General features: G+C 43.0%; 5 protein-coding genes across 20 annotated transcripts; 2 read left to right on the plus strand and 3 right to left on the minus strand.

The window, feature by feature from the left end:
- Positions 1–53,374: 53,374 nt before the first annotated feature.
- On the minus strand, positions 53,375–89,902 carry CDCA2 (cell division cycle associated 2). 14 transcript variants are annotated; one of them, XR_013924614.1, is made up of 18 exons: positions 88,671–88,889; positions 87,647–88,225; positions 87,024–87,151; positions 86,272–86,386; positions 85,262–85,464; positions 84,207–84,285; positions 83,133–83,365; positions 82,685–82,772; positions 81,992–82,215; positions 81,435–81,513; positions 80,780–80,826; positions 79,620–79,760; positions 78,728–78,905; positions 77,983–78,197; positions 76,506–77,573; positions 72,162–75,206; positions 70,320–70,500; positions 53,375–62,509 (listed from the first exon to the last, which is right to left on the minus strand). XR_013924614.1 is itself a non-coding variant. In XM_080370330.1 (17 exons), exons 3-16 carry the CDS (start codon positions 88,167–88,169, stop codon positions 76,542–76,544), a joined length of 3,285 nt encoding a protein of 1,094 aa, XP_080226456.1. In that variant the 5' UTR covers positions 88,170–88,225; positions 88,671–88,754; positions 89,576–89,902; the 3' UTR covers positions 71,591–75,206; positions 76,506–76,541. The 14 variants fall into 14 exon arrangements, 9 of the variants coding, with proteins under 9 accessions (XP_080226457.1, XP_080226456.1, XP_080226455.1 ...); XR_013924615.1 differs by lacking the exon at positions 53,375–62,509 and adding an exon at positions 68,867–69,210 and having other exon boundaries at positions 70,320–75,206; XR_013924616.1 differs by lacking the exons at positions 53,375–62,509; positions 70,320–70,500 and having other exon boundaries at positions 71,591–72,359; positions 73,386–75,206.
- An 89-nt stretch (positions 89,903–89,991) lies between these two features.
- On the plus strand, positions 89,992–99,094 carry KCTD9 (potassium channel tetramerization domain containing 9). Of its 3 annotated transcripts, XM_080370341.1 has the most exons (13): positions 89,992–90,143; positions 91,211–91,332; positions 91,984–92,027; positions 92,202–92,298; positions 92,805–92,863; positions 93,467–93,595; positions 94,240–94,307; positions 94,408–94,503; positions 94,959–95,108; positions 95,476–95,581; positions 95,853–95,986; positions 96,104–96,155; positions 96,783–99,094. In XM_080370341.1, exons 1-12 carry the CDS (start codon positions 90,030–90,032, stop codon positions 96,107–96,109), a joined length of 1,125 nt encoding a protein of 374 aa, XP_080226467.1. In that variant the 5' UTR covers positions 89,992–90,029; the 3' UTR covers positions 96,110–96,155; positions 96,783–99,094. The 3 variants fall into 3 exon arrangements, with proteins under 3 accessions (XP_080226467.1, XP_080226466.1, XP_080226468.1); XM_080370340.1 differs by lacking the exon at positions 96,104–96,155; XM_080370342.1 differs by lacking the exons at positions 93,467–93,595; positions 96,104–96,155.
- Positions 99,095–105,988: 6,894 nt separating this feature from the next.
- Positions 105,989–207,712, minus strand: DOCK5 (dedicator of cytokinesis 5). The gene is made up of 52 exons (XM_080370323.1): positions 191,574–207,712; positions 173,983–174,066; positions 167,057–167,097; positions 165,964–166,019; positions 165,030–165,126; positions 161,283–161,431; positions 160,309–160,444; positions 160,008–160,165; positions 159,238–159,319; positions 158,349–158,478; positions 157,562–157,634; positions 155,838–155,980; positions 155,072–155,197; positions 154,400–154,524; positions 153,912–154,010; positions 153,696–153,768; positions 152,716–152,819; positions 151,846–152,038; positions 150,390–150,487; positions 149,402–149,491; positions 148,200–148,300; positions 146,092–146,226; positions 145,274–145,385; positions 144,055–144,125; positions 142,971–143,077; positions 142,360–142,496; positions 141,540–141,635; positions 140,478–140,576; positions 137,681–137,775; positions 136,936–137,014; positions 136,299–136,399; positions 135,134–135,192; positions 134,486–134,640; positions 132,781–132,866; positions 132,102–132,258; positions 131,596–131,636; positions 131,392–131,482; positions 130,357–130,476; positions 129,479–129,568; positions 128,577–128,681; positions 127,087–127,228; positions 124,574–124,655; positions 124,300–124,384; positions 123,547–123,633; positions 122,909–123,085; positions 120,759–120,842; positions 119,839–119,976; positions 119,563–119,729; positions 118,592–118,769; positions 116,123–116,261; positions 114,523–114,638; positions 105,989–112,507 (listed from the first exon to the last, which is right to left on the minus strand). Exons 1-52 carry the CDS (start codon positions 191,980–191,982, stop codon positions 112,406–112,408), a joined length of 6,000 nt encoding a protein of 1,999 aa, XP_080226449.1. The 5' UTR covers positions 191,983–207,712; the 3' UTR covers positions 105,989–112,405.
- A 25,799-nt stretch (positions 207,713–233,511) lies between these two features.
- NEFL (neurofilament light chain) lies at positions 233,512–238,593 on the plus strand. Its single transcript, XM_080370347.1, has 4 exons — positions 233,512–234,632; positions 235,597–235,721; positions 236,660–236,979; positions 237,991–238,593. Exons 1-4 carry the CDS (start codon positions 233,580–233,582, stop codon positions 238,185–238,187), a joined length of 1,695 nt encoding a protein of 564 aa, XP_080226473.1. The 5' UTR covers positions 233,512–233,579; the 3' UTR covers positions 238,188–238,593.
- A 5,661-nt stretch (positions 238,594–244,254) lies between these two features.
- NEFM (neurofilament medium chain) lies at positions 244,255–248,895 on the minus strand. Its single transcript, XM_080370346.1, has 3 exons — positions 247,752–248,895; positions 247,441–247,565; positions 244,255–246,203 (listed from the first exon to the last, which is right to left on the minus strand). The coding sequence occupies exons 1-3, from the start codon at positions 248,811–248,813 to the stop codon at positions 244,853–244,855; spliced, it is 2,538 nt and encodes an 845-aa protein (XP_080226472.1). The 5' UTR covers positions 248,814–248,895; the 3' UTR covers positions 244,255–244,852.
- Between the last annotated feature and the right edge of the window lie 39,463 nt (positions 248,896–288,358).

The following is a 288,358-nucleotide window of genomic DNA, read 5'->3' on the forward strand; positions in this document are numbered from 1 at the left end:
GCCCACTTAAGGTCAAAAAAGAGAAGTCAGGATAATAGGACGGCCCTTCAGGTCCCTAAACTTCTGTTTTCTGAGGTAATCACTTATTCTTTTCCACATGCCCTCAAAGTCCTTCTTCCAACATTCATTAGCCAGCCAGTGAAATTCCCTTTCAGTGTACCTCTGTAAGCTGTCAAAAAGAAAGGGACACCAAAGCAGACACCAAATAAAGCAACTCCCTGCTGAGGCAAGAAAGCTAATCCTCTCCATATGGGAAGGAAATACACTTAATTATGTATTTATGCATGTCATTGCAGGCTTATATCTTGTTTCACTTTCATCCACAATGATCCAAACCTATTTAAATATAATGAGTAAACATTTCTGGTTTTACAATAACATAAGCGCACGGTCGCTCAACATTTCCCAAACATTTCCTTGCAGGACACGGCAATTTAGTGTAGTTATTTGTACTGAAGCAGCACCTAGGGAAGGCAGTCAGGGACCGTGACTCCATTGTGTTAAGGTGCTTATAATCACAAAAACCAGAAGGCAGGCACTGGCCCCAAAGAGTTTACAACTGGGCTGAAGAAGCATTTTGAATTAGAAGGCAGAATCTGTGGATTCTGGTTGCAACATTCCAGTTATTCCCGCCCAAAATGGGTATCCCTGCATAGCAAAGAATTACATTTTGGCTCCAGCGGACACCACAGAGTCCAGCACGCTGCCAGGCTGGCACCAAGGCTGTTTGCTGGCCCCCACCAAGAGACCTGTTGCATATGACAGGCTGACAACGCTCCTGCGCCTCAGTGTCCCTCTGTCCCCTTGCAACTGTCCCATCTGTCCCCATCACGAATTCCTTGGCATGGCGATCGGCTAAATCCCATCCAGGCAAAGACCTTACCTTAAGGGGTGGAGAATATACACAAGCAGCAAACCTTACACGAGGATCTACCCAGGCAATGTCAACGTACTTTAAAAATAATAAACACATCTCAAATATTAGCATCTGAGTTTGGAAGCCGACAGCAGCACCTGCCATTGGAGGTTCTGAGGGCGGGCTGATGAGCTGCAGAGGCAAAAATCCGTTTGCCCACACAGAGACAAGCACTAAAGGCTTAATTCCGTTTCCCTATTTGTTCTAAACCTCGTTAACAGTTCTACACCTAACGTGGTGTCTATCCCTGATGCACCACAAAGCATTTTTGTAAAAAGATGACTACTTACTATTCCTCGTGAGCAGATAGCGGCATAAAGAAAAAAAATAAAATGAGGTTAACTGACTTGACCCATGGAAGCGACCAGGTCCATAGCAGCTGTACTGATCCCCCGTTGCCTTCTCCAGCTTCCCCTCCATTTTGAGTGAGCTCTTTGGTTTTCAGGAATTAGGATTCATCTTTCATCACTTGAAATTTAAAGACCTTTATCTTGGAATAACCTCGTTAAGTGGGACAAGTCCTACAGACTCTCACCACGCACCAGTGCCAGCCCAGTCCCTGGGCGCTTACCGCAGGCAGGGCGCGTTCTGGCGGTGCCGGGAATACATCGGTTACTTTTCAGTGGGAAACCCGAAATTGCAGCGTCGCCTGTTAAAGAGATATTAACAGCGTGTTAATTACTGGCTAGTAGACACAGGAGCCGTATTACTTTGTCCATAACTCATTTCAGAGCGGCTGAAAGCCTCCGCACGCCGCGGCGTGGCTGTGGCGGGGGGGCTGAGAGCAAAGGACCACCGGCCCGACCCTCAGCGCCCATTCCCACTTTTCTTATCGCATCCACCATTTCAGGCCCTTCCGTGATCCCAGATACTTCCACTCGGCTGCAGAAGGCCTGTGGCCTCCGTTTCCTGAGGGGAAATCATTTTGTCCTCAGTTACAAATTCCAGGAAAAGCCAAGGAATCGGCACTCCGAGTGTGTCCCGGGCCCCCAGACAGAGCAAACGCTTTGCTCCCTAGGAGGAAGCAAGCATGTTTTTGAAGCCTCACCAAAGACACGGAACAACGAAATAATCATCCATCTAATTCGGTTTTTCTCCTTCCTATTGATGCTTTACACTACACTATTTTTTTTTTTTCATCTGCAGCAACATGACGGCATGATGGCTTGAAGGACTGTTCTCCCATGGCCCCCAGATCCCCTCCCTGATCAGTATGCTGCAGGGCTTTTCCATTTAATGTCTACTTGCACTTTTGGTGCATTGCCCCCCAAGACTTCGCATTTTATATTTATCTGCATTAAAATATATGCTCCATTTACTGGCCTCAGACAGACTCAAGCCCTTGTAAAGGGGGTGACACTGCTACCTCCTTGCTCAGTACATCCTCTGCTTTCAGAAAAAAATAAGATAAAATATATACAGCTCCCATACATACACAAGACAATGCTGGAAAGAGAAATTCTCAAGAGCACCTACACACCTACCAAACAAATCCTAAAGCATGCAAGTATTTTTGAAGCATCACGCCCAAAAAGTCTGAATTCAGAAGTGCTAAACAAATAGTAGTTATAATGCTTGATACTTTGGGAAAAGAAAAAAGAAACCCAGTTAATTATTTAGCCTAAGACACAGTTTAGTAACTTAACTTCTGGCTTTATCCCTGAAATTATCAGCAAACCTCTTCTGAAATTTATTTTTTTAAAAAAGTAAATCAATATTGTACCAGATCCTAAATTGCTTTTTGGTAGTTCAGGAGTATAATCCTATCTGTGTTTCTTTGTTTAAAGCTATTTTTATTTTTAATATGTCTTTTTTGATCCAGTAGCATCGAGGAGGTGCAGGGACTCTGAGACCAGGGACACCTTGTGCTAGCTGCATCTCGTGGCAGGAGGCTGTCCCAACCCCGTGGCTGTTACGGAGAAGGGAACAAGAGTGCAGGGGATGGAGACCTGGCCACATTCACAGGCTCAGTAGCCAAGGAAAGAGTGGAACCCACCGGAGATGCTCCCTGAGCTGCAGCCTGCAATTTAAAAAGGCACCACAAAGAGCATCGGCATTTCAGTTTCAAACCGATTCACACAAACAGAGGATTTGTGTGCCCAGGCGAAGCCCCGCTGGTACAGTTGCACTGCTCTGATCTCTGTGCGACCTCCAGGAAGCACCTGAACCCCAGTGAGACACCTGAAAAGCTCATTTGAGAGAATCCTCCCTGGAGTAGTTTCCCCAAGGTTACAGGGCTTGGCATGGGAGTCCACCTTGCTCGATTTCCATTTTGCCCCCGTGTGTTGGTTTTTCAGACTTTCAGGAAGTAGCAGGCAAAAAAAAAAAAAAAAAAAAAAAAAAAAAAAAGGTACTCCATTTCACTCCTTCAGACAAAATCTGGCTTTCACCCCCTCCGCCTGGCTGAGAGGATTCATCATTCCCCTCATTTAAATGCATTCCAAGAAGGTTCAGCAGCACAGCTCAAGGAAACCAAGAGCAGCTCTGTGGCTGCATCCCAGTTTGCCACTTCAAAACCGTAGCGCAAGTACGTGCCATCCAACCAAGATCCATTACCTCCCATGGCAGCAATACCTTTGAAGAATCCTAAGTTAGTTAAAACCCAGATCAAAAACCCACGTTGGCCATCTCTAATCAAATTACACTTTTCAAGCTGTTCACTCCCCAAACCCCATAAAATGGTTTCTAATATTTTTCCCACAACTGGTGTTAAACCGTAATTGCTTGCTGTATCTTTTTGCCCCTCTTGAATAATTGGTGTTAGATTTGCCACTTTACAGTCCTCGGGAATGTGACCTGTCATTATAAAGCTTCTAAAAATATCAGTTAACACTTCACAATTTTCTCTCCTTTATTTCCTTCTGCAGCGATGGATGTTCCCTCCCCGGACCAGATACCTGATCTGCCTTTGAGCGTAAAACCTTTCAGCAATAATTTTTGCAGTCATTTGCGCAGTAACACCTTTAACATGCCTGGGAATAGGAAGTCAGATCTTTAACTGATGTAATCTGGCATAGCTCCACCGATTTTAGTATTTACCTCTGTTTACACTGGTTGGAGAGTTCACTAAGAATTTCTGTACGTTCCCTTTGTTTAAAAGCTCAAACTCATTTCTCGTTATTCAAGAGACTTAACTTGAATACTTCATAGAAAATCAAACTCATGCGATAAGAAGAGCAGTTATTAACAAAGAGATTTTCAGTCTAATTGGAGAATGTATTTCAGGGCATCTCTCAGGTGAGGTCTCGCTGAAACATTCACCTCCCTGAGCGGACCCTTGGTTTACAGGCTCAGTGCGCCGCGTCCTCCAACGTGCCACGGAGATGCTTTTCCAACGGCAGCTGCGTGGACTGGGGTGTGCAGAAGGCAGGGGTTTTGACAGCAACAGCCACGAGGATTCTCACACAGGGTCCCTTTTGGAGACAAGGGGTTTGAATAGAAAAAATTTGCTGAAAGCCTGGCTATTTCCTAGCGCAAGCACAAACTCACTCGGCCTTTTCCCTCCCCATGCCCTCAGCAGGTTTGTACAGATTTTCTGCAGCGGCTGGCACTCCGGTTCCTGCCTCCTACATCCCGGAACCACAGCCCTTGCTGGTATTGGTAGTGCTACGACACATAGAGCCCTGCTGCTCTAGCTAGCAGTCTCTTTGCAGACTTGCTCTCTGACATCCCAAGCTATAGTGTCCAAGTAGAATATTTAGAAGCACGTTTCTTGACCAAGGATTGCCCAAGCTCTTTATGAAAAGAAGGCTGGTACGCCTCCGCAATCTCAGACTTTGTACGTTCTTCCTTCCCAGCAGAGCCCCAGGTGGTTCCAGCACAGCCGCATCTCTCGGCGCAGGCATCGTTCCGACCCTCTCGTACAATAAGCCCGGGTCTCAGGAGGGAGGGAGGAGAGAGCCGGCTATATTCAGCATTGTGGCTAAAACTCCGCAGTAGGTTGACCCCCTGGCCTTTTCCAACAATCTTTAATACCCAGTGTTACATGATTCCTAACGGCACTTTTTTGGCGCTGGACAGGGCAGAGGTCAAGGTCTGGAATGTCACCAGGGCTGCTACTTACCGGGTAAAGACAATTAGACGATTGTCCAGACAACTGAGCTTTGTGCTGTGTGTGATAAGCATGCAATCAGCCCTCCGAGGTGATATAAACAAGCTGCCTAGCCACGGCGCTTTCCTTCCCAGCCTCCTCCTCCCTTTTCTGGCGGTCTCTTGTCGTCTCCCACTGCCTGTGCTGCTCCCTACGACTCTCTGCTGCATCTGGCAGCTCCGGTGCTAGAAACAAGCCAGCTGTGGATGTTACAGTCGCAGAACACAGAAAATACTTGAGCCACTGAGACAAAGAGCTAATCTAGTGTAATTCTCTAAGCTTAGGGTTTGGCCATTTACAGATATCATTTATATTATAACATTATTTATGCAAAATACAGAATCGGTAACCGGAGAGCTTAAGAACACCTAATCCTAAACTAACAGCCAATTCTCTGACAGACACACATATCCAAGAACTGTGGATTCAAGCACTTACAGAAAGGAACTGAAACTGCATTCCCAAAGTCCAAAAAAGCACATTAGGCCACCAAGGCACTGCATTTAAAATAACCAAACAAACCAAAAACGGTCAGCCAAACCATTATTCCCTAGCATCTCAGGCTGTTTGTCAAATCTAAAATACGCATTTAAGATGATCCAAACCCCATCTATGACCTGTTGTAGGTAGGGCAAAAATATCACCATGGTTTATTTTACTGCCAAATACCAATGATGACATCTTCCAGTCCTATAGCACCTCTAATTCCAACGATCTCTAAGTACTTTATTGTGGCCTTAGTTCACCAAACAATGTAATCACCGAATTAAAATCCCATTTACTCCAACAGAATGTGCTCAAGTGCTTTGCTGAACTGGGGACTAAACTATTAAAATTTACATGCCTGTAAGGCAAGAAATTATCTATCCTGTTTCACCAATGAGAAGAAAATGAGGCTTGCAGAGAAACTCAGACTTACACTTTGTGATTCTAGGGATGTCCAAGTCAAACAGAGGGATGCACAAGAATCCAAAAACAACAGACTAGAGGCAGACCCTATTTTCAAGTGGTTTCTATGTTCATCCCTGTGCCACAGAGACCAGACATGCATGCATGAGAAGAAACAGGACCATATGGGAGAGATGAGCGCATCACCACTGAATATATAGAGAGTCTAGAAAAATTACCTTAATTGTTCTTTTTCCCTTAAAAATGGGCACTCAGTTCTAGTTTTAGACCTGGCAAACTGGCAAAAACTCAACATGTTAAATGCAAATCTTGCCTCCGGGTTCACAAAAAGGATTTATGGAAATATGAGCCTTTTCGAGCTCTAGGGCCTGCAGGAAAACCCTCGTGGATGTCTGTCTTACCCAGAGCTGTTTTATAGGACCTTCTCAAGCAGAACGTACAACACACAATGTCCTGGGAATCCTTCCCCTAAATTTCTAAGTGGGACTTTGGAAGAAATGCATCTCAGGAGAATCCTCTCTGCGTTTTACGCTGAACCCACCCACGTGTAAAGGGAGGCACTTTTCAGCCCCTTGCTGTGTGGATACAAACAATAAAGCTCACAGTTCACTCTGTCACTATCCATTCTCACTGCTTTGATTTAAAGAGCTCCCAATAACTTGGGACACAGCAGCAAACTTCACACAGAGTGAACGTTAAGTGAGGGCAAATTCCCTCTTACATCACCCAAAGGCTGACTATATCCCAGTCAAGAGAATATCCAGGACATGTTTTATTTACATTCCTCAAATAAGGCACTTGGGCTTTTGGGTTTTTGTGTTTTTTTTTTTTTTCCTTTTTTTTTTTTTCAAAAAAAAACAACTTTTGTCAGATGAGTTTGTCTGAAAATTTCTTGTAAAGCCCTGAACAAGTCCTGCTGAGCAAAGCCAGGTCTGCATTTACTATTCTCCAAGCTTCCAAGGCACCTCCTTGCACTATAATTGCACCGTGATAGAGCAATGATATAAAACTGAGGGAAATGAATCAAGGCTGTTAGTATCCAAACTATTAAATGCAAAACTTCTGTTTGTGAGCCTCAGAGGCTTCTTAAAGTGTAAGGAACGTCATCAGCCTAACCATGCTAGGAACTGCAAGTTGTTTAAAGCTTGATTTAGCCCAGTTTCTTTTAGGTTCAGAGCCACCTAAGATAAAGTACTGCCTCGTGTGAAGTTAGACATTCTATTAAAATCGGGAAAGAATGGCTTAGTTGAAAAACATCTGTTCAAATACCCTTTGTCGTCTAGACCACTGATAGATTCTGATCCAGAAGAGTCCAACGACTACTAATGAAGGGCTTGCTAAAGATCACGAGGAGTGTATATGCAGGAGAAGTTAATTTATCCACCTTTCTGAAAAAAGCTCAGCAAGTCCATTCCAAGCTGTGATTGCCACTGGCACAGTGCTTCCAGTGCCACACTACCCAGCCGTTACTTCCAAGATTTCAGTGAAGTAGTAACATGAAAGACAGACATACACTGCGCTGTCTCCCATAGAGTATGAAGATGTGGTGCTCAGCAGGATTAAAATACCCTGTAGCTTCTTCTAGGTGCCTTTCCACATATTTCTGTGCCCAAGTAAGCTTTCTTCTTCTGGTTCTGGTTAATAAGGACTAAAAATTGTTGTTTTCGTGGGGATTGTGAAACTTACTTTCTTAAAAATTAAGAGGATGGAAAATGTACATGTGCTCTATTCACAAGAAGTAATTTATCTATAGAAATCACTGTCAAAAGATTTAAAAAAAGAGGAGAAAATACATATCTGCACTTACGTAAAGTAGTACAAGATGGCAAGCTCTGAAGGTACACTGCCCTATGCTCTCCCAGATCTTACAGATGTGAGCCAGCCCGCGAACGTGTAGAAACTAGTTACCGTTTGGTTTAGACTGGTTACAAAATCTGTTTTGTAAGCACAGTCCCAAGCTGCACATTGCTACTGACAAAGGGAAGCATCTTTTAGCACAGTGTAGATGCAGCTGAGCAGGAACCAACGCTTGCAGGTCGCTCCTGAGAGAGCCTACAGCTCTGTCTGGTCCTGGGGGCGGTAGGTAAGTGATCCAGGGCTTCAGGAAAGACACCCCCCCGCCCCTCCCCCCTTAGCTGTTTGCAATAGTGTGCCCACACAGCCCTACAACAGCCTTTGCTTTGTAGAGATCAGGGCAGAATTTAACGATAGGATGCTCTCTTTACTGGAGCTGGAACAGCCACAGTTCTACCTGGTCCAAGTGATCCTGGGAGTCAAAAGACCCAGTCAGAGACTCTCTTTTCCTTCCTCAAATGCCTGATCCAATAGGAATCTACTCCATGGGTAATTTCTATTGCATTATAAACAAACAATAAAAGATGAATGTTTGCACAGGCTGTGCAGACTTCACAGCAACTAGCTACAGTAAGTGAAAAGCTTAGCTTATATTGCTGCCTCTGTGATATGAGTTAAATCAACTTCCATTGGTAGCAATTCTCCTGCAGAAAGGGGGCCCTTCCTCCTTCCTTCATATAATTTGACCCCCAGGGCATAAGAGCTTTCTCCTCTGCAGCTCCTGCCCATCAGTGCATCTTCTTAGCATCTCTTTTCCCCTTCAACTCATTCACGCTCTCTTCTAAACTCAGCTGGAAGCATCTCTTTTCCCCCTTGCCCATGACTCTTAATTTCTCTCTCCCTTGGCAGTTATTTAACTCATTAACTGAATTAATTTTAACCCTAAAGCACTTTGGGTGAATAGATTTTATGAAAGATCTGATACAAAATAAAGTCTTGGGGGCCTTATGCCACTGTAGGTGCACAAAGGAGCCTTAGTGTAACTGAGAATCAGACCCTTATTTCACAGATTCTACATGGAGTTTAATCTCAGTGCGACTCACAGATTCCATTTAATGACAAAGTGGCTCTTTGATTGATAAAGGTCCCATGCCTCTGATGCAGACTAAATAGCCAAGCATCCTGAACACTGGAAAAATTATTCTTGGATCTGTATGAAACAAGACTCTCCATCATTTTCCCACACATGCTGCTTAGAAAAATTCCTTTTCACTTTAGAATGCTGTTTTATTAGGAAATATTAAAAGCAGAGTAGGCTCCAACACAGTGGTTTTGCCTTTTGCTCTAAGAGGTGGTTGTTTGGCAGGGGGGAAAAAACAGAAAGTCAACATAGAAATAACATGGAAGTTGCCCTACAGAATGTTTATTTTGCTAGGTGCACTCATGTCTTTGAAAATCAGTTAAGTTTCTCTTTCAGGTCAATTAAACTTTTGTTCAGGGAAACTGCACCGGAGACAAGAGTCTACGAACATGAGGTATTGATTGTAACCCGCTAGCACCCAAAAAGGGGCACTTTCAGCCGGCTGTGCCTAAGCGGTTTCTGAGCCTGGGATTTTCCACATAAATGCTTGGAAAAGAAGGAGGGGAGCCTGCCGAGGCTCCAGAAGTATGCTTAGAACAACCAAGGGGAATTCTGGCCCTTCAGCACGGTTACACTCCATGGGCTCCTGACTCAGTCTGCAAGGGATTCATATTATCTGAACTCAGATGTATATACACATACATATATATATATATGTAAAATTGCCTATCATTCTAAAACAGCGGTTAATGCCCACCACTACTCTTTAGCACTGTGTAACTCATTACAGCGCGACCACCCGCTACAGAAACACAGCTTGCCATGCAGCACCGACCCCTGCAGCAGTTTCTCCGTCTCCCACAAATCCCAACTTCAGAGAGCATTGCTTCACCGAGAAACCCCCACCAAGCCGCCCCCGTTAGAGGACAGCAGAACAAACAATGACCCGTAGAATCACATTCTGTTTCCCATCGCTGGCACCTACTTGGCTAAATAACCTTGAGCAAGTCATTCCCAAGTCCACGTTTCTTCCCAGCGCTCCCTTGCTGAGACCATCAGCTGCCTAGGACAGGAACACAGGCTTAATATCCCAGTGTCTCTGCAGCTAAATAATATATTGTTACCATAAACATACATATAAGCACACAGAGAGACTGGAATAGGCTTTCAGACATAAATAATGGGGAAAAAAAAAGTCCTGGTTGGCTACTATTCTGTTCACTGAAAGGAAAAACCAGCATCTGTTTGAAGAGCCAATCTGGCACACGAATGCCTCGGCCCATTTTTATTACAATATACTTATTTCAGTATATTTGAAAGTTTCATTAACTTCTCTAGCAGGACCGTTCTGCTGATGGGCTGAGGAAAAGGGGGGAAAAAAAGGATGGGGGGCAGGAAGGGGGACCTGTCTGCGACTGCTTCTATTTCTCCATTACAGGGACTCACACACTAATCACAGGCACGGAGGAACTTTGCTCTGATCTTCTCAGAACAGATGACCCCGCAGCTCTTTCCTCACCTGTAATTTCTAGATTTCAGCTGATTTAAAAGACTGCTAGGAAACAAAACATGTTCAAACAAAACGGTTCATAGATCAGTGCCAAAGAGAAGCCCTTGTATTAGGAACACGTCTGTCTGTCTCTGATACATGGAGTAAATTGACCCCAAATACAGCCCTGGACTTGTTGGTAGTTTTCCCTTGAAGCAGTAAATAAGGAGCAGGGCTGAGAAGCTAAGCCAAACTAATTTGGCCAGTTACTATTTGACTGAAAGGTGATACTGAACGTTTAAATGGTTTATCCCCTTCTTGTTAGTGGCATCATTCAATCAGGACTACTAAGCCTCCAAGTGAACGGATTGCAACTGCCGAGGGAATTACTCACTCCAACCAGGAAATGTGGGGTTTGTTAGTTCAAACAGCATCTGTAGGAAGCTGGTAAACAACAGCTGAGATGATGAAAGATCACATCAACTCCATGCTTTGAAGTAAAAGATATTAAAACCACGAGTGTACGAGTTCTTATTATAGCTTAGCTCCCCCCCCCCTGCATGCTGATCCCCGAGAACCTGGCATGGTTGTTGTTGCTGCATAACAAGCTGTATAATAAAAATCCATAAAAATATCAACGAGGCACTTGAAAGTGACATGAAAAAGCGACGGAGGCCTATTTCTGGTGATGCTGCCATTAAAGGCAATTTGTTACTTTATGCCTGGAATGAAATCAAACATTCTTCTGGGTCCAGAGTGACATTTTTAGTCTCAGAAACATAAGATATGTTGTCACCTGGATGGGTATATTATGGATACTCCGAAGCAGAACCACTAGCCCCATGAATAGACGGAGGGTATGTCAGGCAATTTGCAAATGAGCACAAGGACAAGGGGTCATATTTTAACAGCAGATTCGTAAGGCACTGAAGTGTGAATTCTCCCATTTGCAAAGTTAGGTAGATATTTGTTGTTAATTACAAAAGTTCAAAAACAAGTGAGGTGCCTCTGCACCATGGCATATTAAAGGGCTGCAGGTGACATGCCCACAACGCTTCTGACAAGGCAACGGACACAGTTGCTTCTGGAAGTCCTGCCCAGCTCCCTGAACACTACCTGACAGCGCTGAGAATCGCAGCACGAGGATCTTACATTTGTTATGGCCAGCTTCTTTCCTTTCAGTCCACTCCAACCACAGAATAACCTCCTCACTTACTCCTTACCCAACATCTGCTTTCTCCATCTCTTCTAAATACCCTCAGATTTTGGGTTTGTGTTTCCCTTTTCTTTCCCTGCCAGTAATCCCTCCACCTTGCTTTTTACTCTAATTAATCTTATCATGTTTTTCACCCTTACGAAAACAGCATCTACAGAATCCAGGTGATGAGACACTGGACCAGGACAGCAGAAACCCAGGCTTTAGTGCCAGGTCTCTGGTGGTCCTACAGCACAGTCATTTCTCTCTCGAAGTCATCCCTGTATAAACCAAGGATAACAACTTACACCTTCATTTGCAAAATGCTTTGAGATCTCTACACGAAAAGAGCCAAACAGCAAGTATGAATAATATATGAGAGCTACAGGACAAGAGATGGGTTTCATTCCTGGTCCTCACGTGCCAAGTGAAATGTTTTTATCTATGTAAATATTTTTCCACAATAAATCATTGTTAATAACAGCCTTTCCCCTTATATTTTCAAAGCCTTGAGCTTTAAAAATTAAAAATTGCCCGGTCAGAAAGATCTTTAAAAACCGTAACCCTGACAATGTGGAACCTTTCTGAAGCTACTGCTCAGCCTCACGCTTCCTCGCCGTTTCCTATCCCTGCCCTCTCCTCCCCCAGAAGGGTGCCCTAGACCGTGCACATTCGTACCAATGCCTTTATGTGTGTTGGAGTAAAATAGGCATATACAGTCGAACCTGAACCAGTTCACGTCCATACATCAGAAGGTGCCTGAAAGTTGAAATACTCAGAGGTGCTTTGCCATCTAATTTGTTTATGTACCTTACAGCACATTCAAATACATTTATTTAGGATGCCATACAGCTTTACCGAGACTAGCAAAGTGCTTTAGGGTACAGCACATCCAGCTTCTGCAGAAAATAAACAAACGTCTTAGGCCATGACCCTACAACAGACCCCGCACCAGCAGCTTTATGTCTTCAGTACAGCAGCGTTCATGACTTTAAAATTTTAAAAATAACTGCTGTTCCCAAATGAAGAAATGTAAGGGATATGGATCCAAGTATGAAACTACATCTCAGAGATACCGTGTCAAACCAGTATCTTTCAGAAGATGAAAACTTCATAGAGCCTTCCTAGCCCTTTAAAAGTGATGGTCAAACAACAGCAACCCATCTTCAGTGCAAAGTCCCATCCACCTCCAAAATCTTTAGGCAGCCACCCTTACAGAAACAGAGTGCACGTCCAAAAAAAGCAGATGCTCCAGAGACTCCATACAGCCACCCAGGATCCTCATTCCTCCTGCTTTATACATGCAAAATGGTGATGACAGGCTGCAGAACCTCAAGTAGAGAGCCCCAAGGTCAGTGGGAGATGCAGCCAGCCATCACCGCTCACCTCCGTCCCCTCCCTTTATGGAGGCTACAAACATTCACGTGCCAAAGGCCGATGCATAAATACGAGCCACCGACTGGCATCAGGTTATGGATGATTAATTACCGGTGACAGAGGTACTCCATGCCTTTCCCTCATTTCCACTTTACACCTTCCTTGAGCAAAGCAAGCAGCCATGGCACAGCCTACCTTTTGCTACAGATAAAGCTGAGCACAAATAAGTCCAGATTTTGCTTGTCAGTACAGAGCACGTGTTCCAGGGGCTGGGGGGGTGGAAAATGAGGCATGACGAGAGCTTGACTCTGGATGGTCCTGGCCTAAGCACTGTTACTAGTTTACAAGATCATCTCTTTTTCCAGCACAGAGCTGCTGGGGATGAGTCAATCAGCTTCGAAACGTAGAATGTGAAAACAAATCTGTTCAGGTTCTTTCTCTCTGATTGCAAGACTTCGCACCTTTGCAGGATGAGCACGGAGAGAAACACACTCTGCAATGCATTAATTAGATCTCATGAAAGAACATGTAGGCTTGGAGGAGTGTCTTACTGAGGAGTTTCCAAAGTAACAACTGGTGAAAAAAATTACATTGCATTCCCCAGTGCCCTAAATACGACCGATTAGAACAACCAGGGTAGAGAGAGAAATGTTCACGTTAGGACTGATAGATACACCAAGCATCAAAAATGCACATCTATTTGAAGCAATTATACAGTCAGCTGTCAGAACATGCTGTTATTTCACTTACCCCCTTCCCTAATCTAAAAGTATCTGCCTGCATTATGGGGCTACAAGTAATGCAATAAAAAAAAATTTCAAGTTTCATTTGACTCTTGTTGCACTGCACACCAGAGCTGCATGCTTTACAAGTCTACCAGAGTGAAATAAAAAGTAAGACTTCCTGTATGTCTGCTCCACTTCTCAGGTTATGAGGCAGAGAAAAAAAATAATCAGTAATTGCTTTACATATAAATGTGAAAAAAATTTTAGAACTCCCTGGTCCTGTATCAACATGCATACGTCTTTTACCAGCTCTGAACTGCACATTATCATTACACATAAGAGCAATGATAAAGGGTTATACTCCACAGTTCTATGTTAACCTGTTTATATCCAAGCATTTGCAAAATTACTCTTTTTCCCTTGAGGTGTATCTGGGGATGCCGAGGGCTCTACAGGTTGTTTTATTTTGCAGGGCGTAGCAAGGTAAAAATCTGGAGCCATCTCCTCTAGCCCTGCTCCCCTCCAAAGCCACAGATGCAGCAGGACGAGGAATCTAACACAGCAACTGCAGTAGCCACAAACGTAGACATCGCACCAGTCCACAGATACTGATGGCTGTGTTGTATTGCTGCAGCGTTACATTAATGCAGGAAGGATGACAGAGGAAGAGGAAAACACTCAGTTTTGTGTATTTCATCAAATCAATCTAAAGGAAAGCCAAATTCTGGATGGCTGACGTGCAGACTCACACCAAAAAAACCTGAATGAGTTTAAACCCCATTCAATCCTATTGTTATTTCAGTGCTAATATATCCACATAAACCAGTCCCATATTCTACTACATCCATCAACAACAGAACATACACTCTACCAAGAAAAAAGAAAATCAATAATATGCAATTAAAAATATTTCTTTTAAGTAGCAGTAACCTCTCTTTTCCTTCGGCAAAGACAGCCAAAAGCTTGTATAGCACACACATAACAAAAATAAACCTGAGTGGACATTCTCCTCAAGCATTCATAAGGAAACCCTAGGGAGCTGAGTGCCACTTGAGGGAGAAACAAAGCACTTACCTCAGTGTAATGTATTGCCAGAAACCATTTTTTAAAAAAAACAACAACAAGAACCACCAGCAACCGAGAGCACTACAACCCCTTGCCCTGCCTGCTGCGTAGGGCCCTGTGCTGCCATCCTATCTATGAGGCAGCAGTTAAAGCTCTTTGAAAGAGGACTGAAATCCAACAGTCGTATTAAGTAATGCATTGAACAGCCAGTATGTGAACTGCCAGCGGACGGGGTTTGATTCTTATTACCTAAGGAAGTCCTTGTAGCCAGACCTTGTGCAAACCCTGAGTTATTAGTTACCAGAATTATGGGTTATCAGCATGCACAAGTACCTGGATGGGCCCAGGAGCCCGTGGAATTACTTCTTGGGTTTTAAGGTCAGCAAGTACTATCAGACCATTTAGCCCCGTCTCCTGTATAGCACGGGCTAGAGAATTTCACCAACTGCCCTTGCACTGAGCTCACCAAATGCTTCTTCAAAGTACATTTTCCGAAAAGGCACTTATTCAGGCTGTGGAGAAGAGGAAAGGTGGAGATTCCATCATACTCGTTGTCCCAGTGGTCAAAGGCTAAGTTTAAACAGCAGACAAACTAAATTCCAGTAAAAATGACCACAAAATAGTTCTGTAAAAGAACAGTATTTTGTTGCACTCTGTGCTCTATTCCCCTAAAACATCACAAAGGAAAGCTTTTCTGAGCCAACTATACTTTTTCAGGTTGAAGAAGTGAAAAAATTAGGCAGCAGAACAGGGGAGATCACACCAAAACCATACATGATATTTGTAATACGTTGCAGTTTGATACTTTTTATGTTGTGCTTTCATTTCGAAAGTGAATTCTCTCAGATCCTACCACATGAGAACAGCAGTCCATTCAATCTCTTCTCCTGTCTCTGGATGTGCCTTGTTACTGGTACCAAGAAGGAATTTTCAATGCAGTCACCAATATTTGCACACAGTCTAGCGTGATTTTCTTCCCAAAATCCTTATTCCTTCTCACCTGTATCTCATTAACACTTCTACTCATCATGCAATTCATAAAATTAAAAAAATACACAGCGACAAATTTAAGTACCTGATGCAAAGACAAGGAAAGGTGCCGCATCTTTAGTTCTGTGAAGCTGCTAGTACTGGATTTAACAATTTCTGTATAAAGACCTGAACAGGCATGTATTAAAAGGCTGAGCCTTAAGGAGCTCAGAAACCATACAAAACAGAGAGAATATTTTGTTCCTAAGGAGAGAGTAAAAGATCAACAGGCAAACTAGGCTGGACTTCAACTTGAAACATCATAGACCACTTGGGTGCCAAAGAAGCCAGTCTGAACACTGTCCAGAATGCTTAAAGCTCTGATTTAGTGCCCAATGAAATCAATTATTGATTTCAGCAGGAGTTGGAAGATGTCTTATGTGAGTTGCCCAAAGGGACACAGGAAGTTTATGGCAGAGCTGAGAACCAACCCAGATCTCCAGACTTTCCACTTAACCATATGTCCATCTGTCCTTTTAAATTTCTCCGTATTCTTTTTAAAAGCGATTCCCCCCACCTCTGCCCCCCTGCTCTGCGAGGAAGAAGTAGATGGCACTTTAACTCTCCTAGCTGCGCTCTGTCAGCTCTCACTGCCACTTGGGATGTGCTGTCGCTTCCATGGAAACAGAATCATGAATCTTTTTCCCAGGAAATGCCTCCAAACTGCCTTCATTTTGTTTTGTTGTTGTTTCTAGGCAAGTCTGCGTGCGCGTGTGCATGCTGAAGCTGTAGGACTTTTGCTGCTATGTATTGTAGAAACCAATTTTGGAAACCAAATTAGGTGCAACATTATTATAACTGTAAAACATTCTCTCTTTTTTTCAAAGAAGTTCCCTTCTTCTGCCTGGGACTCCTCTGCCAACATCGGCCTTGCAGTTTGGATGGCAGGTGGGTATTAAAATATTCACTAATTTATCTGCATCTCTCATGGTCAAGGAGACACAGGTCTGTTGTGATGGAAGAAAAGGGGAATCTCTACCACAGCAGGTCTGGTTACAACTACGCAGCTCACTCCGAACTCTCGCATTAACATGGCACGTCCTTTCTCACGTGCTTCGTTCTCTACTGCTTCTCTCCTTAGTTACTCTGTACAAGGGCGAAATAGATGCGTATTTTCCATATACCCACAGTTATTACTATAACTGAGAACTTGCTGTATGTGGAAAATGCAAGTTCAACTAAAACTTGCCATAAATTTCTCAACATTTGGTTTCAGACAAAATATCTTCAAATATTTTAGGTGAATACATTTCGATTTTTCATATTGACATTATATTTTGTTACCATATTTACTTTAGTTTAACTTATAAAACAAGTAAATTGCAAAATGAAAACGATTTCATTTTAGCCAAATATCTTAAAATAAAAATTGCCAAATTTTTGTGCTTTTTCAGAAAATGAAGACTCCATTCAAAGCCAAGAGGTGCTTTTTTCCCCTTCAGTTTTGCATTCTAGCCAGTCCCTTAGCATCCTTTGCCTTCTCTCTAAACCATCATTTATTCAAAAAATTTTAGCCAGGACCAAGTCATAGCAAACGACTAATTTAAGCACTTTGGCTTGATTTTCGTCTGCTGTTTGACGTGAGAGAGGAAACAAGAATAAAACCTTTTCATTTACCACTACGGTGCAGGAACATAAACTGGTTTGAAGGGGCTGAAGAATTAAAGTAGGAGATGAGGAGCCCTTAACCTCTGGGTCACAGGGCTGAGTGCAGCCTGGTAGGTAAAAGAAAAATCAGCCACCAGGTGCCAATGGTTTAGGGGTCACTTGGAGTCGGCCGGTGTGCTTTTATCCCACCGGGAACGCAGAAAACACAAGGACTTGACAGCCACAGTGGTGATTTTCAGAGAGTTTATCTATCAGTTCAGGGGACCAAACGATGTCAGGAGACATCGGCTCCTCCTTTTAGGAAGGAAGACAGTAGTAGAGGAAGTCTGCACTACCGCCAGTGCTTCAGCGTGTAAGTAATGTAAGTACTGTAAATAGCAGTAAATGACAGCTGTGAGGAGCCTTTAAAAAGGTGGCATTTAGCAGGGAGCGCTGCAGAGAAAGGCAGTAAGCAGGTGGCAATTGCACCTACCTGAGCTCAAGGTGTTGGGATAACGGCAAGAGACTCTTAGTGAAAGCTGGGACACTCATCCTCCACGTGCTTCAGGTGTGACATGAGTAATGATCCTCTCCTGTCTTCTCCTGTTCACCTTTCCACCTATTTAAAGTTTACTCTGTGGGGTACACACTGAATGTAATTTTCCAAGAGTATGCAGCCCCTCGATGGAAGAAGTGCTCCTGTTATGGGCATCATCCAGAAATCCCAAGTTAATTCTAAAACCAGGCCTTAGCACACGAATTTAGCAGAATTTCAAAATTCAGCATGATAGAAGTGCTCACGATAACAGACACCTGATTTTAAACAATTACGCAGCATTTCCATCCAGCCCTCAGAGAAAATAGAAACCAGTACAACCGTAGTAGTGACCAGGGTAACACACATTCCTGCTAAGAGTAGTTGATGAAGCTAACTCAAACGTGACAAGGGTTAAAGATGTTTGATGTAGCAAAGCCGCATGTAAGAGGGGCAGGGAAACTTTGTTCTGTCATGTCCTTGTACCAAATTGCAATGTACAACAAATTATTTTGGCTGCAAAGGAGTATTCTCTCACTGTTGTATCTGCAATGCTAGTGCCATCCACAGAAACCGTGTCGGATTCATGTATCATAACAGCCCGAGGGAAACTTTACTCTTTTTTTTATTTCATTCCTATCTCTTCCTATTTTTCCTCCATCCTGCAAACAATTAATTATAAAGCTACACCTAAATTATAAATTACCAACTTTAGGGGGGGAAAAATTTACTTAAAATTCTGAAAGGCTGATATGTCAAGATTGGAGAGAAGCAGCTGTTTTGGAAATGTTGCCTTTTTCTTTGTTCCGAATGCTATTTAAACATTGGCAGGGGGCCTCATTAAAGATGAATCGATGAATTAGTAAGTAGTGTTGTAGCCAGAAGAGACAGCATGTGCTCCTGTGGTGAAAACAGATTTACACAAAAAAAAAAAAAAAGGAAGGGGGGGAGAAAATACCCCATCTCAATGTGTTACAAAGTCAGTGTTTTACAATATTCTATCAGAGCTGCACCAATCCCTGGCAGGGTCCATCAGAATTTCCAATATAAATTCATATTTGGGGATAGAAGTTGGAACTGGATGCAAAGTTTCCTCTGGGCTAAAATGTAATAGGCAAGTTTTGAACCCTAGAGCATTTTAGTTACCAAAATGTTATGAAGTGTGAAATAATAATAATTAGGAATATAACATGGGAATCACAAAATACAAAGATATAATCCAGCTGAAAAAGCAAAGAGAGATATCAGATCAACTATCACAATTGATGTATGCATGCATTAATATGTTAATAGCACCTTACTTTTGGCACCAGACTTCAATGGAAGTCTCAGAAAAAAGGATCAGCTTCAGCCACGGAACTGCAGGGGGGTTTCACATAGTCCGAGATGACAAGGGGATAAATATCAAGGGACAGACCCAAAGTGGAACTGCTTATCTGACTCTGAAATGCAAAGAAGTCAGGGAAGACAAAAGACCTGTCACAGCTCCTGCCCTCAGCACGACACTTACTCTTTTGGCCTTTATCTCTTGCTCCAGCACCAGAGATGCAAAATAGGAGCAAGGTAGTAGTTCCACACCGTAGTAATGAGAACAGCGCTTCCCACCATGTGACTGGGCATACCTTTCACGGAACCTCTTCACAGGCATGTGCCCACCACCTGATCCTAAACGTATCATCAAACAACTGGACATCAACCTTCTCGCATGCCACCGGACACTTTTGCATCAGCTGAACAGAAAATGGAGAGCAGGACTGTGCCTCTAAGCACCGACACCAGCTCCAAGCACTCCTCCAATTTTTTGCAAAACTCCCAAGATAAGGAACATTTTAAAGAAAAATACTTGCTACACTTTCCCATGCACACCTCCTCCTAGAAGGGTTCTCAAGTATTTTGCCAATCAAAACCAAATCACGACATTTTGGAAGTTACTACAAGTTGCATCTGTATTGTAGGCAAATTAAAAAGGTGGCACTTGCACAGACCTACATGCTACATAACCCAATCCCATGTTATTCCACAATACTGTATTTCTCTAATAATAATTTGGCCTCTGCCTGACAAACAGAAGCACGAAAATTTAGCTGATGTCTTTAGAAGACTATAGAAGGATGAGGGAGAAATAGCTTATTATCATCACCTGTGAGGTGCTACGAATTATTCTCCCTTTGTGTTAGGCACTGCACAGGCTTAGGTTAAATTACACACACTGCCCAGAGAATATTTTAAAATATTAAAATATTTTTAAAAATCAGAACAAATACACTTACTAAGTTCTGAAAATGGAGACTTGAGGTACAAAGAGGTTTTGTGATTTACTCAAGGTCACCTGGGAATCTCTAGCAAAGCCACAAGCTGAATCCAGACCTCTCATATTCAATACCTTTTCAACTATGACCTATCCTTCAGATCTCGAAATGAAGGAACATGAACAACTACCAAGTAAACGTAAGATTTCTGTGTGACTCCAGTGGGTTTTTAACTCATATAAAATACATATATATATTGCTCCAGCTTCTGAGACTCCAATTCATTTCAGATCTATCACTATTGATAAACCTCAAGAAGAGTCCTAAAAACTTGCAAGACATTAGTTTCTCTTTCACGGTTACTAGAGGACCGTTTATCCTACTTGGTTTAAGTGTAAAAAGACAAAATTTTCAACTACTTTAAGGTTTTATCCACATCAAGAATTAGGAGTAAATGGAAATTGGTGTCATTTATGTCTACAAGACTGGGCTTCCTCTGCTGTTCTGCTATTTTACATCATTTACTAATTCAGATCTGGTTCAAGACACTTTGCATCTGATATACTTTGCTTAAAAGAAAAAACACGTAACTCCTTCATGCTGAACACCGCCCAAGTTACTGACCTTCACCCAGGAGAAACTGAGAGGCGGAGCGGTTAGGTGACGGTGACTGAGCACTGGTACATGAGCATCCAGAGCCAGAACTAGGACTCAAAGCGGGAATGCCTGGATGCCAGCCCCTGAGAACCCCTCCGCGACCTCCTCCCGCTGCTCTCTCAGAATGCCAAAGCAATGTGCATGGTTCTTCACCTGAATTCTGTCTCCTTCCTACACAGAGTCATTGTAAGAGAAACAGAAGGTTAACAGAAAGCTCCTTACAAAAAACGAGCCCTGCTCTCACCCCCCCGGTGATAATAGCTACGCCAAAGGTGGAGAGTGAACGGTCCGATTGCCCTTTTAAACCAACTTCTGAGATCTTTATGTCATTTCAAGTTTGTTATTAGGGACATTAAGAACAGATTTTTATTTTTTTTTAATTAACTTTATGTCCCCTGACTCCTCCCCAACTGCTTCATGTACATTATTATTCATGTTGACTCCCTGTGACCGTGACCCAGATTCTCACCAACACGGAGATTTGATCAGGCAGAACTGAGACCATCGCGATGCAGGGTAAGGCTCCCTGATTCACACCGGGCGGCCACACCAGACCGAGCTTGATGGCTTAAGTTAGAGCAGCCCAGAGGACACCCTAACACACACAGTAAGATAATCAGTCTGATTGGACCCAACAGCACATGAAAATTAAGGTGCCACCAGATTTTCTGTCTACCTTATAATGCAGATCTGTATAAGAACACATCAATTTAGAACCTCCCTCCAAGAATAATTACCATTGACAGGTAAAGTCCCATCATTTTGTGCCATTTGGGCAAAGTCAAATGGAAAAACATGGGAAAGGTTTGCTGTTTGCTTCCATAGTAAATAGCATTTTATTCCATAAAAAGCAAATTAATTACTTGCAAAATAAAATACCGCTTAGCAAAAATAAGGGGAACTATTTGGCTTATAATTCACACTCTGATTTAAATGAACTATTAAAAAATTAGGGATGGGAAAATTCTCCATCAGATCGTTTTCTAGCTTACACTAAGAATCACCAAAAGAAATGTCAAAGGTAAGATGAAATCTACATTGTTGTAATTATTTAAATCAAGGGAACAGAAATACTAAAAGAAAGCCTGAGAGAGAAGAGCTATAGAGAACAATATAAAGGGGTGGGGTGGGGAGATAAAGAAATAATTGGATATTTAATGCCAAAGAAATTTTAGGGCTACAGCCCAGAAATGGTTAACACATTCTTGCAGCAGGAACATGTCTTAAAAATAAATAAATAAATGAATAAATCTTAGCTCGCTATTCTTCTAAATCGACATGGCTTCCATTCAAAATGTTTGTTTCATACCATTGCTGTTCCTCTGGCTTTGCTGTACTTTCTCTAGGTAGGGTCATAAAAAAAATATTGTACCTTAAAAAAAAAAAAATGTACTTGAATCTATTGATTTCTGCTGTACTAAAGCCCCTGACATTCTGGCACGATGAAGATATTGCTCTGGACCCTGTGTGCCTCCTCATACTTCTCCTCTGCTTATGAGGGTCTCTAAGGATGGTATTAAAGATATTGTAGTTCCCACTTTCCGACTCTGGGATATCAGCGAGATTCTCCTGTGTAAAGAATAATTATCAGCACTGCTGTTACCTCTAGTAAGTGTGTAATTACATGCTCTGTTTTGTGGGCTGTAGGCTGTGCAATTTTAAATTATACAGTAATGATAAATTCTCTCTTTTTCACCACCTTCTTCCAAATAATAATAATAATAATCATCATCATCAACATCATAATGAAAGAAAGAAAGAAAACCTTCTTCTCATGTTAGGATTAGCAGTTTGCATTTGGCTGTAGAATTATTTTTTTATTTAAGACTGAACGAAGCTTTGAAATCTAAAATTTCTGCTGAAAAATAGGAGAAGAAAGCTAATGGAGGGAGAAAGGGAATGAATAAAAGCACACAGAGTGAATATAGAGGAAGCCTTAACAGAGAGGGAGAGAGAGCACAGGCATGGAATAATCTTTGATTCCATTCATCCAACAGAATTTGCCCTGCTTTTATTGGCAAGTCAGGTCAATAAGAGGAGCCCAACGCACGCTGGAATCCTTTCCCAAAAGTGGAAAGCCCCAGACTGAGATTTCTGCACTGAATGAAATCAGCACTCACTGAAGGAAATTAGCCTGACCGTGATAAAAAACATGTAGTGCAAAGTGTGTGTAATCAGTTCAAGAGATCAGATGTCAGAGTGCTCCCTTGTCTGTCCCTTGATCATCACACCAATTAGTGATTAAATATTAAAACAAGACCACTATATATGTGCAAAGATTGCTAGAAGCTATCATAAGTATGCTTCTATGCCCACACAAAGGCGAAAGCCATGTTCATTGGCACACTGAGCCTGTTTGGAAAACAAGGAATAAAAACAAAATGCATTTGCAATGATGCACAAGCAACACTTATCTGTGCAAGAAGGGAAGAGCCCTTTTTTTTCCATGAACTGAGAAGCCGATCTTTAGCTGGTTTATTTGTCTTCAAAAGAGTTAGAATGGTTTATATTTGCTGCAAATTTGGTTCATAACCCTATTTTTATTTTTCTGCTCCTACTAAGGTTTATATATATTCGTGTCCCCTTTAAGGAAAGTTTTATAGTGATTACTGGGGAGAAAGCCAAAAGGGACCTATATAAATATATCACCTCTAAAATCTACAGGATCTGAATTAGAGCGTTTCCATGGGTTATTTCAGGTATGGGGCTTGCAGGCTGTCCTGTGGAATTCAATGGTTTGGATACAATCCTCCATGAAATTCTATAGGAATGTCACAAAATGGAAAATTCATTATGGTATTATTTACCAGTCAGGCTTTTCTTTTTTTTGTGTGTTTTTTGGGGGTTTTTTGTTTGGTTGGTCTGGTTTTTTGTTTATTTCCAATATCAGGATGCTGTTTTAATCCCCAACATCACAAGATGTAATGACATATAACCACATGAAGTCTTGCTATTTACAGCACCATATCCAAGTAAATCTTCACATGAGAAAAATGTGTAGGGTCAGCTCCTAAGAGCACACAGGTGTTTCAGTAGCATTCTATCAAGCTAGTCTTTGCTGCCATGGGAAACAATGGGTTAATAACTTGAAATTTTGGCTTGCAAGCTACTGAACACTCTTTGGAAATGGAAACCGGTAGTATTCTTTGTAGAACAATTACAAGAAACTATCTTGAAGCCCAGGTCTGTGTTTTACTACTCAAGCAGTAAATAACACCAGAGAGATGAAAACGACTTGGGCTTTACTTCAACTCCATCCCCAATGTCCTACTAGGAATTAATTCTTCCACTGCAGTAGTAGGCTGAGGCTCTGATTAGGTAACGTCATGTCAGGCCACATGAAATAAACAAATGGCAAGAAAGATGAATGAAATACAGAGGGGGAAAATGACTTTCCCCGAGTCACAAGGAAATTGGTGACCTCCACCAAACCTCGAATTCAAGATTCCCAGCTCTCAGCCAGGTGGTCTGTTGACTGGATTAACTAAGTTGTCTCTGGTTTTCCAGCTCCCAGTGGGCGGACAATTCTGCCTGGGAACTTGTGATCTCTAAGGCAAAAGAGTAAGGTTAACAGAAGCGGCCCATTCATTGTCTTTCGGATCAATCTGTGACTAGATCCTACTTCTCCAGGTTATAAATTAAGCATACCATCCATACAAAAAAAAACTTACCAGCCATACTCTAGGGGATGAGCTGAGTCACATTTCCATAAGGCATTGATGAGACACGTTTAACTGTTAACAAAGTGCCTATCAAGAACTAGATGTTGTGGGTCACATACCTACTGGTTTGTATGTGGGAAGATCTGAATGCCAGTTAGAGCATAACATATCTCCTTTGCAACGCGCTCTCCCCAGAAGACAAGTTTCTGCTTAATAAACCAAATAAAAATTACAAGATTTTTCTTTCAAAGACAGATCACAATTTCTCAGAGGTGCTATAGTATTTTCTTAGGACAAAGACAACATCTCACAGCCAAAAATAAAAATAATTCTGCTGCTAAAATATATGGCTGTGCTTGGCTTACTCTGATTCAGTACTGGAAGCGACACCGTTCGAGCATCTCTATATGGGAGGTTTTCCCATAAGCTCAAACATACTCGCACCGCAAATGTTTTGCTGTGTAGGAGCTGGTGCATCTCTTCAAAAGAGTTGAAACCCCTTTGGCAATCAGACTGCAAGATCTTGAAAGATGCCAAGCACGGTGGCCCCACTCCAGAACAGCAACTTGCATTTAAGCATCAGTAACCTTGGCAAGGTGCTTTCTGTCAGCAGGTAAAAAAAAAAAAAAAATAAAATTACCTCTTCATTATGTTTTTATCTGTACAGAAAGTAGTGAGGAACGATTTCCTTTTACACTACTTCACATCCATCCAGTAGGATTTAGTAAGGGACTCCAGAAGGTTTCAACTAGCACTAAGAGATCTCTTTCTCATCCTTAGTTTTATAGCTCTTTTAGTCATTGTGTCAGAATACTACTGACATGGAAGGCAGAGAGGGCAGCTTGGAATCAACTCCCACTGGAAGTCAGTGAGATCTGGGGACTAACTTGCCTTGGAAAAATCCTCTCTGTTAACATCTGTGGGACTAGTTAGATGCTTATGTGTATTATTGGATCAGACTCAAAAGACAAGAATCAAGCCCTAAAAGAACAAGGTGAGGGATAGGCACGACTGGGACATGAAAAATAGGAATTAAGTCAAGCATGCAAAATTGTCATTAAAATTCACCAGGCCAGGGACTAAATATATGTCTCTCCCTTACAAAGCCTCACGGAGAAAGTCTTATAAAAATTAATAGGCACTGAGTCAATAGCAGTCTATAGGAATAAAACAGGGTGCTACAGAAATCACTCCAAAATCTACAAGGAAAGGTGAAGTTTTAAATATGTTTCCTTTTTTTAAATGTTCATATTTTAAATTCTGCAATAGAAATAAAAGCCTAAGAGAAGTCTAGGAGAGGAAATAATTTAAAACTAAATGTCATGAAGATACAGGGGAAGAAACGCTATTGTACTTGCCTTGAAAAAAAAATAATACTTGCCCATAGCTAGAAGAATTTTGCTCCTGTTACATCTCAGATGAATCTGAACGGTATCCTACTGTTCTCAATAAATCCTAGAGGAAATTCACTTAAATGGCATCTTTAATCTATTAGCATTATCTCGTTTATTTTGTTCTGTGATAGAGGAGAGGTTCTGCACACATTTAACAATAGGTCGCTCAGACCCAAGGAAAAGCTAACGTTTCCCACGCTAGGGAATGGGACTGAGGCAGTGGCGAAGGTGCTTCCCGAGGTGATAGGAAGCTTCAGCTCGAGGCCACAGCTTGCCATGATTCTCATCACTCTATTACAGAGGCGTTGTGAAGATGAACACAGCAAAGACTGTGAGTCATTTGGTTTGCAGATGACCATAGGCAGAGGTTAAACTGTGCAAGAAAACAGAATCATCTGCAGAAATTAAACTGATTCATAAGCAATCCTTACATCTCTTCAAGCTAAAACGAAGTTAAATCTTAAATTTCAGGGCATAACCTGAACACCACTGGACAGCTGATATTTAGAACTTGATCAGAAAACCAGTATCACATCTATCCACAGTCTCACGGAAACAAGGCTCGAGCTACCTGAAGACAGAAACACTGCTATGATGTCTTTTATCTCCTGTACAGCGCTATGTGCATTGATGCTGCGATGTCAATAACGTTACCTGTTTTATATTGATAATTAAAAGCTCCAAATGCCGAGTCCAGCCTTCTGTAACAACACACAGTATTAGGCAGCTCTCCAGGTGCGCGGTGGATATTTCATCTTCCTCTGGAAGGTTTGGTATTGAACATTGCCAGAGGCAACGGGCCTCCCGGATCAACAGCCTGTCCACTATGGCAAATGAGATGCTTGCCACAATTTTTCAAACAGCAAAGAGATTTAGGTAAACACCCCCCCACACACACCCCCTATCACCATGAGATAGGATAGATTAATGCACTGCAAAGCTATGCAGCCTGTCTCATACAAACCCGCTCGTAACATAAAGCAGACAAAGTGTGACAATTGCCCGAAAGGATGGTGAATATCAGAACAGATGCAGATCAAAAGTATGCCTGGGTACCGTAAGATACTACCTGATGGATAACTCCTGCTCTGTTTTCCCTGAAGCCATTCTGTTCCCATAAGGGTAACACAGATACTGACAATAAATGCACTGCAATAAATGCCCACATCCTTTTCTACTAGGAGTTTAGCAAACCCGTGGAATATTGTGAGAAAGCTGCCATGCAAATGGACAGCAGGATTACCTGGAATACCCACCCCATGAGAGCTAGTTGTCTATCACAAGAGTAATTTAAAAACCTCTCTGGATGATGCACTGGAAAAATAATCTGGGAGTAATGCCACACCAGTGGGAGGCATGGACCTGATTGATCATCTAATAGATATTTTCTGTCTCTAATCATTAGGCTTAGGCAGGGGATAGGAGGGGATGAGAGGAATATAGCAACAAACCCAAAACATCTTGGAAGACACTCTCAAAGCATTTTTCTACACTATTACACAAGACTTTTTGTGATCTTTACAAAGCAGGTCTCCCTCTAGACCAGCATTAAATTCCGTGCTTTCCATCAGCCCACGATTCCAAGAGGTTCTGTGGTCCCACAAAAGAGACCCTGACTGACCCCCCCCACATCTATCAGTCACTTGGAAATTTTATGCTAGTCCCATTTCCCTCCCTGCGTGGTTTTACCTCTCACAGCCTCTGTCAATATAACCTTGGGCTTTCAAAGGCAAAAATAACTGGATATTTCCTTTCTGCACACCAGAAAATTCCATCCTCTGACTGAAAGCCATGTGGGTACAGGACTGTCCTCTTTTGTGTACAGGGGCTAACATAACACAATCTGGACTTTGGAAATAATTTAAGCCATAGTCACGATGTCAAATAAGACCTTTCAAAACATCTGCCAGGAGATTTTTGTTCACGATTATTTTTAATAGATGGGATGAAATTAATGTGACTGAAATATTCTTCAAACTGAGAGGAAAGGAGGGGGGAGAATAAACAGTGCAAAAGGCAGCCTTTTCAGGCAAATAAAATGCCCTCTGCCCCCGTTCCTGCCCCACGCCCAGACACAGCTAACTACGTTCCTCCTCTTGCTGGTCCTTTCTGACAATTTGCATTAGGGACATTTTGAAAGATAATGTATTTGAGCTTTAAGAGAACAAGTGTTTGGAGAATCACAAGCAAAGTGGAAACCGAGGCTACCAAAGGAAACAAAACAAAAACCAAACAAAAACCCACAACCCAAAAAAAACCCCCCAAAATCAAACCAGCCCTCCAAAAAACCTGAACAAAACCCCAAACACTTTGCCTGGTGCCTCAATTACTCCTTTCTCAAAACAAGTGATATTCCTGACTTCCTTTCAGAGGTGCTTTGCAGCCAACAAGATTAAAAGTACCAAATGAAAGATACAATTCATTATTACGATGAACAAGTTCCAAACAATTCATACTTTTGGCCCTAGTTTTGCAAGTCCTTGGGTTAAGTCACGAACAGCCTCTATTCAAGGCAGCCTGGTGGCTCAGCAGCTTCCAGGATAAAAAAAAAAAAAAAAAAAAACAAACCAAAACCAAGCTACCATCATATAGTCTTTCTATATTTTAGTTTGACCACTACAACAAGCACAAGCAGTGATTTGTTTCACCACTACATCATTGAGAGGCTTCGTTAACGTGTGTAGCGCAGTGCAACATCCTCTGCTGAAAGATGCCTCATAACTGCTAAACATTATTTGTTAATAAATATCTTATATATACACAAGATTTTTTTTAACCGTTCAAAAATAATTGGAGGTTGTTTTCCAGCCCTTTCCACCACCAATCCGTACAGCTGTTAGGTACAGTTTTTTTCCTAGTAACTCTTCAAAATTTCTTAGGACAGATTTGGTTCCTCTGTTTCAATTCGGTTAAGAAAAAGGCTGTAGAAGTTCAGCTAAGGATGTTTGGGTTTTTTTCCTCTCAGAGACAGAATGTAATGTAATTTCTTTGTTACTTACAAAGACAGTTTTGAAAGCCATCATCAGGCTCCCCATCCTTTTCTTGGGGTTCACATTTCGGATTTTGAATGGATCTCTTTTTCTGGATTTTAATTGACAGTGAAAACCTGATTTCTGAAGCCAAGGTAAGGTACTGAAGGTAAGTGATCAAAACACTGCCCCTGTAATAAATCACTGTAGTCCAGGTCACGGTTTGGAGTGTGAATGCAGCGTTCAATAAAGAAACACACTCCACCTTTCAGCTTCAAGCCGACCCCAGCTAATTGACCTCATTGTGGTCCCACCATTAATCATTCTGGCACAAGGGGCAAGAGGCAGCTCCACTGCATAGACTTTCATGAGGTGGGGGTGGAAATAAAAGGTAAGATGAAATCATAGACAATTCTTCCTTAATTAACTCATTGGATTTCCTGTTTTGTTAGATGTCACTGTTTTACCAATGGAATATCAAGAACAATGTGCATGGTTTGCCCAGTTTGCGTTCGCTTTGCCCAGGGATGCCCAACACAGCAAATAAAAGTTGATGTGAACAATTGCCTGGTACCGAGCAGGAACACAGACACAGGAGAATACAGTAAAGCTGCACTGACGTTTGAGTGCCCAGTGCAAATCACACCGCCCATTCATAAAAACTTCACTTCAAATTATTTGAGCTTAATTCCATGCATGACCCTGCTGTCATTGACACAAGACCAGAGTAAATGAAATTACTGCCAGATCTGCATAGGGTTTCTTACACGTATTTTGTCAAGAGAATATTGTGCAAGAACACACTGGAAAACAGTGAAGCTAGCCCTGCACTTGCCACGTCTCCTCTTACCAACCTTCATTCAAGATTTAAACCCACTGTTTGGCATCTATAACTAACTTGACCTGAAAGTTTATCTATTTTATCCAATAATTCAGAACAATCATTCAGAGACTTGTGGCCACACTCCTGTGAAGAATTTAAACAACTGAACTTAAGGAAATGACCTCATTAACATAGAACTAAGTCTGTGTGTAGACTGGGAGCCTGTGTTCCATTTCCCAAAGAAAACGAATTTTTGGGTTCCAAAATGTTCAAGTTAACAACGTTATTTAGGTGTCTAGACACCTCGAAAAATGAGGGGTAAAAAAAAAAAAAAAAAAAAGACATTGAGAGCCAATGGAATTTAATCTCTGAAATCTCTACTGAAAAAGGAACACATAAGCACTTTAAAATTTTCATCCTGTGTTTTATTTAGGATTATGCCTGCTTTATTTTCATTTGGTATAAATCTGTTTATAGGCTGTGAACAACATGATCTAACTTTAAAGTGGCCCCACTTTGAGCGGGGGATTGGAGCAGATGACCTTCAGACACCCTTTCCAACCGAAATTATCCTATAACTCTATTAGAAAAGATTTAAGATAGACAGAAATAAGCCTTTTAAACACTGAAAGTGGAGTGATCTTAACATACAACTGTTTGTTAAACCACCAGGAATTTCTGAGGAAACAACCACCACAAAGCTAAGATTTCCAAAACTACTTAAAGCATTTACTGAAAATCAGGAATTTAAAGTAAGGAGCTCAAAACTCGTGTACATATTCAAAAAGATCAGCCACAAAGAATATTGGCCATATTCACAAATCAGTGACAATTCAGGAAGAGGATAAAATATTTAGGAGCTTTACAGTCCTGTCTCCATGCGATACGTCAACTGAATTTGTTCACCTAAGCAAGCACTATAACGTTGCAGGGGGTTCACAGTGTAGCCTCCCAAAAATGCACTGGGATTTGTACAAAAAGTACTGGGGTATCAGGAAATTATAGAATTTAAAATGGCCAGTGCTTGATTTTCAAAGACCCTGAGTGCTTCAGTTACCAGAAACAAGAATATCAGTATTTCTGCGAAGTCAGGTCCCTAGTTTTACATTTCTGAAGATATGCTCCAATCTTTCCCAAAACATTCTTCTTTCCTTCTCCATTTTTCTCCATTTACAGTGACTGAATGCTTGAATGCTTCCCCACTAGCAATTCAAAGGAAAGGACAATCCCCTTGGAGCGTGAGACACAGAACCTATTAATAAGCAAATGGAAAGCGCTGGCATATATTTCTCATTGTTTAATTCGTCAGCCACTGGAGTCTGAGGCATTTCTCTCCAGGGTCTCAGCCATGTAGAGTCAGTGTGGGAGATGACTTAATGCTATTGTCTTGAGCAAACTCTTTCAAACTCTCTCACACAGCAAGGACTCACAGGATGAAGGCGCTCATTTAAACAGACAGGTCTAGATTTTAAGGGAAACGAGCCTTTAATCCTACACATGCTGCCCACACCTGTGGAAGATTCAATTTTGTGGGTGAAAAGGAGTGCAGAGCTTTAGGGAAATGACACGCTCTGCAGAACTGATGAACTGTGTGAAGATGGCTGGTGAGAAGATCAAGCCCTTATCCCCAACTGGAGAACTATCACTTCAGCTTGTGCTTCTGGGGCTGTCTTAACCCTCTCCTCTCTCAGATCTGATCTTCCCCTCCTCCTGCTGCGATACCGAGCAGCTTGAAGAGTTTTCAAATGAATCCTGTCCGATTGATACCTTCTTATCTACCTTGCTCTGCTTTGGAGATAACACGGGGGGCACTTTTGTATTGCGTTAGAAATGGCAGAATTCTTTCCATTAGGAGAAAAGAAATAGAGAGAGACTTTTTCACTTACAGTGAAATTCCCCCCATACGCCACAGACTCTGAATAACTACACGTAGGACCTGATCAACAGAAAGAAACACCATTAACTGGGAAAGGATGCTGGGCTCTAAATCAGGCTTAAAAGGAGAGAGGCAGTGCAGACTGTGCTCACCAAGTTCTAGATTTCTCCATCCTACAAGGATTTTCACCTCCACTGTCTCTGTATAAGATATTGTTCTAGCAAGCAACAGGAAATATCAGCACTACCACCACAAAATACAGGAGCCCACTTTCCTTTGAACTGAGCTCATAATTGCTGGGCACAACAACATGCCGTGTTACCTGCCCGAGGTTCACATGCCGTTCAACAGGTTGAATACTTCAGCCTCAGTTCCCGAAAGTCGCTGTAAGCCTGCTGCATTCCCGCATCCAACACGCCCAGTTTGGTTATGGACACACTAGAAACGTCCTGTGGGGAGAAAAAGGAAAAGCAAACCCACCCCAACACCCCCCTCAAGCCCAAACCACCAGACATCTGGATAATTTTCCTGGAAAAACATTTCTCCCACATCTGTGCTACACCTCCCTAAAGCTTCTATCCACGCGAACTGTTGGGTATTTAAATTTCAGCCTGTGTGACAATACTACTGGGTATATCCTGTACTTAAATCATTTACTTGTCTTTCTTATTGACACTTTCTCAAATGCAATCCCATCACACAAGTGCTTCAGTGACATGTTGAAAACATAACAGACTCCCTAGCGGACACTGGTCATTTTAACGTTGTGAACAGCTCGTCACACCTTTCATCCTCCTTCCAACTTGCTGCATTTGCTATTTCTACTGTATAAATTGGGGTGACCACAGAATGACAATAATCTCACATTGATGCACCACTTTTCATCCCACTGGATTCCTAAGTGATTTACAGATTTCACATATGAGTCACTGCATCGTTTCTGTGACAGAACATCGGCTGAACCAACGCTCATACCACATGAAGCTATCACCATTTGAAATTGCAGGATAGGTTTCAGAAAGAAACAATGTGAATAATCCCATCAGAAAAATATACTGCTCCAAATGCCCCTGAAGAAAATGGATTGGATTTTTTTAAAATCCCAACTGCTAAGAACAGTTTATGATTCATGCTCAAGCAAATTATGTTCTGGGCATCAGACAAGGAGGACAAAGCATTTGAGATGTCAAGAGGTAAAGGCAGATAATGAAATATATATACAAAGGGCCAAAGCACTTGTGTGTGTCTGATTTGTCTATATGTTCTGTCTATAGGTACATATACACAGGCATTCAAACTTAATCATTTGATCAAAACTTATCATTTATCAAAACTTTACTATTTCAAAGGCCAAGCCTTCACAGCAGACCCTGCAAAATAAAGCTACTGTTTCACTACTACTCTAATTGATTAGCAAATAAAAAAAAACCCAAACAACTCTTCCTCAAGAAATTACCTCCACGAAAGCCACCAATTTACACTGCCTGGATACACTGAAATTCTTACACTGTGCAGGGCAACCAATACGGACTATTACCAGCCTCAGAGATGAACATTCTACTTGAAATCCCAGCTCTTATCTGGGGAAAATGCTTGAAAGCAAAGCTCTGCAAATGCTTTTGAAAATGAAATTTAAGCGAGCATGTTGACTTCAGAACTTCTCAACAACAGCAGCACTGGAAAAGCAGACCAGAATCATCCTGTGCTCTTGGGTTGCTACTACTATGCCTCACCCAAAAGGTGACCTGTACCAAAGTAAGAAAGACGTCTCCCCACATAAAACCACTCACCGTGTAAACAGAGGCAGTCACTTGCCTGAACATTAAGAAATTACAATTAACGTAACACATCATTTTCCTGAAGTTTTAGAAAGAACTACCTGAAACCTAGTTCCGAGTTAAGCCAACAAACTCAAATCACGTTGGCTTACGACACAAGAACTTGTAAACTGCCCTGGGGGAGGGGAACTGCGGTGTTACACGCATGTCATCAGCGTGGTGGAAGTCAGCAGCCTTTAATGCACTTCAGATTTCCTCAGCCATCTCAATGTGCTGGCTTCATGAGTGTTGGAACACGTAGATATTTTTTGAGTCCCTCATTTCAACTTCTATGGCCAGCCAAAACAGGAAGAGTAATGAATGGCGACACTGCCCTTAAGAGGACCAAAGTTATTAGCCTAATGCATTGGGAGGAATGATGCATTAAGACATTAAGAATCAAAACAATCACATTAATGCTTGACAGCATAAGCAGGAAACAAAAGATGAGAGCTGTAACACAAACCATATGGCTTAATAACTAATCTCTCATTTAAGCATCATTATTAAAACACCTCCTAAATGTTTGGGCCTTAACAGAACATCTTAGCATCATTACTTTACATATTTATTCTTTTATTCTCTCCTCCTCCGCTCTTCTCTCTACTCCTTCCCTCTCTAAAAGTGGGTTTGTTTGGTTTTTTTTCTGAAAAGATCTTCAAACTGCTTCTCCTTTCATGAAGTCCAAATCCTGCGTCAACCCAATTAAGCCTACACAGCCATAATAAATGAGGGTTGTCAGTTAGTCTCACTTGAGACACAAACTGTAGCTAATATTACTCAATATGCAGATGTTTTCTGTCTCTTTCCGTTGGAAAAAAAAAAAAGTATTATTCAAATGGATTAATGATAAATTGCTATTAATATGAAGAGGATATGCTACAGAATGACACAAGGTTGCAGAAATGTCAAGTGGAGAAGATGTGCATGAACAATGAAGTCCTCTTAACATGCTGATGTGTTTCAATAATTTATATATTGTTGTGTTGCTGGACCACACCAGCTCTCCCCTTACAAAAAAAGAAAACAAGGAAAAAAAAAGTAGGTTCCATAAAAATGTCAGGCCCTTATACAGGTGCTCCAGGAGAGTCTCAGCTTGTAGATGATGCTCAAACAGATACCAGCTGGGATCTGTCAGAGGGAGACTTTCCAGTAAGAATTGTTTGGCTCATTTTCAACTCTTCCAGAAGTTACTGGGAGTAACTTACAAATACTTTAAATTCCTGAAAATCAGATTACACCTGATTCTGGAAAGCAAAGTGGCTGGGAGTATAGACCCAGTGGCTATAACTCACGATGACTTCAATGCAGTAGACACCTCAACACCAATTAAAAAAATTGTCTCAAATTTGTTTTTTTTTAAGATCATTAACCCAAATATTATCAACACCAATTTGAAGTATCAAAAGTTACTTAAATACCTCCAAAAAAATTAGCATTTCTTTTCCTCAGTCCTTGAAATAGTCTTTCTGTGAATTTGTTTGAAAATTATTCTTTTATTTTATGCTGCTCTTCCTACAGCTTTCCCTATTTCTATTTATTTATTTCATAGATTGAAGCAGAGTGGTAATGGCAGAAAATTTGAGGCTGAATTTTAAGCATCTCAAAGCCTGGGAAAGCATTCAAATCTCGAGTCCAGGGCTTACCTTCAAAATGGAGAACTTCTGTTTCAACAGCCCATACAGAAAGAAACCACCAAAACGTAGGTCTGGGAAAGCGCTTCAAGAAACTTTTTAATGTAGTATCTTTAAATTTAATTTGAATTGAAGAAATAGCTTTTTGGAGGAGCTGAAAGGAGCTAAGAGAAAGACGTATATACCATCTCGTTTTGCACTATGGCACTATTGGCCAAGGTTAGGGCTTAATGCATGTAATTCAGAGTCCTCCAAGTTTTCCAGAAGAAGAGAATCAAAAAGTACATTTAGAGTTTGCTTCCTCCTCAAGCACCAGCAGCTGCATTTTGTGCTTGAACAAACACAATTTCCTACCGAGCTGCTATATAAATGCTAGGGATTATGATATTCTTTTCTTTGTTTTTTCCTCCCTCCCTTGCAGTTAAAGGTTTTTGCAGCGTAACTGCACGTACTGATTTATCTACATTAGAGCCAACGTTAAACTGAAGACAGAATACTGTTTTCATTCAAGAACAGTTTGCTGGAAAGCATCCAGAGCTTGAAATTTTGATGATGGGTGGGTTTTTCCCCTTTGTTTTTTTTTTCCCTGTTTTTTTCTGCTTTATTTTCAAAGCAACTTAATAGAGGTTGAAACAGTATAGTAAAATAAAAGTTTCAATAGAAAAGACCATGAAAAAAAACCCATACCCCCATATTTAACCAGCCTTAGCATGAAAGCAGATATGTTAAATGTTGAAATTCCAATTATATCTGCTGTTACACAAAGCAATAATATATTTTAACAAAAGCTTACTTCTACCAATCAAGACGTTTTAAACGAGATTATAGTAACTACCTTGGGCTGATACTTATTACTGAATTAGATCTTCAGAACGACAGCAAGAGTTATCAGAGCTGCAGTAGATTCTGTCATCTCTGGATTAGATGTCAGGAGGGGCATGTAAAATCGACCAGCAATTTCTTTATTTATTGTTACTTTCCTCATACTATTCATTCTATTTATGATCTGCACATTTGTTACACTAAATGACCTGTCTTTCAATATTTTAGGCTTCTTTTGTCAATACGAATAAAGATATTTACCAAATAACAGCACAAGATATTATTTGAGGTTCTAAAACTGAGATGCTGTACATCTGATTTTGATCAGATATTTGATTGACTTACAATGGTATCAGTCGTAGCAGTTTCAGTAGTATAAATTAATTTCCTTCAGGCACAAGGACAAAGGGGGATAAAGTCCTATAGCAAATGAATTTGAAGGTTATCCACTGGATCGTGGACTTCTACACCACTTAGTGTCACCTGTGCTTTGGTGAAGCTTAACGAAACCAGATTCCTCACTCCTTTCTGCATTCATGCATGCAGAAAAGAAAGAATGAAAAGAAAAACACGGAGGAATTACGGTTCCAAACTGTATAAAATGTAGAGAAGTTTGGGTTATTTTATTTAATTTTTTATTCACTCATTTTGCATCCTCCGCTTGGAAAGAGTTGGCTAAGTATGTCAGTTTCCTGCCTTAATTGGAGTCTCTGTCTACTGAGATCTACAGTAAGTAATAAATAGATTCTCACCTACCTACTTTCTGAAGCTATTCAAAGCCCACCTGGGCTACTGATGTTCTTGCTTACAATGGAGAATAGAGAAGGAGCTGAAGGATTTGACACTGCCTGAAACAGACACTTAATAAATAGTGTTCTCTTGAAATGATTTAAACCAGCTGGCCTCAGTGAAACAGTGTAGAATTTAACTTGGGAGAATGAAATAAAGATAAAGTCAGAATAAATTCATCTTCTGCTTCCCAGCCTTGCTTTCCTCATCCTGCTCCCTCCCCCCCAAGGCAGCAAACCTGTTTTTCATAACTGCAAAGAGAAAGGGGGTGGGGGGGAAATCTGAGAATTCGTACTAAAAGAGATCAGCCAAATTTCAACTGTTCCAAAAAACATGAAAACCATTTGAAAATCTTCTGTGTGTCCAAGAGACTAGTAATTCCCAACATTAGGCTGCTTAGGTTCAAAAATTGGGGGTGGGGGTGGGGTGGGGTGTGTAATTTAAACACAGGAACAAGATTTCCAGTGGTGAGCAATGATTTTCAGGGACCCAGACTGAAATACACTGAACCTCACCTGCCTTACTGATAACGGATTCCCTTTAAGATACATCAAACTGGACTGGATTCACCTACAGTGGAATTTGTCACTTTGGAAAAAAAATCTTTACCTCCTAGATTTTTCCATTAAAATCGTTCTTATTTTATTCCTAACAGAGTAACGGAGCATTTCAGAACCAGCGCACAAGGGAACCTCCATGCTCAAGTGCAGCCCAGCTGCCCTCGACAAGCAGTTTAAACCATGCACAGCAACGGCGCGCAGCCCACTGAGCAGCTCTGAGCATCCCAGCCCAGTGGAAGTGCCGGGACAAACCAAGAGTGTAGAACACCGTGAGCTAGCATGGAAGTTCACCAGCAGGACAGCTCCAGCCCCCACAGCCACGGAAAGGTTTAGAGGTTCTTCAGTGACCACATGGCTGATGCTCTCCCAAGTCAAAGTGACACCCCTAAGCTTCCCACCCCCAGCCACGCTTGCGCGGCCAGCACCTGCTCAAAAGATACTCTTTCTAGAGATGGAGTGAGCCGGTACGTAATGTAAACCCTGCTGCTCAACAGATACTCTCGGTACGTAACGTAAACGATGCTGCTCAACAGATACTCTTTCTAGAGATGGAGTGAGCCGGTACGTAATGTAAACCCTGCTGCTCAACAGATACTTTCCAGATGGAGTGACCTGGTACGTAACGTAAACAATGCTGCTCAACAGATACTCTCGGTACATAATGTAAACGCTGCTGCTCAACAGATATTCCTTCTAGAGATGAAGTGACCTGGTATGTAACGTAAACGCTGCTGCTCAACAGATGCTCTTTCCAGATGGAGTGACCTGGTACGTAATGTAAACCCTGCTGCTCAACAGATACTCTCGGTATGTAATGTAAATCCCGCTGTTCAGCAGATACTCTTTCTAGAGATGGACTGACTTGGTACGTAACGTAAACCCTGCTGCTCAGCAGATACTCCTTCTAGAGATGGACTGACCTGGTACGTAACGTAAACCCTGCTGCTCAGCAGATACTCCTTCTAGAGATGGACTGACCTGGTACGTAACGTAAACCCTGCTGCTCAGCAGATACTCCTTCTAGAGATGGACTGACCTGGTACGTAACATAAACCCTGCTGGGAGACCAAGACTTCAGTGTTCTGCACGAGCTACCTTCTGTCGATAGACACAAGCACGGACACGAACCACAAACACTCCAGCTCCTGCTTGCCTGCCATCTCCTACCCCCCATACTCACCTCTTCAACGTACAACATCAGCCGCCCCACTAATGAAAAGCTGACCACAGCTGGACCTGAGGAAATCAGTGCAGGCAGCGCAACAAGAATAAACCCAAACCTAAATGTTTTTTTTTTTTCCATGCAGGTTTACAGGAACCTTCTTAATCAGGAGCTAAACTGGTATTTCAGAGGTGATAGATCTATCGATCTATCAGATCTTGATATATAATCAGATATATATCAAGCAAAATCTGAGGAACACACCTAAAAGCTATTGAACAATTAAAGAAATTCACTGAGCTGCAGCCTGAAGGATTTTCTGTACGTGAAGTTTCTGTCCAAGACCAAGAGGCAGCAAGTTGTTTTTCAGCCAGAATAGAGAAAAAAAGAAAAACAATATTCTTATAAGTTGCAGTGCTCTAGAAGCTCATTTGTCATGCAACACATGATAACTGACTTGAAGAAATGCAGGCACTGGCTAAAAAAAAAGAAAAAAAAAACCATTAATTTTTGAGCTTGTGTCCAGAGGTCATAAGCCTGAGGTTGAAAGGTAGTGGAAGAACATTAACACGCACAAACGGGGAGGGAAAGATTCTGATCTTACTCACAGCTATATAAAGCTGGAATAATTCCTCTGATAATTTAGCTATGTAATATACTTTACATGGATCTCTTTATGAAAGTTGTTTCAAAACAAATTTCAGAAGTTGCAGGCCTCAGCTAGGACTTCTGACAGCAACACCTTGAAAACGTCTCATTCACAGGACAATGGAATTTTTATTTTTATTTTTTTTCCCTGAAACACAAGTGAAAATTATGCACCTAAGCCTACAGCTGAAAGAAGCAGATCTGGAATAGAAATTCCTACTAGTTTGAGAGGGGGAAATGATTGTTTTCGTTCTTTTTTAAGGAAGTTTCATTTGCAGTTAAGTCTATCTTAATTAATGTTGCAGTACATTAATAGGCTAGTAACAAACCCAAAACTGAGTTTTTGCAATGATTTTTGCATTGAAGTCTCCCTTTAAAAAAGACTTTAGTACCTGACCTGTTTGCAACTGAGGTTTAGATTTTGACAAAATTGCTTCTTCTAAACAGAAGACACTTCCACCCAAAATTCCCTACCCCCCCCCAACTGCAGTCAATGTGCAGCATAGTGTCCCGTTACTGCGAGAGTACCTTCCACTACATAACTCCTCTTTTTGTCTTAAAAAGGCATTTTGGTTTGAAAATCTGTGCTTCAAAATTGCAGTCACGTAGGGACCTAAGTATCACTGATTTCCAGTACACTACAGTTTTCCAACAGACATCAAAATCAGCACTACCTGAAACTCTTTACTAGCATTCCTACCTATTTTACAAGCCTAGTCATTAGTCACTTTTTTACATGGAAAAGCTATGCTAGCATAAGCCAATGGATGGCTCTTAATAATTACACTAACGTAAATCTCCCCATGGAATCTGTTCTTCCCGTATGACTCTTTTATGGACCTTCCAGGAGTGTACACGCAAAGAAATTGCACCTGTCTAGTTGTAGCGGTAAAAATCTACTAAAGGAAAAGATTCATTTTTAATTAAGTCAAATCGTATAAATTTACTCGTGTGGAGAGGATAAGTATGAGAAAAGTACATCAATAACGTACTACCACATCCTCTTTTAAAGGAGATTGTAACATAAACCTGGAATGTCCATAGAAGTGGATTAGACAAGGAGTCCAGCAGTTTATTTGGAAATGCCTACAAAAAAGTGGAACCTAGACATCATTAAAAGACGTGTAAAAGTGGCGCTTAGGGACACGGTTTGGCAGTGCTGTGTTATTGGTTGGATTCGATGGTCTTAAAGGTCTTTTCCGACCTAAATGTCTCTATGATTTAAGATTTTGCATGTTATCAGTCAGCATTTCTGTACAGGAATGGAACTTTCCAGTTATTTCTCCTGTCCCCCCTTTTCCCACTCACAAACTCCACGGTGAGGATGCTCAGCAACAGCAAGACAAACCAAACGGTGCCAATGCATGCTCAGAGCAAAAGCAGCGATTTAAGGGAAGACAGATATTTAAGCCAGGCCAATGTTTTAGGGATAGCCTGATGCACCCCCACAAAAAAGCTGGACAACATTTCTACAATCTTAAGCAGCCCGATGAAACGATAAACCTATGGAATATCATTTATGGCTGCATTACACACTGCCCCACCGATCTTCTTTCCTCTGCCTATCCCAACCCTGCTTTTGCCCGGATAATGCTTTCCCAGGTATTCCAACATTATTTGTTTGATCCAAAGACAATAGTATATGGAAAAGGAAGAGCAGAGATTATCCCCTCTGTTTTTCACAGTCATAAACAGGAAGTTTTATAATCTGATGTATTATCCTACTTTGATAAGAGCAAGTATGTGCATTTTCCCCTTTTCTTTCTAGAAACACAAGTTTACCTGCCAGAATGCTGCATTTTATACAGCCTAATAAAAAGTTGGGGTTGTTTTCTTTTTTTAATACAAAGGTAAGATATTTTTCTGAAAAGAAAGTGTCTCTTTAGCTACCCTGCCTGCTGTTTTTTGGCAAGCCCTGCGTGTGTCAGAATTACATGGTAAGCATGACTTAAAACCAGAAAACTCAGAAAACAGCACGTTTATTTGGACAAAGGGCCCCACTTAGCTCCTCTAGCCCTATCTCCCCCATTAAGCAGGGCTGTTATCTAAAAAGAACAAACCACCAATAGTAATTTTTACTGCAACCACCAGGGTTTAGACTTCCAGTTGCATTCATTTTATTAGGAACTGGGTGATCAAATTCCTTGGTCAGCATGGGACATTCTGAAAGCAACATTTTCACTGAATTATAATGAGAATAAAAATCCCAGTTGGTGAAAGTAAAATACTTGTAAAGAACATGTCACCTCCTCAGCTGCAGTGGTTGGTCGAAACGGTCTTTAAAAGTTCGTTTCCGCAGCCCGTTAACAAAACGACACCTTCAGCACACGATTCACAGAAGTCTGCGTTGGTGCTCAAGTCTACAGGTCACCTTCTGCCAACCACCTGCTACAGTGGTTTCTTTTCACAAGAACTCTCTGATTATTAGGCTCGTTAGTCTAGGGGCAAATTTATGACCCAGGGCCTTCATTATGCACCCTTGTTCATCAAGTTTCAATTTTTAAAGTTAAAGAACTGAAGACTAGGATCAGGTCCTAAACATTTACTGTTTTTCATTTAATTTGAACGAAGCAATGCTCAGCTCTGGCAAAAATCTCTTTCTTCTATAGATTTTAAAGCAGCGTGTAGGACAGAGATCCTGTCCCTATGTCACAGACAGGGAAAAGGAGACAGCACTGCGCAGCGACCCGTCCGAAGCCATAAAGGAATCTTGCATAAAAAAAGGAGTTGATCCTGACAGATCCACATTCTACTTCTCTCCACCAGCTCAGGCAGAATCCAACAGTGTTTAAAGTCTTTGGAATATCGTAAATACACAGCTGAAATGGTGGTGACATGGCATTAAGAACTAACCAAGCACTGAGAGATCGCGTCCTTGTCCTGAAAAACAAAGTTCAAACGAAAGGGGGAAACAGAGGCAGATAAAACAGGGGGTGGGGAGGGGGGGAGAACTGGTCAACAGGAGACAGGGAACAGAGATGAGCCCCCTCTATCCACTGCTTCAACAAAAGGAACCCAGTCTCGGGCCCACCTGACTCACTAAGGGCAAGTCAAGAAGAAAGAAGGGGAAAAAAGCAACCTAGAAAAGTCTCTGAAACAACAGACAGTTCAACAAACCCCACCAAAACTGCCTCTGAAGGAGGAGAGCCATGAGAGAGCCCTCTGCAGCGCCGGTGCGAGCAGCAGAGCAGACCTCCCACGCCGGGCGCGTCGCAGCGCCGCCGCACGCTCCACAAGGCCATCAGGAGGCTGCAAATCACCCTGCCAGTGCCCAGCCCAACGGGAGTAAACCCCCCGACATGCCATTACCGGTATGAAATTAGAACACGAGCCATGATTTATGGAGGCTGGATGATGCCATGTCGCTCACTCACTGTAAATCGATTAGGAGACAGCAAGGTCCTATTACAGAGATGTCATATTCATGCAGTATTTATTGCCTGATCTCACACGAGCACGCAGAGAGACCGTTAATTGGGATCAGCCTTCCTAGGGACAAGAAGCCCCCCATGCAATGGAGTTACTACAGGCCCGGAATAGGGGGATGGGACACATGGAAGAGGTGCACACCGAGGTGGGACCTACAGAGAGGAGGACTTGGGTAAGACAAAACACTTTAGATCATCGGTAATTAGCGACAAGGTTCTCATTGCCTTCAGTAGGCTTTGAATCAGGCTGAGTGGGTAGATAGCTGGCAGTTCCCCAGAGCCAAAAACCTGAAATAGTCACTGTAAGGTGGATTCACAGCAGGGGTAGTACATCTCTGCTTGTGGGGAGAAGCATTTCAAACCCTCCTGCATTTCCCATGTGTTCTACCTATTTACCGACGTGCGCGAGGACCAAGACGAGCCGAGCCACACAGGGCTTTTCATCTTCAAAGAATTTTGCAAACCCGCATGTCTTTGCCACTGCTACAGAAGGATAATTACCGTAAAGCAGACAGCATGGATTTGTTTAAGTGAGAGAAGATTCTCAGTCTAATTTTAGGGATTTGAACAGAAGGCGACACTCCAGCTGGGAGAAGATTTCCACCGAAAAGAATTTTTTAATGAAAACCAGAGGGTGAGGGGGGAGTTTCACAACATTATTTCCCTCCTTTTCCTAACCTGCTCAGTGAAATACACATGGGACACTCATTGGTAACAGCCATTATCACTGAGGGAACTGTGATGGTCCCTGCAAAGGCTGTCAGCAGCATCCGATCCAGAGACCTGCTGGAACAAATAGAGATCCCTTCCAAGGAGTTTACAAGGAATCTCCGTACAACCAGACAGAAGACACTTTGCAAGTTGTTTCCATGAGTGGACGAACATGGTGGCCTCAAAGAAGGGGATTATTTGGGATACTGAACACGACCTTAGCACCTCAGCAGTTCCCTTCGTACCTGTGAGTAGCCCAGCACGGTGCAGCTGGGAGTTGCCGTTGCCTTAACCTGAGGCGAAAATAAAAGGTCCTCAACCGGCTGAAATATGTATCCTTCCCCTCCTCCAAAGAAACAATACGAAGCAAATCTACCCAAGATTTCTGGCAGGGGTTTGGTTTTGTTTGGTTTTCTTTTTTTAAGGGAAGGCAGATATTTGGCAGGAATTTTCACTTCCGCAAAAATGCCATTTTCTGAGAAAAAGACTTAAAAAGCAGGGTGGTTTTGATCAACCTTTAGCTCTAATTCACCTACCCCACAAATAATGAGAAATTTCCTCCCTCTAAGGACAACAAAAAAGGCTAGGCAGGACATTTATTCATTTTAAATCACAAAAGTCAGATCTCTCTGGAACACACATTTAAACTACAAAAAGAAAAAATAAACCACTCAAGAAAGAAATCAGTGGTTTGCAAAATATTTCAAAACTCAGCGTTACTCTTAGAATTGATCTTCTAGGAATAACTAGTAGGAATTGCACAGAGGAAAGGCTGGGCAGAATTCTCCCCCTGCCTTTTATGCGTACTGCAGCAACACCCCCCACATGCGCTCTGTTCTCCCTCTCCTTGGAATGCACATTGAGAAGAAACGAGACAACGGACCTGGGGCTAATGTCCCCTGGTGCCCATCCAGCTCTGTTCCAACTCAAAAAAAAAAAAAGAAAGAAAGAAGAAAAAAAAAAAAAAAAAAAGAAGAATTTGAGTTGCTCAAGAAACCCAAACGAGTATTTATAACTTCCTGACAGACTGGATTGTACGAAGCTTTCAGATGACTGTAAAGTCTGCCTTCCCTCCTTTCTCTCCCTCTCTCCTTCTAGACGATAAAACTTGTAACTCTTCAGGGACAGCCATTTCTCCCCCAGCTCCAGAATCAATGCCTGGTATCTGAAGACACTCCTCACTTCTAACACCACCTTGTTGTCAGCATCTCGAGCTGTCAAACCCCTCTCCCCCCCTCCCGTGGCCAGCTCAAGGCTCTGTTCCATCAGCGCGTGTTTCTCCAGCAGCCCTGATTTAGAAGATAAGGCAAGGCATGAGAGGAAAGCCTTCCAAGTGGTAGGTTTAAGTGATAGAATGAGCATGAATCCTGGCAAAAGCTATGGTGGGACTGCCAAGAAATTCTATATGATGCAGGTGCAAATAGTTTTTTTAATTCAGACTCATTAAAAGATGTATTTTGCAAAACGAATTAAATTAAAACATCTGGGAACTAGGAGAAAAGGGTTGAGAGGCAGAGGGCTATGCATGTGCCTACGTACACACATACAATTACTTTGTTTCCCGTGAAAAAGTGGGTTTGAAGGCCCCGGACTTCATCAGGATCCATAATTGTGGGAAAGTAACCTGAAGATGCCAAACAACAGGAAATTACCAGAAGAATCTGTCAGCACAATCAGCTGCTATTTTCATTGTTCTTTGGCAAATTTATACACAGTCGGGAACACCTGGGCTGGCACGCAGCCCGGGTTTGACTAATTGCCAGGGGAGAGGAGCAGTCATTTGTCTTCAGTGGGGTTTCCTACGCTCGCTCCTCAAAACATGTGGTTTCACTTTTCCCCTCTCTCTGCAGGAAATGGCAGGACAGTGAAACGCAGAATAAATGAGTTCGATTCCAAGAGGTTGCCTCCTCAGAGGCCACTCCAAAAATAACTGTCTTGTGAGAGGCTGTTAATAACCAAGATTCCATATACTGTCTTCAGCAAACAACATTTCAAAGGCACAGTGTTCCTTTTCTCCCCAGACCCTATGTACACTGAAAACATTGTGGGGGGAAGAAAAGGAAGGGAGGGAGGGAAGGAAGAACCTCGGCAGCTGAGAGCCCTGTATATTTTTGTGGGGAATTCACACTCTCCTCAAACTGCCTTGCAAAATCCACCGCGCTTCAAGGAAGTCGCTCGGATGCTCCTGCAGGGCTGAGCAAAACACTGCTGTGTTTTCCCAACATTATTCCAGGACGAGCAAGTAAGTATTTGTGAAGCAGCTCTGTCAAACTCCGTGGGCATTTGCTGAGGCATCCCCCTTAATTCTGTGTTCAGGATGTCTCTCTCTCACGCCTCTCCACACTCGGAGAGCTTGGCATACCTGATCTCAGCGGGACTGTGACAATTTACAACAGACAATTGTTTCTTCCCAAGAAATTCAGGCCCAACACCAGTTCCCCGCACGGCGTTAGTCTTTTGATCACACAAAGGAACAAGGGATATTCTAAGGTTTGTAAAAGCAAGGCCGTAGCCTACACACGTTGCGTTTCAAGGATCCGTTTCTAACTCTCTATTTGAAACAGGTAGTTGGTGCATGTGTCTTATATTAAAAACCAAGTCCCTTTCCAAATGCAAGTTTTGAAACAGATTTTAAAGCTCTGTGACAGACAACAGAAGAGTCCCAGCAATCACCTGCATTATAGCTTTATCTCTGCCGAGACGTTGTTTTTGACATTGTAAGACTGCACTTTAAAAGATCACCTCTTTACAAGAACCACCTGTCTAAAGCGACAGCTTTTTCCTTTAACCTCAGAACATATTTTTAAGGTTAACATACCACTAAAAAAAAAAAAAAAAAAAAAAATTGCCCCCTCCTCCCATTACCACTGATTCTTAGCAAATCCAGGCTACGATGTCCCCTCCGTGTAGCAAAAGCATGTTTTATGTATTTCTCTTTTACACCTGGGGTACTTTCTAATTTAAATTGCATAGTATTTTACCATTTTGGATGGTGTTATGTCACAGCAGCAGCATGTTTTATATTGAACTGTATATCCGCATTTGGTGTATTTTCACCTGCATCTTGTCCAAATCCTACAATGATTTAGCATCTTGGCACTCTGACAGCAAAGAATCACTCAAAAAAAAACCAAAAAACAACCCAACCCCAACCCCTAAAAAAACATTTAAAACATACAGCAGATGATCATTAGGTTGGGTGAAGGAGCTAAGGGAACATTTGGGTTTCATTTGGTTTCAGTTGCAGACTCCTTAGCAGGGTAGAACTAAACTGTAATTCTAAACTGACCCACCTTTTCTTTCCTTTCCTCAACAAAAGGTGAAAAATGTGATGGAACATTTTACAATATGCAGCACATCGGTTATACTGCGGCACTGATAGAGTTCAGACTTGGCTTATTTTCCCTAGGACTGAGATGTTTTGACATGTTTATTTGTTTAATTTGTTTATTTTGACTAGCTCTGATTGTAATTGGCAGCAATGAGCAGAATTAACATTAGACAGTGTCTTAGACTTGTCGATTACAATAATGCAAAAGGCCTGTGAAGACAAATTCTCCAAAGAAGTGACAATAGCTGGAGTTTGGGGCAGCTGCATCGCGGCTTTGCTAACGCACAGAGGACAAGTGACAAAACAGCACTGGAATGATGCGCTTCCCACTGATTTCAAGGACACAGGATCGGACCCTTACACAGTTGAAAATACCTCTCCTACTAAAATCATTACATTTCTTATTAGTTACTCAGAAAGCAACAATCTAACCGTTACTGATACAAGTGGAATATCCTCTAATTCATCAGGTGTTTGAATCAGAATCTCTGCATGAATATTACAGCATATGCAATGTGCATTTACCTTTAGAGGCAAGGTCCGCTTGCCCTCGTTGGAGTGCAATTGATATTTATTTTGCTATTGACAGTAAAGAAAGGGCTCATCATCTTTCAGAACCAGACCCTTCATTTGTTCTACGGAGTTGATTCCTGTCAGGCAATTAAGACTATCATTGCCTTCACTTTGCTAAGACCTTCATCAGCAATGTTACTTCCTTGGGCTAGAACCATGTCTTTTAGAGTACCAAACTTTCCTGGGTTTGTCTTGGGGGTTTTGTTCTTAATTGTAGTCACTGAAATGTAACAAGGAAGGAGGGAGGAATCTGTTCAAGACAGGCACTGTAAAGCATTTTTTTCAAGCCACAGTAATCCAAATGTTTTGCTTCAGTTTTAAACAGCATGTATTTAAACTGACAAAAACAAGAATATTTTCTGAGCTGCTGCATCCTTCACACAGGCTACTCTGCCATGATATTGCAGCCCATATGTTCCACAATATCACACTTCTCAGTGCTACCTAGGTAAATGATAATGCTAACAAATCCCCTTCTGTGCATGTAGACAATACAGCATGTGGGTGATAAATCTGGACCCAATTGACAGAGTTTACTTTCCATATCTTAAGGTGCTCTGCATAGGTGAAGACACCATATCCCCTGTTTCCCCCCTGCTCGCTACCCCAAAACACTGTTTCAGGCCTCAAGTCATGGCCACATATTGGCATTAGAAGATATTCGAATGAAAACACTGTCAGAACACTGCACTGCTACATCATCGAGCAACTAAAGTATTCCATGAACTACTGAACCTTAAACGACCATCCTTAACCTCTACCAGTTAAAGACCAAGACCAGATACTCAATCCAGACCTTTCCCATGATTCCAAATAAAACCGCACAGGCTCCAGCTGCAAAACCCAGATTCTAACGCACATTTCCAAGAGCCTGACAGTTTTTTAATTCTGAGTCCAAACATCTTTACGGTGCAATAGGTATTCAGGCCAAATGGCAATTTCTTCCTTCTTCTCAGAAGGAACATTCAGATCTGAGGTCGTCAGAGATAAACTTATGATACTTCACCTGCAAATCCCAGAGAACTATAAAAGGGAGGGAGGGAAAAGGAAATAATCCCAGTTTTTCAAGACAAGTATCTGAGGCATAAAGGAAGAAGACATGATGTCAAGCGTAAGGAAGGACCATATAATTCAACTGTATGTTTCTTAGTGTTTATTAGTTTTTCTTTCCCTAGAAATAGACATGACCACCAGGCAAGCTTAAAGCCTTGTGGTAATACAAAACCTAGTGGTGAACATAAATATAAAGGACAACCACTAGCCAAGTAACCTGGATGTTTAAATATGAAGACTACAACCCATGTCCCCAAGAATGTGGCAATTGCATGGACAAGATAAAGCACATGAAAGCTTTAAGCAAGTGACCACATTACATCTGTGTTCTCCATATTAAACAGAGGTAGCTTTTCTGCAAAACCTCTCTGAGCAAAGCAAGTCATCTACATACTCCGCTGCTAATTATCCAGGAAAAGCAAAGATGCTGCTTTACTCATATTTTCAACAAAATATTTTCGCAGTGTGCAGCATGTCACATTATTATGTGTGAGACCATATGTGTGGCAGTGCAGGGGGCCAAGTTAAGGTTCTCACGTTCACACCAAGTGCTACAGAGAGTTCCCCACACCGAGAGGGTTTGCTTGTGATACCTTTGCTCACTTGCTTTGTACTTTTTAATTATTTTAAAGTTATTTGAACATGTGTCCCCTCCACCAAGCCCTATTTTCAGTGTTGAGGTCTCTCCAGCAATTGTTTAAAACACCAACAACACCTGGAACTGCACTAAAGCAGAGCGCGCGGTTGTGCTCATTTTCGCTGACTTACTCTCGCAGTCAGTGCAATGGCAGTTGCAGCAGGAGGCAACAGACCAGAATACAACCAAAAAGTAGAATCAAAGCACGTTAGACTTAAAAACTAAACCCTGAAAAAATACCAAGAATTTCTTCTCGTACTAACAGGACAAAAAAAATCAGGCCCTACTGAGGAAATGTCCTTCTTTTTTTCTTTTTCTTTTTTTTTTTTTTTTTTTCTCCCCAATGGAATGGTATTCATTTGGAGTAGAAGAAATAAAATGTAACTAATTCTTATCACAATTTTTGTCAATTTTTTGCAATATTCACATTTTTCTTGCAGAAATGTTTGCGCCTGATATGCCTGTTAGACACAAAATATACTTCACGGAAAAAAAGAGAAAAAAAACCAAAAAACTTTTTTGTATAAACCACCGACTTAAAAGGAATTTAATTAATGAGTCAGGGCAGTTTTTTTGCACTGGGGGCATTTTCACCGTAATAGTGAAATAGAATACTTTAATTATTAAGTCAATATTGCACCATTTGTGCCGCACTGGTACTATCACTGCATTTATCAACCACAAAAGGAGTTTCTCCTCTCTTGTTGCAGAATGCCTTCACGGAGTGCACAGATTACAAACACACCCTGAATGCAGCAAGAAGAACTTGAGAGCCAAACCCGTTCTTAAACAAAACAGACAAAAAGCAACCCTCAAACTCTAACAAATAAACACACTGCAGAATTTGGAGACGAGTAGCATGAAATAATTCATTCTGGAAAATTATTTGCCTAGCTCTGCTATTTGCCCAGCAGCACACTGTCAATGCTTACATAGTAAAGAAATCTAACTGGCTTTATACAAGATGGAAATCTTACTTTCTTGATGTCACAGAACATGTTGGGGTATAGTGGTTAATAGTGAATAGCGTCACAATGAAAAACTGTGGCAGGTAGGTTTCTTATTCAGTAATTATCACTAGTTCATATAACTGGAAGGTAAACTATATTAGAAAACAAGACAGGATTATACCCTCAATGTCATACCTAATACACATTACTAGAACCCCAACAAAAGAACATGTAGAATTACGTTAAGATCATGCTCACTCAAAGTTAATGTAACTATACAGTTTCAGAGTCTACAGTTACCACAAACCTAAGTACAAACACCGCACGGACAGTGTAACTGTGATGGTGGAACCCATCTGTTAAGAGCCCTAAAGGCACAGCGTTTTTCTTCAGGCATAGAGGAGGTAGCTTCCCTTACTCAGCTTGTGAATAGAACTCTATTTTTTTCTGGAAGCACCATACCTAAGGCAGAAAAGCCCAGAACACCATGCCCGTCCATTCCCAGATCGCCAGCAAGAGCTCTGTAGAGATGAACATCGAAACAGACGTGCCACCCACACAGCTCTGGACTGAGCCCTACCAAAGCAGCTCCTACACAAGCACAGCCACCTCTGCACACTATGAGACTGAAAACACATCTGAAGTTTCTCAGTGCCTCACACATCAGTTGCCTGACACAAAGAGATCTGCCTGATTTGAAGGCTGCCTTCTTTCCTCGTTTTGGATATTAAGCCTTTTTAAGGGTCTCTGATTCAGTACCTGTAATCAAGGGTTATTGTTGGTGACACCTATGGTCTCTGGCTAGAGTATAACCATCGCTTCTGTAAGACTTCAGAGTCCCTCACAAAATCTGTGACTGCTACAGTCCCCCAAGCCGGACAGATTTAATCAGGCTATTGACATTCTGATATCAAGACGATTAATGTATTAGCAGATAGACGGTTAAGACCAACCACTATGTGGGCCAAACCCTCCACAGCTAGCTCATCTGACAGTCAGTAAGACTTTTCTGCATAAGGTGAGCAGGTTTTGGCCTCGTGGTGAAGAACAAGATCACCAGCTGTGTGCATTCAGTTTAAATATTCAGCCCATCTTTCAGCGAAGATTTATTTGTCATGTCCCTTGGCACTTTCTAGTCTAATTATTGAAGGCTATGCATACCCCCACCATCCACCCCAGAGCCTATTGTTTTTAAAGCGATAGCATACAGCTCAATCTAAAGAAAGACGAATCACAAGATCATCTCAGTTGCAAATGATTGTGGAAACAGGTAAAGTTTTCTGTTTCTAGCCTGCACTTCTGTAGATCAGGGGATAAGAGACAATGGCCTCAGGCCTACACAGAAGATGTGTCGCACAGACAGCTTTTGCTCTCTAGCGGACAGTGCTGAAGTCCACCTGAAGACAAAATTGGGAATACCCTGTTGGCTCTTGTAACAGAACAGCTTGGAAGACGTACGTTCCTTCCAGGGTACTGGCAGGAAAGGTCTTTCCCACATTGCTCATCCTTTTGATTCTCAAATATACGTTGTGGTATTTTGCGACTCCACAGCATCTTTCAGCAAATTATGCTTTTAAACTCCCTTCACATATGACCTTCTAAAAAGCCAAGCAAACAAACAAGCAAAAACCCCAGCATATGCTGTGTCATCTTACTCATATAGCAACATTATGGTCCAAGATTCTACAGATTTTTCACAAGAATGAGTCATGAGCATCCCCATTTTACAGGTGGGAAATTGAGGCTGGGAAAAGACAGGTGAGCGGACAGACATCCCCCAAGGTTACATCTTAAACTGCTGATGAGTTGGAAATGCATCCTTTTCCCTCAACACATGAAACGACAGTCCTTTCCAAACAATTCTACATGTGCAAAGGGGATAAAATATCTATAAGAAAATTTGTTCTACTGGTGAGCTTCCCAGGGGAGTTTGAATGACAGAGCGTACAACACCTTGACAGTGTCTATTTAAACAAAGGAAGCGCAGTGTACATGCCTCAGACATTTCTCCATAGAGTTCAAGGCAGCAAAGGTCACCGTATACTATACCTTTAAATAAAAGTAACCAGGATAAAGGGGAGAAACCTAAACTAGAGACTGCCAGCTGTGGGAAGAGAGGGCTCTGTGGGTAGCTGTCTGTTGCCATCTCGTGGACAAGAAAATATATTCCAAAATCAGAGCAGCAAGTCGGGGTCCAGAATCCCCCTTTCTCAAGAAAATTCACTCTCTTTCCTTTTGGATCACCTCTGAACTCCTGTTCCGCTATCTTCTCAGCTGCTTGTTGTTTTCTTTTAAAGCAAAGAGAATTTGTTCTTGTTGACTGAGAAATCCAGTGAAAGAACAGTTTGGATCAAATCTAGGAGTAACTTTAATTAGCTTGGAAGACAGGCTGAGAGGAGGAAGAGGGAGGGATGAAAGAGAAGAGGAAAGCAGATGAAACTCTTGCAGCAAATGGCAAACAAAGGGTTTGCTTTGCAATTTCATGGATCAAGCAGTGGTCAAGGGTTGAAAACCCTTACTGAAAAATCTTAAGTGGCACTAAATTAACATACATTGGAAAGCAGGCTAAAAGTTTTCTTTTGTCATTAACAGTTGTGATTCAAGTTACCTCCTGGCTCTTCCTCTCCTGTTACAGTTTACCCAGGGCAGAAATTGTTTAGTGTAATTTATGCAATGCCAAGCCATGGGACTCTGTTGACTAATTCTGTAAAATAGGAGCTTTTTTATGCCTGGCAGCCCTTTTCAAGTCACCAGTTCACAAGAGCGAACAGCAAGAGAGGGAAGCGGGAACTCTGCCTGTAGGAGTTGTTATTCCTAAGCCTACCCTTTGAGATTTATGCATATTGGCTTAGATCAGAAGATCAGACCAGCTCAGCAGTCTGCCAGTAAAAACAGCTAATACATTTACATCACCTGCCATATAACTCAGAAAAAGTCTTCCTGCCTCAGTTTCCCCACAGCAGAAATTGCAAATAATACCTTGACCTTAATTTATTAAAGCCTTTGAACCTGGTAAGTGTAGAGTTCTTCTAAAAGTTTACTATTATTAACATGCTATCTTTTGTAAAGATCCTTTAAGCTTTGGTGCCAACACGAGGTCAGGAAGATGATAATATCAATGATAGTATCCACATTAGAAAAATAAGGAACGAGGAAGATATAAGGAAGATGCCACAACTCAGGCACTGACAGAGAGACTCATTTACATTTAGGCAGGAGTCCCCAAAGAAGGGATTCCCCCCAAAGCCAGAGACCACTTTTGACCACTTGGGCCCACCACACAGAAACCCAGCTGCAATGGGTAACTTTTCACGTGCGTGCAAGGGAGAACAAGGAGATTATCCAAGTTAACATCAAATCAAGCTGGTAGCCGTACGTGGTACAGCTCTAAGCAGAAATTTTAATTCTCTATCAAAAACAGGAGGGCCAACATAGTTCCATGCCCCAGTCTGGAACATCACCATACGGACTGCAATAATATACCGAAGTTAGCGTGGTCTTCACTGGCTGGGAATATCTGCCCCCATTTCTCTACGCTCAGAACTCCTAAGTCTTACCTGGCAGTACTAATTAGGGCTTGCTCATACGGTTTATTTGGTACTTCTAAAGCACTTCTGGCATAAAAATGGGGGAGGTCCTTCCTAAGGGCATCACTACCCTCAACTGACATGCTGGGAGCATTACACAATGCAATATAATTTGAAGAAAAATCTTCATTGGAGATGACCAGACCACCACTACTACCTATTAGCCAAATATGGAACACTCACGGATCTCCGAGAATAAGCACACTGAAGTTTAGCACTGTTTGTCCTTTAAAAACGTCAGTTAACTAAATTAATGTCCAATGGACAGTATTTAAGGAGCGGGGAAAATGTTTCCCCATTACATTATGCCCCCAGGCAACGGAGATGATAATTTTCTACCCTACTAGGAAGGGCATCACACCATTAAATTGTGACAAATTAGTTTTGGGTTATGTGCTTTACTAGTCCCACATGGTAACTAAAACTTCTACATTATCTGACTGCAAAGCAAATCAGAAACGGTTCTGAGCTTACAGCGTGACAGACTCTGAGAACAGAGATTGCTCCTCGCTCACTGCTGAACCAAAACGAAGCCTCAAAATGGCTTAGACAAGAACATCCTTGCTTACCTTAGTGTCTTACTCTGCAAATACGCCGTCAGGCTCAAAGGGAGTACTCGCCAAAGAACATGCTATTCAGCAGAATCTGGGTTTTGTTCACCTTCCGTTCCTACCTGGCCTTTTAACCAGCTGAAAGCACCTGAAAAAGCCTGGTTCAACAGATAAAACACCAGAGCAGAAGTCTATGGGACTGTGTTCTTCTCTTGGCTTTGCTGTATGAGCTTAAAAAAGAAATACAACATCCTTGGTGGTTTCGATGTCCTTCAGAACATTTCTTGAGGTGTTAAACCGTCTGGGGAGGAAATGCCTCTCACGGTACGTGCAAAACAACACTTTTCTTCAAATGCAGACTCCTCACAAGGCAGTGAACTACCCCGAAGAAGCCAACCGTAGAACTTGGGATGGAAACATGGCCCTGTACTACAGCAGAATGTGTCCCATGGAGAAACCTGGGCTAACAGCTCCGATGACCTTGCTGTGGTAACCTGGATAAATAACCCAAGTCTTCATTCACACCCCTTTGCCTTTCAGCTGGTACTATGTGTGACAAGCCAGGCTCTAACTTCTAGAAAGGGATACTGACCTCAGATCTAGCTCTTGCTTTTACTGTAGAGATCTCCAAATATTCACAGAGCAGCTGTTGCACCAACACCGTGTTCAGCTATGTCCAGATAAACCAGCACCGGTTGTGGATTACCCTAATACCTAAGATTAGACAGTTTGAAAAGGGAATTACCACTGCTATTTCAACTTAAAATCATCGGTCCCAATCCTTACTTTGCAAGAATGGAGTGGATTCCTGGCACACTTATTTCCAGGTGATTGAAGTGTCCAGGAACATTTTCAGCTGGTAAATCAGCAAGGTTTTCACTATTCCCCTAGAGCTCAGGTGTTCCGTTACCCTCAGTCTAAGCTGATACAGGAGTAGGAACCCAGCTGCACAGCATCTCGAGGGAATGGACCAGCGAAGTAAAATATCCTGAGGGAAATGTTTTTTGGTGACCCTAGCGAGTTCCTCCTTGATGATGCATTCGATATATGTACATACAGGGGTCAAACGCACAACTGGATCCATCAGCGTCAAACGAAATACCCCTCTCTAATCAGGTAGCTCCATTTACACCACGGCAGGATATAAACCTCAACCCTCTCACCCAGATTTTGCACACACCAACCAGCAGTCCAGCCGTGGATGGCTGCAGTTACTTTCCACCAGTTGACTTCCCACGTGCTGGGAAGTACAAGAAATCTAATAAATAAACTACCGTGGCAAGATCTCCAATTCCATTTCTGCAGATGTCCTGATAAATATCCAAACATTTAGGCAGTTCTCCAAATTCACGCTGAATTACAAACCTTCTCAAGATCTGCTCCACTTTATTCTGCAGAATTCCATCAAATTTGGACGCTTAGGTATTTAAGACTCTTTTGAAAAGTGCAGAGTGAGTGAAAGGAAGGGAGAACAAAAAGTTAGCAACCCACCCTGCCATATTTATTCTGGTCTGCATCATTTAAAAAAATGAGCACTAAAAGACTGAGTGGAGCTCACCCGACGTTTTATAATGTACTGTAATTTCTCAGGAAAACGCTTTGTGAAAAGTAAGCAATATATCCTAGTGTATAAGTATGTAACCATAGTTTCCCCCACCATGCAAAACATCTGTGACCTTGCACAGAGGTCATCACTGCAGTAGTGTTTCTCTTTACTTTTAAAGAAATGTCAGGCCATTTTTTATACAAGACTTATGACAGGGTGCTGTTTATTGTATCACAAAGCCACTATAACTCCAGCACAAGGAAACTGCTATTATTTGGAGAGTATATATCTTCCTGACTAGCAGTAAAGATGAAAATAAGAAGGGTAGTTTTCAGAGAGTAAAAGTTAGAGTCTCCCTTAATGACACCAGCATCTTCTCCATGACTGAAAACTGAACCATTACTGGACTGCTCCATCTGATTAAGGCTCAGATTTTGTGCTGGGGTTTTCTATTAGGTCACACAGGGTTTATGCTCATCTTCCACTGAAAATGGTGCCAAATTCTTAAGGTTTTGAGGTCTCTCACATGAACATACAATCAGTTTAGCCACTAGACTTAAAAAATTTCAGCTCCCTTCAGCAGAGGCGTGCTTCCCTCCCCACACCACTTTACGCAGAACCAGATTTTTTGTTTCACATGGAAAGTGTTGGAGAAAATGTCAAGGACAATTTGGGGCCAAACAAAAAATCATTTCCAGTCACCTCTATTTCCTTTTTACCTTTATCATGGAAAATTGCTTGTGGCTTTTTCTGGTAGCTCTGTTCAGTCCTGAACGAGTACACTGTGGGGGCACCAGGCTGTGCAGGCTGCATCTTTTAAATCAGAAGTCTAACTGAGATCCTAACTAGTTGTGTTCATTGAAGGTCCCTCGGTACTTTTCGCAAGACTAACCTCTGTATCCTGGCCAAATTCCAGCTCAAGTAATTACAATCTACTTTCCCAAACATCCCTCTTCTTTCCCTGCAGCACTTTCAATTGCATATGAAATTATTCTATTATCTAATTATAATAATGCCCACAGACTGCTGTCGAGCTTGGGGATTCTGTGGGGTGCTAGGGAGAGCACAGATGCCCGCGGAGCCCCCTGGCTTCCCAGCAGCATCCTGTGCCAGTGCTGAGACCCGCGACTACCTCGCTGTGGCTCTGAAATGCTGGACCGAAGAACAGGGTTCAATTTGAAATTCAATACAGTAAATCAGGATAAGAAAGAGAAGCAAAAGAAAGAAATACGTAAGCTTGACAAAGAAAGCAAAAAAGGGACAGGTCCTGCTGGTGGTGTTTTAGGCTGACTGTGTGCTATTTCATCAGTAGCACCCCCCACAGTAGATGAAAACAAAGCTGCCTAGCGGACATCTATGCTGCTTAACAAAAAGCACCGTAGAGGAACGTCCCAGCAAGCAGCACGCCTGCTGGAAGAGCCACCCAAAGTGCCATCGTGTACCAGGTCTGAACTGTAAGTTGAGCGCCCACACTGGCTGTAACTCAACAGATACGTTGCTTCTGATTGAGCCGTGATTGCACGGTGTGATCGGCACCCCACACACTTCGGGCAGCTGGGGTTACCATGCCTTTCACAAGCAGACAGGGGCTCACTCTGCTTACGCTTCAAACAGACCATATGCCAAGCACTGCTAATACAGGTCCAAGTTCAAGCTAAGAAGTGTTGCCAAGAGGCAGGATGTTATCAGATTGGTCTTAACACCATGTGAATGTAACTACATGCCTAGGTGCTTCACTGAATTATGAAGCCTTTGATTTCTGGAACGAAGGGGGAGGTGGATTGGAAGGAATCACCTTTCCTCGTTAAGTATTTGCACAAGCAAACAGTAGGGGAATGACCAGACTTTTTAGGAACTCCATTCCCATTTAAGCAGCCAGATTTTAAAAACCAAGCAAACACAAATGGAAAAACGCAGAAGAAGTCTGAAATACCTTTCTCAGCATATTCAATTAAGTCAACTGCTCACAAATATTACACAGCTTAAATTCAGAGAGATGACATTTAGGAGACAGCAAGTTTTTTTCCTGATCATTTTGGGAAATCATCTTTGAGATGTTTAACACAGAACTGACCACAGAACAGCCATTCACCACGAAGTGCATCCTAGTGTGCACCAATATGAACAGCAGAGTAGAAGAAAGTGATCAGAGAAATCCTGTCAGCTTTTTTGAAATGTTTGTTTGTGGTTCATTGTCATTAATTGGAAAAAAAATATTTGTAGTTCTTTGGGGAGAAGAATCATTTGTTCACATTTTTTCTCCTATGCATCATAAGTCATATTTATGTAATAGCTATGAAGACATTTCAGTTTAGATTGTTGATGCCTTTGTACCTTTAAGCACAGGTTTTGAAGTGTGTTTCCTTATAATGCTATAATTTAACTTCAACATTTTTAAATGAAAATGGCAGCAGGATGCAGCCAGCATATGCTATGTAGTCCACAGAGGGCAATTATTAATTTCCCAGTGGATACCTTTTCTTATGGTGACTGGCAGTGGGGTTTTTTGTTTGCTTTTTTATATTATTATTATTATTACTCAGGCCTTTTAAATAAAACATTGCTAGATGTCTGTATCTCAATACACCTGCTGTGCCAGTGATTACACTGTGTTTAATGGCATGTCTATCTTGGGAGAGCATAGCCGAGTGTAAGAGGGGACTGGAAAGGACAATAAAACAGCTGTTGAATTTGTACATCCCTACATTCCAGTTGAGGAGCTGTCACCAACCTGCTAGGGCCTGGCACGGGCCTTGGTAGTATCTGAGCTCCAGCCCTGGTTCTGACACTAACTTAGCTGCAGTCTTGCTCAAACCTGTAATTATCAGGCAGGCTTGTAGCTGAACGCTGAAACGGTGCAGGAAAGAAACAAACACAAAGTTTTCCAGCAGTGGCTTGTACTGACCAAATTTTTCTTCCGCTGAAGATAATAATGGACATGAGAACGATGAAACTCCAGTAATAACAGCACCATCCGTACTAACAGGAATGTTTCAACAATGCGCTAACAAAATACACCTTGAAGATCATCCCTAAAAATGTGAATCATCAGTACAGACCAAACCCAATGTACAAATTTCACACCTGAGCAAAGACCCTGACAATTTGTCAACTTGGACTAGGGAAAGACATGCGCAATGGTAAAGCAAATACACAACTAACTGCAGGTCTACATGAATGGAACTAACTACACTTTAGCCAAAGCTTGACATTTCGATTTTGTTCCTTACCTCAAAAAGTGTGGAGATGAATTCCTTTGCTTTTCCCAAACGTAAACTGTCCAGTCCTCTGTAGCTAGATACTCAGCAGATAGCAGCGGGGTAAAAATGTCACGCAGATAGTACCAAGATCCATGCTTTAATAAAAAAACAAACAAACAATCAATCAAAAACAAACAAACAAAAAAAACCAACCCACAAACAAACAACAAAAACACCCACTAAGCTGAATTTAACTGAAGAGCGAACAGGGCAATGACTCTACAAAACCAAATCACTGTTACCCAAAGTGCTACCCCAGTCTGTGCATTTCTAATGGCTTCTCATCTGCAGGCAACAGAAAAATGCCACAATTCTGCTTTTTTTCTAGGACGAAGCCTCAACTCTGCAGCAAGATCCACACAGGTGGATTCTTGTATCTGTTTAGAGCCCCATTAATTTTGTGAGACAAAAGAAACCACTTTGGCAGATTCATCCAGAACTTTTTTCTTATAAAGATCCTCTTGAAGAAAAGAGTAACTCCAAAAGCAGGTCCAGGTTCAAACCCAGCATGCCAATACAGTGATAAATATAAAAACAGGGAAGTTTCACAGACTACTGAACATATGTCATCAGAGCTGAGAGATAAGTTACATGTTACAGATACCAGCCAAAGAACTGGCAGGAATAAAGACTTGATTCTTATAATACTTGGACAACTCTTTATTAAAAAAAAAAAAAAAGTATTCCATTAACTGCATCACTTCTAAATGGCCTCGTATCATACTTGAGGCTGAAGTAGTTACTGAAGAAAGATCAAGGGTTAAGCTGCACACCACACAACAGCACAAGACTTTAAAAGAAATAATAAAAAAAAGCTTCATCCAATTTTTTTTCCAAATTAAATCAAGAACATTCATAATTAGTTTTTACACCGGAGACATCTAGTGGGAAATGAAAGAACTGAAAGAGCCATAAGCTGCCTTCGCCCTTTCATTAATATTTGCTCCCAAATGCAGGTCAAATAAATCTAACTCACAGTTTGAAATGAGTAGCTTTAAAACTGATGTATTACTTTCTGCTCGGATTTATGCCACCCATTTTGGATAATTACTCCCAATGCTTTTTCCCTATTGTATTCAAAGCTTCTTCATAAGAACGAAACGAAGTTGGGTTCCTTGAGATCTCTTCTGCTTTTAATAACTTTTCATTCCCCTCCACCCCTCCCCATCCTCAAAGATTACTTCCACCTTTGCAATTTAAGGCAACTGGATTTGTGCTGGCAGACACCTTGCACTCATTTATGTATGTGTTTTGTTCCCTGCTGTGATAAATTGCACTGTCCAGGCACACAGTAAAAGACCATCCTGCCCTGCATCCAAGGCCCTGATCCTGTGAAAATGTACCCATGTGCTTGAGTTTATACACTGAATAAATTTACCAAAGCACACGTGTAAGCCCTGTTCTCACAAGATTTATGCACATCAATAGGGTTAGGCACAGTGCATAAAGTTAAGCACGTGTTTAAGTCATTACGAGACTAGGAACGAAACACACAAAGGGTGGAAGGGAAAATAGATGGACAGAAAGGTGACTTAATTTGCCCTACGTCATGGTAGTCACGTCCACATGGCACAATGCAACATGTATCCAGAGATACCTAAACTAGTCCTACAAACCTTGCTGTTACAGGAAGAAGCTCAGTCCCACCACAAGCCACCCTGGCTCAGGCCAACAGACCTACTAGGCAGAAGGGCTAATTAGCCTGAGCAAAGCATCACGCCAACACAGCTCTACAGCTTTTAGAAGCTGAGCTAAAAGCTAAAACACGTACCAGTGCACAGCATCGCATTGTACTTTTTTAAAGAGTTTCCAGACAAAGCCAGTAGGGACAGAACTATGTCTTCAGCACTGCTTCTTAGCATTCTCTTTTTTGGCTGTTTTGCTACCTCAATGCAATCGGGGGGAAGAAGCCGTTTTGCTGAAACCCACAGCAGAAGCGTGTCATGCCTCAGTGCAATGCCAGAAAATGAACCAAAGGGAACTACCTTCCATCTCCATGCAAAACATTTTGACATGAGAGAGAAACAAAGGGAAGAAGGGGACAACTGTAAGGAAACGCAACACAACATTGCACCTTACTCAGGGTGTGGTGCTGCAAATGAGACAAGAAAATGTGACCTCGTGAGCTCTCTAGGCCCATGTAGAAGAGCCAGGATACCCACAGAAGTCCTCCCCTACAGATCTGGGAGCACCACTGAGGCCTTCGAAGCTGATCCATTAGAGACGTCCAAGTTTCCACTTCATTACAAATCCACATGGGAAATCAAACCTTCTCTGCTGTCTCTCCTTTGGTATCTGTAGGCTTTCAGAGATTTCATCTATATTGTTACAGCAACGTAGTTAAATCACCTTCTTGTTGTCTGTTGTCTGTAAAAGAGCAAAAGGAGAAGCCTGGGTTTGGTAGCACAAGACCTGGGAAAATCGGGTAACGTTATTTTCTGTGTGTGCTGCTGGGTTTGGAGAAAGCTGAATTCAGGCAACCGTTTTGCCTTTCCATCCCCTCCTCCACCTTTTGTGCTGCACATCACCAGCTGCAAGAGGGGTCTATCACTTCAGATTTAAGACACCTGGCTTCTGCATTTGCAGAGAAGTAAGAACAGGTACATGCTACCTGCTCTATACTGGCTGTATTTGGGGTTAACAATTGTGACATCGGATCAGCTTAGTGCTTAACCTTCTGTGTCATTATTTTCACTTCATAGATACATATAATTGCTCAGTTACGACAATTCTTTTGCAAAAAGTGGTTCTCCATAAGATGTCTATCTGTTTGCCTCCCTCCCCCTCAAAATACCAGGTACCCAGGTGTCTTAAATCTGAAGTGATAGACCCCTCTTGCAGCTGGTGATGTGCAGCACAAAAGGTGGAGGAGGGGATGGAAAGGCAAAACGGTTGCCTGAATTCAGCTTTCTCCAAACCCAGCAGCACACAGAGAAAATAACGTTACCCAATTTTCCCAGGTCTTGTGCTACCAAACCCAGGCTTCTCCTTTTGCTCTTTTACAGACAACATGCACCACAGATGCAAAAATATACTCTCTAAGGCCTTCAAACCTCAAATTCATGTTTGAAATTCATTCAAAGCCCCATGTCACGATCGGCTTACATCTTTGCTGACCAAACACCCCGATACCCTGCTGTCCTAACAGCACGCAGACTGAAACGAGACCTCAGATTGGAATGTAGGGAGAATCTGGAAGCGGACTTGGTGGCTTGCTCTGGAAGGAGACAGTTTCCAGCAGCGGAGCCTGTGAACCCAAGGGGAGTTAAACCAGGACCGCGACTGGAAGAAGCCCAGGTACTACCCCCGTGGCTTGTAATGGCTGGGGACAGTGTTTAAGAGCATTTTGCACAGGAGTTTTTTCACTGCACGACCAGCAAATCTTCATAGCTCCCCTAGAACCTTCCAAGAAGGACACAAGCTCAGGCAGCCTGGTGAAACCAAACGAAAGGGTAACCCTACTATCAGTGCTGGGCTCCATTTTTTAGTCTCCAGGAGAGTTACCTCAAGAAAGAGATTTGACAAAGAGACCAAGAGTTCAGACAGCTCCCAGCCCCCACTGAGCAGAACGGTTCTGGGGAAGAAGACAAGCATTACCACTGTGATCAAAACCCACGGCTTGCTTCACACACAAAGCAACGCCGCATCCCATTCTCCAAGCACCAAGCAGGATCTGCTCCGAGCCAGCTCCGGGGTGACACCTTGTCCCCCATACAGCCACCCCACCCCCAACAGCAAGCTCACAGCCCCTCCCCTGCTTTCAGGTATCAAAACTATATTCATTAGGTCACAGAAGTGGGGAAAAGGTAAATATAAAAAGTAATTTGAGGGGAAAATCCTCTCAGAGAACTTACCCTCTGCAAAATGCTGCGTCACCAGAGCCAGCGCCGAGGAGGAGACTGCAACTAGGGGTGATGGAAGGCACCTGAGCCCAGGCTGCTCCACAGGTGACTCATCAGTCCCCCCACACCTGCCCCGTCTGGAATGCCCCTCCTTGGGGAAAGGGAGGGTGGCTGCAAAAAGCACTCCTAAGGCCACAAAATTCAAGCAGAAAAAAGGAGAAAATGAAAACATAGTACTTTGCTTTCTGAATTTTAGCATATCTGGACTTATAGCCACCTCTGTTGTGAGAAGGGAAGGTAAAAACTTATGAATTTTTTGGATCTGCTTTGCATTCATCACAGACATTTAATCATTACTTTATTGATTTCTCTGCACACATTGCTCTTTGACTTTGCTAAATCTATCTGGAAGGGACAGGCCAGCAGGTCCCAACATTCTTTTTCTCTATGCAAAGTAACTGCTAAATCTTTTAAGAAGCTTTTGTCTACAGAGATGCAGTGTTTTGAGGCGTGGCTTTCATGCAGCACATCACAGAGGAAGTGCACACCCCTGGCAATCATGAAAGTTTGATTTCTAGACTTGTTTATTTCTTTGCTTCCCTTCAGCACATTCAGTAACTAATTGTGAAGGGAAAACTTGTCCTCTCCCAGAATTAGAGGCTCCAGGTTATTTGAAACACTAATAAGGACAACACAAAAAAAAAATCAAAATCACATTTGCTTACTTCTCTGGAGTGATTAACTGAAGTCTTGCCAGCTAAAAGAAAAAAAAACCCTAAAGAGTAAGAAGAGGCTACACGGAGGGGAGGATAAGAGCATACACTTTATTCAGGCAGGCAGACTTGTTCCACCTGCTGAAGAGAGGAAATGAAATTAATTCCTCTGTTTTGTTTCTTCCCCCTTTATAACAGAGCTAATGTCTTGTATTCCCTGTCCCCACCTGCTGGTAGCAAAGAATTACCCATTTTCTAGGCTGGATCGTAGAAGAAAATTGATACGTAGAACATCGAAGAAAAGTTTGAAATGGAAAACCAAGTGGTATGGTGATGGGATGAAGGGGGAAATCCGAGAAAGACAGAGAGATATTAAGCACTTTGCTGAAGTGCAGCTTTGGCTGGAGCAGGTAAGATGCATGTGGCACTTGGGCTTAATCGTGACTCAAACTGGCCATTTTCCACAGGCCAGTGTGACTTGCAGCTGCCCTGAATGAAAGCAGGAAATTGCATTTTTGCTATTTATAAACTGTGAGAGTGAAATAACATGAATACTGTATGCCTCTCCCGATCCCCATCTGTGGGGTTTTAAGTATCTTATAAGCCCCAATAGATTGTGCTTCTCAGATCTTATAAGGGCATTCTCATCATACCAACCCATAACCCGGTTCAGCGTAACTGCACCATTGTCTTCCGTTATATTAATTTGGATAAATTACCTTTTGGGTTATAGCTCCTGTACAGCTCAAGCTAAAGCAGGGTTTTTTTTTTATTTCAAGGAGTAGGAGCCAGTGCTTTTGGAACAAGATGGCTCTTTTATTTGCACTGATTTTGTCACCACGTGGCTTCTTGAATGACAGTCACAACACCCTAACAGGGCTACAAGCTTGTTTACAGGGCTTATTTTCTCCTGGACTTGTTCACGCTTTGTACCTTCAGGTATATCAAAACTACAACGTAAGAACAAAGTCTACAGTCTAAGGCGAAGTCAGCCTACCGCAGCAAGGATTATCTCTAAATCAATCCGGTTTGTATGTAGTCTAATGCAAAACTGTATTGGGAGGAAAAAAAAAAAAAAAAAGATCTACCTGCCACTGCAACATAAATGTTGCAGCAACAGAAAGGAATGGGTCTGCTTCCACTGTAAACATGGGGTTACTCCACCAGCTAAAGATTACTAACAAAAATCACTTCATGCTGCAAACAAACATTAAACTCAGGCTGGCTTTACAGTAACATGTATACTAACAGATCCTGCGCCTTGCAAAGAGGTAGCTCAAGTTGCAAGCAAGACCCTTTATTCTGTAGCATTTCTCTTCATTGCAATTTCTCAGATGAGTCACCTATGAGAGTTTACAACGAAGTACTAACTTACCCAAGTGAGTTGTTCAAACAGATTACGGCTTGTAAAATTTCCCCAAGTAGAGCACTGTTAACTAGAGACTCTGGTGCTGCGCTACTTACCAGATGGGAAAAAAAAATTTCGTTTCTACTAGATATTGTGAAGTTCAGCTTTGCAGGGCAGGGAAATTCCCACAGGGACAGGAAAAGCTACAGCTGATGAGCACATCCATAAAAATAATAAAAAAGGCACTGATGATTGTACCAAGATAATGACAGGAAATAAAAAGATTTCAAGCACTGAACACTCCAGTATATTTAATCAAAATGCTTCTCCAAAGAGGCCTCCTGACTCTAAACTTGTGTTCTGGAGCTTCTGAGCTGGGATCCCTCCCGTCACTGTCATAGTGGGTAATCAGCTCTATAACCTATGTAAGTCTCAAGTCCTTCCACATCAGATACTTCTTCCTTGTCTACAGGAGGCTTATTAAGACTCTCATCTACAAAGCAATTGGAAAAGGGACAAAGCAGTTTCAGAGAACTGCCAAGTAGCACTGTGTTTCACAACACTTTACAGTGAGATCCCACAAACCGTGCAAATGTACTTTGCAAAGCAAGTAAGGAGACTGCTATCGCTTAAAGAGGTTGCAAACTAAACTGAAACTTTTCATAAATGGAGTGAAACGGGAGAAAGGGACGAAGGAAAGGAGTTACAAAAAGACGATGTTTCATGGCACAAAAAGTGCAATCAGAACTCCCTATCAGCTGTGTAGCTGAAAACACAGCCCCGAGAGTGTCAGCTGATCCAGCCACCATGAAGTCCTTCCCCAGAACTCACCCACAAGCAAAAGCCCAGCACCTGACTTCTGTCCTTTTCATTCTGAAGAAATTCTCGTAAGAGAAGCCTAAAGGTGTCTACAGTCTCTTTATCTTAGAAAAGGCATAAATTCCTCTATCCGGCAGCATCCAGTTTCAAACTGCATGGCCGGTTAGCAGAAGAGACCCAGAAAACTTTCATCCCAGGACCCTCAAACGCTGCCTGACGGAACAATGCAGAGGGCCATCGGGCTGTAGTGGAGCATGCTTGATGCACCTTTAAACGGGTTAGATCAAATTAAGAGTCCAAAAAGAAATCATTACCTCCCTTCACTTAAACATCTTTCTTAATAAAGTATCCCAGGATTGAATTTCAGGCCCAGTGTTTTCAGGGATATACGGGTTATTTCCAAGCCGAGCTATTACCAGTGAATGCGGTGACATTAATATGAGTAAATGCAGGAAAAAGGATGAAATAAAACATATCCTATTGAAGGAAATGAGAGCTCCTTAAGAAAGAAAAACACACATAGGAAAGACGTGGGCATATCAGGATACAAATGGGACACTGGGGAGTGCCGGATTCCACAAGCATGATGTTATTGAAGTGTTTGATACCAGAGTAAGCACCTGCAGATATGAATTACATCCTTGTTCAGACCACTAACATCGGAGTACTGACATCTCAGGAAGTGCTTATGTTATATTTCAAATCCCACTGCCAACTGCATAAATATCAAATAAATCAATCATAGATATAAAAGACATTATCTTAAGGACTTCAAAAAGCTGAACAAGCCACCTCTCTTCTAAAAGTAGTACCACCCTTAAATCATTTGGGCTTTTTCTGTCCATTGCACCTGAACAGCAATAACATTAATGTTGTTGACCATCACACATTAAAAGCTTCACCTCTGTATACAGAGATAGAATAGGGATAGAATTAGTTTAAACCAGTAATCACTCAGTAATCAGGCCAAAGGTTTTGCACACTGTAAACAGACTTTCCACTGCCTTCAGGAGGTGGCCATCTCATTTTACGCATGTAGAAACTGAGGCACCAAACTATGAAAGGACTTGTGCAATATCAAGAGAGCTCTAGAATGTCAGGAGCAAAACAAACTCAGGACTAGGAGTCCTTGAAATGTTTGTTAGACCATGCAATCTTTATTCTCAGTGCTTTGAGAAGCTATTGCTGACCACAACAGAGGTTGCAATCTAGAAATGAAGCAGTTTTGCACTCAAAAGACATTTTGTCATCTGCACGTATCAGATAAAAAGACTATTAAAAATAGACTACAAACAATTCACGTCATTTTAAAGGAATTTTGTGATTTAACTGAAAGCGTCTATTCTGTGTTGAAAAGATAAGGTCTTAAGCTTCTGCTACTTTTTAAATAATTTTTTAAATTAAAAGTTACAAATACCAAAACAAATACAATAAACCCCTACATTTTAATAAACTAAGATTTTACTAGCGTTATGGATTTTTGGATTTTGAGAACACTTTTCAATTTAAGAGTTTCCCTATAAGCTCTTATTAGGTTGTTATTCTTCCTTGCTTGCTACGGGGGTCTTAATTACTGTTGCTCCAAAAACAGCTACCATCCATCTTATTCAAGCAGGGACTATTTGGCCATACCGCTAAATCATCTGGTATAATCAGTTTTTAAAAGTTTGTTCTGCAATGAAAAAATGGCTGAGAAAGGAAGCAAAAGTAAATATATCTTTTTACATTTTGTTAACAGCAGCAGGAAGATTAAGTGGCCATTCTACCAAATATTCATACGAATTCAGAATTTTTAAGCAGAAGTGTATTAGGAGCCACATATTCTGGGAGACATTAAAAAAGAAAGATCTGCTGTAAGGGACAATTTTTCAATTGGAATGAGTTTGCGAATGAAAATATAAGTATCAGTAGACTCTAAGCTTCATGGCTGGTGATAATTTCTCTCAAACTCCTAAGAACACAGGTTCTCCAAACCCAGGTAATCCCCAAGAGGAAATATTTGCAGGACTACTGCTTTGCACAGAGCATACAGGGAGCGCCAGGAGATGCTCTGGTCCAGCCTCATAGCCTCATGCTGTGCAGGCGACGGAACTTTTTTTTCAGAGAAGCACCACCATTAAAGGACACTAACATGACTTGTCACTTGCTCTGGAGCTGGTGTAAGTATTGCAGCCCAAACAGCCCATCTGCTGCGTTAGAGGCTTCAGGAGCACTGGGAATTGCCAGCATCAGAAGCCTACGCTGTTACCGACTTTGCTGCATTTGTTCAGTGGCAAAAATGAAACATCTAAATAGCTGGTCGCATCAGGCTTCTGGACAGCAGGTCCAAGTGCTGATCTTAACAACCGAGCCTTTTTTCTCTACTGGAATAATACAGCACATCCGTGCTCTCACCTAGAACCTGCTGCAGCCAACATGAGTATTTCCACTGATTCCAGTATGCTTCAGAACATGCTCTCTCTTCTTACAATCTTGCATTATCTATTATATGCTCTGTTATTGAATGATTTCATAACCTGAATGTAGCAATAATATGCAGTGTGTGTTTAATATGATTACATAATTTAAATATGTTTTGGCACAAGTCTTTTACAATCATGTGCCAATTTCCAGACACCAGTTTTGGTGCCAGTCTCTCAGCAGCTGGACCAGCTTAATGGTCTGTCTTGTTATGAACAGTTAAAAAGTCTGCCTATCATGTTTTTCCTTTAGAAAAACAACACTTTTTAGAAAGATTAGATATCAAATAGGAATAGAGAAAGCATATGTAAGGCTTGACCTTCTCTTCAGCCTCTTATGATTGTAGAGTATCAAATCCTTTGAGTGAGAAAAACAAATTTAATTAAGCTTTTGCTTGGTTTTGTTTTTCTAAGGAGTGACCGAAGGTGCCAAACAAAAGATTTGGGATACAAAGACTCTCTCTTTGCCCATCAAACAAATCTGGGGCAGTAGAACATGGTTTGCTCAAAATACCAACAGAAACATGACTCAAGTATCACAGGAGGCTCCTTTCTAATTCCACTCCATGGTCCAATTCAAGTCACTCATGAAGCACCAAGTGTCCTGCCCTGGGGCATGTTTGTCCAGGAAGTTATTCTTCCAAGTTTTATTACACTGCTATGTATTTCCATTTTGTATTCTGTAAGGTAACGGTGTGAACCTAAAGATGAACAATTCAAAACGTTCCACATCAAATTTGCACGTGGAATATGCTTTTAGGTCCTTAACTGTCTGCAAAACAAAATGTGGACCTTTGCGAAATTGCAAGCTTATCAGCTTTCAAATAATAACTCTATACAGTAGAGCTGCCACATTAAAAAATAAAATAAAAACTGATGATGTGCACTAGTAAATTCAAGGAGTATATTTCTCCTTATTCTGAGATTTTAATTTGACATAGGAAGCCATATCAAGTGCCTCCATCACTGATGGGGAACCAGTCCGTATGCAACAGGAAACACGATCAGGCATTGTTCGTAGGGCTGCTGTCCCATTAATCCACCCAAATCCTTCTATCCCCTGGTCTTCCCAGAGGTTCCTCTCATTTTAATCCCCCAAAAAATCCTAAAATCAGCGTTTCCAAGGAAGCTTTCATAATTAAGATTTCATTAATAGTTTGCATTAAAAAAAAAAAAAAACCCAACAAAAAATCATTATGCAGCATTGTCAAAAATGAGACATTCCATTTCCAGAGTTCAGTTCACAAGATACAATAAGAGCGGGGGAAAATGTAATGACAAAAACAAAAAAGGTTCAAGTTTCCTTAAAAAAGACTAACCACCACCCCCTCCCCTCTGTTCAGCTGCAGTAAGGTGAAAGGCTAAATGTGGACAGAATGGTAATATGTAAGCGGTTTCTAAGCTTTCTGGTGGGAATACTTAACAGCATAAGTATGTTTCCCCTGGAGACCTTCTCCACCATTTGGTCCAATTTCTTACTCCAAGAACTGAACCAATTCATGATGTAATGCTCCAGGGAAAACATTCCTCTCGAAAAAGAGTATCTTCCTAGGGAGAAGTTTGAAGAAAACATCTTAATATTGTTTAAACAGCTTTTGGCACGGTCATACTAGTTGCACTGCATTCAATACTGAAAGCAGAAGACAGGCAGGCTAAAAATATGGAAACGGAAAATTTTTTAGGATTTAGTTTAAGACTTCTTCTCATCTACCACCCCAAGTCCCTAGCCCTTGCTGATCCTTAATGGAATGAGAAAAAAGACATTTTCAGAAGCAGAGATATTTTTTTTTTTTGCTAATAAAAGGGGAACAATTTAAGACTTTGGCTATTCTGTGTGTCAGTATGAAACCACATACTTAATTCTGCCTACTGCCTTATCATTTTCTTTAACTCTTACACAAAGGTGCCATTCCAAAGCACTTAACACCACAGATCTGGCCGCAACTAAGGCTCTTTGTGGCTCTATTAAGAGGCACTATGCCAAGCGTTAGAAAAAGTTCCTGGCAGCAATGCTTTAATTTGCTTAACTTGCAGTATCTTGCGTATGCATACATTCTCTGTGCTACCAACTGCTTTGCTTCCCTTTTTGGATCATCATCCTGTGAACCAAGCTGTCGTTTCTGTGACTGGCAAGAGTCAGGCGTTGGTGTGTTAAGCAAGAGGAGAAAGCATTGGGAAGACAGACGTGAGATAAGCAAGGCAGATCAGAAGGCAGCACGCTCCAAACGGAACAGCGATGCAGGAAAACTCAGCAAGGTACAATAGACCTTTATCTACCATGAGAAACAAGCAGTGGGAGAGGTGCAAGAGACAAATGTAAAGTGAACGCTTGAGGCTTATATTCCATAGCTTGTATTATGTAATGCTTAGCATTAAGATAAGCTACATGCATATTACCTACCCCTTATGTAAGCCTTACAAAGCTTTCCTTACAAAACACACCATGGGTTCTTAAGATTATTTTTCTTGTTGAGAGGAAGAGTAAAATGACCTTTTTATTCATCATTAATATTTTTACCCACACAATTACTTTTTCCTCAATAGCACACACGAGGATACTCAACACACCCAAGTCAGTTCAAACGTGAATTCCCTTACAACCTTAATAGATTTGCATTAGTGAATATTATTTACTACCAAAACTCAGCATTACTGACCTTCTGAACATGAAACTAAGTGCATTTGTTTGTCCAAACATTTGTATGACATAGGCAGGTTATTTATGACAAGAATGAAGCATGGCTTCAGAAGTATCTTCGGTACAACTCAGTTGATTTAATGGACGGTGATACCAGGTCCAGGTTTTTTCACCCTGATGTTACTAGTGATGTTACAAGGCTAATAAAAAAAAAAAAAAAAAAAAAAGTCAAAAAGCAAGAAAACTGAGTAACAACTTCATTCAAGGACAGCACAAACCCAAAACCAAACCACAGAGAGAACAAAAAGCCCCATTTTCTGATTTCTAGCTCGTTTAGTTTACTACGTCATTAGGGCTTTCAAGGAATGATCACTACTTGTTCTTGTAACTTCTCTTCAGACTTTGAGATACCTTGTTTGTAATCTTAAGTATTTAGTAATAATGATTTAAAAAATGAGGTTCTTTTATCTACTTACAAACATCAGGAGTTTTGCATATTATTTGTTCAAAGGGATTTTTGCTCCCAGGGTGGGATTATGAGAAGTAAAAGATTTGTTTGCAGGGCGGGGGCTGTCCAGGCATAGTGTCCGGCTTTGATAATTTACTTTTAGTCCTTCATTGTTACAATACTCCAAGGCCCCTGGCAATAGGTGACTAAATTAAAAGTTATTATTATTAATAATAAATATTGTTGTTCAGACTATAAAACATTTTGCACAACATGAAATCTCGGTTACAGAGTGCAAAGTCTTCACTGAACTGATTGGCAATGCTAAAAAACAGCAGTAAGCCTGCACCATAAAGAGGTTATTTAAACTAAACTTTTGTGGAGTTGGAAGCCAGTCCATAGCAGGCTTCTGTCAAGAGGTTTTACTGCTAGTTTGCTGGGTCTTGTCTTTGCAGAATTTTCAGTTTCTGGGTAGACCCTAAACTTTTAAAGCCTTGAATCGCAACTATTTATCACCCATCAGGGAGCTACATAAAATGTATTTTCCTTCAGAATGACTATTCTCATAAAAAATCTAATTTAAAAAAAAAAGACAATTAAGAATATTTTTTTAAAAAATCCACAATATAGCCCAACTAACAGCGATTCTTAAGACTAAATACTATGAACCACAAAAATTAATGCCACCTGCAAGCTGTAAATATGCGTATTATTTAATTTTTTCCAAGTATTTACTTTGGCTGTTACATTCAGCTGAACAAGGCCTAAAAATTGTCAAACTAAATTCTTGTTTAAGACTAGAGCTCTAACTACTGCCAGTTTGAGTGAAACACACATCCAGGTTTAGGGAATATGTTTTATTTATTTTGGCTGCAGCGCAGGGTAGAACATTTTCCATCCCATCCGAATGCAGTCAAAAAGGTTTTGAAATATTACACAATAAAAGCCATTCATTATATCTGTCTCCTCTCCCTTCCAAAAACAAAAATGGCTGACCAGTTCCAAATCTGTGCAGGGGGCAGGAAGATGGGAGTCAAGGGGTCACTGGAAATAACCCAAGACTAACACCAGGTTTTTCAGGTTTGAGTTAGGGAATATGTTCCATGCCCTCATTCCCAGCGCACACAGGTTTTTCTTCTTCCCCCTCCAAAGCTTGGTTAAAGTAGTTAATTGCTCTGTTATGCACAATTTACAGGACTTAGTTACAAAACTAATACATTAGCCTTCTTGTCTATAAGTCACAGGCACAACTTCATCTTTTCTACTGGGACACAGTGAAATTAGACCTTACCTTATTTCAAGTTAGAGCATTTTGATTTGCACTGTTTACCTCCTAATTTTAAAAATGGGCAATCTGAAAGAATACCTAACTACACTTTACAGTTTGTAGATTTATTTCCATTGCTTACCTACCTGTTAGCAGCTTGAAAACAAAATTTCTTTCACTGCCCACTCCTGTTCCTGTGTGCTTAAGCTATCCTTGGCATACTTCAACGGCACTTTTTTCCCCTCTCTCTCCATTTCCTTCTACATAGATCTAACAATGCTTTTCTGTTTGCTTCCTCGTGCATAGATCGGTTCATCGCTAAAGTCTTTCAACGTCTAAGTGAACTGTAAGAGTGGCAGAGGATTCAGTGAGAAGGAGGAAGAGTAGAGCACAAACATTTTAGTGCATTTCCAAACAGCAACTAGACTAGCTGAACAGACAAGAGTGACATTTATACACATTTGGTGTTTCAGTATCCCCTTCTGTTGCCCAATTAGAAGCAAGTAGAGATCTTTTTCTCTTATTTTTCAGGTTATTTTAGCTGAAGACTAGGTGAAACTTTATTTACAGCTGATTATTTCATAGAAAAAAAAAAAAGGCACATATCCTTCTCATTATTTTCTTTCCCCTGCTTACCATGAGTGTCTGTTTGAGAAAACTATTTCTTCTGTCAATTCATATGTGAGAAAACTTGGTCATATTGCCTCCAGATTTATAACATACGTGACTCTTAATTATGGCAAAATATTGGCATAAAATAATTCCTGAAAAACACTCACTTTCCTTTTAAAACTTCCTGAAAAATTCAAGTGTAAGTATTGTTATTCATTGTGTCTTCAGCTCACTAACGTTAAGCAAGTGTAAGTGAAGACCATTCCAACTGTGAAATACTCCTTACTGCTAGCTGCCAGATACTCAGCTGTCTGAAAATGTTTCAAGACTGCACTTCATAGGATAGCTCAAAATGATATGTAATTACTCTTACTTATTAACGACATCATAATTACAGAGCAGCAAAATAATCAGTCTTTCTAGGACCCACCACTTGTCCTCTACATCAGTCAGAGCATGATAATTACATGGCAATCTGCTAAATGCAATTATTCGGCAATATACACTTAGTGCGAGCTATTACCGTACTTGAAGCCATTTAAAGCCTATACAATGCAGCACTTAACGTTAGTGAAGTACTTCTTTTAAAAGTACTTTGGTGCAAATAAAACTGCAGGTTGCATTAGCATGAGGAAGCTAACCTAATGTGACAGAACACCATTAAAATCTACTTCAGATAGCGCTGCAACTGACAGCTGAAAAGTAGAACCACAAACTCAAAATATCTCGACATCTGTCTGCACTTGCACACAATGTACCTTTATTTTAAGTCCTACACCCTGATGTGGCAGTGAAGATAACAGACTACTTCAGGAAGTTCTTCTGTCGATTGAATAGGGATAGTGAAGTTGCTGGTCATTCAAAGGTTAACGTTAACTCCGTTTTAGAAAAGCAAATCTGAAAATGGAACAGCATTGTTCACTCTGCTGTTCACACTTCCTGCATAACAGTCTGGCCACCAAGTTGTAGGTTACACTACTTCAGGAGTCTATAGAGATACTCCTCTGAGGAAAAGCAGCGAGTCACACAAGATCTGAACATTTAAATTACTAAGACCATTTTGCTAGCCTTGCATGAAGAGCTCTGTCCCAAATTCCCCAGTTCCTTCCCATGCTAAAGGGCCCCAGTGTTAGCAATTCTCCAGCTCCCTATTCCATGACAGATTCTATCTCGGGTCTTAACTATTATGCAAGTCCCAAATCACCTCTTGCAACCCTAATCTCTAGTAATCAGAAAACACAGCCAGCAGAGACCTCAAGAGGCCATCTAGGCCCTATCCTTACCCCTAGGAAGGATCATATGTCATTCCTGACAGATATTTGTTTAATCTGTTCTTAAAAGCCTCCAGTGATGGAGATTCCACAACTTCCCAAGGCAATGTATTCCCATGCTCAACTATCTCTGCTGCTGGAACTTTTTCTTAATGTTTAACAGAGACATTTTTCTCTAATTTAAACACATTATTTCTTGTCCCATTCAGTACAGACATGGAGAACAGATTATTACCCCCACCCCCTTACAACAACCTTCTGTATAATTGAAGGCTTGTCTCCTCTCAAGTCCTCTCCACATTAAGCCCTGTTAACTGCAACCTCTATTTCTCTGCAGGTTCCAACCTCACCCTCATGCAAGCCATGCAAACTGTCATCAAGCATCCACATATAATTCCTAACAACGCTTCCCAACCAAACTGTGCCAGGAGGAAAATCCAAGCTGTTTCCTTCGCCCTACCCTTGTTCTTCTATTTCAGACTTTACTTATACTTCAGATCTGAAGTGCACTTAGCCTGTCTGCTCAAGAAACCCCAAGGTTCTCTTCCAGTGCTGCTGTGGCTGATGCACAAGACAGCAACACCCCAAAAAGCACATTTCAAGCAGTATTTTAGATGAGGCCCTCTAGTATCATACATAGTTGTTTATTGCCTCTTCCTCCAGGACTGCTCTTCACTTGACCTAACTATTCCAAAACCAGTATTCAGACACCCACTGTCTCCAAAGCTTTCACTCACTGCGAGATTTGGTACCTAAAAGCTGTTAGGTAATTCCTACCATCCCAGCTGCAAACGTAGTGCTCTACTGGGTTTAAGAATGCAACATGACTTCCATATAGAAAGTCGTGTCTGAACACAGTGCGTAAGCATTTCACTGTTCCAGATTAATTTCAGCGCATACTTCAGTTGCTGGTTTGATTCTTTTTGAACGTTAAAAGGAGCAGCTACTATTAGCTTTAATCTCAAAGAACTTTAAGTTTATCCTTAGCTAGTACCTCTTCAAAGATTTTGTACATTATGCTGCGATTTCCTAATTCAGTTAAAACCATAAAAACTCATGTCAGACTGCCCTCTCCCGGCAGGCCAAAGTACTGCTATCACAACGAGACTCAACCCAAGGAACTACGCCGTTTCCAAATCTAGAATTTTCACTGTGACACAAAAGCAACCCCCAAAATAAAAGATCAACGAAACTGTTTTGATAACTTCAGTAATGTTTCTGAAGTAGCATGTGATGAACAGCACTTCGGTAGTGAAGTTTCTTTCAAGTTGCCTTAGGAGTTTGTGTCTTGGGAAAAACTGATGATGTCTGTAAAGAAAAATAAAACATGCAAAAAAATGAAACTGTTCTGTTTGCTTTTAAGCTTTATAAAAGCAGCCAAGTACATACAGTATTTTATTCCACATCAATAATGTTACAAACAAGGTCACGTAAGAGATCATTTTCAACAGAAAGCTATTTCCTTCAAGCTGGCACAGGTATTTCACTAGGGCTGAAACAGAACAGTATGAAAAATGAAAGCAACAGCAACTGTTTAAGTAGACCACCTACAGTCATCACTTTTTATTACACTGTTCAAACTAGAAAAATGAAAACAGTAAGAAGACAGGCCAACCGCTGAATAATACGCACTGTATTTAGAACACATACACCGAAGACTGGAAATGTCCAGAAACGAATTACAGCTTTATTGTATGATGAAGGTTTCACTTCCCTTAGCCAATTTCATTTTTTAAAATTAATTTTATAAGCAATAAATATTTAAAAGCTTTTTTTTTAATGACTAACCCTCACACCAGAGAAGCAGAATTCATTAACTCTTTCTAACACTAAATTTAGTCTTGCTTATAGGAACTCTACCCCTGCTCGTGTCCGAAAGGTAAAGCAAAGTCTGTTCAGAAGATGGTAACGGCTTCCCCGCCTTCGGCTCCTCCCCTTCAAGCCAGAAGTGATTTCTTTCTTATTTGCAGAGAAATCTCAAGGGGGTTTTTAGGATATTTTTGAAATCTGGAAGAAAATTCATGCAGATTTCAAAAGCAATTTATAAGGAATGATCAAGCACACAGGAAACATCAACACTTCAAGCAATTCTTTTTTTCAAGCTGAAAGGGCATACTTTACAACATGATTTAGCTGCCAAAGACAAATTCACGTCTTCTTTACTTCAATTAAACTTCAAAAATGTAACAAAATCTTAAGCTTGAATCCTGTTCTTTTCAAAAAGAGTTGCAGAAAAAAAATAAAGTCATTTGCTGAGGTTTTTTATAATATTAACATTAATTGCTATTGCTCTGTAGTCAGCACTAAACTATACAAACATGTAAGCAAGGATGTACCCAAACAATGAAGAGGTGACGTCAAATTCAGTTCATCATGGCTGAAAAAAATGTTATCTCTTGATTAAGCTGCCATGACCAGACCAATGCTCTGAGCCAAGCTAGGTCCTCCACACAGTTCTGATCCTCAAGCATTTTAGGCATTAAGACAAGGAAAATCAGTTCTAAGTTACCCAGAAAATTATTTAGGAAACCGTAAGTAAGGAAATATAAGTGGGAGAAAGAAGAAAACAGCACTTACAGAGAGAGAACATAAGGATCTAACACTGACCTTCACTTCAGAAAATTAGAGATCGCTGAAACCTCGCTAAACGTTATTTTCAAGAGTTACTTTTATTTCTTCATGGTTACATCTGTCCTTCCTAGATACAGAATTTGTTATGCTCCTTTTCCGGGTTTGAGACCAAGTTCTTGTTTCTTGAGGTGTGGATACACACGTGTTTCTCCCCCTACATCTTCTGTAAGGACTACCAGCAAGATTACCAGAGTCATTGTTCTCCTTCCCTGGTGCTGAAAACTGGGTGAGATTTTGTTGTTTATGGTGAATGTTCTCAGATTCTGTAAGGATGGATGTGCTGCTTCTCCTGAGTTTGGAAGCAGAAGCTAGCAGGTTCTTTTGAACCTCACTGGGTACTTGAATCCATGCAAGTCCTTCAGTGTCTGCCCCTTTACATAATCTCATGCTGCGCTTCACTCTTTTTTCAGCACTGTTATTGTTCTTTCTTCTAGAAGGCTCTAAGGAGTCGTTTTCTAGCTGAGGAGCACGTAAGAATTCTTCCACATTGAAAGAAGAAACTAGAAGATCGGAAGCAGAAGCTAGCAGGTTCTTTTGAACCTCACTGGGTACCTGAATCCATGCAAGTCCTTCAGTGTCTGCCCCTTTACATAATCTCATGCTGCGCTTCACTCTTTTTTCAACACTGTTACTGTTCTTTCTTCTAGAAGGCTCTAAGGAGTCGTTTTCTAGCCGAGGAGCAGATAAGAATTCTTCCACATTGAAAGAAGAAACTAGAAGATCATTTCCAGTTATTTCCAATTTTTCAACAGGAGGAAAATTGTTGGTACTACTACTTCTTCCTCTTGGTGGATTATCTCTTACAGAATCCTCTCGTGGACACAGAGTTCCTTGTGCACCCTCATGTACACCAGTGCCCTGTTGTTCCAGAAATTCTAGCCCGGTTAGCTGTTCTGCCTTATTTAGGAGATTTCCTTGTAATTTCTCATTTTCTATCAAGGAACTACTTTCTTTTTCCTCTTCTACACATGCAGTCTCTTTAACTTGTTGGAAATAGTCAGATGTATCAAAAGAACACTTCACGTCTGGCACAATGTTTGAAAGCTAGGGGGTAAAAAAAAAAAAAAAAAAAAAAAAGTGGGGGGGGTGTCAGAATAGGCAAAAAATAACCAACAACAAACTGGTTTCAAACAGCTGATAACCAAACAACTGCTGCACTTTTCCTCACAAAGTCAAGTCATTCTCAAAAAACCCCAGCTGATGCATAGAATCCTGCACGATGGAAACTGCTCCAGTGTGGGGCCAAATTAATGTTCCTTGAGGCCTTGTTCAGTTGTGTTCCAACTATTTCCTTCCAAGGATGGAGATTCCATGGCCTCTCCAGGCAGCCTGTTCCAATATTTAATCACTCTGGGGTTTTTTTTTTCCCCCCAAAACATTACTTTGTTGATGGTACAACATCAAACACAACTCTAACTTACTTTCTAGCAGTATCCTTAAGACTATCAGTTACCTTATGACCAGTGGCAGAAGCAGACTCCAGATCACCACCCGACACCTGGAATGCTGTATCATGGGAGCTGCTGGCTTCTGCAGTGTCCATGTCCTTAAAGCTTGGATTTGTATGAACTGCACAAATGTTTTTCCCTCTCATTTCTTCAACCACTGGCTCCTGTCGAACATCCTTGCAAGCCTTCCCAGATTGGGCGTTATCTAAAAATATGGCTTCTGAATTAGAATAAACACATGGTTACTAGACTCAACCTGTGAAAGTACAAATTTTTTTTTAAATATTACAACAAAAGCTTTATAGTATTTTACTTACAGAAAGGTAAACTTCTAAACAACCATTCCAGATAACTAGTGAAAAAACCACAACCAAACAACAAAAAAAACAGAAAACTGCTGCACGTCTCTTCAATATTCACGCATAACTTACTGATAATTTCATAGTCTTTGAAACTAGTATCTAGTCAAAGTACAGAGAGGCTTTTTTTTTTTTTTTTTGTCAGCTTTACACTTGAGTCTAACAAGACTTAAATTTAGCCAGCTGGAGATTACTAAGCTATTAGATCCTCTGGACTCTACTATTACATTACAGAAGCAATTAAGACCAAAAAAAAAATGTATAGTGGGCTCTTTATCTAGCCACTGAACTCAAGATAAGTATCAATAGGGTGGGCTTTTTTATGTAACCATTAAAGTATTAGAAGCAACAGAAAAAGAACAAGGCAAAACAGAACTAAAAACCACATTACCTGAAAAAAATTCTTTTGCTTTTGGCGATTTTGGAGATGAGGCAAAAGAGCAAGCCTCTGGAATTTCAGGGATAGGGCTGAGAAGAGGTTTCTTAGAAGCCATCTCTCTTTCCACATATAAAGGTTTTTCTTCTACCTTTTTCTTCCTTCTTTTCCCATAGCTTGTATGTTTTCTTTTCTGAAAAGATCAGGAATATTGAACACAGCACGATGTAATTGTCGTGATCCTGTACAGAATTTTTCTAATAAATAAGTGACACCATTACTGGATTTTGATGGATAACAGTTGTTTCCCCTAAAACAGAACTTCCACTTTCCTGCCATCACCAAATTAATCTAAAAAACTCAAAGCAAAGGAGAACTACTTCTCAAACATGAGATCTGATGTGTCAAAGAAATTAGTCTTTCAGCTCAAAACCACAGATTCTTCATTCCTACTAGGTTTGAAAATGAGTATGTGCTTTCTCTCCCAATAGAGTAAAACAAAACCCTTCCTCAGCTCTCACACCTTTACAAATACTTAACTAGCACATAACTGAGCAAGTTCAAAGGACTACTACAGCATATCCTTGGTACACTTGGTAGAAGAACCCGAAGCTCATTTTCTGTCCCTGAAGGCTGAAAAGCGACACCCCGCCCCCTCACCTCCATAAAGTACCCTTTTTGCCCTACAAGTTTTCTTACTGACAGGCAGTAAGAAAAAGGGGTGCGGTGGTAAGTGCAGGAAAAGACGACAGGCATGAAGAGAATAGTGGCAGCAACAGGAAACACAACAGCCTTTAGAAAAATTTTGCTACAAACAAACTAATCACATAAAACACACAAGAAAGAAGAGACACGTGGACAGAGTAATGAAGGCAGCACTCGCTGACTGCAGTGGGCTGTCACTTACTTGTGTCTTTTTGGCAGCAGATACGGTTATATCCTTTTGTCTTTGAAACTTATTCTTTCTTGGATTTTTAGTATCTTTAGCATTGTTAGTATTTATGGACGTTGAGATGCTGACATCAGTCCCCTTTGAAATAGGGCCGCACTGTTGAGGAACATGAATTTTAAGCCGTTGGGGTGCACATGCATACACTTTTGTAAAAAACAACACACCAGAGTCCTACAGTCATAAGGAGCACATTGTAATTAGTCTCCATTATTTTGTATAGCACATTGTAATTAGTCTCCATTATTTTATATATGAGGTCATAAGAGGTACACACAACTGGAAATAAAGATCTCCAGAGCTAGTCTCTTCACACAGTACAGTATAGTTGTATTTGTACAGAAAGGACATTCTAGTGAGAAAATGGTAGATTTTCATCTTCAAGCTATTTCTTTCAGAGAAGATAGGTTGTTACTTTTTTCATATTATTTTTTTTGTTCCTGCAATAAAGCACAATAGAACTGTACAACACCGAAGCCTGAAAACATTTCTTACAGAAATTGTTGTACACTAAATTTATGGACTTCAAAATTCCAGCTACCAGAAAAGATACACGTATGATACTCTGCCTGCCTCATGGCTAGCAGACAACAAGGTTAACAAGACCGGACTTGGGAACACAACCACATTTTCAGTGATACCAAAAGTCATCACAGGTTGCAGAATAAACTTGACTTTATTAGCCTCTATCTCATGTTCCTATGTCGCAAAGAAATTAAACCAAATAGAAAAATTAGACAGAAAACTTTGTTTCCTTTCTCCTCGATTTACTGTGATTGTATGCTTTAATTCCCATGAGTGAAGCCCTGATCCCAAGAATGAAAGTCTGTGAATAAATCTCTTCTAAATTTTGTCAGACTGTTTGGGAAAGTTCATGGAAAATTCAATAGAAATAGTAAATTTAAGTATCAAGCTATAACCACTTTCACTCAAAAATGAGATTTCCTTAAAACAATTACCTGCACTAACAAGAGATATTTCCACATACCAGGATAATCCTCATACCTGAGGCTGTAAAAACTCTTACTAGCATCAGGAGGCATAAAAGGTAACAATTCTGCCTGAATAAGTTAAAAAAATCAAACCAAACATCATCACTAAAAAAACCCAAAACTTACCTTCCTTTTTCTAGAAGTTTTTCTCATATCAGATTTGTCAGTTTCTGCTATTATAGATGAAGAAAATAAGAGTATTGATTCAGTTTTAACACAAAGTTAATCACATTTTGAGGAAATGATTCACATAATTTCTAACATTACGCACAGTGTGTTTAGTCATCTTAGTCCTGATTAAATAGTGAATTAAGTCTTAAGAACTATCAAACATGTTAAGATTATAAAAAAAAAAAACCTTAACAGCTTGCTTTACAAAACAGAGCAAAGCAAAACTTGTAAGGATTTGGCAACAAAATAATTAGCGCTTGCGCAGCTTTCATAGAGATACATCCATATACATGCACAAATGCTTTTCAAGGTATTTTATTCTTGCTATTTTAAAAACATCAAAATTACAATATCTGAATCAAGATAGTAAGCCAATTACTTAAAGCAGTAAGTCCAGTCAGATCAGCCACTTTCACAGAAAAATACCACAACGTCAAACAACGGGTAAACACTGCAGCTGCTGCAAAGACCTTTAGAAGAAAGCAGCAGCATTTAAATTTTAGCACAATTGAAACAGCCCCCCCGTATAAAAACAAAACACCCCTGTGTCATCTCTCAATTTTCAGATACAGAAAGATGCACTAGTGACAAAAATACAAGTTGGAGTTACCTTCTGCATTTTCAACAGGTAAGACGTCTCCTGCAGCAACAGAGCCCTCCAGCAACTCTTGAAGAGGCTCAACACATTCCTTTAAACAAAGGAAAAGTTAATTTTCTTTAGCAATATACTCTATCGATACATATAGAAAACTACCTCGTCCATTATTTTTTGGAACAGCCAGGCAATTATTATTTTTTTCCCCTTAAAGAATGCAGCAGCTCATTTGCTGTATATGGCAAAAAAAATACAGTATCAAAAGTATATGAATAAGCCAAGGCAAAAACATTTTATATGCTACCAGTACTCAGCTTTAAACATAGCTCTACAGGCCAAAATGCTATTTAGAATTCATAAAGCAAAAGAAAAAGCTGTCAATGTCATTTTAAAGCTTCAAGCAGACAATTTAATATTTCAGCAATTTCTTTTCAAAACCACACAGACCAAAGAAAAAATGAAACAAAAATTGAACATTCACAGAGACCAAAAGGCTATTTTAATAGCTACAAACAAAACAACAAGCCAACAAACAAAATCAAAAAATACCATATCACAACAAAAAAACTTACATCATCGCAGTCAAAGTTCGGCTGGGTTAATGGTTCTTCAATGAGACTCGACACTACAACGAGGCTATGACTGCTTAATCTTGGATGATGGCCTGGCATTGCTCCTTTGCGCAATGGAGTATTTGCAGGCAAAGTTTCATCAAATATTTCTGGGCTTAGAACTTCTCCAAAAGTAACTTTTCTCTTCTTTGAATGTTTTTCAGAGCTGTGTCTTTCGGCTTTCTCTATCATAATAAAATACACAGACTGCTTAGTGAACTTGGAACTTTCACAGAGCACTTTTCAAGGTCTTTTTATGGGTCATAGCATTCTTTCAGAAATCAGACACATTCCCCAAACAGCAAAATACCACCTTTACATGTCCTGTATTAATTAAAGGAGAAAGAAAATAGAAGACTAGAAATGACTAGCTGTTCCACAATTCCAGCTGACAAGTGTAAAATTTCTTGAAAAAACAGGTGATTCTGTTCTAGTGTTAGAGGCTTCCTGAAGCTTGGTGTGGGATTTTTTTTTTTTTTTAATAGTCATTATTTTCCTTGACAACTTTATTTTCTGCTTCACACAGTAGGATGCCACACATGAGCTGCTTCAGTGGTGGTTAATGCACATCATTCTTCAGATTTAGCAAAGACACAAAACCTTCTGAACCCACATAATACTCTACCTATTTAAAAAACAAAAGGAGAATCTGACCTGTTTGCAGTGATTCAAAGATCTCAGCACAGCTGGAGACTGCAAGAGACTCACCTCCTCCTCCGGCAACTGCATCATTTGAGTGTTCCTATCAAATTTAAACAAGACAATCATCTATTCAATACAATTTAATTAAAATACTGTCCTCGTTTAAAGCAAAAGTGAAAATAACTTTTTTTCTGTAAGCAACATTGAATAATCAGTCCTATTGCTTAAAAAACCTACTTGTTTTCTAAACCAACAAAACAACATGCATCTGGATCTTCCCATAGCATTAAAACTTCAAGTAAAGCTTCCAAAATGACCAAACAGCGAACAGATACCTGTTGATAGTATTACATTGTTTCCAATGCATGTCAAAAAGTATTTTTAACAACAATTCAACTTCTGGTAGTCCAATAACGACTACAGAATTTCATCTTTAGTACCTCCAAGCCAGTTAACCAACCTTCATGCTATCCATTAATCGCTTCGTTGGCATTTTCTTCAATACAGATTGCAGGTGGGAGCCCCTCAGTGTATGGCCACCTAATGAACTCTCTCCCGTTCGAAGTGGTGTGACAGGTGACTTGCTTTCATCAAGTATTTCCAAGCTCAGTTCTGCAAAATTAACTTGCTTACCTCTTAAATCGGATATAACACTACTACTACTGTCTCCAGTGACGTGGTCAGAACTGAAATCTTTAGAGCAAGTAGACAGGACAATTAAAGACTGAAGTAAAATTGAGAAGACCTTAATATTAGCAACATGAACTACAAACGTACACGCCTCCACAGATTCTGTCCATCAACATCACGAAAAGAAATAAATTGATTTGTTTCTGCATTTCTGCTATTATTGTACCACATTTACAAAACATACAACAGCAAAAAGGAAGCACCACATGAAGGAAAAAGACATTTTGCATAAGGATTTCTCTCAGCCATGTACACTGGGGGCAGGGGGAAGATCCATATTCTCTAACACAGGGAGGGACTCTGTGCAATGACATCCCTCTCTCCTTCACAGGCATGAACTATTCAACCATACTTTTCCCTAAAAATGGCCTGGCTAGCAAAATCAAGGAAAACTAAACAATTATTCTCAGCCTGTGTCTCAGTTTGAAGTTGCTTTTTCTATCAGAATCGAACTGCTAACATACCACCCAAGAGGCCCTAGCCCACCTTCCAAATATTTCAGCTCCTCTCATAAAAGCTGTTTCCTTCCTATGAATTGTGCTTAAGTAAAAACACGTTTAATGCTGTGCTATACTGAACGAGCTCTCAATTCAGTTCTTAATCTGGGATTTGAGCCTTCTCTGCAGCAGCACTTGAACAGATCATTATTTGTAGTACTTTTTTTTTTTTTAATTCCCTCATCAGCCTTATGTCAGTTATATCAGGTTTCTACTAGATTATAAATTGTAGACTAGACAACAGACGTGGAATGACTGCTTATGAAACATTTCCTTACAAATATTCTAAGTGTTTTTACTTTCTAATAAGAATATAACAAAGATTATGATAGTGATGAATCTCTTACCGTGGCCTGTTTCTAAGGTGCCCCTAATCAGAACAGTCTCCAAAGAGTCAGTAGGATTGTGTTGCTCATAAACCCATTCCTAGAAGAAAAAGTTACAACATTTTAAATATATCGCACCCCTTTATATACACATCCACACAACACGATAAAGAAATAAAAAACTATTTTGCAAATGCTGCCTTTTAAAATAGCATGAACTCTGGAGTTTTTTTAATCCCATTGACGAGGATTTCAGAGTTCTCTCAATCATCCACTACTTCCGTTAAATTTCTTTTCCCAAAACACCAACGCTAAATGCTTAAAAGGATTAGACATCAGAAATGCAAAAAAAAGACGGCACAAAAAACCTGTGTATTTTAATAACTAATTTAAGAAGTTTCTTCCTAACCTCCATACAACTGTTAGATTATCACCGCTGTTATACAGCTCGGAGGCTGCTAGGTCCAGCAGCATCAGAGGACACCCCTAGCAAAACAGACTGCAGCTTCACTGCTTTTATATGTGACACTAGTAAGAGGATCATTAGAGATACCTATATAGAAAACAAACTAGCTTCTCCATCTGTATACAAGTGCATCTTTTTTTTTTTTGCATGGAATAAGCAAATAAGCATTGAGCAGTTGTAAGGTGAAGATTAAAATTTGCATTTGAATTCATCCCAATGATCAATAAAGCTGATTTTGACATTTGGAAAAAGCTGTATCTGCCAGATGTGCGAATATGACATCTCGCATAGCTACAGCTGTGGATTCAAAAGAATTGAGACATACTGAGATTTTATTAATAGAATAAAATAAGCTGTTCCATGTGATTATCAGAAAACAGTATAATCTTATCGACTACAGCAGCTTATAGCATCCACATTCAAACAGGCACATGTAAAAGAAAACTGCAGGTATCTGAGGTTAGGCTACATTCATGTTCATCCCAATGGATCAGTGTCCATTCCAGATTTTGCTTCCTTTGACTTATCATAAGACAACGTGAAATTCTTACATGGGAGATTTACTGTGCTATTTCTTTTCTGTGTTCTTTGCCCACACTTATGTAAGTACCTTTGAAACAGCAGCAGCAGGTTCAGTGACAGTCACACCTTGGCCCGAAGACAAGATGGTGCAGATCTTGAGATCAGACTCACTGCTGTGGATCAAATTTTGTCTTAAACTGTCTTTCAAATCAGCTCCATTGCAGTCTGACGTGAACTTTCCACTCCAGCGATCCACATTCCTCTCTTTTGTAAAAGGTACTTTGATCTGAGCTGCATCAATTAAAAACAAAACAAAAACCAAACAACAAACCACAAAGACAAGTTTCAGATTTTTCAATGAATACTCTTTTTGTGTTTCTTCACCAAAAGGATGGTGAGATTCAAAGAGCTAGGCAATTTTCTAGTCAGGAAAAATAAAAACACATGCATTTTTTAGTTCTACTTTGAAAATAACATTACCAAATCTTCAAAACAAAGCAATTTATTCTTTTCATATAAATATTATTAAGACCACCAATACCAGAGATGCATTGTAGCTTGTTTTACACTATCCCTTTCTCACAGTTGCCACAGTACTGCCTTGACTTGCTTTTGCAATAGTTACTACTTTCATTAAGAAATAAGGACGTTAGCACCACAGTAATGTAATGTCTAAAATTGCTGCACGTAAAAGTTATTAAACAGAGGTCTGCGCTTTATGATCAAGAGAGATAACAGTTACAACAGCTAAAACCAGTTGTCATAAAAACCATTCTGTTTCATAGAAAAAAAAGTGTAAAAACACTAATGCTTACTGAAAAGTAAATTAAAGGGTATAAATCTACAAAGTAAAACTAAGAAAATGGTCACCAAAAATAGTAGTCTTCATTTTCCTTTGGGGGTTACTCTGAGAAACCACTATGCAGGATGCACTAAGAAATAAGATAGATTTAAACAAACAAACCCCCCTCCATCAGTCCTCATAAAGGAAGATTTTCTTTTTGGTTTATATTAAGTGTTTGTAGTTTCGTACTTCTGGGCCTAAAGGAAGACCTGATGTTTAAGATAAATCATTGACCAGAAATATAATCAACTTACAAGAGCCTGCTTCCTGGGAAGCACCATCCACTTCAGCCTCTTTTATTGATTTAAAAAATGTTGAGAAGCTATCAATCTTGTCCTTCAACGACCTGATGTTTCCATGTCTATCCTGCTAAAACAAAATTAATCTCATGAAACTTTTCTTCCGCTGCCCAAGATGACAGGGGCTTTACTGCTTTGTATTTGTACTCATATACAAATATATATAAACATATAAAACAAACTCAGAGAAGCAGCAAATCTTGTACTTAATCTGGCTGCCATTTCAGTTGTATGGTAAAAATATGCAAAAAAGGAATGGCATCAAGAAATTTGTTAAGTTTTACTGGCTTTCATAACCTGTCCCCAAAATTTGTTTTCTGACAGTCTGTGCTAGTTTGAGTGAAGAACAAGTCCGACTGAAAAACAAGTCATTTATGCTAGTATTTACTTCACTTTGAACTATCAACACTTTCATTAGCCAAAAATCAAGCATGGCAAAGGCAGGAAAGTGAAGGTTATGGCAAACAAAAGTTAAAATCTATCAGCAAGCCAGACACGGAGAAAGGACTGCAGGCTCCACACAAACAAAACCTCTAACATCCCCGTATTCTTAAGTAAGGCGTCCAATCGAAGCCAATAAAATTAAGGCCATGGTTATTCTTTCTGGCTTCTTCCTGAGACTTGCCTTCTCTTCTTTCTGCAAGCTTACGTTGTTTCCTGGGAGGAACTACACTGACACATTAGACATTTAAGAAAGACTCTCTCACCTGTGTAAAAGCTTCATTTTGCCTGTTGCTTCTCTGTTGGGCAAGGTATTGAATAAGACTGTTATTTTCTGGTGACCCCCGTACTCCAATCGATGATCTTCGCCGAAATTTTAAAGTTGAAGATTTCCCTGAAACTGGGACAAGAAGGGTGGGGATAACTTCCTTTGTAAGAATATCTAAAGCTTTAAAATGGCAAGTTTTTTCTTTTTATTTTAAGAGTGGTTTATGCTATTTATGAAAACATCCAAAGTTACCTGCTCAGCTCAAGAAACCTTCTTGAGGAAAAGCAAATTAACTTCCTAAAGGCAAGTTAAATATTAACTAAACTGTACACCAAATGAGGAACAGTCTTTCACTTTTAGACTTGCTAGTTAAAGAGCTGTGTACCAATACTTGCAGGATTTGTCTTACTACTCCTTTGTAAAACTCGCTAATGAACTGGACACAAAAAAGTTAATGAGTGAATTATAGCAGCATGGTATCACAGACCTATCCTTGGGCATGTTCAAACTCAGCCAGATAACCCAAACCTGACCTAAATCGAAGTCTTTGGTAAGAGGTTGGACTAGATGACCTCCAGATGTCCCTCTGAGGACAACACTCATTAGTCGCTCCAGCCTTACCTATAGATGGTTCAGTAAAACTTTCTTGACTAATCCCAAATTCAGCAATTGTTACAGTTGCAAAATCAACAGATTTTTTCTTCGGTTTCTCTGATATTCCACAATCAGGTTTTTCTTCTGCTTTGTCCCTATTAGGTGTCAAGTAGCATTCACCCTCCAAAGAAACAGGTGTACTTGAAAACTTCTCCTCACTGTTCACAGGCAAGGTAGAGTCACTGACCATATCCCCTTTTGGCGTATCAAAAAAGGATTCAGTAATCTGGCAGCTAGCATCCTCCCTGTGGTACGATTCCTTCAGAAGGCCTTTGGTGTATTTTGGGATGTATCTCTGCAACTGCGCCTGGACCCCATCACTTAAATTCTCCTTTGTGGATGCCTTTACAACTTTTAATTTAGTCACTGTGCAAACCTTCTGGTCTTCGGACAGATCAGGGAAAGAGGCTTCTACCTTCTCTGCAGTACATGTACTCTCATTTTTTTTAACTTTCAGGGGAACTTTTACATTCTTAGATTGTCTGTGCATTGTTAGTCATTTAAGAAACATTCATTCAATCTTTGCTTTCTTGTAATCACAGATACCTATCAAAAGGAAAATAAGGTAGTTTAATAGTTTGCTAAAGAGCAAGAGTTTGGTAACATTCACAAATTTCTACCAAATCTAGGATTTTCCTGGAACAAGGCATTTAACAGCATGGCAGAAAGGGAAAGTCTTATCTCCAGAAAGCTACATAGAAAGGCTACGCTATAAAGAAAAATACACAGCAATATAAACCTGCAATGGAAGTGTTTTGTGAGTAAGGAAATACAAGGCAGTGCTTTCACTCAAGCTTCATGTTAGGCTCCAACACGTTAAGCACAATCACACTGCAATTGTTTTGCTATAAGCACGGCAACAAGTATTAGCAGTTTAATACTAACTGGAAAAACGTACAACTGACATATTTTGCATTAAGTTTCCTGGATTTTAAGTTAAGCATGTAGAATTCAATAACATAAGCCTGAAACTTTAGTTCCACAAATTTACCTGTTTTGCATAATGCAAATTAAGTCACTAAATACGGCACACAACTTCTTTTTAAGCCCACACTAAGCTGAAGCCTACACGGACCTGGTTACACAAACGAGAGGTGACTGTATGAGGGAGCAGCCCCCAACACCGGCCCTTCCCGGGGTGGCCCCTGCCCCCAAGGGCTCCCCATACGTATCCCCCTTTCCCGGGCATCCCAGTTCCCTCAGCACCCATCCCCTGGGCCCTACCCCAGTTCCCTCAGCACTCGCCCCTCGGGACCCCCCCCAATTCCCTCAGCATTCGCCCCTCAGGACCCCCTCCCCCCCCCATTCCCTCAGCACTCGCCCCTCGGGACCCCCCCCAATTCCCTCAGCACTCGCCCCTCAGGATCCCCTCCCCCCCCAATTCCCTCAGCACTTGCCCCTCGCCCCCCCCAATTCCCTCAGCACTCGCCCCTCGGGACCCCCCAATTCCCTCAGCACTCACCCTTCGGGACACCCCCCCCTCAGTTCCCTCAGCACTCGCCCCTCGGGACCCCCCCGTTTCCTCAGCACTCGCCCCTCAGGACCCCCCCGTTCCCTCAGCACTCGCCCCTCGCCCCCCAATTCCCTCAGCACTCACCCTTCGGGACACCCCCCCCAATTCCCTCAGCACTCGCCCCTCGGGCATTCCCCCCTCAGCCACCCTCCCAGCGCCCCCCGCTCCTTTACATCCCCTCACCAACACACCCCATCTCCTCCCGACCCCCAAACCCTCCGGCTCACCCCACCTTACCCACCCCCCTCCCCCCGCGCTCCTCGCGCCCACCCCAACGCGCACCGCCACCGCCGCACGGTACCCGCCTCCCACATTCAAACCGGGCCGCCGCACCGCAGCGCATTCCTCCGCGCTCCGCCCCCCCCCCCCCCCCACTCGCCCACCCCTCTCGGCACCGACGGCCAGGCAGCGCGCTCATGGCTACGCGGGGGGAAGGCGGCTGTCGGGAGCCGGTGCCGTGCCGTGCCGCGCTTCTCGCCGGCCTCCCGCGGGGCCTCATAGGGACCGGGGACTCTTTGTCTCCCTGCGCGGAGGGATCCGAGGCCGTTGCTCGCGCGCTAAGACCTGCTTTCAAAAAGAAAAAAAAAACCCAACAAGTCAACGGGCTGCGCCCACGTGACAGACCGCGCCAATCAGGGGCGGCTCTGCCTCAAGTCACACTGTATGCAAATGCAGGGCTTTATCTCTCCTGTGATTGGCTACTAGAAGCCCTCCGGCCCGCCCCCGCCACCCTGTTGGCATATCCCCGCCTAAGCCCCCCACCCGCCCAAGCCCCGCCTCTCCGACGGAGCGCGTTTTTTATTGGACAGTAGGTGCGCCCGCGATTGGGCAGGGCTCATGTCGGTCAGCGCTCGCTGCCTTCCGGGTTCGGCAGGAGGAGCGGGCTGCCGCCGCCGCCGCAGCATGAGGCGGGTCACGCTGTTCGTTAACGGCAGCCCCCGGAACGGGAAGGTGAGGGGCGGGGAGGGCGTCGGGCCCCGCCGCCAGCCCGCGGCTCGCCCCCGCGGGGTGCCTCCCCTTCCCTCCCCTCTGCCGGCGGCGGTGTTCGCGGGGCGGCGGGACGCGGCTGCCGCCCCAGGTTCGGTGCTGGGGAGGAGGCCCCAGCGGGCGCCGTGAGGAGCCTGAGGAGCCCCCGCGGCTCCCAGCTGGGGCCTGGTGCCGCCGGGCAGCGCCGCTGCCTCCCTGCCCGCTAGCGCGGCGCGGGGCCCGTCCAGCCCGGGGCTTGGAGCTGGGGTCGCAGTTCCAGCCGCCTCCGCGGCGGCGTTGCCGGTGCGGGCCCCGGGGAGCGGGGGGGCTGGGCAGCGAAGCCCGGCGGGGTCGGGGTGGTGCCGCGTACGTGCGCCAGTAACCGCCCTGAGACAGATCTGTGGGGCGGGGGGCGCCGAGGCCAGCCCCCTCCTCGCAGGTCCCCTACAGCCAACACCGCATCCTCCCCGCTGCCTGGCTCGGGGCCCGGGTCCTGCTGTCTGGGGGTGTCCGGTGGGGTGTCCGGGCCCCAGGGCCGCGGGACTAGTGCAGGAAAAGGCCCCGCGATGCCCCCGATCCCGGGGTTTTCCTACCCGCATCTCCTGAAGACAGTTGATCTGGCTGTGGTTTAATCTTGGGGTTTGGAGAGGGAAATAAATTCAGGAGAGGCTTGGAACAGGACAAACAGCGGCGTTTCTTTAGGGATATTTCCCTAAATAAATATTTATTTATATTATTAATTATTTCTAATTAATAATAGAGTAATATTAAATAAATATTATTATTCCCTAAATAAATAACTGAGTCATAATAGCCTTATAGTACCAACACAGGTCCTCCAGGGCTGCCACCGGAGTCTTCACGAGAGCTCACCCGATTTTAAGGCAGCTAGGTTTCCAATGCCAAAATTGGTTTGTTTGTTTCCATTTCCCAGTAAAAATCCGTACATCCCTCTTCTCCCCCCCATAAAAAGATACTGGTAGCTCTGGTAACAACCCTGCAATGGCAGGATCCGTACAGACACGGTGCTTATAGCTGCCTCTCTTCTGCAGGTCGTGGCTGTGTATGGGACGTTGTCAGATTTGCTGTCTGTGGCTAGTAATAAGCTCGGAATAAAAGCAACCAGTGTTTACAATGGAAAAGGTGGACTCATTGATGATATCGCTTTGATTAGGTAAGGCTTAGCCAATGAAAGGCAGGCGGATGCAGGTTAAGAGACTTACTAGGCTATTAATCCTCTGACCTTAATCAATAACCAGTACTTTCCTTAAAAACAGATGCCCTAATTTCCAGCCAGTATGCCCAGAGGTGCTTTCATGCCTCAGGGAAAAATAATACTGTCTTTTGAACTTCAGAGCATTTCTGTCTTGATGAATCAGAACCTGACACAAGCTGTGCTTTATGCCCTTTAACATCCTCCTGCCTTGATTTGCAGTGCAATGCACATACCAGGAAAATCCCACTATTCTAGTCAGCACATGGATGAGGTTGTTTTTGAAAAGGAGACAAACTCTGGCATTGCTTTGGCTTCATAGAATACTCCCAGAGTGGGGAGAAATTTTGTAAAACTAAACGGGTTGAGTAACAGAAATGATCCCTACCTGGTTGCTACAGATAACATTTCCAGTGAGGTCAATTGTATTACCATCCACTGGAACCTGCAAAATAAAGCTAAAAATCACATACTGAAGTTCTAACTAACGGCAACTGAAGATCATTTATCTGAAACTAAGCCAGAGAGGTTCCCACCATCAGTTAGATGAACAAAAATTTATGACTTTTGTTTTGTTTTTTTTCCTCTTTCCCCTGCCCCCCCCTCTCTCAGGGATGATGATGTTTTGTTTGTCTGTGAAGGGGAACCATTCATTGGTAAGTCTCTGTGATTCTTAGGTTTAACGGTTTGTTGAATGAAAAGAGGGTTTGTTTTGCTTTAATGTAAATCTAAATTTTTTTTCTGCCGTTTTCAGAAGATACCTCTTATCATTTGGAGGATTCAGAAATACTCACGTTTTTTCTAATAATTACTGTGTCTCATCTGTGTAGATCCTCAAACTGATGGGAGACCTCATGAAGAGCTAACGGGGTCACACACAGATTGGTTAACACTCAATGTTGGAGGCCGATACTTCACCACTACACGGTAAAAGTGCAACTAGTTGGTTTTGTCCTTAAAGGACTTGATTTCAGTAAAGTAGTTAAAGCAGCTGGTAGTGTACATTCAGTCGGTGAGGCTTCAGATACTCTTGCCAAAGAGCTGGAAAGATAACTTACTAGGGAGTAGGAGGTCTTTGACTTCTGCAACTTTCTCTGTACTTCATATTTGCTATCACAATTTTGCAACAAATTCTTAAACAGCTTAATATGTAGTAAAACTGGCAAAAAGCCTGAACAGGCCTAGATTTATCCTTGGAATATTCCGGTTAACTTATGTGCTTTGTATTTTTACAGTACTTCAGGTCAGAAAGGTTTTTTGCTATCATGCTATTTGAAGTTATATCAGTACTGTGTTGTAGTGTTGGGATGCTTATCATACACCATTATTACCTTCAAGCTGTGAAAGGCAGAAAATACACTCCAGCCACCAACTTTGTCTCTTGAGCAAAACAGTCCATTGTGAAAAATAAAACTGCTGCCTTTGTTTTCTAGGAGCACTTTGGTTAACAAAGAACCTGACAGTATGTTGGCCCACATGTTTAAAGATAAAGGTTAGTATATTGAAAAAACCCACTATTTTTTAAGTAACTAATCAGCAAAGTAGGTAAAAGGCACTATCGAGTTGAGATTCTTGTTCGTAAGTTAAAATATCAAAAGTACGTTAATGTATCAAAGCAGAAAGTGCAATTATTTTTTTTAATAATTGTCTGTTTCTCTGTTGCCCGTATAGTGATTATCATCTCACAAACTGAAAATATCGCTTCCATCCATAGCTAACATTTCAGGGTCTTTTTTTGTTTGTTTGATTTTAGGTTTTCATCTTATTGTTGCATCTTGCTCAGTTTTGTCAACAGAATCAGTGAGCAAACACTGTACAAGAGAGCCTTTAGGAAACAGGGGCAGACTGAAAAACTGATGCTGCTTTTATTCTAGCAGTGATTCTTATGTATGTGATAAAATGCTTTAGTTAGTTATAGCAGGAGCGAGTTTGTTTTAAGGTGATTTTTTCCCTGCCCCCTACTCTTCTCCAAGAAACACCCTTTCAAGTGGAATGTTTCATAATCCAGTACCCTTTGGTAATAAAAATCTGAAACTGAAGCAAATGCTCTTCTATTAATATATCAAATTTAATTATATATATGTTGTGGAAACAGATGCTTGGGGAAATAAGCAAGATCATAGAGGAGCATTCCTAATTGACCGCAGTCCAGAGTATTTTGAGCCAATTTTGAACTATTTGCGTCATGGACAGCTCATTGTAAATGATGGCATTAATTTGCTAGGTAGGTATTACCTGTATGACATCTCCTAAATTATTACTCTTTAGAAGTTAAACTTTGCCCTCAGGTAAACATGATAAAGTCAGTGGGACTTCTGTATGCTCACCTAAATGTTTGGGATTTTTCTTTGGTGAATTTATTCTCAAGCATTGCAATTCCATGTGCTTGGTTTAATGAAGATAGGCTGTTTCAACTTACTTACCTTGACAGCATTAAAAATTCTCCATACTGGATTAATAGCTGGCTGTAATTCTGGATATGGTGTCTTTAACCTAATAATGGTATTGGAAACACCCTTTCTCAGTTATTTTTTTCTTTTTAGCTGCAAGCAAGCTCGCTTTTCTTCTATCCACTTACATCTAATATAACGTACGTGGTTGTCAGTTTTATTAAGTTTATGCATTTCTTCGAGACTCCTTCAACAAGTGATCTGTTCATCTTTGTTAATGTAGCTAAAATGTGTAAAAGGTTTAACAAGTAGGGAACATCAGCTGAATTGATGCTCCTCCAGTAGTAAGGATGGATTAACCCACACTTTCTGGCATGTTCTTGGTGTGGCTGTGCACTGCCTTCTCCAGTAAGGGAAGAAGAGCGCTCTCTTGTTTCACGACTCCCTGTAAATAACAAATACTGCTTTGTTTTGTTAGGTGTTTTGGAAGAAGCCAGGTTTTTTGGTATCGATTCACTAATTGAACATCTAGAAATAGCTATTAAGGTAACTTGTTTCCTTTAATACACGAAATGCACGTCTTGTTTTTCCAGGCAATATATAATTTAGTCCTATCTGTATTAGCTTTTAACAACTCTCTCAACAGAACTCGCAGCCAGCTGAGGATCATTCTCCCATATCTCGAAAGGAGTTTGTCCGATTCCTGCTGGCAACCCCAACCAAGTCTGAGCTGCGATGTCAGGTGCGAAAACACAGGTTTTGTCTTGATCTGTAGTGTTGGTGTCTGGTGGGGATATATCCTGCAGTGTCGTGTGACAACAAGGAATTCAAACAACCTGTGCTTTCGCCCCTTCCCACTTTTTAATTGAGTTTATATTCCAAGCTGTAGCAGAGTGACCTTAACATGAAATTTAAGTGTGCCCTTTGGGCTGCTTTTCTTCTTTGGGTTGAAGGTTTCCTGGAGAAGCAACTTGTTAAGCTATTGTATTTAAATGTAAAATGCACTAGCAAACTCAGTGATAATGCTGATACATTTGCATGTTAGTTTCATTACTTTTACGTAGTGGAATAGATGGTCTTCTGTGTGTGTGTGTGTGTGTATATATATCTGTGTATACTTATATACACAATTCCCTTAACTGTTTTGTTTTCAGATCTACACCTGTAACTTTCTGGGGTTTCTGGTTTTGTTTTTAGGGTCTCAATTTCAGTGGAGCAGATCTTTCACGTCTGGATCTTCGCTACATAAACTTCAAGATGGCTAACCTAAGCCGTTGCAACCTAGCGCACGCCAACCTGTGCTGCGCAAATCTGGAAAGAGCTGACCTCTCTGGATCCGTGCTTGATGTAAGAATTGCGGCGTCTTGGAAAGTCTGGGCTGTCCTTTAGTTATTTTTAAAGGAAGGGGAATTGGAACAGGCAGAGCAGTGTAAAACATGTAGTCCCTCAATAGTTTTTTGCAATTGTTCTAGTTAAACCACTCAAAAGCCTTTTGAAGTGATCTTAAGTTTAAAAAAAAAAAAAGGGCAGTGGGTGAGAATTATCTGCTTTCCTGAGAAGTAATATAGCAAGCTCTTACACTTCCTCACAGTAATGTGGCTGTTGTGCTTTAACAGGATTAATTTCCAAAATAGAAATGAAAACTGTACTCTGATAATTTTCAGTATTGTTCATCTTCGAACTTTTATGAATCTAACATGCCTGTCTCTATTAGTGTGCAAACCTTCAGGGGGTAAAGATGCTGTGTTCCAACGCAGAAGGAGCATCTCTCAAAGGGTGCAACTTTGAAGATCCTTCAGGCCTTAAAGCTAATTTGGAAGGTAAGAAGTTTTTTGCCTGTTGGCTGCTCTGGAAACTGAACCTGGTGTTTGTCAAACTATATGACGTGTGAAGGGTTGTGCTGCGGCTTGCACAATCCATATTTTCATGAGAAAAGGCCAAATACTCGAATGTGTGACCATATAATCATTAAATTCCAAGTTCTACCTTGACCTCTGTCAATTTTTACGTGGCTCTGAGGAAGCATTATTCTCGAGTCACTGTGTTTTCTGAATGTTTTTTTCTCATAAAACTGTTGGTTTTGTGTTTTAGGTGCTAACCTGAAAGGTGTTGACATGGAAGGCAGTCAGATGACAGGAATTAATCTAAGAGTTGCAACGCTGAAAAATGCAAAACTAAAAAACTGTAATCTGAGAGGAGCAACGTTGGCGGGAACTGATTTGGAAGTGAGTTGTGTTTCGTTTTATATACTAACTAGTCAACTGATAAAATTTTGGGAATTGCTGGCTTTTGGCTGAGTTCTCCAGCTTCAAACTAGACAGAGTGAACTAGTCTCTTTTCAGTCTTAGTGAGCTGTGGATGATCTAAGGAATCGTTCTAGCCTCAGTTTGGAAGGTGAGTCTAAAGTCTTGGATTTGCCAGCACCTCAGAGCCACAGAAACGGCTTGTATCATCTCAAAGGTGATGGGTGGAAATACTGCTAAACTGAACACTTGGGGTGCGAGCATGCCATCACTGAAGAGAAATGCTGTTGCCTGGGTTTGTGTTCTGGTTTTGTTTTGATTCTGGGACATCATTTGTAGAGTAATGATGGAATCTTACTGACTGGTAGCATGTGGTGCATTGCTGTCTCTATTAGTAAGAGAAACTGGCTCGTTTTGCAAGCTGTGTACGTGGCTGTTCCTCCTCAAGTACTAGAGAAGTATTCAGAGTAACGCCTGGTGAGATTGCAAGAGGCAGCTTCTTCCTAGCTTTGTTCAGCAAGCATTAGGAACGCCTGGAAGAGAATTCCATATAAAGAGTGTAAGTCTAACAAATTAAAAATAAATCAAGCTGTTACTGTGAAAAGGAACTACTCTCTCACAAGAATTAACTAAAACTCGAAGCCAGAGTGACAGACTAGAGGTTCACACAGAAATGTATGGAAGTGTATGTGGGTTCTGTATAAATGTGGTTAAGGTACCGTTTTGAACAAACTTCTGGGTATATTCAATTAACGTTTCTTTTTCTTTTACCCTTTAGAATTGCGATCTATCAGGTTGTGATCTACAAGAAGCTAATTTGAGGGGATCTAATGTAAAAGGAGCTATCTTTGAAGAGATGCTGACACCTTTGCACATGTCTCAGAGCGTCAGATAGGGAAGAGAATATGCCGAAGAGGAAGGAATTAAAACATTTCTCGTGACTTTCTTCACCTCCTCCCCTTATTAAGTTAGAAGTACTGGTTATTAGACAACTTACATTTGTAGTAGTGCCTAAGTAAATTCTTCTTTGGTCAGTTTTGGGGAGGGAGCTTTTGTTTAAGAGGCAGAAACAGACGTTGTTTCTACCTTTTGTGAGCAGAATGAGGAAGTGGGCTGGTTCTACAACCAGAATGTGTGGCTGGTTTTGCTGCAGGGAGGGTTAAATAGATTCATCATTTAGCATTGCCTCACTTTGGAATGCATTTTAATTTATAAAGCACAATATATGCAATTCTATTTATTAAATCTGTAGCTGCAATATGAATAGAAAAAGTTATTCATGTATAGTAGCAACAAAGTTCAGGTTTACAGTTAGACTAGTGTATTTATAGTTAGTCTCTTTGTTCATGCACAGTGTATTAAATGACGGATGTGGTTTAGACAATGTCCACAGGATGTTTTCAGGTACTTTTTTTTTTTTGTTGTTCTGGGGTGAAAACAGCAGTCAGCTGTCGTCATAGGTAATATATTGCCTTGTAGTACTTGGAACACAGGTAGGGAACAGCTTTATTATCCTCTGACATATGCAGTGGAAGCTGCTTCCGCTGAAGGGAGCTGCCTACACAGCAGACTTAGTTGTAACTTAAACATCCCTGTTCAGAAATTGGATGTCATCTTTAATCCTTGCCAAATTAGTATGAAATTGCACTATCAATCAAAGCTAGTAGGAAAAATCCCTTTGCTTTCAGATGTCCGAACTGCTCCAAACTTGGAGTAGCTGTAATTTTTTTTATTATTATTATTATTCGTTGTGGGGAATTAAATGTATATAGGAAAATACAGTACTGTCACCAAAGTAGAGATGAGCAGTGGGGCCGCAGCACATGCTCCACCCTCCTGTTACTACTCCAGTATATGAATAAACGGCACCTGTTTCCCCTCAATGTACTATGCAAATACTCCTGGACACTGAATCCTGGACAGCATGGGCATAATCCTTTTCCCAGCCCGCTCTCAGTATTCCACTTAGCACCCGCTAAAAGGGGCTGTAAAAGCATCTCGCGTGGGGCAAAGTGCCCTTTCTGCAACTGCTTTACTTTGGAGAAAACGGGGAACTGTGTGACTTCTGCAGCGCAGAAAGCCGTGCAGCGTCTCTTCATGTGGGGGTGCGCTTTGTTGATGCTGTTTCCACTGTAGAATCAATCTAGTTCTCATCTAACACATTTGTTTTATACGCAATCAAAAAGCACATGAAGAAACTATACCAAAAAAAAAAAAAACGGTGCATCGAGAACTCTTACCTCAGAGGCTTGCTTAAAACACCCCAAAGTTAAAACTAACCTTGAATCTAAAGCAATCCAGCTATGACTGGAAGTTGTGAACCAATGCATCCTAAAACTTAGGGAATGTGACGCTGTTAGCAGTAGTTTGAGTTCCATGGTCACTTCAGTGGGTTGTCTTTTTACTTGAGTGCAGATTTGCTGTCCTCTGAACAGAAGCCTTGTCTCTAGTAGTTACAAAAATGCTGCTTTGCCATCAGTCTAGAAAGAGATCAGTTCAGGAGCAGTATACGATTTCTTTACGGGGAACCGCAGGATTCTCCCTTATTTTCAAGTTGGGTTGACTCAGGCATATGACATGAACTTGACTCACGATCCCACGGTGGTTCAGAATTGGGATTTTTATTTCCTCCAGATTCCCAGGCCTCTTGATCTGGCTCTAGGACAACACTGTATCCTCCGTGAAATATACCTGTAGATTCAAGGGAAATGTTTCAGCGTGATTTTGGAGTCCTTTCTCCCATTTCATCGCTTTCATTGAGAGTGATGTGTATGTTGCAGTAGAAGATGATTCCTAGGGCTAGAGAAATAAATGAATTATTTTTTTTTATCATGTTTTGTAGCTGGCAGAAGTAAAATATTGTATGGAAAAAATCTATTTTCATAATCACTGTGTATAAAATATATTTGAACTTTCACTGAAGCACTATGTTTTGAATAATCACAGCATGTGGCATCATTCATTCACAGCTGAATTTAAGGTACCTCTTTTGCTATGACAAAGTTGTACGAATAGCCCAAAGTGGCCTATTCAGAAGTTGCAGGTTCCAGCCTGATTTAAATTACATGAATAAAAGTGTGTAATATGAAAGTGGCTTGGTTGTCTTAATATAAAAAAATAATCCTAGTCTTTTCCTGTGGGAAAGACAGTGGGTTAGAAGAGAAGGAACTTTTGACTTTGATAGCTCCTTGTACACAGGCTTAAAAATATTCTATCTGAAGTTGGTTTTGCCTTCCATGAGACAGTGACTGGATCTGTATGTAACCAGTGCTTTCTCAAATGGACTAGTAAAGTAGGAATTGCCCACATTTGAGTGTTTACTTTATGAGAAGACTGAGTTTTAGATGTCATTACTTCTGCGCAGGCCATCTGCACTATGGCAGGCAGCAGCAGAATTTCAAACGTAAAGCTGACCTGCTGGAAAAAACAGCAACCTTGCGTTGTGGGGATGGCTGCGGCGTTTCTGACACATTCGGTTTGAGAACTTGCACCGGGTTTTTTTGACTTGTCACTCATCTGCGACACTTTTCAGCTTTTCTTTGTCCCCACCCTTCAGATTTGCTTTATAAAGTAGTTGGAGTCAGAAGCCGTAACCACCACTTACATAGCTACGTGCGCTGCGGAGGGATTATCATCACACGCAGCTCAAGTTTGTAAGGAAGTGCTAAAGCTAAAGCTAAAGAAAAAAAACCTGTCCTTGCTCTATAAAGTGCTCTTGAGTTCAGTCTAATGAATTCTGGGGCACAACAGTGCACAAGTGTACAAATGCAGCACACAAGTGCTGCGCAGCACCTCGAGAACAAACCCAGAAAAAAAACCTTAGTTTGTTCTTCAGTTTCTCACCTCCAGTGCACATTTTTGGGGTTAGGAACGCTGTCTAAAAGGCCTAAGTGACCCAGAGGATTAGGATATGCCTTTCCAACACTTGGGATGAAAGAGGGGTCTCGATTCTTGGAACGGGGATCCATATCCAACCCGACAAGTCCTTGACGTCCACCTAGGTGCTTGGCAGCGGCGGGCATGAAGATTTCTCTCCCCAGAACAGAACAACTAGTGCACTTGCAAGGTCTGGGAGCAATTCTGAAAAGCCTCCCTCACCCCCACTCGGGTGTCTGGAAACTTAACGAGTTCAGGTGGTAAAACCCCAGCCTGACACTGACGGTTTGTGAGAGCACAAAGCTGGGACCTGCCTGCCAAGCCCAGACCGAAGCACCCCCGGAGCCCGGGTCGTACCCCTGCTCGCACTCCACCACCATCAGTGGTTTGTGGTTGCCTTAAAACGGGGCCATAAAAGTATCTGTGGGCAAATAAAGAGAGTTGTCACCTTCCTTCTCACCTGCCGGCTCCTTCAGGTAACAGGACGGTGGCCCAGAGTTGAAGTGCCATGAGGAGTGGTTCCAAAGAATGTCTATCAATATGGTGACAGGAGCTTTATAGAGATAAATATATATATAAAACCCCAGTATTTATATATATATATATAAACCCAGTATTTATATATATAAATATATATTAAAAATAGTATATATATATAAAAAAAAATATATATATAGTATATATATAGTGGGCAGCAGCCCACTCCCCCTGCAGCTATGTGCCCTTCTGACACGCTCCCCTAGGTCAGCGTTGCAGCCGTAACAGGAACCTGTGGAGAAACAAACTTACTGAAAGAAAGGAAGGGCAGACTGTCATCAGTCCTAGCTTAAAACACTCATTAATAAGAGGTGCAATTACTGGGCTAAGCAGGCCTCCTTCCCTCTTTGAGTGCCATCCCTCAGGATGAACAAAATCTTCTGTTCGCCTTGAAATAACCTTAATTTTTGCTAGGGAAGGAAGGAGTCCTAAAACACTGGTACGGGAGAATCTCCCACAGGTGATGTGCCCACGCAGAGGTAACCTTTCTCCCACTGAAACAAACTATTTTCACAGCTTGATCAGTTTATCGGCTGAAGTTAAATGTTGGCCACTCCGGCCACGAGTGGGAGAAGCATTAGAGCAGGAAGAATTACTCTGTGCTGGAGTCACTAAATCCTCCTTACATTATTTACTTACTAATCCGTTAATCTCAAAGAGGTCACGGGAGCAGGAAGAGAGGATGTTTGAAGAACGCTGAACACGATCCATTCAGCTGCACACAAAACAGTGCACAGCAAGTCGGAATAGCTGCCAGGTGGATAAAAAATAAATAATTCCGTTTCTGCAGTCAAATTTACTGACTGTAACTCCTGCATGCAGACTCCTATCAACTCCTTTATAAAACTGCAGCGCGTAAACCCTCGCGAGTCTGAGAGAACGAAGAACATGTGCGCGCACACGCATATAAATGTATATAAAATCCAAAATAATAGCGGTGTCTGGGAGCCCTGTTCATGAGACTCCATTGTGACAACAAAGCATGTTTACAGTCCGATATACTTGTCCATTTGATCCATTTAACAGTACTTTGCATTTTATAGAGCAAAGAATACCAAGGCACCTTAATTGAAGGATCGAGGAGGAGGACATTCAAAGGAGTGTGCAAAAAGGCTCCGTGTGCTTGTGCGACCACAGGCTCTTGTTTATGCCCCGAAGGACTGTTTCCTTCACACCTGATAGACAGAGACGACAGTGAATTTCAATTTCAAGTCCTGGAAGTCTCAACGAATTCAAACTCACCCGAGAACTTTCACTTAAAAAATTAGAAGCCACTGAAAGAAAAGACTGTGTCTTTTCCACAGGATAAAGTGGAGTTCCGCTGGCTTTGAATGTCAGATTTACAGCCTCTTAAAAGAAAGGCTCTTACTTTTACGGCTCTTCGAGAAAAACAACCGAATTTAATAGCTACACCGGGGGTGTTCCAATTATGTGCTTTACTCCTGCTGCATTACAGCGATTTTAAGAACAAAATTGCAGCCTGTGCGATAGAATTAGATAAAGTTACCTGCTGTGAAAGGTTTGGCATTGGGGTGGTTGTATATAAAAAGTGAGATGGCAGGTGTACTTGCAAGACATTTTCGGACGGAGAAGAGCTGGAGTTATTCTGCCACCTGTCTCAGCAAGCAGGTAACGTGTTTGAACTATGTACCGTACTCCCTTTTTACTTACTCAGTGCTTACAGGTGCTTGTATTAGAAGCAACTTGCATTAGGAGGAGACTGCAAAGAGCACTTTTGGAGGAGCAGGGACGTTAGAACAGAAACCAGCTAAACCAAACACATCTGCCCAAATAACAGGGACTTCCACAGAACCTCTGAGGTCCAGACATTCCTAAAACTCTGACAGGGTATTCAACCCCCCCTCATTAAGATCTTCATCCAAATTTTTTCAGATGCTAAATCTCTTCATAATGAGCTAATCCACACTTTGAGAGGCTCAAAATTCCGCTGTGGCTCAGACACAGGCACGAGGCCACCCGGGTGCAGAAGATCGCAACCGGAGATCCAGAAACGTAACGTTTTCGTAACGCTGCAAGCTAAAACCGGAGCTGTCACGATGATCAGAAAGTTGTTTTGTTCTCTCACAGGATGGAGAAGTCCAGGAAGATCTTTGTCAGTGTCCTCCTGTTCGTCATGTCTGTGGAAATCTGCTTGGCTCAACACTGGTCTTACGGCCTGCAACCAGGAGGAAAAAGGAATGCCGAAAACCTGGCGGAGTCATTTCAAGAGGTAGGTTCCAGGTTGTAAAACAAGCCCGTTGTTTTCGCTAGGACCCTTTTCCTGTAAAAAATGCCAGCAAAAAAAGGGGTGACACAGGCTTTACTGGATCTCTGTCTCTTTCCCCCCAAATGTACACCCCTCTGTGCATACCCATGCACCTTTTTTTAACGTAATGATGGGAAAGCAGCTGGCATTAGGGCAAGATGACGGCTGAGAGCCTTGCCTGAAGAGCAGTGCTGTCTGCTGCGGAGGCAGGGACCTGGGCGGCCTGCTCTGAAGGAGAGATGGAAGTCTGAGCTCCAGCTTAAACCCCATTTCACCCTCTCCCTAAACTGCAGCCAAACCCCGACGGGCTGTTTTACGGTAACGTTCACCCTCTTCAGCTGGCATGTGGTAACCGACCAGATCACAGGATCCTTGAGGTTGGGAAAGACCTTTAAGATCATCAAGTCCCGCCATTAACCCAGCACTGCCCACCTCTCAACCACGTCCCCAAGCGCCACATCTGCACAGCTTTTAAACACCCCCGGGGATGGTGACTCGATTAAAAGACAATGCAGATGTGGAAGGTTCTGCCAACCAGGGGCTTTCCCATCCTTTCTAATACTTCACGTGTAGTCCCTCACAGCAGTACTTCCAGCATCCTGATTCTAAGTTTGCTGCAGCACCTGGGAAAGAGGTGGGTATCGGTTGTGCAGTGGAACAGTTTCATCCTCACCTGTAACTAAAGTTGCTTTAGCAGAAAAATCTCCTTTCATGAAGGCTGTATCACTTCCCAATCCAGATTGCAAATGAAATGGAAAAATTAGGGGAAGCGCAGAAGACTGAATGCCCAGGCTCGTACCAGCGCTCCAGGTTCAGTGATCTGAGGGAAGCCATGGTAAGTAACATGGGTTTTCCTTTTATCATTCTGGGAAAATTAGGGGACTGGTCCAGGCTGGGACAGTGCGTGGAGGGAAGGGACAAAAGGTGGTGGAGAAGGAGGAAGAGACATGCAAGTTTAGTCCACATGTGGCCATGCTGGCTCTGCCCTTATTATCTGCATCATTCTCCAGTGCCTCAGAGCTACAGTCCTAGGACAGGGCTACATTATTCTTATGCTTCCCTTGGAGCAATGTCATTACTCCCTCAATTAAAAACAAAATAAAGTCAAACACATTCTACCTTAATACAAATCTATGCAGCATTCACAGATGCTTAACTTCAAAGGCGCACTTTGCCAGCTAAAGGATCCAGCCATATGGAAGCTGCTGCTCCCAAGGTCCCCAGACTGGGAAATGTATTTTCCATTAGATGCTCTAATGCAATGACAGCAGCGGCTTCACATGCAAACCAACTGCCACAGAAAGAACACTCCCCAGCAAAAATGTGCTCTTTAATTAATATAGCAACACCTTGATCAGGCCAGATGGTCACCACTTTCTGGGAAGCGTCTCTGAGCTGTCCTAAAAGTCGAAACACTCAATCTGTACTTCATTTTTGAAGCCAAGGCCAAAAGTTTCAAGTATGCGCTCTAGCCTTCCACTGAAATCTGGCCTGAATAAAGGCTCATAAACTCTGCAACAGCAATGCAGACAGGTCAGAGCCTGACTTCCATTGGATTTTCACACAGAAACTACCTAAACAACAGGGCTTTTTAGGTCACCTTTAATGCTGTTTCTACTGAATATAAAATGGAATCTTTGTGCGTGACTCTGGCTTCCAACAGCAGCGCTACCTGCAGAATAAAGAGCCAGCAACAGTAATTTTGTTGTTTGTTTGTTTACAAGAGACTATATTAGGCAGGCAAAGATACCAGAATAATTATCAGGATATTTCACATAAGTCCTTGACACTTCTTGCTCACTGAGGGCAACTTGGCCTGTCTTTGCTGAGCTTAAGACACTCCCCACTCCCCAATAATATTCTTAAGTTTGTTCAGAAAGAGCCAGTAATCTTGCACATAAATGTAAAAAGGTCTAAGCCTCTGCACCAAACACTAGTTTGCATGTCTTCTTCCTGTAGCATAGTCTGAATTACGTGCCCTCCTTATTTTGAGCTGCTTGATGACACCGAAAACAAGTTCAGCTTTTTCCAGATGCAGCTTTTCCGATGTGCCACATTCCTGGAGCTGCTACAGGAACATTATGCAATAAAAGGGGAGGTGTCCGGCAATGATCCACCCCATGGAAAAACTTTTTAAATCGATTTCCATAATTTCCTGGAGAAGCTGGTAGCGAGCATAAACAAAAATACACCTAGCTAAGGCATGTAAGGGGAAAAAAATAACACGCTCAGACAATGCTTCTATCCAAACCACTTCAGGCTTTCAGCTGGGAGGGAAGAACATAAAGAAAGAGTCAAGTAGGAGACCAGGTCCAGCAGTACGTGCCGCAGGAACACGACTTCCAGCTGAACAGTCCTAAGGTACACAGGGAGTGGTAACAGGGCAACTGTGGCACTCCACAAAGACCCTGTAACACTCTGGCCAGCACAGCTTTCGTGTCTCTGGTCTCTTGGCCAACTGCTTAAGCTGACCGAGACATTCTACATACCGATGCTTTGTGCATGTTCACGCTCCTTGTCCTAAACTGCTGTCAAGTGTAGCGTTCAACAGCTGCTGGTGGACCCATTAACAGATGTAAACGTGGTCCTGCACTTTGGGATGAAAAGGGCCATTATAAGCGTCAGTTACATTATACTGCACGATCAGATCCACGGGCAGGTGGCAGAGAGATCAGGTTGGGTCAGATTTATATCGCTCTAATCCTCCTTCCAATGGAGACCACGCTATGAATATTTTAGCATCTGACCAGGCGTTAAAATTCCATCATCAAAGTTATTTCTTCTCTTCAAAAAAAGCGTTATGATTTGTATTTACAGGAAAGTCTGATCGAAGGAGAAGCTAGACGAAAGAAGATTTAAACCCACAAAGCGAAACGGAACAACAGACCCAGAATAAAATTTCAAAGCTACGTTAAAATCAATTTCTCTTCCAACGGCCTTTGCTTAGACTGCATTATGTGAATAAATGCTCTGAAGTTGCATTCAAATAGTAGAAGATAACTGTTGTGTGGATTAGATTACTAGTTTATGTGTAAAAAGAGCAACATTCTGGTCCAGCAGTGGGGACTCAGCAGCACGGGGTCTGCTTTGTGTCCTGCAATGAAAACTTGGATGTGACAGCTTTTGTTTCACATGCACAGACAACGCCTGGACAAAGGCACTGTCTGATCTCACTAGTCTCTGGATAAAACGGTAGTACAACTTTGTTAAAAATCAATAAACTTACTGTTGGAATTAATTCCACTCCCACTTCAATAGCCCATGTAGAGACACTTTCATATACTCTTTTCTTACTGGTTCACGCATTAAAAACTACATTTATTTTAAAAAGGTATTTACAAACTTTACAACAGTTAATATATTTTTAAAAAAACCATGAAAATTTATACATCTTGCTTTACAGACTTAGTAAATCATATGTCATGTACCCAGAGAGATGCAGACTCCCTTTCCAAAGCTTAGCTCCTACTCTGTTCTTCAGAGCCAGTTTAAAAGCTGTATCTTTTGCTGATTCAATTAAAGAAGGGGGGGGGGGCGGGTATTTGCAGTCCGCAGAGGTGGGTGTTTAGTTTAGCTAAAGGATCATATCCAGGATCTCAAAACACATTCACAAAAACACGTTACACAATATCCATATTCTCCTGAATTCAAGACAAACATACCCCAAAGGTTTAACACGTCATGAAACCTTTATAACACCGACAATAAAAAACAGACATCAATTAATACCATGCATATTAGGGCTGAATTTCAGAGCTGCTGAGGACTTACACCTCTGTTTAAAAAAAGACAAAACCTGCAGACCATGCATGTGAAAAACAGGTTCCAAGTATGCAGTCATGCACATCCAGAGATTTCTCTGACAGCCTGAAACCTGAACAGTCAGACCAATACAGCATAAACAGATGCTTTTCACCTTTTGTTAAGCTCCTCTGTGTTCCTTTGTGTGATCTCCGTTAGTGCCCTAAAGGTGCTTTACTGTTAAAAGGAGCAGATTAGGTGAACCTCACCTGCTTTTGAAAAGCCCCTCTCCTGCCATGCAATGAAATCCCATTACTGGTTTACTTTTTTCTTTCTGATGTAGTCCTAGGAAAAGCTCATCCTGGTCCACTAGATAATTTGGTCTGCAACAGTAAATGTAAGATAAGAGGTTTTAATTAAAAGAGAAAAAAAAAAATTGAAAGAAGGTAGTAATGGGTCAGGAATGTTTTCACTATATATATATATAAAAAAAGATTACAGTTAAATTACAGACATCTTAAACTTATTACTTGCATTTACAATTATAAAAATAAATAAGGAGAGAAAATCTGGGCCGTTATCGCTACAAATCTAACTCACTGTTAATCTGTGGAACATCCACTGGGCTGCACAGCGTGAAGGTTATTAGATGCAGGTTCTCAAACCCCACTGCATATACATTACAGGATTTTCTGCCACTGCAGATCACAGAGCTGTTCTCACTGGAACTGGTGTCCTTTCCTAATCCAATAATCCACTGAAATGGAAAGCTGTCTGTTTCTCTCTTCCCCTGGTGTGGATTAGAGCCTGTAACATTTTTAAAGGAATTTATCCCAGCATGACAAATTTTAATTAAAAGCTCCAGAAAACAAGTGTTGAGCATATTTATCAAAAAAAAAAAAAACCAAAAAAAAAAACCAACCCTCTAAGACTTGAAATTTAACACTAGCTTTGAACAGCACGACTATGAAATGGGATTAGATTTTGTCTTCTCTACAGACGGGATATTTAACTTTGAGATTTGTTTTATTCAAAACTATGGATCGGGTAGAAATGCTGCTGTTTGCTTTCATTTCTGGTGTGCAGAGATGACATCATTACGGATGAGTCCCCTGCTCCCGTTTTTAGCCCTCCAATTTAAAAGACATGAGATGACATTTCCAAAAGCATCCAATTAACATGGAAAGATGATGCTCATTTTGAAAACTAAGTAGCGAGACCTTAAATTGGCTTTCAAAATTCAGTCTCAGAACTTCAGTCAGGCAGGTACCGTATCAAAGAGCAGGTAGGTAACCGTTAAAAAATAAATAAATCAGGGGTCTGGTGGGATTTCTCTTCAGTGTGGGCACTTAATTCCACTTAATTAAAATTGGTCAGGCCCCATGCTTATTCACACACTTAAATGCCCAACTGCCTTTCAAAATCTGACACTTAGAAAACAATGCTTTTTTCTAAAACTGGCACGAAGCCCTAAACCATTTAAGCACAGGACAGAAATTCCATCTTGTAGCTCCAAGCAAACTACGCTGAGAATGTAACTCTTGACATACCACAGCCAGCAAAACATGTAAGAAAACCCAACGCCTATTTGTGAGTGAGTTTGCTGGAAGGCAAGAAGGAGAAGCAGGAAGACTTTACAGCACTTCAGACTCTAGAATACAAATAACGCTTAGAAAGCAAAAAATAAAAAAATAAAAAAAAAATCTCTCACCATTAAACCCCTTTCTGGCACAGCAAATTTGCATTTTCAGCCCCTAATCTCTCCGGAACGGAAATGTGCTCACTCTGTCCTTCAGCATCAGCTGTTCCTTCCCCTCCAGCTAAGGGTGATGCCCCCTTGGATGGTGATGACACTTGGACAAGTGTCCATCTGGCCAGAACACAAAGGCAGCCAGAAGAAAAGCCTGGACTGCGTGGACAGCAAAGCCAGAGAAGGAACCTGCCCGGTGAGACAGCGCAACTGCGAGGCAGCGCAGACGGGAAGGGACCTCCCCTGCTTCTTAAGGAGCTAACCCTATAGAAAAAGTATAGTAGAAGCCAAAGATCAAAATAGAAATGAAAGGCCTCTTGAAGCCACTGCTGAAATCACAAAGCACTGAACCTTCCTGGACTTCTGGGGGCACTGGGGTGCTGCTGGGACTCTCCGGGTGACTTGGGCACCTCGCTGGCTCAGGTATCGGCACAGAGGAGAAAACCACTGTCCTTATTCCTAATGACTGGCAGCTGCATGATCCAAGGAAGGAAAGGAGGGGAGAGGATAATTAATCACTCCCATGCTAAGTACTCTGTTCATAAACCTAGTCCGTAAAACTGCAAACCCCAGCAGTCAGGACCAAGACCCCTCCAGTTACAGAGCATTACGTCAAAGAGTCATTAAAGATCAGCTGAAAAATTCTTCCCGAGGTCAGACTTCCTCTAGAGAGGTTTTTCTGCATGAACCAGTTCCGTCCTCCAGGAAAAAAACAACTGCTGAATGCACAAGGTACACCTACGAGTTAAAGGTTATTAAAGCAGATGAAAAAAAAGGCAGGGAAATAAGACTCAAAAGTCACTGGAAACCAAAATACCCAAACCTGATAGCTAGGTGGTCTACCCAGGACCGACAACCCCTTAGCTGGGATTGCTACAGCCTCCTTTGTTTCTGCTGACTTACCAAAGGAGTTAAAAGCCAACCTGCTCTGAAAAGGTACCTAGACCGCGTAACAGGCTGATGTAGGGTCGGGACAGGCACTGCATTAACAGCAGGTGGTGTTCAGATGTGCTTTTCTACAATTGAGATCACGTCCTGCTGTTCTTCCTAAAGCAAAATTCTCACCACAAAGTTCTGGTTCAAGTGAAGTTTCAGAGGATCCTTCGGTTCATGACGTGCAGCAGAAGGCAGACGGAGTTTACAAGAAGAGGAAGAAGCGGACAAAAAACGAAAGGCAAGAAAACCCTGCGGTTTTCAAGTCAAGCAGCATCTATGTCCGAGAACATAAGGTGGAGCTGACAGTGCACCAGGGAGAGGGGGTGAACCATGCTCAGGGTGTCCAGAAAGGTTTCCAAGATTTCCCCTGAGAAGGCAACGACCCAGAGGCAGCTGTACGTGTGCTACAGCAAACACGACGGCGGGTGCATGCGACGCGACTGCGGCGCCGCTTCCAACACGTCTCCGGCCTCTCTGTGATGAGAATCTGTGTGACCCCTGGGTGACAGCTGTCCCTTACGGAGCCCTGCAGGCAGCAAAGCCACCACAGCTTCTGCAGGTTTCCTTCACTGAAGCCAACGTAACGCAGAAGAACCAAAGAAAGGACTAGTTCTGTCTCAACAACAACAAAAAACCCCAACCCTAGGGTTTCATTGGCTTTATTTTTCCCTGAGAAAGGCTTTGCTGAGAAAAGCTTTCATCAGGTTTAACGACCTTCAATTTTTCAGTAAGGTAATGAAACCCATTTAAGTCATGCAAGCAGCATAATGGTGCAGTGGCCTGCAAAAAAACCCCAACCCAACAGTATTTGTACCTACTACTGTGAGCAACGCCCTCAGCAGCGCTTTTAGTGGGTGTCCCCGTCTCCTACCCGATAATCAGAAGCTAAATGAGAGCTACAGTTAACAAGCAAAATTATTTCCTGGAAGAGAGAACTGATGACAGAATCTTCATCAATACTGATGATAAATTAAGAGGCCGCAACCTGTAAGCAAACAGCCAAAGTTTTGTGCAGGTTCAGAAACTTGGATCCAAATTCCTCCACTGGTCCCTCTTTATGATGAGGTTTTAGGAAACTTTGGACTTTCCAAAAAGTTTGAATCTAAACTTTGCAGGCAAACTCCCGTATTTCCCAAGTTCCACAGTGAAAGAGAACAAGTGATGTTTCTCCCTTTCCTGGAAAACATCAGTAAAAAATAACAGCCCCCACAAATGCTGTGTTTATAAACAGGCAGTCACACAGGCAGAATAGCAGGGCAAAACATTCTGCCTGAATGTGACAAGAGAATTAATTCTTCCCAATCAAGAAAACCTCAAACTTCACTGGCTTTGCTGCTGCTGGGAAATGTGGCACCATCAGGCAGCTGCAACTGGGGTCCGGGGGAGAAATATATAAAGATAGTTTCAATTAAATAGCTTGACGAGAAAAGTGAAGTTCTTCACAAGGCATCAGTTCCGAAACAGGCAGTTTAGAGAATCCTGCTCCACACAGCAAAAAAAGAGCTGCGATCTTCAGAGTCACCTGGATCTTCTGAGAGCAGAACAGAATAGAAATGCACTGCAAGCGAATTTTTAACTGAATTGTTTCTGGTTTCAGCAGGACAGAAGTGCCCTGTAAGCCCCCGCCCCAGGGCTGCAGCCCTGATAACAGAGCTCAGAGACACGCAGCCCTGAAAGCTGCAAGATGCATCTGCCATGAACTAATCGCAACTGGTGACGTCCTGGTTTTTAACCTGGAAGATTTCAGTGGCAGCTCAGGCACAGAGAAATGCTGTGTCTAAGGCCCACCTGGTCCTAATATAACAAAATTTGTGTCAATTTTTTGGTCACTATGCAACTAGGAGGACAGGCTATTCTAACAGTGGGCAACAGCCTTTTCCTGCGCGGATCACGTGAATTTAAAAACCTTAAAACCTAAGATCGTGTCATTTTTTCTCTATACAAGTAGAAAGAGTGATGCTTAGACAGAGCAGGGAATAAACAGCTTAAAAGAAAAATTAAACAGTTCATCCTATCCTCCATAGGAAGAAAAGCTGCAGAAAGCTGGACTAATCCAAGCAACAGGAAATTAGGTTAATTAGCAAGTTTTGCACATGCATCCCAGATCTAAACTGCTCCTTGAAGTCTACTGGTGGTTACAAACCTAGGTGAAAGGAGGCTAGGGAACAAAGTGCAAGTACTGCCACAAAGGGGTAAAAAAAAAAAAAAAAACACAAACAAAAAAAAAAAGAGGATGAGAATTATTTATATTTGTGTGAATCCACCCAGCCAAAGTAAAGGTTATAGTTACTATCAGACTTTGTTTCTGAGGTCAGGATGCATAATTAGTTTTGCACACTCTATCCTCTCAGAGTTGCTGGTACCAATTCAGCTTCTACTCTTCTACATATTCCCAGGAGAGAAGCAACTTTTTACACCCTATTAAAAAGCAAAAAGATGAAATATTGTACCAAGCCCCTGATACAAGTGCAAACCAAGCAGGTAACATAATGCAGGGAGGAATATCAACTGCTCTGTAGTGTTAAAACCAGAATCAACAGTGAAATTATGACAAAATACTGGTGAACCTAAACTCTCCATTGGGAGCAAGCAACTGCCACGACTCGAGCAGTGATGGTGTAAGGCAGAATGTCTGCCCTTCATCTTAAATACATATGATGACTAGCAGAAAAAAAAAAAAAAAAAAAAAGACTTCTTATTCTGCTAACAATGCTCAGGTCTCTGCCTGCAATCAAGAATCTTAGGAGACTGCTCATCATACACCGGCACCTGACATCTCACAACTTCGGAACGGCTGCGGTCTGCTTCGCTTCACGCAGCTCAGGGCTTGGTGATGCTTCAGGGACAGGAGGGATCAGGGCACAAGCACAGCTGTAAAGCTGTACCGAACTTCTGTGCAAATACTGTAGGACACAGCTCACACCGGCGTGGCTTGTTTCAAACACTGGTGCACATCGCTACCGTGCCAGGTTTACACTAGGAATGAGCTGCCGAAACTGCATCAGCGGAAAAAAAAACCTCAGGAGAGACAAAGACTAAAGACAGACAAGAATTCCAGTAGGGTGGCTTCTGCAATGCGATTAGTGTCTCAATACTGGAAAGATAAACCAGAGGTTAGGGAATACAGTCACCAGCACAGTTCCTTTTGGTATTTCCCAAAGAAAACTCCAAGGGGAGTGAACGGAATGGCAGTGAGATCACCCAGCCGTAAGGTCAGAGAGCCCCAGCACGTCAGCAAAAAGAAAACGTCCATTTCACTGCAGGCGCTTGCTGTTAGACCAGCAAGTGACGGTCCTCACTGCAAACCTTGCTCGGAAGAGACAACGCTCGATTTTCTGGTTTTTGGGGGTGGCGGGGGAGGCTTGGCTTCACGTCTGCTGGGTAGCGGTGGAGCAACCTGAGAAGGTAAAACAAAAACACACAGAAAAAATAAGCCATTACTGGCAAGTTAGGACATTTTGCTTCACCGAACAAGAAATGCAAGAGGTCCTGTACTACTTGATGTGTTTTTCAGGACCAAATCTTTGAATTCAGCCTCCCCGTACTACATCAAATTGATGACAGGGGCAAACAAGGACAGATCCCCAGGAAATAACAGAAGCAGATGCCTTTTAGTTGCTAGAATATGCTTTAGTTGCGGAAAGACTTTAGTCGCTTCTGACCTGCAGCCTGACTTCAAGTCAGAGCCATCTGTCCCTCCGTCCCACCTTTTGTTTATCAGTAAAATGGCAATAACCCCATCTTCCTCTAGGTTTCAAAATTCAACTATTTTTATCTTGCTGGCTCGTTGAGCTGCACCAAGTAGGGGCCAAAAGGATGTAAAACGCTTCCAAATCAGAATGCTACAACTAACTCCGTGAAACGGTAGCAAGTGAAGTTCTACTAAGGCATGCCACAGCTTTGCTGCCAGGCACAGAGGCTTGTAGGATGTTTCTAGTTCTCGCAGAAAACTGCGCTAGCGGGGGCTCCTTCAAGTCTCTGCTCTTTTTAAGGGGCATCCTGTAAACAACTGAGATGTGAAAGGCCAGGTGAATGGGAAACTTGTGTGGCTTACCCACTGGCTTAGCCAAAACTGTCAAGATTTCAGGAGTATTTCAGCTGAAGGAGGACAGAGTCAACTTTACAACAACGATGTAACAAAACCCTTCAGAAAATACTTTTACAATCTCTCTTTACAGCCCTTTGAATCCTTTTCATTTGGCTGCAAGCCAAGGTCAATGTTGCAAGCCAGAACATATTAGTAATTAGTTTTCTTACAAGACTCAAGGGAAAGAGGCTCTTTTATTAATCCTCTTGAACCAGTGACTCCCACAGCATCCCTAGAGCTGGCATATTTCTGCCATTCATGGCACCTACAGTAGCTATACTGCCCTTTTTCAGAAGCACAGTCAATTCTGACCCAATGAAGGGCAAAATGGAAAACCTCCTATTTATCCCATGCATCAAGGCTTTATGCAGTGTTCATCCCTCTCTCTCTAACAGAATTAAGTGATGAGCTCTTTTCTTGTCTTCCTGCGCTGTGAGAGGTAGCATATTTTAAGGGCAGTCATCCTTTAAATTCTTTTGGGGCAAATTCCAGTTCATCTCATTAAGGTACTCTGTAAATCTTCTTTGCAAATCAGACTGGGGAAGACATCCCCCCGCTTTCACAGTTACAAAAGGATGCTTTCTGTTGCTGCACATTGGAGAGCAATTAGTGTCTTGGACCAGAAGCACCTGAATTTCAGGGGCAGAAAAAATGATTCTGATACAATGAGCCGAGTCCTTGCACATTAAGTACCTGTGAGCCGTTGGGCATCCCACAGTGTAAGAGAAACATTAGTGATACAGGGTAAAGAAAAGTGGTAATTTGATGTTCCTAGAAGATACAAGATAAAGAAAAGTGGCAATTTGATGTTCCTAAAAGGAAACCAACTCCACGAAATGGAGAAAAAGGCTGTGGCTAAGATGGTGATATAATACAGGCTGGTTTAAGTTACTAATGACACATACTTTGAAAAACTAGATTCTTCTGAGCTGAGGACTCAAAAGGAGACATTTGTAATTTCTGCAGATGTGTGAATTCTTTCCCCTTCTTTTTCAAGACTAGATTACTGCGCTATTTTACATCAAACATGTTTTTGAAACTTTTCAATCATTGTGCTTTGTTTTCAATGTATCTTCCCACCCCCACACACAGTTTGCCTAACCAAGGACAACACAACTCCCACTTGGAAAAGAAGGGACTGCACTTGATGGCCTTCTCCTGAAGCAAAAAACTTTTTTTATTCTTTTGTGGTTTCAGGGAGTGAACCAGTAAAATGATTAGACAAGTTTCAAGTAGCACCACCCTAGAAGCAGCTTGGAAAATTCCACTGGCGTTTCTTTCTCAAAAGCTGTTCTCCAAAAAAGTGTCAGCTCTCATTTCCTTACCTCCACAGAATTCCTCGGGTTGCTGTTCTCATAGGGTTTGCTTTTGGGCGGAGGTGGGGGTGGGGTGCTCGGTAAGCTAGAAGTTGCCAATCCATCAGCTTGCAATGAGGGAAAACCTAGAAGCAACAACAATAATAAGAAAAGACATTAAAGTAGGTGGAAAGGGAATGGGAAATGGGATCGACCATGTAGAATTTTAAGGGAGATTCACTTAAGATCTCGTGCTTTTGATCTGCTAACAGTTCTCTGCTGTAGCAGCTAAACCCAAATGGATCTGTCAAAGTCAAGTCACAGTTGTATCTCCCTGAAGTTCAAAATGCCCAGAAGAGTTCCATCTTCATCAAATGAATCTAAGCGTATGTGAAAAATGCATGCCTGAGAGAACAGAAAATTGAATCCATTATCACATCTGCAACGTTCACTGGGGTCTCCTTTCAGCCTGGGCCTCAACCTGAGAATTCACTTTGATTTTAACTCCAGTTGATGGAGTAGATAAGTACCCAAACTTCAGAAGAATTCCTGGGAAGCTGTCCTGGTACTAATGGCAATTAAAACCACTTGCTAAGTAGAAGAGTGAGGTTTCACATTCCTTTCGCATATCTTTCTTCATATAGTATTCCTGCATTTGTTTGTGTTTCTCGTTGTCTCCCCACCCCTGATACCCATTTTTTTGGTTTTAACCCTCTCACGATAGTTTTATGCTTGTTTAGTACATTATCTATACTGGATTCTGACTTTATCTATACTGGACACTGAATTTATAGCCACCTAAGAGGAAGGACAGTCAGGTCCTACACATGATCTTCTGTTCTTTTAAAAAAAACAGCAGTAGAGGGAGAAATGCAACGACAAGCAAGGAAGTTGTCAGTGGTGACACTGCAGCTGTATTTTTATTTCAGCCGTATTTATATGTTGCTCCAGAATTAACGACAGGGCTTACTGGAAAGTAACTGCGCCAATTAGTCATTTTGCTTATTGTTCAAGATAAATTCCGTCTCTTTCAGGTGTAACATTTACCAGTGAGTTTCCAAGCTGCAGTGCAACTTCTAAAACTTTTTTGCCACGTGATGAGGGTTATTGTTCGTTAATTAACAAAGCCTTCAGGGCTTGCAGAGAAAAAATTCAGCCTCGGAGCTGATCGGAAATACCGTGCCGGATGGCTGCGGTTCCATCCAGCGAATTCACAGGAGATAATCCTCTACTGTGTGCTGCAGCCGCCTGACGGGATGCATTTACAAGCATCTACACTGATGACACGTGATGTTCACCTTGAAGTTCAATATACCTTCCCACAAACCAGTACGGGAGAAAACAAAAAAGAAACCGAAAAAGATCAAAACTGTTCTCTGGAATTTCTCTGATACACTCAATTTTAACAAGCGATACGTAAGTCACAAGTATGACTGCCGTGCCTTTGATAACACTGCCAAATTCTGTTATCTCACCAAGATATCTACCAACATTAATAGCCCACAGTCGACTGCAGGGCACTTCTTCCCTCTTTCCCTCGCCAGTGAGGCTTCCCCAGCAAACACACAGTAATTCCTACTGCCAGGTACAGCCCCGACAGATGCGGCAGCTGCTCTGTAACAGAACTTACTTTGGGTTCTCGGGGTTTTGGGAGTGATGGGCGGCGGGCTGCGAGGCGTTGGCTGCTGGAGTGAGGAACCCTGAAGCAAAGTCAGTCTGTTGTCTCCCAGCTGAAGACTCTTTGGCCTTTGTGCTTTTCCTGACATGCCCTGGTTGAAACAAAGAGCAAACCAAACTTTTAGCAGTCAGCAAGGTGGCTGCACAAACATCAGCTCATCAGACCCGACACAAAGGCATCAACACGCTCCAGAAAAGCCGAGCAGGAGGAGGGAAGGTGCATTCAGGTGAAACGTGAGAGTGAAACCACTGCACTGGCTAAGCCATGTCAGAAGGCATATGCTGTGCTCCTCCGACACCTCCAGTTTTCTGTGGGACCTTACTAACTGGGTATCAATCGTAAACTGTTTTTAACAACCTTAGTGCATTAACTAAGAAGGGAAGACATCAGGCTGAAAAACTGCGGCACTTGATTAGCAGTTCTGTGAACAAATGTGGGGGGGGGGAAGAAAAAACTTTTTTCCAAGAAGAATAAAAGATGATATTCTGGGTGCAAGCCAGGACAGCTGGTATCATCCAGCATACCCTTAGCACTGTGAAACAAGTCTCAACCAGGCTTTACAGAGAAAATCCCTAGCAACTGGGACTCGGGAGATGTCGTTCCAGTTCCTTCCAGTGTCACACACGTCCTCTGCGCTCTTCAGGCCGCCAGAACAAGGAGCCAAGAGTCCAATGCAAGAATATGATGGTCCTTTTAAATAATAATTTATTGCTTTACGGAGAAGGCTGTCACTATAATTACTGGGCTTTTTTAGAGATCTGCGGGGTGAGAAATACTGAACTGCTCAACTGAGGGGACCACACACTGGTGTACAGTGAATATAAAACTTAAAAAGACCAAAGCTGCTGGACATACAGCAAGCCTTTGGTTCCCTCTGGCTTTCAAGCTCCCGAGCAGCTTAGTCAAGAGCTGCATAAAATCAGTCTGTCCAATTCTTGTGCTGCACGACGCAGCTATGGAACAGACCCGCTATAAAGAACAGCTTTCCCTGCACTCTGCAATGTTGTCAAGCAGGAGTCGAACCCTTGACGGCTCATTTGCTCCAGTAAGCTGATCACACATGGAATCTGCCCTCAGAGACACGAGGGGAGCAGGGAGGGTGCGTCTTCTGTTTTGCATCTCGCTGCAACGCAAAGTCTTGGACAGACATGCCTTACTGTCCTAGCGAACCGGCCGATACAGATGGGCTTCCTCCCAGATCTTTTCTCTCGAGTTGTACTTAATAAAGTGATCAGCATCTGACATCACAGTTTGTGGGTTAAACCCGTTTAATTCAACGGCAGCTCTTCCAGGGGCAGAGGGCCAGGCCTCCTGGACCACTCATATTTACAACCCCAGATTTTCCACTTGAGTGGGAAGCCTGTCAATACCGAACGACCTGATTCTAGAACCAAGTTCCCCTTTTCATAAACAAGCTGCAGACTCCAAGTGCTGGCAGCATCACTCAGATTTGATGAGAATTCCTGAATATATAGCAGCATAACCTGTTCCTGCCAGATTCAGTTGAGAGCTTGGGAGAGAAAGGGAAATAGAAGAACTCATGTTTTCTCATTATTTATGCAGCCTGTGTTAAGTCAAATCAGTATCACTGAGCCATTGGCTTAAATACTCAGATACCTAATTCTCGTGTACTCTGTGACAGTGTAACACAGTCTTTGCACAAAGCGGGATAGTACTCCAAGGTCATACAACTCTACTTTTGGGCTGAAACTTATCCATTTGTATTAGGTGATCATTCCAAATCCCACTGTCAACCTTAACGCTTAACAGTCTCCAACACATTCCTCATTATAATGCTCCTGTGGGGGTATAGATTCTCTTTTATTCCTCTCCTGCAAATAATCTGCTCAAGGAGTAAACACTCCTGCCCTCACACAGGAGGTCTGGAGCAGAGTACAGGCTGGAAGAACCAGTTTTTCAGTCCCAAGCTGGTGACCTAACTAGGAGATCTTTTTTCATCTCCCCAGTCTATCAAACTGATCTTCACCTTACAGCACATTTGATTTGTGCAGTGATGCTGACTGATAGCAGCTGAACATCTGGCTTGCCAGCTGGATTTTGGAGTGGGCTAGCAGTATCTGTTTGCTCCAACAACAACAGAACAATTCTACGTGGTGCTGAGTGCACCACACAGTCCTCGGCTCCTAACAAGGAACAAGAGCACTGAGCATCTAGATGAAACATCGGTGCCTCGTGTTTCCAGTTTGTACCTTAAACCAAACTGCAGTTGGGTCTGTGACACAAGTTTTCCAAATAAAAAAAAGTCAGAATTAATCAGATGACCAAGGCTTTTGGTATTTGAACCCCTCCCACCATTTAATGAAGTTCCCAATGACAAGCATGGCTGAAAGGAACGGAAACTCTACAATCTCCTGCTGTGGATTTTATTATTGCTTTTTTAATTTATTTTTTTTTTTTTACCATTTTGGAAGTCAGCTCTGTTTCTGGCTCCTTCTCTACAATAACCTGAGACTTGCTAATACTCCACTCCTTCCGCTTCAGTTTGCTAATCCGGTTATCACCATCATCCTTCATGGGCAAATCTTCAGCTCTGGGTCCTGCTGATATTCTTCTCTCCAAGAGAGGCTCCAGAATAGATCTGTGACCCACACCGAAACAGCGAAAAAGCATGAAACATTAGTCCACCAGACATTTAAAGCACTGTCTGTTAAAAAGCTGTGATCTCTTTGTCTGCATACAAGATTACTGTGAAAAACGGAGTTATGACCACAGAATTTTCAGTAAGATTTGTGCTCGTAAGCTACCCTAGAAGTTTTAAGTATCGTGTCTTAGGTACAAAGTAAAGTGTGATCTAATTGCAGAGGGAGCCAGACTGGCATTTATGCTTAACCCTGCCACCAAGTCTCTGTGTGACCTTAAGCAAGGCACCCAAACTCCCTGGTTATCACAGATGCAAACCAAATGTACACAAAAGTAATAGCAGGAAATGTTTCCATGTGTGGCAGCTCCTTTTAATGCCATGTATGCACCTGCAACCAGGTAGGTGGAACAATCACCCCGTGACAATGCACCCCTTTGCAGACCACAACAAGCTAAATTACCTTGTAATATCTTACAGCTGTTTTCCAGCGTTCCTGCAAAACAAAAATACTGTGCACCTGAAATGCACTGCCTCCATCCCTCTTCAGTATCACGTAGATAATTGTGACTCCTGAGACAGACAGTCGTGGGTTCAATTCCCAGAACTAGCCCTAGCTGTGCTTCAAACTCCCTGTCTGTACAACGGAATAACAACACTGGCCTCCATTTAAAGTTTTAAATGCATAGGTATCACTACTCTGCATGGAATAAATCCTCATTTTAAGAGTAACTAACTCTGGCAAAGGCATATCCCCACTCTTGTAAACCCCATGTAAAGGCTGATTACTAACCCATCTGAACCTGGTCTGGAAGAAGTGCTATCAGATGACGTGGAAGATGTAGAGACCACAGAAGATGCTACAGATGTGACAGAGAGCCGTCTCAGCGTGGAAGACATGATGTAGGGCAGCACAACAGAGCCTGACCTGCTCTGTTTCCTTTCGGTGAGGGAGGGAGGCTGCAGGCAAACGCACTCGTGATAAATCATTTAACACTAACTCACAAGTGGGAAAGGGGAGAGATGTGTTTCTGTAAGGTAAAAACACTAAACAACCGGGTACGCTTACCAAAGTTATCACACCGTACTGCTTCTCCACCTTCTTCTTCAGCTCTTTGAAACAGGCTGTCAGTCTGTCATGGAGAGGCTTCAGTTGTTCTGTCAGCTTCTCACCATGGATCCTAATCCCTTCTGCCAACAACGGCATCTAAAAGAAGGAACCAAGTGAAACTCAAAAGGAAAAACCGGCTCTCCTGTTCCAGGAAGGAACACATTAAACATCTCAGATGCACCCGAAGGACTTAAATAAACACGGTTTGACTCTGCAGAGGCAAAACCCACCTGATCATACAGTAAGGAAGCTCATCTACCGACTCTTAGCATCTTACACTGTGGTAATTTGACTGTTTGAGCTCCACGTGTTCAACAAACATCACATTTTACTCATCTATACCTACAGCTCCCTCTTCCCCGCTCAGGTTCCATATTCTGCCTTGGAAACACACACGTTAAATGTTGGAGTTTCACTCCTTAGCCCCCAGAGCTGTATGATTGTGAGGCAGCTTTAACTGGGCTCTGTTGCATGGAAATATGAAAAAACTGGTCTGCAGGGATGCAATTTGCATTACAAGAAAACAGGGCAATTCTTCATTTCCATGCAGGTCAAAATAGACAATTTTCAATGGTCAGACCAACAAAATACTAGGTCTGACTGTTTCATGAAAAGGTAACAGATATTTTGTTACACTCATAAGGAAAAAATCTATGCCACCTTGGCAAATATTTCAAAATAACGTTTCAGAGCAACACAAGATACATGGGACATTCCAAGCCACACTTCTAGAATACACTTTCCTTCAAATAAAAACCAATCGGACACATATCTGGATTGTTCTTACAGCATTTATCTGCATTCTTTCGCCAGAACAACGATGCTGGAACTGATCTGCACTCACATACAGTGCTTCCACTTCTTTCCCACTACAATACCTGTAGAGCAATTAGTTGCTTAAGCAGTTCAATTTTATCTTGATCTTCAGGATGTTCTTGAAGATACTTCTCTGTGAAGAAGGCCTGAAAGCAAAGGGAAAAGCTAAAACAGACACTACACATTGCTTTCACAGTTAACTCTGAGCCAAAGATCCCTGTACTGTAAAGACAATTAATTTCCATTACTACTCTAATTAAAACCAATTCACTTCCATTACTTATCTCATTAAAACCAAATTTTGCTATTTCCCTGACACAAAGCTGAGGGACAAACCATGGTTATTTGCTGAGAACTGGGAAGAAAAACTTTTTTTCTGTTTAAATAAATATTACTGCTTTTTCAGTGAAACACAGATATGTAAAAAAAAAAAAAAAAAGTCACTTCATTGGAAGGGTTTTCTTCAATTCCAATTCCCTTCTCATAAAACTGAATTGCTTTGAATAACCTAGGTTATGGTACTTGTCACTCAAACGCGAGTAGCAGATCCAGTCTGTTGAGTTCTCACTTCAAAAAGTCTTTAATTTTTAGCATTCAGTGACCTACAGTACACAACGACACGCAGCCAACCTCAGCTGCAGAAAGGTGAACAGGACATCCCTGCCTGCGGTTTCCTTAAGCTCTAAAATTTAAGTCCAATGTTTTCACACGGGGCTTGTTACAAAGATGCAGCAGAAATAAACATTGTGTTGAGGTTTTGACTCAACAAAGCACCTTCAGTCCACACTTCTTATGTGTTTACCTTTAACCAACCCAATCTGGTACCAGTTTGAAGTTGAACAAACACAAGTACGCCCTCCTGGACTGAAGCCTCCAAATTGTGCCGATTCACATTATGTGCTACAGTGTATTACATTGAAATGCATCACAATTCCCGGGCCGAGGAATTTCATTTTTCTTTTTCTTAGATAAAATCCCCAGTCATTTTTCATTCGGTTTTAAAACGCGCCTCTGATCTATTTCAGCCTCTGCATACATTTCTTCGTCCTGCGTTCCATTACCTGGACTGTATGTCCAAGTGTTTATAGGTCTAGTGGTATGATTCTGAAAAAGGCTGATGTCAAGAGGAGGTGAGCCTGGGAAAGGACTGCTGGGTATGTCCCAGTGGATTTTTCTTGAAAGTGTTTAATTATTGCAAGAAGAAAGCGCATGTTAGAAACACAGACTTTGGCTTTTGGCTACAATGAAACAATTAAAACTCAAGATTTTAGCCGCCCACAAACGCCAAATGTTCTGATCTTCAGCTGAAACAGGAAAATATGAACCAGAAATGAGTATTTCCAGATGTGGTTACAGATACTCTGTGCTTCCTAGTTATAACTGCTTTCCCACTTTCGTAATTCTAAACTTTATGTCAACCTTAATTCATAAAATGGGAGGATGTAGGGCCAAATTCAGCCCTGGCACAGTATGCAGCTCCTCTGGAATCAGCAGAGTTAGACCTCAGATAAATCAGACCCTCTCCCATTTAACTTTTGCACTTCATTTCATGTGACTGGAGCACATCTGAGGAGAATTAAATGCTTTAACACCATCCATTCAGTTTATGGAACTAAGCAATGTATTTCGTGCTGGGAATACCATCACTAGATACTGGGAATAAACAGCTTAAGTTAAACATCACAAAAAGGGAAGGACATACACTATTCAACTGAAGTTAACTGAATAAACCCGGATAGGAAAGACTGTTTTTTTCCCTGAAATATACGCTCTTTGCTGCAAGACTCTAAAGACAGATTACCTGCTGGAAAAGATAAATCCTTATTTGCCTTACCATTTTTTGTTAATACAATCGAGAAACACTAGCTCTTTTGCTTTTGTTAACTTGCACTGTTCATTGGGCTGACCAAGCACCTCAATGCCCCCGCAAGGTAAAATCGTGTTATCATCATCACCGTAAACAAGGCCCAGAAGGGCTGGATCATTCGTTTCTGTGGCGATGCACACCACTAACCCCAAACACGAAAGACATGGGGTTTTTCCACCCTGCAGGCTAGTGGAAATCTCTTATCATTGCTCTTTTCTTCATTGAGCTCTGAGCACAGATACGACTACAAAATGCAAAATGGAACTCGAATCTCCTACGTTTCAATCCAGGTCTTCAACACCGCGGAGGTCAACAGACTGAGCTAGAGATAAATGTGAAACGGACCTTTTCATAGTTGGTATATCCCCCCATGACCGCTGGGTCCACGATCCCATTCAGGAGCATAGAGAGAGGATGCACAGGAAGACTCCGGTCCCAGACATGCTGCTGGACGATGTTGCTGATTTTCTCGTTGGTGAGCTCCATTGTTTCGATGGCGTTCTCCAAAGGGCTGACCTCTTCCTGACAGAAAGAAGAAACACAATAAACCTTCAGTTTTCTCCCCTGGAAGTCAAGTAACTCCTCATATACAAATTGCAGCCCAATAGTTTCCAGCAGAGGATTTTGGACCCTCTGTGCTAACTATCTTGTCACCCACAGATGAATGCAAGAATGGTCTTTAACCCGAAGGAACAAGAGTTCAGGACTTGAGTGCTGACTGTGGAGTGTGTTGCAGCAGTAACCACCCTCCCACGTGTGATACAGACAACACAGAACTTTGCTGCCTGGGGTAAAGCTGTCTGCAGATGCAAAATGCAAAGGACAAACACATCCAAGAAGATATACATCTGCTTTTACCTGAAGCAGAAGTTACTGGTGTGCCACATCCAACAGTGGAAGGACTAGCTGTCCTAACTGTTGCAAAACTCTCTACTTCGCCAAGGATTGGAGGGGATGAGACCCAGCCCATCTGCAGAACTCACCGTTGTAATCTGTTTAACTTCAAACCACTTGAGGATGCCTGGAAACGAATACGCTGTCGTGTACGTCGTCCTTTCTATCCACATATTCTGGTTAGAGAAGGAGAAAATTCCAAGAGGTAAGGAAAATACCGCTGTTGCAATTTGATTCCCTTCTGTGGCAGAGCACAGAACCAGGCTTCCAGAACTAGCTGGCAGGACTTACACGCGATTTTCACCTTCACTGATTGGGATGGAACCCAGTGTTTCTGGCAAGGAAGACTCCCTCTGCTATTTAAATGGTACCAACACGAGCAGCAGTAAGCTGTTACCCTCCACGTGGGCCACTATTAGCAGAGCTGCGATTTTGGCATATTTAGCCAGAGCAACATGCCCAAGCACTACACACGAGCACCAGCATGCCGCAGGAGCAGCAAGGAAACGTGCTGTTACACTACACCCGAGGCTCGCTCTCCGCTGCAAATCTTAAAAAGTTGGCCTGGAATGGAACTGATCCTTCATGATTAATGGCCGGCCTCCTTCAGCACGGCTACATCAGTCACAATCTACCAGACACACAGCTGTACTCCGTAGGAAGCTGTGCTTAGCATAATATTTATGGATTCTAGATCAAGGATTCTCGACGTTACAATTTCAGCTACGGAGCCCCTTGACACTATCACACTGGCTTTCTGTAAAGATTGCAATGCGAAGTGCAGCCCCTTGTTTCTTCTGCATTTTGTATAGCAAAACAAGTGGAGGGAAAAGCAAACTCACAGCAAACTCATTGTCTGGATCTTTTTCTCCTTTCCTGACTGGTCGGGAGTGCGTGAACTGCTGCACCTCGTTTGCTCTGTAGTAGCTAGAAAGAAGCAGAGTAAATGGTGAGTTTTCTCACCTCCCACCCTCCTTACATAAATGGTCTCAAAACCAACCAAGTTTAAACTGGACTGTGAAACAGATTTACACAAGACAAAGGCACTTGACCTTGTGCCTAGGCTAGCTGAAAAAAATACAGAGGAAATGTTGAAGGAAAAGGAAAAGAAATTACTTTAAGATCTGTTCAGGAACAGGTTTATCTTTATAATTAGGTGGCAGGTTCATCACAGGCTTCACAATAAAGCACTGCACATCTGAGCAGCTATAGTTAAGGATGAAAAACTATGAATTCTTTTGGGGAAACAGAAGAGGGAGAGAAATACCCTACCTGTTTTCATCAAATGTCAGACTTCTCAACAATTCCCTGTGCTCTTGTCATACTTGAAGAAAAATACTTACTAGTTCATCAACAATCACAGGCATTATATTGCTTCTTGTAGTTTGTATGCTACTCATGAACTACAGGCTCAAGAAGATAAGGGCTGTACAAACACTTCCAACTATTGAAATTCCCCAGGAAATCCCTAGGAAGCCTGGGTGCTACCGATTTCTACTCTGGGGACAGGAAAACAAGATTCCGTACTAGGTTCTGTAATGGATGCATCCGTCTCTTCTCTCCCCCACCACCCCAACAGTTCTTTGTCAGACCCTTCCAGTCCAGTGAAGCTGCCCCTCCTCCCCTCCCACTTTTTAGATCAATAAGCTAGCAGAAGAAAGTAGGCTGGCTTTCATCAGTTAATATCTACTTCATCTTCATCTTTTGCACCTGTGAACCATGCAGAAATAAAAAAAAAAACCCAACCCTTACATAATAGTATCCCTAAACACAACAGCTTGCAATGTTCTTCCTCCAGAGCTGTGTTAAGGATTGTACTGAAGGCTTTACAGAAGTGAAAACCTGCGTGGAAAAGTAAAGGACAACCTGACCCACATTAATAGATTATTTCTGTGAATTACCTGCCAATTGCCCTCTGAGTGGCAATGTTTTACTGGTGGGTAAGGTAGCCCCATACATCCTTTATTTCACTGAGGGTAGTTCTAAACACTATTTTTGAAAGCAAGGCAAGGTCATCCTGCCTGCATTGAAGAGCCAGCTGGCTACTAGCCAAATCTGAACCCAAAACCACATAGCCACATTAGATCAAGCACTGAGCCCAAGCTAATATATTCCTTCTCTCAGGAGAGCTTATTAGCTTGGGCTTGATGCCACGCTAAGCATGCTGTAGAGCTTCTAGTCCAGAACTGGTGAAGACCAGCCCGTTTGAGCGTGTAGGCATTCCCTGAGACCACGTACAGCTCACTTGGTAGCTCCAGCACACCGTACTAAGAAACACACAAAGGAAGAACAGGGCATTTGATCATCAAAGAGGCGAGGCAACAGATTCTGAGCAAAAGTAAAAAGGAGCCCGAGACAAAGGAAGTTAAAAAAGCATGAAATTAAAACAAACTACAGAACCACCACCGCCTGCCTAACACAACAGTGATCTGGGCACTCAGGCTCCTCATCTTTTCAGAAGGTGTTTGTAAGAGTCCAAGAAGAACCTGTACCAAATCCAAGCTATGCAGCTGCTCCCCTTTATAATGGGGCTATGCCAAGACCCGGAACCAAACACCCCCAAACTTTTGGAAGAGTTCAGATCTGGATCCAAATTTTGCAGTTCAGGTTCATCTTGAGCCAAAAACATTAGAACAAACACAAACAGATGCAAAGGAAGTAGCTGAAACAAAGCAGCAATAGAAGAGGCATTTTTTGATACCAAGTTTGGTCTTGAATGAATTTTAATTTCCTATGTGGATTTAGTGCTTGGCAGGCTTATTGCAAGGGAAGCATCTGGTATCACTGCTTGAGCTGTGCCTTTGTACACAGAGTTTTAAGGCCAAAATGGACCATCAGATTCTCTAGTCTGGCCTGTATAACACCAGCTTGTGTAACACGGGCTAGAAGCTCAGTAACTTGTTTTTTTTACTGGTGTACATCTGCCAGGAGCACACCCGCTACCGAGTGGAAGACACAAACAAGGATCTGAAGCATCTTCACTAGGTTCCACTTGGTCATACTCACAATGAAGAGAATGAGGATCTTAAGCCCAGTGGTGCGCTGTGGCACGTGGTTTGGAGTTCTGCCAGCATAAAGAAAAAGTGGGGAAAAAAAAAAAGGGGGGGGAGGGCTCTTCACCCAACACTCTCATCAACATAATTACTTCACACTTCTTACAAAGTGACTTCTAGGGATAAAACAACCAAACAACAACCCAGGCACTTCATAAATGCTGGTTAACTGCAAGTAAGAAGACAGCATGCTTCCACCTCCTTTATATCCCACTTCCATTGCCTGTATTTTACCTCTTTCACCCGAAAATACCAATCTGGATCACACTTATGCTACAGCAGGCAACACCACCTGCTTGAAAAGAAGGCACAAGACATCCTGACCTGCAATCTGTTAAGGTTTCATCCTAACAGCAACGGGTTTAACTCTGACAATATCAAGCTGTCTCTCTTTTTCAGTATGTTTAAGTTTGCTATTGCAATTCCGGACAGTTTTATTTAAATGCCCAGTGTTGGCTTTCAAAGTTCTGCTTGGGGCAGTAAGTTCCTTGTTTATTATTGTCGTTTACCAGTTCTGTTATTCTAGGAAAGGGGCAGATCCTGAACGCGCCAAAACGTATTAGAACCAAAAGATACACTGTTTAGGAGAAGACTTGATCTCTTCTCCTGGAGGGGCAGTACTGGTCATCTTCTCAGCGCTAGGGAACTGGGTCAATAGCTTCAGGTTGAAGTCCTCTCTTCGTTCATACTCTTTGCCACGATAGATAAAAATTTTATTCTGTGGGTAGCAGAAGAAAAAGAGAATTAACACTAAACCAAGCAGTGAGAAAGAGCTTTCCAAACGTACACGGAGTAGTCTCAGAGATCTAGTTTATACGAAGGCTCCCCTCCTAGCTTAACCGTCAGAACACACGAGAGAAACACAGGCTGGAGTAAGAGCGTAGCAACTCTCGGGAGCTCTACAAGGCTCTGCAATGGCAACCTCTTACTTGCCTAGAAAAGTCATTGTTCCCCACACAGGTGTTACCGAAAATGTTTGTGCTTTCTAGCACTCTAAGAACACACACCTTCAACACAAAATCAGTCCTCTGGCTGAGATTTCATAAGTAAGAGAACATATGTGCTGGAAAGTTCTTTAATGCAGGGGACTGCAAGCTCCTTGCCAGACCGCTTATGGTATGAGTTAACGGAGGGATCTTGCTGTGTGCAAAGACACGAGTTTTACCTCCGTTCCTTTCCTCGTTCTCTTCAGCTACTGGCAGTGAAATGGCCAGCTAAGGCAGTTTTGCACTACAGACTTCAGAACAGACCATGGCCAATTATTTTTCCAAACTGGCCACCAAGCAGTGGTGGTTTCTGGAAGGGATGGATTCAAAAACACGACCCGGAGGTGAAAGCCTTCTATACCACCCAGTTACACAGTCCTAAGCTAACGTTTTTCTTTTCTGTTAAGCTTGGCTTCCATTTAAGATCAGCAGCTTCAAACAACTCCAGTCTGAAAATGCGAATGTTCCTTAGTTTTACATAATAGTCAGGAAGATTATCTAGTACGCTGCACCCTGCCCATCTGACTCACTTTGGCTGGATTCTTGTATTACAGCTAGCATAGATCCAGCAATGCTTAGCAGCAATCTCAAACAGGAAGCATCTTTGCATTTTAATTCTTCTGCGTGGGCCAGACTCTCACTAACGTGCTTGAGCACTGAAATGATCCATGTCCTGAAAATTAGGTTGATTCAGGCTGAAAAGCAACGGGATAAATCCTTTACAAGCTAAACATTTTATAATGGCAACAACCATATTTCTGTGGAAGCTTATAGGAGACAGATACAAAAGGTAGATTCTGTTTAAGTCCATATAAGAACATACCAGTCATCTAACAAAGCCTATTGCAACACACTAACTTTATTAAAGCTGGTAACATCTGGTAAAGCTGGTAAAATCTGGTCTCTTACTTGCCTCTCTTTCATATGCTGAAATGCTTTGAAATACTTAAGGGACTCAGATCTCTCAGTGTCATTCAAAGGAAAAGGAGTTTGGTGCCTGAATTTTCTTGGAAGCTCTGCAAAAGTTGCAACTTTTAGAGTACCCACCACTCCAGAACTTGAGGGCTGAAGAATTCTTACCCGGAGGAAAGAGGGGAAACCCTGACCATAGTATCCAACAGCAAAGTACTCTGGTTGAGGTCTCATTGCCTTCATAATATTCTCATAAAAAGTAGCTCGCTTTTTCTGAAAAAGAAAAAGTCACCAGCATTTTCACTTTGGAGTATTCAAGTACACTGCCAGACTGTAGCTTACACTCCCAGTGACAATTCCCGATCTGTTAGCTCTCTCCTACAGATAACTTTTTTCAATCGTATTTTGATACAGTATCTCATACATAACCATTTCCTTGGTTAAATATTTGCTTTGTCTGGGTGAAAATCAACTTCATTTCCTAGCCTAGTTCAGACGTGAGAACAATGCCATGTTTTTTAGGATTCCAGGAAGATACTTGAAATCCTTAACTGTAGAAAGACAAATTAAAAATAAATATATTCTGCAACTGAGCAGACACAAGTGGTGACAAATGTCAGAGAACTGGCAGAAATAAAACTGGGCAGATGATTCTCATATGAAAGAACATAAAGACCATCTGGTTACATCTTTAACCGCTAAAAAACACAATTCTGAACCAAGATCATTCTATAGTTCTGTGTTCATACACAGTAGTTTTACCGCACTAGGACTAATAAGGTGATGAGATTTATGGAGCCCGAAAATAAACCGTGCAAATGTTACCTTTTCGATTAACACCAAGAATGCTAAACATCTGCAAGCGCTACGTCACGCTAATCACAAGGTCAAAACTACACACTTCAAAAACAATTTATGAAAATATTCTTCTAATATTAAGCTTTACAAAACCACGGGGGTTATGTTGGTTTGTTTGTCTTTAACATAGATGTATTTTGGGCTTATCCTGCTCAACAATATTAATTTAAGCAGTCAGCAGCCTGCTGAAAATGGAGAAAAGAAAATCTTACCAGGAGATTACCAAGTCCCTCATAATCAAAGACCTTGTTTTCATACATGTCAGCCAACTCTTTACTTAGTTGAATGGCTTTTTCCCACATCTCCATGGAGGGTGAAGGGAGGCAGGTGGGGGATGAGAAGCACAAGCAAAATAAAAGACACAGTTAAAAGCATTCATTACCACAGATAGGTAAACAAAAAAGTCAGCTGATTTTAATTCAGGCAGTACTTTAATGCATTGCCAACTTTCCCTTAGATTCCACGTTGAAAATTTTTTGCAATAATTACTATAGTCACACAGCTCTTTTGATTTGTAGATCTGAAAGTGATTTACAAAGCAAAGTTTCCATCACTACTCCTGATAAGGAAAACTGGGGCACAAAGAGGTGGAAGGACATGTCTAAACAGCAAGCAAGAGAAGCCCAGGTGCTCTCCTCCCCCTACACACTTATAGCTCATCCCCTGCATCAGGCTTCCTTGGATTTGTCTCATTCAGCCCTGGTAGAACCGTCTGTCCAAAGGGCAACTAACACCAGTTCAGCATCAGCGAGACAAGCTATCCTTACTCAATGCACAAAACCTGACAAAAGCCATTACCCAGAAAAATAAAGGGTAATACCTATAGTTTCCCCCTCTACTCAATACCTTCAACAGGCTTAATTTTTCAGATGCTCTTTGACTAACAAGGAAGCGGAAGGATTCAAATGTCACCAGGACAAACACATGCCCTGCTCACAGCATGCACATCCTAGTACAAAATCAGGCCTAAGCATCACAGGCCTGTTACGGAGTCACATCTGCTTTTACCCTCAAAACCAACTTCAGCCAGCTACCTCCACCGAGCCAAGCACTCCTCAGTGAAGTGTACAAACGCCGCAGAGACACTCACTTTGCCCCGGTCAAAGAAGGAGATGATTTCTTGGTAGAGTTTTTCCTTGAGTTCCTGCTGCGAGTAGACGTAGTAGCTGTCCCTCTGCAGGAGGTGAGGGACGCACGGCTTCTCGGACCACTAGCGCAGAGGGAAAAAAGGCAAAGTTGAAAGAACTGGAACACTTTAAGATGAACAAATCCTTCGAGTGGATAGATTCACCTTCTACAAGGCTGCATTCAAGACAAATCCCTCATGAATGCAAAGGGAGAGCAAGTTTTGCAGTGATACAAGCTGAGCTGGCTGACCAGTGTAAACTAGAACGTACAAACGCTGCAGCTCAGCAGCGTGGTTAGAGTAACAAGTGGCCAGCAAGCAGTAACTTCTTACACCCCTCCAGCCAGCTGCTCAGAAAAACATCTGATTATACTCTCCCACTAAACACATAACCAGCCAGAAAGCTTCAGCTCCATGCAGGTTTTTTTCTACATTAGAAATTTACTTTCAAATCAGTTTAAGAATTCATCGGAACTTGTACAAATTTGTCTTAGTCATATTTAAAAATCCCTTTAAAACGCTAATACAAGTGGAATTTTATCTGCAAAACTGGTGTGGTTCTGGCTTAAGGTCTTAAGCAGAGACACTAACTGAATGTGTATGCTTTATTAATCTGTGGAAGACATGAAGAGGTTGACAAATGCAAATTAAGATAGCTTAGGCTAACGCATTTCACACTGTTCACACAGAAGTGGAAAAAACCTGTACTACAACCCCGAACATGGACATTTTCTCCCAGCTCACTATAGCACTCTGTTTCAGAGTACTAACAAATTGATGCTGATAACATTTTTGCTTTTATCTGTTTAGCTGCTGTGCAACCTGCAAAACTGTGAAGCTCCTTAATCACCACTACAACCTAGATAACGCAAAGTCACATTTGAAAAAAAAAAAAGAAAAAAAAAAAGAAAAAAGTGAATTGTTTATTCTGAGCTGTTTACACTTCATTTAAAACCCATACCCTGACAATGGAAACTAAGATTGGCTTCAGTGTAATACCTGGAGCAGCTCTGCGTGGAGGAGGAGAGTGTATGCTGCCTCTGTGAAGTTCTCACAGTCTGTGTGCAGGTCCCGGAGTTTGTAAAGATACCTAAATAAACAAAAAGCAACTGTTACTTGATGTGAAGGACTCCTGTACCAGTGTACAGAACACCAAGAGAAAGGCAGGCTTCTACACAGGTTTGTGGAGGGGAAACAGCCCACCTGATATAAATGTCCTCTCGTTTCTTCTCCTTATAAAAATTCTGCCAAGAATGGAAAAAAAGTAAAATTTTCACAATGTAAGGCCCTACAGATTTGCATCATCATCTCTAGACACAAAAGTTAAGCATCATATTTAGATATCTGAAAGATCTTTGCATTCATTTTGCATATATGCGCACATATCCCTGCAACCATACCTTCAACATAAGATGGGACTACTATCACCTCTAGAAAAAGGGCAAGTCGAAGAGAGAAAGTGACTTGACCAAAGTCATACGGACTCTTTGCAGTGGAACAGGGCCCATGTTTTAAGCTCAAGTTTCTTGAACTATCAGCTAGCCATCCTTCCTGCCTGTGTTTCAGGACTTCAGATTACCATGTAGACATGGACCAGCCATATGACTCGATTAAAAAAAAATAAATAAATATATATATATATCCTTCCGAATCCACAAAAGCCAGGTCAGTAAAGAAGCACCCGTATCCAAATCCAGCCTTGCCCATACCAGCACGTTGACAGTGCAGCTCATGCGGTTCTCCTTGCTTTCATCATGCATGATTGTCCTGTAGTCCAGCAGGTTCTCCAGCAGGCTGCTGACCAGCAAGGCAAACACTTCTCCAGAAGTAGCCAGATACTTGTGCTTCCGACAGTGCTCCAGGAGGCTGCAGATACACCCAGAGAGACAGAAGGGAATACTCCATTACGGCTCTGAGCAGTGGTAAGCAGAACTTCAGCGTAAATTACTCAGAGAGTCAAATATATTCCTGGAACTGAGACTCTCACAGTGCAGAACTTCACACCAACACCCATGGACCTGAGACACCCAAGCCAGGCAGGTCAAAGCATGTCCTGTTGACTAAAAACCTGGGTTCTATTCTTGGTGCTCTCTACGCTCTAAGCCTGAGCCTGCTGTTCCCAAGCTTTTCCACTTACAACCCCCTTGCCAGTTTGGCACCTGCCTCCAGGATTTCAACTCCAAGTTTACGGTAGTTGTGGGAGTTGCTGCTCCAGAATAAAAGCACCATTTTAAGACAATCAATCTCAGAATACCTGTTTAGCATTAAGATTCCTGTCAACTGCACTGTCTCCCTGTTCACTGGAGTAATGCATTTGGGTTTCTCTGCCTTAGAAAAATAGCCAACTAAGCTGTAAAAAAGCCCCTCCAAATTCTTTATGAAACTTACAGTTTTTCCAGCAAAATCTTGTACTGTTCATCCCCTCGGCCACCTTCCACTTCCTGGTCCAGCTTGGTTATCAGCTCATTTTCAAACTGCAAAGGCAAAAAAATCACAGACAGCAATTCTCAAGAGTGTGGTCTGAACATTAGTAATGCTTGTGGCTGGTGTTTCTGAACTGGCCTGCCATCAGACGCTGGTTTTACAAGCCAAGTTAGAGGACACTTCCATCGCTGGAGCAGAATAAAAAATGGTAAGGCGGCAAAATGACAAGACTGGAGCAAGGAAACACAAGCCTCATCCTACAGGCACTGGAAAGCCATGCTCTGGGGTAACTCTTCCCCTTCTCCCCCACCGAGTAACAGTTCAGTTTGGCTAGGATAGAGAAGCATTCCAGCAGCCATCTTACAGAATGTTCATTCACTCACCCTAAAGAAACAGGACTACTACCATCAGTTAAGGGCAAGTCACAACTTTGGCCATCACAAACACTCGTGACCACTAATTAAAGCAACTTCTCATGATGCTAGAACCGAGTCCTGTGTGATTGTCTGTCTAGCCATGAAGGTATGCCCTGTTATGTGCAAGCAGGTCAAGAACAGAGTCTCAGTTGTAAGTGTAACTAGTATATAAATACCACTGGAATGGAAAATCCATGCCACACACGTCCTGCTTCCTTCTACCAATTCCCAAACCCCCCCAGACCCTGGGGCCAACCACACCAAAGACTGATGACCCCAAGGGAAGAAAGATCCCATATACCCATTGAAGCTGGAGTCTAAGCTGGTGCGAGGATGGTGCTTAGGGAGATGCACGTCACATTTGACAACAGTCTGAAATGCCAAGGTGGCTGCCTTTTGGATGGATGGCTCCTACCCATCTCCAGGGAGAAGACTGTCTACAGCACAACTACAGTGTCCCCTGCCTGCCAGTTGAGATGTTAATGTCCGATATCCCCAGAGGAAAGCTGGAAGAGTAAGTCCTTAGAAACTGCACTGAAAACTTAACCTCGTGGCAAAAGCAAAGCTCCTCTTTTTCCTTCCTTATTTTGTGGTGCTTTCTCAGTGCAATAAAAGGTAATTTTCAGAGAAATTACCACGGGGTTGGAACGCAGCGGTCCGGGTTCTGTTCCCTGCTCTGTCCTTTATACTTGGTGTAGCCTCAAGCAAATGGTGTCTCTCCTTCATATTGCTCTCCTTTCCCTAACGGTGGCATCAGTACTCACAAATGTGCTGTCAAATTTGAATTTAATGAGGGATTAGTCAGTATGTAAGCAACTACATAGTCTTAACACCGGACTGTCCAGCAACTGTCTTTACAGTAACCTACATTTACAGCCAAAGATCTGTCTTGGGGGAATTTATATGGTTGTTATAAACATAAATAGACAGTACTTTTTAGAGTACTCTCTTAGGGTCTCCAAATTGCTTCACAATTTGGATGTGGGTATTCACACAGCTGCAAATGCAGAAAGGTATGAAAACAGAGAAACTCATTAATTATCCCAGTCATGCAAACATACAGTCAGGGACAGAAATGAAGAGTCCTGACTCCTACAAAGCACTTACAAATAACCTCCCGAAGTTTTTGGCTTGTTTTGTGCATGTTTTGGTTGTTTTGTTGTTTTGTTTTGGTTTTGTTTAAATATTTTCTTCTCCTTCTTGCCCAGTGCATTCTGTGGAACATCTGTACTGAAGATGCCAGGCTCCCTTACCATATGGAAGTTTCTGTTCCCACTGAAGTTAAACTCGCACTGCATCATATCGAAGAAGATGGGAATGGTAGCTTTCCGTAGCTCAGGCTCTGGGACCAGGGTTACCTCCAGGATTGGGCCTACCATCGCTGGAATGAATTTGATTTTGTGGGGACCTGCAAGAAAGTCAACCAGATGCACCCTAACGGCACAATTTGGATATCCAAATACTTTAGCACATTATTCATATAAAGTAAAGACCATAAACCGCAGACATTCTGCTTAGAAAGCGTATTTTATGTGGGTAATGGCTACTTAAGGTAGAATTAACATGTTAACAGCTCCAAAATTCAGGAATAGCCCAAGAAAATAATTTAACTGAATTGTATGCAATGCTGCAAATCAAAAACGCTCTATGAAAAATTCTACACTTTTCCTTCACGTGTCAGAACATCCTTTATAAGGAATCTAAGAAATTATCTCAGCAGCTGACATGAGAAAAGATCAGCTTTTGCAGGCTATTCACTGGAAAAGATTTTGCACACTGAAACAGCAGAACCTTAAGTGTATTTCCCCCACATTAAACACGAGCAGCTTTAATAAAGAAATAAAAGGTCTGAAACCCAGCTTGAGAACTTGAATATAGATAATTCCTTGGCTGGCACTCACCCAGGTTGTACCACATATCCCTTATTTTGAAGCCGATTTCCTTCCTCATGTCCCCATACCTAGGAAAAAAAAAAGTATTAGAAAGAAAAAGAAAATGCTTACACATTGATATTACCTTTGCAAAGTTGCTAAATAAATTTAATGGGAAACCCACAAAATCTATTACCCTCTCCTTAAAAAAACCCACCACACAAACCTGAATATGCTGGGCATTTATACCGAGGGGTCTGACAGACCACCTTCCCTAAGGTCTACCACGAAGGTCCTCAGTATTACATACCTTCTGTTAGATGTTCACCTCATCTTTCTTCTTCCTTACCCTGCCCAGCACTAACACTCAATGCACAGAGGAAGAGGATGGCCACGTGCCATTATGACAGAAGACTGCAGATGCCCTAAGAGCAGAATCAAGCTGCAGCCTGTGCTGCTTCAAGCAATTCTACCCAGAATTTTGTTGCATTTGGTGTTTTTCCCTAAAGCTTTAACCGCTTATATCAAGACAATGCAAGAATATTTAATTACCAGGCTTCTTAAAGCTGTCATTACTGCAGAAAAAAAGATTACTTTGGGTAATGACAAACATTAGCTATATATGCCCTAACAACATTCTATGTCAGGATATTTAAGCACTTGTCAAAGATACTTAGGCAGTTGATTCCAGCTAAACGCAGAAGTAAAAGCTATTCAGTGCCTTTGTGAATTTGGCCAAGTTACTAAAAATTACTACTTTTGGGTTGATGAATGCCTCTGAAGCGCTCTCACTTTCAAAACAGAAAAAGCAAAGAGAGGGGACAAAAAAGTTGCAGGGCTTTTAGGATTCTTCTTACCTACCTTACATAACGGCTGAGGAATTGCGTAAGGTCTCGCTTTGGGAACTACGGCAAGCCTTCTCTTACACAACTTACAGTTAAAACAATCTTTTGGCAAGTTGCTTAAGTTCAGCTCAGACAGCTCAGGATCTGTCTGACCAGACTTAAGACCATCCACAGGGTAAAGACCTGACATCTGTCCCAGTCACCCCTCCTCCCTGCATCATCATTCATCAACCAAGCACTTCCATGGCATGCTTCATCTCCTCCTAAGATGGTACGGGGTATGTCCGGAACAGTACAAAGAAAGCTTCTTAAAGCAAAAAGGCCTGGCAACTTTTAAAATGTAAACTCACTTCTTGATAATTTTGTTGCGTTTGGCTTGCGAGAAAGTCTCCAGCTGGAGGGATTCATGAGTGAGAAAGGCCACTGCCAAATGGAAATAGTTATTCCAGAGCTGCGGAAGAGAAACAAGTCTAAAATAGGAGAAGACAAAAGAAGAGCAACAACCAGCAGGACACCCAAACGCTGCAGTCTCCCAGGTAAGCGTTAATGAGCACACCAGGGACCTGGCAGGTGAGCCCGCGTTCTCAGCACAGCAGGCAAGCCAGAAGCATACAGCAGCTTCAAACTTCTCACCCTTTTTCGCTTGTACTTTCCAAGTAAAGGAAGCGACAGCGGGTACACCCACCCATACAGTGTTTTGTTCTTAACTAGTCAAGCACAACTCAGCTATAGGCAGCGTGCGGCTCGACGTGACCTTGTAAAGCCTGCAGCAGCTGTATTTGCTTGCAACTTCTTGCTGCACTAACCACGGTTCTGTAATTCAGAACTGCTTTGCATTCTGCTGCTTTTTTCTAGAAAAGATGATGGGCATTTTCCACAGGCATGCACCCTATCAAAAAAATCTGTTAACAGTGGGATTTTTTTGTTCTTCTTGCCTTTCAGGCCTGGGGTCCACAAGAAAAAAAAAAAAAAAAAAGTAACTATTACCTGGAGTTCAAAATTTGCTTGGTCCAGAAAGAAACGGTTAAGTACAGAGGTAAATTGGTTCACTGCCCGAAGGAAAACCCTGAAAGAGATTAAAAGCGTCAAATAAAAGGTAGCTCTTGAAAAAAATAACATTGCAGATCTGGGTTTACAACTACGCATAAGCCCAGTGGACAAAAATAGATGCTCCCAAACAAGACAGGTACTCCTCTGGAATGCTATTTCACCTCTTTCCCAGTAAAGGGACATTCAGGTGAAGTTATTGCTCTGTTTCTGAACAAAAGAAACCTTGACTGGAGATATAGCAAGTATAGTGACTCGCACGAGGCCACATGAAGTCCACGGCAGAGGACAGAAGTGAACCCGGGTAGTTCTAGTTTACAGGCCAGCGCACCAAACCCTTGACCGCGCTTAGGTCCAAAATGTTTGCCATTTGATTCCCCTAGAAGTGAAATTAAAAAGGCTTCTCTGATTCATGTTGTACCCTCCAGCAGGTAAGCAACTGGATGAAAGACTGCACGGTTTTGACTGTGTGCCTTTAGGCAGAGGAAGAAAGATTTCCAGTTCCCTCAACAGCGCAGGCACTACAATTTACTGAAATCTAATTTACATCACCCTGAAACTGTAAAAGAAAATAAGCCTATGTAACTCCAGTGATTTGCAAGCCTGCTTGTATGAGTCACCTTCCTTTCAGGACCAGAAAGGCTCCGAAGCAGCAGCAAGACTTAAAATAGCAGCAACCATCTACCTGCTCTGCATCATATTCATGACCATCCAGTCGGCGGCATAGACATTTTTTCCAATCAGATCCTTAAACATAATGAATGTTTCCATCAAGAAGTCCTGTTGGAAAAATAAAAAACAGAGCCCATCAAGTTGAATACGGTACTCTTATCTGCATAAAAACATAGTGAAATCCAAATGTTTGCAATTGTATTGATTAATGACTGCATTAATTAGCAATCAATACACTTTAACTCCTAAGAAGGTTCTCTTATTGTGTGGGTGTACTCCAGTAACTAAATTATTTCTGACATCTCATCCATTCAATTACAGAAGAAGAAATAACTCCACAGAACATGTTGATGTCTTTAATTAAATCTGTCTTTACTGTTTTGAATTAAGCTGTGTTGTAGGGAGTTCTGGTACACAAGCTGGATTAAAAAGCAAAACCAATATTCAAGGATTTGTTTCCAAATGTCTTCATGATGACAGTGTAACAGCCTCATGCAGTATCTTCTATTAAGATGGAACAATAATGTATTTTCACTTCCCCAATTAGTTAGGTCTTTTCTGGTCCAGTTTAAGAAGTACAGTTAAACAGAGGTAGTGGATGTGCGGTCAGACACAGGGTTTAGAACATTAGTTGTGCAAAAAGTAAACTGCTCCAAACAAAGCTGTACCACACCTTTAGACCTGGGCAAGGCAAGGTTGAATTGTAGAGTAAGAAAAAAGAAAAAGGAAAAAGAAGAGACAGCATGAGCAAAAGACGATAATATCAAGACTACTGATCTCTACATTGTGGTCTCTACAGATACAAACGCGACCTATGAGCATTTAAATGGATCCTATTCTCTAAAAAGACAGCACATCAGCATTCACAAACGAGACACACAAAGAAGGTCACATGAGAAATAACCACCTTGCAAAGATCACCAGCAAAAAAAAAAAAAAATTTCTGTTGAGCTGAACAGCTTGCTCTAAAGAATTGGCAAGCGACATCGATGTAGAGAGAAAAATGGGCATTTGGTGCTGCCTCAGTAAAAATCCTTTAGGCATTATTAAATCAGAGCTTGATGGAAAGGCCTGGACTTGACATGGGGCACCTTGAAGATATGAATTAACTTAGAACAGTGTTAAACCAACCAAGTAACAATGCAATGCCAGGGCTGAAAATACCACGGCAAATAAAACCCAACAATAAATAACAAAAATAAAAACTATTATGGCAGTAAAACAAAATGCAATGTTCCATTGTTATTAACAACTACTACACCACCCCAAACATGGGCTTGCTTCTGTAGGTTTAAGGATCTGTAAAAAGTGGATTAAAAATTGTTATTTTCTATCAGTTTCTGTTTAAATGCTATGCAGGTAGTTTAATTTGTACATAATTCACCCTCTTGATGTGTCTTTATATAGAAAAGAAATGTTCTCCTACTTGAGTGAAAAGATGCAGCACTATATGGTAAAAGAAGACATCTTCAACTTGCAAGCTAAGCTTCAATCTGAAATTTACATTTCAGGGAATCTTTTACACACCTGTTTAACCTTACCTTGAAGTTAAGTTACACTGGTCTCCTACTAGCTCAACTGCTCTTCAGGAAAAAGAAAAAATTCAGAATTGAGGCCCGCTTGACATAAAATACATTTCAATTCTGCCTTGAATCCACCTTTTTCCAGAATCCACCAGCTTTGTCTTTCTAGCGCCCTTCGTCCTCAGGCACAGCATTGCTACATAACCCTGCCGAAAACCTCTGCGCTCATTTACTTAATGAACACCGGCAGAATTCCTGAATCTACCTCATTTTGGTTTTTCCTTCCTTCACAAAAAGTTGGGTAATCTAAAATCTAAAACTAGATGATGAGTGCTCTCTACAGACAGTGCAGCCAAGTGGCATTTCAGATGGAGAAGGGACAGAAATGTGTGTGTCCTGTAGGTGGCTATGTTGCTCAACAGATTGCAAGCAATTCCAACTGCAGGGGGGGGGAAGAAAAAAAAAAAAAAAGAAAAAAAAAAAAAAAAAAAAGAGATCACCTTGCCATCCAAAATGAATTACAAACACTGTCTTGTGGGTTTTGATCTAGCTTTTACAGGAAGAACAGAACCCCAGGCTCTTCCCCAGCCCCTATTTAACAAGCAAGCATTTCTAAATTGTAAAATGAGGAGTATGAGGACAAAAAAATAAAGCCAGAACAGTTGCTGCGTCGTGCTTCAGAAACACGCATAAATACTGGTTATGGTTCTGACTTGTTCTGGGCAGTTTGAAGAAAAACCTGGGCACAACTGTTAATTTGAAGCATCTCAAACAAAAGCCCCCTAATGTTTCACCTGGTTTCATATTGAAAGTCTCAGGGGGACTCAAACGGAAGAGTTTTTAACACGGAGGGACTATTTTGCACTGCTGCCTACTAAAGCGTTTAATTAATCTCTAGAGGGGCAAGATAAGAGGGAGAGAACAGGATCACAAAAAGATACAGCGAGAGCAAGAGAGGGGAAAATGCTTTTCCTTTTATCTTCATTCACTCTTCTGGTTCCTGACTTTTTATTTGCACAGACTTAAAATAGCCATTAAAGGTGTTTTCAGTCAATGCTACAAATGCTATTCTCAGGCTCTACACTGAGTCAGCAACATCCACAGCGTGTACCCAGCAGGGGTGATGTGAATATATCCCCAGTGGCTGTGGCATTAGGTGCCCATAACTCATTGCTGATGAGCACAGTATAAGCACTCCAAACTGAACACAGCAACTTGAAATGACCTTTTAGAAGCAGAGTGTAATTCTTTATGGACTGAGCTAATGCCTCAGCCAGGCTGACTTACAATAATGTCCTGCCTGGTTTTGAAAGTATTGATGTAATGGTTGTAATGGAAATCATCCATCTGCCTCAGGATGGCTGTCATGCAGGCCACAAAAATACCCTAGAATAGGAAAGAAACAAAATATTTGATTATTTTCCTGTATTAAGCACTGTAAGTTCAAAGTGTGGCATATGCTTTCAGAGCTCTGCCTAATCAAATACCACTGATCACAATCCTGCTCCTCTGTGTCCTGGCACTGGTCTGTGTGACTGTTTATCCCTCTGCCCCAAACCAGTCAGGACTTTCTAAATTTCAAATACAGAATCTAGGTATAACTTTCTTTCTCCCCAGGGATCACAATTTGCAAGACAAATGCATCCTCCAAACAGTGTTATATATATATATATATACACACACACACACATATATATATATATATACACACATATACAAACCACTTCATCATATCTTAAGGGTCTTTTCCAACCTAGATGGTTCTACGATTTTCAGATTTACTACAGCCAACTGTAATTCTCACAGCTGACATATTGGTAGCATTAACTCGAGCTTAGAGTTAGCAAAAATATGGTATTGCTATATATGCCCAGCTCTTGATTCTTCAGGCTTGCTGTACATGAAGTACAGGGCAGATTTAAACATACCAGCTTGCTTACACCTCCTAAGATGCCACACCATAGTCCGAAACGCCCCTCAGAGATGCCTCATCCTTCAGCATTTAATCCTATTCAGCCAAGGTGACAAAAAGAGCATTTTTTCAAGCAAAGACTCCTTGTGTATCTGAAACTGCACTGAAACCACATTCTTTGTGCACAAGGGCCCAAAGGAACTTGAAATCACAGCCAACCGTGACTCAGTTCAAACTGCTGCTGGAGCAGGACGATTTGTACCCTAATACCTGGTCTCAGAAAACCACCAAAAGCCACGTTTTAGTGGCACAGAAGCCCGGCAGGAAACGGAAAGATGATTTCATAAACCACTGCTACACACTGAAATCTCCCAGGAGAATCCATTCCACGGTAACAAATGGTAAAGTAATAACTGAAGCAAGTAAAAGGCTCTCACAATGTGTGGAGACTGTCTGCTCATTCCAATCACTGTGCGGTTTATTCTCCGTAGCAGGCGTTCCATGATCAGCTGGATGTGGACAGCAGTGGGCCCCTGGGGATGTTCAATCAGGAAAATTTGAGTTCTTAATGTATGCTGCTCTACAGAGTGCTGCCTGTGTGGGAGGACTGCCCTGACAGTGCTTACTTGTTATTAGAGGATGCAAAAAAAGGAGATTTAAAACAGATGGGCATTTGATTCAAATACTGCAGGTACACACTTGGTGGAGAGCTAGCGTAATTATCTATACCAGCTTCATTAGCTCGTCCTGGCACAGCTAAACCAAAGCTGATGCCTTGATTTGGCTTTGTTCTCCCAGAACAGCTTTTCAGCTCAAACTTTTCTTTTCACAGCAACTAAGAATCTATTTCCATAACTAACATGGCGAGTAACTGTGTTCTCCTGACTGAATAATGATCGTTGTCCCTGTTTCATAGCAGAAAAAACGAGAAACCAAATACTTTCATGACTTTATCCAAGTAATTCAACAAGCCACCAAAGTAGCTGGGAATAACATTTTGCTCCCTAGAAAGGAAAGTAGCTGCTTTTTGTACTGTAGTGATAAACCACCAGTTCAGCCCTTCATGGCTCCTTTATAGACACAGCTACTTCATGTGCAAAGAGATTCAAAGAACTATACAGCAACACAACAAGATTTCTGTGAACATCAGAACTTCTTAATTCTTTAAAGCGTGAGTTGAGAACATCTTTTTATTGGGCCGTAACTTCTCAAAAGAAGAATTAACCTTAATTTGCACCCGTGACAGTTCATGCTCACCACATCTTTCCGATCCAGGACTTCAAGAACATTGCTAAGTAGCTGGGAGCAGGCCTCATGGTCAGGCTTGTTAGAATTGTCATCCAGCTGGCCACTTAGCTGATCTATTAGTAGTGGCAGAAGAGCATCTCTGCATTCTAAAAAAAGAAACAGAGCACCACATCTTGTTGGTCTCAGGAAGTTCTTCCGCATTCAGTATACATGAGTACCACAGAGTAGCCTTCTGCTTATAGCTTTATCTTGGACACCAAACTATGCTTAAATCCACTCGAGCTACCGCTAACAGACTGAACAGAGTCATAAATAAACTGTAATTATACATATTGCATCAAATAGCGCGCTCACGCCTTCTGCTTCTGTCTAAATCAACACACGGGGTTGGGATCCTACAGCATTAGGCATCGTATAAAGACTGAGCAGCAAAAAAAAAGCTTCAGCTGTTCCTTGGCAAGGACTATTTCTGAAGATGGATTTAATGCTAGACTACCACACTAGGCTACCACTGATGAGTGACGTAAAGGCGTTAAGGGACACGGGAACCTGAAAGACATTTTTGTTTTTAAGGGTGTGTGGTCCCATGCAGAACCCAGAGACTTCAACACGCTACTTACCGGCCTGTTTGAACACATCGCTCTCGACTATCTTGGTCATGCAGTTCAGCTTCTGTCGAACTAACTGGTTGTCGGGAATACTTTGGATAAACTTGCTGAAGAGGACACTAGCATGCAAACCACAAAGTAAACAGATGGTCAGCACTTTCACTCAATGCTCTTCCATCCTACACTTAGGCTGCCCTGCACCAGGGCAAGTTTTGTGACTGTGTGGGCATGTTCCTTGCAAGTGGCCTCCAGGTAAATCACTACGGAGCCCTAACTGGTTTTCAAGGAACTGTGCACAGGACTTTTATCAAACTGAACAGTATTCAGAAATTGCAGGCTTAGAGCTCTTAAAATGAAGCTTGCAGCCCAAGATGCACTAGACACATCACAAAAGCTAACAAATAGGCAGCACTATCTGCTCTCCGCTGCCAGCGTAGATAATTGTACTTACTTTCATATGGAATGAGAGCAGAGGTTTGCAAACTTCAGCAGACGGCTGCTGAGACTTGAAAACACTGCTACATACAACAGCAAAAGCATATCCTTCCAGATGCCCCCTTCATCAAGAGTGATGACTCATTACAATCTGAGATTTCATTAAATTAAATTCCATGTACATTTGCTGTCTGTCTACTGTTTACAAGCAAATTATTTGTGTCAGAACAAGGAGGCACGGTTGGGAGATTCTGGGCAAAGCTATGAGCACCAAAGAACAGAAATCCATACAGTGAAGTTCCTGAATAAATACAACTTTTCTTGTCCTGACCAAAGCCTCTGCCACACTTTTTGGTTTAGGTCAGAAGCAATCATGAAGAATTGGTGGAAACTCGCCCATTCTCAACATATCACTCTCCAGTTGTCAAATTTTGGTATTCAGTAAAATCTTGAAGAGTCTAAGAGCGAGCAGCTGAGATGCACAGATTCCTTTGAACTAAACTGACTTCCTTTGAAGCACAATATGTGCATCATCATGGCACAATCGGAGTGGTGCTTTTTTTTTTTTCCTTTTTTTTTTTTTTTTTTTTTTTTTTCCAGTTTTTAATTCTTCCCCACAGATGAGCTGTGTTTAGAAGACAAACAAATATAATATGGTTACCTGAGCTCAACAGGGTCAAATACTAGTTTGACATCATTTATGATGCTTGGCAAATACTTTAAAGCTGCACCCTGCAAGCAAAAAAACACAAGGACATGAAACACACATGGAACCTAATTTAGACTAGGTAGTTCCTTCTAAAAGGGTGTCAAGTCTCAGGAACAATGCCCATAGATCACATGGCAAATCCAGTTTTCATCAAGAGCAAATATGCGGACACCTGTAGAGAACTGGCTTTAGATCAAATTTACACATCCAAAGAGCCTCCAGCAAGCACACATCTGCAGCGCAGAGCAGAAGAGGTGAAGGAGGAAGGATTCGTAGCCAAGTTCTTCAGTTTTCAGAAACATCCTGCAGATCCAGGGATTAAATTCCTTAGAGTCTGACATGAAAAGCACTCGTCAGCTAAATTGACTCCATGTTCTGCATGTGCACATAAGCAGTAACAAGTTATCTAGGTAGCAGCATGGCTTTCATAAATGCAGCATCCAGATGAGGTGCAAGAGCAACTAAAGGTCTGTCTGTGATGTGCTATGGCTGCAGCCAGCAGGTACTCTGACTGCGCGAGAATCAAAGTTGGGCCTTACGTCTCCCAGGTGCTCATTAGAAGTTTAGAATCAGTCTTTGCTTCAGAGAAAGGAAACAAGTTAGCTAGAAAAACTGAAATAAAGAAAGCAATCTAAAGGCCTCATTGCCTTCAGGAATTTAGCAGTCTCATTGCATGGCTGTTCTGCTCCTCTTCAGAGCACAGACAGAAGGTTCATAATCCAGTTGACACCAGAAAAACAAGTATGTACAAAATTAAAGATACATTTAGAAACCATTTGGTTTTTCATGACTTTCATTCCCAGCATTACACCAATTTTTGCAGTAGTTTAGTATTTCTATCTCCATCACCCTCAAGCTTCGTGTTACTGGCTAAAGTGCCTTCCACCCTGCAGCAGGCTGCATCTTCACTGGTTGTCAGCTTTCACCCCAGCAGGTGCTGAAGGGTTTTCAGCAAAGCCACAGTTCTCATCTTGATGTGATAAACTTTGGAGTTTAAATATTCCTTTCCTGCCACACACAGGTCATTAAAACAGACATTCAGAGGTGGTGTGACTCATCTGAATGGGTTTTATGTGCCTCAAAGCTCATCCCTTTCCTCTGGTCCCACCCTCCCCAACTGTATAATTTGATCTAATAAAAGGTATTACCTCTCCCTGCAAATTATGCATACCTTAATCTTGACAGCCTCCTCTAAAGGCCGGTCCATGAGGACATTGAAGGAGAGGAACAGCTTGCGTATTGCATCATTAAATTCATCCCCATCTTCACTTTTCCCATAAAACCTACAAAGAACAGAAAGGGCTAGTTATACCCATAAATCTAGGCTAACAGTGTCACAGTAGCTGAAATACTATTTTATCCTGTGGAACAACATCTTAATGCAATCTCCTTCTACAAAGACATGAGTGTAAAAACGGCATCAGGGACTCTGCAGTAATTTCCTGCTGTTACAAGGAAAAAGCTGTGCTTTTGAAACTGCCACTGCACAAAATTCTGCTTGGTTCCAAGCTCATTCTGTGTTAAACAAAAACACCTGAATGAACATGAGCAAAGGATGCCAAACATTCGCTGCAAATCTCTGAGAATGTGTTTTGAAGCTACGGTAAAACCACTGTCACTGTCCATATCCTAACTGGACAACATGTCGTCCTCACCTAACAAGTAAATGTGTGTGCATTTGTTTCTTGAAGTTTCTTAAAACGAGGAAGTCATTCCCTATTTTAAAAGAAACAATGGATTCCTTTCCAGCACTAGAATATGCTTATAGCATGCTTGGGGCAAATAACGATTCTCCTCTTCAAATGACATTATTTCAATTTTCACTCAATTTATTTGCTCCAGCTGCAGGCAAAGGGCAGAGGGGTACTCTTCCTAATAGTTCCAGAATAGAGGATATGCTGAAGAATCCCCCCTCCAGCAGTGCTGACTGGAAGTAACTCCACTGACTTCCAAAAGGAGACAAAAGGATGGCAGCGACCTTGGTCTCACCTCAGGTACAATATTCGTGACTGAACAATGAATCGGAATAGGTACTTCAAGGCTTTCAGAGCGGCAAAGAGCAATTCGGTCTTGCTGGAGTCATCAGCATTCCCCACGTAACAGTTTAGTACTTTGGTGAGTTTCCTTTGGAAATAAAACAAAAAAGAAAACTATTATAGAAACAGTTAAGTCCAGCTTGTTCCAGAGAGGAACTACAGTCTAATAAAACAGATACCACACAGGGGCTCCTCTTCACAGCCTATTTCCTTCTGAAATCCGGGATGCCAGATTTTCTGAGAATTGACAAAGTGGTTATGAAAAGTCTACAAATTTGTCTACTGATTCCAGCTTCTTGATCTGCTTTGCTTTTTCCCTAAAATGAACTGTTCAGGAAGCTGGAAAACCTATCACTACTGAAATGGCACTGACACCTTCTGCACGCGTTAGCATTCTCATGCGCGGCGCACAAAGTTCTTCTGAAGCAATACATACCGTGTGCTCTGAGAACTGTGGACAGAAGTTGCATAAACTCATTACCAGTATTTGCTAGCTAGTTTGTGCTGAATTAGAAGATCGGGATCTCCTGTGAGTGCTATGGCAGCTAATATTCAGGCAAAATCCTCTTCATTTAGCAACTCACAGCACCCAAAGCGGTGTGCAAGCGATAGCCAAGCATACAACAGCTTTTGCACTTGCTTGCTCTATTTGCCACGCTGCCAGCATCCAGTTCCCTGCTTTGTCAAATGCTGGCATGTGGAGCACACGAAGGACGCTAGGTAATATTACAGTCCACGCAGCATTACGCAGACATCACATTGTCCAGCTAAACCGGAAAGAAAGGCAAGGAAACAAGCTAAAATACAACGCGCTCATTAACCAAAAAGATTTATTTACAGTGAAGAAGTAAGAATGATCATTCTTCCATCGGTTACAGGGAAGAAGGAATGGAAACCTTATGCAAGCAGTGACTGTGTGGCCAGGACAGGGAAGAAGAAAGCAATCCAGGAGATGGGGACTACAGACCTCTGTGGGATTGCGTTTCCTCACAGAACTATCTTTAGGCTGACAGCCATCAAAAGAGGCTGAATACTCAGGACTAGGAATCCAGCATATCAGTAAAGATGAATTTTTAGAGGGGAAAAAGACTTGGGTTTCTGGTTTTGCCCTCCCTATTGGCCTCAGTTTTCATTTTTTAGTTGCCTGTTACCATAAGGGTAATGACCTTTGAGTTGAGGGGTGATAGAACCACCAGCTGGAAAGTCAGGAGATCCAGGCGTTACTCCTGCCTCCTCCACCTTCTCGGGTATCCTTGGGCACGTAAGCCATGACTAGCTACAGCACTCAGATGCCTCACTTTAAGCGCATGAAGTCAACAGGTTGACCGAAAGGACTAAATTTTCACATGTACCTAAATAAATTCTGTGCATCAGCTTTTCCTTCCCCGATATAATAGGATTAATGACTGTCAGCTGAATTTTTTTAACTGCTCTGAGTTCATAAAAACGCTAGAGGGAAACAGAACTACTCCCACTGTCCATACCCACACATCCCAATGTGGAGAAATGCAAATTTCTTCTAAACAAATGACAGTCTATGTGAGACAGTTTCAATACCTAAGTGTAACCACGTAATCTGCATGTTTAAACCCTACCGTGACATTTAGCCCTTTTCTGAAGTCTGTGGCCTCCTCAACCTGCCTGGCTGTAAGCAGACAGTGGAGGTAAACACCAATCTTATCTCTGCTACCATCAATCCCAACGTTGCTCATATTATTTCAGCCAGGTATGGTTTTGATTCTGCTCCCCTTGACCCCATAAAAACACAGGAACACACCCCTAAAATTGAAGCACAGAGAACTACAGGCCAAAAGAGAGTCTGAATCACACAGTCTGACACGGGATTTTCCACGATAGCAGTGTCTTTTCCTCACAGCAAAAATTCTAAGAAAAGAAACTTTTTACAGTGTAAAGAGGGTAATCACAGGGTTTCTTTCCCTCCTGAAAGAGGGAAGAGGGTGGAACACTCTTGTCTGGTCTGTGCTGCCTTTACATCACATCAGCGTAGCTTACCGTGACTGTCAGTGAGGCTGCCTGCGGGTTTGTGGTTACAGTACTTACACATAGGCCAGGGTTGCACTGAAGTGCTTGTAAATGTAAGTTTCAAGCACAGGGTTGAAATGCTGGAACTTGATGTCTCCGATCAAAGAAATAATAAATACCTGCCAAAAATTCAAAAGGAAACAGATGTACAGAGCTGTGCAATCTCTAACTCAAATGTAACTCAGTCTTTACATGTCACTTATTTTGCTGGGTCATAATTTTTGTTTGTTTGTTTGCTTTCCTGATAGCATTAATGCTACAGATCATGATAATCGTATTCTAATAGTGACTAAACACTGCGGGGTGTGGGACTGCATCGTTGTTCAGAGGGAAGGTTACAGCAGCGTTTGGACAAAAACTTAAAGGGAGCTACTTCTCAAAGCAACAACAGTGACAGAGGAAGCAGCATTACTCACAGTCTTTGTGACACTGTCGTAGCGCAGATTAAATAGGCACAGAGCTGCTGAAGGCAGTTTTTCAAAACTAAGAAATCATGCTTTTCAAGCTAGAACTTGAGATTTGGATGATTTATACTCACAGCAAACGCTCAGTTCTGTTACTACAATGACATACATGACAGCCAGGACGCTCACTCCTCCCACCAACGTCAGCTGGACACATCTGACTTCACATTTCTTCCGGAACCATTAAGTACGTGTTTGTCGATCAGCATAAAGCACATGGCTTTGTTCCTGCACTGCACACCAAAGCCAGTGCCTTTCACACACATACCAAGCAGCCTCTCCAAAGATGCAGAAAACTCCTTGGGAAGTCTTTTGCTCAGTCATTGCAACCCTTCTATCAAGGTTCCGGGGAGCAGCCATCCCTACCACCGAAGTACAGGGCTAGGATTTAGGGTGCATGGGTTCTGTTCCCATGTTCCCACCGCCACAAATCCTCCATCACCATGACCCTGAACAAATCGTTTCATTTTGTGCTTCAGATAGATAATACAGCTCTTCTCTTTGTAAGTGGCATTAACGCAAGATGTTATCTGAAGAAATTACTATAAATTATGCAAACATTTGTTACTGTTTTCACTGTGGTTACTAAAAAGCTCACTGCGTATCTCAGTTTTAGCTCCCGAAAATGCTTTAAGAAGTGTTTAAATATGTTTTATTTCTCAGAGCCCATCAGTCATCTAAAGGAAGCACCAGGAACAGACTGAAAATGTGGCTGAAAATCACATATTCTAAATCCTCAAGAGAAGACTCACTCACCAGTGCATCAAACACAAGGAAGTCATAGGTTTCATTTTCTGACATTTCCATCATTATGTTGAAAAGCGCATCAAGGGTGTCTTGCAAAAACTAGAGGGAATAAAAAATAGTAATAGGGTGGGGAAAGATGACTACTTTTGGAATCCTGCACAAGAGCCTACTCTTATGGATCATTTTTCCCCTTCCAGCCTAGCACAGCTGGATGTTCATGAAAGAAACATTTCAAAAGGGATCGTAGTCCTCTATTCAGTCACATGCTTGCCATGATCATCACATTATTCCCCCTCACTATAGCAAGGAGGATCTCTTAGCAGCTCCGAATGGCCCCTCTTTTCTGTTCTACTGCCTATTTTTCTAGCAAGAGACCTACTGAATACACTTACTTCTGCCCATATCATTTAAGCTTGCCCTGGGCCAAATCAGCCACCCACACTGTACTGAGGCATGACGTTTTACATAAAGAAGTTTTCAATGACACAGCATTTACTTCAGTTGTTCAGCAAAACCACGACCCTGTGTAATCCCAAAAGATCCATCCTTGGAACCACAGGGAAGTCTAACCTCCTAAATCCTTCAGCGGACTGTTTTCTATGGCACTTCCCACGGTACTCCAACTACAACCGCTCTGAGCCTCCTCTGCACCCTGCTCCTAGATCCACTATTCAAATCCCTATTCACAAAGGAGGCCCAGAGCCGCCACTGAAAACTAAGCTAGGCTTTGAATGTATCTTCTATTTTGTAAGGATACAGGGGAAAATAAAGTCACCACTCTCTCCCTGATCCTGGTAACATTTAACTTCTGTAATTCTGGTGAATTCCACTAACGAGCACTCTCGGGCAAAGTATAACTTTTGTTCTGTTGCTCAGCAGCTAGAAGGGCTCTCTCAGCTCCTTTTGGGTACAACACAATTACAATGCTTCAAGGTCAACATCAAGCACAGACATTAAGTGTTTGCCTAGCAAATGAGGCTCAAATCTCCACGCATACCTTTACAATCTCTCCTCCTTCCACCTCCATTAGCTTCCTTAGGTTGTGAGCTATGTTCTGGGAGTTAGAACGCCAGTTCAACAAACCCAGCAGGTCAACTAGCAAGGACAGAACAGCAGCAATTAGAAACAGATTACAAGAACACAGCTGATTTAACGAACAACACAGAACAAGTACTAGAGGTTATTTTCAGAATCAGCTTACAAGGAAGAGTCACATTGATGTACGGAATATTGCCCTGAAATGGTTCTTTTGTGTTGGCAAGGAAGCGAAGTTCTGCTATGAATGGAAATCTTACTGTAATTTGATTTGGTAGACAATTTTGCAGGCTTCTCATTCACTCAAAGAGAAGGTATCTCAAACTAGGAATTGTATTAGAGTGCGTGACTTTTCTTACTAATGCTTGTATTTACCTTAAAGCAACCGCTTGGAGACAGTTCTTAGTTAAAAACTGAAGTATCTTGTATGAATGACAGTACACTGCAGAGCTGTTAGTTACAAACTACAGCTGAGGCTTTCAAAGGAGGCTGGCAGGTTTCACACACATCTTCCACGTTAATGACATAGGTACATATCATCTCTGTTCCAAAACTGAATTAATATATGACCTTCACGTGTCAAGATACATGTGAAACTTAACCACCTTGACAAAGAGTGCCACGCTCAGAAACAGAGATTATGTGCAGGAGGGAAGAGAGATGCAAACGTGCTTGGCCTGCACAGCAGACGGGATAACGGAAGTCAGATTCAGTCCTCATGCACACGGATGTATCAGGATGGCATGTAACTGAAGCTAACTGGCCAAGCTCGAATGGTGAGCAGAACAGCTCATGCCCATCCCCCATCAGCTACACAGGTACACCTCAAGGGAGCCACTGCTGCTCTCGTTTTCACATGCCTCTCACCCAAAGTCAGAGTACGTTATACCCAGAGCCTTCCAGAGCTACTGGAAATCTCACATCATTTACCAGCCCGTGCTCTATTCATTCACGTACATACATCATTCTTGTTTTTGACCACTCCGGCAGCATGCAAAGCAGATTTAATGCATAACAGCATCCTGAAGAGTTCACTTCTAATTGCTACATTCTTAACAGGCAGAGGAAAGAAGATAATTAACCTTATAACATTTCTGATCCTGAAAACGCATATACACTTCGACTGACGGGTGCCATTTCTATACACGCAGACAAACCTGTTCAATTTAACATTGGTAGTTTTGATAAAACACTCATGCAATATGGTTTCTAGCAGCTGCATAAACATCTCTGCAGCTTGTACTGCCAACATGATGCCGACAATGCTGCGACCGGGCAGCCACTGGCACGTGAAACAGCAAGATTAAAGCTAAAGCACTATGCCCACGCATGCTGCAATGCCAAAAAAATTGCATTAAGTGCCCTCTTTACTTCAAGTATACAGCACGATACAGCTAGGCTGCTAATGCAAGACCTACCGTTCTGCGTCAGTTTGGTGGAGCAGATCAAAGTGGCAATCTGGAAGCTGTCTTTTGTACTATCCTTAGTGGGTGTGAAGTTGGCTAGATGGTGCAGGTTTTTCCCCGAGGGGGTCTCCTTCTCCTCCACCTCCGTTTTGGTGCAAGGAAGAGTTAAATAGCATTTAGCATCTTCCATTTTCTTGTTATCACCCTGTTGGTTGAACACAGCGAAGACAAGGATTATCTCACACCGAGCACATCTCATCTGACCTCTTGCAGTTCTCATCTGCAGACACACTTCAACACAGTACGGTTCAACAAAGCCTCCTCTGGCTTTACACACCTTTTCATGTCTATATAGCTGTTTATTCACGTTGTCTGTTTGGGCTTCTAATTTTAAGCAACAGAAGCTGCCCATACTGTTAATGAACGAAGCTCTTTTCAGAGTGATTCAAGCCACAGATCCCCCCCAGCACTTTGTAGCTTTTTACTGCAGCGCATGAACTTTTGCCTCTTCCTGTGATTAAAAGCACCAGGACTCTCTCCCCACCACACACTGATCCTCCAAAGCAGGTGTTCACCAGGCTGGTTTGTTGCACACTGTCTAGGCGAATGATGTTAGAGGAAAAATGCTCTATACGGGTACATACAAGGACGTACCAGATTTGTGTCCTCGCAGTCAGAAAACCCACCAGTGAAAGCAGAGCTGAGGGTGATTTATTAATTAAAAAAAAAAAAGAAAATGAAAAAGATTACTGTCCTATGATCCTAGAAAAAAATCATAAAAATCTCTGCTAAGTTGATGTTTACATTGCTAGGCAAAAAGTCAGCCAAGAGAGTTGTTTTGATTAGTTAAACAAAAGTGAAAACTGCAAATGCCCAAGCTACCTTGTAAACAATCAAATTGTGTTTGCCATCTTGCAGCGTTGTTCCATCGGCATTCATCAACTTCACAAAGCCCATACCAAAAGCTCTCTCAGACTTATCCCTAGCTGAAAACAGAAAGAAAAATCTTTATTAGGAGTTGTCTTATTTATGCTCATACTATTCCTAACGCAGCTCTCTAACTACATGCAGCTGCTTCTTTATTTAATAGCATCACACGCCAATGCGATGGAGCTAGCAGACTTTGTGATCCACAGTAGAAAAAGCTCTTTCTTTCCCTCTTCTCTCAAGGCACTTTGCAGGTATCTGCAACTACACATAATAACACCCTCTCTGAAGAAACTTTCACCACCCTGTTTCAGTGGTTAATTGTGCTGCTAGATGGACATACGTAACAGTATAGATATTTAGGTTGGGATTTTGCAAATTAGCTTGTGAGGTATGGATGTGGAAGTATGTCACTGCATATCCCAGGTACCTCAAGAGAATTTTTGTGAGAGCCTTTCAAAAGGCTTAGCCTCACATTATTGATCTTGTTTCAGGGCTCTGAAGTTGTTTAATGGAACTTCTGGTCATAACGTTCTCATTAGCCTTTCATTAACCTAATTAGAAATGCTCCTATAGGAAGACCATTAGAAGCCCACCAGGCCTTGCACTGAATTTTTTGAAGGCCTTGAAATAAATTAAAACCCTCCCCATACCCTAAGAAGCCAAAGCAGCAATAAGCACTGGCAATTGTCTTTCAAGTGGGCTATCGCGTTGCTCTCTATCCAATTTCAGTCTTAGAGCAAAACCAGCACCAAACCTTTTATTTTATTAGGGCTGTAAAAAGTTTGCATTATTCCTCTTGGCTTGCAAGAAAATCCACAGCACTGGAAATAAGTACACATGCAAGCCCTACACCTTTGCTGGATATCCAGAAAAATCTCAAGGAAAGTAGGGAGAATACCATCCTCCTGCAGATCTTCTTTTCTGATACTTACACTCCTGTGATGACCGATGACGGAAAGTGAATCTTAAATGGCAACGACTGACTTCTTCTATTGCAATGGACACCTGCACATGATAACACAATGAAAAATGCAGCACCAGAATCCTCAATCTCTAGTCAATTTACAGGATGTTCTGTTGCTACTGATTTTAAATTAGTTCCATTTATTACACAAAAGGAAGCAAGACTGTAAATTACACACTCCTACCTTTACAGTTTCATACCAGCAAGGTTGCTTGACTTGATAATAAACAACAGACTTATATTCGGAGACACCTTCATAACCGGCACCAGGATGGATAGCTTTCTTTGGACAAAAAGACAAGGGCGGGGGGGGGGGGGGGGGGGGGAAGAAAAGGTAAGGTCTAGAATGACAGCAAGTAGTATATTGGGTCAGAAATTTTCAGAGCATATAACTGTCAGAGTTAGTCAAAAGCTATGTTTCAGACTCAAGGGAACTCAATACATGTCACCTCTTGGAAAGTTGTACAGAATCTTTAAAGATTCGCTCACATCTCTTACTAATTTTTTTTATTTTTTTTTTTTTAAGATCAGTAACTGTTCAAATTTGGTCACTGAAATCACCTGTATTATCTCTTGTTCATTATCCCACAGTTGATGAGTAAAATCCTATGGACTGAAGCCACCATCTAGCAAACCCAGCAGCCCTGTGACCTCCTGCAAAGGCCATCATACCTCTTGGAGGTTTCCATCTTCATCATGTACAGACATGGTGACTTCCACATTCTTGGGAGTCTTCTTCTTCCCTTTGTCAAACTCCCCTTGTATCAGGGTGACATAGATATCATTTCGAACATCACCTAAAAGTCATAGTGCTTAATGAATTTTTTTCCTCATGCAGTTAGTTTTACAGGTTAACATTTAACATCCACGGGTACCATGTTATCCATATCTTCTTTAGCTTTTACCAATACCAGTTAATGAATGATACCCAACATCACACCATTTCATCTAGATCTCAAATTATACAGAATCTTTTAAAACGTACCATTCTCCTTTTTATAAATCTCTGTCTTTATGTAACTATTTTTTTAATGTAATGAGCTCTATAGGGCTAAATCTACTTTGAAGGATTAAAAAGCAGCGTCAAACCTATATACAACGAAAATGTCTCTTTGACTAAACAGAAATCTTCTTCCAAAAAGCAGACAAACTATCATTATTCAGTATAAGAAAGGATGCTTAGAAGTTTTTACTTTTTAACAAAAAATAAAAGATTGGCTGTAAATTTCAAGAAAAATGAAAACAAGTTTTCAGACAGGTTACAAAAACCTGTTCATAGCATATATTCTAGAATTCCAACTGGCCCTTTCACTCCGTGGAAGTGTAGAGGCATACGGGACCTACCTGGAAGGATTATCTCAGGGAATCCCATTTTGCGAGCCACAGCAGTTGATCTATCTACAAGGTGGGAAAAATCCTTTTGAACCTGTGCTAGATCGCCAGGAAGCAGTTTCAGAGAGACCCAAAGACCTAAGAAAAGAAAGGTAACACTTGTTTACTAAAAAAAAGTACAAAACTATGAAATTTAATCCCACGCTTAACGCAAAACTGTTTCTTCATGTGATCTCCATGCAAGAATGCCTGAAATATCCCAAGCTGGTTCTCACTTGCCCGGTCCTCTATCCTCCTAACACTGAATAAGACCTTACTGGGAAGTAGATTCTCTGAAGTAAAATACAAACATTCTGAGGCTGATCTGCTCATGCATGTGCATAAAGGCCAGACACTCACGCAAGAGCAGAAGAATCCTGAATAATGCAGTTCAAACCCAAAGCCATTTAGAATGTGCAATCAGCCATGTTCACTTAAAAATATTTTATGTCCATAGACACACTTTTCTCTTAAAAAAGTTACATTACTAGCAAATAAGTCATCAGCTCGAGAAGCTCTTTTCACACAAGGAAGAACAGCTCCTGGTTTTATCTCTTCTTTAGCTCCCAGTGTGCTCGGGTGACAACCTTTACAAATACAGTGCATTTGGCTCATGAAGGTAGCAAACTCCACCAAGCCTTGATCTCTGGACTTTCACAAGACATTTACTTTCTTTTGTAAGCAAGGGGAACCCTTCCCCACACAAGTTTGAGACATTAGCTTCGCCCAGCTGCTGTACCTTGCCCTTTATGATTCACTTCCTTCGCGGCGATGACTTTGTTGAAGACAGAAGTGAGGGGCTCATTTTCTCCGATCACATGGGAAGTTATCAGTGGGGACATGATTAGCTGTCGCTGTCTGATGTACGTTTCCATGGCAATCCTGAAAAGAACAACAATCAAACCAGGAAGCAGACAGACTAACATCAAACAAACACGTTCTCTGCAAGAAGGCTGGCCAACAACAGCTGACTTCTCCAAAGAAATGTTGTTTTTTTTTTTAAAAGGATTGCATGGGAATTTTTGGTTCTTTCCTCTTCACCTGCACAAACCCAATTGAAATACATTTAAACTCTCAAGCTAGGAAACACATCATAGTGCTAGCTCAGGTTTAGGGTAAGTTAAAGTTAATGCTGACCTAAAGACTCCACAGCTACATGAAGTAACAGCCTTCAGGAGACCACAAACGCAGCCAGCTCTGCCTGGTTCTTGTTGCCCATGCACGGGCTGCCTGCCCTGCAGACCTGGGAGAGCAAGTCCAGCTCCGGGCCACCACGCAGGAACAGCCCAGCACACCCAGCCTTGCAATCCATCAGATGAGCTGAGCCCTGTCTTCAGGCGTGCCTCAGAGCTGTCCCTAAGAGACTATGTAGATTAGCTAGTGATTAATTAACATAACGAATGACTGCTGTGAGATCACACAAGCGATGAACCCATCCCTAGTCACAAACATGTCTATTGAGCTTTGGAGCTTGAACCCAACTTTGTTCCTGTTACCCACACCCATCAATAATGAGCCAAGGCATACACAAAACGATGTCTCTGCAGGCTCCCCATCCTTAAGGAGGTATCCAGATTTGGATCTGAAGTCAGCCTCATTAGAACAGGAGAAAAATGGGGGAAAAAAAAATTCAAGGTAAAAGACTAACATTAGTCTGCAACGGAGAAGACAGACCTAGCTTGACAGGGCAGGGAAAAAAAAAAACCAACCAACAACCAAAACCACAAACCCCCACACAATCTCCCCTGAAAATACCTTGTAATAACATACGGCTACACCAAATGGATCGCAATATTTAGGACTGTAACCACATGGCTGAATCTACCCGGAGAAGCTTCATTTTAGTTACTGTAATATGCCAAGACAGTGAGCAACCAGAGCGCAGGCAGAACACACCAGTCTAACTACCAATACAGAAATGCAAAACACACTGGGATTTGAATTTCTTTCCTAGGAAGAAGGAGAAATCCCTTTCCCATTGTCCTCTGGCTCACCCTTACAAGACAGCCTGGAAAGTTAAGGGGCCGACAGTACAGAGGGTACCGCACAACTGCGACAAGGACTCGTGTTCGCTGTGCTCAGGACTTCCTCACAATCTTGCCTCTTCAAGCCCCTAATAGTTCTGAAAGTCACATCCCCCAGACCCCGTGACATTATTTTGCACTGTGCTGGTTTCTCTCACCTCAGATGATACGGGCACCTAGCAATTTCAGCTGCATTGCCAAAATTCCCTAGGCAATTTAGCCTATCATACAGACATGTAAACGCAGGGGAACAAAGGCTTCAGAGGGCTGACAAAAATCTTTTCCTTCAAAGAGCTGACTGCTGCCATAAGCTAATCTATTTGTAGAGACCTTGGTACATTGCCAGGCTCCCATACAAATTTGTCCTTTGGAGAAGGACAACTGCTTTAAATAAGCCAGATATGTGATGAGGTCCAGCACTCTGAGGTCCAGTACTTACTGCTGAAATGGAATAAAATGTTGCTTTTCCTCATCGTCCACCTTTCCATGTATGATATCAGTTATGTCCATCACTGCAATGACACAAGTTCATCACACGGTTTTGCCAAGCTGCTAAAGAATACAGAGAGAGCTCTCCCCTACCAGAATGGAAACAATTGCTTATTTTGGGCCAATGCCACTCATGACAGCAACAGTGAGCACCACTCAACTTTTTAAAAAGCACCTTTTCACTGATGTGTGAAAGTCAGCCTATGGTGGTGAATGCAAATATACTCACTGATAAAGCCCAGGTGAGACTCAGGCATTTCAAGGCAAAGAAATTACACTCAGAGTTCCAAGGCTGATGTATTTTGAAATTGTTTTCCACCACAAATTTCAAGCAAGTCTCTTTAATAAGGGATCACAGAAACTGAACAGGAATGGCATGTCTCATTCACCAAGGCTTGTTTAAAAACTCCAGCTTTATCCCATTAGCTCCAAGAAGCAAATCCCTCTTTGATTAAGATCTGAAAAGTCTACTGCACTGATGGCAGCACGTTATCTTTTTAGGGGGGGACAAAACAGTAAGTGAACTGTACCAGTATTTCATCTTCATATACAACTTGCACTAAAAGGCCTCGAAGGGCACTATATACAGCTCAGCATCAACATCTCCATTTTGAAGCCAGAGATGCTGATGCTAAGAGGTTAGTAGGTTTTGCTGACACACAGCTTGTATTTCCCAATTCCTACTCCACTGTCCCAGCCACCAGGCTGTGCCATTTTCTGCCTTAAATTTGTCATACCTGCCACACCAAAGGGCCTCCGGAGTCCACAGGTATGTTTCTTCCCATCTTTCAGCTCCATATGCCCCACTCTCACAATCTGACATACCAAGCTGATTCTTGGTCTGATCAAGTCAGAACTGCTTAAATCCTACAAATTATTTAAAATAAAGTTATATCAATCTGCTTTATAAATAGAAAAGAAGACAACAGAGACAGTTAAATTGTACACATGTATAAAATGAAATCTATAGTTCTCAAAAAAAAAAGTAAAACCTGTTCCCTTTGAGCCCCAGGGGACAAAAAAAACCCAAACCCAACAAAACTACAAAAACACCATCAATTTCTAAATATCCCATTACTCTTTGATAACACACCCCCAGCAACAATACTGGAAGAAGAGTAAATGATGTTAATTGCCAAAGTACTACATCCTGATGACTTGGCAGTTTGCACCACCTTTGCTACTTGTCGAAAATTATTTCATTCATTTGCAAATTTTCCATTAACATCTTGTTGCAAATAAACTCCAACACAGAAAAGGATCGGCAAAGCAACGAACTGAAAACCAAACAAGAATTATCTCCAGCCCAGATTTTCAGTACAGTTAGGCTCCAACAGAGAAGCGCTTAATAGGATTTTCAGAAATGCACAAGTGAGCAACACTCACTGACAGTACTACTGCAAAATAATACACCTTTACTGCTGCTTTGGAGTGACATACAAAAAGCCCCAACCTTTTCAGCAGCACTCCTCTGAGGCTGCCTACATTATCTTAAGTGTCCACAAAAACACTTCAAAAGGCCACGTGTGACCTCTCCCTGCTGCATGGGGAGACGGGAGAGAACCCAGAACTCAGAGGTCTGCAGCATGGGGACGAAATTTCCAGGATGTAAATACAGTAACTTACGGTAAACACTGCTTGGAGGTTATTTAGTTTCTCAATTTCTTTAGGCATCCCATTACTGCCCCAACGAACCAGGTAATTTTCACTGCAAATAAATAAATAAACAAACATACCAATGCCTGACATTCCCATTACCTGGCAACAGCTCAAAGGCATTTTGATCTTTTAGGAATATTTGAAGAATTCTGCCAAAATTTTCTATCCCAAAGTGATTCTAAAGTGACTCATTTCAGTAAAGGCAGAAGGCAGGCATGATGTGAATGAGTACTCTCAGTTACTTCCCTGTATAACTGATGTCCACACCTGATAACTTCGACGATGGAGACAGAGTGTGCCTGACACATACATACTTCCTTGATAAAGTTCTTCATATCTTCCCCTCCTGGTACAAGACGTCCAACTCTTAGATGTGAACTTGCACTGACTTGACAGCAAACGTCATGCATACACATTTTTTAACAGGAAGCAATTAATCAAATGCATCAAGTCTAGTGACAACAGTAGGGAAAATTAAAAACATAAAAAGACAATCTGGGATTTTGACTAACATCACAGAAATTCTTCACCTTTAAGAAGGTGAGTACATGGTCTCAGAACCTTGACTTCCTATCTCATCTGAAATTCAGTGGCCCCCTTCCGAATCACCACTGAGATAGCAACCAACAGCACTGAAAAACTGATCTGCTCCATCTTCCTTTCTAACTTCTATTGGCTTCTGAAGAATGACCACCGTGATGACCAAGTTGCTTATGTACCTACAAAAACCCCTCTACCTGATGAATTTGGAGAGATCAGGATCATAGAGGCTCATTAACAGTTCTGCATCTTCTCCAATATTGCAGACAAAATTCTTGAAGTTTACATACAGGCTATATGTATGTGTTGTGTTGAATACTGGCTGCCCTCGGAGGTCCAAATTCTGTTGCAGGGACTGCAAAAAAGGAAAGTACTTCCATTAAAAACAAACGCAGAAGAACTTAGTTCTCCTGCCAAAGCAGCAAAATATCCTTAAGAGGAATGTAAAAACACAGTGGGTACTAGCTACTTGAAGAGGACAAAGCCAACAAGAGGTACCTTCTCTTCCTGGATCCTTTCATCAATCCTTTTGGATGCAGTTTCATGGGACTTGAAGAGAGAGATTGTACTGGTTTCATCTGGGTCCAAGATATTCCCATTGTCATCTCGTACAACCAGGTCCAAACCTAGGATCCTGAACAGCATGCAAGTCAGAAGAGAAAAGAAACGACACAATACGTAAGAGGCAAAGTGACCAAAGGAGCACAAACACAGATCAAACTGTGGACTGCACAAGGCAGCCAATGCACACCAACTCCACTTTTTGTAATAATCACATTGCTGGTTTTCCTGCCCTGAAATACTATCCACCCAGTTTTCCTGCTGAAAGGAAAAACAATTAGTCAGGTAACTTAATTCTAAGATGACATCTCCTTTGTTCTTGCTTAAAGGTTGTTTTTTACAAAATGGTATGTATATCTATCAAGCTCACAGATTACGGCTGATTATTATTCTTTGCCTTAAGCTTTCTTCTTAATTGACTTACCTGACCTGAATAAAGTCTGACAGGCAGATAAATGAGTTCTGGAGACTATCCCTGTTCTGTATAAACCAATGAAAGGTGGAGCTTTGGTGGCCCATAGAATTGTATTACTCAGTCGCTGATCAAGCAGTTTATTTTCGTCACCGGCATCCAAATCCTGGCTCCAGCTAGCCAGGCACAAATCGTGCTCCATGGGAAATGCCATCATGTGTCAGCATTTATGCAGAATTAAGACAGGTAAGATTTCCTGCCAAGTCAAAGAGATTGCTGGCATATGAAGAACCAACTGCTACATGCCCACCTGCCAGGCTAGTCACATTGTGATGTGGACTGGAAGCTGTAATTATCCCTTTTCCAAGGAAAAATGTAAGCCTGATTCAGTCTTCCCCTTTTGCACGGCCATTTACACCATTTTGCACCCATAGCCATCCAGAGCCTTTACTGGGATTTAGGATTCTCCCTGGACCTCAAGACATAGTTTGGAGCTTACCTGTTGCCATAGTCAATCTTAGCAGTGACTTTCTTCTTGAGCTCGGCTAGCTCGTCTTTGGGAAGGGTCCCAGACAGGATCTGTGACCGCCACTCTATCAAGCTGTAAGTCATTTGTTGGACATGCCGAAACTGTGTTGTCTTGTTATCCTACAGGAAAAAAGGGACAATTTGAACCTAGTGATAGCCTGGAAACAGTGAGCTCGGTAAGCCTTCTGAGATGTACTCAATTGTATCTATCACACAAGTTGCATTTAACTAAAAATATCTGAATAACTGGCACTACATGACTCTGCAAGATTAGACCCGTGGAACAAATTCTCCAGTACTTTGTACTGCCAAGGTTTAAGTGTCTCAAGATGCAAGCTCTTCACCTTTTCCTTAGGGCATTATTTCAGAGAAACATCACAGACAAAAAATAGATTTCTGGTGTTTTCCACCACTTCAAAACAGCTATGATGGATGCTTTTTCTATACAAGACAGAGAGATGATGTTAAATGACCGCAACTGTGTTCTAGAAGATTGAGACAGGAACGGCAACTTAATGGCAACTTAACAAAAATAATAATGACAGATGACCAGCACTGAGGCCCGCCGAGGCGTTTTCTTACGTCTGTTCCTCCTACAGCTTTCAACAGCCCAAAGAACTCTTCAGCTTCGTTGTTATGTGTCAAACAGGCCTCGTCACCAGAATACAACACCAACAACACGAACATAATTAATTGGAATCCCTGTCCTCACCGCTGCTTACCGTGTTAGCAACTAGGTTGCAAAGCCAGCACACTGAGCACATTGAATGCACCGACCCGGTCTCACGGCTGCCTGCTCTCTTATCCCGTCCCGTCACACGTTCAACATCCGTTACGTTAAAAGAAGGAATAGAAACAAAATGCAGCGGGAGCTGGGGTACACTGCTTCCCTGCCAGCATGCACATTATATTTCAAGGTTCATATTCTACCCCCTGGTAACACACATGGATTGCCATGTCCATGTGTGATCTCCAGACAGGAGTTCCACGGAAATCAAAGTAGCTCTGTGGAAACACAACAATCTCTCCAGCTGGTGCCTATCAGCAAATAAAGCTAAAGATTATATGCTCTTCCACGCACTCGTTTGTGTTTACATTTGTACAGAACTCCATGCAACGCAGTCTTGACCCATCCCAGGCTTTTAAGCACTAGCCCAGCAGTAGCTGCTCAGAACCTACCATGCCAGAGGTGGTCCAAAAATGCAATTAAAAGGTCACATAATTGGATTCCCAGGCACTCTCCCCAACCTCCCCAGCTACCTGCTCATGTTTGCTGCAGCCACACCATGTTGATCTTTTGCTACAAATGTAGCATCTGTAATTACACAGCACTGACTGAACAGGATATCAAAACCTGCTTTGTAAAGAGCTGCCTCCTGCCATTTCTACTGTTACCATCTTTAATTAATGAAAATATTTCCCATGCTATTTACTGGTTCCACCCTAACATACCCATACACCTTTCCTATAGTTCCAGGCTCAAAGGCTGATGCTTTAATTAAAACAAGGATAGTTATGTGGTAACCTACCATATTTGTAGCAATACATCCTTAGATAAGTAATTAACTCTTTAAAAATTATCAGCTAAACTGTTTATCCCATTCAAAAGGGAACCCAGGCCTCAACCTCTCTTTACCACCACATCATGAGCCAGTTACTGGGATGACTCTGACTTGCACTGAGTGCCAAGTGCAGCTCGTTTTCAGAGGGAAGTGCCACACATTAAAGGACATTAAGCTTTAATCTACTGGGACAACGTTTATGATTATGTAGCTCCCAAAATGACTGTCAAGAGGTTTTTGACTACGTCTCACCCAACAGCTTGCGGGAACCGGCCAGTGGCGTGCTGCTGGTACATTCAGGCAGCAGCTGACTAGTGTCACTTCTCCGTATCAAACCTGTTAACGTTTAACTACGAACCCCAGCTGCTCCCACACAGCAGAAAGAGACACTCGTTCCAATTATTTCCCCATTCTGGTCTCTGCAAAGAGTATGAATGATAAAAACTACTTGTAATTTGTCCCCGAGAACATAAATCTGAATGGAGTTATAAACAGCCATCTTCCTTTTGATTTAGGGAAATGCAAAGGGGCTGATGGAGGCTAGATGAGTCTTTTAGTTCCTATAGGGAAGACATCAGAGACATATTTTGTAAACAACGGGAAAAAGTGCATTCTTGATTTGTGTAAAAATAATCAGAATGAGAAGACAACTTGGGTTTGCTTTCAGGGAAATACAAAGCAGATCCCAATTTGACAGTTAGCTAAAATCTCTATAGCTCTTTACACTAGCTAACTCCTATTAACTAAATGACGTTAAAAACTCTCACCCATTTTGATATTTATTTTGCAGTGGAGATATACCCATTGGTGAAATGCTTGCTGAAAAACACAGAAATTAAAGAAGTGAAATGCTGCCAAAGAAAGAAATGCCCCATGTTCCCTTTCTCTCCTCTAATACGTCCTTCCTCCTTTAGCTTTCTTTTTTTTTTTTCTTCTTCTTTTTATACATACTGCAGGGGAAAATAAAATAAACTCAAATCCATTTCAAACCACAACATTTTCCACGACTATTTTAAGACTTTATTGGTTAAGCATAAGAACATGAAAGATTTCTGCTCTTAAAGAAAATAGATTCTGAGGCTAGGATCCCAAAGTTATTCTAAAAAAAAAAAAAAAAAAAAAAAAGCCAGGAACAAAACTCTTTTCACACAGTAATACCGTCATATACAGCTTCTCATTAAATTAAGAGGGTGGAACAAATTCTTGTGGTTTTGTGGCGCGCAAACAAAACGTACTTGTGGCCTGGTGAAATTTTCAATATGAAAGTTTGCTCTGGGAAAACTGAACGGTTAGAGCTGATTTAAAACTATTCTGTCACCTTAATTAAAGTCTCAGAGCACACACTATGCAGGCTGAACTCCCTACTAACCGAAGAAAAATCAAGTTTGACTCACTTTAATGCACCTTAATAATCACCTTCAAACAAAGGCAATTGGTTGTGAACTCCAGTTGTATTTCTTTCAGTTGCACCCACCTCAGCAAAACCACCAAATCCACATTACCTTGGCTTCTGACTTTTCTGGGGTGACTGTCACACGGTCAGGCTACTAACAGATGTAGCAGTCTCCCCCCTACCCTAGCAAGAACTAAATAGCTCACGTCAGATCGTCCCCCACCATACATGGCCCTAATTCTCTCGCCACCCTGTGCCCGCCTCGCTTATTTGAGCTGTAGGCACTCTGTGGGGAGGATCAACCATTAAGTACCTACAGCACTTCTGGAAAAACAGCGTTCGCCCTTGCTACAGGTTCTGTTAAAACACCACTCTGGTTCCTTGCACAAATCTGGCCCTCATACAACACAGCCGCACGACAGGCAAAGAGGAACCCTTCATTCACTAGTGAACTAGTGACTCACACGCACAGCCCCAAGCAGCTGACATGATGCTGAGTGTGATTTGCGCTTCGTCAGTGCTGTGTCATCACGCGGTCATTCAAGCCCAGCAAACGCTGTAGCGTGGACTAAACCACAGTTCTGCCTGTGGTCACACATCCTGCTCGGGGGACGGCAGAACATCTTTAGCCTCTCTTAAGACCAACTTTACAATAACGATACTTTTACAATTGTATTCAAAGTCTTAAAGTGTCCTGCAAAAAGCCCAATCCTACCTCATCTGAGGTCATGTAATAAAGTACCAACCACTGAAGAAAACTTACCACATATAACTTGTGCCAGATAACTGCCCACTCCCTCAGGGTAGAAGTGAGTTCTTGTCCAAGGGGCAATTCACTTGGAATCACTGTTTCATGTTGTCTAGACACAAAAAAAAAGAGAAAATAGAAAAAAAGATACTAAAACTTATTAGTAAAACATCCTTTTCTGATAAATATGTAAATGGAAATGTCAGAGGGCTTGATATTCACACAATTCACTCACACACAATGCCAAGACTCTCAAGTTGTTCAGTTGGTTCTCCAAGACATACATGCACATTCATTATCCATTTTTAATGCAAACACGTTTCAAGTTTCTTGCTGTCATGTTGTTCTCAACAGCTCCCTTCCAGAAACATGCTGAACAGACAGAAATTAAATTTGGAAGAAACACAACTTGCAGTGGTAACTTGGCCACAGTTATATATAAAAAAAAAGTATTTTCTAAAGTCTCTTCCTTTGCAACTGCTGTTTTCTTCTCACTATAATGACCACAGAATCAGCTCTAAGAATCAAATGAGGAGTCATTTCCTTAAATGTTTTCCAAGACAGGAAGGAATCCACGCTCCTGCTGGCTACTTGGCTGCGAGCAGCAGTTTGTTATGACTTGCAGGAGTCCCCAGAGGAGCTAAATGTAGCTTGACTGACCTGCCTCACTACTAACTTGTCTAGCAGAGCTTTCTTATTTTTCCTAATAGTATTCTCCTGCACCTATGCCTACAACCGGTTTGGTATGTACAATACTCTGAAAAAAAGAAATTGCACAGCTCTAGAAGTCCAGTATAGGTATGCCCTGCCGCACGCACAGACCAGTAGCATTCATTACAACTGCCGCTACTTAAACTGTTTTTTTGTTGTTGTTTGCTTGCTTCCATGCTGGAAACAGCATTCCATTGCTTTGGCTACCAAAAGAACATCTCAAGAAGCGCAGACCTACCCTCGGTCCTTCACGATTGCCTCTTTTAAATGGATATATGTTTCTGGGAAAATGCCCTAAAAATAAATACAGAAACAAAATAAATAAATCGCACCGTAGGATATGACATGACAAAAATGCATTCAACGGAAAACAGAGGAAAGGGGTAAGAGCATGACCAGCAGAGCAGTAACTGTGACCGATGTTTACTGTTTACCTATAACAGAAATCTGTTCAGTCCACCACTCCCAGTATCAGAGTAAGGAGCGCCAGGCTGCATGCTGGAGCACTGTATTAGCACCTCAGAGAGGTCAGTTCCTTGTTTTGCTGTAATGACACTCCTCTTCCTCTACGAAATGTTATAAACTCTTGCAAACTTTCAGTCATACTCATCTGCCCTTGCTACAAAACATTCTTGGAGTCATTTGTCAAGTTCCCCCGGACCTGTGGTTCTCTAGAAAAGCTCACAACAGATGACAGTGTTTGTAGAAATTCATTAGTCCTAAGTTTCCTTTATTTAAGAGAAACCACCTAGGAGTGCTGCAATCTTTTTTTTTAATTTTCTTTTCATTCCCCTTTACGCCTGATAAATGGAAACTGCGAAAGACGTTACCACATGAGAGGTGCCAGGATTCCTATGGGAAACGAGATTTCCCTGCGCTTTTCAGACTGGTTTCACAAACCTCAAGAAATTTGGCTGGGCTCCACGCATGCAAAATTTCTGGGATATTTTCCAAGTCAAATCAAAACTCTGATCTTACCATTACATATAACTAATGCTGGATGTGTAACAGGTCCAAGACCATAACAAATGAAGAAATATAGTGTATGCAGGTATGGAACATAGACATGGACGGTTCAAACTACACTGCGCATGTTTATGATGGAGGAGTACCCAGCTAATGGTTCTTAAACATTTCTACCCAGTTAATGGTCCTGAAACATTTAGCTCAAGGGCATTTATTTCTATCCCTAAGGAAAAGGACACGGCAATTGGGAGACCTGAGCAACATTAAGACAAGAAATACAGCAGAAGCACAGCAGATTACAGCCCTGGATGGAGTCTGGCAAGGTGTGAAATAAAAGTCAGAGTTGCTGAAAAGTGAGGTCATACCTTCTTAGATTTATTTCGGAGTGTGTATCCTCGGTACCAGCCTATCAAAGAGAAACAGATATTTATATTTAGGTTTTTTTCCTGTCTACGGCAATTAAACACACATTATCGTTCTCACTATGTTTCTACAACATAAATCCATTGATCTTGCTCATTTGAGATCTACTGTTGTAAAGACATGTCTGCTCTGTTTGTAGGAGGCTTGGCTCTTGAGACCGGGGCAGAAAGGTGTCCCTTTCCTACCACGGACCAACACCCTCGCTTCCACCCTGTGTATCCACTCCGGTTGTACTCACAGGGCTCAACGGAAAAGCCGGCTACTCCATGCTGTACATTTTGAAAGCTGACAGTCCTTGTTCCATAAAGCTGACAACTTACATATCCTGCACAGAACTACTGCTATGATCGTTTGACAGCTGAGGCAGAGAGACACCAACACGCACGCAGAACTACCAGCCCAAGGTCATACGCCATGTATCTGGCAAAGAGAAATACATTCAAGTGTCCCAAGTCCAATTCCAGACTACTCCCTTAAAATCTTCTTTTCTATTCTATGCATTTTCACCCAAATCATCTTATAGATCATGCTTCAGTTCCATGTTGTACGGGTTAACTTCTTTGGTGACACAGGCTAAAGCCTTCCTTCAAAGGAAAGATGAAAGAGAATGTTTTATTAGAGGAAAGAAAAAAAAAAAAAAAAAAGAAAAAAAAAAACAACCCTGAACTGCTTGCCCCAGTACAGATACTGTTTCTCAATATTATCTTGAGAAGATCTAGTAAAGTCTAAGAGACAAAGTAGATTCTGTGATGCTCAAGACTCAGAAGCATATGTCACTTTCATATGTATGTTTCTTCTCTCTCCTTCAGCACCTGGGGTTTGACCAATATTTTGATTTCATGGCCACTGAAAAGCAAGCATATGAAAAAATTGCTGCATTTCTTACATTCTCAAGTGAGCCCTGCTTCATGAGCAGACCGGAGAGAAGCGTAGCTGTGGGCAAGTCCCTCCCATTCTTCTTCCACCACCTCCAAACTGTGTGAGACAAAGGGGATTTTTTTCTCCCCCACCCTCACCTTCGACATTTGTCACAGCTGTGCATGATCAGGCACTCTTTCCACTGGGTGCCTTGTTCCTTGCCATAAGCAACAGTTCCCATCACCTTCAGTCCTCCTGAAGTTACGGTACTGAAAAAGCTAAACATTTTAGAAGAATCTGCTCTGGTTTAAACGCAGATGTGCAGAGACAACGTCCCTTGCACTCTTCCAGGATAGGATGCAAACTTTGCACCTTCTCACCGACTCTAAGCAACTAAAACCATCGTTCCGAATGTCAGGACCCTCTGTGACCTCAACCATGCTCCTAGAATGATGGGGTTTGACGACTCCTAAGGTTCTACTTGCACTGAAAGCAAGAACGCTGACCGCTCCTCTTAGCAAACACGACGGGCACAGGTTACGGTCTGGTCAGGGCTGTCGAGACAGACAACAGCGCTGATTCAAGACGATTATGTTCAGCTGCCTGGCAGGGGGAGCAGCAGCAAGAAGGGAAAGGGATTTAAGGGAATAATCAGGCAAAGAGATGAGGGGAGGGTGGCATTTCAGTGGATTGAGGGTTTGTTTTCTTCTCCTTTTTTCCTCCCTATATTTATATAGTCGGCAAAGAAGGTTCTGTGGAGAGCCATGGACCTGAGACCCCTAAACCATAAATCAGCGCTTAGGGTTGGGGTGGGGTTTTTTTTGTTGTTGGTTTTGGGTTTTGGGGGGGTTTGGGCGGGGGGGAGGTGTGTTGTGTTCAGTCTTTTTTAATTTTTTGTCCCCTTTCTCTAGCAATGAGAAGGTGAATCGGCTTGACCACATAAACCCCAATATTCCAGTAGTAAGGTGGAAAGAAGAAACTCCATTCCTTCCACAGGAAGGAGATAAGATTATACATTGATCATGGACTGATGGATAAGGTACTGGATTAGAGATGAGAAGATTTAGGTTCTATTTTTATCTTATGCTGTAATTAATTGAATGGTCAAGTTATTTACGGTGTGATCAAAGTTAATGGAATTTAACAAGAATATTTTCCCAGTCTCTCAGCACTTCTATACCCCAGCTTCTTCATATTTAAAATGGCTTCTCGGCATTAACCACATTCCTGCAAAATATGTTGCAATCATTGCATAAAAGCATTATGCAAAACTATTTCAGCAAGCATATGCAATTTTTTTTTTTTTTTTTTTCCAGAATTCTGCTCCAATTTTCAATATTCTTATCCATCATTTTAAAAGGAACCGAAGCTTCTGGTAGTGGTCAATTGATTACTTTATTTCTTCTTCAAGAAAAACCCCAAATTTGCCTAAAGCTTCAGAGGAATGACACATTGCTTCAGTGTTTCTCTGGAGTATTTGCCCCAAGGAGAGATGTGATAAACAGAGAAAGGCTTTTCGGTTGAAGATGACATGGCAAATTTCAGCTCCTACAACACTCTTTCAAACTGACATCTGATCAAGAACATGAGGATAGCAGACTGAATCTTGCAGAATGTCATGAAGTTTGGATTTTGGTTATTTTGGTTGCTTGTTTTTTAATGGAACGCAGGTCCTCAATTTTGCCTTTGATTAAACGGGTTTGATGCAGTATGTGAAAGATCAGAAAATCTAAGAAAAATTACTCAAATTCAAATAGTTTCGCTGATGAAAAGCTATACAGAGTGATGCAATCCCAGGACACGTGCCTAACCACAAGGTCTGTCCCTCTTCCACTGTTAGCATACTGTCTCTCAGTACCACAACATACATCACTGTACGGAAATAAACCAAGGGATTGCTTCACTTACCTACAGTACTCAAAGAAAAGCGACGAGACTGAAACTAGGAACAAATTCAATGCAAACTTATTTTAATCAGAAGAAACTGACTGGGACCACAGTATGAGGGCACACATTCCTTCTATCCACAATTCGGCTCTTTCCCACAGTTTGCATGAAATAATAACAATATATACTGCAGATTAGAAAAGATTCCCCTAAACAGAAATTTATCCTCCCCAGCTCACTACTCAAGGACAGATTCCCAGAGAGTAAGTAAATCCTGCACTGAAGCAGCCTTCAAAGTACTGGATGCAGCAAGTTTCCTTCTTTTCTTGGATCCTGCAGCTTATGCCCAGTCTTGACAATATTTGGCAAACAACAGGATAAGTACGCACTGCTTATCTTACTATTGAGCAGAGAAAGTAATTTTTTTTATTTTTTTTTTTACAAAGACCTCATGCCCTTCTGTAACCAGAGAAAGAAGGAAAAAAAAAACCAAACCCATCGTGCTTTTGTGGTTTACAAGAGTGTATCATGACCAAGACACTTAACTAACAAAGCTACAGCTTGGCAGAGGATATATGTGTGTTTATTTTAAAGGGAAGGTAAGTCTAAGAAAACTGGTATCCTCCAGATCTTCATGTATAACACACACACCATGGTGTTTCAAAGCATGCTTGAAGCCCAACTAAGACATTGCAAAAATTATTTGAAATCAGCCTCACAGTAAAACAGGGGAAATGCAAATGTAGTAGATACACTGCAAACCCCACCTACAGCCGCACCTAAGGGCAGGCTGACAAAGATACGGTGTGCCATAATCCTCACTTTCCTGGACAGAAGGAAATGCTTCATACTCTAGGCTATGGACTTACTCCATCTAACAGCAAACAGCTGCTCTCAGTTTGTCCCTACAGGGATCTGAGCTGCAACAGACATCAGCGCGTTATAGCTTGTACTAGAAATATTTGAAACCTTCAGTTTGAACTGCTCAGTCTGTGCTTTCAGCTCTGGTGACCTTCCCTTCAAGGTTGTGAACTTTCATAGTTGAAGCTACCATTCGCAGGGAAGATCATCCTTTGACGAAACCTCAACAAAAGGCAAGGTGCAGCCCCACAATATGAACAATCAATCTACCACGTTACCACTCTCTTCTCTGCTTTTGTGCACTCACAATCCAAGCCTAACTGTGTAGTTGTTAACTGGGACTTATAAAACATTAGGCAAAGCACCTGTTTAAAGCAGGGGAAAAGAAAGCTTTACTGACCTAAGTGCTACGCCAGATCCTCACCCTAAATTTGGCCAACCTTCCAAGGACTTCCAGCCTTTGCAGCAGGTCTCTAACTCCTGCTAGCATGCACTAGCATAGATGAGCAAGGATTTTGCAATTTAAAGGTGCTTTCTCTCTTTCTCTCATGACTACAGGCACTCCACCTAAGAGTGTGAGAGACGCTACGGTCTGTGGCAAAGCCACGTTAACCTTAGAACTTGGCATTCTCAAAATGCATCTACACCTTCTGGCTTGTACTTTAATTCACTTTATTGCTCTTTGCTTCTCAGAAACGTCCTGCAGCAGCTTAGATATATCAGTGTTACGTCTCCAAGCTCTTCAGCCAGCTGAGAGTCAGATAACATCCAATGTTAACACCAAAACCCAGCACAAGCTTCAGCCTTGCTGCCTCTCTGTCAAGGAACAAACTGTGCACTTCAATTCTTACAGACAGAGCGGAGCCAGCCAAAACCCCAGATGCAGAATACAAAGAGCTTTCAAGTGAAGGCTGTTTGATACACAGAGAGCCTTCACTGAACACGGCTGACTTCAACCAGGAGGAAAAAAAAAGAGGCATGTTCTAGATGGCTGGCAGAGCGGGAAGTGAACTGTCTAACCTTCGGCTAACTCACAAAAGATGCTCCTGTGCATCCCAAGGCCGCGAACAATAGCAAGGAGCAAGATTTTCCAAGTGGCTATTACCATTACACGACAGCCCCTGGACAATCCTGAAAAACTACCCCTTAACTCCCTAAAGAATGTTACCGATAGCCTAAGGAACACCCTCAGCCGGGAGCTGAAGGGGTAACTTACACTGTGAAGAAAAGGACTTCACAAGGCATCTCTGAGCCTTTCTTCTTGCAAAGGCAACACCCTGGTTAAATAGAACCTTTTTCTAAATTGAGACTTGTGTATTCAGATAAGAACAGTGATTAGTGGAATAAAACCCCACTTTTATCAGACTGGAGTTGTATTTGTAAGTATACATCATTAGCATGAGAAGAAGCAGAAAAAGCTTCTTGTGAAAACACTAATTCTCAAAAACACAACCCACAGATATCCAGAAACAAAGCTGAAAGGCGATGTCCCAAAAGGAAGAAAAATAGATACAAAAAGACATGAGAATTTCCTCCCAGGCAGGCAGAGTATCAGAATTTGGTGTTTTTAAGATGAATTTATGGGAAATAAGACCAGACCCACAGCAGAGTTACCATCTCAGAGGCAATCTGCATCTTTTCCTTTAGAGTCACAGATGCATGGCCTAAATTTTTGGCTGGTCTTCCCAGGAAAAGTATCAAGTTGTACTGCAGTAATTCCTAGGTCACAAATTAGGATGTCACACAGAGGGCTCAGCACACGAAAACAATCAAAACCCGTTCACTTTCCCAAACAATTTACAACCAGTCCTCTCAGGCTGAAGTTCCAAACTGGGACATTTTGGGTAAAAGAAGGGATGCCATTTGGGTATTCATTTTCTATTCTTGACTGCCTCTCTGTTAAACAGCTGATTACAGACCAAGTAGCAGGACTAAACAACAACGTTACTCTTAAAAAAAAACAACAAAACAACGAAACATAAGAGAAAGAAATATCCCAACATTTTGAGAAGTACAAGACGCATCCTCTTCATAAAGGCAATTTTCATCCCTGACCCTCCCTCCTTCTTGTGTCTTTTTGCAAAACCAGTTTGTAAGTTAGGACCATTACACATGAATTTTTCCCCCCTTTCTCCTTCTCTCTCCCCCCCCCCCGCCAAACACACTCACTGCTATCACACACATCAGTGTAAAAACACACATCAGCAACATAATCTGCTTTGACATGTAGGAACTGGCTGGCTGTTTCCAGTGTCAAGGTCAAAGAGAAGTGGAAAGAGAACAATTGGCTAAGAACAAATTGCTAAACAAGCAGCTTGCTGTTCCCAGCAGAGATACTAAAGAGTTTTTGTACGCTAAGTCTTTTTCAAACTGATGCTGCCTGTGAAAATGATTGAATTTGTATTTTGGAAAGAGCATTTAAATTTTGGAGAGCCTTCCAAATGAAGCAGTGACTAGTACATTCTTTAAAATAATTAAATGGCTGTGTTCCATTCCTAATATTGAAGTCTTCATTAAACAGTCCAGTTTAATAAGTAGATCGCATGTAATTTTAATCTTGTTTAAAACTGGAATTTTATTTTCCTTTCTGCAAGGTGTTTTATATTGAGGTATGTATCATGAAAAACTTCCCAGTAAAGTACTGGGAGCAACAGCCTAAAAAGGGCATGGAAGCTCCATAAGCGGAGGCTTTTTAAAACATTTAACGCCAGTTCGTGACATTAGAGCTTAAAATATTATTTTTGCAACAATTAGACCTGCCTTCTCTTTTTCTTTCATCCGCTGCCTCCGTTGTCTCAGATCAAAGAACTAATTCAGGTTAAAAGCTACTTCTGTTTTTAATTATTAGTATTATTATTTTCCAGCTGGATTAGTCCATCACATGACTATACAAGCGCTTGGCCTGGCATAAGGGGGAGCCAAGGTAAACAGGTGTGCTGTGAAAACAGGAACGAACAGCCAGAAGTCAGTGTATCTTTCTCTTGCAGTGTTGCCTTGAGATAGTAATGGAATCTTACCTTGACAAGCCTCTGCCAGGAACAGCACAGACATGATCGTCACTTCTGTATTTTATCCATTTTTAATACCATTTTAAAAGTAAAGTGCATCTAGCAAACACCACATAGCAAGCTTTGCACTTTTGGGCACAGCAGAAGTTGAAAATCTAGACCTGAAATTTGTATTATTAAAAAAAAAGTTTCTCGATTTGTTATACTTGCTTTAAAAATCACTGCAAAGTACTTTAAAGAGATCTGCAACCTACCTTCATACATCTCCAAAATGTGAACAGTATCACCAACTTGCAAGGAGAGCTCCACATCTTGGACAGCATCGTAATTGTAGATTGCTAAAAAGGGGAAGAGGGGGAAGAGAGAGGTGAAAAACAAAATCAGGAAAGCTGTGAGGCAATCAGATTTTGAAACCTGGTATCATGGCACCTGTCAAAGGCAGAATACGATTTCAAAAAAGCACTATAAAGTTATAAGCTATAGTGTGTATATAATATAATATACCAGAAAAGTCTGTAGCCTATCTATTTCCCGATTCTATCATCAGTTCTTGTAAGGATAAGAAACAGTATTCTTAACTGCCAACAAAGTTTGTCTTTTACCTTCACAAATACAGGTATCTGTGACACTATATGAAGAAGCTGCATCTTCCCACTTTACTGTCAACCTGCCCAGCAAAGGTCACTATTACCTCAGGCAAGAGGTTATGGATCAATTAGGTAATTGTCATTTTTATTAGCGTTTCACAGGACAAACTGCAATGCAGCACTCACAAGCACTGGCAAAACAACAGAAATCGGATGCCCTAAGAAAAAATGCCGCTATTCTATACTAAGTGCCACAGCCTGTGGCTACTGAAGGCTCTTCCCAGGCAAGAACCAGTCTTAGCATGAAAACTTGAGATTCCCTGCAAATCTAATCCCTACCAAAGACAAAAACTAATCTGAATGCTTATTGGATTTCCAGTGGGAATAGGATTAAGTCCAGAAGCCCACGCTTCTAAACCGGCTCTTCTCTGGAACCTTCTTGAGGGGCACAGTTTCACTGGGCAAAGCAGAAGAGCCCCCCTCAGAGCTGCTGGAGGCTTGTCAAGATGACAAAGTTTGATTTGAATTTGCTTTCAGACCAGTGTAAGTAAAAACACATAAAAGCAGCGAGGAAAATGCTTTGCTATGGTTCAGTGAATTGATTGGCTAAGCCAGAACAGACCGCTCCTCTACCAAAACAACCTTATTTTAGTTTTATGTATTTAAAACACTGGTTTAAGTACAGATCACATCTTAAACGCTGCAATGCAATCTTCTCACAGACATAAGTGTTGTATTTACATATCCAAATCTGTTCCCCAAGCAAATGTATTAGTGAAATAAGCACGATGTTTATTTTTAAGAAGGCAAATAAATCATGCAAGCATTTTCAGGGGGCTTTGGGAAAATTCCTCAGACTTCAGAAGATTTGTATTTTAAGAACTCTCTCCGAAAATAAATAAATAAATAAATAAAACATCCGAGCTCTTATGTCAGGAAATTCGCATCAAATGCCTATCATTGCCATCAAGACGAGGTATATTGCCTCCTGGCAAGGTTCCAGCATAAACAAATGACTGTGGCTTACCACACCGGAAATTATCTCACATATACGAGCTTTCTTTAAAATATCGTCCTATAAATAATCCAACAGCAGTAAGCAATGTGAATTCCCTGCAGTATCTGAAACAGACCCTGATCACAAACAGATACTTATTTTCTTATGCTGCAAGGGTGGCGTTTGTTCACAGCGGCCCTAATTCATGCCTGCTGCAACTTCAGGGCCCGCGGAGCTACTCACGGAGTAAGCACTGAATCTATTATGTTGTTTTCTCAAGGGTTACAGGAATGTTACTAGGGTTTTGCTCCTAAGGTTCTAGCTGCTTCGACATCCAGTTTCGTCTCCCTTCCCACAACAGTGTTGTTGTAAGCCGAGATAATAAAAACTGGCTGGTGATCTGGATGTGCAGTTTAGACAACTTACAGGCCCCAGAATAGGCTCAAAAGTAAAAATCCCATCAATATTCCTGCAGAAAAATATGGATAATGTTTATGGCCAAAGACAAACATGAACATACGCAGGCATAGACCAGAGTAATCCGTTAAGAACTACCTTGTATTGACAGGTGCTGAGATCATAAATTGCCAGAACTGGTTAATATTGTATTTGATTCAGTTAAAAAGAAACCGTTCTGCCCGATACAGAAAATAATTCTGCAAGGGTTTGCAGAGGTCGGCATACAAGTGCAGCGCCCAACCCAAAGGAAAGTAAACTCCCTGCAGCCGTGCCTTCTGCTGCCATAAATCTGCCAAATGACTAACGTTAAGCAGGGATGTTGCAATCCATTACTTGGATGGGACACCTCCGAGTCGCCCCAAGGTGTGGATGGACAGAACAATCCAGGCTTCCTTTGGAGTCACTGCTGAACCCTTGGACCATGATGTGCTGCAGGGATGCTGCACTACACAGGAGGTGTCATTCCTCAGGTGAAGCCTAGGCATCCAGCAGTCGACGGACATAATAATCCTCTAGCACTGTCAACAGGCTTAGAAGATTTAAAGCAGAGCATCTTAGCCAATTTCTAACTTGGCCGACTACATTCTGTCTACTCAACTTTCCTCCTGTGGTTACAGCTGGACTGCTTTACTTTCTGTCCTAAAATGCTGTTTGGGATTCCTGGTTTATGGCTGTCCTCACCATGAGAAGTGGCTGCTGTTTAGAAATGCACATGTGCTTGTTATACGTATAGGGATTCCTACATACCATTTCTAGATGCCTTGGGTTTCTTTGGGACAAACAGACATCACAGAAATACCAGTCTGTATTTTTCCACAAATTGCTGCTTTAGCTTCAGACAAAAGCAGTCTGAGCAGCACCCAGTGTCTAACAGAAAGGTGGGCGGGCATCAGACAAGCCTTTCTTTTGAGAACACAGACAGTTAATTCAAAACCAAAGAGCACAACAGCCACAAGAAGAGGGAGAACTAAACACTGCAGTTCCCCTCACCAAAGATCACAACAGCCACAAGACAGAGAACTAAACATTGTAGTTCCCTTCCCTTCTCTTTCCCTGCTTTACCACAGAGGTTTCGGATCCCTATGCATAGCATTTACAAGCCAAAGGCACATGTTTCGCCACTGCATGTCAAAATAAGGCGAGATTTGTAGCATTTTGCTTTGCTAGACTGAATCAAGCAAGAACAGAGGGTCACTGTATATAAAATCTCCTACCCAATGGTTACGCACAGGGTTATAAAAGACAAATTGCTGGCATATTTTCCCTGGGAGTTTCACTGGTTGCAACTGATGCTTCCTGCTGCTTGAAGTCAGTCCTGTCCGAAAAAGTCCATCTGCAGTTCTTTGAACCGCCTCGCCTCTTTTTCATTGTGTGTATCTAATCTGACCTCTTTCAGACTTAAAAGAAAGAGGAAGCTGCACATAACAAACATGGTCACGGCATGAAAAAATAAAAATCCTTCACAGAAAATCCTGACAGAGCAGCAAGAAAGGGAGAAGAAAAAACCCAGACTTTTGTCCCCAAATTTGCAGGGATATCTGAACTTAAGTCTTTTCACTTCAAGTTGAACTTCAGTTGAGATTTTGCCCTTTGAAATTTACTTTAGAACGGTGATCCTGTTCCTTTTATCATCCCGAATGAAAAGCAGCACTGAAGCCTACAGCAAATTTAATCTTAACACAGAGGCAGAGGTAGAAAGCATGATCCATAAGGAGGAGATACTGGGTTTGTTTTAATGATCATATTCTTTGAGTATAACTAGAGGCAATATATCATATTATTTAATTTACAGTTCCCTAGTCTGATTGGTGGGAAGTTCCAGAAATGTTTCTTTTCAACAGAGCATCCAGCCTGTGGAATTCATTAGGAGGGAAGGTCAGAGGAGTCAACATTGGGGCTGGTTTGAAAAGGGCAACAGATAACTTTATGACCGATGACAGCAGCCAGAGTAATGCAGGTGAAGATAAGGAGAAGCAATTTTCATGCTTCAGGGCAGACGGTGATTCCTCAGAACGGATCGAGAGGGAACTCGTAAAGGCATTCCACAATGGGGCATGCACGCTGGATGTCGGGGGATACACTGCTCCGTTTGGAAGCATCACGCGAGAGTCATCACCAGAAACAAGGACTCCGCACACGGCAAAGGAAACCCAAGATAGCCGGGGCTTTCCAGGGTAGCCAGGGCGTTGGGTGATAACTAATGGTGAGCTGGATGTTTCCGAGAAGGCGCAGAGTTTGACATGGGCTGGCACACAGCAGTATTACAATGGGCTGAGAAGGTTTAGCTATGTCACTCCCTCCAGTTGTATGAAGACACAAGATTAATCGCAGCACACATTCCTGATCTGCAAAACACCAGACAGTGGCACTCAAAATAGTAAGAAGCCTCAACATCATGCATGGGGCAGAAAATGAGAAGCAGCACAGTTATATTACAAAAAAAAAAAAACAAAAAAACCCAACCAACAAAAACCAAAAAACAAATCCTAAAACACATTTTGAAAAGCCACAAAGGTTCACTTTGTCCAAGAGCCTTAATTTGCAAGAGGTCTGTCAGCAACTCATTGAGCTTGATCCAGCTTTTAGTGTCATCAGTGGGAGATTTGGCACGTGTTTCCATGAAAGCGGCGTCACGTTTATTTCTTCAGCGCCTTCCACCAACATTAACTTGGAAGGAAAAGTGAGGGTGCAGTCAGATCCACTGCCACAGATGTAGCTGGCTTTAGAGAGCCCGCACACACCTGGACAAGTGATCTGCACTAACACAGCGTCTGTCACACAGGATCACCAACCGACGCAGGTTAGAAAGGTACCAGCTGTTCTTTTTCGTACGCAAAGAAAACGAGGACAGGAAAACTGAATGTCATACTGTTCTTCTGCAGCGCACTGGAAGATGAAAACCAAGTATTAATTCCTAGACCTATCTTAACTACAAGACTAATTCATTTTCAAGACTCTCCTAAAAGCGAAGTGAAGCTAAAACACCTGGAACTGAAGCGAATGAGGCAGAAACTGTCACATACTATTTCACGCGTAATTCAAAGCAGAATGAAATGGAATCCTTCCCTCGATAACTTGTTTAAATGCATTTGAAATGTGGATTATTGGCCTGAAAAACGCAGCCACTGCAAGATCCATTATCTCTAACTTGGCTCAAAATACCCCCCCCTCCACCCATTACAAAGACACGATAACTGCTTCCAAATACCATGTCCCACTTCTCCAAAGCCTGCCCTCACCACTATCTGATAGGAGAGGGGCTGTGCCTTGCTGCCTCTGAACAAAGAATCACATTCAGGGCTGTTGCAATAACCAGACTTCATCTCATTACATCTTTCAACTGAAGAGTCAAAAACTATTGTACGGAAACAGAAGTATGTGCTTTTATGCTGCAACAACCCTGTATTAAGAAAAGGCATTTATGCCGGACAGCCCCATTTGGAGAAGCCTGGTATGCTATCTGTTGCCAAGATATAACCAAAAAAACAGTGGCTTTATTTAAAAAACAAGGAACTGCCCAAGGAATTAATTCTTAATAGGAACAAAGGCTTTTTGATGTTGGAGCAAAAATGTTCTTGTAACTTCCCAGGAATTTGTGTCTGAAAAATCGAGAATAGCATAATTAAGATTTATATGTCAGACTACTTCAAAAAAAGAAAAGAAGTCAGTCATGGTTCAGCACTGTGAAACATGCACGTTAACTGACTGTTATAAAAAAAAAAAAAAAAACTACTCCTGAATTGGTTGATGCTGACATTCAGTCTCAATTCTACGAAGTTCCAAGTCACTGCTTACCATCTTGAATGCAAATAATCCAGAATAACAGGATTACACAGATGGAAATGCTTTAATTAATACCCATCATTAGACTTCAGAGTCAAACATCTGATGAGCCAGAGGTGGACCTTTAACATCTTGTGTACTTACTGTTTCAGGCTGCCCTCACACAGGGGAATACACCTGGAAGGACTTTTACTTATCTTTAAAATTTTTAAACTGGGTTACCTTAAAAATGGGCATTGAATCAAATGAGAAATTATACCGTCTGCCTGTGCAGGAGGAGATGTCACGGCCTTCCTAATTTGGGTTTTATAACTGTCAGCTTCTATATTCATTCATTTCTTTTGAAAACTGTGAGAAAAGCAGGAAGATCCACTGTCCTCAACGCACTTCCAGCACTTGCAGTTCCAACCTAAGCCTATTCCAATAACCAAACCCAAATACGTTTGGTTATTGAAAAAACCTGCTCACTGAGGACAAGGAACTGTGTCTGCCAGATGCACGGTTGATCAGAAGTCTGTTAAGATTATTTTTTTTTTTTTACTTCCACTTAATAACATAATATTATCCTGGAGGTGGGATAGGCAAATAATCTAAGGTTTTGCAGAGTCTGTCCTGCACAAACAGCCTAAGTCAAACTAATTTCCAAATCTGGTACTGGGGAAGGTTTTCTCTTGCAGTCATGCCATCATCAACTTCTGGATATTCGTCTCACACTCCATCACTGGATCAGATTGTAGGATCAATGGTTTAATCTCTTCAAGCCTGGATTGCTTTCGAAAAAGCAACATAACAACCTCAGCCCATGGGGAATATAAAAGGCTTCACAAGCGTTACACAAGTGCTCCAACTAGATGATCTAATGGTCTCTTACGGCTTTAAGCTCTATGGACTAAAACCACAGTCAGTTCCACAACAATGCTCTGGAGCAAGTGGCAGACCCAATGACAAATTAGCCCATGTATTTTAATTAGAGCTTCTTAGCAGATTCAGATCAGGCGAACTGAGATGATTCAGAACTGTTGAAGCAAGAGATGTACTGATTATAAAGGAAAAAGTAATAATCTCCATCTTTTCATGTCTGCAGAATTCCCATTAGTCATCTTCCCCTCAAATATTTATTGCAAAGTGTTTATACCACAGGAGCCATATGAAAATAAAGGAAATCCTGTTCTCAGAGTGCATCTATACTGCAATACAGGACAGAGATACACATCCTCAGCATTCACTGATTTGGATACCAGTAATAACATCATCACAGCATAAGCTGTTTTGTCTCTCTGTAAGTGTGCTGGGGTAGAAGCAGCCAAACTGTAGCTGCTTCTGTGATCTGAACCACACAGAAACGCTCTGTTATATTAAAGAGACTCTAGAATAAATTTTCTCGATGACCAGTGACTTTTCTGGACTTACGTACCTGTCAGTGGCTAGCAGAGTGAGGGTACAGTGCGTTTGTTATAGCATTATGGTGTACTAACCCTGACGTTGCTGTATATGAGCAGATAGACTCTTGGAAAAATCTTGCAATCTCTCTTTCTGTCACGAAGTGCACATTTCACAGTAGCTCCACATTTTGCCCAGACAGAAGAGCTTTAAAGTTTCTGCCCCTCTGCCTCCTTCTCACAACTAGGCCATGGAAACCAATGGCAAAGAAAACCTACAGCAGGAAAACCACCAGAAAACAAGTCTCTCCAAATACCTTAGGCATCCGTACAGACACCCTGGGCAAAATCCTGTTAGAGTAGAACCCACTCTGACCTCACCCACTGACTAAAGGATCAACTCAACTCAGAGCTGCTAGGATTTGCAATAACCCACTCTGACCTCACAAGGCAGACAAATACCCACCCCCGTCCCCAAAAGTCCAATTTCCCCTCCTGCCCATCTCGACGCAGAGTTTAAAGCTCTGCTGGTTTTACACGTGCAGAAATTTTCTAAACCATTTTCCTGAAAACACGTACCAGAACAATGCACAGCAGAGTCACAACACATAATAGTAAGTGTGCATTTTATTTTACAGATGGGTAACATACACAAATCGTTAGGTGTGTAATATTCTTCACTAGGCTCTCTACTTTCTTTCATTATTTTCACTCTAAAGGGCCCTTAGGGATTTTAAGCTCAGATAAAGAATTAATCTACATTAGCTGTCTCAGCTTATGTCTGGAGTAAGAGGGAGCGCTGTGAGCCAAAGGAGAAAAAAATCTGTACTAGCAGTGTAGGGAGCCAACCTGCTCCTCAATATACTATACCCAGCTTAATCCAGTGCTTGACAAAAAGCAACAAACCACCAAAACCAACTAGATCTGCAATTCCAGTCTCCTTAGAACACCATGAAATGTCCCCTTATCCAGATATATAGATGCAAAAAGAAAATAGCCTAGCCTCTCTTCTTGAAGATTCATACTTTTGTAAACTTTTGTCAGGTTGCCTTGATAGATCTTTCCACAACGACTGTTGAAGGTTGTCTGCATGACTACCTAGGCTGTGGTTGAGAGGAATGCCCTCAGATTTCGTTCCCACCATGTCACCAGCCTCCATCTACTTCCATGAGAACGGTATCTGCCTAACAGTGTTCAAACATAAAAAGGGGAGCTACAAAAACATGGGGTGTTAACCACAGCATAAAACAGTTTTTACGGCTACAGTCTGTTTCAGGTCTGGCGGATTCAAACGAAACAACATGCAATAGCATGTCAGCATTCGAGTGGAATGAACAGATGCAGGAGTACCCAACTTGGAACTCACACACCAAAAGCAGCTTCCAAGTAGAAAAAGATGCCAACACACTGCTTGTTGAGTCTGGAAGGTGGTCCCTGACTTAATGGTTCTCAACCCAGCTGCTGGAAGATCTTACAGTTTCATTGAGCCAGCCTTCCTTCAGCTGACACAGAAGAAAAAGGCAGCAGTGGCACCAAAGTGCCATTCCTGTTTTACTGGTACTCAACTGGGAGCAGTATAAAGTTGGCTCAGGGAGGAAAGGTGCAGCAACACCTGCCAGTGTTGTTATTACTTCTGCCCTACAGAGAAACCTCAGATCCTGGTGCTATCAAAGCTGCATCTTTTACCAGCTCTAATTTCACAAAACACATCTACATAGCGTGTTTAATTACTCCATTCATTTACCAAGATATACATTCAACTGTGACACAGTGACCTTCTCAACATGCAGGATACAAGACAAGACTGCTCCTTTTCATCTACTGGCAAGGCTACAAGAAGTAGATACCATAATGACAGGTGGCTTATAGATCTTATTAGGTTAAAGGATGCTCGATATTATTGTAAGGTGCGTATCTTCCAAGCCCTGCAGCTTTATTCTGCCTCTTTGAAATCCGAGCAGTAACATCTAGCCTGAATGATTAGTATTCTCCCCAAAAAGTATTTTAAATCATATTCTTGTCCTTCAGAGGAACTGCTCTAACCCCAGAACACTGTTTCAACTACCCTACGACCACAGAAATCAACAGATTTGCTATCGCCTTTAGCTGAATCAGATTCTGGTTTGTATTCAGGTTAGCCTATTGGTATTACAGGAATTCAATAAACTTAAAATATTATGCATCTTCTCTGTATTATGCATTTTGGAGAAAGACTTGGAAGAAAACGGGCACACAATCACTCATTGTGTTGTCCTCTACAAAAGAAGGGCTTCATACTTATTAGCCTTCTGAGTATCGTGGTACTTACACTCTGATTTTAACAACTACATATACCTGCCAGAGATTTGAAATCCAGTTTTCTCTAAAGTAACCTCTGGTTTTGAATGCTTCCATTTTTATGGCCTGTGAAGAAACAGATGCTCGTTTACAATACGCATACAATTGCAACCAAATTCTACCAAGTCTGACCATAATGACTTTTTTTTCCCCCCCCCTCCAAGCCTGCAAACACGCAACTTGTGTTTGGATACATTAAGTACAAGAATAACTTTTGCAATTAAACTTTCAGGCAGATTTGTAAAAGCAAAATACCAAAACCATCACTTGATAAATTGGACTACTCAGCTAATTCCCAACTTAAAAGCGTGTGGCACTTTCAAAAGAATTAAGTGAATTTGCCACTGGCTTTATATTACTGTCCTAGTTCTTACTGGGCAAAACATCAAAGGGAGTAGAAAGAAAACTTGGAAATAACTACTGTACAGGGCTGGGAGTGTTACTATCTAATGAGTTCTGCTGTACGCATTACTTCCAGAGGGAGTGAGGGTGGAGAGATGAGACAAGGTCTAATAAGTAAAACACTTGAGCATGGAGTCCAGCTGTGCCTACAGGCTAGGTCTTCACCATGAAGTTCACTTGAGTTAAAACTTCAGCATTTTCCCTTGCTAGCATCACACCTACCCGTATCAACACTAAGCTCAAACTGATAGACCCACAGAGAATATAAAGCCAAGGCATCCCACTTCATCAGCTGCAAACATAACCCACCAGAATTAGAGTCATAAATTTTTATACAAGCATTCTCTGGCCTCCAACGCCTTCCCCTTTCTATCCATGTGCTCAGAAAGAGACGGACAAACTCTCCAACAATCTGTATGAGAAGAATTCATTGTGTGGCTTGGCTCACTGCATTTTAAGAACCTTGGGATATGCTGCCAAGAAACTCTTTACCTCCACCGGACAACACCTCTATGGAAACTAGCACTTGGGCTAACTCATGCTGGCAGGGCTAACACAAGTAGGAGTTTCTAATATCATAACCACAGGGATTTCAGTTGGCCTCTGTACCTCCAGCCCTTCTCAAACACAGGCTTCGGAACAGGCTACTCTCCCATAATGTATGCCTGTGGTTTCATTGATTCATGTTTGCAAAACACTGCATAGCAAGATATACAGTTTCACGTTTCCAGAGAGACCTTTAATTCCCAAGAATTTTTTTCTTGCCACCTATCTCAGGTAACAAGCAAATGGCAAACAGGGGGATAGCAGTGAAACAAGGAACAGGAAATCTGGGCTGGGAACTAAGCATCTTACACGGGAAGGAAAAGTCAAACCAGAATATTGATCCCTTTGCTGTGAAGAAGAACGAACAAGCTACTCCCGACCTGCAGAAGCAGATCGGTTTTAATTAATCTGCACAAGATGCAAGGAGATAAAGAATTTGGAACCAGGTACCATGCATTGTAGCCTTCCCTTCATCTTCTAGAGCTACTTTACTCCTTTACATTAAACTCCATCTCTCTGCAGCTCAAAGACCCCACTACATTGTCAGCGCAATGAGAATGGAAGTGCTTGCAAGAATCAGGTCTCTAGTATTTAAGTTAGTTACTCTTGCATTAGAAAAAAAAAAAAAAAAGAAAGAAAAAGAAAAAAAGCACTCTTTCAGAACTAATTGGCCACTGTTTGCCCATGACATTCCGAAACAGTATTAAACTTCAGAGCTGAAGTTATGAACTGCTTTATTATTATGGAGGATCAAAGTACCAAGCTTCCCAAGAGCAGAAAACTATTATTATCTTCATTGTATCTCAATGAACTTTTTCCCCAGATTCAGCACTTTCCAGGATGAGGTTTGCTTTTATTGCAGCGACACCTCCAAAAATTGAGAGTTTAAGAAGCGGCCAAAGAATAATCTCCACAGAACAATCACTACTTTTTTTAGATACATTCTGACAATGTGCCAGACACCTATCTGAAAGCTTCAAGAGGCTGCTGGAGCAATTCATCCTTTAAACAATGCTCCCCCCTCTATTCTGGGACATCTTCCTAGGAGGTACAGTCTGTACTATACCACAAAGACATTTTTATCATTTAAGCAACTGATCCAACTAGCACTCTGTATCATCTTCCGTCTTTGAAGGCAACCATGAACTGGCCACCTAGAAAGCTGTTTAGTAATTCAGATTTATGTTCCAGTTTTATTAGTACATGTTTCCTGGCAAACACACCGAAATTCATTACAGTATTTTAGGCATTCAATCATAAGTTAAATGCATTGGATCTGAAAAGATATTCTCATTCTGGTAGCAAGGGGATAAATGTGTTTATGACTTCGGACTAAGGTAGTTTTAAGCTTGGCCATACTTGTGTCTTTAACATGCTAGCATAAATAAGATTTTTTCCCCTAAAAGCACTAATTGAAAGAAATGTCCTACCAGTCCAGTTAAGTGCAAGTTAAACAGTTAAAAAAGAAAAAGAAAGGAGGGGGGGAAAGAAGAAAAAGAAATTTGACTTTCAATTAAAGGAGCTTTGGCAAGCTTGCATGTAAAACGGGTGTACATTTTTCAACTTTTGAATGATAGGGAAAGCTTACTACACATTTACTCTTTCTCAATCAATATGCTATTGCTTTAAGTTTTCTCAGTTCATGAACTTTTATTATTTTGCTTTTAATCTCCATCGTTCCTGTCTGCATTTCTGCTAGCAAACACAGTCCTATGCTAAAAGAAGAACCACAAGAATATGCAAGAGACCGGTGTGAAACTCGGAACTGGTTGGCACACCCAGCTCTAGCGGAAGCTCGTGCTTACAGCCTCCTGACACCTCTGAGCAATTAGGCCCACATCTAATCAGCAGGAGACAGCTCAGCCACAACTCTAGAAGGCAGCTAGCGGTCCTGGATGCCTCAAGAGAGGATTCAGAGCCACCATAAAGGGACTTGACTGTTACTAAGAAGAAGCGTGTAATAGTTGCTAAACATCAGGACTGTTAGTAATGTCTCAAGGTGGATACCCAAGAGCTAAAGCACCCAGAAGTCACAAGATGCTTCCAGAAATAGCACTTTTCAGAGTAATAATAAGAAAAGGAACAGTTACAAGCCTTGTTCACGTCAGCAATGCCTTTGAAGTCCACAGTACCAGTTTCACAGGGAACTACTGAAGGAGGACACTAGTAATCACCACAAGTAAGAGACAACAGATTCGGCCTAATATGGATTAACAAAAAATAGAAAGGACTACGGAAGCAAAAAGTAGCACAGCCAACGTTCACATCAAACTGCAGACACAGCAGTAAAAAAATGGGGAACTAAATCAGAAATACTACTACTCTGAAGATTCAAAACTTTTTGCTGTCAACGATACCAAGTTCTTACTCTTCCCTGTTGAAAGTTTTGTTGGTATTGCCATCAACGTGACAATTTTTGGACACAAATCATAATAAAGCAAATGGAAGGAAAAACGAGTAGAGTGCTTCTATAAATAAAAAGGAAGGCAGCCGCTTCTGCAGATGAAAAGGGCTCCTCCACCCTTCTAGAGCCCTTGTCAGGAACCTGATGCACAACAGTGGACTTTAATTTCAAGCGAGAAGCATTCTGCAGGAACGGTAGGGACAAGGCAAGCAGCAAGTTGAAACAAATACGAAGTTTGCTCTAATTTGACATGATGTACTACTATCAGTACTGTGAAACCTCTTTGATCACAGACTGTATTTCGAGACAACTTTGCAGAAGATGTATGGAGTCTGAACACGGAGCCAAGACCTGATGGCCCAGCATATCAGAAGTTATCACAAATCAAACCATTAGCAAGAAAATCTTATTCTGCAGCACTCTCTCTTCCTCTCTGATCCTTTGCATTTCTGCTCACATAAATCACAAATGTAGCTGGCAGGCACTGGTTTACATTTGAAAAATTACTGCCATTCCTAAGACATGACGCAGCTGATTGTAACTCAACCACCACATGGTATTTTGACAAAGTAAATACTTCTTTGCAACAAGAATAGTCCTATGTGCCGGTCTCTCCAGCAGGGAAAAATGTAATGGGTTTAAAAGGTACCACCAATAACCATTAGGGGTAATTACCTGTCAGTTTACCAACAAAATCTATTCGAAAAGAAAAAAACACCCCAACAAAATAAAAGATGACAGATTGAAACTCAAAGACTGCTTTTGCCCACTCTAACAGTTTCTTTTGGTAATATGGCTAAGGTATTTTAGGCATAGCAAGCGGCCACACTTCTTTTGGAACCTGATCAAATCCAGCCGTTCCGTGTCAGATAGCCACCCATGCAGCTGCACCACTGAGGTGCAAAATGGGAATCCCTGGCACGGGATGTGAAGAAGCAGGGAAAGAAGCTGCTCAAAAGTTTCTCATCCTTTCCCTCCCAGCGACCCCCCCCCCCCCCCCCCCCCCCCGCCTTTAAAAATGCACCAGATCAAAACACTTTCCACAGAGCATCTGAACAGCTTTGTCTAATTAGCTTCCCTTCAACCCAACATTTTAAGACATTTTCTAAACAAAACATGACTCTGGTTTTACTCAGAGCCTATAAAGATTCCTAAGCTACAAACACTGCATCGATGCTCATATCATTAACATCATTAAAACTCACTGACAAGTGAAGTTTTTGTGGGCTCATAATAATATTTTAAGTTATACATTTAACAATTTGCAGAGATCACAGGTAACAAATACTGTTTAAGTATTCACTTGCTCCATCTAAGCAGGACATCACAATTTGTGGTTTTCAGTGTTCTGCTGCAAGCTCCAAGTTGGTTGTCTGGTTGAAGCATTTTGTGGTATGTGGAGTGAATGGTCCGTTACAGCCTGCAGCTACACAGGATCAGCCACTTCACTCCGCCTGGTCCTCCCCCAGTCCCACCACGCAAGCTCTATGGAGCAGCCACTATTCCACAAATAAGGGTAAATTTACATTTCAAGGGGGAGTCTCGCAGCAGGGCTTCCAGGGTACCAGGGCATCCAGGTGCAAGCCACACCGTCTTCACCAAAACGCAAACTATTCTCTGGACCTCATGTCTCAGAGCTCTTACGACAAAACTTCAGTTAATAATTTCTTATTCTGGAAGACCAGATTTGCAGATTGGCTGAACAATAGGTGTGTACACAGATCAAACTGCATAATCATGAACACTTCACATCCTGTTGGTTCGCAGTCAAAGGTAACATACAAAGCATGTGGACCTCATCCATCACTACAGTCACCTGGAAACCATTCTGGCTGAAAACTCGGCACCATTCACTTCTGGATTGGTTTCGTGCTGGGTTGGTTCCCCGACCTGGCTTACCACACTGCTACTGCCTGCAGGAAGGAATCAGAAAAAAGGGGTCCAGCTGCCTGTTCTGATAGCAACTCTCTCATACTTGGTACGGAAACTGTTAACACGAGTCTTCTCCAGTCCACAAAGGACACTTACAGGCTAAGAACAGATAAGGACTAATGGAAGAACTGCTTTTACAACTGAAGTGTAATACTTAAGTTAATGCAAACCTGTGTCAGTGCCAGCAGAAAAGAATTACATTCTTGACTCCTTATGCTCTAAGTTAACAGTTTTAAACCAAACAGATAATAGAAGTTTAAAATTGTGGGCAGTTATTCAAGTATTCTTCCCTTCAGAGCACGCTCTTTTGACTCAAAAGAGTCTGCATGAAAGGCATTCTGCAAATGATACCTTCTTTGTGAGAAGCACATGAGCAAAAATAGGTTACTTCATGTAGTTTGGCCCCCAAACTGACCAGCTTTCAAGGAAGATGCACCAGAGAGTATTCTTCCTTCCCAAATTAGAGGTGAAGTGTGTTGCAAGGAAGCTCTGTGAGACCCAGAAAATTTAAAGAGGCAAGATGCTGCTCATCAGATGCTCAGCGGTGTTTTTGTCCCTTTACAAGGCTGAAGCTTCCAAAATCCCATCTGTTACTGGGTTGAAAATTCACTGCAAGTGAGAAACTGCAAGCCATTTGTCTCTCACGTACGCTTCCCTAAAAATGCTAGTTTCCAATCTTGCACTCTCTGCTGCCGGCCATTTCAAACTCAGCCCATATGCCATCTGTATTATCTATGGTAAAGGTAGCAGTCTGCTGGTTTAACCAGCTGAGGACAAAACTAGAAGGCTGCAAATCAATTTGAACCCACAATCAACAAATCTGTAGAACATAATCCAGGACATTAACCGTTCTGAACTGAAATGCAAAAATCAGACAAGTGACATTGAATCACACTGTTTCCTTCTCGGAATTTCTTACTGCATCGGTACGATTTACAGTGCTGTGTTCAAAATAAACGCAAGCAGTTCTATCTTAGTTTCCAAAGCACAGGCTAACAGCCACAATGTGTGCCTTCCTTCTGAAAAGAAGTTTTATCTTTACATTTCACAGCTATCAACTTACCCAGGCCACCAGTGAATGGAAGTTGCTACACCTAATGGCCTGTATCATACGAATCAGCGACATTACCCTCATCACAACCACTCTCATAATCGGTACTAATGGGCACCTTGGTTAGCAGGCAGATTCATTGCCCAGCAAACTCACACTTTCAATCCTCACCAGCTTCTTCAAAGTATGCACAAAACCAGTGATGACTGGTACCTGAGCGCAAAGATTAAATGCAGTGCAGGATGCAACCGTAGACAGCAAACCGACAAGTCTACAAACATCGACTGACAACATTATGATCGCATTAATGCCATGTATCAAACACTGTCCAATAAAGCTAGTCACTGCATAAATAATTGTTTCCTGCCTGTGGATTAACCCTGTGGATTTCTGGTTGCAAATTAAACACAAGAGCTGAAGCATTATAGACTCGACGTCAGCTTGGTCCAGGGGTCTGCATACCGGGGAAAGAAGTACCTTTTTCACACAGCTGCCCGAGTACACAGAAGAAAGGGGGTATTTCCTACCAGCACGCTTTTTGATTGGTAGTGTAGGGAAGAGGCAATTTTTCTTCCACCCTGCTTAATCAGAAGCCAGTGCCCTTTCTGGGAAAGGAGCTGTCATAATTGGCAGTTGACTCAAGCCAGCACAAAAAACTCACCCCGGAAGCTAATGAAAAGCTAGAGGAGTGCCTCTGATTCACCCTGCTGCCCAAGGCCACTCTGGAGGTGCAAGAGCCTTGCTCAAAGGTGTGCTTATAAAACACCCCACCATAATCTAGCGTTATATAGTTTACTTGATTGCAATACCAAAAAAAATTTCATTCCTGATGCTCAGAGTAATCTCACCAAGTCATTCACGTGGGCTCCCCTATATAAACAGCCTGGGCTGTTACCTACGGAGAACGAAACAAAGTTCAGGGCACACAATACTCCACACCCTGCCGGTTACCAGAACAGAAAGTAGATAAGGTTGTGCTGCGTAGGGTATCTCTGGAGCCACAGCCCTGCAAGAAGCAGGCTGCCTCTCTGCAAAGCCACCTGGAAATCGAGTCGGGAACTTACTTCAAATTCAGCCTCTATGCAAAACCGTGCAGGATGAGGTTCTTTAAACTCATGGACTGAACTTGAATGAGCAGCCTCATGGGGGCTGGGGCAATTAACACTTTGCAAGCATGAAATGACACGTTTTTCTCACATCGAGAAGTCCACCACGGAACACAAGGGGCACAGAAGATCACTCTTCATTAAAATAAACTATCAGAAGTTTTCTGTGTTATTAGTGGTTTCCTGCCGATTGTTCTCTGCCCAGTTCTCACAAGCAACCTCAAAACCGTGTGGCTTTCAATTTAATCAGACTCTCAAGAACAGGAGAGCTTATCGGTGACACCACTGGTTATGTTCCTCCTAGAGAAAAGTGAGCCAGGTTTAAACAACCTCCCTTTAAGCATAAAGAAGGGGACAGGTCAAAAGGCACAAGGTGTCAGTCAAGCTCACCCAGTGTCAAGATTTCCACCCCCTGCAAAGATGTCGCCCACAGTCTTCAATTTGCTCATTAAACCCTTTTTGTCATCACTTTTCCTACCCACAACTGCTTTTGGGGGGACAAGAGCAGGCATTTTCCCTGCTACGTTAGAGCACTCCTCGCTGTAAAACATGCCGGAGAGGCAAAACTATAAAGGTCGGTCGCCAGGATGGCAGAAAGCCGGAGCTCGCCGGGTGGCTGCCTCCGTCCCCGAGGGTTCGGCGGTGCCTGCCCGCGGCTGCAGCACAAACTGAGCGAAAGGAACGAAGGAGGGAAGTGCCGGGGGGAGAAGCGAGCGCAGAGCGCGCCGGAGCACAGGCACGGCTCCGGCCGGGAGGGGAGCGGGCAGCGGGGGGGCAGCTGGCCGTGCCCCGGGGAGGGAGCGGCGGCTGCCGGGGGGGGACGCGGGGCAGGGGGGTCCGAGCGGCCCGGGCTGGCACTCACCGACCCCGTACTTCTCCCGCTTGGTGGGGATCCAGCGGGCCATGCCGGCGGGCGGCCGCTTCCCCGCGGCGCGGCTGGGCTCAGCGCGGCCGCTCGCCCGCCGCCGCCCCGCCGCGCTGCCGGGGGCCGGGCGCCCCGGGCTGCTCCGCCATGCTCCCAAACTTCCCGGCGGCCGCCCAACTTTCCTGCCTCCCCCGCCGCGCCGAGCGGAGGGCGGGCGGAGGCGTCTCTCCCCGCCCCGCCGGGGATCACCTGCTCCCGGGCCGCCCCGCCCCGGGTCCCGCCGCCGCGGCGAGGTGCTGCGGGGGGCGGCGCTGCTGGGGCGCCCCGAGGCTGCCCGGTGCCGCTGCCTGATGTGCGAGCGCCCGGAGGTGCCCCCGTCGGTACAGATTTCCCACCAGTAATTCATTAATAGCTAAGAAAACAACGGGGTTATTCCAGAAGTACTCCAAGCATCCGGCAAAACGGTCACAGGACGGCACTTTGCGAAAGATGCAATGTTCCTGTTCATAAGGGCGCTTGACGACGCCAAGCTCCACTTCACTTTGTAATCAAGTGTTCCAAACTGGTGATCCAGAGACAAGCTGTGCACGTACCTGGGTCCCGCAAGGCAGGGCTGATGCTCTGACCCGACCCAGGCTGGCTGGCTGCCGTAGTCACGTTGGCTCTGGTGCCAAGGATTTTCTGGGAGAAAGATATTCAGTAACACCTACTATTTACACCCTTAATTAAGCAGCACCATTGCAAATCACACTGGCAGATCCCTTACAAAGCATTAGGTCCAAACTGAGGAGATCCAGGTTCTCATCATCTCTCTGCAGCTGTATAACGATGTAATTGTTACTGGTGCCTGATCTTTCCTGCCGCCTCCCATGAAAGACAACAAGAACTATGATCACTCAGAATATTTTAAAGCCTAACCACCTGTTTAACTGCACTAAAGCATGAAAATCTGGGGAGATGATATTTCTTATTAGTTTACATTAAAGGCCCATGAAAATCTGGGGAGATAGTATTTATTAGTTTACATTAAAGGCCAGAAGTGCTAGGTGTAGCTCTGTTGCTCAGCTGTTGTGGTGCCCTGGGCAGATCACGTCTCTCCGATTCCCAGCCTACATCCCTCTTGCATGTTCAGAACAGCTTTCCATACTATAGACTCTCCGACCTGTCTTTCAAGTAAGTTTAATTTGCCTTGATCTTCACTGGTACCTCTAAGTGGCAGAGTAACATAAATAAGAATTAATGATTGATAATTTGCTCTAACAATTAAGTTTGTTCTTTGAGGGCAGAATTTTAAATGTAAGGACCCTCGGTATCACCATCAGCCACAGTGTCATAGCACAATATATGGTTTTTTTACCAGTATGTGGTGATCCGTCATCTGTCAAGAATGTGTGGCCCATAAATTTGTTACAGACAGTTCATTACTCATCTAGCTGTGAAGAGAGTAATGCTACACCCAGCTTCCACCAGACAGCCAAACCCTTCTGTAAAACGATGTTTTGATCTTCTCCCAAGGGCTGCTCATGGCATGACTGAGATGCTCCCAACTCTATTCAGATGTATACATCTGAACCACTGAACACGTGAACACGGCACCTCTGAGGTTAAATGTGGACACGGGCTCTTTCAATACTTAAATGGCACCTGAAGCTTCAACACAGAGTATGTCAACATGTAGGGCAAGCTGTAGGAAAAAAAAAAAAAAAGTATTTGCAAGCTGGAACTGGTTAACCGATTTGTTATTTATAAAACACTGATTCAACCCAGCCAACCATGATCAGATGTTGTACTGGCACATATGTGAAGTCATTGTTCTTATGCACAAAATCTTACAGTTCCTCTAGCTAAAGATTCAGTAGTGCCACTAAACGTAGCCCTTGTAGTGTTTTTGTAGAGAGTACAGGGTGGTGTCCAGAGCCAGTCCCCTCACCACAGGCTGGGGGCACCCAAGCTTGTACAAAGAGCAAATATTTAGATATTTTGCTGGAAGACTCACCTGCAATTTTTTTATGGAAGCCTAATATTGTGAAGTGCTTTGAGACCTTAACAAAAAAAAGCAACGTAACTAGGCTATCAAGACAATTAAACAGGTTGTTCTAGGCTCTGATCTCGGACTGCCTGGACTTCAAAATACTCCTTGCTGCAAATGGAATGTGGCTTTTCCGTGGCCCTTTTGCAGTATATGGCAGAACAAACCATGCAGAGGAGACTGCTTTATTTACACCAGCCGCATTCCCTTCTGTCCAGGGAACGCTCCATCCACACCTGGAGAGCTGCTTTAGCAATGCCTGAAGTGTCAGTCTTGCAAAAGTTCCAGTGGTTCGAGCTAAACATTCCTTGCTGCAATTCAGTGTGCATTTAACTATCCAAAGTTAGTTAAAATGACCCTCCTCAGAAAAACATGTTTCTTTTCTGGTAAAGATGGTTTTCTTTCCATTTTACTTATGCTTAGTCACAGCTTTCTCTAGCATCATCCCAAATAAAGAAGATAAATAGCTTGAGGAGTAGTATCTTGTGAATGACAAGAGAAGGACTGTGGAACATGCTTAGATCTGAGGCCAGATTATTTAAAGAAGAAAAATATTCATGATGACACTGAAACGAGTTTTTGAAAGACCACTTGTATTCCAGCTGCTGAGGCCTTTGGCTAGAGGTTCTCTAATCAAGAGTCTGACTGACAGCCTAGAACCTTGATTTTACTTTAAGATTCTTGATTTTGTAGTTAAGCTGGCTGAGCCGTGCCAGCATTTTCCAACGCAGGTAAAGCAAATTCTTGGCAGCAAATGAAAAACAAAGCAAAGCATGAAAGATAGACAAGTAGTAACTAGAGTAGTTGGTTTTATTACCGAAGTAGGGAAGGTTGGTGAATGTTTCATTAAATATAATGACTTGTAAATGTCAGGGGCACACAAAGGAAGCAATCTCAGCTATCATTGAAAGTAGGCTTTATTTCAGAAAGCCTTTTATTTCATTTTTTTAATATCACCAAATGCCCCTTTCCCTTCTTTCTTTCTTTTAACACTCAAGTAGCAGGGCCATTAATGGTAAACGCCCTGAACCCTGTTCTTCTCTGCCTCAAACAGGAGCAGGATAGATAGTTAAAATCTAATTGAGGCTACATTAGAGATTAACTCGGTTTACATAAATACCGTATCAAAATCACAACACTGAGGTCACATTACAGATCTGAACTGGAGAGAATTTGAGTGACTACAGTTCGTTCACATTTTTAGTGCACTAAGAAAGTTGTATTACTCCTGGGTCTTTTACTTCATGGTTGAAGGAACAGCATATTTGCAAATTAGACTGCTGAAGTAAAACCTTTATCTAAATTTAGCATTTCAGAATGTGAAGATAACAGTCGTTAGAAAGAAGCCCGTGTCTTAGAAACATTTCCGAAGTACTATGGAACAGCAATTTTTTTTGTGTGTGTGTGCCATAAGCGAAGCTTAAGAAATGTAATTCCATTGCCCTCCTGTGTTCCAAAGGAGAACTACAAGAGCTAAAAAATGCACCGACCTTCACGGAATGAGTGGAAAAGGGAGGAAAGGCAGGTTTTTCCTGGGCTAACGCTTAAGAACTCTTCTAGTCACCAGCCTGGATCCTATCTAGCTAGGTTCTGTGCAGACACAAACAAAAAAGATGGCACTTGAATCAACTTTACATTCATAGCGAGAGAAAAGACGTGGAAACAGGGTGGAGGAAAACATAAAATAATAAAAACCATGCTGTTCAGCAAAATACTAAGTGGTTTTACACACCAGCTAAAACACTATACTACTACTAGTACTACTACTACAAGTGAAGTCATTTGTTAATTAATAATTCAACCCCTCCAGCTGATGAATGACCAGGTCCGGTTAAGAACTGGGCTCTTATTTTCCAATCACTAGCAGAAACCATAAATAAAAAGCAGCACACTAAGCTAGATAAGCCTTTAAATATGCAAATACACACACCACAAATAAGAGAAAAGCAGTGGGTTTATCCATCTGCCTGTACATGTTTTATCATGGAACAATATTTAACATATTATCTGAAAATCTCGTAGCCCAAATATATTATAGCTTAATATTTCACTGCACATTTTGCTACCCAAATAAGGCAAATGCTTGTATAATAATGTTAGTTTTGTTACTTAGTTTGCATTACCCTTTTTTTAGTTCATTTTGTCATTCTGTTACAGTAACAGGGGTACTTCTAAACATTTTTTTCAACAAAACCACTACTTAGCTGCCATCGATTTCACGGGCACTCTTTTTTTCCCCTGGATATCCTAGACCAGCACAGCTGCAAGAGAGGGCAAAGGTTCATTAACTAAACTGAGGTTTACAGCTACTACAACCCACCTTTCGACTATCACATGGGGCTAAGGTATGACAAACTTGTACAGAAGTACTTTCTCCTGTTTACAGCTACGGAGTAAGCAAAGGGCTGTGTAACCATCTCTCTCTCCTGCAGTTACATTTCAGTACATTTCATCTTCCTGCAGTGATGGAAGGGAACAATTTCTTCACTGGAAGAAATACATAGCAGCTCTGCGCACACCTCATTGACCTAAGGTCTAACATGAACTGGTGTTCACTGTTTCCTTGTTCTATTTATATACAGTATAAATTGCTTCTTAAGCAGAGCATATAGTAGTTCTCTGAATAGAACAGAGTAGCAAATTCCCCAGGAGACTAACTGCATATGATAACACAACATTATCCTCCACGATATTCTAGGCTGACAAAGCAGCAGAACTGTGGGTAAACAATGTTTCTGAGATGACAAAGCGATGGAAAAGATGCTAGGTAAAATTTGCTTTTGTGTAAAACCACCAAAAGCGATTATATGATTTGGACAGATTTCCTGTCCAAAACTAATGTATGTCTTGGGGGAAGATCTGTAAAGGTATTTAGATCTGTAAAAGTTATTTAGATGCTTAATGATGCTGAAAGGTGCCTAGTAGGAATTTAGAAGTATCTCAAAAGCTAATTCCTGTTGAAACGAATCTAGGAACATTAAGTTCCTCAGAAAGCCATTCAGGCTTAGATTTTCTAGTGTATGTCTTCAGTTAATAAAGACCTGACATTGCGTGTCACCAGCGCTGTGCCACACAGGCTTATCAGCTCAAGTCCAGAAGCTGCACAGATACTCTCTTCACATTGCTTACTCAGCTGGGTTCACCCACGTTCCAAATCTCCTGGTTTTAATGACCTCAGGATCAGCATTCAAATAATAAGCAGGGACAGATTTCTCGGAGAGGTCGCGAGGACTTCACTTCCCCTTAGGAGCAGCAACTGGCATGACCAGTATCCCCAGCGTGGGACATGGCTGCAGGCACAATGCTGTGTAGCTCCCCTGGCTTCCCTCCAGCTCAGCCCTGCGTTTCTTCAGCCCTAATGGGGCAGAGCTGTTGATTCCAACACAATCTTGCAACTGTAGATTTGGGGCAACATGGTGCTCGGTAGGGTAATAGTTTGTTAGACAGATTTATCACTTTTTCTCAATAGAAATTGTAGATGAAATGTAATCAGCACTGTTTCATGATTTTGTGCAAATATTTCCAAAGCCATCTGACTACTGAAACCTGAGTCCTTTTCAATTAAACAGGAATGGGGACCGAAACAACCCTTAGGCAGCTTTGAAAATTTCTGCCTTGATGTATCCTCAAGTCAGAGGAGCAGGTTCTGAGTAATCAGTTAGTTGGCGTTTCTGTTTTAATAGCTCTGTATTTTTATGTCTGAGTTTATTAAAAATTGAAAGCTTAGCTTCTCTACCCCTCCTCCATCTGTTTCTTTTTAAGGAAAGACAGAAGAATCTTCCCATCTAGTCTGCATTTTATCCAGATGGTGATCTCTCCCTTTGTTGAGGCATGAATTCTAAATTCTATCCATACAAATCAAAGCATCAATCACACAAAAAAACCTTTTGCATTAGTTGCAAAGCTCAGTAGGGTATTTTCTGCATTAGAAAATGCAAGGTGTAACACCACATCGGCAACACAAGAGTATGTTCAGTGTTGCAATTGCCAACATGATATGCATGCCTTCATTTACTTATCTGCATCAACTCAACGTGAGAAGGCCAACAGTACATACAGGAGTAAGGTATTCAGTCCCAAATCCGATGTTCCTGAAATGAAACACGATGGGAAATGATACCTCAAGTGGTAGAGCATTCACAGATCTCACTTGTAAAATTGCTTTTAACTATCTTCATCATCTGTAATTCACTTGAGTCCATTTATTGCTGCTACACGCACTGAGAAAGCCTCACAGGCCAGCAGCAAATTCAGCTCTTCAGCTCATGAATGAATTACCCCTGGAAGCCAGACTTTATTACGTATTAGTAACTCATTCAGTAGTCATGATCCTCATTGGATGTAAATCAGCACAGCCCCATTGAAAGAAATGTATTTGCTTGTTTTTCACATTTCACGCACCAAATGTTGGTCTCAGTAATGTCAAAAAGGGTTGTGACATTAATTTCAGTTGGAGACCATCTGATTGATACATTTGAAGTCATGATGCCAAGATCCTTCCCAACAGCTGGATATTAAATTGTTTTATCTAGCTTTTGAGCTTCTTTTTAAAAGTTCAGCAGAAGGCATAGGCAGCAGTTACCTTACAATTCCCTTTGTCTGAAAGACTACTGTACGTTTGATGAAAGGTTTTGCAAGTCAAAGGCCTTGGGTAAAATCTCATATTCAAAATTGCTGGACTGGAATTTGTGACTGTTTCTAGGGAATAAAAGAATGAAAAAGATTGACAGAAACAGACCTTTAGTACCTCAAGCTTGTATTACAAAATCTGTGAAGTAAGATAAAGATCTCTGCCACCTTGTCCTGTCAACAACTGATCTGATGAGGTATGAGTTACCCAAATGAACTTCCACAAGAAATGACCGTTATCAACTTATCGTTAGATCATTAGAGAAGGAAATCTCTCTGTCTGAGTCTTGTATCTAGTTAAACTCTGAGTCATTTAAAACTGCCTTAGTTACTGACTTGAGCTTCACAAATTAAGAACGATGAAAAGCAAGCAGCAAGTAACTCTTCAAAAATACTGAAGTTATTTCCTTTCCATTCTTCACTGTAAAATCAGCCTAAAGAACCGGCCCAGGAAAATAGAGAAAATGGCTTTAAAGGAACTGATTTCACTGTTTTTTAAAAGGACACTCAAACTCCTAGAGGAAGAACAGTTGAGGCAGCACTGCTGTTGGAAACTATATTCCACGGCTAACTGCTGTGAAGGGAAAAGCAAAAATCTCTCCCCCCCCCCACCCCACCCCCTAACCTTTGTGTTAAAGAAATGTTCAGAGCCTGGGACATAACCTAGGGATTCCAAATTCCCACACTATTTTTATAATTGTATTTTATTCTTTTGCTATTTTATTAAAGAACATTGGATGCTGGAGGAAGAACTCTTCTTTATAAATTCAAGAAAGATCACTTTCACAACTGGGGGGGGGTTGATTAAACTCCTCTCTCTCAAACTGATATTTGTCTATGAAACAGCCATAATATTGATGACTTTTCTTTCACCTAGTTGTTGATTTTCTACAGAACTAAATGGTCAAAGGGTTATATTTTTGGCCCCTTGTTCCTAACAATATTTTTAAAAGCATATTCACACACTTTCTAATATTGTTTTCCATGTAAGCAATTGCATATAGCAGCTCCGTGAATGGTCTGGAACTGTGAAAAGGAAGTATAGAATTCTGCTGGATTTGGAACAGCAAAAAAGTGTCCCCAGGGCAATATCTGTTCTATGACACCATTCACACCATGAATATGCCTGGGCCCCTTGTGCTATCTGACTGAATAATTATTGTGGAGATAAACGTTTTATAGAAAAGTATTGCTGATAAAATACTTAATTTCAGTGCTAAGGTACTGTGGGGTTTATTATGTTATATTGTGCCCATTTACTATGGAAAATTAAACTAGTTCTATAATCAGTGAGATACAACAGAGCTCAGTTAATTTCCTGATAGAAGAATAAGCTTTGTTGTTGCTGCTATTGTGGCATTCTTCAACTACCCGTAAGAGACATTTCATTGCAAAAGACTAAAGGACAAAGGAAAAGATTACTGAATACATAATTACTCTATATTTACAACACATGGAACAGCAAGGAAAGCTGTGATGAAAGTTTGTTTTAGCATTAAAAGCAGATAGAAAGGTGTTTTGCCAACACTTGAGGAGCTGAGATACAAAGTCAATGTTAATGCTCAGACTAACAAGATGAAGATTTCAGCAAAATTCTATGTGTAACAGCATGACCTGCAGGTAGTCTTAATCAAAGAAGGATAAGTTTTGCTCTAGTCAGTTATTTAGCATCTTAGAAACTCTACTTATTTACACCAGTATGAATCCAGGTTGGGTTTTCCGTCTCTTTCTTATCCCTGCTTCTCTGCTATCATATTGGCCAGAACCCTCAACTGGAGCCACTATGGCACAACTGCAACAAAAAAAAGAAGTACCAAGAGACTTGCAAACTCAGAATTTATATTTTACTTTTGTGCCAGTAATCATGCTTCTCCCTCCTTTTCGAGATCATGTGAAAGATTAGAAGGAGGAAGTGCTGGCAGGCATTTTCATTAAGAATTATTGGCTAATTCCAAAGTGCCTATTAGTAGAAGTCCTCTTGCAATGCTGTGGTATCTATCCATCACAGCTGTATCATGAATATCGACTATTTTATATTTAATGTATCTCTTACATCTTTAATGTCTGCAGAGCTTGTTCCCGAAAGTGTCCTCAGCAGGGGGTAGTGTGGTCAGATTTAATCAAAATTCCCAGGGCTGGAAATGAGGTTCCAATAATTCTTAGGAGTTGTCTTCAGCAGACTGCAATCAATAATTCCTTTTTTAAAAGCAGTATTCTTTTTTCTTCCTTTGCTCCTAGGAAGTCTATATGAAAAGTATTACCACAAAATCAAGCCCCTGATTTTGGCAGTCAGGATACCAGAAAGCTAAACACACCTATTTAGGTTGGAAGCCTGTTACATGCAAGAGTAGACTAGTTGTTTCCTAAGAAGTTCAATACATTTCATAAAAACCAGTAATTATTTTGCCTTGGTTCAGAGATTGCTTCCTTACAAAACAAGTCACAGGCACTCAGTTGGTGATGGGAAAATACAGACACTCAGATGGACAGAGAGCAGCAACAGTGGAAGAATCTGACTGATCTCACAGGTCTGATGCCTGCCTGTCTCTACTGTCATATGTAATAAATTCTTAAATAAATTCAAGATCTTATAACTGATGAGCTCAAGCTAATACTAAATGCTACAGATTCTAGACCTAATCACAAACAATAAAGCCACCCAAGAAGTCACCCAGTGTAATACCCAGATTGGTATTTTGTGGTTCAGACTAATCTCCACTTAGTGTGGACCTATAAAAATGTGGATGTGCTTTATTTTGTTGCCAACAATTCATCGTTATGTGCAAATATATTCAGAAGTACTCACCTACAACTTAAGGGTTCTGGATATAGCATATTCTTTGCACCCTCATTAAAGACAAACTCCCTGTATTTACTTGCAGGGCTTGATTTATTTCCATAAGCAGCTTAGAGAATTTTATAGGAAATAATGTGAACAGCGCAAAGTTTCATTAAGTGATGCGTACTTTAGAATAAAAAAGTAAAGACTGTATGCTTCTTATGACTCACTTTAATTTGCATAGGAATAAATGAGCACATGAATGATACATTCATAGCCCTAAGAATTTCTCCATTCATCTAATCCTGACTCATATTTTATGAGTTTTATCTTCCTAAATTTTTTCTTCAACTTCTTACTCCCCTTTTCTCCCATTGAAAAACAGGAAAGATATATTCTCAATATGAAGAACCAAAATTGAGAAACACCATCAACACAATAATCACTTTTTCTAGGGTACTGCCTGATGCATGCAGTACTGCAGATAAGACTGTCTTCAGAGCTTTAAATGTCCTCTGTAAGTCAATTCTCTCCGGCTTGAAATAGGCTTTAATTTTTAAAAGAAATTTATTGTAATGGTTCGTTCGAGTTTTGATTCTCCAGAGGCAGAATGCTTTCTCCTCCTCAGAACCCCTCCTCTAGAAATAAAAGTCTAGATGACATTCAAAGTTTTGCATTTCTCTTGCATATGCAGACCTTCAAGACAGTACGCTGGTTCTGTGCAGTGCATCAGTCGAGCGATATGATATACCGAATGCAGAGCCTTTTTTCTTTTATAAAGGGGACCAAAAAAAGAGAAAAAAGGAAGCAAGGTAGGCTTGGTTCTCACTGCTTGTAGGAATGGGGTGGAACAGGCAAAATAAGGAACACCTATGAGCAGTATAGTTTAGGGGTTTGAAGATGTCTGGCACTAACCCTTAAGATTTCTCTTAATTTAGCCCCTGCTTCTCACGGCTGTTCTGTACTGCCTTCCTCCTCTCCCTTTCCCACACAAACCTCACAAAAGGGGTTCAGAGCTTGAACACAGACTTTCTGCCAGTAATGTTGACAGATACCATCTTTGTTGCCTTGATGCTTCTACTGCGTGAGGTTAGATAGTTTCAGCCCTCCAGAAAAGCAAAAATTTTACAACTGTACTGGGAAGGAAAAATCAGTGCTATGGGGAAATGGAGATTAGCACTGAGGGCTGTGGAGACCCTAAATCCCCAAGAGCGAGATTTAATGACAAATATATCGAAGTTTAAGAAAAGACTCACTAAATACCCAAATCAAAGGCAAGCACTGGGATGTAGGGAGGAGGATGATATTATAAATGTTTTTTTTTAAAAAGGTCTAAGCCTATAGCCCTCATGTGGGAGTGGATTCTCCATAAAAAGAGATCTGCAAATGCTTTCTCTCAGGAGAAGTCCTCAAGGTTACTGCAGCCCCGCCTGCGAGCAGATGCTATTGCAGGTGTTAAGCGCTAGATGCCACTAAGAGATCACCATGGAACACCACGGTGCTGGCCCAGAGCCCCCAGAGCGGCCCAGCCGCTGGTACCCCAGAACGCTCCTCACTGCAGGACAGTAACAGCCCTGGCCCATTTTTATGGTAAGGCTACAGCACAGTTTACGATATTAGGGACCAATGGGCTTGTTCCTTGGCAGCAACAAAAGCAAAGCCAGTGAAACCAGCTCCACATATATCCCAGAAGAAGGAGCAATTTGCACTGAAGAGTTAACTTTGCAGAAACTGAAATACCATATGCTATTTCCTATTAAAGTCCTTGCCTGCCTAAATATTTCTGCAGCAAACATCAACAGCAAACAAGAAGAAATTTAATGTTTCTACATTAAAATCTACCTCCTCCAGAACAGAGACATGAGATAAAATTGTCGTTTAGTTATGCTTTCAGTATTTGCAGTGTAAGAACAAAAATGCATTTGCAGACTCACGCTCTATAAGGATTCTCTATAGATGTGCACTACACACAAGTCAACTACAACTCAAAACATCTTCACTTCTCAAAGCCGTAAGTGGCAGTCCAAAATTTTAAACGTGGTTAAGTGGTCACTGGATTTTTAAAATCCACACTGAAGACAAACTTCACAGCAATGTAACAAATAGCAGGCTTCCCTCTGTATACTATGCCAACCCCATTTTATTTTGAAGATGTCCTATATATTTTTTCTTAGTAAAACTTCATCTTCTGAGTAACTGTGAGAGCCCATTAGAATGAGGATTTACTGAGACAAGATATTGCCAACTGGCTGAGTAGTAACTCACTACAGTGGATCACTCCACAGGTCCTACAGGCACTGTCTTGCATGCAATAGTATTTTGCTCTATGGAAGACAGTGGCTCTGCCACTTTGCTATGCACAGAAGTTGTCACCAGGTGACAAGCCGTCACTTGTTCCTGTAGGGAAACAGCTATTGCTGCACTCAGATCCATGCCCTCAGCACACAGCAGGCACGCACCACCAGTACCGCTCATAACCCCCCCTCTAGCCAGGCCAAGCATCACGTCTTCACTCCTCTATGCAGCCAGGAAAGACAGGGTCCATCCCTGCCATAGCAGAACGTAGCTCGCTCCCAAGGAGAACCTGATAAGGCATTCTATTTCTGTTGCTCCGGAGCGAGCCTGCAGTGACGTCAGATCGCTGTTGCCAGGCTTTTAGAAACATATGCACCGCCTGTAGCAAAGCAGAACCAACCGACCAACCACAAGAAAAATAAAATTACTCGCTGGCAACTGGTAACTCTCTGTAGCAGGTAAGAAAAAGCTTCCCTCAGTCTTCCCATTCGCCTGGATTTTAATTAGTGAGTTTAGTACAGACATCGAAGAGGAACAGATTGTCAATACTCTGCCCAAGTAATTCAGCCCAAATACTACTTAACTCTAACACAGCAGTCTAAAAACATTAACTAATTTGTACATCAAAACTTCACTGCAAGAAAGGCAGGAAGACTTGATTATATTATTGCTTTACTGACATCAAAGACTAATCAGAGTAAGACAAAGTGCTTCATCCAACACCAGCTTTCAGGGTGGAGGATTAAGCACCGTGGGATTCCAGAATCAGGTGCACGTTCTTTTATAAGCCTGTGCAGTTAACAGAAATGGAGAGATGACAGCCTTTAGCCTGGAACATTAATTCAATCTTGAGATACAAATTAGAGACACGCTTATACCACTTAAGAAATGGAAAAAAAAAAAACCACAAAGCCACACAAAAGGGATGGATCCTTTTGTCATAAGAGAAAATATGTGTATTTCTTACGTGTGCCTATGTACAATCTGCAATTACTAGTCCAAAGTCTGCATTAGAAAGCAAAGGAGAACGCTGGATCTGAGCTGCTGTAATTCAGCACCAGTCTGCTGCCTTCAATGACATGCTGACACTGCTCAGGCCTTTGAACATTTCTCACATCTTAAGATATAAATCCATCAATTAAGGGACGAGCTCTGACTCTTTTCAGTTTGGTGATTCAGCTCTCTTTGGCTTCAGTGAGTGCCAGATGGGATGACTGATTCATAGGTAGTAGTTCAGTGTATTGTTTTATGGGAGGGAAGGCAGAGCAGCCTTGATCTGCAATTTTATGAAGCCATCCCCAGCCCCACGAACATGGAAATGTTTATTTCAGCACTGCAGGGAACAGACTGATCTCCTGGTGAGGCGCATGACCATCTTGCCTGAGCTAAGGGACTCTGCATTCTCTCTTGTAAGATAGAAGAGGAGAATTCATAGAGCCTTATCTATAACTTGGCTGCTTCCAGTTTTCACTCACTTAAGAACTGCCGGTTAGATGTATGTGCAAATATTAATTAGAATAAACACTGTAGGGAACAATTCTCCACTGGGCTAGTCCCCATTCTGACAGGGATCTCCTGCAAAAGACTCAAAGCTATCTAGTAACAGAGGTTTAATTTCTTATACAAGAATTCCAGCCTTATTAACAGGACTGCTGTAGTAGTACAGTATCATTAGCCAGTATAAAATCTTCTACATTTTGTTCAAGATAAATCAAGGGCTAAAAAAAGGCCCAACTCTTGATAATACAGTGCAAGAGATGGTGCAATTCAGTAGAGCTCTACCAATGGCAAGGGAACAGCAAGAGTTTATATCACCCGAGCTCTAAACCCCAGGCATTATTCCCTTCTCATAACACAGCAGAAGGAATGCAGGACAAACCTGAATCACCTTGAGTGGTACAGAAAAAAAATAATATACCAGCACAGTGAGTCCTGGCAGATACAGTCCACTTGAGAATCAAGAAGAGTATACATCTAAAAACGTTCCATCTCCCTATTTACGTCAGTTCTGGCAAGCTTGCTTCTCTAAGATTACATAAGATTAATGCATTCATATGATGTATTGTCTCACCCATCGTTGCTTTAAGGCTGCTACAATTTCATACTAATATACTTTCTCCTTTCCTTTTTTTTTTTTTTTTTTTTTTATTCTGTCACCAGCAGAACTAGCATTTCAAAGGCCAACAGAATAAGGTGCTTTCCAGCTCTTTCCCTGCATGCAAAATGCAGCCCAGCAACCTCACGTTGGCTTTCAGGCACACACACACACACACACACTCACCCCTCCTTCACATTTCTGCTGAGAAACCTGCTGAGTATCTGACTTGTGAGGAAGAGGATGTGATCACAAACAAAAGCATTTGGTACTTTTTTGGTCTAAACTGTGCTGTAGGATCTACATCTGGTATATTAACTGCTGAATCATTGTTTCTATCATTTCAGTCAACAAATTTAAGCTCAGGATGTGGCTAAATCAGTTATTAATAGCTAAGTTGCAATAATTTTTAAGGCTTTGGAAGAATATGTGCTGTAAATGCTAACGTCAAGCCTTCATATTTCTATGTATATGTATAATAAAATGATTATTTTAGTTGTGACCCCACCTGCTGCAGATCACTGCATTCCCTGGAAAAGATCAGTTGGAAGTTGCCTGTGCCCATCAGGCAGGGCTGCTTTCTTCTGTGGACTGGCGCTTGGTGGCACTGGAGTTCACTTCAGTGGAAGAAACGATACAGATGAATCAGCAGCATTTCACTGTTCCTACAGTTGATGCACAGTGTCATCTAAAACGGTTTGCTCTGTAACATCGCTCAATGAGCTTTGAAGTCTGGCTCTGCACTTTCTCTGAAAATATATGTGCTGTATAATTCTCAGTGAAATGCTATCCCCTTCCAGTTTTCTGCAACCTTCTCTGAAGTCACATCAGAGGACACTGAGTAACTTACCTCATTTCCAGTGCCAAAAGTACAGTGAACACTTCACAGACAAGGAGAAATTATGTCTGCCATGTTATACTTACAGAGGCTGATCTTGCAATCAGTCCTTAGCATTACCAGGAAGCCTGATCAGTTTTATCTGGATTCCACATATCCTGCAGGCTCCCACGCATACAGATTGATGCTGTGAGCTCATGTGTAAGAATGCGCAAGTTGTTATTAAACCGATATCCTAAATTACAGTTTTGTTTTGGTTAAATATTACTTTTGGATTTAGGTTAACAAAATATCTGCCACTGCTTCAGTTTCTGAAAGGAAAGATCAAGTCTTAGATGCATATTATGATCAAAACCTCAATTAAAAAAAGACGAGATTTGACCATGAAACAGCAAGTACGTTTGGTGACATTGTAACTCCTCTTATAGCAGCACTTTGTGTCGGAGTAGTAATAAATTACAAGGTAGGTTAAGAAAGTGTCATCTTACAAAAAGATTACTGCAAACACTGCCTACCAAGCTCATAATACAGAAATTCAGCACATTTAAATACACTTCTGTTACAGATGGATGTTGTTATACAGAGAACAAGCACCCAGGAGCCTATGGAAAGCTTTGTATAACTAAACCAACACAGCTCAATGACTGCCCAACACAATATATCTAGCGCTGCAGTTGTGAAGGCTGAGTATATGATTTCAAAATCACTTCTGCCTTTTAATCCTCTAAAACCTGCTTCTCAGAACCTTTAAAAGCCAGCGTCTTTTATGGCTACATGTAAAATGAGTTTAAGGGACTGTTAAAAATCTCGAGGAAATTAAACAGCCTAATAGTCTCCTCCTAAGTGCCAAAGTGATTCAGCAACATTCAGCAACTGCTGCAGAAAACGTTTGATGAGTATGTGAAGTTACAAGCAGGGTAACGTGCTATGGAGTGCTGAAATCTCCGGGTAGCTCCTTTTTATCTAGAACAGAAACTTTTAACTCACTAAAGCACAGCATCAGTGGAAAAGTTTTTTTGGACTAAGTCATGGATGGCTAAGCTGGGGATATGTACTGTACAAAGTTTCCCATCCTTCAGGGGCTAATTGTGGGTTTTGGCTCAACAGCCGTACTAGCACTATGTCTGAATATGATCGGGATCACCAATTATCATTAAATGAGGAGGGTTAACGAGACAGACAGTCAGAGCCCCATTTAAACCTCACTGCAGCAGAGACTGCAGCAAGTGGATTGGACACACCCTGTTAAAGATGCAGTACATCATTTCTGCCCTTCAGGCTTACTTCATCCCCTTTGCTGCAATGCTGTCGACAAACACAAAGCTTAACTCTTTTTAGAGCAAACTGCCTCCAAAAAGCTGGCACCCAATTGCGCAATATTTAAGCTAGAAACTTCAGATATAAGTGACCTGTACTCACTACAGACACCCTTTCCTCAAAACGAGTTTCAATACGTACGTGTGTGTACATGTGTAAATTGGTGGTTGCTTTTTTTTTTTTTTCATATCAGAAGTACTTGCTGCAGAGAACGGGGTTTGCAAATGCCTGCCTGAGAATCTTAATTCCTGCACCTTCATTGCAAAGATCCAATACAAGGCAAGCATGACAGTGCAATTTCCCCAAGTTATGGTTATATGGTAAACCGAGGCACAGGTTTCACACCAGTTCTCTTACACGGGCTTTGATTAAACTTCTGACCAAAAAAAAATCAGTGATTTGTAAATCCAGGTCAACTTCAGTGAACAGTTTCAGCCAGAAGAATGAAGGAAAAGTGGACTTGCTGAAGGTAAAGCAGAGAAATATTTTCTAAAGCAATGCCTTTGACTTTAATTTCACAATGGACCTGGATTTCATTCCAAGATAAAATTTCGGTCTGTGTCAGATTACTAAACACATCAATCTATTACACACAAATATTTATCTTGGACTGCTTTTCCTCCTTGCCATTGAATAAAGCTACTGTGCAAGGATCTGAGGAAACCTGGACAAAATGTGTTGTAGTTCGCCTAATCTAGGTTGTCTGTCACTGGCTTGCAAGAGAGCTGCTGTAGACAATAAATTAGAGCAGTCCCAGAGGTCAGACCTATTTGAATTTGGGAAGAGCCAAACCAGCATTATCCTTACTCCGCTGTGAAGGGCAGCCCAGATTCTGAGCCTGAGAGCACGTGTTGAGAAACCTATGGGACTTTATTAATGACTATGCAGTATGGACAAGCGGGATGCACTGCAGAATCATATGGCTTGCTGTTCTGTTTCAGAGCCTAGATTTCTGCCTTCCTCCCATCCCTCGTGTTAACAGCCTAATTGCCTGAGGCTGCAAGAAAGAAAAGGAAATCAAGGCAAAATGTTAAGTGTGGAGGAAAGCAGTGAAACATTCCTTTCAGAAAGTGTCCAGTTACAGAGGAAACAAGAAAAACAAATACCCTGTGAAAACACAAACAAGAGTGCCATTGAGCCCTATGCATAAGCCAGGCACACGTACCTAATGGAAAAAACTATGTTCTTTTGTATTCACATCGATGCCTACAGCTCCCATTAACAGAAATAAAAATCTGTCAGTAGCTTTTCAGTGCTCTTGCTTGTCTGTAGCAGCTCCAAGGGTAGTATCTACCGTGTCACTGCTGACAGCTGAAGCGCTGAATCCTTCCCCGTTCAGTCAGAATGAAAATAAAGTTCAGTGGTTTCAGTTAGGCAGGTAGGTCTCATTCTCCTTTTGCACTCAAGTAATTTAGCAATGATTCAGTCAAGCCAGTGTCATCAGTGGAAGGTATAAGGACATATATGTGAGAGTGAGAGAGATTCAATACAGACTGTGTCATGTAAGACTGCTGTACAATTTTTATACCTATATTTTAGAGATACCTTTTCCAATAACTGTGCCAATGAAAGCAAACCCTTGCCTACTAATATAGGCTACTGGCTATAGGATTTGCTGCTGGAATACTAGGGAGACAAAATACCAGAGGGTTCCTTGAGCACTCAAGCACTTGCAATGCAGGCTACATGTACACATTTACCTTTGCATGTATAGATCCTTTACATTTTACAGACAGAAAAATCAAGGTCCAAATGAACTCAGAGTTGAAGGCCGTTTGCAGGGAGTTATTTGGTACTGACTAATATAAACTTCTGGTGCAGAACCAGTGTTTGTTCCAGATCTTCAAGTTGGTAAAAAGAGGATTTTTGTAGAGCTTTCCTAATTCACTGCAGCTGATGATACACATTATTACATTTAGTGATTTATGAGAAGAAAGCAAAGATAAGCTTATTTTTCTTTCATCTTGTTTTTTCCTTTCTCAAAGGCTCTCTGTTACTGGTACTTCCCCTCTAGACTGGACTGGACAAAGCTAACTGGACTAGAAATTGGTATAAAAATAGCATCCTTAACTGCTGGTGGCTAAAGACACTCTGCTTGAGACCCTTATTTTGTTCCATTTCAGTTCTTGACTGCATACTTCAAAAGCTGGCTTCCATTACTAGGTAAGCCACCTCTGGGCATCCAGTATGAGAATGTTCTGGGGTTGACCACTGGAAATTCTAGTCACTTCACTAGCAAGCTGAATGGGAAGGGGTCTGAACACAGATCCAGTGTTTGGGGGAAAGAGATCTAGGAGATCAATAGTCTTGGTTTCTTTAATAAGCTTTGGGAGTGCAAACAAGTGATTAGGGCAGAAACTGTATTAATTATTTGAATTGTTAAAAACTTCTGTACACTCTGACCTTGTGATTTCCAGATTTCTGCCCACATGCCTAGAATGTATTTTGTACACTACAGCATCTACTTGGCTCCCAACCCAGTTTTTCACCTCCAATCCTCACCTGAAGTTTAAATGCCAGAATTTATGCCTACATGTCTGTTAATTCTCCTAGATGTGATTAGCTGCTCTGCCAAAGTAAGATGATGCATAGGTGTTCTTTCAAGATCAGTGAAGCTGTGGTACCAACTCATTTAAGGCACTGTAAATCATGCCAGCAAGAAGCACAAAAGTACAAGCATTAAAGAGTCCAGATACCCCCGATCCTCCTTACTAGGTATGTCGTCTGCCTAGTATTTTCTGAATAATGTTTTGTAGATGCCTTTCCATGCTCAGCTGCTGACGTCTCAGATATGCAGGCTCTTAGGCATTTTAGATTTTTCCTTCCTTATCCTGGTTCTAAAAAGAAAACAAAAAATCCCAAAGAAGCTGCATGACATTATGTAATTCAGTTTAAAATGGGAACGGTTCAGGAAGAGGTCAGCTAGTATATTGAGGTGACTGGTACAGAAAGGAGTATATAGCACATAGAACAAGTATCATGAAACAGACAATCTGGTAGAGAAAGAATGAATCTGCATTGCACAAAATAAACCTCTTTTCTGTAAGTCTTTTGTAGAGGAATAAAGGACATCTAAAAGCAAAGGATTCTGCTCTAAGATACCCCAAGGGTAGGTTATGTAGTAAACCACTACTAATCTACTGGTCTCAGAGCCTAGAATAACACACAGGAGCTCTTGCCTTCTCAGAATAAGCACTCAAAACTGGAAGATTTGCAGCTTTGCACATGAAGACTATCTAGATCAAAACTGAAATGCCTACACTACAAAGCATTGGTTTTACCTACTGAAAAAAAAGGAGGTGGGGAGCAGGGAGAGAAGAGAAAGCAGGAAAGAGAGAAAGAGAGAGCAGTTATTTTCAAAAGAATAGAGTTGTTTGGTTTGTTGACACAAGTGATACATAAGGTCAATTTGTTTGCTGTTATCTGCCAACGCACAACAGTGTCATGTTCTGCTGTCGGGGTTGATCACTACACAACTCACAGACACTGGCATTTCTGCAGACATGCCACTGCTAGGCTAGACAAAAATAATCTTGTGAAAGATAAAAGGTGAAATCTCTCTTGAACCTACCCTTACAAAACTCTGCTTGGCTAAAATAGAAGCAAAGTAAGCACGACTTGGCCCACGGTGACTTGGTACTAAAAATTTAAATCCTATAGGATGATCCTTGATTTTTCACGTAACATTTCATAACCTTACCTACGGTGGTACTGGGGTCTATGGTGAGATATCCTCTTCCTTCAAAAAACACAGGATCTATAAAAAGTTCAGGCTGAAATGTAATGTATACTGGGACGTCAGAGTTCAAAGCATTTGTGGTTGAGAATGAGTATATTAGCAGCCTGGTAAGAAAGGGACAACCCTCTCTTCCTCAAAAGCTTTTCCTTTCATGTTTGTTAACCCACCTGTTATTAAAATAAAGACTTATCACAGCTACAGACTCCACTCAGAATTCTCTCCACACAACAGTTTCTGTCACTGTTTTGCATTTCAAAAGAAGACATTTGTTATAAATGTGAAAGAGCAAACTATAGGAAGTATTAACTGTGGAAAAGAGAGTAAGTAAGGACACTTAGATATGCAGAAATAAGCATCACTGAGCACTGAAATGCTACTTAGTAAATAGATAATTAGATCACAATGTTAGTTTAATATCTGTGGCCCTCAATCACTGCTGTTATTGACTCAAAAGCATTGGCACAAGAGCTCAAAATTTTCTAAGCATTTATGACCCTTCCATAGAAGCATGGCGGTTCACAGAGATGTCCCCATTCTCCTGCTGACGTATAAAGTTAGGGGCATAAATATTCTTCTGAACTCAGTGAAATTGTTGACAAAGCTCCCAGTAAGTCTAACAGATTCAGGCAGCTTTGTGTGAGGACCTAATTAAAAGTCTATAGAAATCAATAAAAAGAGTCCCACGTTCTTTACCTGTTTTATGATCTAGTAATATATTAAGGCATATTGCTGATATAGATGGAGTTAAACACTTAATGGGCGAGATCAGAGTCAGCACTGGAGCCTGCTTTCGTATACGGATACTTCATTATTATGTGGGATTGAAAGGAGGGACAGTAGCTAATAATGGATAACTGAAAAAAACCTGTCTGGTCCAGGTTGGTCTTCCTTACTACACTGTGCCATTTTGGGCAAAATTTCTTCCATTATTTACTTACCTTAGCAATTTAAAACATTATCTCTGTGGGAATCTGCACCTGTACATTCTTCCCACAAAATGTCACAGATCTGTTTATTTAATTCTCAGCTTTTTAGTATCATCTTAACAGTAGAAGGACCCTTAAGAATATTATTGGAATGTCAAAATGCCACATGCAAGAATGTCAATATGTGACAAAAGGAGACATCTTGACAAAAATAATATGTACAGTTATGCACACCAAATGGAAGGAAAGAAATCATTATTATGGAATGTTAACAGATCCACTGAATTTCTCATCTCCATTACAACTGTACTGAGTCAACACTGCTTCCACCTAGTCCCTTCAGGATGGGAATCAGGCCAAATAATGACAGTTAATTGCTTTGCCAGTGTATATTAGCGCACCGTGTCCAATGATATTGGCCAGTGAAGACAGGCTAAAGTACATTTCACATTTTCTGATGTGAAATACTTTTTGCCTTATGCAAAGAATAGAATAGTAAGAAAAGCTGAAACAAATTTCTGGTGGTGACAGGCTCATCACACAAAAAGGTGTTTAAACAAATGCATTCTAGCAAAAGGTTGAGCGAACAGGCCATTTTTGACACCAGAGAGCTGAGATGCAGGGAGACACTGTTTTATTTTTAAATCACATTTGCATGCAAAATCACAGCTTGCAGCCGCATCTGCTGAACATGCAGTAGCAGTTGCCCTTGTAATGTGATCTGCAGACTTTTAAAAACCAGCCCATTGATTAGCTGCAGGACTGCAGGATGTGACTCTATTTATTTATTTGTGCCTGGAGCAGCACACTTAATCAATGAACACTGGCAAAAAATTGATAGGGAAAAAGTAGCAATAATCTAATATCAAAGATGACTTCTGTGCACAAACGCTACTAACCAGACTGGCCTTCGTGACTATCCAGAGTGAAATTTAACCTTAAGTATGACACCAAGTTACTAAAAAGACTGCAAGTAATTACATTCTAGACAGCTTCCTTCTTGACATTATATATTATTTCTACTATGGAGAAGTAGAGTCTAGTCCTAAGCCAGAAAACCATAATGTGAGATACTGAATACCTCTTAAAAGAAAAGCAGGATAAGGTGGTCTGAAAAGAAGTAGTCTAAAGTGGACTGAAACACTCCAATAAAAAGCTTTTGAAGGAAACAGTATAATCAAATAGCTAGAACAGGGGTCTGCTGGTAAAAAATTCTAGATTATATTCCCAGCTTTTGGAAGGTTAAGGACTAACTAGAGGAGCCTCAAAACCCTTTAATTATGTTTTACTCTCTGGGCAGGAAGGTAGACTAGTAACTAGGCCACTACGTGGGAGAAGCAAACTGAAAGTCATGACATCTGATGGGTATTTCTCAAGATGTAACTGTACAGCAGCCAATTTAGAGCAGAGGATAAAATGTTGTAACCCTAGCTTACCTTTTTGTGAAGCAGTGACAAGAGCAAAAGCAAGTGTTGTTACTGGTGGCTTTGCATCTCTTAAAAAAAATAGCAGCGAAACTGTACACTAATAACATCACCCGATGTCTGAAATATCCTTATGGATATGGGCTGTATTCTGCTGGTTTTCCAACCAATGGCCAAATTTCTGCTGGATACAAAGGTGGCAGATTGGGCTCATGTGAATTTTGAGTAAATTCACAGCAACAAGCACAGCGTGATCCTCTCTCCTCACCTATTGTTCATGCTCTAAGCAGGCATATCCATCAGACAGCTTTGCATCTGTCTGTGTCCTCTCTCCTTTTCCGAAACCTCATCCCTTAGCCTGCATGAACAATGGATGCGGTGACCCTGTAAGTCTTTTTCATATGAGGTAACTACAAATGGGAATATGCCTTTGTTCATAACATATTATGGTGCAGACAAGGCTGAGGTTAGCATATGGCATTTGCTAATGGTCCCTCCTATCCCACATTTCTCATAGGCTGATAATTTAATAGAGCTGATGTCTACATCCTTTAACAAATTGAATTAAAAAACGCTGCAGCAGCTGCACATGTAATAGAATCTACATACTCTTCAGCAACCTACTTTATTATGGGCTATTGTTTTAGGCAGTAATAGAAGGTGCATAAGCAAAGACATGCAGAATTTGAGGCAATGGACAAGATGACACCTGCCTTTCACTATGATACCGTATATAAAACCAGTAAAATGCACTTACCTTGTCTCTGTGATGAATGTAGCTATGCACCCATTTGTCTTCTCTCATTTTTTATTAGATCCATTAGTTATATATCACAAAAGCATGGTATTTCTGGGGTAACAATGTAGCTAAATTCAGGTTCCTGCTCTCCCATGGACATCCTCAGAAAAGTCACTTACAGCCATTACTACAGAGATCTTTAGAAGTACGAAATTGCTAAAAGATGCATTGAGGGACTCACATGAATGCATAAAAGCATGTTATGTGACTAGCTTTCTTTGAGAGTCCATAAATACGTGTGCCATTCCCAACCGCTAAACAAGGAATGGCATGCCATTAAGGAGACACGTGTACAGAGGATACGTGCACTAAAGTTTCGTGAAGTTCAGATACTACAGAAATGGGAGCCAGCTGGCTCATGCTCTGATAAAAAGTGTTCATTTATTTTCTAAAGTCAGGTTCATGCTTACATATCTCTCTAAACTGGAATGGGCACGCCAGTTTTTCCAAGCTATACTGCCAATATACCACCAGATTCACAGAGATGACAGAGAAAAATATATTTGTTATACTCATGTAATAACAGATTCTTTATGATAAAATCCACCAGATTTCCTCTTGCTACAATTGCAGCTAATACATGACATTCACGTAGGTGGTCAGCCTATCCTTACAACAGCTTGCAACCAACTCTACTACCTGCTGATGCATCTGCTTCATAAACCACTTTACTGTGGTCTATATGAGAAGCTGCATACTCGTGCATTTTTCTTCCTTTGTCAAAGCCTCCAGGGCAAAAAAGAGTTGGCATAAATAATTCACAGCACGTTACCAAGAAAAGCAGCAAAGCTGCTGCACTTACCTATCTGCTTAGATACAGTGTTAGTCCAGCGACGTGACTTCTGAGTGCTCCATCTTGAAAAACACTGGTTGGAATGATCTCATCATGGAAGGCAACATTTGAAGAATCGGAAGACAACTTGTCTGAAATAAGAACAATCATGCCGAGTCGCTGTCTTTGTATGTATTTATTGCTATGACAATAGTAAATTGAGAGATTTAGCCAGAGCCCCAGATGAACATCTAACTTATATTAGAACTGGCGTACAAATATCTGCCAGACTCCTGTCATGTCTGGGCCATAAGGTCTAGCAGCAATGCTTATGTCCTGTGAGGGGGTGCTACTGTCTGGAAAGCTTCCCTATATAATACTACTGCTATTCCCAGGACAACTATTCATGCCTGGATTTTCTAAGGAGGATGGGAAAGATTTGGTCTTTCTAGTCAAATGTGTAAAACTGCCCGATCAGTGAGTGCCTGATCAAGAGAAATAAATCTTCAGTAACACCAACCTTGGGACCAGGTTTGTTACCTTGACATCTTTGGCTCTGAAGTGCATAGATTCAAATTTTGGCCCTGAACAAGGCAGCAGGTAATAACAATGTTATATCCATAACGTATAGATATCCTCAGATGTTAAGACATGAATGTCTTTAACATGCTGACAGACAGACCCCTAACTTTGCATTGCTAGTTCATGCTTTCTTCCTTTCCAAAGCAGTAATTACATTCAATCACCATGTGCCTCCTGATGCCCATTTCTAAACTCCCCAAATGACAGCCTGTGTCACGCTTTCACACGCAAAACATCTGGGGTCCAATCTGAATCCTAGCACCTCTCTGCCTCTTCTCAATTGCTCTTTCTGTATCATCTTATACAGATGGAGCACTGTAATTAAACGTGTCAGATCCAAACATTGTTTTCAAACACAGTTCCTAGAGAGCGGGTCTCTGGTGTGTGGGTTGCTGCGGTGGACGATAGGGAGACAAAAGTTTCACAGGGTCAAGTTACCCAGAATAAATCCAGACATGGGTTAAATGTAACTTAGGTCCGTGTGCCAAACATTTTATGATATTAAGCTAGACAATATTATCCTGATAAAGAGCTAGGGTGGGACTTAGCCATGCCTCAGGTAAATTTCATATTCTCTTTCCTTCCTGAACTTAAAAATGAATTTATGATCTATGGAAAACAAAGCTACTTTTTATTATTGAAATTAAAGATTAATGCAATGGAAAGTTGTAATTTCTGCATTCTACATTCCCATTTTCAAACCTCTGATCCCATAAAGTGTGAAGATCAGGATGTTAATGGGTACATACAAAACCCCCCACACACAGAGATGATCATATATATACTGTTCCACAACACAGGATGTTACACACACAGAATCCTCAGACGTCAACAGAATATAAAGCTTTTTTCTAAGTTGGGCTGATAAAGGCTAGAATAAACATGGCCTGTTCTACCTCCTGCTCACCCCCTCTTCACGTCTGTCTGTTTTGCCGTACAAGTGCACTGGGCATGTTGAGGGATTTTGATGAGGCCCATCTGTAATTCCCCAGCCCACAAGGCAGTTCAGTCTCTATCACAAGCACTTTTGAGACACGATCCGGCCAAACCTCACAAATCTCAGTCTGTATTAGTGGCTGCAGCAAGGGCTCAGATGGCACATATTTATTCCAATTATTCATGGGATGGCAAGCCAATTTTGTGCCTTGTTAAGTAAATTACTCCTTTTATAGGATGGGTTTACATATCTGGTGTACTAGCCTGGGGAAATTAGAGTTTTCATTTTGCACATAATCATTCTGAATGTTGACAGACTGCAGGAAAGACACAGCTAATATTTTCCATTTGGAAAGACACTGATCAGATTCTTACCCAGAATCAATAATCAAATGTATTAACATAAGACACTACCAAACATGTCCTCATTTTGGTTTCCCTTTGCAGTGGTGTGATTTTGGAGCAACTCATGAGAAGCCATTAGGTGACCGTGGTCTTATAATGAGCAAATGCAATAGCCCCATCTTTACATTGCCAGTACCATTTAAAAGTTCTTTAACTAATATTTAGCAAGGACAATTCAAATCTCCTTTGAAGTTAACTGATTAGTATTTGTGATGCATCTTGAGATCTGTAGATTAAAAGCTCCAGAATAAGATGTTTTACTCTATTATTAGTCAAACATACAGAAACACACACTGAAATTAAATTGTGGGGAAAAACCTTGATGCTTCCTCTCCCCTTTGTTTTCCTCCATCCTTTAATTCTATTTCTTTGATAAACTATTACATTTCAAGAGCCTGGTCTTTAAGGCTCCTTTTGTAGCTACACAAAGTGCATTAGGAATGATCTGCCCATTAGCTACCAGAGAAAATTCACAGGCATCAGTTCCAAATGTTCTAAAGCAGTTTACTAGCCTCAGAGACTTTGATAATAGGTGTGGGAGGAAGACAGAGACACAGCGAGAAGGGAAGACCGGCAGTCTTTCTATACACACTCCTTATTAACTGGAGTAATCCCCTTAAAGCTATTCAAATGAAATCTTGAAGCCTGATATAACTGATGTTGCAGGCAGACAGATACTTCTGTCTATATAAATAACTTTATGAAAATTGCAAGACTTGACAAAAAGATTTCCTAATTCCAAGTCTCCACTTTAACCCTCTTGTCTTTCTGCAAGAAAAATAACTTATTCATTACGTAACATCTGCATACCCCTAAAGACGGGCAGCTAGGAATGGCTAAACTAAAAACAGATTTGAAAAAGGAAGCACTGAATATGTGAGCAGATTCTGGAACACAGGCTGAGAAAAAGGAAAAGGTTTTTCTGCTATCTGACCAGCAGCTCACTAGAAGCCAGAATTTCAGAGCTCAGAAATAAGTTTTCAAGTTCTTAACCTTCCAGCAAATTCTCCCCAAAAGTCATGTTCCCAAGCAAGTTAGGATTAGGACTCAACAAGATTTAGAGCAGGTCTCTGCCAAGGACAGCTGGCTAGATTTAGATTTGTGGCTAGCAGTGGCCACTGAGCTGAAATAAATGTGAAAATTAGCAGCAGTAGGGACTAATGATTAACATTTTTTATTTTTTTGTATGTAGCTAATATACCCTGCTGGTCTTATGGCTATTTTTAAGTCTATAGTTAGATTTCAGGCCAGAAAGAGCTAATGAGCCAGATTTATTGAGGGACTGGCCAGAACTGGCCTTGCTTCGTCCTATAATTTGGAGGAGGAGGAGGAAGAACTGGCTTTCAATGGTTTGTTAAATAGTAAAATGATTCTTCTTGCACATATTTCACCATTTAATGCATTTTAGAATTAATTACAGTGTGATCAAAATGGGGAGAAAACCCACCATAAACACTAATGCTACTCCATGCAGAATTTGGATTGCATGCTGTAAACAAGTACGTGGGATTAAACACCACAGGAAGAAAATAAAAAAAAAGTATATTAATATATAAACTTCAGTTTACTGTACAAATCTACAAGTGTTCTGGAAAAAACTGTACATGATCACTTAATTAAAAGAATCCATCATAATGAAGCAAGATATGACTATGCAATAATGCTCACCATTATTAAATTCCATGACCCTGCTTTAAAATATGGGAAAGCAAAAGAGCTTCTAAAGCAAAAGTTAGGCTTAGGTTTCTCTTTTTGGTATTAAATATAGATGTTCTAAACAAATGATAACAGCATTTAAAAACAGGAACTATGAGCTAATCTTAAACAAAATGCAGTGCTAACATCTCTTTGTAATCGTATGAAGGAAGTAAGATTATAGGATAGTTCAATATAGAGCTGTAAGCAACGAGTCATCAACCACTGACAAGAAAGCTTTCTCAAACAAGTACTTTGATTTTTCAGGAGACCAGGACCCTTCATTTAATAAATTCCTGTCCAGTATTACGGATGTTATCTGCCAGTAATGTTTGGGAAGGACAAACAGTGAAATGTTGATGGAAGTTTTTTTTCTGTGCTAGCCATCAGCGTTTATCAGCAGCCGTTTCTCCCCAAGCCCCTGCCTCTGTGAAACAAGCACATTTCTGCGCTGAGGTTCATCTTTCACCTTCCTTTTTTTCCTGAAGAGCACCCTCCCCAAAGCTGCATGCTGGGTGATTTTTGAGAGTTTTAGCGAGATATTCTGCATCAACCCCTGAGGAAAAAAAGGTTAGAGGAATAGCTTGTACAGCAGACAGTGGAAAGTAGCAGTACAGAATGCTTTATTGCTGCCTATTCCAGCAAAGCACACACAAAAAAGAACAAACCATGCTTCCCCTGCCCCAGCCCTTCTTCCAAGAAATGTCTGCCCGATGGATAATCACTGCTGATTCAATGCCCAGGAGGGCTCCTGTAAAGAAGAAAATTGCTGCAGCATTCACTGTATTCATCAAATATTATTGCTGCTCTCTAGAGGAACAGGAAGAGCCATTACCAAAGGAGAAATAGATTCAGCATCACCTTATGGTAGCTACAGTGATAAATTTTTATTTTAAAGCACTGTCTTCTTTTGGTTGGGACCCAAAAAGGGGTAGAAGAAAAAAAAAAAAAAAAAAAAAGAGAGAGCAAGAGAGAAAAGGCAGGCTAGAGAAAAAAAGACGACTGAGCTGCCTCCATCAGTTTCACTGCGGGAGACTAAGAAAGACTGGGGAGTTCAAAAGCAGGAGCAGGCGCTGCAGAAGTGACTCAGCATCCTTCTGCGGCAAAAGGGGAGCATGTCAGCAGCCCCCACCGGTCCTCGGCTGCGAGCACAAGGCCTGCCCTTCCCCATACGCAATAGCTGCAGGAGAGACACTGCAGCCATGCCAGACCCCCTCCCACAGAGAGCTGGTCTCCTGCCCAAAAATCTCCCTGCAAATAACTGCAAGAGCCACAGCTCCCTCCATAGCCATCACCTTTGCAGAACACCCACGGAGCCCAGTCACTAGGGCCTGGCTCCAGGGAGAGCATCGGGAGAGCTGCCACGCTCCCATCTCCCCACCGCAACCCTGACACACCACCATGCTCCCTCAGAGCTGCAGAAATGCTATTAACTCCCACTCTGCCATATTCCCTTCCTACTCACTGGGAGCAGCAGAGCAGCTGATTCCTCTTCCTCTCCTGCACCCCATCGAATTCTCACACAGCTATATACCACTGATTTTAGTAACTGTCATAGGACAGAAAAGGAAAAAAAAAAAAGAAAGGACCAAAAAGTGTTTCATGTCCAGACCCACACAACTGAAGCTGCTCTCTTACAGCAGCTACGTACGAAGGTGCATGTAGGACAGGAATCTCATGCTTTGACAGTCACCCAAGAGTTGCTCAGTGTGCAAGGGCAGGCAGAGAACTTGATCCCCTCATGCTGACCGGAGTGGGAAACTGGGCTCTTCCCATTCCCACTGCAGAAGCAGGCCCAGTTCCTGTAACCTGGACTTGCACTTGGGGAGAAGCACTTGGTGCCCACAAACACTGCCTGGTAAGTTACTGCTTGACAAAGGCTGTAAGGAATTGATGGAGAACAGACCTACGGCTGGTACAAAGCCCATGCTTTCCTCCTCAGCCATTTGCTCATGTTCTGCTGTTTGTCTTGATTTCTTATCTGTTCCCATCCTATATTTCTATTCTTTATTTAACACCTTCCTCTTGAGTTTTGTTGAATTTTTTAGGGGGAGGGGTAAATGGGCTTTTCTCTCCTCCCTCCCCTCAGAAAATTTTACCTGGCTCTTTCTCTCAGACCACTTAGGGGAAAAAAAAAAAATCACTTTCCCTGAGAAAAAAGTGTTCTGATCCCACAGATACCCCAATCACCTTATGTTGGTGCATCACTTTTGGCTACCTGGGGGAGAGTTCTATGTAGTATAAACCACAAACACAAGCTCTTGGGGTGAGGTTTGGAGGTGGTAAGGCCACTGAAAGCTTGTTAACTATATGAAAGCTGGAGCAAAGCAGGCATTGCTGCTAAATGGGTAAGGGAAGCTTGCTCTTTCTGATTCTTTTCTTGCTTGCAGCAGTTAGGCTGCTGGCCAGAGGGAGCCTGGGACATGGTAGCTCCTCCTTTATGCGGGACTCTCCTCCTCTCTCCCTCCCTTCTCCTCTCTCTTTGAAAGTTGGTGCAGTGTTGAACTTTTGCCAGAAACCGGACCTGCTGCAGAAGCAGCAGCATCCCAGAGGGAGGAGGGAAGAGGCAAATTGAGTAAAGCTTTCTCTAAGCTCCTCTTGACAGCAGCTAGTCAAACAATGCCTTCTCCCTCTTCCTTCCCCTCTCTGCTTATAGAAAGCTTCTGTCAGTCCATAAATTCCCACTACAGAGAACACGGCACAGGGTCCTACTACCACACTCCTGCAGTGACAGGCAGAGGACACCAAGGGCTCAAACATACGAAGAGAGTTTGCTCCCTCTTGACCATGTCCCATCCATCCCTAAGGATGCACAGAGAAACTTCGCTCCAGTTTCTCCCTTGGGCTGCACCTGCCTCTGTTGCTATCCCCGACACACCAGTCCTAGGCCCTTATTAGACCTCATGCTGGCAGATTCCATCTCCTTCCCTGGAAAGCCCAATAAAAAAAAAAGTTTCTGTTCCCTTTCTGCCCTCCCTTGTCCCCCTAAATTGCAGCTGGGCGGGGAGAAATCCCCAGCAGGAGGCGCTGGAGGAGCACGTGGAGCACCAGGCTCCTGCAGCCTTCCCCAGGAACCGCCACTCCGGATTAACCCTTCCCGCAGCTTTCTCCTTGCCCACTGTGCCCAGCTTTTTCAGTAACCCTCCCTGCAGCTTTTTCCTTTCCCACTCTGCCCTGCATTTCTCAGTCCACTGCAGGCTGCTCTGAGGCATGGCAAGCCTCCTGAAGGAATGATTTCGGTCAGATTATATGCATAGTAAAACTGCCCGTCAAGGCAGCCCTAGATGCAGTTGTACAGTCTTGGGCAGCCTAAATGACAGCTGCAATGCGCTTTTTTCCTCTGAACATAGCAGCATCAAACCTCGGGGGCTGCTGAACTCAGTAAGTTACCTCCCATCTTGCTCATCAGGCTGCATTACTGCAAGAAATAACTCCTCCCTTTCTCCTTCCTCCCCCTCAGCTATCCCACACATACGCACTTTGAGGAGACAGCCCAAAAATGCACCTTCCCCTCTCCGACAGTGCTGTGCCTACAAATACAGGCATGTGCTTCCTACTGGCTGTGCAGTGCTGCAGGAGCAGCTGTTTCCAGGGCTGCAAGCTGACAGAATGGCTTCTCCTTCTTCAGCAAAATCTGCAGACTTACAGCATTTAATCAGTTTTCTGAACACCAGAGTTACCGGTCTTCACCCAAACCTCAGATGTTACCAGATTTAAAGATCATATTAGTTGCAGGAACAACGCAGGTGGTGCCACTTCTTTGTTCAGATTAGTGGAAGCAATAGCACTGCCACACTCACATGTAACTTGAATGAATAACAGAAGGCGCATCCCAGCCTTACAGAAACTTACACATCCCTACGTGATGTGGATAATGCGACAATTTCCTCTTTGCTATCTTCACGTACACAACAACAGAAAAAAAAAAAAAAGATTAAAAACAAGTTGCATGTAGCCACTCTTGAAGTAAAAAACCAAAAAGAAGTAATGAAACTGCTTTCCATGTTGAGCATGCAATGGGTATAAAAACATATCTTTTCCTGAGATCAGAAAAAGTTATCTTGAAATCTTTTCTCCAGTGCTTCAAAAGCACAAGTAGGTATTAGAGCTTGTGCAAATGTCTTCGCTGATCTCTTTTAAAGCATATTCATCCTTAAAATAACAAAACACTGTCTTAACTGATCAAGAAGTGCCACTTCTATGCTTTATTTTTATTGATATTGCCACAAGTTGCAGGCCCACATCAGTCTGCTAGATATTGTACGTACATAAATTCAGAGAGAGCGCCCGCTCTTAAGAACTTGCAATGTAATTAGGCAGGGAGAAGATGGAAAAGGAAAATGTTAGCCAGAAATCCGAGGCACTGAAGTCTCAGCCTCTTAGCTGCTGCTTCCCACAGCAAAGGAGCTGCAGATGCGTTTCAAGAGCAGTGCCTGACTTGCCCAAGATTACACAAAGCTAAGCACTTCCTTAGATCTGGTTATAACCATTTTTGGTCTGTGTCGACGGACTGTGCTTAGATCTGTTCTTCTCATGATATGAGAGGGCTTTTTAGCCCCTGAACATGAAGGAAGCATTTCCCAACAACGCAACAAAAATTTACGCACACATGGTTATTCCTCTGAACACAGTGACAGCACATATACTCCTCATATCGTTCTGAGGTGTCACTGAAAGATGCAATATGCTCTCCTTAACATTACAGTACGTTGTGCAGTAACACAAAGAGTTTAGCAGTGTTTTACCCTGTGGGTTTATTCTGTACCAGTTGAAAATTTCCAGGTGTTCCAGTTCAAAGCATGGCACTGGAAGAGAGAATCTCGGTTGGATTTATAATGCATTAACTAATGCAAGCGTAGCAACTCATGCTGGCACCAAAACCTTCTGGTTTGATGACTTAGTGAATTCCATGCTTGAGAAGCCTTCGCTATAACCTCTTGTCTTCTGCTCATTTCTTGTTCCCATCCATTTTATCATTTCAATATCTGTATACCACAAAAAGAGCATTGTTCAAGGACACAGAACCATGATACCGATGTGCTGTAGGTCACAGAGCTCTCAGCTTTCCCAAAGGTCATCCCACCTGCAAGCAGGCACAAATCAGGAGGCAGCAAGAATCCACCTGTAGAACTCTTCACTGCAAACAGACAGCTTTAACCTGCTGCACAGCTGTATCAGCTGTAGTGCAAATATAGTGAAACATGACCTTTCCATGCTTGGCTTCAGTATTTGAAATATGCTTATTATAGCTTCATAAACGTCCTCTTACAGATTCCATGAACAGAAGCAGAAAAATAAGAGATAAAAGGACATATCTGGCTACCTCATCTTTCCTAATCCCCTGTCTACTCAGAGCTATTCTCTACAGCACCATCTCAAGCGCTTTATCCTACCTCATAATAAATGGCCAGGTTATTCTCCTCAAAAAGCCAAGTTAATGCCATTTCTAGTCAGTTCTGATGGTCGTGTTTGTGAAGCAGCAGAGCCTTGAAAATTTGGTTTTTTACTGTGGACTGCCCTCCTTTCAGCTGCCGCAGGAATTTCATCCCAATTGCAATGGACCAGCTAGGTAAACCAAATAATCTCCCACACCCCTGTTGGTTAATTACCAGGGCCAGTGTTAAGTGCACATTTCACCATTTCTGCTGTCAGACAGGAAGCAGACAATCTCTTCGAAGGTAACACTTAAAACCATCTGCTCAACAGCCACAACACCCCTTTGAGACTCTGGAGTAACTAAAACAAATGACTGAGTAGCTTTTGGCAACGCCAAATAAACAGCCTGAGACTGCTTAGTTACAAATGCTAAGTGCTTCTGAAGCTGTTTTTTCAGTAATCCATTTATCTTACACAAAAGCCAAATTCACGCTGCAAGTTTCTGCTAACCTGAAGGCTTTTAAAGGGTCTAAGACAGTGACAAAGCAAGTGCTGAAAATGCTAAACCTGAAAGTTCTTAAGGTCCAAATCTCCAGAAAAAAGTAGGCTCTGAACTCCTATTGCCATCAACTGAGTATAGAGGAAACACACCCTGGGAATAGGATTAGGTAGAGGGTAAGACTGTAAAAAAGAGTTAATGAATGTACATTTTACAAACAAGAAAAATATGATTATGATGATTAAGCCAACTGAAAAGAATCAGTAAAGATTTATTCATGTAAACATCTTGCAAATGCTTAGAAGATACAAACAAAATGTCTGGAACAGCTAAATTTAGCTCAGCATTTACATTTTTACTACTAGTTGCAGAAAGGGCTAAGAGCTTACCATCAAGAGAGCAGAAATTTTAGAAGAGCGAGTGCAATAGATCCTGATCCAACCAAGTTTTGCCTTCTGTTGTGAGGATCATGGAATACCTAAAGGCAGAAGGCACTGCTCAGTACCTGCACAGGCCTCCCTGAAACACATATCATGTTCTCGCTACTAAGAGCAAAACAGAGACTGTTCCCAGGCTGAGCTGATTCTCCCACACTATGGCACTAACTTTATTTTAGACTTCATAATCATAGAAGGCAACGGCTGCCACGTAACATTATAGCTGTTCAGCTGTAGTATAACTTAAGACAAGAGCCTGGGAACCTGTCAAAACTCCAAATCCTGACAAATTAAATCTTTTTATTACTCGGGAATGAAAGACCAAAGATCTGCCTGTGACTCAGTTTCAGGGCTCCAGCTTTGAGAAATTCCCTTTTCATTCCCCCCAACTCAAAAAGAATCAAAAAAACCACAAACAAACCCCACAACAGCAGTTTTAATGGAAATGAAATATTTCTATTTCACTCAAAAAATTGCTCAAACACAAAACAGCAACTTCTCATTTGCCCTTAGTAGTAGAGGCAAGGACACACTTGAACTCTCACAGCTAACGTATGCCATAAGAGCCTCTCAAGCTGTATCATTTATAATTTAAGCTATGCGTTAGAGTGGCACAAAGCCATTTTCTCTCTAGGAGGAGTAGGGCCAGAGATTGAACACCTGCAGACCTCTGCAAATGTTTCAACTAGCGTAAAACCAGAGCAATAGGCTGCATTTGCATATTCTGTCCCACACATGCATAAATCCTTGACTATCATCCTTAACAACCAAATACAAAACCAATAATCTGGTGCATGCAAGATCTGATGTAGGAAATCAGGTGCACGGGCTGCAGAAGTTTATTAATTTTTATTCATATACTGCAGAGCTGAGCAACTTGAGCTTGCTGCCGTGAAACTCAACCAGTCACCACACTGCAGCACAACAGCCGGACACTTTTATTGGTCACTTTTCTTCTGTGCTTTATGGTCAGCAGTACATGCCAGACTATTAAATAATAGGATGCTTATATCTTGCTAAGAAATGCTTGCACGTGTGCATGCGGGAAGATTATACAAATACTAAAAGGTAGAGGCTGCTTTGTGTACACTCCACATAAATTTTATTGCTGCATATGTAGCAAGGAGAAAAATCTCTCAACGTTTTAAAAAAATAATTGAGTTATAGGGAAAGTATTCCTCAATCTTTCATCCAGATTCTATGATCAAAGGAAAAACACATCCCGGTCATCAGGAATTCAGACTATGCTTGTGTTCCCTGCAGACCACAGATACCAGATCTCTCTGCTTTTTAATTGTGCATGCAGTCCACAAATAAATGACCCACATTTTATGTTTACTGTCATTGATACTGGAAAGGTTTTGGAAGGAAACAGTATCTCTGACTGCATTATGAGCCTGTCATATGCTCTCAACTGTATTGTAAATGCAGTCTCCTCTTTCTACCCACTCTAACACCAACAGAACTAATTTCAGCCAGTGCAGCCAATACGCGGTCAGCAGAAATGGGAAAACGGGGAAATATTCACACCGTTTGCCTCTGGATATTGCTGCTGCTATGAGTATTCAACTTCAAAAATATGAGGGATATTAAATTCTTCCTATTATTATAATCTACAGTTGTTCAACCACAAGTTCCTACAGTATACATCCCTCAAAAAGAAAACTACATATTACATAGTTATTTTCACTGAGCATTTAAAACTGCAGTAGTCATAGAGCTGGTTTCCCAGAGCAACTCTTTGGGGGATACTAATGCTTAGGGTTCACTTTGTCTTCGTTCCTTAATGTTCGGGTAGCTCACTGTACTGACAAGAACATCTCAGGTCTTTAACAGAGTCCATTGCTCAACATGCAGGAGCACAGACTATAAGTAGAAAACCCCACCGTATTACGGTGCAGGGGAAGGAAGATTTGTAGGCATACATATTCAGCTGCCCCTACAGATAGACACATGCGTGACACGAGGCATGTAACTCGCCTTTTTCTGAAAAACAATTGTAACAAGCTGTCATTTTTAAAAGAAGTTTTCTGTCCAAATCCCTTTAGGATTCAATGGGAATTGGCCATTTTATAGACATGTAAAAATTCCATTTGAATCGCTGCGCTTGGTGTATATAAGATATGTAGGCAGAACACTCTCAGTCAGCTGAAACAACTGCATTCACTTCAATTTAACATTACTTTGACAAGGAATTGGGCAAGAAAAATTATTCAGAAACACTGAAGGCTGAAAACTATTACAACTACTACATTGTGAAGAACATTTTAACGTGGTGGAAAGGTTTCTAAAAAATATAAGAAGCGATTTAGATAAGCCACTGGACAGGGAAAAAAAACCCAAACATGCTAGAGGTTAGAAATGCCAACAAGGTAAAAAAGACAGACATTGGCTCTATTGCTTTCTTCCAGCCGCAGCGTGTTAACTGCTCTGGGATACCTATACGATCCATCTATCAGTTGCTCTACAACATACCATAAGATCTGACTTATTCCAATCTTGTACAACGCAGTGTAAACTGGATGGTACAAAGATTTATGAGTTAATATTAATGAATACAGAATAAGAATTGTGTTCAATAACTCATCAAATCACAATGGGGGGGGGGGGGTCGGAATCTCTGTTGCAATTCATCAGAAGTTGATTCAGCCAAGAGCTGTCACAATTATTTGTTTGTACTTTACGGCATCATAAAATACCACTTGTCAAGTCACAGGTCTGAGACAGGTAAGATCATTCGCAAGGAGACAAAAGGAAAAGATGAAGCTCAGGTCGTCAGGTAGACTTAAGTGGCAGGACTTCAGTGAAGCTAACAGCCCAGTGCCACCGTGCAAGCTCCTGATGTGGCCCTCGGTCTCTTGAGCCCAACACTTGCCACGATGGCAGAAGACTCATTCAAAGCAATGAGACTTTGCAAATGAGTAAATGATCTCTTTCAAAATGGGCTGTGTGGGCTTTTTCAAACCATGTCCATTGCTCTGCAGTTGGCAAGGTAGGGGAGTTTTATTTGTCCAAGAACCTCTTTGTTTAATTGCTGGAATCAAACAAAAGCAGAACATCTATTTAATTGATTCTGGGAGTTAAGAACTAACCCCTGAAAATGCAAGGAAGAATCTGCCATCAGATTTTGCAGTCTAGTTTGGAGTCCTGATCCAAAGAGTAAACAAAGCTAATAAATCTTCTAATTAAGCATTCATTGATAGAGGCCCAGATGAAAGAAGTGTCTGGCTGTTTCCTCTAGCCCTTGTAATCAAGAGACGGAACACACTCAAAGTGAGCAAATTAATGTTACTGTGCGCAGCAAAACAGAATTCATGTAAGGGATAATAAAATAATGAAAGTTGCTCAGGCGCTTACTATATATGGCACAAACAAAGCACATGGATGTTCAAAAGAAATAAATTAAATACTTATTAGCATTTCTTCTGTGTCTTCCAGATACTGTATTTCAGTCCTTGCAGACAAAACTCTGCATTGGCCTTGGCAATTCATGCTAGTGTTGTCCCACATGAAAAGGGATTTTTGGAATATAGGAAGCAGATTTCCTGAAATGTAAGATTCATTCCAACTCATCAAACAAATTCAGCAGGATTAAAAGAATCGAAGTAGAACAGAGCATTTTCATTTGCACATTTCAATTCAACTCATTCAGAGATTCTGATACAATTTTATAGATGTATACATAAGATCTGGGTTCCTAACTTCAGGACACAGGGAAGAAAATGGGACCCACTACTACCGCTTGTGACTTTCAGAATATTCCCCTGATAGGCAGGGTATTAGTAACACACAACAGCAGTTCTCAAGTTTGTTCAGCATCGGGTCAAAACTTTTCAAAAACAGCCCAGACAGATGTAGAAATTCTAACACACATGAGAATAAACCTCAAAGAAAGTTCTTCAGGGTTCACCCCTAACTTCCTAGAAGCTTTAAAGAAAGGAGTAGCTAAAAACACAGGAAGCAAGTAGGACAACTTCAAAACTGTGAACCAGGCTTTCCTCAGATGTAGCTCCCAGGAGCTTCAATTCTCTTTTTCAGTTTTTGCAACACACCTCTCTGTGATAAGATCAACAGAAGGACCTATAGGGACAGCTCAGCATTCCTATAGCACTAAACACTGGCACAAAGCAGTGACTGCTACAATGGACCTGTTCCAGCTCTCCCCTTTCTCCTTCAGAACTGCTCTGATCAATCTTACCCATAAAAATCAATCCATCCATAAGCGTGGTGCCACTGAATGCCAGGATGTCGAATTTTAAATTTGCAGTAAACTTATTAATGATTACAGAACAGTAGGAAAGGCAATTGCTTAATCATACTTCACTATGTAGAGTAGCTCTCAGCTGCCTGTTTTCTAAGTGTATAGGTACCATGCATCACAGATCAGCTCTTACCATCTCATTTTATATAGCGTATAAAAAAATAATGATGTTGCGCAGCACCTCAGAGCTATGTGACATTTCCAACAGCAGGAATGCCTGACTCCCCACTCTCTCAGAGCTGTGCCTTTATGGAGTAGAAACAATAAATAAAAAGTACAAACATGGTTTTGCTTTTCAGACTTAGGACTGCTCAATTTCTGTGCAAGTTCAACGAAAGAAGCACAGCTCTTTTTATGCTTCTGAAATAAGACCAGGAGCAAACATTGCAGAATTCATTCTGCCATCCACCTCAACCCCAAACATACTTGTTACGCTTTCTGTTGGGGTGTAGAAGAATGGCTGCAGAAGCACGGCCTTAGAACCTCTGAAGATCTGCACAATCCAGGCCTGGTATTAGAATAGGCCTGTAATCAGAATTGTACTGAAGTTGCTGTGCTGAAGTCAACAAGAAAGGTAGCCTTGAGCTATTCTTGAATCCTGAGACCAAGTAATTATGTTGTGCCAACAGGCCGTGGCTGTAACAAGCTACAGCTGCTGGGAAAGCAGGTGCAGGGCCAAGAAAGATAGGGAGCGGTATGGGAATATAGGGAGTAACAAACTACAAGGCTGAAGCATAGCTACATGGATAGAATGCTTATTTTAGTCATGCTAATTAGGGGTGTGAGAACCACGCGTGTTTAGAGACTACTAACCAATTATATTTCTGCTTTACGAATATGCATGTGTATTGGTTCTATATAAGTAGTGTTAGAAACTAATAAAGTTGAGCAAGATGCATAACTCATATTAAGCGTCTTCTTGACTCCGGCAAACCCTTCTTCCAACATTGGGGAAACTATCCTCTGATTTTAAAAAAATGCCAACCCCACTAAACTTCAATGCCCAAGTGTTTTGCAGCACTGGGGGGGGATTTCCTCCTGATTCTGGCTGCATTCAAGTAACTTCTTGGTGCTCAATGAGTCCCTAGCACTGGGGTTACACCTAAACTCTTCCTTGAGGAAATGCCATTCATAGACTGAGTACATATTAATTACGTAGTGTGTAGCAGAGGAAAATGTACTAACAGGAATGTATTGCCATGGAGTTGCTTGGTTTTGCTTATGCAGCAGTAGCAGCATCTGACTACACAGCTGCCATTTTATCACATCACTAACTGTTATTTTTGTACCATTCATCATGACAATGTGCATTATTTATGTCAGCCAGCCTAAGGGAGTTTTCACGGGGTGAACCTGGACTTGGGATTCTTCTGCTTAAGATTTGTGTTGGATGAAATCATGATACACCTAACTAAAATAGCAAAAGAGCAGGTTTAGCTTCAGCAAAGGGACACAACGCTAACTGCTGGGTGACTCAGCTCATCTCTAGTGCCTGCCCGTCTGCTTTTTTCAATGCAGTCTTAAACAAAGATGAGACAAATGGCAGAGACCATTTCGTTCTAGCTGGAAGCCAGCCTTCATTGTGTTCCTCCGTTCACAACTACTTCAACGATTTTTCTAACAATAACACATCAAGGGGTTAGATTATACTCCACATTATTCAAAAAAGGAACAAAGGGGAGAAAAAAGGAATGGGGAAATCAGAGCTGGCACTGCCTTGTACTTGGAAATACAAGTGTCCAAAGTAGGATGCCTTCAGTAGTAGCTTGATTTTCCTTAGAGTAAAAAAGCTTCATCCTTACCTCTGAGTCACAGTGAAACTCGACACTGCAGGGCTGTCTGCAGCCACACTTTCCCATCTTCCCAGTGCAAACTGCTGGCAGAGAGGAAGGGGGATTCCACTCATTCTCCCTCCCTAAAAAAATATGAGAAAGCATATATTAACAGCCTACAGTTACAAAGCTTATTTTTCTGGGATATGAAGTGCAGTTATTTTTAGAAGCTGAGGTATATTCATTTATTAATACATGGCATACAAATGATACCATTAATAATTAAATCTTACGCTCAAACTGAATGTAGGGGAGATTAGCATAAATCCATTGGCATGAAACCAGGTACATCAGCTTGCATTAGTTGAGTATCCCAGAACAATCCACGTTTAAAAGCTCACTGAATCTCTGACCAAGCCCATCACGCATCTTTTCACCTGCTACAATGTCTAGACTGCTCATTTCTTCCCTGGGTGCTCTGCAAGCTGCCTCTTTTGAGCAAAAGTCAGACCCAATCCCTGTTAAAGCTAAAATGTATTAGCACCTAAAACTGTACCTGTGCTGCTGTACTTTGCATATTCAACGTCTGAATAATGGATAGCTGTTTCAACTTGCATGAATGCAATTGCTACTGAAATTTAAATCACAAATTCTGAATAGCATTTTGAGTGGAAGCCTCACTTGCAGCACTTGTAAATCGAAAGCAATTCCATTGATCTTCACAGGGACACTTTAGATTTGCAAAATACAATCTCTCATCAGCTTTACTGTGATACGACGACGTGTGAGCCTTTCCTAGCTTTGTACAGTTCACTCCATCTAGTAGGAGCTCAGATGAAGAGACTGCAGCTTTGTACCTCTGATAGGCCACTGCCCTTCACAGCTTAATTATCCCTCATATTCAAGTATCCTGAAACCCATGGAAACGATACCGCACAACAGGTAGTGTTCTGTCTGAGATCACTAGAAGCCAATAGGAAACATGTTTATATCAACCCTGCTCTACCTTTAGTAGATGACTGGTATTAAGCAAACATACCTTTGTGCCAGAAATGCTTAAGTACCTTTGCAATTAGTGACAGGTATACAGATTAATTCACGTATATTAGTAAGTCTTTCTCCTTTCTTTAGGAAGCAACTAAGTGTTTTTGTGGTACCCATCTCTTTATAAATATCCCCCAACCCAAGTCTACATTTACTCCTTCCTGAAGAAAACTTGGAAGTGTTTGTTTCGTAAGACAGTTGCCCTTCTGACTCAGCGAGCCAATTTACCGTAGCCTTTTTGAGCATCCAACGAAATCTGTGCTCAGTATATTCCTACCTTGCTTCTGATGAATCTCTACTGCATAAACACTGTTTTGCTTCAATCAACCAGTGGCTAATAATTGGGGTCAGAGGTAGCTGCAATGCAGCTGTCCAATTTTAATCTCTGCATTAGCCAGATTAGGCAAGGATTCAGTCCCTATGGCCCGAGTCTCGAACAAACTTGCCTCTGGAGAATCTCAAGAGCAGAGGAAGCAAAGCTAGGCAACTGGATATTAATATGTTCTGCCAGGACTGCCAGCCACAGCCCATACTTGTTTCTTCATTCACATAATTACCTGCTTATTAGGAACCACTTGTAACAAGGCACACGCTGAGGACAGCGGGAACTCGCAGAGCATGCACACCTTGCAACAGCTGAAGTGAAGGAAAAAAATTCACTCTTTCCACATGCAGCCCGACGGTTTTGTGGAGCAGCGAGGACTGCATGCACCCCAGCCTCCCTGAGGCGCTGGGCCTGCCCCGACCCCAGCCACCATGGAGGTCTGCAACAGCCTCCCCAGAGCTTGAGGAGCTAGGCCTTGCTGCACCCTGGCCACCATGGGGTCTGCGACAGCCTCCCCAAGGCTTGAGGAGAGGGGCCTGCTGACCCTGGGCACCATGGAGGTCTGCGACAGCCTCCCCAGGGCTTCTGGCGGGGCGGCCTGCGGGGCAGGGGAGGCCAAGGAAGGCGGCGCGTTCCCACAGCGCCCGCAGGCTGGACGAGCAGCCACCAGGCCTGAGGCGAGGTGGGCCCGCAAGCGGCCTCGGGCTGACCCGAGGGGACCGGGGAGCCCCCAGGCGGGCGCCGGCAGCTCCCGGGCGCAGGCGACGTGTGTGTGGGGCCGCACTCGAGCCGCGGGCGGGGATCGGGGCCCAACCGCACACCGCAGCCCCCCGCCCCGCAGCCAGGCGCGGAGCCGCCCCGGGGCGGCGCGGTCGGTACCTCAGCGGCGCGGCGCGGCGCGGCCCGTACCTCAGCGCAGCCGCGCTCCTCCCCGGCCCCGCCCGGCGGCGGCGCGCCCGCCCTCCCCGGCCATAAATAGGGGCGGCCGGACAGCGCCGGAGCGCAGAGCAGCCGCTGGTCCCCGCAGCCATGACCTCCTACGGGTACGACCCGTTCTTCCCCTCTTACAAGCGGCGCTACGCCGAGAGCCCGCGGCTCCACGTCTCGACGATGCGCAGCGGCGGCGGCTACAGCTCGGCGCGCTCGGCGTACTCCAGCCTGTCGGCGCCCGTCTCCTCCGTGTCGGTGCGGCGCAGCTACGCCGCCTCCAGCGCCTCGGGCTCTCTCCTGCACTCGGTGGACAGCCTCGACCTCAGCCAGGTGGCGGCCATCAGCAACGACCTCAAGTCCATCCGCAGCCAGGAGCGGGCGCAGCTGCAGGACCTCAACGACCGCTTCGCCTGCTTCATCGAGCGGGTGCATGAGCTGGAGCAGCAGAACAAGGTGCTGGAGGCCGAGCTGATGGTGCTGCGGCAGAAGCACGCCGAGCCCTCCCGCTTCCGCGCCCTCTACGAGCAGGAGATCCGCGAGCTGCGCCTGGCCGCCGAGGAGGCGACGAGCGAGAAGCAGGCGCTGCAGGGCGAGCGGGAGAGCCTGGAGGAGACGCTGCGCGGGCTGCAGGCGCGCTACGAGGAGGAGGTGCTGAGCCGGGAGGACGCGGAGGCGCGGCTGCTGGAGGTGCGCAAGGGCGCGGACGAGGCGGCGCTGGCGCGGGCGGAGCTGGAGAAGCGGGTGGACAGCCTGCTGGACGAGCTGGCCTTCCTCAAGAAGGTCCACGAGGAGGAGCTGGCGGAGCTGCAGGCGCAGATCCAGTACGCGCACCTCTCCGTGGAGATGGACGTGTCGGCCAAGCCCGACCTCTCCGCCGCGCTGCGCGACATCCGCGCCCAGTACGAGAAGCTGGCGGCGCGCAACATGCAGAACGCCGAGGAGTGGTTCCGCAGCCGCTTCACCGTGCTCAGCGAGAGCGCCGCCAAGAACACCGACGCCGTCCGCGCCGCCAAGGACGAGGTGTCCGAGAGCCGCCGCCTGCTCAAGGCCAAGACGCTGGAGATCGAGGCCACCCGCGGCATGAACGAGGCGCTGGAGAAGCAGCTGCAGGAGCTGGAAGAGAAGCAGAGCGCCGACATCTCCGCCCTGCAGGTGAGGGGCTGAGGGCTGCGGGAGGGGGGGGCGCCTGGGAGCTCCCCGGCGGGGCGGGGGGCGCGGGTGGCCGCTTGCTGGCGGGAGGGGGGGGGGCATGGCTGGGGGCACGGCTGGCTGCCGTCGGGGGGGGCATGGCTGGGGGCACGGCTGGCTGCCGTCGGGGGGGGGCATGGCTGGGGGCACGGCTGGGGGTACGGCTGGCTGCCGTCGGGGGGGGGCATGGCTGGGGGCACGGCTGGGGGCACGGCTGGCTGCCGTCGGGGGGCGGGGGGGGATCATGGCTGCGGCTGGGGACACGGCTGGCTGCTATGGGGGGAGGGGGGCGGCATGGCTGTGGCGGGGGGGCACGGCTGGCAGCCTGCCGTCGGTAGAGGGGGCATGGCTGTCTATCGTCAAGGGGGACATGGCTGTGGCTGGGGGCATGGCTGCCTGCCTGCTGTTGGGGCGGGGGGGGGGGGGGGGGGGGGGCATGGCTGCTGTCACAGGCATTGCCAGCACACGCTGCCCCTGCACAGCACGCTGCAGCGTGTCCCACAGTCCTAAGGCAGGATGCTTCGGTGCTAGAACGCATCATATATCACCTGTCTATACCATAAAGCCTTAGCTGCATCACTGCAGCATCACCTGAAGCTAAAAACTAGAAAAAGCATGGAGAGGCTATGAAGAGAGATGCAGATTTCATGCCTGCCTTAATCCTTGGACAGCTGAAAATGGGGTTCATAACATTAAATAGGGATGAGATAATGGGGTGTAGATGTAGAGGTGGGAAAATCCTGCCAGGGAGGGTGGGAGTTGGTAAATGGTGCCCCTTTGGCTAAGGGTGGGGGCTGGAGCTGTTGGTTTTCTCTGTCTGCTAGAGCAAGATGAAGTCTACAGGATTGGAGAAATTCCTTGCAAGGTATTATTGCTAGACACCAGGGAATTAAGAATTTTACGCTGTCGATGTTGTTTCTTCTAACAGGATACAATCAACAAATTGGAGAACGAGCTGAGAACCACGAAGAGTGAAATGGCTCGGTACTTGAAGGAATATCAAGATTTGCTCAACGTGAAAATGGCCCTGGACATCGAAATTGCAGCATATAGGTATGATAGGGACAATGTCTCAGTAAGTCAGAACTCTGATCAGGTTCCCATTCTCCTGAAGAGAGAATTAATTTTATCATTCCTCCAGCTGAAATTTTCACAGGTGGATGACAGAATTGACTCAGGTCTTTTCTGTTGTCTTGCTATTTTGGAGAAGCAGTGCTTCTGAGGTAAAATACTAGCTTAAAGCAAAATCCTCAGTGCAGCAAACTTCAGGGAGTATCGTAGTATGCGTGTATGCACGTACAGAACTCTATTGGCAATATGTGATCTGGGTTCTCTGTCTTTACAGGTGAAAATCCCTGTTCTGCACATGCAGCAAACAGATTTTGTACCAGTGGAACTTCTTAATGCAGTTGGGCTGTGTCCTCAAAATTGGAAATTCCTCACCTGCTTTTAAGAACAACCTCTGTTTCTAACTCATAGGAGCAATCTCCTGCAAAGCAAATATTTTACAGCTAAATAATTGCTGCTAAATAGCTGTGGAATGGTTTGTCCCAGATACTGTTAGAAATGGCAAATGCTGAAACAGTTTCTGGGAATGCCACAAGGGGGAATATTGAGAAAGCACCTAAAAATCTTGTTTAACAGCTAAACCCAACATCGGATTGTGACATCTGCATTGTTCTCTGCAGCCCTACAGGCTACCAAAGTACACCTCTAATTTCCCCTGCTGTAGGAACATAATCCTAGACTGTTTTTCCCCCATTATTTCTTCTAACAAAGGAAATTATTAATTCACTAGTAATGCACACCTGAAACTTCTTAAGTTCCCGAAGACAGAGGTACTGCCATGTAGTTACTCATCATGGGTTAGCTCTTGCACTCCGAAGTCTGCAGTCTCTGGGGCTTGTGCTGCTCAGAGCATCATAGTGTCTTGGGTCTGTAGCTGAATGCTGCTGCAGCATAACCATTTCTGCTGCTGCTTTTTCTGCTAGGAAACTGCTGGAAGGTGAAGAGACCCGACTCAGTTTCACTAGTGTTGGAAGCATCACCAGCGGCTACACCCAGACTGCCCCGACTTTTGGCAGGTCTGCCTACAGCGGTCTCCAGTCCAGCTCCTACCTGATGACAACCCGTTCCTTCCCCACATACTATTCCAGTCATGTCCAAGAGGAGCAAATTGAAATAGAGGAAACAATTGAGGCTGCTAAAGCGGGAGAAGCCAAGGCAGCCCCTGCAGAAGAAGGTGAGGAAGAAGAGAAAGAGGAAGGTGAGGAAGAAGCGGGAGGTGAAGAGGCTGAAGAAGAGGAGGAAGGTACTTGCAGTTACTTTCGTAATCCCTTTCTTTCATGTTCCATCCTCATACAGGGTAAAACCCAGAAATTCTGATGAAGTCTAATGATTAGACCTCTCTCACTGTCTGCTCACATGAGCAAAGGCTTGTGGCGTTAAGCACACAACATTTGAGCAGGAAAGCCTGACTTTGAAGAGAAGGTAATTGTGCAATGTTGGGCAGATTATAGGACTGATGATACTCCCTTGAACAGGAAAAAAAACACCCACTGATTTCCAAATTTTCAAACCCAAGAAAGATAACACTTTAACAACGTGTAACAGTACGTTTATATGGCAGCAAACAGTACTTGGCTATTACAGACATCCTCAAAAAGAGGGAACAAGGACATCCTGAGATAAATACTAACTCCCAGAGAGTAGCCCGTGGTGTCTTTGTCTGAAACTGTTGGGTTCAGTGGATAGCAGTATCTGTTGCCCAAGGTAGTTCTCTCATTCAGCCAAAGTACGTGCCACTTCCTTGCTGCCCCATAATTTATTCACCAAGCTTGTATTTTAAAGAAAACAGGAATGTTATCCAGAGTTGCTTTTTCCCACCTCCAGTTGCATAGCTTTGGAGGATTTAACCTAAACATACCTGAAATGCATTGAACTATTTGAGGAGTTTAGTACTGTAAAGATGAATTACATTTAAATTGGAGCTAAAGAGCCAATGGCAGGATTCCTTTTTGAATACAAGTCTTTGGATAAGGCTTAAAGCAGTGAGTCCACAGTCAGTAGTATTCAAGGCCATGATTTTGAACAGACCTGTAAAGTGTTTCTCAAATCTGGGACAAGTTGGTTGCATAGTTTTGTTCTCCCTTGCAAGTCCTGGATAAATGTCTCTGCTTCCACGCAAAATCAGTTGCCAGCCCTGTCGTGTTTAGCTGGCCGCCATCCAGATGTGTGGGGTTGAAGGGTGCAGGTGTGCTGGTCCACGTGAAACTGGGGTTAGGAGCGGTACCTGGACGTGAAATGTGTCTGTCTTTCAAAGGTGCCAAGGAAGAATCTGAAGAAGCCAAAGAGGGTGAGGAAGAGGAAGGAGAAGGGGAAGAAACAGCAGCTGAAGAAGGGGAGGAGTCTCAGGAAACTGCTGAGGAAACTGCTGAGGAGGAGAAGGAAGAGAAGGAGGAGAAGGAAGAGAAAGAAGCAGCAGGAAAGGAAGAGAGTGAAGTGAAGAAGAAGGCTTGATGTTTTTAGGCAGTCTAGCTTTCTCATCAGGTCAACAGAACAAATGATTGACTGAGCTAAAATTGCAGTCTCACATATTTAATTCAGTGACCACTGAGGTTTAAAGTTAATGATCTATGATGTTTCTCTCTGTGCAGAGTATCAGTATGCTTGCAGAGCACCCACTGGCTTGCTCCCTGAATGCCGCATGGTCTACACGTATGAATTCAGGGGTTATGTCTTTCTTGGGTGATACAGAACCTTACAATTTAAAATGGGGGAGGGGGGGAAATAAGTCATGGACATGAAAGTTACCTTTGACTTGCATTTAAAATAATTGTGGAAACCTTGGGTGGGTAAAATAATGGAGGCTTCAATAAGTATGTGCAATAAAGCTAGTCAATAAAGTTACAGAAATGCTCACACAGATCCCTTGTATGTGTCATGTGTCACCAACGCAATGAAAAGGTCGATGAAGTGGTGTATCAGGCTCATCTCAGACGTGTGTAACAGGAGCTGGGATACTGGTTTCTGTCTCTAGCAGGTATGCTTGGGGGACAGACGAGTGGACAGAATTTCTTGATGGGGCTGTAAAGTTGCCGTGGAAAGTCTTAACGATGAAAATTCTCTGGTGTGGGAATGTGCTGTTAGCTTTGTGATGGGTCTCACCAGGCTGTAGTGCGCACACCAGCACAAGTTCCTTTTAGCCCTTCAAAAAAAAAAAAAAATTTAGCAAACCAGAAGCAAAGTGCAAATGTGGCTGTTAAACAGTGGAAGGAAGCTGTTCAGTGGTGTAAAGGGAGGAACGGCTGCAGGTGCAGCTGAGACGTGGAGCAATGCCTGCATATTTCAAAATAAAGATGTTGGAGGGAAGGGCAATGGGGGAGCTCACTCTGCTGCCTGAATGAGCTGCCTTGCATCTTGAGCCGAGCTGCTAGGGACTGGAGAGGCTCATCTGAAAATTTGTCAGGGTCTTTTATGGTTTGGAGTGTAGAAAGGTCTGATCTGTGATGAGGTGCAAAGTAGGAGCAGCTCAAACAGCAGCAAAGCCTGGCAATTCTGGAAGCAGTGTTGATGTCCTGTGGCCTGAGCCCATTTATTTTCAATCAGCTAAAGTCGATGCATAGAATTGGACCTTGCGCTAAGGGTAAGCACTAGAGTAATGGTACAAATTAAACCCTTTTACGTAAATTAAAGCCATGGTAAAACAGGCATTACGTGGCTGTGCTAAACTTTTCACAGTCACTGGGTGGATTTTCGCACAGGATTTTGTGGTAATTTTGTATGCTGACTTCATGGTGTTGGTTGAGTTGCTGCTCCTTGATGGCTACGTTCAGAGAGGAAAAGAAGTGGGTTTATACAAATTTTAGGGGTGTTCCAAAAGCATATCCTTTTTTGGTGCAGAAAGAGAAAGAAAATGTTGATGGATGAGGTAAGCACCGAAAACTTTGCTTTCCTTCCATGTTCCTAGGAAAAACAGCAGAAGAAAGAAAAAGAATCTTTGGTAAAAGCATTCTGGAAACAGAGCTTGTACGTGTATGTAATAATTCCTATAACTCCTCTTCAGGGAGTTCCAGTATATTCCAGAAATGCTTAATTTCCTACTCCCCACCCCCAACTTCCTTGGGGGTTTTGATGCTTTTGAGAACCAGAAAACAAGTAAATTAATTTTCCTTTTCTTCAACAACACTTCTTTTAAGTCTTTCTTTTCACACTTCCTCTCTGCTTTTAATGGTGATTTTTCTAGCCATGTTTATGCAGACTTAGTCTTACCAAGTAGATTTTATTTTCCATCTCCAGGAAAACAGTGGGTACTTGCAGCATCACGGGCCGGAGACTCGAGCATGCTGTTTGCTCAGAGCTTTTAAAAGCTCTCGATGGGACTGCAGGAGACCTGCTCCTTTTGGTATGCGGTACCCGTCCCTCAAACAGCAGATAGTGATTCTAAGAGACGGTACTTGGAAATTCGCCTACGTGCCCTACCAGACAGTGCTTTCCAGGGCACATCCATTGGGAGAGAGGTTCTGCTCCTACAAAGCAAAAAATGTTACGCACTGGATCAGAACTAGTCCCAGCCATTAGAGCCAAACCACTGTTAAATAGACAATATTCAAACCACTGCCCCATCCTGCCTTTCTCCAAGCACTCGGAGCTATTAACTTTTCAATACCTATTTTGCTTCCTCTTCTGTGTCTTTTTTTTTTCTTTCTTTTTTTTTTCTGTTGCTTGGTTGGTTGTTTTGTTGGTTGTTTTTTGTTTGGTTTTTTTTTCTTTCCCTGGTGGATAAAGTCCTTCATTCAGCCCTTTGCATCCCTTTCCCTCTGGGAAGGAATACGGCTCGCAGCTCTCCCAAGTGTTGCAGCCAGGCTGCCAGGGATGCTCTCCAAGCAGCGTGCTCAGAGGTACATCGGCAAACACATTTCTCCTTGCAGCGTAGCTCAGTCCGATCCCCACTCCTTATGTTATTTTTAATGTATTGCAGCTAGAGGAAAGATTTCACGACTCTGCAGGAAACGTGTGAGTCACAGCCGTGGCGATGAGCTGCAGCGAGCAACGAGCTGCAGTGACCATCCCACCTGGTTTGTCACCCCCAGCCTTGCCTGGCTGCCAGGGTAAACTGGTGGGAGGGAGGATGGAAGCAAGGGTTCGCATGCTGGGATGCTCTCAGGGTTGCAGGGATCCCACTGGCAACACTCGCTTTACCTTTGAAGATCCAGGAGCTCGCTTTGACGCAATGCAGCAAAAGCAAGCAGAGGGAGACACGACAGAAACTTTAACCCGAGTTGCAGCTGCCAGTAAAGCCACGAGCCTGTCCCTGGGTTTTCTCCTGCTGTTTGGGCAGACAGGGTCTGGATCAGGCCGGGATGTCATCACAGGGAAGACAAACACAAGGAGGTCCTGAAGGCTTTTCTTGAGATACACATACCCCTCAGCAAGAGGAAAAGTCGCACAGGTGTAGTATCCAGATTCTAGGAATTTACTTTCTAGTAACCAAATAATTGACGATTCATCATTTGCTGCCTTCCCAGATTAATTAAGGGTAGTTCAATCCTGAAGAGGAAGGAAGGAAGACCACATGTGAACGGGAAAAGCACAGACGGACTCTGATGCCTGGAGAAAATTCTAGTGCCAGACTCAGCTCCCTGGCAAATGCAACCAATTCGTGTTTTGTAACACTTCCCAGTTTTTTTCCACCTGGAATTTAGTTCTGGGATGCTGAAAATCTCTTAATCCTAGCATCTCCACGAGCCGTCATGGTGAAAAGATCCTTTTTTAGATTCCTCCAGCTCGTGAAGTCACAGGGGTCTTGATAACCCACCTTAAATAAGATGCATAAATCTTCACAGTAACTGCCTTTAATTATTGTTTTTCCTTTCATGGAGTCTTTCGTGTTGATTAATGAACTTCTGTGTCTGAAAGTAATTAATCCTTTCTTGGGTTACGCGAAGTCTGAAGAAGTAATTGGTGCAGAACAGGCAAATAACATAGTATTTATGCATCTCTGCCCCGGAATTATGCTGTCTTTTGAAACTAACTGATTGCAGATGTCAGTAGACAAAACCTCTTGGCAACATTAAATATTAATCGGTTCTTATAGTTTTATAAATATTTAGAAATGTGTTAACCACTTGCTTAGTTCTCCTAGGATTTGATGGAAACATTTGCAGTGGGAAATAGGCTAAACTCACAAATATATTTTGTGTGCTAGAGCGGAGATAAAAAAAAAAAAATGCAATCGTAAGTAATAACTAAAGGCTGCTGTACGTTTTGGGTGGAAATGAGGATATTTGGAAGTACACCATGCCAGTGGGTAGCCCAGGAGTTTGCCAGCCACACAGGCTGTGCAGTGAATTCCCCCCAAAATTTCAGGAAAGTGGATGTACCCTGGGCAGAGGTGGTGGTAGAGCCCCCTCGTGCAAGGAAGGGCAACCCTGGCTGGGCTGCCGGTGGGCAGGCAGAGGCAAAACAGCCCAGGGCATAACCTCCAGGTCCTCCTGGCTGTATCCTACCAGCACATAAAGAAAAACGTGAAAAACAGCAAACCAGCTCGGGATCCCAGCCGCGCCTGTACGAGCCCAGGTTGACTGTTCTTGGGTCTCCCACCAACAAGAATATTTAATTCAGAGTGTACCTGGGGACCCTTCCCCATCCCGACGCTGCAGGCGCCGGACTCCCTATGTGGAGTGACATTTCAGCAGATTCTAGAACTTGTTTGGAAGCACATCAGCAGAGAGTTTTCTGTTAAATATTGATCTCTGGTTTTGTTTTTTTTTCATTTAGGGGTGGTGTTCTCGCAAAATTTTTGGTTAGACCTAAGAGAATAATAGCTCCGAGGCTCACAAACCATCGGGCATGTCTGTATTTTAACACGGCACAAACACTTCCTGGCAATAGGTGAGTGTGACGGCTGCTTAACTTCTCGTTCATAGAGGAGTATAGTTATTTTTATGTCACATACACGTGTATCTTCCACAAATAAGCTCAGTACGGAGAAGCTGCCATTTAATTTGCTAACTCTGCTTTAATTAAACGTCACTCCGCCAGCAAGCTGTTGAGCACAGATTCCCATTATTGATATCAGCAGGAGGAACATTTATTACTTCGCTACACAAAGACATTCAGATTTATTTGAAAGGCTTATCTGCTGTGGGCTTTGTAAAATTTCTCCAGCAAAGAACACACAGAATGCTTCCAATGGCAAACCACCTGATCTTCAATTATTGATAGGGTAAGGAACGGGAAGGCATATGCAAATCATAGATTTTGATCAGCCCCTCAACTAGTCCACAGATTTCAGGACAGTCCACATACCGAACCCGGGCTTAGAAATTCTTTCTATTTCATTGCTTGCTAGTTATGGGAGGTACGGCACCAGCAACATTCTTCATTTTTCTTTTGAAACGTGATAGAAATAAACACAATATTAATCCTACAACAAGACATTAGTTCCCCAAGTGGAGTTGAGGCTCTCCTCGTTTCCCTTGGTTTCGTTTGCCTCCATTTTCCATGTAGTGGGATTTTAAAGGGCTCTTTAATTGGCTTTCTTTTTAATAAAACCAGCCTGGAAGCAGCAGTAGACATAGGCCAGTGCTTAGGAGGCCTTTTTATTGGAAATTTTTAAAAAAATGCTTTAATCTGATTTTATCTGCCAGTCATAGCAAGCATAGTCTGAGCCCTACCCAGCCCCAGTTCAGCCTCTGGAAGGATCTCAAGTCTACAGCTGTTTTCTAATGGACAAATACGTAAAAAATGGGTTAGGCATATTTTGGATACACGATACCCATATCATCTCTGGGACACTTTCCTTTTTTTTCTGGGAATTTATTTACTGTTGGTTTTGGAATTTTGTGATTAAAGGCAGATTGCACCAGTTGATTGTTAGAGACAGAATGGATAAGGATGTTCCCATATAATTAAGGCAGGAGGGGGGGAAAAAACCTCAGATGCTATCCCATTTTGATGAACACATGATGTCTTGGTTGAGATTACTTGATGGGTCTTCGCACACTTAAGTGACAAACTTGTGTCATAGAAGATACCACAACCAGCTGTGGCTCACAGACAGGCTATCCTCACAGGGAGCAACAACAAAAAAAAAAAAAAAAAAAAGAAGGAATGATCTGGAAATTGCTCCATCTTTAAGGCTTTCCTTTAATGCTGAGACTAGCATGCAGGGAGGAAAAATTGTACTTGCAGCAGCATTTAACAGTTTTACACTGGGTACAAGCAGGATTGCTCAGATAAGCAGTGCCAGCAGCACATGGCTTGGAGACCTTGCCACTGCTAGCAAAAGTAATTGCAACCCCCCTCTAAGCACCCCAAGGCCAGGGAGCAGAATCCAGTAGATTCCTCTTTGCTCTAGGAAGTGTGGGATAGGGCTTTTCAGTATTAAACCAGCTCAATTATTTGTTATGTTACAGGAATTTTTTTCCCATCACATTCAATTCAAGCTTGCTTTCTAAATGAGGCCACCACGGAAAAACTTAAGCAGCTTTTTAACCCACACAACCATGTTCCTGTTCAGGACCAAGCACCAGCCTTCAGGGAAGGGATGCGAGTTGGGAAAAGAATCACCAGAGAAGCCACATTTTCAGTATTGACCTTTATTGAGCAAGAACTGCTGTGACTTTTACATCAAACAACAAAAGGTTGCGTACTGTGCATGTCAACTAGGTTCTCCCATGAGCAAAAGTCCACCCTAATTGCACCAGTGAGGTAAACATAATTATTTATAAGTAGCTTTTTTTTTTTTTTTAAGGCTAGGAGAGTTCTGGTTCTCATGAATATTCTATTACTGTTTTCTGTTTGGTTTTTGGCTCAGTTGGTTCTTTGCATAATACATCTTAAGTCATTCCTCAGATATGTCCCTCCAACAGCACTGGAAATTCAAAAGCTTCCTTTGCACATTTCATCTCATGCACTATTATTAGTATTATTTTTTTATTTTTTTTTTTTTAGATCCCCAAGCTCTGTGGAGGGAGTACATCTTGAGCCTGCATGCATTCCCCCCCCCTCCCCCATATTGCACAAAAAAGTAAAATACTGTGTGTCTGGAGCCTCCATGAGAGAACCCGTTCTGCTTTGAAGCCGTCACTCACATGCATTTTGCAGCTGTCATATGGCTTAACCTTTTGCACCGACCCAAGCTCTTTAATTTTTTTTTTTAAATTTAGCTATGATTTATTTTATTCGGTCTCTTTAATCTCTTTTACTACAGCATGTGAAGTAACTTTCTCCACTTTCTTGGTGGACACTAATTTCTCCTCAAAGCTTTCTTCGTGTTCCTCTACCTTCTGAGTGACTGTCACCGACTTTGTGATATATGTGGTTGTACTGTCCCCACCTTCAGTGATTTTCTCGGCTTTTTTGGTTACCACAATTTTCTCACCCTTATCATCAATTGGGCTCACATCTAGGCCATTGGTGACAACTCCCTTGTCTTCCTCCTCCTTCCCTTTGGATTCCTCCGCTTCCTTCTTCTCCTCCACCTCACCATTCACTGCGATGTCTTCTTTCCTGGACTCCTTCTCTACCTCTGCGCTAATTTTGGTTACCTTTTTGACAGTGATGGTCTCCTCCACCACAGCCTTTTCGTCTTTGACCGGGGAGGCCGGCTTCTCTGGAGAACGAGGCTTCTCTGGAGTCGCCGGCTTTTCCGGGGAGCGGGGCTTCTCCGGGCTCGCCGGCTTTTCGGGGGAGCGGGGCTTCTCTGGCGTTGCAGACTTCTCTGGGGTCACTGCTTTCTCTGGGGTCGCAGGCTTCTCCGGCGTCGCAGGCCTCTCCGGGGTTGCTGCCTTGTCTGGAGAGGTTACCTTTGGTGTCGCAGGCTTCTCCGGAGAGGCTGCTTTCTCCTCCTCCTTGGCTGGTTTCTCACCACCTTTCTCCACCTTCGGTTCTTTTCCTGCTTCTGCAGCTGCTTCTTTCTGGACAGCCTTGGCCGGCTCTGTTACAGGGGACTTAGGGGGCGATTTTGGGGGGGACTTTGTGGGAGGTGTTTTGACCTTCTCTACCTTTGCTGCTACCTCCTCAGCTTTGCCCTTGGGCTCAGCTTCTTCCCTCTCTTCCTCAGCCTCCTCCCCTTCTTCCTTTTCCTCTATTTCTTCTTTTTCAGAACCTCCTTCTTCCGCTGCATCGGATTTTGCAGCTTCTTCTTCCTCTGCTTCCTCTTCCTCCTTCTCTTCTTCCTCAGGTGCAGCCGCTTGTTCTGCGGCAGCCTTCTCCGAAACAGCTTCTTCCTCCACAGCTGCTTCTTCTGCCTTTTCTTCCTCTTGTTCTTCTTGCTGGGCCTTGGCTGCCATTTCTTCCGCAATAGCTGCCAGGGCATCTTCCATTTCAGACTTTTCATCCTCTACCTTTGTCTCTTCAATGATTTCTTCTACAAACTTGTGCTGGACCTTCAGCTTTGGTGGTTCAATTTTTGTTTTCTGGATTTTAGTGGATGCTATTGTGACAGATGGTTGTCTGTGTGTGAATATGGGACCAGTAATGCTTCCAGAGAAGGCACTGAATCTTGTCTCTTCGCCCTCCAGTAGCTTCCTAAGGGAATCGGGAGGAGAACAAAAAAAACCAACTGAGCATAGAAACCCAATGTAAAGGAACAGCTATTAGAATGTTTCCCCATCAGCAGGATGAAGCCAGTTTGTATATGGAATATGCTAGAGCTGATCAGCATAATCCATCGCTCATAGCCCCAGTTCAGCTTTCCTTGAATCCGCTCCTTTGTGAGATTCATACGCAGCAAACAGCTTTTAGCTTGGTTTGTATGTGAGGAGCATAAAGACCTTTAGCTTATCAGTTGAAACTCATCCTTAATGTCAAAAAACTTCATTATGGCTTAAGCCAGCATAGAGCATGGCAAAATAATTAACTTCATAAGACTTATTACAACTTGGGCAAACTGAGAACTTGACACAGACCCAAATCAAATGTTGTGGCCAAGACATTCAAAGCTAATTAGAGTGTATGTCCTAGTTCAACAGCGTGGGCATCCACCTTTCTCATATGAAAACCAGACAGACTTCTGTTCGGCTGACTTTGGCAGCAGCCAGCTATAGACCCTAGGGTACCTGTGTGTTTGCCTGAACGACCTCAGGAATTCCAGCAGATCTGGAGACAGGTTTTTTTTGTTTTACTTCTCTATTCAAATAGATCTTTTTCATCTAAGCCTGTGACCCAGAAAAATTGGCAGCTCTCTGATGAGAGTTCTGAAGTGATGCAAAGGAGAAGAAAAAAACCTGCCAGGTGATGGCAATAGCAAGCAATGTTCCTGCTCCAGATTAGAGCAGATGCCTTTAAAGGAAAGTTCAGCAAGAAAAGCAAAAAAGTGTTTGTGACAAGTGGATTAGCGCTCCCTGCTTGAAACCGTGATCAAGCAAGCGCACCGTCTCTCCCAAGTGATAAAAGGGAATTCAAGTGACAAGCACCGCTCGCTTGGCATATGCAAAGCAAATGGGAATTAAAAATAAACTTGTCTTTTGCTGCTGCACCTTCTGCTTTCATAAACAGGGGCAGCACGCGGCAGCAAGGGGCTGCTGCACTGAGTCACGCTGCCCTGCGCCCACTGGGCTCTTAGGGAGCCGGTCCCTAATGACCTCGGGCTCCTGATGGCAAACACTCCCTGGCTCCAGGCAGATTTGGGAACAGCTGTAATAATTTAGTCAAGCTCTAGTTTTACTCATGTTCACTGCTTGTGGATCTGTGTAAAGCTTCCCAAGCCAGCAGCAGCCGCAGCACTATTAATATTCCAGGCATGTCTGCAGTGATCCTACTGTACCTGTATGCAGCAATTTCAATATCCAGGGCCATCTTGACATTGAGGAGGTCCTGGTATTCCCTCAAGTGACGAGCCATTTCCCACTTCGTCCCTCTAAGCTCGTTTTCCAGCTGATGAATTGTGTCCTGCAACAGAGATGCAGAAAAAACCCTTGAGACACAGGTAGGGGCTTCACCCCGACATGGAGCAGGAAAAGTTCTCCAAAGGGACTTCCCCACACTCTTCCCACCCTGCTGGGAGGTGGGATCAGGACAGCCCCCCCCTCCCCCCCCCCGGCAGCCCCCCACCCGGCACACCCACACCCCCGGTACCTGGTAGGTGGTGAGGTCGTTGTTGTGGCGCTCCTCGATGTCGCTCAGCTGCCGCTCCAGCGACTCCTTGGTGCCACGCACCGACTCCAGCTCGATGCTCTTGGACTGCAGCTGCCGGCGGTACTCGGCGATCTCCTCCTTGGCGGAGCGGATGGCCTCCTTGTTCTGCTCGGCCGCCTCCGTCAGCTTGGCATAGCGGCACTTGAACCACTCCTCGGCCTGGTGCATGTTGTGGTCGGACTGGCACTCCAGCTGGGCGCGGATCTCCTTCAGCGCCGTGGTGAGGTCGGTCTTCAGGTAGTCCTTCCTCTCCACCGTGGCGTGGGACGCCTGCAGCTGCGCCAGCAGCTCGGCCACCTCCTCCTCGTGGTTGCCCCGCAGGAAGGCCACCTCGTCCTGCAGCGACTGCACCTTCTTGTCCAGCTCCGCCCGCATCAGCGAGGCCTCCTCCATCTCCTTGCGCAGGGCGCGGATGGTGGCCTCCGTCTCGTCGCGCAGCCGCGCCTCATCCTCGAAGCGCTCCCGCAGGCGCTGGATGTCCTCCTCGATGTGCTCCGAGTCCAGCTGGATCTGCGCCTTCTCGTGGCTCACCTGCTCCAGCGCCCCGCGCAGCTCCCGCAGCTCCTGCTCGTAGGCATCGCTCAGCTGCGCGCGCCCGGCGTGCTTCTGCCGCAGCGCCGCCAGCTCCGCCTCGATCTCCTTGTTCTGCTGCTCCAGGTAGTGCACCTTCTCGATGTAGCCGGCGAAGCGGTCGTTCAGCCCCTGCAGCTGCTCCTTCTCGTTGGAGCGGCTCAGCTTCAGCTCCGCCGCGCCGTTCAGCAGCGAGGACTGGCTCAGCTCCAGGCTCTCGGCGGAGCTCAGCACCGTGGAGCCGTAGGCGGCCCGCGGCCCCCCCAGGTTGGGGCGCTTGTAGGAGGAGGACACGGTGCTGCCCGAGCCCCGCGACCACGACTGCGAGCGGAAGCCGCTGGACGGGGAGGCGCTGGCGCGGCTGTAGGTGGCGCGGGTCTCGGTCACCCGGCGGTACGAGGGGTTGCCCAGGGGCTCCATGGTGTAGCTCATGGCGGGGCACTCGGGGGTGGCGGGCGGCGACGCGGCGCTGCTCCCGCCGCCGCCGCCCCTTATATAGCGCCGGCGGGCAGCGGCGGGGCGGTCCCGCACACGTGTACGGGGGGCGGCACCCCCAGCCCTGCCCCCGCCCCGCCCCCCGCCCCGCCCCCCGCCCCCGCCCCTGTCCCGCTCCCCCCCTCCCCCCCCCCCCCACTTCCTCGCCCCCGCGCCCCCCGCCGGGCCCCGGTGCCTGAGGCGCCCCCCGAGCCCCTTCCCCCTTCCCCTTGCTCCCCCTTCCCCCTCTCGCCCCCTCTCCCTTCGCGCTGCCCCTCCTCCCCCTTGCCCCGCGCCCCCCCTTCTCTCTGCCCCCTGCTCCGCCTCTCCCTTCCCCTGCTTCCTCCCTCCTGCCCCTGCTCCCTCCTGCCCCCTTCCCCAGGCCGGCACCCTCTTTCCTTCTTCCCTTCCCTTTCCTTTCCTTCCTTTCCTTCCTTTCCTTTCTTTCCTTTCTTTCCTCTCTTTTCTTTTCGTTTTTTCTTCCTTTTTTTTCATTCGATTTTATTTCTTTTATTTTCTTTCTCTTCTCCCTTTTATTTTTTTCCCTTCCTCTATCTTATTCCACTTCCCATCCTGCCCCTCCCCTCCCCGCTGCCCCCGCCCGCAGCGGCCATGGCGGAGCGGACGCGGCGCCCGCAGGGTAGGGCCGGGCCGGGCCGGGCCGGGGCCGGGCGGCTGCAGCACCACGGGCAGCTCCCGCGGGCGGGGGGGGGTGGGGGTGGGGGTGGGCAGCGGCGGCGAGCGGGGGGCGAGCGGGGGGGCGAGCAGGGGGGTCCCAAGCCGCCCCCCCCCCAACCCCTTCCCCAGGCGGGGGCTGACATCTGAAGGTCAGGGGCGGCGGAGGGGAGGGGGGGGGGGGGGCTGGGGGCGCGGCGAGGGGATGGGAGCGCCCTGCCAGGGCTTCGCCTCCCTCTGGGGGGGGACAGGGGGGGGTGTCTGCATCAGGATGCGGCCGTTGCGGTGCTGGAGCTGCCGGGCAGTGAAGAAGAGTTTGAGACCCTCCTCCCCGGCATCCAAAATCTTTGATTTTGAGTCTTCTTTCCCCCTCTCTTCTCCTCCCACCCTCGCATGTTAATGTAACGCTTGCTGCATTGCTTAGAAATAAATCCTCCTCCTTTGAAACCTCGTTAAAAAAATGATGTTTACATGGTACCGTATACTTTGTCTGGGTCGCGTTCCAGCGACTAGGTGCCATCCAGACTTTGAACGGCTCCTGGATGGATTACAGTTACATAGGCGCTTGATTAGCAAGCTGCAAAGAAAAAAAAAAAAAACAAAAAACCAACCCAAAGCACAACCCCCCAGACTGCTGGAAAAAGCCCTGCTACAGCTCCCATCGCAAAGCAGAGGGATGCTGAGGGGGGAGATTTTAACTCCCCGTTTAGAAAGGTGCTGGAAAGGGTCAGCCTGTGTGCAGCAGACTGTGAATTTTTAAGCAGATGATCCTGTTAACAAGCAAAATCCTGCTCAAAAATTGCCTTCTTGCCTTGAACCTGGGGCAGACAGCTGCTGGGTTTGATGCTGCTGTGGAGAGTTGGGGAAGTCTGAGGGACAGGGTTAAACTTTGCAAACCACATGGAGCAGCATGGTACCTCTGCTGGCTCATTAATATGATGCTGTCATAGGACTGCAGCACTGCAGTCAGCGGAGAAGTCGGAATGATCCGAGATATCTGCTGAACTGGATGTGCAAACACGGGCACTTGGATCCACCGCTTAACCCCTCTGGAGTTCTATATGACAAACGTGGAGAAAAGGGTTTGTTATAATTGAAGCAATCACAGATTCTAAATCTGTTCCATTAATTTTGCCAAGAGTTTTCTCCGTTGGCAAAAAAGCATCCCTTTGGATTTAATGGGAAGTGAAAACAAAACTACTGTCTATTATGGCATTGCATTTTGTTTCCTTTCAGGGGAAAAGATATGCTGCGGTCTGGTTTATTGCTGCTTTTTTTTTTTTTCCCTGTTAAGTAAAGACTGGGAGGGGGGAAGAGATCGTGGTTTTATACATATGGGAAACTTACTGTAAAAGAAGACATATGGTTAACAGAGCTGCTTGGGAGTCTTTATTATCCTCTCAATCTTCTGAAAACAAGTGAACGGTGTTGAACAGCAAGTAAGGAGGGGCATGTTGAACTTTGTGATACAACTCCCTTTCATTAAATACCTTGATGGTTTTAAATCCATTTACCCAGTGTGCAAAATAAATCGTTGCTTTAGAATCAAACTGTGATTAGCGTTTGACTATTTAATGTGGAAATTCAAGCCATGCAAACTTTTACAGAATACAGTAATTGTCATAATGCACATTGATTACCTTAAAAATCAGGATGTTTAGATAAGAAAAAGTTTGCATTCACAGGGGCATTCACAAGCAGGAATCCTTCTGAAATAAAATGCATTGTTTTAATTTAATGCACATTTTTGCAACGGTCAGTTCTGCTCTGTAATGAGATGCAGATGGACGGTACTCCTGCTACGTTACCCTGAAGGTGATCTGAAGGTTAGAATGAGTCAGGGAAATCAGTTGCCTTGTTTCTGATGAGCAACTGATCCCTTTTTCCTTTCTATCGATACCCACTTTGGAGACTTGGAAATGCAGACTAATATTTTTGCTTATAGAGAACTTTTTGCCTGAAAGTTTAACAAACAAGCATTGCTACTCCGGAGCAAACAGCAACCTGATGTCTCAGGCTTTGAAGCAGAAGAAGGGAAGGAATAGGCACTCCCAGAGATTTGAAAAGCAGCAGCATGGATTTTAATCTTGATTATACATTATTGACAAACCTGCATTACAGAAATACTATAGGAGGATGAGACTGAGTTCTGCAGTTTCCTTAAAAAAAAAAAAATAAATAAAAAGGAAAGAAAATACAGAAGGTGGAGTTGCACAACAGTCTGACTGCTTCCAGATAAAGGAGTTCAAAAAAATATGCAATGATATTTAATTAACCTGAATATCTTTAAAAAAATAATAGCATTGGATGTATGGGAGAAAAAGGGGTTGGGGGCTGGGCAGGTTTATGCTATAGAGAGACAGCAGAATGAAGGCGACTGGGCAGATTATACAATGCAGTTGGTTGGAACTATTAAAATATTATTTACCAGCTTAAAGGGGGTTTCTCTTGGTAAGCAGCTGCCTGTTTGTCATATAAGCCTGATCTAAGCTTAAGCAATTTAAGCCTGAATAGGTCCTAGTGCTATCCATGCAGAGGGCAAACAGTAACATCAGAAGGAATTTTGTCAGAGTATAAAAAAAAAAAAAAAAAGAGTAAGGAAAGCAGGATTTGGTCCACATTCTCAGTTCTACACCACCAAGAGATGTAAATTGGCGTGACTCTCCAAGCTGAGGAAGTTATATCAATATATGTCAGCTGAAGACCTTGACGTCCTAGAACCTTATTTCATCACCAACAACTTATAATAAATAATGGCCCAGATAATCAGCTGGTGTAAATTGGTCTCATTCCAGCAGAGTCAAGAGAGCAAGGATGGGTGCTGCAGTCCGGCTGAGCATATGTCCTAATAATATATATGTAGCGACAGCTACGGAAGGAAACACTGAGGTTTATGCACGGAGGGCCTAATCCTGTACGGTGCTGGATGCTTCTTGAAAAAGGCTTTAGGACCTCAGTTCCTAAGCGAGCCAAGCAGCCACCGCAGGATTGGGCCATCACATGAACGAGCAGGGCCGGTGCCCAGCGTTGTGGGAAGCCGAACCTTAGAAAGGATTTACTTGGTTTGTTTGTGCAATTTTTCAGAGCTGGAGATTTGAAATATCATATTGGGGGGGGGGGGAGGGGGGGGTGGGTTTAATCATAGCTTGGCATGATCATTCACAAATCACCCTCAGCATCATTTGGGGACAGTGGGTACCATGAGGGAGAGGATGCAGCGGAGGGGAGGGGATGGAGCCCTGGGCATTTCACCACCGTCTGTCCCAGACTTGCTGGGAGCGGTGGCGTGGCTGGGGGCTCTAATGCAGCTCCACCAGGCTGATTGCCAGCGTGCCACAGCATAAAGTGCAAAGTTCCTACTGGAAAATGCTCGTGCTTTTCGTTTTCTTTCTGTTCTAACCTGGACTTCCTCAAGACAGAACGGTAACACAAGAACATTTTCCCAGCATGTCCCACTTTTCATCACTCCCAGCCAGCCAGTGGATGTGTTTCAGGACCTTAAACCAAACACTTCCAGACACTTGCATTATTTCCTCATGCAGAAATGCTTTGTGTTGCATTTGAAGATAATGAATTTCTGAAAACACACTCCTAAAGCAGCTTTTGTCTTCGATTTACTGGTGAGTGAAAAGTTCTTGCAAATTCCTACAGATGATCACTGAGCTCATTGCTGCTTTCGCTTCCTCGGATTCATTTGCTGCAAGAGCAGTTAAACACACAGACCTTTCTGTGCCAATACCAAGAATGATTTCCCAGCTACAAACGTACTTTGGTCATTTACTAACTGGAAGCTGATCATTTACTGTACCACCTACACTTTTCAGTGGTGTTTTCCTTGGGTTTTTAAATCGCTGCATTGCACTGATTTTGTAACATCTGTAACGCAACATCCTCTTCCACGGCTGCCTCCTGCCTCGTTTCAAAGGGCCAATTCTTTAGCTTGGGTGGGTTCACACAGGTGCGGAATGCCGGATTACTCCATGAAGGATTTAGCCTAGAGTCTCATGATTAATAATAGAAAACTATTCAAGAAGGGTTTCAGATCCCACTGTAGATTCCAGCAGCTTTCTCTGGTGTTGTACGGGATGCTGGCACGCACTCCGGTGAGGGGGAAGGCCTTGTGCCTCCATCTCCGTGACAGCTCTTCATGGCTTTGATTTGCAACAAATTTATTCGAGCAACACAATGAATCCCCCGCCAGCAAACCCCTTGTCCATGCTGCTTGAATTGGATGTTGAAGTCCATTTCCACCGCTTCTTTAAACAACACTTTGACCAATTAACGGGGGATGTGTGATGAACTTGCCATGTGGAAAGTAGATTCAGCACAGAAACCAACTGTGACCCTTCTTAATGACAATGTTTCTGAGCCGATGGCCGTGTGCATTAGACAGATGTGAGAAGGCTTGGTTCCTACCAGGGAATTGCATTGTAGATTCTTGGATCAGAGGAGCCAAAAACTGTCAGAGCAGAAATAAGGCTGCCTAGAACAGCTTTTGTTCAGGTAGAAGGAGTCTGGAGGTAAAGGTTGTAATGAAACAGAGTCAGAAGCAAACTGGCACCTACTCAAGAAAAGGACTGAGCTTCAGTGAAGGCACTGAGCCTCAGTTTCCCTTCTGGTACTGTCCTTCTGTATCGGCAGCTGGATGCACCTCTGCTACTGTGGCCCTTTTATTATTGGTTTTTTATTTTTATTAAGATCCTCTGGCTGCATGTCAGGAAACATTGAAAAGAATGTAGCAGCTATAAGACCGCTTTGATAACTTCAATCATAACGATGCGTAGTGCCTTTCTGTTAATATTACCATCTTGTAACCACAGTAGTGCCATTGCCCCACAGCCAGCCTCATCCAAGCACCTCAGCAGAGTTAACTTGGCTGCCAACTGGGAGGACTGGATCCAGGTGGAGCATAAAGGAGCATGGAGAGTGTCCCGATGCTTCTGATGGCTGTTCAACCCCAGCGAATACCCAACACAGCCTTTGATGAGGCTGAAAGTACTAATTTATCCCTGGATTGGAAAAAAAGAGCGCATAACAGAGACACAACTGTGGAGTGTGCATGGTTTTAAACTGGTTTTGGTGGGTTGTTGCAACTCAATTTGTCAGAAAGAACTGACTCTTGTTGCTGGGGGGGTGCACGACGGGGGAGCCAGGGTATTGCTGGACACTGTGTGCCTGGGGTTGGGATAGCATCGGGTCTGGACATCCCAGCTCAGGTCCATTAGCGTAGTTCGCCTTGCCTGTTTGCTTCAAATCCAAATCAGAGTTTCTTGCTCCCGTGACACACTACACGCTGAATTTCACATGTGACATCTTCCAAAAGCCACGGCTCTCACAGGGATCCTGTGCTGCTGAGGTATCACAGCCTGTGGCACCCTGTCGCCTGTGGTGATGGTTCTAAATGGTAGGATTAGCAGGATGGCAGAGGAGCGAGATGGGAACATATACTGATGTTCTCTGATCAATAGGCAGGATGTGGTTGATTTCAGATTTCTGGTCTCTCTTGGAAAATTTGCATTCAAGGTATTAAATCACCCGATTCTGCCTTCTGTAGAGCTGGCCGATTCAGGCACTGCAATGGATCAGCTCTGAGCCACAGCCCAGGCAAAGAAAAAAACCCGGATTTAATTGGCTTGGATGAAAAACGAAGGAAGTACCGTGGCTTTGTTCCCTCGATGCTTCCACACTCTGCTTGGTTTTATGGCTCACTGGTCATTTTTCCTACGTGTATTGTCTGATGTTTCAAACTGAACTATCCTGCAAGTTGCCATCCGGAAAATGGCAGAGGTCAGGGTAGCAATCTTTCAGTGATAAAGCGATCAAAAATAGCTCTTCCTACCTCGTTTTGAAAGGCTTTTCACTACCCTTCTATTTCTAAAAATATAACTTCGAAAAGTGACTGCAGCTCTTCCTTTCATGACCACTTTCCCTGGAGCCGTCCGTGCCCTATGACAACGCTGCCACGGGGCGAAACTATCTCTAGAGTGCTGCTTCCCAGGGAAAACGGGTCAAAATTAGTGCAGGCTGGAAATGGGAGAAAGCTAGGCACAGCCAGAGCTAACCTGGACATCGGTCATCACAACACACACGTTGTGCTAGCAGTTAGAGGCATTATGGGGATAGAACCCCCACTTTTCAATACAGAGGCAGCACACGACGAGGGGTAGTCGCCAAGGAAGTGATGTGCAAACCACACCTACGTTCAGGATCAATTTTTCCAAATACCTCTGGAATAGCTTGCTCAGGGTATCCTGGGCCTGACACATAACCCAAACCCGGTGGATTTTAACACGGCAAAATTGCCGATGGTGCAAATAGGCTGAGAGCTCTGGGCGGCACCTGGGCTGGGAGGTGGGGAGCTCTGGGGCATGTTGAAAGCAAACATAAATCACTGTTGCTCCGCTAATTCCAGAGAGATGCCCACATTTGCTTTAGCTGGGAATAAACCCTAAAATCTATGAGGATTTATGCTCATAATGCGTGGACCTAATCTGCAGGCAGTTACCAGACAATATATGGCAGCTGTTAAAACGAATTTGTTTGTGGGCTTGGCTCCCCCGTATGCATTTGTTTATCTTCTCTCTTTACAATCCCTGTGTTCTTGCTTTACCTTGGTCCTTAATACTCACAAAGCAGCAGCTGCCTCCTCCTCCTTCCCCGCAACTTTTGACTTCTCTTTCTTCTATTGACTTGTTTTTAATTGAGGGGGAAAAAAAAAAAAAAAAAGCACACTTCAATGTGGATGGTTCTTATTTCTAAAATAAAAAGGCCTGATACAAGGAAACATGTTCTCCCTGCTAGTCTAATTTGTATCTAGGTTAATTGCTCTCATGCTGGATGTTTAATTGATTTGTGTAGAGAAAGCCAATGAAAAGCCGCAGCTCGGTGACGGCTCTACACAACTGCAATGACTCCTTATTTTTCTATTTAATTAGTGCTAAAGGAAGAGTCTACCTTGCAGACGGCTCCTGAGATCTCTGAGTATTATTTAATTTATTATTTAGGTACGGTATTATTTAGGTGCTGTATATAAAGACAGTTTATTTTTCTGATGTAGGCCTCTACAGTAAATTGAACAGAGCTGAGGAGGTTTTTCAGGTAAGAATGTTTTACAGCAAAATTAAGAAGGGACCAGTAAAGGAGTCCTGCCTGGAGGACTCACCTTGTGCGAAGGCTTTGTGGGTGAAAAATCTGAGAATTTCTTGATAGGAATTATCAGTTTGGCCAAGGAGCTCAAAGGAGCCTGGGCAACCTGGACATTCTGCTTTTCTTTGGATGGCGATAGCACGGTGGCATTTCATCCCGTAGGACTTCTTGCTGTGTATCAGCCAGATCTCTGCTTATCAAGATCATGAGCGCTGCTTGACCTGGGTACGGAATCATGGGGGTGGGCTTGCTTTGTAAGATGCTCCTCATGCTTTTCAAGCTACATACAGAAATTTCAGCTGCTTTTTGGCTGGAAAATCAGTTCAATTTCTGCAGTCTTAAAGCATCTACAGAATATTCTTAGTAGAAATAACTATAAGCTGATTAGGAGGGAAGCAATACATCCAAATCAAATCGAATCGTGTGGACACTCACAGTAGGAAAATCAATAATTTTAGTAATATATTTTGCAAACTCATTTTATTGTAAATATATATATACAGCTTCTTTGAAGTCTTGCTTAAACAGGAGCTATAAGTCTTCCTTTTTGTCTGAAGGTCCTCAGCTGGAGTAAAATTCGATTTTAAAAGCAACGGTGTCCGTTTGTATCAGGTCAGAGCTGGAGTGTAAGAGCTTGCACTCATCCAGGCTGCGGAGGCCATCCCTCCTGAAGGGGTGAAGTAGAAGAGAGACATCTATAGGGAGCTGCCTGTGGCAGTTCTGAAATGATTCCATAATGTGATGTAAAAATGGAAAAAAAAAACCAAAGGTAATTTTTAGTGCTTTATTTTTTTTTTCTTTTTTCTTTTAAATCGATGCCTTTTCTGGACAGCTGTACATTTTATTATATCAGTGACTACTCAGTCTGTGATAAGACAGGAGCTTGTTTTCCTTTTGGAATGGAAGGAAAGGTCATCAAAAATGTGTTTTTCTAAATTTTCCAGCATATAATGTAATTCTATATTCCTTGAAACAGTGATATTCATTGGAGTCCTGTAGACTTTTCATTGCTCCGAGACTCCAACGTTTCTGCTTTGTAAGTATTCGTCTAGCTGCTCCTCTGTCAGCATGTTCACCGCTCAGGCGTCTTTCTTCCTTACCCCCATTAAAGGTGAGTGTGAGGAGGACCTGCAGGGGGAGAAAAGATATCAATATACAGAAATTTAAATGACCTTCACTAATGCTGTGGTCACAGTGACGCCGCAAGACCATGACATGCAAACCTGGTGGATTTTGCTGCATTGCTTTCTTGTTAATTTTCGACCTTCAAATTAGCATTCTCTCCCATTAGCTGGCTCCATTTCAATTAAATGCATTTAGCAAACACCTTAAGAAAAGAATGTAAAAGTTATCAGCCGTAAATTCCAAGGTCAGAATATTCCGCATAATTATCTGAAATGCTCCTTGCCTCGGCAGTGCAGGTTATGTCTGAAACTTTGTCAGCCGTAAAGTCTGTAGGTTTTAGAATTAAAAACCAAAGCAAACCAAACTCTCCCAACCCACCTCTTAACCTGATTTTCTCAAATAGCCAGTGGGAATTACTTAATGTTTGTGGAGAATGAGAAAGCTTTATCTAATAATTTCATTTCTTCTGAGATGCCATCGTCTGCTCCCTCTACCTCCATGCATCCATTTCCCCTCTGTCTCCGCCTTGCAGTGACCTCTCAACTACGGTGCCAGTAGCCCAGACTGCAACAAACTTCTTCCAGCAACTCATGCTGTTTTTTCTACTCATTTCCCCCCCTACTGATTTTTTTTTTACCTATTTCAAAGCAACGCCCTCTCCTATCAGTGGCAGAAACAACATCCATTCTGTAGATGCTGCTGACCCCTCTTTGTCCCCCATAAAGTTTCATCATGTCTTACTGCTTTAGCTGTGTCCGATGGTTATAATTCCGTAACACGGAGCAGAGATGGTGCTGCGGTCCCACTTTATAGAACATTCCACCCAGCCTGACCATGATGACCTTTCTCACCTTGGCCCATCCATGGCTCTCCCTGGCCCACAGCTCCCCTGGACGGTTCCTCAGCAGGGTATCGATTGCTGGAGCCAGGCAGGCAGCAGGCACGGACCGGGCAGCCTTGCACAGCTTTTCCTCCCAGCAGGACTCCGTGGGAATTTCCCTAGGGTCAGACAGTGAGATTTCGCTGGGGTTTGAACGATCCTTCCCATCAACAAAACTCACCGCTGATCTGATTTTGCACTGCCATCCATCAGTCTCCTTAACTAGCTTCCCCCCCCCCCCCCCCCCCCCCACTGTTCAGAAGCTTTTTCTAAATGAAATTTAGAATGAAATCTAAATCAATTCTGCTATCACTGTCATTTGGGGAATGCGATCTTTGCACGTGATGTTGTTAGAGGCATTAATGCGATGTCCCAGCGCTGGCGCTAATGTACCAGGGCTGTGATGCACCGCGCCGTGCCGGGAGCAGCCACGGACGGGACCGCTGTTGGCATTGGGGATCAGAACAGGCTCGTCCCACTCATCCCAGGGAAAGTCAGGAGTGACTTTCTGCCCTTGTCAGGAGTGACACGCTGCAGAGCCGCAGTGGAAAGAGAACAGAATCCCAGGGGTCGGCTGCTAACGTCAGTGGTGCTGGTGCGAATGAGAGCAGCCTCCTGCCCAGGCGGCTTCTTCCAGGAGTGTGGAAACCTGGTGGCTCAAGGGTACGGGCAGAGAGGCGTGCCCTCGTTAGCCCCTAATGAGAAGGAAGGGAAAGGAGTCCACCTTTCTAAGCCAGGCTTGGATGAGGACCTCACCCCGGACACACCACACAGTTTACCTTGCCCAGCTTGCCTCCCTCTTTGTTCCCACCGCAGCCCTCTCCTCCCCGTCGGCTCTCACTCCCCAACGCTGCTGCTCGCTCTGCACTCCCACTCCCACTCCTGCTTGTTACTCACTCGGCTCCGTGAAGAGCCAGTGCCTGTTGCTGCATGTGGGGGACCTGACTCACTCCCTGCCAGCACGACTGTGCTGCGGGGGGAGCAGGGGAGTGGGGAGCATACCTGAGCCCCCCGAAAATGATGCTGGCAGCACCAGAGGCACCAGCCTGGGGGTCTGCCTCGGCAGGGACAGCAGATTATGGCCAGTTCTATGGCCCACAGCGCTATGCCGGCACCCAGGGCCACCCTGCCCCAGCCGCTGGTGCTGGAGCTGGAAGCAATGCCGGCTGGTTGTGCGTGCACAGGTGAGTCGCATCCTCCCTGTGTTTTGCCTGTGAGGGGGGAAGTGGTACCTGCTCCATGGCAGCACCCACCGTGGGCTGTAATTTGGCCTAATTGTGGGCTTCCATCCATCCGGGCTGTGGGTGTAGTTTGTGTAATTCATGGCAGATTATTTATGTGCGTGGTGCAGAGTAACTGAACCTGCTTGTTCTCCTGTGGGACGCTGAACTTTTTCTCCCAGTGGCTCTTATTTCAATAACTTGTTAATTCTTGTTAATAAAGCCTTTACTCCAGGAATGAGAGGTAGGATGGTTTGTAATGGCCGAATACGGCCCCTCGTTCCACCTCAGCCACTTGCTCACCAGGGAACCATGGCTTGCTTTGTCTTGCTGTGCTTCTGGCCCTGCCTCATGAATATGGAGATAATGAAACTAATGAAACCGTCTTTGTTGCAATGCATTTGAGATCCACCGATGAGAATTACCAGATAAAAGGGAGATGTCTTTTGTCATCTCTCAGTAATGAGAACAACTCATGTATGAAATGCTCTGCTCGACGTTGTAGCTCGGTCTCGTCTTCACCCCCTACGATAAAGTCGATTTGACTCTCTCTGAGTAGGGGCTGCAGAACTGGCTGCCACGCTCGTGTCCATTTGGGTGATTAAATGCCTTTCAATAAACCAAGGATAACTAAGTGCTGTTATTAAAACAGAAGTTTATGGGCTGTAACGGGCCATCATTGTGCACGCAGAGGTCCTGCTGAGTTCATCAAGACTTCCCTGCCCGGCGTGACAGGGCAGGGGAATGGCCCACTGGCTCTCCTCTGTTTGCTCCTCCGACCTTCCTCCGGGAACGGAGCTGTCTCAGAGACAAGCACCCACATGGTCTGATGGCTGCCTGGGCTGGAAAGCAGCCCGTACCTATGCCATTCGCCTATGCTCCATGCAATATAAAAAATGAGAAAAAAACTTTCACTGTTATCAGTTTTATTAGCCACACCAACAACCCCAGCAATTGTCCTTTGGAAGAAATGCTGCTTCTCTGTCATCCCCCCAGAGCTGCAACTGGGTTGCGCATCAGAGGTGCTGCCTTTTGCATCCCTTGCTCATAGAACTACACCAGTGCAGCTGCGAACACAGACTGGTGTTCCCAGTGCTTCCCAGCTTACTACAAAAATGATTACCGGCTCCATAAAATAATGTCCCTATTGAAAAAAAAAAGCTTTTTCTTCTCCTGCATATTTTGGTAACGGTATTACATCACCCGCACTGCTCCCACCACAAGTAGGGGTGAACAGACGTCTTGTTACTTTACAGGAAAAAAAAAAATACAGTATAGAAAATCTATACTGAAAATACAGGTTCAGTATAGCTTCCAGCTGGCCCCAAGAAATTGCAGCTCTGTTATTCTGCATTCCCAGCAGTGCATCGCTGCCCCGGAGGCTGCCGAGTTAATAACTCCGCTGCACAGCATCCAACAAAGTAATTTGTTTACTCTGGTGTGGTGTATTTATTAGATCTTAATGTTCTCCACCTCTTTGCTAAACCTAATTATAGCAATATTATAAGAAAGTTCTCACCGTGAGTTTAGTGGTTTTGGGAACTTTTGTAAAAGGGGGATGAACAAATTTGTTGGATTGAGTTTTTAGCGGGTTTCCATCACAAGCTGAAACATCCCTTCTAGTCCCTGATTTTAATTGTTTCAGCTAATTGTGTGAACAGGTCATTAAATCAAAAGATGCAATACGAAATTTTTCTGTCCAGATGAAAAGCTGTAATGAAAAGCCAATGATTCTCATTGGTCGGCTGGCTTCCCTGATGCTTTGTCCTGGTCCAGGCTGGTCACAAGGAGAAATAGCTCTGGGATTAGCGCCAAAGCATTTTGCTTTTTCTAAAAAAAGCCTCATTAGCATTTTGTGTTGGTCAGGTCGGTTGGTTTCACACTTGAAGGCTGTGCCTGCTGCTCTCAGCTCCCGGTTGTGACCACCACGCTTGTACGGCTTCGGTTTTGCCCTGGATCCTGTTTGTAGGAATAGATTGATGGGATTTCCTTAGTGGCTGGAGGAATCCCCAGCCTCTTTCCTGACTGTTCTTGGCGCTGCCCTTAATCCCACACCTTTTGCCATTAACAAGAGAGAAAAAGGGAATGGCTGGCATCATTTTAAGCATTGCCTCTGTCCTTGGTGCAGCTGTGGTCCTCTCCACGTGCATCTCCGGTGGAATCCCTGGGCAGCCACCCTTAACCTTCAAATATGAATGCCAAGAACTGCTTTTCCGCATGCCCCCCCCCCCCCCCCCCCCTTCTGAAGAAAGGGTTTGATTCTTTTCAGATCATTATTTTTCACCCACAGGAACTGCATTGCCTTCTTTAAAGACAGAAAGGAAACATCCTACATGCCAGATCTTCTCTTCATTTGCAGTTTTTAACATCCTTGCACTCTAGTGAAGAATGTCTTTTAATGAGGATGAAGCCGGTTGGAAAGCAGTGTGAAAAGGATGGAGACAGGCTCATTTGGAGCAGCTACGTGTGATAACTCTGTGTGTAGGGGCTCGATATAACCTTCAAATGCTGCTCTGCGGTAGCAGAGGGATATTCTGGAAGTAGAAATGGAATCTAGTTTCTTTTCCAGAGCAGCAGTCAACAGGTTCCAAAGGGCAAGGAAAAAAATGAGGTGCTTTTGAATTTTTTCTTTCTGAATAAATGATGTGTGTGAGATCAGCAGTGACAGATGAGGCGGGGTTGGGAAGAGCCCCTGGTGCTGGGTGAGCTCTCCTTCCATGGGAGCCAGCGCCAGCCTGAGCATCGCATCCCACCCCTGGAGCCTCTGGGATTTCCACGGCAAAGCGCTGCTCTCCTGTGTGAGCGAGGGGCTGCCCGTCCCTGCAGGAAAACAGGTGACCTGACACGATGCCATGCTCTTGGGAAGGTTTTAAAAGCACTGCCTTGCTTCTGCGTGCCTTTTATTACACCACAGAGCAGCACGTTCCTCCCTCTGAATACCGTGTTCATTTTTTAATCTGTACTTCAGGGTAGCTAAACGGCACGTGTGCTGGTAAAGCCCCTGCAGAGGCCACCGTGGTTGGAGATTTGTTTCCCAGACGAGACATTCCCCTCAGCCGCGCATCCCAAACCTCGTGCACTCGATGGAGATCTCAGGGATAAGGGACTTGACCCAGTCCAACCAGTAAACCAGCACCCGCAGCCTGAACCTGGATGGGGTCCTGTGGTTCACCCTGCTTGTCCTCACGCTTTGCTTGCTCCCTCCTCTTCTCATTCCTATTTCCTACACCTTTATTAACCTCTCCCGACACAGTTCCCTTTTCAGAGCAATTTTCTCTTGCTGAGTCATTTCCATTCGCTACAGGTAATTGTGCTGCCTCCACGGAGCGGTCTGGAAGGGTTTATTGCCTGTGGTTCAGGCTGGGTGATTTTGGAGCAAATGGGGTTCTTCGTGCGGCTGGTTGAAAAGCAGGATTAAATTGTGCTGGCAAAAGGATTGCTCTGCCTAAAAGCAAGAGCCAGAGAAGTTCACGGAGCAGAAATGTGTTCTGGCAGGAGGACGGCATCCTGCAGGAGCTGGCAGTGTGGGTGGGCTTCAGGCTTCAGCCTTGACCCGAGGTTGTGCCCAACAGCTTTAGCTGAGAGATGGGATTTTATTTCTATGTGACACGCCAGAGGAGCCCAGTTGCTGGGAGGGTTTGAATTCCCTACTCCCGCTACCTGGAGACATCTCTTTGTATCAAGTCGTTTTAAGGCAATTTATGTTTAACACTAAAATAACTAGGTTTTATCTGTAGAAGGGGAGTAGGGAATAAATAAATAATTTTATTTTTTTTTTTAAAAAAGACCTTTTTCCCAAAGTTCAGGTCAAGGGATACCCCCAACAGCAAAAAAAACCACTTGATGCCTTTCTATAGCTTTGAGTGTTGCTGTCACTGGGGACATACGGACTCCTCTCCCTCTCTGTGTCTCTGCGGGTGTCAGCCTGAAACGCTCGGGGAGCCAGACTCGGCGTGAGTCAGCAAGGCAGCCTGTGCCGAGCTGCTCCTTCCAAAAACTGCAGCGACTGCCTGATGAATTAAACATGTCCAAGCATTCATTTCATCGGCGTGCTCGCCACCAGGCTGCTTTCGAGGCTTTTTTTTCTGTTCCACCTTCAGAAAACCAGAAAGAAACTGGGAAATCCTTGCTGTGCAGTTTGTGAACGTGGAAGTACAGGGAAACGGGGATTTCAGAGCAGAGGCAGCCACATGCAGAGATGTGCTGGGGCGGGGGGGACGGGGCGAACATATTCTTAAATTCCTGATTACAGGAGGGGATTTTATACATTTTATCCTTAAGAAACTGGGAAAAACTCCTGAACAGCTGAGTGGTGCTGCTGCGCATCTTAAAGACATCTGTGAATCAGAAGACGGGGAGAAGGGAGGTGTGGAGGATGTTCTGGATGATAATGGATGCCTAAGTGATAATGGGCTTGAATGATAATTAATGTTAATGGATAGCATTTGTATGTACTGCAAAGAACATGTTCTGGAAGACAGATACAAAAATAGATACTTTTTTTTTTTTTTTTTTTAAGACATGAAATTTTAAACTCCCAAGACTAGACATCAGAGCTACTATGCAGTTTTTTTATGCATTTTATCTACGGGAAAGCCTTGCTTTTTAGAAGCTTGTGGGGACTGGGAAATGTGTGGCCTATTTTTTTTCACATCCTGACAAATGAGGGATGCTCCATCTACCTGGCAGTGTCAATAGGTGGATATGGCTAAAATTTTTACTTCTTTTTTTTTGTGTGTGTGCATTGAAATCCAGCAACAAAGGTGATCAGAGCCAGAATAATAAATGAAGTAAAGAGCTGTTGTATAGAGGGTAGGAAATGTCAGGGAGGAGGGAGTAACTAACAGCTGTGAGGAGAGAATGAGTAAAATGAGGTTGCGTGACTGCGAGTACTCATGGGTTTGCATCTTTCTGGCAGGGCTGGTTGTGCCGCTTTCTCTCGGAGCGGTCCCCTGAGGATTCATCCTGGGGAAGGATCAAGGGAGAGGATGGCTCAGATGGCAGATGGGGATGCTCTTGGGGTTGGAAGTCTCTGATGCAGCACTAGCCATGATTCATTACAGCAGTCGTTAGACTGGAAACATGATTTTCCCGTGCGCGGTGATGTTACCGCTCCTCAGTGTGATTGTGCTCTGGTCCCTCTGCCGGGCCGCCACCCCCGCTGGCCAGGTATCACCAGGTATTTATAGATACAGAATAATTCTTCCCTGGGTACCAGGCATGCATGGAGAGACAGAGCTGTGTGAGTGTATCACGAAATACCTCCAGATACCCTGTGCAAACACTTATTACTTGCCTCGATTTTTATTCCTTCGGTCTAGATTTATTAACGCTCACTGTATATTTTCCCCCAAATATTTCATGGCTAGTACTACCTTTCCATGAATATTCACCACCTGTATTCCAGACTAGTTCCCTTCTATGGCAAACATTTCATTCCATTAAATTTTGCTGTCTAATGTGCAGGGCTAATGATTTTTTCAAAAGAAAAATGGCCTTCGAGTTTTATGGGAATATTATGAGGAATGGGATTTTATTGTCGCATTAAATTTCTCAGAACTTTAATTTAATGTAATTTTGGAAAAAAAACAAACTCAGGTGCTAATCATTTGTACCCTTCCTCAAGAGACTGTATGCTAGCAAGCGAGGGCGCCTATTTATTTATGGAAGGGCCACACAAACAGGGCTGAAGAGATTTATCCTTTTTTAACTGGAATACCAGGTACTGAGTGCTGGTCGCTCACGCACACAATGTGCCTAAAAGAGCTTTTATGACTGTGCTGTTCCACTGCAGACCACAAGATTGCATTCCTTCCTCCCTTTCTCAGACAACCCCACCGGGGAAAAGGCACCAAGAGGTGCAGAGTCTTCCAAACACAAGAGGAAGATCACGATGGGTTGGTGAGCTGCTATTAATACCTATGGAAATTAATGTGTGAGATAAATAATTAAGGGCTCAAGTAGTCCAGAAAAGGCAGGTGATATGAATAACGATAAAGGTCTGTTTTTCTGGTGGCTGAATCAGACTCCTTAGACCTTTTGCCTTTCTATTGATGGCTTCTCACCATTAGCATTTCAGTCCCCTTCTGCAATGACCCTAAAGACCAAAGCTTGAGATGGGATTAATAACAGTTCAGATTTAGCACCAGCTGCATTAGATGACTTCAGTTTTGCAGAGTGGATGCTAATTAAGTACTTGGACCTGGCAACGGTAACGGCCTCCCTTCCTTGATGTAAGCAGGAATAGAATCACCTTAAATATCAGAGCGGGTGATGGATGCGTAAAGGTCGAAGCATGAAAAGCTGTTGGGGAGCTGTCAAGGCAAATGCCACAAGCTGCAAGGTTTGCAGCAGTCCTGCGTCCTGGAGTCCCCCGAGGAGCAAAAATCTCTTCCACTGCCTCTAAGAGCAGCTCGCTCCAACGGCGCTCCCGAGCAGGGCTGTGATGTAGAGGCTGTTTGTAGCCCAGATGTGTTCCCCTTTCTCTCTTTTTCTCCTCCCGCAGATAGTCCGTCCTTTCTCCTGGCATGTCTCCTCGGTTCTGTTAGGGAGCCTCTGGCATGAAACCATCCCGAAAGGCAGCGGAAGAGTCTTAGCTCAGGGATGCTTGGTGTGGCACACTGCCCACCGCCCGGGCGATGCGGGGGCTGCGTACCCACCCCTGGCGAGAACCGGCCGTGGGATGGGGTCGGTCTGCACGGTGGGGGCAGGAGGGAGCACGCGGCGATGCGGTGGGGACCGCGTGACACTGGGGGCCGGGTGGCCCCCGCGTGTTAGCGAGGCGCTGCTCTACCCCTTCTCCTCCACGTACGAGATGTTACCAAAAGGGAAGCTGGTGTCCTAGTTTCTGCCTTTCGGTTTCTTTTCAGTGTGTGTTTTCTTGCAGGAAAGGTACAGCCCTTTCTGGGTTACCCTGCTGAAAACTCAGTGATGCTCCCGGCAGGGGATGTTACTGGCTCATGCAACGACCTTTTTCTTTTCTTCTGCTTCTCTACTACGTTGCTCTGGTGCATTAGCACTAAAATGTCTTCCTCTCCTTCCTTTCCTTCCTCCCTCCCTGTAAGAAACTCTCCTCTCTGCCACCACTATTTTTGTTAAGCTCATACGCTGACTTTCTCTCCTGCATCTGTAGTGATGCTCAGAGCTCGGGGGACCTTTATGCTATTGCTGAGTGTGAAAAACATCACACTTAGAAGAGTGGGGCGAAAGCACACACATTTATGTATTTTTGACTCTGCCAATTAAAAAAGCACCAAGAGCAAGGACTGCTAGCTCCAAACTCCCGGTGACAGTCACAGCAACCCACTGCACCACCTCACTTGCACATGGGTCATAAAACATCAGGAAGAGGACAGACCTCCAAAGACATTGCGCCGTGATGGTGAGACCCCTATGGCTCCCTAGCAGATGCTGCCCCATCGCTGTGGGGTGAATTTAAGCTAAAATACCAAGTTGCACATCATTTCTGGATCTGCTTCTTAGCATTGCTGGTGCCCACTGACACCAACTACTCACAGTACTTGCCTCTTTCTATTGCCTTTTTCACTGCTTAGTCTCAAAGAGTTTTAAGAGGGGGGTCCCTATCTTTAAGCCCCTTCCACGGACACAGTGGTGGAGCTAAGAATGAGAATTAGAAGAGAAACGAGCCTGCTCTCCAACCAGATAAGCTGTTCTGATTTCTTTTGTCAGTGCTGGCATATTTACAGTACTTTGCTGGCACACTGCTTGGGAATTACAGGCAGATCCTCTCCAGCATAGTGGGAACAGGCGCATCACAGGCTACATACTCCTGTCTAGAGGCTGTTGGCAAACCACAACTTGTAGTCAATCACGGCAGGATTTTATAACCACTTCTCCCCCCACCCCCTTCTCACATCCCTTATTTTCATCCTTGCTCTTCAAAGCAGGATGATTCACATGGTATAGTAACCTACATTTGGCTTGGCACCACTTATGGGCTATATATATAGATGACAGAGTCACCCTGTTCTTCCTCGTTGATTCATTTGGGTGGTTTGTTGGTTTTTTTCCTCCAGACGTAGGGCAGCGCTGGGTGCCCGGTGGGCTCTGAGAGGAGCTGGGAGGTTAACAGAGATGTCCAGTGCCACGGTTTTTACCTGGGGCTGGTCCAGGGCTAAGGTCACTGCTAAGGTGAGTGCCTTTTGTGGCTCTTAAAAAGGTCTGCATTTTAGAAAACCCCACGTGCTCTCCTTCCAGCAGTCACCTCTCCCTGAGCTGTTTCAAACTGAGAGCCTAAAAATAAAGGCAAATGAAATCCCAGTTATTCTGCAGCAGGCGGTGGGCAGCCTGCTCCCATCAGCGATGCTGGTGGCTTACACGTTTCTGTGGGGGCGTCACGGCTCTGTGGTTAGCTTTTGCACCTCTAGAACCAGACTATCCACAGAAGTGTGTGTCTTTTTTCTTTTTTTTTTTTTTTTTGAAAGCAAACTGGTTCGGTTCCTTCTTTCATCTGAAACTGCAGGAGCCTCCTTTGTTTCAGTGACCGCCCATTGGGAAATACTGCCCTGAGCCTCATGCCCTGATAGAAAATGACTCATTGACAGCACCGCGGAGGGGGAGAGCCCAGCTGATCTCCCCCTGTGCGCCCCCCCCCCCCCCCCCCCAAGGAACAGCCTCGCTGCTGGGCACTCACCAGCTTGGGGAGGTGGCAGCTGTGCTGCTAAAATGGTTTATTGATGCCGGTTGTGCTCAGCCCAGGGCCGCCTGGCTCCCGGACATCACTTGCCCACAGCCTGGCCCGCACATCCTCATAAAGGCTCCACGGCCGCGGGACCCAGAGGAGGAGCGCAGGTGCTCCCCGGCCCCTCCGCCCGCTCGGCGATCGATACGGCATCGCAGGGAGGGTCTTGATGAGAAATCTATTGGTGAAAGTGATGTTTCGCTAATGGCAAGTGTGGTACCCAGAGGGATCATCAAGGGGAACTCAACCTCTGGCCGTTAGCTGGGTGATATCCATTTCTGATATGCAGAAAAGACGAGATATGTATGTATAACACTACTGGATTTTTTTTTTATTTCTGCCAAGATATTTAAAGTACTCAGACACAATGGCAGGTGTAAAATGACATTACTGTAGCTGAGGATCAGACCCCATGGACCCTGAGCCACTATGTGCTTCTGTTTCAGCTCTGTTACACCAGCCAGGAAATGGGGAATCGGGGACGTTGCGCCCCATCCTGCGGTCCCTGCTCACCCGACAGGCTCTGGGGGCCTGGCTCCCCAGGGTATGTCTGGGAAAGCGTCTTCCCACCAGCCCTGTGGCGTGCTGCTCATGTTTTGGATGTGAGGGGTCAAAGGAGATGCAGGAAAGGATGCAAGGAAAGCTCACAGCTCGCTCACCTTCTGCTTTCTCTGCAGGCACCTGGCGAAAGATGGATGGCTCTGTCTCGATGACACCAAGCTCTGGTTAAGGAGACTGAGGTTTCATTCTCTGTTCTGCTCAACACGTTCTTCGGGATAAACCAGAATTCTCTGCCTGTAAAATGTGGGTAACAGTAATTCTCTCCTTAGAGGGTTACCCGCAGGAGAAATGCATTAGGCAGTGTTGGACCCAGATGCCCTGGAAGGTGCTGAACCCAACTTGCTTTTCTAATGAGATAGCCCATCACAGTTTACAGTATATCACGCTCCTGTAGAAAATCACCACTTGAAATATTACAGTATGTGCCAGGCCAAAACTTGCTCTCCTGGCTCAGTGTTTCATTGCTTGAGCAGCTTCTACCCCCTCCCGTTAATCAGAAATGCCTGAGTCATCCGCAGCACGCTGACCGCACGGAAAGCCCGGCTGTGGGATGGCTCTGGGGCTGGCACCAGCTCACATCAACTTCGTCTGCCTGTAAGTGCACGGGGGCACAGATCAATGGTTCGGGGAGAGGGTGACACAGGCACAAGATTGAATTCAAGGCAGCCGAGTGTTCCTGCCTGCCTTTCGCAGCCCGGCTCGCAGGGAACCATCTGCATCTCCTTTGCCACCTGGTGCTGAGCGCCACGTGGAGCTTGCCTTCCTTCGAATTTTATGGTATCTTGCATCAGACAAGATTTGCCCTGGCTGTACTGCTGGGGCCTCATCTTTCATTCAGTAATCGATAACCAGAGGGTCTGAGAAAGTCATTCTTCCCACCTCTGAGCCTCAGGACCCCCTGCGCAGCACTGCTGGGGCAGTGCCTGGATGCTCTCTGTCCCTCTGGGACCTGAGACCACTCACATTATAACAACAGCTGTGCCCAAGTGAGAGGTCAGTGCTTTCAACCATCGTGAACGCCCCCCAGGCCCTGGAGCAGCCAAGGGGTGGGGAAACCCCAATTCTACAAACTTTTTGATTGACTGCAGGGTTTTGTGTGCAGATCTCGATGCTATTCACTGACAATATTGATCTGAATGTCTGGAGCAGATGGGCACAGCAAGTAAGGTTTTCAGATGAATGCAGGAGACAGCCCAGTGCCCTGATACCAGGGAATGACTGTCACCTTGGAACCCCCCACGTGTTTAGGGTCAGGCTCCCTGAAAGCACGAATTAGCCTGGTTCCTCTGAGGGCAGATCTGCTGGAGGGAGCAGATGCTTAGCTGGTGCAAATCAGCTTGGGTTTGCAAGTCTGTTGTGGCTCCAATGACTTCCCTGTTTTATGTCAGGGGAAGATCAAGCCCACATGGGCCAATTTCTGTGGGCTGCCAGTCTCGGTAAGAGTTACATTTTGGATCAGGCTCTGCATCTATAAACTCCTCCAGGAGGGCAGCAGTTGAGCTGCTACTTAGGAGCTGCAGCTCAGACGACACTGCCCAGCCTGGTGGCGGGTCCCCAAAAGAGCCGCTGGCTGTGGCCAGCATCGTTCATCATCCATCAGACCTCACAACTTCCCCCAGCTCCCTGCTGCCTGGCTGACGTGGGCTGTCATGAAAGCAAAAGGCTCCTGCACAGGAAAACATTTCTATTATTAAAGGTCTCGCTTGCTCTTTAGGCGTGCTGCCCTTTCCCAGCGCTGCTGCTGGCTTGATGTATTGCTCTCATTCCCCCTCCTGCCCCGACATGTCGTTGGCAGGGAGTTTTCTTTATTGTGCATCACTCAGGGAGAAAGTGGGGCTTGGATGTGCATCAGCTCTCATTAATCAGAACAGCTCAGCCTCCTCTGCGCTGCAGCCTGCTAGCTGATTGCCATTTGCTTTATTTTTTTGTATGCTATCCAGAGCCCGAGCCTGATGGGAGCCCCAGGATCTGCAGGGACACCCCCCCCGAGCTCAGGGCAGAGCCTGGTGAGGCAACGTCTGCCCGGGGCTGCGTCACCGTGCCCTGCGATGGGAGACACGGCCGCAACGCCACAAAGGACACCGCATCTGCCAGGGACCGTGGAAATCAGGGAGAGAACGGGGTGTTTCCTTTTTTGGTGTGCTGTTACTTGATCATGGAGCAGATTTTTCCCTTTTAAAGGGACAAACCCGAGCAAATAAATAAAGAAATGCACCTTTCCTTTTCTGTAAGATTAAATGCTTTCGTGTAATTGTGCATTAACCTTTCGTCCTGCATTAGGCTGCTGTTGCTTTGCACCCTTGATGCTTTTAAGTCAGGATTGCAATTAGCCAAAGTGGCTCTTGACAGCCTTCCAGGCAACCCCGGACCGGGGGCCACATTCCCGAGGGGAGATGGATCACTGCTCTCCCGGCTCACTGGAGGCGCCTGGCCCGGAGGAGGCTGGAAAAGGAGGCACCTTCCCCGCAGGCTGGGGCTAAATGGAGCCGTTTGGGGGGGTGGAGGAGGGGGGGGGGGGGATGCTCAAGGTGGCTTTCAGGCTGAAAAGCTTCCTGCTCAGATGCATTTCTTTGCTGAACTCCCACTCCCACAAGTTAGATTAATGAGAGTGCAGGGACCCTCCCCTGGGTCTTGATGTACAGCGGGGATATTTATAAGAAAAGCTTTTTAATAGCCTGAGTTGAAAATTCTGGTTTAAAACAAGCCCATCCCCAGCTAATTAAATAACCCAGCTATGACTAAGAATATTGATCAGGCACTCCAGCCTCCTCCCACCCTCCGTTCCACGGGAGGCAGAAACCACGCATCCAAGTTGGCTGGATTTGGGAATTTCCACGGGGGGACGAGGCGCAGGGGCTGCCCTGGGGAAGGGGTGGCCGCCCCCAGCCCCTCCTCCGCCGGGTGCCACGCAGCGACATGGACCACCGCTGTGGCTGCTTTCATCCGCTGACTTTTAAAATCTAGTTCGATGTAAACCTCACTTTTTTTTTTTTTTTTTTTTTTTTTCCTTAAAACAAGTCTTTTTTTAAAAAAAATCACACAGGGATTTTTATAAGATGCTTTCTTCCATCTCCATATTCGCTAGTTATTCTGGAAAGCTGCTTCTTCCCAGGAACCTCCGCCCATAGATAAAAATAAGGGAATAAGAGTAAAACACTCAGGGTGAACCATTGCAAATTTACTGCTCAAAATGTTTTTCTTTTTTTTTTTTTTAAAATTATTATTATAAAACCTGTTCAAAATAAAGCATCAAAAGTTGCTCCTAGATGACTTTTCTGTTTTAAAATTTTACTTCATCGATCCATGTAGCGAGAATGTAAAAAAGAAAGTCAATGTAAATCCTCACAAATACAAGTTCCAGCTCTCATACAGTTATTTGTCAAGTTCAATTAACTGTCAGCTTTGCACATTAGGCTCCATATCCTTTAGTAATCTCAATTTTTATTCAGTGCTAAATGTTAATCACCAGAATTGATGTTCACATTTTAATATCCCTTTTCATTATATAGGCTCATGTACATGCGGTCGTGCACAGGAATCCCATTTCCCTGTTGGTGTATGATGTGGCATGGACACTCATACACTTTATATTATTTAATTCACATATTTGCAAAGTATAATACAACAATGCAAACCTCTTTTGTCAAGAAAGCCTGTGCTTGGCCCAGGTACTTCTGACACCGGCAAGAGATTTTTCATAAATATTAATGCAAGTTGGATTCTGTTGTCAGCATTGGGAGCATATAAAGCATGAAAAAATAAATGTTTGCAAAATATACAACCCGCTTTTAGTTCTGGCTGTTGAAAACACAAGGGTCACTGTCAGGAACAAAAAGTAAGCGCAGTAAGGTCGCCCCTATCATGAAAAATGTGACCTGTACTTTGGAGCCTGCATCTATTTTTTTCCCTAAAACACATCAAAAAAGAGAAAATGTACAAAACCTGTTCAACTGCAGCTTTGTGGTTTAGGCTTCCAGCAGAAAGGAGCCTCTTACCACTTCTGTTTTCTGCAGGCAACGGCTTCCAACTGGTATATGGAAATAAAGAGATTAGAAAGTGTTTGTGTCAGGCTTTGCATTCCTAGATTTTCCTTTGTGTGCAAAAATATCTCTGATTTTCTAAGGCAGAAGGCTGGGTCAGAGGCACCTTGAACTCTATAGAAGAGAATTGCTTGGTCCACGCGTGCCTCGCTGGCTACGTGCGATGGGGAAGGCTGACGTTCAGTCACAGCAACTGCTGACCTTGGTGCCCACCGCAGGAAGATCTGGAAGGTCAAACTGCAGCTTGATAGGCTGCTTTTTTTTTTTTTTTTCTTCTTTTTTTTTGGTAAAAAAATCCACGCAGATCCCGGTGGAGCCACACTTCCCAGCAGCAGGGGGGGCAGGTGACATGGAACAGGACGTATCTGAAGGCAGCACAGGTTCCCCACTCATCCCCTGTTGCTTCAGCAGCCGGCGGTGGGGCTTTCTGGGCTGTTCTCTGCGCTCTTCCCATCACAAAGCTTCACAAACCATCTGCATCTAGTGCCACTGGGATACGGGCTCTTCTGAAGCCAAGTGACAAAAAAACGCTGTGCTGAAAATCTGGAGTGTGAGAAATGTCAGCGTGTGGCAGACCGAAGAAAGTTCCTACGGGGAGTAAATGGTATCTCAGGGTTTTTTTTCCCCCCCAAATGTCTCAAATCCCAAAGCGGTGGTGTACAAATTGGGGAACACCTGTGGGTCCCCACTAGACTCGTGGCTCAGAGAGCTGCTCAGTGGCAGAATAACTAACGAGGGGCAAAGAGCAAATGTCACCAAGGTGACCTGACCTCAAAGGTGGCATTTTCAACAAAAGGCAACAAAATTTCCATGCAGATCTGCTCAGCCTTGAACCAGGCGCAAGGACATGCTGAAGCCCTCTCCCAGGACATGGGTGTACACGTTCTGCTGGCCGTGCGAGGGCATGAGGACATCACTTACTCAAGACAGGTAGCTGGCGTAATTCAGTGCCTGTCCTGAAGTAACGGAGCCCTAGGAGTACCTAGGTGTTTGGTGCTTGGCCATCGTCTCCTTATTACCTGCCCTTGGGGAAGGCAGATCCCCTTCTTGTGCTTCATCTGTTGCATTTGCAAGTGCTCCATCACATCAAACATTTTGGGATCAGGAGCCGAAACAACTCCCGTCAGCTGTGCTAAATCCCTGGAAGCCTTACGGGCTGCGGGAGGCTCTGATTTCCAAACCAGGCTCCTCACTCAGCTGGTCTCTTACCGAATTTCGAGGTCTTAATTTGTTAGTTCAAACTGCTATTCAAAATCAGCTTTGTTAACGTCACTTTCAGATGGGGTCTGAGTTTTAATTGGCAGCCAGAATCCCGTAAACCCTCCCAGTTAGCCAGTTGTCCCTTGATGTTTCGGTGACTATAATGGGGAGAGAGATGTTAGCTTTCCGATGGCTAACCATCACACCAGTGGTTAATGGAGCATCAGACTTGCTTCCCAGCAGGGGCTTGACGGGAGTAGGGAAGTATTTTCTTCACATAATGAAGTTGAAGGTAAAAATGCCGCAGCTTTTATGCTGCAAGGACGTTTTCAGCGATTTATTTTGCAGTTCTCAACTTACCTGGTGTGTTGCGTTCAGGAGACGAATAAAACGTTACGGGAAGTATTTTGGTACACACAAGACATTTTGAAAATTGAGTTGTAAGTAGAAGCACCAAGGGTTAGACACCAAGGTCTCGCTCGTCTTCGGGAGACGAAAATCCCAGCTGTTATTTCTTCCTGAAGCGCCCGCAGACGAACCCCTGCGCTGCGTTAGCTGAGCCGTACGCGGACCCACGCCGCCACTTCATTCCCACGTCTCCCTTTCCTTGTGCCTGCCGGCATCTGGGATGGTGCTGGGGGTCTGCAGCTGCCCCAGTGGCGGGTCTTTTCCCGACGGTGGGTTGGGGGGTTCTACCCTAAAAGAGAAGTAAATCGTTCCTCCTTTAGCACGGGGCACTGGGAGGGCGCCCTGATGGGCTGGTGCTGGCACCCGGCAGGATTGCACCACCAGGAGCTTGTTGGTGTCGGTGCTCACAGGTGATGAGCTTGGCCGGAGGTTGGTCCATGCTCACAGCCCAGCCCCAGCGTGAGCCCCCCAACAACAGGGGGGATGGGGACCCTGGCCACAATTCCAGGGCCACATGGTACCAACCCTCGCCCAAGCTCTCCGTTGAGAGATACTGGTCTGGAGGTTTTAATTTCATCCTCTGTGAACAAACCTATTGAGGAAAAAAGGTTCATTTTTCCAGTTGCTTTCCTAGCTGTAAGCGCGTCCCGAGTGCTGTGAAAATTTAGCTCTGAGGGTTAGATTTATGGCACTTTTGGAAGCTTGTAAAGTCATTTGCTTCTATTCATAGCATTCATTGCCCCATTGCCATTTTTATGATGGGCAAATCTGCAAGTCACAGATGGAGAAAGAGCAGAAATTAGAATAATTTGAAGAACCTGATTTCAACCCACACAAATTCAACTGGAAAGCTGGAATGAGAGCCTAGGGACCTTCCAAGAAATCTGTTTATCCCTGACAATTTGGGGCCATAGCAGAATTGCCACGGACAAGGGGGATGAGGCTCATAACCTTTTTCTGGAGATGAAAAGAAGGAATGAACAGGACACGAACAGCAGAAGAGATGCAGAGACGTGGGGGCTGCGTACGCAGATGCACTTCTTGGGCTGTTTGAGGCACAAAAAGCCCAAATCCAGCCCTGGGTGGGCTTTTAAAGTGCTGTGGGGTTGGTGTGATGCCAGCTCAGCCACCCCATGGACACCAACGCAAGGACTGCCAGAAAGCCTCAGGTGCTCCTTTCGCTTCATGTGTTATTCCAGGTGACTTTCAGTGGGATTTCAGTGTCTTGAAGACTCAGATTCTTCCTAATTCTATGGGTAAGCCTTGGATATCTACCATATAGGTATCCAAGAGTTATAGGATGAATTAACCCTGCACAACCGTATTCATTATCTGGAAAATGCAATTTTGAAAACATTTCAGGACTGGGGAAATACAGAGCAAGCTAAAGACACGTTCACTCCTGTCTGCACCGCTCTTTATGCAGCAAGCCAAAATCCTTTATTTTAATATGAAAATGATCTGTCCTGTCTGCCAAGACTCAGCTTTCACTTCTGAGTGGATTTGTTTGCTGTATCTAAGTTTTAAGTCCCTGAGGAAGCAGTGTGATGTGCTACACCTCAGTACAGCATTGGAACAAAAGGAGATTTACAAAGCCTGTTTTGCTTTGTTACACGCTGCGTTTATTTTGTTTTCTGAACTAATCAGAAAGAAAGAAAACAGAAAGTCAGCTGCAGACTCCTCTGTTTATTTATTTTTATGAATATTGCTTCCTGAAAGTAGCTTTTTCTATCCCCTGTCTTGTCTGGGCTGGCTTAAAATACAGTGTGTTTTGACTGAGCCGTGGAAGCTTTAAAAAAGGATGATTAGAGATGGAGAGGAGAACAAAGCTCACTTCTGGGGAGCTTCAGCTCATCAATGGGCCTCCGTCCTTGACAAAAAAAATCTGCTCCAGGATCAAAATTTAAATTTTGACTCTAACTAAGGTATAGGAAGTACGTGCCTATTTCAAAACCATTTCAAAGCGTTCGTATTAAGTGCTTGATGTTCCTCGTGGTTGACTTCTTGCAACCTTCTCAGTCAAAAACCTGCAATCCCGGCTTCGGCTGAGCTGCACCGACCTGCAGCAGCCAGGCTTGGCTCCAGCCCAGTGCCAGGACAGATACTTCTAACCCACCCTGCGTTACCACTGCGTGTACCCGTGCCCAGCCCCAACACCCCGTGGCCCAGTGCTCCAGCTCCCCCAGTGGCCCAGCCCACCCCAGTACCCCCCTCCAAGCCCCAGCTGCTCTCAGGGTATTTAACCCCCCCTGCGTGGGTGGGAGCTTATTTGTTTCTGTGGCCTCAGGAGCTCTGGGTTGGTTGGTTGGTTTTTTTTTTTTTTTTTTTTTTTTTTTGGGGGGGGGGGGATGCTGCACTACCAGTGACCATAGCCAAGCTTTTCTAGGGTGATTCTCTGCATTTGTTGCCTGAGAAGAGCTACAGGACCTTAAAGCAGCTGGGAATTTCAGGCAGCACAGCGCAATTTAGGGAGCAGCTAATTGCGAAGCATCCCGGAGGGTTTTGCTGCCAAGGCAGGGACTGCTGTTGTGCCTTGGGGTGTGTGGGTGGGCCAGTGTCTCCAGGCGATCTGTGGCTGATTTTTATCTTGAAGTCTGGCTTGAAATGTTTAGCCTGATCCCTGGCTTGGTGATATTCATCACCTTGTGGGATGTCATCAAGGGAAAAGCTTGGAAACCAGCAGCAGCCACCACTGCAGCGCTGCCCAGGTAGTGGCTAATGGTCCCCTCTGCTTGCTGGAGCAGAACAGGGGATAACGGAGCGATGGGCTTACGGTCTTGAGGAATAACTCACGCTGCCAAATGCTGGGGGTATGGGCTTCTTCTGACCAATACCACTTCTGATTTCACAGCAGGACTCAGAGGCTTCTGTTTTTATTTTTCTTTCCTGGCCCAAGACTTGCTCTGCTTCTGTTAAGCCCTGTGAATGCCCCTTTTCACAAGGGCGTGGGGGGACAGGATGAGGGGGAACGGCTTTAAACTGGCAGAAGGCTGATTTAGCTGAGATTTCAGGAAAAAAATTCTGTGCTGTGAGGGCGGCGAGGGGCTGGCCCGGGCTGCCCAGAGCAGCTGTGGGTGCCCCATCCCTGGCAGTGCCCAGGGCCCGGCTGGACGGGGCTGGGGGCACCCTGGGCTGCTGGGAGGGGTCCCTGCCCCTGGCAGGGGGTGGCACTGGGTGGGCTTTAACATCCCTTCCAACCCAAACCCTTCCGTGATACAATTCTTTGAAACGTGCTGACAATGCTAGCTTGGTTAAAAGGGATATGGGGATGCTGTCATTAACAGGCGCATTAACGCTAATTTCAGCTGTAACAGTCAACTCACACGCCGAGAGCAGCGGCCGAGCCCAAGTGCTGAGCAATTCCGAGGTGTGCGAGGGATTTCCAAGTGTTAATTAAGCTTGCTTTCACAGGTCACTGGGGAAATGCTTGCTGTCTGTTTTAACTTGGCTTTTTTCTCTCTTTACCGAGACAGAAATCAAACATTAAGAAATTAAAAGATGGTAGAAGAAAGATACAATAATCAATCAAACACTTTCCCAGGCACTGACTGACTCCAAGGGAAGCTGAGACAACAGGAGTGACTGCTTTCCTAGATTAAACGTGAACTAAGGAGACCTTGTTAGCATATTTTAACGAGCTTCTGCCCTTTATGGCTGAGAGATGGTGACTTCCATGTGCTCGTGGTGTAGCTCGTTAAGAAGGGGCTTGGCTCTACCTCATCTGCACTGTGGTGGGCTACCAGCCTGCAGATGGGGGCTGCTGTGCCCTGAGGGGGAGCTGTAAGCCTCTGCTAACGTGCTAATGGCTAATGTAATCACCCTGGTGCAAAGGAGGGGTGACCAAGCAAGATCTAAGCAAGCTTAAAGTCACTGGATTTGAGGCTGAATCCAAACTTTCCTAGAACGTCGGCTTGCTATTGCCTTGGTGGAGCAGCTGTGGAGTTGACCGCTGATGCCTTTGTGAAGATGCTTCGTGTTCTGGTGCTTACAACCTGCAGGTTGAATACAATTGCTTCAATTTATCTGATAATGCTTTCTTTTTGCCGGCTCTGAATCTTCTTAGAGTAACTTATTGCAGAAGCTATTGGTAGGGCTTCCTGCTCAATATCCTGGGGAGATATTAAAAAGTAGCCATGGGAGATAAGGGATGGTTATTCACAGTGCGATCTAAAATCAATCCTGCCTGATACTAGCAGTCATCTAAAAATAAATGATCCCTAAACAGATGCTTGGCACACACAAGCAACCTGTCTACCCAGAGATTTGTTCCATTTCTGCAGTTTAAGATAATCTTCAGGAGTCTGTTTCATAGGTCTGTTTCAAGCTGTTTGGTTTTTCTTGGGTTTTTTTTTTTGGGGGTGGGGTGGGGTGGGGTGGGACAAAGGTAGTTTTGGCTGGTTGTTTTTTTTTTTTCTCTCTTTTTTTTTTTTTTTTTTTTTTTTTTCCTGGGAGCCAAGAGCTCAAGGCTTGTCTTGCTGCAATGTCAATTCTCTTCTGCGCTTCAGCTTTTCGGGGTGGTCTGAGATGGCATCATATCAGTAGGTATCAGCTGAAGATCCAGTAGTAAATTGCATTTTGTTTACAGGATCCAAATTATTCTTGCCCTGCTCTGTTCATGCACACTAATGTTCTAAGGGAGCTTGTGTAAAAGTGACTTTTTTGTGTGCTGGCAGGATGACTTGCGTTGATTTCAATCTTTAAACACGCCGAGCACTCTAGTTTGAAGTCAAAAGCCCCAACTGTGATCACAACTGATTGATAGGGCTCTTTAACACGGGAAGCTAGGGGGATTTCACCAGCCAGCCTGTCCTCCATCACCACCTCGGCAAGGATGTCATACAGGAGTGTCTGGAAGTGCTGGCCCTCTGGAGCAGGCAACTTTGCTGCTGGCACTGCAAATTTGGGCTTTCTGTTGTCTAAGCACTTGATCAAAAGCTTCTTGTCAGGAAAGATTAGTAGCTATGGAAAAAGCTAAAAATCTCAGGCTTGAGGCAAGCTGATAAATGGTGGTTTTTTTTTATTTCTGGATCATCCATCAGTTTGCTTTCCCAATCATGCCACTGTGAAGGATGGATGAGATGTTTCTGTTTGACTTGCCATGTACAAAACATTCCACGCGTAGGGGCTGGTCTTGGCTCTCAAATGAGCCTCCAGTCTAAGCCAAAGGTACTAAACTGGTACCAGCAACCTAGCCATGTTGGGGCACCTGCTTTCGTGGGTCTGCAGAGGAACTCCGCTGAAGTTGGGTGTAGATGTGCTTGGACACGGAGCTGCCCTGGGCTGGGCACCGGCTGTAGACCCAGGTGCTTGGCTTGTGGCACACGCTGTGGGAGATACAAGCATCTGTACCATTTGTCTCGCCTGAGACTCGAAGGACCAGACCTCTTTCGTTAGCCAATAAAATATATATTATACAAAAAATAGGCTGCAGTATTGCTCAAAACAGTGAACGGAACCGCAGTCTTGATTTTATCCCCCCCACCCCTCAAAAGTTTATGTCATAGTTGGCACTGCAGTAATAGTTGAACATTCAGAGAAATATAACGATTCCTAAAGCAGACTATTTTTAGTCCATGGCTTGCTTCAGCTGACTTAGAGTTGATGTCTTTATTTGACATGGCCTTCAGAAAGGATTTCTTTAATTCATTTATAAATCCTGAAGTGTAAAATTGATCTTTTCTGGCTGTTCCTGCTACTTCTCAGCAAACAAATGCTCCTTCCCCCAGGAAAGGGCTTTATATACTTAGGTTAATGATATGTGGAGTTACAGAACCCCTTCAGTCAGCAGTCTGAGGGATAAGTCTTGGGACAGGACTGTTTCCTAGATTATTAGGTAAGGAATGAATTAATTTTACTGGGGCAAACAGGAAGCATTCTGCTGTGATGTTTATCTCAAATAGCGCTGTGTGTCTGGATGATGCTAACTGACTTGGTTATCTTCTACCTACAAAATGAGGTCGGATGGGTGTCTATCCAAGTTAATTCATTATTGGACCATTTTTCAAAGGTTATTTGTGCAGCTGCAGTTTTTCTCCTTGTCAAAATAGGAAGCGCTACACTGTTTTGAGCGTCCTGGAGTCTCAGAGCATGTAATTTCTTCAGAAATAATTTCAGGAGACGTATGGTCCTTGATCTCTGCAAGAGATTTGGCAACGTCTGCTCTTCTGGAAAAACCTGTTAACACCGAAGACAGGTACATAATACGGTCCATTGTAGTGACTCTGTGTGTTCGAGCTGCAGTGTATTTCTAATTACAAAGTGTAGTTAGAACATGTAACTCTTAGTTTATGCTAAGGTAAAAATGAAGTCCCCGAAGTCCCAGACTGTCTAGTCCAAACAGTGACTGCTCCGTGCTTCCCTACACGTTATGGGTGGTCAAATAGCGAGTGAAAAGCTTAACCTTGTCCATCACGCTTCAAACGTGGCCAAGATGTCCTGGACAACTCAGACTGAAGCAGGGTCTCATGTGGGCTGGAGTGTTGACATAGAAATAAGTAACTGATGGAATAAATCTGTACTGCCAGAATGCAATATGGATTTGTGTTGTTTCTGGATGGATCTGATCTTCCTTCTGCAAGAACTGAGTGGCGTGTAGAAGCAGCAGGACAACACCAGACAGCAGGATAATTCTTCCAGGAAAGGGGAAGAAGGGCGAGTCAATTTTAATTGCAGTTCTGAAAGATGCATCACCATGGCAAGCAGATAACGTATCAATAGGGAAACAACAGGAATAAACCCAGGACGGCAAATAGCCTTGCCCTTTGCTAATTAGCAAATCTGCTAGGAAATGTCAGGCAGGAGCTGTTCAAGGGAGTTTACGCTGCCGTCACCCAGAGGTGTCAGCAAGCAGAGGTAGAACTTAACACGTGCTGTGCAGGTAAAGCACTGAAGCAGATCACTCATCCTGGACATCACTACAGCTTCTGGAGATGGCAATAAGAGCAAAAGAACTCTCAGATGCAGTATTTGAGTGGGGAGAGACCCTATTTTGATTTTTTTCCTTCGCTTCCCCCCACCTGTCAGCCTGTTCAGAGGCCACGTGAACTCAGTGATGCTTTAAACCAAACGGAGCCGTTTGGCAAAACTTCTGCGTTGGGGATGTGGGGATGGGCATGTCTGTACCAGACCATCTCGTTTGGTCACTGAGCACTGTGACAGCCTCAGAAGAGGGCAGCAATACCCCCAGAGCCGTCCCCCCCCCCCCCCCCCCCCCTCCCCCCAGCCTGCGCACAAGCATACAACTCCAAACACTTCCAGAACGAGCCTCGGAAAACCCACAGTTGGAAAACACACTGGAACACGACCAGCCTTGGATACTATATTTTTAAAATTTGTGTAGAATGTTCCTGAAGCAACCTTACAGCGTATGGATTCCAGCATGTGCTGAAGTCTTCAGAAAAGCTCTCGCTACTGGAAAAAACGCTTCTTGAAGTCTGGTGGCTGTTTTCAGTCTCTGCTACGTGAAGCTTTTAAAGCTGGTCAGGCACCTGGCAGGCAGATTTCTGTAAAATGTAAATTGCAAGAACTGGAGTTGGTTTACACAGCTCCTGATGACTGAAGTCTTACTCAAAAGCTCTGGAGACCTTAGTAACAATGTTCTGTTTCAGGTTCTCTATGAGAATGCTCAGTGCCACCACTCAGCTAATGCAAAACCCAAGGGAAGAAGATGTCTTGGGGAAGCTTCCAGTGATGGTGCCTCTGCATCCTGGACCCCATCTTCTATGGGGGTACAGCTACCAAAGAGAAAAGTGCATAGATGCCTGCACACCTGCTGAGAGCACAGCAAGGGTGATCCTTCTGCTTCCTCATCCTAAAGAACCGGTTCAACTGGAGCAAAATCCTGAGGTCCTGCCTCGTGACTTATTTGCTTGCGCTCTATAATCAAATGCAACAACCTGACGTCCGAGGCATCTCAAGTGTATAACGCACACAGATTCTCAGAGCAGGAAACACTTCTGCAGGGTCGGGCAAGATGATTTTTGAAAAAGCAGCCGTGTGTGTAGCAAATGATGCGAGCGACTGGAGCAGGCGCTGAGGGATGCTGAAGGATGCTGAAGCAGCCACCGACTGGTGCGTGTGGTTTAAGGTAACCTTGGCTTCCGAGTTAAACTCCTGGAGTGCTTCAGTCTGGAGGTCTGATTCAAAGTGACTGGGCTGAGAGTGCTGAAGAAAATTACAGTGAAATAAATGAGATAGCAAACCAAGACAGGAAGTCCTGTTGATTTTTACTTTTTAAATAGCTTAATAAGGATTTTCCTTCAGAGACTTCACTTCTATATTTGTTATCAGCCGAGAGTTTGCTATAACCATTTAAAATTCTCTATCAGTGGCCCAGGAATTTCCAAAACCCTGAATATTGGGGGAGCGAAGTGACATGTAAGGGGCCCAGTAGTTTTCTGATGTGCCTAAGTCATACCTCCTTAGGAATCAGCAGAATTAAGAAAGTGTTCATTGTGCTGCTTGGTTAAAAATACAACTCACAAGGCTTTTAGGAGCAGTGCTTGGCATTTTCTAGAAAATTGGCTTTAAGGGAATGCTAGAACTGGTCATCCAACCCCTTTTATTCCTGAGGATAGAGGGTACTGACAGGTGAGGCAAAGCCTCTAAGACCAGTCCATACCCCTGGAAGAGCTGGTAGATGGAAGCAGCGGGGAAGGAAAGAGATTATGTAAAATGGCTTTTCTTTGTCTCACATAACAACAATGGAAACGTTCAGGCTGCAGAACCATAAAAAGAAATTCATTTCATGGACTATGCAAGGAATTATGATGAGATTTCTAGCTAATGGCCTTTGACAGATGGAAGGGGTAATAGAAATGCAACTATTTTCAATCAAAGAAGCAATGAAATAAGTTTTTTTTTTTTTAAAAAAATATTATAAACCTTATCACACAAGCTATCTACTTATTTTGCGAAGGAAACAGTTTCTGACTGAGGAGGGGGAGCTGAGGAGGTCAGTGGAGCAAACTTCAGAGAGGAAGGCAATTGGGGGCGAACAACCGCAATTTAGTGTAGTAAAATTATTGTCCTTCTCCAAAAGCGATCAGTATCAGTGCCAAGATGCAGTATACTAGTATGTAGTGCTGTTCCAGCTTAACTAAACTTCTGGGTAGCACTGCATGTGCTAAAAAGAAAAAAAAAAAAAAGAATAAAAAAAAAAAATTAAAAAATCACATTCCTGACCTAGCAGAACAAGCCCACAAGTACCTTGCTGCTACACAACAAGCAGGGTCCAAAATGCAATAAACAATTTGCAGTAGGAGAAAACCAGAGTGGAGTGATTGTCTGGAGTGGGAGGCTGAGTGCTGGTGGGCAAGAAAGAGATGATAAAGCACAGGGTGTTTTTTACAAGTCCCTTCAAGGCTTTCGATATCAGATTTTCCTATAACCAGACATTAGCTGCCACTAGATTGATCTGTCTGATGCAGGGGAAATAAAAGCCCTTGAAAGGAACATTGAGGAGCAGGAAAAAAATTATATCTAGTGATAGAGGCAAATGGTGCCTCTGGGAGGGAGTTCTCAAAAGAAATGCCAAAAATGCTAGTTTGAAATAACATCAGTTCTTCCTGCTTCAGCAACAAGAGGTTAACAACAAAGGCCATTATATTAACAAGTGAAAAAGAAAACCCCCAAAACCAAGCGGTGCCGAACAAGTAGCACTAGTGAAGGATTCATTTGTGCACCCCTGTGAAGCCAGAAGTAATTTTGCAATTGTTTTCCAGTGGATGCCAGCTCAGACACTCCTATTCTGCTGCTGGAAGAGTTATTGCTACGCGTGGGCTGGACCACTCTTACCCGGGCGCCTTTGCAGAGAGCACAGCAATGTGATGCGTGTGCTATGGGTGACTCAGGCCTGATAAATCTTCAGAGCCAGGATGCAATGTGCAGGAAGGAAAAATAAACCTAAACCATGCTATGAATTAAAAAAAACCAAACGGGTCTGTTGCTAAAGATAGCTCTGGTTGTGAAAGCAAAATTTGATTTGTAGAAATTTCCTAAGGTAGGAAACTGCCAGGCTGGGTGTAGGATAATATAGAATAATAGAACGAGGTGAAAGTGAGCAGTGTGCATGCAGAATGGTGGAAAAGGAGGGGGAAGACAGAAACCAGACTGCTGCAGATGTTAAACAAGCAGGACTAGACCGTGCTTTTAGCTCAAACCTAAAGCCTGAGGTGATGTGTTTGCTTCAGCCAGCCGGCAGCAGCAACGGGAGGCAGATTTCTGTCCGTATAAAACATCCCTCGCTGCTTCCTTCCCCCAGGGTATAACAGCTTCTAGGGCCTGAGTGTGTGTACGAGGCTGAGTAAGACCGTGTGTCTCAGCGGAGCGGTGCTGTGCTCCCGCCTGCCCAAGGGCCACATCCAGAGCCGGGGCGCTTGGTGCGGGGGCAGCTGCCAGCGGTCCTGCATCAGCTCAACAAGCTGGACGTTTCCTGTGGATCTGCAAAAGCGCTGCAGCATCTGCCAGTGCTGGTCCGAAACGCCCTGTTTCCTCCAAGTTTCGAAGCCGTTACAGCGCACTAATAACGACAAATGTTTTTTATAGCTGCAGAGAACATTGGTGGCACAGATTACAAATAAATCTGGCTTTTCATCTTTTTCCTTTTTTTTTTTTTTTTTTTTCCAGCAAACTATGTTACTTTTAAATGTACACAGAAGACCAAATATTTGTCAGAGAAAGAAAAATAACAACAATATCAAGTTGAAAATAACCGTAACGAAAACCACTCTTGAAGACGCTAATTTGAGGCTGTCTAACAAGAACAACTGTGCTGAGCCGGAAATTTTAAAAGGAATAAAACTTGAAACTGTGTTGCTCTATGACAGAATGATTATTATTTTTTTTCTTTTTTCTTTTGCTTAATAGTGGAGTCCATCCTGAAAATTGAGTTCTGTGAGTCTGGGAGATTTAGTGCTAGAAATCCCATTACTTTTTTTTTTTTTTATCTGAGATTTGGTGTACGGATGCTAAATGTATAATCGTGCTAATAGACCAGTTATCTGCCAAATAATTTTTGCTGGATCTGGAAACATAATTGCTGCTGAAATATAAATGATCGAAAACTTCTAGTGGCTTTCAAAGTCCTACTGAGGCAGAAATGTGTATTCTGGCTCTTTATCCTTACAGTCACTGCGTATCCATTGAAGTCAGATCAAAGTGGTGTTTGTGCTGCAGTTGAATTGTTCTTAAGAAACTACTAGAATTTCAAATCCTTGGCTGTTTTCCTGCAAACTGATAGTGTCCCAGCTTGGGCAGGTTTAAAAACTGATGTCCTTTTAAGCAGAAAAGAAAGTAAGAGGAACCAGCTGCCCTCATTTTGTAAAGAAGTAAAGCTGATATTCCAGAGGTTTTTACAAGGAGTGTATTTTTCAGAGGTGTACTTCCCCAGATAAAGGAGCATACCTGTCTCAAAGATGTATGTTGCATGCTGTAAAGCATACAGTCTTAAAGAAAAGCATCAAGAAAGGTTATTTGTGACCTAGATCTTTTTTTGATATCACTGCTGGGGACAGGCAGAGAGCCATCAGCCCTGCCAGCATCACTCGTGCCTGCAATTGGTGGATAACTGGTTTTTCTCCTCACCCTTACAGGCAGTTTCCCCAGTGCACTCCCAGACTCACACTGGTGACTCCTGTGTCCTAACGTCTGTCGTGAGCGGTGCCACGCTCCGGGGGAAGGATGTGGGTGCTGAGGGACTGATGCTCAGCAGCCGCAGGCTGAGGGGAGCCCTGCTGGGGATGCTGGTTAACGCTCCCCACGGCTGTTGGAAAGCCAGCAGCACTGACATTGGTGCCACGGCAATTGGCACCAGTTTGGGATTTACTAGTTTTTCCTTTTGGATCAGAACTGGGCTTTCGGAAGCGGTGGCGTTAGGCAGATTTATGCAAATAGCTTCTTTAAGAAATCCCCCTACGCTAACCCAGATCCCGGAGGTATGATCACCTTTGCCTCCCGTCCTGTCACTGGTCGCTGCTCTCGTCCTCTTCCCTGCACACTGCTTAGCTAATTACGTGGGGCCGGACACAGCTAATGAACTACCTGCACAATTGACTCTGTCCTAGTGGGATGCTGAGCTGCTTGGGGGTCCTGTGGCTAGATGGGGAATTATGAGGATAAAAAGTATGGAAATACAGAAAAGAGATCTCAAAAAATGCGTTAGCTTTTCTTAGAAGGCCTATAGATTCTTCTCTTGCAATTAATCTCAATGAATAAGCCAGATGTAAACAAATTCTAACAAAATCCCATAAACAGGCCATTTTAGAGCACATCTGTTGAAAGGCTGCTTTTTTCCTAGGTAGAATTTGATGCAAAGGTTTTTAAAATTCTTACGTACTTTATAAGTCTCCAGTGCTTAGCAGTGCTAGAAAACAAACCTTTCTTATTAGAGCCATCAAACTTCACCCATCTAAACTCAGTTGCTTATTGAAGCACTTGAAATACATCGACCTGAAGGCAAATTATTTCCTGGTGTCAAACTTTTATTGTAATATTTTGTTATAGAAGACTGGGTGGTCTCTATCCCCAGCCATGCCCTAAGGCATTTATTTTATTGTGCCACCCTTCCTTTATTCTGGGTAAAATTCAAGGATTTGAACACTGTTAAATGGAAGCACTTCTTTTTTTGTTTTTTTCTTTTTTTCTTTTTTTTTTTTTAACACCTTTGTTTTTTCTCTCCAAGATTATCTGCGTAAGAGCATCTATAAATATCAGAGCAAGTCAGGCATGAAGCAGCTGGAAACTGAATATAAAGCCTTAGAAAAATATGCAGGCAAAAAAAGAATACCATCAGGTGAACACCTTGAGTATGTTCCACATATCCGCAGCAGGGATCGATCGACCCCCCCACCAAGGGCCAGGTCTGGGGGTCACTGAGGTGTTGAACGTTCAGTAAGAGCCAGATTGTGCATAAAGAACCAAATTTGTTTACAAATTTTCTTCGCTAAGGCTGGATTTTTAAAAGATTCGAGTCCTATCAGACACCAAAACGGGATGCAACTTTTCGAAGAACTCTTTGCCAGTGCTAATATAAGAATTCGTTATTTTACGAAGTGATGAGAGGAGATTGAAAACCTTCTGTCGCTGCTCTGGGCTCAGCTTCACCAGGAAGAGATGCTCCCCAGGTGTATGTTGGGAATTTCACAAGCCATAGGTTTGCCCTTGGAAATTCTTCTCGGAAGCAGAGGAATATATGAGGACTCGATGGGATCTGGAGAGGGGACTGGAGCGCTTTCTCCTGTAGATTGGAAGGAAGAACGTGCTGTGCTAGAGGAAATGAAATGAATATTTAGACGACTGTAGTGAGGTTTGATAAATGCCTTGGGAAGAATAGTAAATCTGGTATTTCAGGGTTGCTTTCAATTTTTAATTGAAGATCATGACGGGACTCCCTGAGATCTGGGAGGAGGGAGCGAGATGGGATGAGCCACAGGATCCAAAAATCCAGTGCAACTGATAGTGTAATTGCTTTTGTATTTGTTTTTAAGACCATTAGATGAAACTCTCACTAGAAAGAAATATCTGAAAGCGTACTTTATTTGTATGCCCAG

The sequence above is a fragment of the Falco punctatus genome (assembly GCF_963210335.1).
Source record: "Falco punctatus genome assembly, chromosome: 20".
Taxonomy (NCBI): domain Eukaryota; kingdom Metazoa; phylum Chordata; class Aves; order Falconiformes; family Falconidae; genus Falco; species Falco punctatus.

Bases quoted from the DNA above. Each gene is read 5' to 3' on its own strand.
- DOCK5 (XM_080370323.1), bottom strand. From the start codon at position 191,982: ATGAATTACTGGTGGGAAATCTGTACCGACGGGGGCACCTCCGGGCGC. The intron at 161,432-165,029 runs GTAAGTTTTCTT...TTTTTCCTGTAG, and splicing joins TCTGGCACAAGTTATATGTG to GATAACAAGACAACACAGTT. The intron at 149,492-150,389 runs GTATGCGTGGAG...TATTCCCTCTAG, and splicing joins AAGGAGGAGAGATTGTAAAG to TTTTTGCAAGACACCCTTGA.
- NEFL (XM_080370347.1), top strand. From the start codon at position 233,580: ATGACCTCCTACGGGTACGACCCGTTCTTCCCCTCTTACAAGCGGCGC. The intron at 234,633-235,596 runs GTGAGGGGCTGA...TTCTTCTAACAG, and splicing joins CCGACATCTCCGCCCTGCAG to GATACAATCAACAAATTGGA. The intron at 236,980-237,990 runs GTACTTGCAGTT...TGTCTTTCAAAG, and splicing joins GGCTGAAGAAGAGGAGGAAG to GTGCCAAGGAAGAATCTGAA.
- CDCA2 (XM_080370331.1), bottom strand. From the start codon at position 88,169: ATGCACAGACAATCTAAGAATGTAAAAGTTCCCCTGAAAGTTAAAAAA. The intron at 87,152-87,646 runs GTAAGGCTGGAG...TCCCAGTTTCAG, and splicing joins TTTTACTGAACCATCTATAG to GGAAATCTTCAACTTTAAAA. The intron at 78,906-79,619 runs GTAAGTGACAGC...TGATCTTTTCAG, and splicing joins CTGCTGCCAAAAAGACACAA to AAAAGAAAACATACAAGCTA.
- NEFM (XM_080370346.1), bottom strand. From the start codon at position 248,813: ATGAGCTACACCATGGAGCCCCTGGGCAACCCCTCGTACCGCCGGGTG. The intron at 247,566-247,751 runs GTACCGGGGGTG...TCTCTGTTGCAG, and splicing joins ACGACCTCACCACCTACCAG to GACACAATTCATCAGCTGGA. The intron at 246,204-247,440 runs GTACAGTAGGAT...CGATTCCCTTAG, and splicing joins ATTGAAATTGCTGCATACAG to GAAGCTACTGGAGGGCGAAG.
- KCTD9 (XM_080370340.1), top strand. From the start codon at position 90,030: ATGTCGGTCAGCGCTCGCTGCCTTCCGGGTTCGGCAGGAGGAGCGGGC. The intron at 91,333-91,983 runs GTAAGGCTTAGC...CCCCTCTCTCAG, and splicing joins GATGATATCGCTTTGATTAG to GGATGATGATGTTTTGTTTG. The intron at 92,864-93,466 runs GTTAGTATATTG...TTGTGGAAACAG, and splicing joins CCACATGTTTAAAGATAAAG to ATGCTTGGGGAAATAAGCAA.